The sequence below is a fragment of the Ranitomeya variabilis genome, chromosome 3 (assembly GCF_051348905.1).
Source record: "Ranitomeya variabilis isolate aRanVar5 chromosome 3, aRanVar5.hap1, whole genome shotgun sequence".
Classification (NCBI taxonomy): Eukaryota; Metazoa; Chordata; class Amphibia; order Anura; family Dendrobatidae; genus Ranitomeya; species Ranitomeya variabilis.
The window spans coordinates 457,972,479-458,198,897 of NC_135234.1; the positions used below are offsets into that span (position 1 = coordinate 457,972,479).

At 45.4% G+C, this 226,419-nt stretch overlaps 1 protein-coding gene and 1 long non-coding RNA gene across 4 annotated transcripts; one reads left to right on the top strand and one right to left on the bottom strand.

Moving 5' to 3' along the window:
- Positions 1–13,874: 13,874 nt before the first annotated feature.
- Positions 13,875–171,520, bottom strand: UBXN11 (UBX domain protein 11). 2 transcript variants are annotated; one of them, XM_077296598.1, is made up of 14 exons: positions 171,244–171,520; positions 171,114–171,154; positions 117,582–117,650; positions 117,409–117,482; positions 109,196–109,253; positions 95,180–95,259; positions 89,598–89,685; positions 89,278–89,492; positions 89,117–89,194; positions 36,754–36,871; positions 28,973–29,076; positions 16,056–16,126; positions 14,756–14,881; positions 13,875–14,681 (listed from the first exon to the last, which is right to left on the bottom strand). In XM_077296598.1, the coding sequence occupies exons 1-14, from the start codon at positions 171,396–171,398 to the stop codon at positions 14,519–14,521; spliced, it is 1,440 nt and encodes a 479-aa protein (XP_077152713.1). In that variant the 5' UTR covers positions 171,399–171,520; the 3' UTR covers positions 13,875–14,518. The 2 variants fall into 2 exon arrangements, with proteins under 2 accessions (XP_077152713.1, XP_077152712.1); XM_077296597.1 differs by having other exon boundaries at positions 13,878–14,681; positions 117,388–117,482.
- Positions 171,407–221,454, top strand: LOC143816350 (uncharacterized). Of its 2 annotated transcripts, XR_013223923.1 has the most exons (4): positions 171,407–171,491; positions 213,252–213,346; positions 219,524–219,687; positions 220,384–221,454. It is a non-coding gene; the product is annotated as an uncharacterized LOC143816350 (long non-coding RNA). The 2 variants fall into 2 exon arrangements; XR_013223922.1 differs by having other exon boundaries at positions 219,524–221,454.
- The last annotated feature ends 4,965 nt before the right edge of the window (positions 221,455–226,419 follow it).

Genomic DNA, 226,419 nt, shown 5'->3' on the forward strand with positions numbered 1-226,419 from the left:
GTACAATTTTCATAGACATGAAAATACAGAAAAATATTTAAATGATAAGGTGTGTCCAAACTTTCAGTCTGTACTGTATAAACGTTACCTCCAGTCAACTTATGGGACAGCTGCTCCCATCATCCAACACCTGATACCGCTAATTACAGTGAGAGCAGGAGCGCTGGATGAGAGTATTCATCAGCAGCTCCTGCATTGTAAATTATAATAAAAAAATCAGTGTGGGCTCCCCTGTATTTTGCTAACCAGCCAGACAAAACTCACAGCTGGGGACTGCAACCCTCAGCTGTCAGCTTCAGCAAGGCTAGTTAGGTTCATATTTGTGGGCATGATGTCGCCTTTGTATTGTTCGGTGACATCAAGCCCAAGTCTTAGTAATGGAGAGGTGTCTATAAGACACCTCTCCATTACTAATCCTATAGGTATATGGTAAATAAAGACACAGCCAGAATAAAGTCCTTTATTTGAAATAATACTAAACAGTTTTCCATTTTTATTTAAACGCATAATCCCAGCGAAGCCCTCGATCTTCTGTAATAAAAGTAAAATAAACTACAATATACCAACACTCTCACGGTGCTAGCGGGGATGTCATTGAGGTCATGGCAGTTCAGGCCAGCTGGGAACGGAGCTTCAGTGACCAGATGTAACCGCAATGACGTCACCACCGGTCTCTGAGGCTGCACTCTCAGCAGCTCATTCACCAGTGGTTTTCAGCCTGGACGGTCGCATCGTGGCACCGTCCAGCTTGAAAACGGTTTATCCCCAGACATGGATTACAGCGTGGGACAGAACGACGGACAGGTATAGTATATTGTTGTTTTTTATTTTACTATTTACTGGAGTACCCGAGTATTCCAATCTGCTCAACCCGAGCAACGAGCACCTGAGCATTTTAGTGCTGCTCGCTCATCACTATTGCCTATGTCATAATTTTTCTCCGCCTAAGAAAATTTCTGAGAAAAATAGGCACAGGGCCTGAGATTAGTCAGAGAAGCTGGTCATTGTGACAAAACTGCCCCCACCCCCACCTTGGAAGCATCCACCTTGACCACGAATGGTTTGGAAGGATCCAGTTGGACCACGATAGGAGATGAGAAACAGTTTTTTAGCGTTAGAAAGGACTGTTTAGCTAACGAGGACCAGTTTCTGACATCTGCCTCTTTACAAGTGAGGTCCTTGAGGCTTAATCACCTGTGAAAAACCTTTAATAAACTTGCGATAATAGTTTGCGAATCCCAAGAAGTGCTGGAGTCCCCTAAGGTCCTGGGGCTGGACCCACTCCACAATATCTTGCACTTTCTTGCGATCCATGCTCTCGAAAGTCGAGGCAGGGACGCAAATCCCCATCTTTTTTCTTAACAAAGAAAAACCCCGCTGTTCAGAAGACGCTCTTATGTGCCCCTTAGGGTATGGCTCCACGGTCCGGAGGGGCGGCGGTATCGCCGCAGCGGCGAAGCCGCTCGGCGCTAAGCCCCGCCCCCTTTCTGGGACGCGATGGTGCCGGATGTGTACAGTACACATCCGGGATCATCGCACCCCTCGCCATAGGGCCCTGTGATATGCCTTGCGGGGACGCTGCGTCCCCGCAAGGTGTACGGACATGCTGCGATCTGAAAAGACGCGCAGCATGTCCGGAGTCGCAGGGCCGCCGCGTGCGGGTTTCCACGCATAGTGGAGACGGGATTTCATAAAATCCCCTCCACTATGCTGGAACATCTGGACGCTGCTTGTTTGACGCTGCGTCAAACAAGCAGCGTTTACTTACCGTGGAAACATACCCTTATGGAGACTTTCAGAAGTATACTGTTTCATAGCTAGGAGTGACAGATTGAACAGGTGAGCTTTGGGCAATTTGCTCCAGGAATCAAATTGATGGCATAATCAAATGGCCTATGAGGGGATGACGCCTCAGCCTCACTCTCAGAAAACACATCCTCAAAGTCTCTCAGGTACTCTGGAATACCCTCCAGACTAATAGAAGACACAGAGACAGGTTTTGTGATTTTCACACATCAAATTGATTTATGGTAACAGTCCGCACACTTGGACCCCCATTTATCAATCTCCCCAGATTCCCAATCAATCACTGGGTGATGGCACCGAAGCCACAGCATACCCAGCACCAACTCCACGGACAATTTGTCCATGACAAAATATTCAATCCCTTCCACGTGGGAAGAACCAATTTTCAACACAAACTTTTCAGAAACAGAAATTATCCCAGTTCAGGTAAGAGATGAGTCAATGGCCACAAATTTAAGTGGTGTAGGAAGCCTGACTGTCCCTACCTGGTGTTGGGAAACGACATCAGAGCTGACCAGGTTGAGTGATGAACCACTGTCCACCAGTGCTGTAGAGAAAAAACGGACATTGTCTACCAACAGTTCAACCCTTAGCAAAATTTTAGCATATGAGGAAGAAAGTACCTGAAGGTCTGGGCAGCCTGCTCTATCACTACTCAGACCTAGTCATTTTCCATCGCTTTGGAGGACAATGGGCATGAGGGGCAATCCTTTTTCCAATGACCAGGATCCCTGCAATAAAAACAGAGCTTGTTCTCCCAGCGGCGTTTCCTCTCCTTCTCCTTGACCTAAGTGGCGCCAATCTCCATGGGTTCAGGAGCAACACCGGTCACTTTGCTGCTGGAGAATTGGGATGTCTCAGACTGCATGACACCCCTAGCCCACAGACTGTGGTCCATAAGCACAGCCTAATGGGATCCTCCAAGGTGTCAGGTGGTGGATGGAGGGCCAGAGCATCTTGGAGGCATTCAGACAGGCCTCTGTGGAATAAGCCCCGAAGGGCGGCATCATCTCATGAGACCTCCACTGCCCAGTGTTTGTAAATCCGCAAAAAAACACTCCATCGAGCGTTTACCCTGTCGCACACTCATGACCATATCTTCAGCCATTGAATTCATTTATGTTAGCTAAGTGTTTCCTTGCTATCTTTCTGTTTATATATATATCCTGGATTCTTCTATTCCTTTTATAGGACAGTGAAGATGAGTTGATGTTACAATTATTTTCTGAGAAAACAGATGCAAAATAGGAATTTAAAAGATCGGCCTTCTCAGCATCCTTTCTTACCATTTCATCATTTTCATCCTGTAAAAATCCTATAACATCTTTGAGTTTTCTTTTACTTTTCACATAGCCCCCAAATCCTTTTTTATTGGTTTTGACGTCTCTTGCAAGCCTTAGGGTACCGTCACACAGTGGCATTTTCATCGCTACGACGGCACGATTCGTGACGTTGCAGCGTCGTATAATTATCGCTCCAGCGTCGTAGACTGCGGTCACACGTTGCAATACACGGCGCTGGAGCGATAATTTCATGACGTATTTGCGATGTAGAAACCATTGGTTACTGTGCGCACATCGTATACAACCTGTGTCACACGATGCAATCATGCCGCCACAGCGGGACACTAGACGACGAAAGAAAGTTTCAAACGATCTGCTACGACGTACGATTCTCAGCGGGGATCCGGATCGCAGTAGCGTGTCAGACACAACGATATCATAACGATATCGCTAGAACGTCACGAATCGTGCCGTTGTAGCGATGAAAATGCCACTGTGTGACGGTACCCTTAATTCATTGTCAGCTTTAGATAATCTGATTCGTGTCCTGCAGACATCATTTTATTTTTCTTTTAGGTATGCCTCCCTCTATCCATTTGATAAACATTTCTTTCTTCCTTTTTAGCATGTGTTTAAGTTCTGTGTTCATCCATCCTGGTTTCCTTAAATGCTTTGTATTCTCCCCTCTTTTTGAAATTGTTAAGGATTGTGCTTTGAGAATCTAATTTTTCAAGATTTCCCATCCTTCCTGAATATTTTTGTCCTTAAGAATATCCAGCTACTGGATCCCTCCGATTCTCTTTCTGAGTCCCTTAAAATCTGCTTTTCTGAAATCTAACCTTGAAGTCTGCGTCTTCACAGGTCTTCCTCCTCTAGTTATCCAAAATTCTAAAATAGCATGGCCGCTACCTCCTAGGGTCCCAGCCACTCTTACCTCCTCAACCATTTCCTCCCTGTTTATAAGGATTAGATCCAAGGTAGCAGATCCCTGTTTTCTCCCCTAGCTTTTGGAAGATAAAGTTGTCAGCAAGAGAGGATAAGAATTTGCTTGACCTGTTAGTTTTGCCTGAGAGAGATTTCCAACAAACGTCTGGATAGTTGAAATCTCCAATGACCACTGTCATATTTTTTGCAGAACTTGGCCATTTGATCCATAAAGAGTTCATCCATAGTTTGTCAGCTATCTTAATTCCTTCTTATCCGCCCAATAAGATGTTCCATAATGTATACACCAAAGCTTCAGTGTCTCTAACGTGATGTATACATGTGGACAAAACTGTTGGTACGCTTCTGGTAAAGTATGAAAAACTCACAATGGTCACTGAAATACCTTGAAACTTACCAAAGTAATTTTCAATTTAAATTTACTGAATATCAAGTAGTGAAAATTAGACATTGCTTTACAATTGTTGTTCAACAGACAAAAAAAAAACAAATGAAGATAGCCTGGTCAAAAATGAAAATTTAATCATAGGAACATGTTAAACAAAGTTGTGTCCTAGCATCACAGGATAGTGATGAGCGAGTATACTCGTTGCTCGGGTTTTCCCGAGCATGCTCGGGTGGTCTCCGAGTATTTGTGACTGCTCGGAGATTTAGTTTTCCTCCCAGCAGCTGCATGATTTGCGACTGTTAGATAGTTTGATTTCATGCAGGGATTCCCTAGCAACCAAGCAACCCCGCATGTACTCAGGTTGGCTAAGGCCATGTGCACACGTTCAGTATTTTTCGCGGTTTTTTCGCGTTTTTTCGCTATAAAAACGTGATAAAAACGCGAAAAAAACGCTAACATATGCCTCCCATTATTTTCAGTGTATTCCGCATTTTTTGTGCAAATGTAGCCTTTTTTTCCGTGAAAAAATCGCATCGCGGAAAAAAAAGCAACATGTTCATTAAAATGCGGAATTTCAGGGGATTCCGCACACCTAGGAGTGCATTGATCTGCTTACTTCCCGCACGGGGCTGTGCACACCATGCGGGAAGTAAGCAGATTATGTGTGGTTGGTACCCAGGGTGGAGGAGAGGAGACTCTCCTCCACGGACTGGGCACCATATAATTGGTCAAAAAAAAGAATTAAAATAAAAAATAGTCATATACTCACCTTCGATGTCTTCCCGCCTCTCCGCTGCATGCTGCCGCTTCGGTTTCTATAGCTGGTGGGCGGTGAAGGACCTGCGATGACGTCGCGGTCTTGTGATTGGTCGAGACCGGTCATGTGACCGCTCATGTGACCGCGACGTCATGGAAGGTCCTGAACCACACCAGCATCTATAGGAACGGACGCCTGCAGGTGAGTATAACCATTTTTTTTATATTTTTAAACATTCTATCTTTTACTATAGATGCTGCATAGGCATAAGTGTGACCAACCTGTCAGTCAGTTTTCCAAGCGATGCTACAGATCGCTTGGAAAACTTTAGCATTCTGCAAGCTAATTACGCTTGCAGAATGCTAAAAAAAACCGCAAAAAAAACGGAAAAAAAAACGCAAAAAAAAAAAAGCGGATTTCTTGCAGAAAATTTCCGGTTTTCTTCAGGAAATTTCTGCAAGAAATCCGGACGTGTGCACATGCCCTAACAGCTGTAAATCATGCAGCTGAGTCAACAAAAACTAAATCTCCGAGCAGTCACAAATATTCGGAAACCACCCGAGCAACGAATATACTCGCTCATCACTATCACAGGGGTCTGCAAACTTGTAGTCAGTCAGTCTGGCTATTTGGAGAGTAAAAAAATTGTCAACAGGTTTGGTATGGTGTGTACCACACTGAGCATGGACCAAAGACTGCTAAAGAGAGAATTGTGTCATGAGATTTGGAAAAAGTTATAGACAAACATGTTAAAGCCTATAAGACCATCTCCAAACAGCTTGATCTTGCACATATTATTCATACGTGCAAGGTTTATGAGCCTGTAGCCAACCTTCCCTCGATGTGTCTGCAAGATGAAAATTGACAATAAATTGTAGACACTGATACTATGAACGGTAACCAAAGAACCCATAAAACTTCCAAACTCAAGGTACATCATTGTCAGATCGCACCCTCCATAGCTGTATTGGCCAAAGTGGACTTCATAGAAGAATACCGATGAGGAAACAACCGTTGAAAGGAAATCCTACAAAATTGAGACTGGACTACTGACAAGTTCCAGTGATAATGTACTATGGACAGAGAAGATAAAACTGGAGCTTTTTGGCAAGACACATCAGCTCTTATGTTTGCAGATGCACAAAGCATACAAAGAAAAGAACATTGTACCTACTGTGAAATATGAAGGAGGCTGTTCTGTTTTGGGGCTGCTTTGCTGCATCTGGCACAAATTGTCTTGAATCTCTACAGGATACAATGACATTTCAATGCTATCAAGGTGTTGTGGAGTGAGATGTGCTGCCCAGTGTTAGGAAGCTCAGTCTGAGTTGCAGGTCATAGGTTTTCAATCAGGATAATAACCCAAAACACATAGCTAAAAACATTCAAGAATGGCTAAGAGGAAAACATTGGACTCTTCTAAAGCGGCTTAACCCCTTCACGACCTTGCCCTTTTCCATTTTTGCGTTCTTGTTTTTCGCTCCACTCTTTCCCAAAGCCATAACTTTTTTATTTTTCTGTCAATTTGGCCATGTGAGGGCTTGTTTATTGCGGGACAAGTTGCACTTTTCAACGACATCATTGGTTTTAGCATGTCATGTACTAGAAAACTGGAATAAAATTCCAAGTGTAGTGAAATTGCAAAAGTGCAATCCCACGCTTGTTTTTTGTTTGGCTTTTTTACTAGGTTCACTTAATGCTAAAACTGACCTGCCATTATGATTCTCCAGGTCATTACGAGTTCATAGACACTAAATATGTCTAGGTTCTTTTTTTATCTAAGTGGAGAAAATATTCCAAACTTTGCAAAAAAAAAAAAAAGTGCCATTTTCCGATATCCGTGGCGTCTCTATTTTTCGTGATCTTGGGTTGGGTGAAGGCTTATTTTTTGGATGCCAAGCTGATGTTTTTAATATCATTTTGGTGCAGATACCATCTTTTGATCGCGATCTTTTGATCGCCCGTTATTGCATTTTAATGCAATGTTGCCGCGAGCAAAAAACCTTAATTCTGGAGTTTTTACTTTTTCTCGCTACGCCGTTTAGCGATCAAGTTAATTCTTTTTTTTATTCATCGGGCAATTCTGAAGGCGACGATACATATGTGTATGTTTGATTTTTTTATTTTGAATGGAGCAAAAGGGGGGTGATTTATAATAATAATCTTTATTTTTATTGATTTGATTTGAATATTTTAAGTGATTTGAACTTTTATATATTTTTAAAAACATTTTTTTCAACTTTTGGCATTTTTCAATAGTCTCCATGGGAGACTAGAAGCTGCCACAACCCGATCGGCTCAGCTACATATATGTGATGATCAGATCCCCTATATGTAGCTGAATTACTCACTTGCTATGAGCAACGACCACTGAGTGGCGCTCACAGCAAGCAGGTACTGACAACCAGAGAGACCTCTGGTTGTCATGCCAATGAACCAGTGGCCGGAAGCACAATTTAAATTCCGCTGTCAGTTTGACAGCGGCACTTAACTGGTTAATAGCTGCGGGTGGATCACGATTCCACCAGCGGCTATTGTGGGCACGTTTTGAACATGACATGTCCTGGGAAAGATGTGGGCTCAGCGCCAGAGCCCACATCAAAGGGAGGGAGTCCGATGTCTAAAGAACAAAGTAAACTGAACAAAGAAACTGAAACTGATACAAAGGGACTTAAAGGGGAAAATTAAGAATGCCCGTGAAGCGTTCCTATTCAAATAAATAATAAATTGTCACACAATTCCATGGAGGTGTGGTCTGGCATGAAACAGCTAACTGGGTTTAAGGCAAAGCGTGGGGAAGTGGATTTGCCCTTGGCTAATGAAATGAATGAGTTTTTCAACAGATTCACCAACACAAGCACAGCGCCATCAGGAATGGGGGATGGAGCTGGGAAACTTTATTGGGGATAAACTGCCTGCTTTCACTGTCTCCCTAAGCGACGTGAGAAACAGTTTAGTAGACTAGTTATTGCAAAGCAGCTGGGCATGATGGCCTCAGCCCACGTGTCCTTAGAGCATGTGCAAACAAACTGTGTACTGTCTTCCAGCACCTGTTTAACTGGAGCCTTCAATCACAGGGTGTACCAGAACTGTGGAAGACCACCTGCCTGCTGCCGGTTCCTAAGACCACTTTTCCAACTTCCCTACAAGACTATCGTCCAGTGGCCTTAACATCACATGCTATGAAGTCCTTGGAGAGAATAATACTCGCCTACTTGAGTCCGAGGGTGAGGGCTTTTACTGACCCCCTAGTTTGCGTACCAGCAGAGATTAGGGGTGGATGATGGTGTAGTGTCTCTGCTACATACAATACATTCATTCTTGGACAATGATGGAACTGTAGTGCGCACCATGTTCTTTGACTTCTCAAGTGCTTTCAATACCTTACTGCCGCCCTTACTATGTAATAAGCTGACTGATATGGCGGTAGATGAGGGGATGGTGAACTGGATAAACGACTACCTGACAGACAGGCCGCAGTTTGTAAGGATGGGGGAGGTGGTATCTGTCAGTGTATGGAGCAGTGTTGAAGCCCCTCAGGGTACAGTGCTGTCATCCTTCCTCTTCACATTGTATATAGCTGACTTTCAGTGTAAATCAGATTTTTGTCACCTCCAAAAATTCTCAGATGACTCAGTGATTGTAGGGGGCATTGTGGGGGGGCGGGAGAAGGAGGAATACAGAAGGGTGGTTTCTGACTTTGTGCCGGACTGTCTAGAACTATATGCAAAGAAAACCAAGGAGTTGGTGGTGAGTTATAGAAGGAAAAAGGAAGATTACTTACCGATCAATATTGCTGGCCAGGAGGTTGAGATTGTTGAGAGCTACAAATATTTGGGGGTTCACCTTGACAGTAAACTTGATTGGAGGTGTCATACAGAAAAGGTTTACAAGAAGGGAAAGAGCAAACTGTACTTTTTTCAGAAGCTCAGGTCATTCAATGTGTGCAGTAAAATGCTGGAAATGTTTTACCAGTCCGTTGTGGCAAGCCCCATTTTTTTTGCTATCAAATGCTGGGGCAGTAGCGTGTGAGTATCTGATGCTAATAAGCTCCACAAACTTATCAAGAAGGCAAGTGCGGCTGTTGGCCTCCATCTGGACTATTTTGAGGAGATATTGGAGGATAGAATTCAGAAGAAGTGTAGAGCTATAATGAACAATAATACACACCCACTATACGAGCTGTTCTTGAAGCAGAAGAGCACATTCGGCAGCAGTCTAATCCTACTAAGGTGTAAGAAGGGGAAATTCAGGAAATCGTTTGTACCTACTGCTATGGGGATGTATAATAATTTCCTAAGGGTGATAGACAATAATGACTGACTGCTGGTGTACTAATGTCAATTAACAGTGACTTATATACCTGAACTACCCACATTTATTTGTTATGTAATGTTGGCATACTTGTGCAAGATTTGTGTCCTAATATTTTATGTACTGCTGTTTGTATTGCTGCTGTAATACCGTAATTTCCCCCAGGATCAATAAAGTGTATTGTAGTGTCTACACCACTGCAACAGCTCCAGCATTGGCAGTGAGCATGCATTATTACTTTACTGGGGGAAACATAGGGATTCAGAGGGAGGATGTCTGAGTAATGGACGACCTCTTTACCCCTTAAGAACTAGGCAATTTTTTTCATTTTTGCACTTTCGTTTTTTCCTCTCCCTTCATTAAGAGAGCCATAATTTTATTTTTCCATCAGTATAGCAGTCTGAAATCTTGTTTTTTAAGGGAAGTTGTTTTGAATGACACAATCATTTTATCACATGATGTACTGGAAAGCAGGAAAAAAATCAAAGTGTGGCAAAAAAAAACCTGCAATTGATTTTACAGTAAAACTGACATGGCAATATGATTCTCCAGGTCAGTACGAGTATATGCAGATACCAAACATGCAAAAAAAACTGCTTATGTTGCCGCTTTCCAGGAACCGTAACGTTTTCAATTTTCAGGATATACTGCTGTGTGGAGGCTTGTTTTTTGCTACCTAAGCTGATGTTTTTATTGACATCATGGTGGGGTATTTGATCACCTGTTATTATATTTTTTTATGTTGAAATGGCCAAAAAACTGCAATTCTGTTGTCTTTTTCTCATTATGTCGTTAACTTAATTTATTTTGTATTATAATAGATCAGACTTTTTCGAATGCAGTAATACACATTTGGTATTTTTTCATTAATTTGTAAATGGGGGAAAAAGTGGGGTGACGTGAACTTTTATTTTTTAAATATTTCAAACTTTTTTTTTTTACTGTATTTGTTATTCCCCTTAGGGGACTTGAACCTGTTTTGATCATCTGATCATTTGCGCTGTACACAGCAATGTCACAGCATTAGCAGAAATCATGGTCTCCTTTTGCACGCCAGCCACACGCTGGCTTTCACACGAGTACAGTGATGACAGACACAGGGGTCTTCAGCACTTCAGCAGACCCCTGGCTGTCATGGCAACATATCGGTGCATCGCGGGAATGCTGACCAGGGGATAGAGCAGTGTGCTCCCTGCTGTTACACTGTAAATGCCGCTGTCACAGATTGACAGCAACATTTAACAGCTTAAAAGCCATAGGCAGAAGTCCACTCCACCCGAGGCTGCTAGAGGCAAATGATGTATGAATATCGCAGCCATTACCTGCAGGGAAAGATGCGGGCTCAGAGTAGGAGCCCGCATCAAAGGTAGGTAGCCTCCCGGCATAGTTGGTCATAAGTCATTAAGAGGTTAGAATGCCCTTTATAAATATCTATTTTTAACCTCTAACTACTTTTTGTGATTTGTTTTATTTTAAAATGTTCTACTCTTCTCCCTATTCAGCTATTTCAGCTATTGCCTATATGTGTTTTTTTTCCCCCTCCTGTGACATTAAATTTGAGGGGAGACATAATCACTAGTATGGCTTTACACTCATTTCTCCCTTCTATCATCTTTTCCTGAATCAGGTCACTTACCACACCTTCCATCATAGCCAAGTTCCGACAGAAATTGTGAAAGAGGTGACCACAGCTGCAGTGTGGGACAGCACTACCTTCATTTATCCTGCTTCTATCATCACCCTGATATGCGTCATCATCAAGGAGCAACATCGGTGTTCGAACACTGCTATCACCGACCCCTGAAAATCTGTTTCAGATAAGCAAGCCACTGGTCAGCAGTGACAGAGTGATCCGCCACTGAGGTGACATTTTCTAGTTTCTATCATAGCTATTGCCTCTGGCTGTCTTGAGAGGGTGACTATGAAAGAAATGTGGTAACTGACAGCAGCACTGCTCCCTGATGATGTCTTGCTCCAAGCAGGGTGATGAAAGGGAGAAGCGAGTGTAGGGACATCCTCTGGATGAGGTCTTGTTTTGGACTCCACAAATGTCACAGGCAGTAAAATAGTAAAAAATAGCTGTATAGTCAGAAGAGTAGGGCATTTTAAAATAAAGCAAGCTACAAAAGTGTAGATATATACAATGGCATTTTAAGTATTCGGACAACAGATTTAAGGCTTAACTAAGACCTTTAGCTGCACTCAATGAAATACTAATGATCAGGGAGGGGGAATCATGGAGAAGAGTTCAAGAGCTAGAGGTAATGCTGATCCTGTAGTTCACAAAAGGCCAAAGATTGACATCTTGCCTACAGATTAATGCGTGTAATGAACAGGATGTCAAACTGGAGATCAGATGATCCAACTACTTAAAATGAAGGGGATTAGGAGAGGAAGGATGTATGGATGTAACTGAGGTGGGGTTAAATCCATTTTTCCAGACCCCCCACTACTGTGTTTTAGGCAGCCCCCAAATCTAAGAAGCATCATTATCAGAAGCTCGCTGTCTTCTCCAACAGCTGCAGGAACCTTTCCTTGCAACAAAAAAAAATGTAAAACCTGTCCATTTATAATGACCACGGACAAGATAAAGATCCCCAATTCACATCAGGACTACAAGATACCAGGTACTTTCAGCTGCGTCACTTCTAATGTGGTGTACTTAATTATTTGTACTAAATGTCCAACTGGGGGTCTGTATGTGGGGGAGACAGGGCAGAAACTGAGAACAAGGATGAACTCTCATTGCCATACAATAAGAGAAAAAAGAATGGATCTACCTGTGGCAATACATTTTTGTCTCCCCAATCATAACATTATGAACATGAAATTACTTGTATTAAAAGGTAACTTCAAACCTAAGAGAGACAGAAGAGTATGAGAATATAAGCCGACAATGACCTTTGACACTCTCAGTGCATGGATTTATGTCTTTTTACATTAACTAAGGAATTTGCTCCTCAGACCATGTGGGGTCATCACAACAGAACCAGACCCCAATCAGAGGACAATAAAACATTCCTTACCTATGAACTCCTCCACTATTTATGGACATAACTGTTTATCACTCACACATTGGTAATTCTGCTTCACGTCACCTGTCTTATCGCTGGCATTTTTCTGTGCTGTGTTGTGCATAAATATGTGATTCTCCAGAATTTCTTTTAGTCTATGACTGATGAAGAGACCTGAGTAGTCTCGAAAGCTTGCAATTTGTTACCATCTTTTCAGTTAGCCATTAAAAGGTATCAACCACTGAGAACTCTCAATTCTACATATTTTTCTATGGTGATGTGGGATCACATCCATAGTTTCAACTAGTATTCATGCGTTCTATAGGTGCTTTTCCCCATTTAAATCACTTGGGATACCAAAAGTTACAACCCTGGAATCCACGTGGAATGCTGTCATTTATAGCCATTTCAGTAAATCCTGTAAATTGCTCATAAACTTTAGATACAAGTTGTTTATTTTGTCAGGATTGACCAGCGATCTCAAGCATGGAGCTCTAATATTTTGTGTTGATTTTTCTGCAATATGTAAACGGGGTTCTCGCAAAATAGGAAAGCAGAAGAGGAGATGGAGCATCTGAAAGAATTGTTGAATCTCTGCTGGCCAAGCTTGAACTATTATAGGCCAGCCATTCATGTGCAACAAAATGTTAAAAGGCTGGATCAAGTCCATCAGAATGTAAGATGCTTTTAGCAAGTTTCTTTGCTCTGGTTATTGGAGGATAGAAGAGGTTCTTCTTATGCGCAATGGTAAATTTTCCTGTGGGAATTCCTATGAATTACCCTGGTACACACAGAATACTTACTATAGGAATACCACACCAGGTGAGACAGATGTGAGATGCCGAACTTTGTGCATGTGAGTAACTGCAGAATTACCTGATTGCTTCAACTTTGTCAAATCGAGTTATTTGCGGCATGATCAAATTATTACTTATGCTCCCTTTTTTTCCTGCATACATTTGTACATTCAGATAAAACATATTATATTAGTCAGAGGTGCATATAGGGTTTCTGGCACCCGGGGCAAGAGTTCATTTTGGCCCCCCCCCCCCAAGGACATATGCCCCCCGTCAGCCCCATCATTGCCCTCTCCTCCCCCACCATCCCCATCATTGCGCTCTCCCCGTCAGCCCCATCATTGCCCTCTCCTCCCCACACACAGCATTCACTTCTCTGCACATTCCCCTGCAGCGCGATACACACACACACACACCCAATACTGAGCCACACACATACACACATTCACATACAAACACACACAAACACATACACACATTCACATACACACACACATTCTCTCACACACACACATTCACACACACACACACACACACACACACATTCACACACACTCACATACACACATACACACATACATTCACATACACATATTCTCACACACATACACACATTCACACACACATTCTCACACACACACACACACACATTCACATACACACATTCACATACACACACACATTCACACACACACATTCACACACACACACACACACACACACACACACACACACACACACACACATTCACATACACCTCTCCTCGCGCTCTGCCGCAGCATCTCATCGCCTTCCTCTGACACAGCCGGCCGCTGAATGATGACGTTCTCCAGCGGCGCGTCTGTGTGAGAGGAAGCAGGAAGACAGATTGCTGGGCAGCGGAGCTGCAGGGATTTCTCCCTGCCCGCCGCAGCCACTCTGCAGGGGCCCCCCTCCACCTCTGCACACGTTGGGAGCCGGCGCTCTGCAGCTTCTCTGTGCCGGCTGTCAGCTTGACAGTCGGCACAGAGAACAGCTGACTCCCAGACTGGGGGCGGCAGAATGCAGCCACCGGGGGAGACACTGCGGACCGCCGAATTAGGCGGCCCGACTGCGCCCCCCTGCCACGGCTGCCGCCCCTAGATACGCCACTGATATTAGTAATGAATGCAAGTGTAATAATTATCTGTCTTATGTGTTACATTAACACTTTTAAAAAACACACAGTTGTTTTGTCATGAGAAATTTCTTATGTTTTCAGTGTCTTTTGGCTTCTTTCTTCTAAGTAGGAGCAATGCGTTTGGTACAAGTCCTGCATCTTGAAGAGTACAAGAGTAATTGTCATAAACATGGTGGGGGAATCCACTGATTATATCACAGGATGAAACATCAGAAGCTCTGTTAATAAAAAATGAAAAGCTTTGGTAATGCAGCAACTGAGCAAATACAGCGTATTCAGGAGCAGTACTCACGCATGCAGTGAAAGGAGGGCTTGCAGGTCTCCAATGGTCTCAGTGGGTAACATTTGCACCTTGTAAGTGTGATCTCCAGTCTCAGACTTGATTCGTAGGGTGCACGCAACTGCATTTGACTGGGATCTGACGTTAATAAAAATGTGTTTAAAAAAGCCAATCCAATTCTCAGTATGCAGTAAGAAACAAAAAAAATTGCGTTATTTTTTTAAAAATGTCCTTAAATAGAAGCAATGACCTTAAACAGTACAAACTGAAAAAAACAAACAAAATGTAAAATGTTTCTCACGTATATTTCTAAGTAGGGAAACTAAAAAAAGCTGTCAATTACTCTTCCACACAACTAGTGATGAGCACAAGTGTTCGTTACTCGAGTTTGCTGAGGTTGCTCTGGTATGCATAGAGTCTCGCGGGTGCCGAAATTGCCTGACCAACACGGGCACCCTCAGCAAACTTGAGAAATGACCACTTGCACTAATCAATAAACACGCCACATACATGTCATAGTGCAGCTAGGGGCTAGCAGTTCAGAGATGTAATTTACATAGACCATATAAAAACGTGCTATAAATGCTCAATAAATTCTATGGGCATGCTCTGTAATCTGTGCAGAAGTCAATTGGACAGCAATGGAGCTCAGTGGTTAGCACTGTTGCTTTGCAGCACTGTGGTCTTGGGTTCAAATCCCACCAAGGACAAAACCTGCAAGGAATTTGCATGTTCTTCCCTTGTTTACATGTATTTACTCCTGGTACTCCGGTTTCCTCCCACATTCCAAAGACATACTGATAGGGAATTTAGATTGTGAGCCCCATTGAGAAAAGTAATAATAATGCCTGTAAAGTGCTGTGGAATATGATGGTGCTATATAAGTAAGCACAACAAAAATTCTAAAATGTGCAGGGAAGGGGAGGACATGAGCTGATTTCTGCTGTTATCGGCCTTGGACTAATTATAGAGATGTCACTCTTCATTGTAATCCTGCTTGTGCTGATAATGAAATAGTGGCTGAGATCTCTACGTGACTGAAATATGAGCTAATTATTAGGCTTAGTGGCCAATGTGAAAACTGCAATATTGTAACTTATTTTTTTTTATGGGAAATTAGAGATAATTCTTGAAACATAAATCCTTGATTGAAACAATAGGTCATATTCTGACAATACATTTCCTTTAAGATAAAGTTACTAACTCTCAACACAGCCTCTAGATTAATTCAGAAAAGATTGTTTTGACGCAAATAAGAAATGTTATATTATAAAAAAAATCCCAAAATATGTTCTAATTTCAAATAAATTACCCCTTGTTCATTGACAATAGGAGTGGAGACTCTACGAGGGTTTCTTGTGTTTTCTCATCGGCTTTGGGTCCCTGAAATATGCGCATAAAAAGAGACAGATTAGATAAATCTCCTGGCGTACTGAAATATTTACAACAAGAATGACAGTAGTCAGTGATATACCGGTACATGTTAAATAGCAATTTTAGAAAGAAACAATCTCTTTAAAATGTGTGTTGCATTAACTAAAAATGTAACATGGTTAGATCCTTAATTCAACACCTCAAATTATGTTATTGGCTTCATATGTGTTTGGAAATTTCTAATCTTACTCTCTCTATGGCAATAAATTTGCCTACAAGTCCCATCGGGCTATGCCTGCTACAATGACAGTGATTGACACATTAGCCAATGATGGGACAGTAGTAGTCCCATCATCCAGCTAACGTGTTGAATGCAAAAAAAACATACTACATACATACAACATGCATACAACATACTACATACATACAACATGCATACTACATACTACATACATACTACATACATACTACATATATACAACATACTACATACAACATACATACTACATACATACTACATACATACATACAACATACATACTACATACATACATAATACATACAAACATACAACATACTACATACATACTACATACATACAACATACATACTACATACATACAACATACATACTACATACATACAACATACTACATACATACATACTGCATACATACTACATACTGTTAGGACTCTGAACATTTTTTATTATTTTTTGTGCATTACTGCCCTTTTCCAAGATGGCGTCTTTGGTCTCGTGCACTGTGTCTTCCTGCTATAAAACTCCACCCCAGCCTTCAGTCTGTGCTAGAGTATTCTGCCTTGCATCCAGCTCCTGACCTCTGGAGACTCCCTGGCTATATACCTGCTCCTGTGAACCTGTGGGGTTATCTTGCTACTCTGCTCTGAGTTCCTGCTGCATACACCAGTTCCAGTAATCCTCCTTCATCTGCTGCTCGTGTTTACTTCCATCTGCATTTGCTGGACATGTAAGCTGTTGCTGCTTGGCAAGAACCTGAGACTATTACCCAGGCCTCCCTGGTTGAGCGAAGATATTATTTGAACTGCCGTATAAGCATATCTATCTGTGTTTTGGACTAAGAAGGACTTATTCATGTCAAGTATCCTCAAGAATAATTGTGCTTCATAGACTTTCTGCGTGATTGCATTTTCCTCTGAAGTTTCATATAGACTGCTAAGCTGCATTTAATATTTACTCCAAGTGTTGTGGACTGGAGTGTCTCTCTGCACCTGTTTGAATCACCGTGTGATAATATAGACTTTACCACTTATGAAACTGTGTCCTGTAGTTGTCTTGTTCCATGCAAAGAGTCTCCTGAGTTATCCCCTATAATTATTACAGGATACTCTAGCCTAAAAAAAAAAAAAAAAAAAAGGAGACTGCTGGAACAATGACTGCAGAAAGCAGACTAGAGCAGGTGTTTTCCATAATTAGATCACTGCAGAAAGATGTGGAAGGTCTTCAAAGGAAGTTTGGAAGCTTTGAACACAACAACAAGTGTTTGGACAGACTTTGCAGGACTTAAGCACCTGCATGGCAGCCCAGAAAAACAAACTTGCTGGCATAGAGTCCCAGTACGGACGGGCTTTTCAGGACATAAGCACGCAAATGGCTGCACAAGCGACTTTTCCCTCTGGGCAACCGCCACCAGCTAGCCCACCTAAGTTGCCCCCATTCAGATTTAATGGTGATCGCGACAAATTTCGTGGCTTTTTGAATCAATGTATGCTATATTTTGATGTGCATGCTGACCATTTTCCTAATGATAGATCCAAAGTATTGTGTGTAATAATGCTGCTGACCGCATGAGCGCTCGCCTGGGCGAATCCGATGAGTGAGTCTCGTGACCCACGGTTAAATAACTTGGATGATTTCTTGGCCGCTATGGCATTAATGTTTGATGATCCTAATCGCCATGCAACCGCTGAATCTGCTTTATTGTCTTTACACGAGGCAAAACGTTCTGTTATTGAGTATGCTACTGAATTCAGGAGATTAGCGGTAGATACCAATTGGGACAGTTATGCACAATTGCCTATTTTTAAAAGGGGTCTGTCTAGTATTGTAAAAGACGAACTAGCTCGCTCTCAGTGACCACAAGAGCTAGAGACATTTATACAGCACTGAGTGCGCATTGACATTCGCCTTACTGAGCGTACGCAGGAGAAGTTTGCTGCATATAACCGTATTTCTAACTTTTCCCTTCCTTCCAAAGAGCCTGCAGGTAAGACATCTCAGGAGGTGGAGGAGGTGCCCATGCAAATTGATTCCGTTCAGAGGCACGAGATCAATGCGCGCCCGGAGCATCACCTTCGTGAAAGTCTATGTTTCTACTGCGGCCAGTCTGACCACTGGCCACTCTCCTACACTGGGTATGGTCAAGTGGCCATACTGGTGATGTGCAGCTGGTGGCATAAATTGAGCATATTGTGGCCAATGTTGTATTGTGCCTTCAGGTATTTGTGGTGAAGGACTGCGTGTGGGAGGGGGTTCACTCTCAGATCTTGTGTTCTCCTCTGGTTGTGCAGCCATTTGGAGAATGTTTTGCCTTGAAAGTTGCCATCTTTCAAGGTAAGACAATATAGGAATAGGGTTATTGGGTGGGGTGCAAGCATCTAAAACTATTTGAAGCGCACCTCTGGCTCGCAACCTCACTTCTCTGGGGATTGGGTGGAGATAGTGTGCCTGACTCCGTGCATATGCCTCTTCTCCGTCATCATTGGCAGTGCGGGACAGGTAGTTCAAGCACTTACGGACGGAGATCAAGAACTGGAGCCAGAAAATTTAACCTATCATAGCAAATATATTTTCTCTTTTTGGGTCCCTCTGAACCACTCCTGTCCCGATTCTGTCGCTCTCTGTGGAACTGGTCATGGCAGCTCCGCCACCGTCTCATGACATCAGACACTACAAAGTTAACCAAAAAATTTGTCACATTAGGATGACAGAGCAACTATAGGCAAATGTAGGTTAAAGCCTAATGTGGCATGCTACTTGACAAGTGTAAAGTTTAACCCCTTCCCGACATGTGACGCCACGTAGGCGTCATGAAAGTCGGTGCCAATCCGACCTGTGACACCTATGTGGCGTCATGGAGGGATCGCGTCCCTGCAGATTGGGTGAAAGGGTTAACTCCAATTTCACCCGATCTGAAGGGACAGGGGGAGTGGTAATTTAGCCCAGGGGGGTGGCTTTGCCCCCACGTGGCTACGATCGCTCTGATTGGCTGTTGAAAGTGCAACAGCCAATCAGAGCAATTTGTAATATTTCACCTATGAAAAGTGGTGAAATATTACAATCCAGCCATGGCCGATGCTGCAATATCATCAGACATGGCTGGAAACCCTGATCTGCCCCCCCACCATCGCCACCGATCTCCTCCCCAGTCCTCCCTCCTGTCCGCTCCCCAGTCCTCCTGTCTGCTCCCCCTGTACTCCAATCCCACTCCCCCGTGCTCCGATCCCCCCCTGTGCTCCGATCCCCCCCCTGTGCTCCAATCCCCCCCCTCATACTTACCGAGCCTCCAGGTGTCCATCCGTCTGTTCCATGGGCGCCGCCATCTTCCAAAATGGCGGGCGCATGCGCAGTGCGCACGCCGAATCTGCCGGCTGGCAGATTCGTCCCATGTACATTTTGTAAATGTTCATTTTTTCCTTCCATGTTGCTTCTGCTGCTGTGAAGCACCTGAAGGGTTAATAAACTTCTTGAATGTGGTTTTGAGCACCTTGAGGGGTGCAGTTTTTAGAATGGTGTCACTTTTGGGTATTTTCAGCCATATAGACCCCTCAATCTGACTTCAAATGTGGGGTGGTCCCTAAAAAAATGGTTTTGTAAATTTCGTTGTAAAAGTGAGAAATCGCTGGTCAAATTGTAACCCTTAGGCCGGCGTCACACTCGGCGTAAGACAATACGGTCCGTTTTTTACGTCCGTACTACGGCCGTAATACGGAGAAATGTTCCCAAAATAGTGATCCGTAGTCAGGGTGTGTCAGCGTATTTTGCGCATGGCATCCTCCGTATGTAATCCGTATGGCATCCGTACTGCGAGATTTTCGCGCAGGCTTGCAAAACCGACATCTAATGGATTTATGTGCTCAAATGTTCGGGAAAACATGCATACAGTATATATATATATATATATGTCATTGAGACACATATATATATTCTGTATTTAGATTTCATTCAGCGCGATATCTGTGAACAGCCGGTAATTCAATTACCGGCTTTTCATTTCTCCTGCACAAACCCGACAGGATATGAGACATGGTTTTCATACAGTAAACCATCTCATATCCCCTTTTTTTTGCATATTCCACACTACTAATGTTAGTAGTGTGTATGTGCAAAATTTCAGCGCTGTAGCTGCTGAAATAAAGGGTTAAATGGCGGAAAAAATTGGCGTGGGCTCCCGCGCAATTTTCTCCGCCAGAGTGGTAAAGCCAGTGACTGAGGGCAGATATTAATAGCCAGGAGAGGGTCCATGGTTATTGGCCCCCCCGTGGCTAAAAACATCTGCCCCCAGCCACCCCAGAAAAGGCACATCTGGAAGATGCGCCTATTCTGGCACTTGGCCACTCTCTTCCCACTCCCTGTAGTGGTGGGATATGGGGTAATGAAGGGTTAATGCCACCTTGCTATTGGAAGGTGACATTAAGCCAGATTAATAATGGAGAGGCGTCAATTATGTCACCTATCCATTATTAATCCAATTGTTGGAAAGGGTTAAAAAACACACACACACATGATTTAAAAGTATTTTAATAAAATAAACACAGCGGTTGTTGTAATAATTTATTGTTCTCTCAATCCATCAGGAACACCCTCGCTTGGAAAAATAATAAACGCACAAGATACATACCTTCTGGTGAACCGTCTCGTCCCACGAAGTAATCCATCTGAAGGGGTTAACTAATATTACAGGCACGAGCTGCGATAAACCACTCGCTCGTGCCTGTAATCCCCGGGTGCTGAAAGGAAAGCAGTGATCTGTACTTACATTGAGTCGCGGTGAGGCGCCCTCTGGTGGATGTTCTCATGAACTGCAGCCTGGGAACTTTTTCCCACGCTCCAGGTCATATGAGGACATCCACCAGGGGGCGCATCACCGCGACTGAAGGAAATGTAGGTCAATGACCTACATTTCATTCATTCGCCGGGGATTACAGGCACGGAGCACCGCTGCATTTAGCAGGGCTCCTGCCTGTAATATTAGTTAACCCCTTCAGATGGATTACATCGTGGGACGAGACGGTTCACCAGAAGGTATGTATCTTGTGCGTTTATTATTTTTCCAAGCGAGGGTGTTCCTGATGGATTGAGAGAACAATAAATTATTACAACAACCGCTGTGTTTATTTCATTAAAATACTTTTAAATCATGTGTGTGTGTGTGTGTGTTTTTTAACCCTTTCCAACAATTGGATTAATAATGGATAGGTGTCATAATTGACGCCTCTCCATTATTAATCTGGCTTAATGTCACCTTCCAATAGCAAGGTGGCATTAACCCTTCCATATCCCACCGCTACAGGGAGTGGGAAGAGAGTGGCCAAGTGCCAGAATAGGCGCATCTTCCAGATGTGCCTTTTCTGGGGTGGCTGGGGGCAGATGTTTTTAGCCACGGGGGGGCCAATAACCATGGACCCTCTCCTGGCTATTAATATCTGCCCTCAGTCACTGGCTTTACCATTCTGGCGGAGAAAATTGCGCGGGAGCCCACGCCAATTTTTTCCGCCATTTAACCCTTTATTTCAGCAGCTACAGCGCTGAAATTTTGCACATACACACTACTAACATTAGTAGTGTGGAATATGCAAAAAAAAAGGGGATATGAGATGGTTTACTGTATGTAAACCATGTCTCATATCCTGTCGGGTTTGTGCAGGAGAAATGAAAAGCCGGCAATTGAATTACCGACTTTTCACTAACACCGCTGCGTATTTCTCGCAAGTCACACTGCAGGTCCGTGTGGAATCCGTATTTTTCTCGCCCCCATAGACTTTCATTAGCGATTTTTTTGCGCAATACGCTGACAAACGCAGCATGCTGCGATTCTGTACGGCCGTAGAAAGCCGTATAATACTGAACCGTAATATACGGCTAATAGGAGCAGCCCCATTGAGAATAATTGTGCCGTATGTAATGCGAGTTTTACGGACGTAGTTTCTGCGCTCTTACGTCCGTAAAACTCGCCAGTGTGACGCCGGCCTTATAACTTCCTAGCAAAAAAAAAATTTGTTTCCAAAATTGTGCTGATGTAAAGTAGACATGTGGGTAATGTTATTTATTAACTATTTTGTGTCACATAACTCTCTCCTTTAACAGAATAAAAATTCAAAATTTGAAAATTGCGAAATTTTCAAAATTTTTGCCAAATTTCCATTTTTTTCACAAATAAACGCAAAAATTATCGACCTAAATTTACCACTAACGTGAAGCCCAATGTGTCACGAAAAAACAATCTCAGAACCACTAGGATCCTTGAAGTGTTCCTGAGTGATTACCTCATAAAGGGACACTGGTCAGAATTGCAAAAAATGGCCAGGTCATTAAGGTCAAAATAGGCTGGGTCATGAAGGGGTTAAAACAGCCAGGCTAGCAAGCATAACATCACATATGATGTTGTTTTTTGTATTTGTTGCTTCCTTTTAAGCCACTTATTTTTTTTAAAAATAAGGGTAGTACTTACTCATTTCATGCTGCACCTGAGGTGTACTTTCTTCATACGTAGCAAACATTTGCCGGCATATACTGTACGCTTCCATGAGGCGTCCTTGAGGGCACGGTCGGCATAATGTGCATCACGGACATCCCATATTTTGGGCCTCTCCTGCACCAAATCTATCAGAAGATCCACCTTAATTTGCCTTGACATCTTGCTGTACTCCATGGAGGCGTGCAGGTGGCTTGTTGTTGAACTTCCCAGGCTATTTAGCATGTCAAAGCTTCCTGAATAATGGCTGAGGCAATTTCCTGTCACCTGGCCAATGCCTGAGAATTTCTCGCAAGTCACATGCATGGTCCGTGTGTAATCCATATTTTTCTCGCCCCCATAGACTTGCATTGGCATTTCTCAGCTGAGATACGCGGACAATCGCATGCTGCTATTTCACTTGCAAGTGTAATACGGACGATAAAAAAACGGATGATGGAAGCTGCCCCATAGATTAACATTGGGCCGAGTGTTATGCGAATTTTTATGGCTGAACACTCCTCCGTATTACGCTGTAGTGTGACCCCGGCCTTATACTGTTTGTATTCATTTCTATACATATGTAGGAGACACTAACTGCCATCAATATGTAAACTTGTGGAGGTGTATTTTTGTAATATGTGACCCCAACTCTGGGGATATTCCCAACCCTGGTATCTGATTGCCTGAGTATGACAATCATGTGAGATCTAGTCATCTGTAATATGATCAATGCTATTTTTCTGTCTCTCCTTTTCCATTCTCCCCTTTTTCCTCTTGAAACCCCCTTTATTTCCTTTTATTGTCCCTTCCCCGTCTTCCTTTGATCCTTTTCTTTTTTCCTCAGTTTTTTCTTTTCGCTTTCCTTGTTTTTTTTCCTACCGCTTTTTTCTTTCTTTTACTTTCTACGCTTTTTCCATTTTCCTTCATTTTTTCTTTCTTTCCTTAAGTCATTGGTCTTTTTCTCCCTCCTTTTTTCTTCCCCCCTTTTTTCTTGCTTTGATCCCCTTTTTCCCCATTCCTTTTCACTTCCCCCTACCTTTTCCATTTTTTTTTTCCGGGAAAAGTGGAAAATCCCTTTAATCTAATATCTACATTGAGTGTAGATCTGATCCAATGATGTTTGCAGACTGATAGATAGATAGAGATAGAGTCTCAGCCGACTATCCCATTTAGGCTAGTTTCACATTACCGTTCGAATCCGCGGCGTTTAATCCGCATCCGCAAGTGCAGGAAAAAATGCATGGAAACATGTACAAACGTAGCGTTTTTTAGACGCATGCGTGAACGCATGCGGTTAAAAAAATGCAGCGTTTGCACGCTTTTCTATGCGTTTTTTCCTGCGTTTGCATTTTTGGTGCGCATGGTGACAAATTTTACAGGAGAAAAATCTAGATAACCAGAAACCGCCAATGGGACTACAGAGGGCGTGTATTATGGAATCTCTATATATAGACCCTTGAACAGCTGAAATCTTCAGATTTTGCTCCTGTATGCTGTGTCAGAATGGATCTTCGCATGGAGAGCTTTTATTTCAACCTGGATTTAAGCATCAAGCTGTTTCTTGCCTGTGCGTTTGCTTGGGAGCAAGACAGAAATCGCGAAAGATGGAGAAGGAGACGGTGTAGGCGTTTTTGGAAACACCCCATTATCGAACTACATGAGAGCCGTGGAGCCTATCACACGCTGTATGGCGAGCTTAATGCCAACCCGGAGAAATTCCATGAATATACAAGGATGTCGCAAGACTCGTTCCGGGATTTGCTTGCTCGTGTCCAAGGAGCCATACGGAGACAGGACATCCAGCTCCGTAGAGCGATTCCACCCGAGGAACGTCTTCTGGTTACATTAAGGTACGTTCCAAATCTAAACCAATGATAGTCCAAATTTTGGGTGTTCTGACATGTATTTTTTGGGTATTTTCCTTTCTGTCTTTAGCGTAACCACACCATAAATAGAATAGATTGTAATTTTTTTGTTTGTTTGTTTTTCTTACAGATTTCTGGCAACCGGAGAGAGTTTATCATCCCTCCACTTCCAATACCGGCTTGGAATATCCACCCTGTCCGGAATAGTTGCGGACACCTGCCGGGCTTTGTGGAATGTACTCTGGGATGAGTTTATACCCCTACCCACCTTGGACATGTGGCTTGAAATTGCGGAAAAATTCGGGAGTGTGTGTGTTTCCCAAACTGTTTGGGAGCGGTTGATGGAAAGCACATTCGCATTATCAAACCAGCCAGAACAGGATCGGAGTACTTCAATTACAAAAAATATTTTTCTGTTGTGCTCATGGCAATAGCCGATGCGGACTGTCGCTTCATCGCCGTGGACATTGGAGCTTTTGGCCGTGGCAACGATTCCCAGACTTTTAAGAACTCTAATATGGGCCGCCGTGTGTATGGCAAAAATTTTAATTTTCCACGGCCACAACAGCTCCCCAACAGTCAAGGTCCACCGATGCCATTTGTTATGGTTGGGGATGAGGCCTTTCAGATGTGTGAAAACCTACTGAAGCCATATTCCAGTCGGGACTTGAACCACACTAGGAGGATCTTTAACTACAGATTGACCAGGGCTCAAAGAACAGTAGAGTGTACCTTTGGCATTCTAGTCTCAAAATTGCATCAGCCATTAATCTAAAAATGGAGACAGTCGACGAGGTGGTCAAAGCCTGTGTGGTTCTGCACAATTATATAATGGCAAAGTAACAACCCAACATTGAACTGGATGAACCAGTTGCACACCCACTGCCCGATTACCAGCATCACCCGCTGCGGTCAACTGCTGAAGTTGGTCACATGCGGGACCAATTTGCTGCCTTTTTTGATTCTGATATTGGATGCGTGTCATGGCTTTAACTGCGCCGGCTTGGGGTAGAGTGATGTAAACGGGGGGTGTGAAGCACTGAGGCCTGGCTAACCGTGGACCACGCAGAGGTGGCAGGAGAAGGGGCAATGAAACTAGAGGGGTCTGGTAGTTTGGGGATAGGGCTTGACACATGAGAGGCTTGAGACGTACTGGAAGGGTGAGACAAACCTTCGTGGCGGTGGCGGTACGGAAGGCCATGCCTGGGTCCTGCTGCATCGTCATGTCAGTGGAGGAGGTCCAAGCAGGAGCAGCGGTTGTCATGGTGGTGGGCTGTCCAACAGCACTCGGCATCGTGGTGGTGCTGTACTGGTGTCCGGCAGTGCTAGGAATAGAGGTGGCCGTGCAGTGGTATGCAGCAGAGGTCGGCATTGAGGTTAATCGTGACAGTGAAGGCACAGGTGGATATGCCGCCACTGTCTGCTGAAAATACCGACTCTGCTGCATAGCCTGCACGTAAGCAGCATTGCAGGCCTGCATGACACTCAGCTGGAGACCAGGAGTAAGGTGTTCCGACATGCCCTGCTCAATTTGGTTAAAAAAATGATGTGCTGGCCTCTGGAGGTCGGCTTTTACTTGGCCAAGGCTTTTGGTGACCTCCTGGATATGTGTATTCATATGGCTAAGTGAAATATCCATTCAGTCACCCAAAGCCTTGAGTCCTTCGTGAAAAACCGAGCTCAAGTGCAAAAACTTAGGCATGAGGGACCTGTCCGATGCCCTCTGCCGCTGCCGGGAGGAGCCCAAAAAAAAGGGGCAGTGGCAGAGGACTGGGAAAGGGGAACACCTGATGGACCAGCTTCCTGGTCTCCAGTTAGTGTAGCAGGCCCACTTGCTGCAGTGCTGCGGGATGGCTGGGACGGGTCCATGGCTGTCTGATGAAGGACCGCTCCAGAACCTGGGCCAACAGTAGTGCTCCATGTGCTGTGAAAAAAGGAAAAAGAAAATTAATACTAAAAAGTAACCAGACGCAAAATTCTGTGGAATAGAAATATACAGATTATGGCAATACAATACAACCTAATGCAAGGGAAAAATACTTACATTCTCTGGGCAAGGACCGGTCTTAAAAATGCCAGAACGCGATGGTATTTGTATTTTCTGATCCTTGCTCCAGAACCACTGGGAACACGGCTCTCTTGACGCAGGTCCTTGTTGAAGCAGTCCGTCATCGAACGCCAACGTGTTTTGACTTTGGCCACTGTTAAAAAAAAAACATTATAGTCAGAAAATGGACTTTTGGCCGTGCTCACACAACTGTGTGTGATGAGAGAAACTCCTGAGAGTTTCTTTCATCACACACAGTTGTGTGAGCACGACCAAGGTCTCTGCTGCTTCACATTGCAGTGCAATACTTACCAAATGCATTTCGGACACGATTCGGGGCATTGTCCCAGCCATCCCACATCGCTTTGGCCACCTCATTCCATAGGCGCGGGATTGTCACATTGTTTGAGTGCAGTGGATCCCGGGTGTCCCACAACGGGACTCGCTGCTGGACCAGGGAGATGAGGAGGTCATTTTCTATGAGGTCTTCATCCCGTTCTGGAACCTAAAAATTAAATAAAGACATTAATGTTGGGTCAATTAACATAAGGAAAAGAAAGAAAACAGAGGCTGAGAAATGGCAAGAATAGGAAAGTCAAGATAAAAAAGGATTCCAAAAGAAAAATGTAAAGAAATAGGAATGTAAAGAAAGGAAGATTCAAGAATACTAAAGTGAGGATACAGTAAACAGTCAGCCTTGTATACGTACACGCTGCCGCCTTGCCACCCGACCTTGATTCCGCTGCTCCTGCCCAGTCTCTGCCGCAGTAGAAGAAGAGCTCTAAAAAAATGAAAAACAAAAATTGTCATATGTGTAGATGTGACAGTGAATACTTACCAATCGGAGGAGGCAAGTACTCACCTCACTGACATGTTCTACTTCTGAAGGCCCAGGACGTTGCTCCTCATCAGAATAAGAAGACATTCTGATGCATGCAGAAAGAAAGAAATGGCAGAAATGTAGAGACAGAAAATAGAAAATAAAGGCATTGGCTAGGATATACTCACATTGTTCAGAGGCTTGTTTGCTCCAAGGTGCTGTGGTCTGTCTGCTCTGCTTGGCTGTCTGCTGAGTAGTGACCTGCAAATGTCCAGTCCCTCCCTTTATCACCTTGTATGTGGGGGGTGGCTTAATCAGTGTCTAGACATGTTTTTCTCTTGCGGAACGCATGCGTTCATGAACGCAAGCAAACGCATGTGCTTGAGAACGCATGCGTTCATATAGACAGCAATGCGTTTTTTTAGCGCATTCCTTGCACAATCGACCACATACGTTTCCAGGCGGCAAATTGACGCCTCTAAAAATTACTACATGTAGCATTTCCTCGACAAGCCGCAGACGACGAAACGACGCATGCGTCGTCAAACGCGGCAAAACGCGAACGATCGCAGACGAATGCGTCCCTAATGTTAAAGATAGGAATACACAATGCATGCGGATATTTGCGGAAGAAACGCTGCAGACACAACCGCAAATGTAAAACCGCCCTTAGGGCTCATACTCATTTGCGAGAAAAACGGATGAGTGCAATCCGATAAAAATCGAATTGCACTCTGACCAGTGTTATTCAATAGGTGACATCTCATCTGCAATTTTTTTACTCAGCTGAAATTGGACTGAGAAAAAAATAGCAGCATGTTGCGTATCTCGGATGAGACTCACCAATGCAAGTCAATGGGTGCGAGAAAGAAATCGCACGGCATATGGACCATTCGTATGCCATCCGTTTTTTACAGATACCTTACCATTCTGTGGCATAGAACACTGTAAATGGTCCTGGAAATGATTGTAGAAAAATAGTTGCAGAGAAAAAAAACGCATTGCATACACATGTCATACGGATGTCATACAGATGCTATGTGAGAAAAATCCCATTGTACTCGCATGACACCCGCATGGCACTCGTCAAATTTTTTCCGTCCAGATTACGGACCGTTTTTTTCTCGCAAATGGGTATGAGCCCATATAGTAGTGCTCACTTGGCAGAGTGTTCCTAAGCTCTCCATAAGAAAGTCACCAGCTAACGTGTCAGCCAGTAGCCTACATTAGGCAGTGTGCCGAACCAGTCGATTTCAGTGAGTTCATCTCACATTAGTCTAATGTGTATGAAGGCCTTACGTGTCCCATTTTAAAATGTTTTATCAGAGAGAATACAATTTACTAAATAAAATGGTTAAGAGAGGAAAACTTTAGTCATGAGATTACCAAACAAGACAACATACATACCAGCAGGTTGTCTCTAATTGGACCCTGGATATCTATGACTCGACCACCTTGGATAACAGATTTAGGAAGTCTGTTTAGGAATTGTTGTACAGAAAGCCAAGGACCTAAAAGTACCAATGTAATTATTTAATTCCATAAATATCAGATCGGTGATGAGAGAAAACCATTAATTACATTGGTTGTATTCTGAAAAGACAGTATCAGACTTAAATTTTTTTTTGTCAGAATCAAGCCTCCTAAGCCATCTATATGGGAATGCAGGTCATATAAAGCTCAATAAAAGGATATCTTGATATCTGCGATCTGATGTCTTATTCCAGAGAAATCCACATTTTTCGTATATGTAAGCAAGATGTTCCAGGTTATCGTCCGGACACTGATCTGCATGAAACTAAGCCTTCAGAGCTTATTTTAGTAAAAGAGGGAGTTACCAAGTAACTAACAGTACAGTAGGATTATAACTAGTGATGAGCGAGTATACTCGTTGCTCGGGTTTTCCAGAGCATGCTCGGGTGGTCTCCAAGTATTTATGACTGCTTGGAGATTTAGTTTTCCTTGCCGCAGCTGGATGATTTACGGCTGATAACAGCTTGATTACATGTGGGGGTTGCCTGGTTGCTAGGGAATCCTCACATGTATTCAAGCTGGCTAGTAGATGTAAATCATCCAGCTGCGGCAAGGAAAACTAAATCTCCGAGCAGTCATAAATACTCGGAGACCACCCCGAGCGACGAGTATACTCGCTCATCACTAATTATAACAGTCAGTGTTGCAATACTGTTGCAGTACAGAAGAGCTGTGAGAGCTGCAGTTGCTAACGTGTTTGCATACCTCCCAACTTTTGAAGACAGGAAAGAGGGACAAAGGTTGCGGCGTGTACAGCGCGCCACGGCAAATTTTAGGCCTGACCACACCCATTTCACAACTAGTCACACCCATATCCACGTCCCAACCACACCCATTTAGTACTGCTGATCACACTGTTTCATAAACAATAAATATAAACAAACAAAAAAATATGGCCACACATGATGCTCCATACTGTATAATGGCCATACAAGATGCTCCATACTGTACAATTACCACACAGTGCTCCATACTGTATAATGACCACACAGTGCTCCATACTGTATAATGACCACACAGTGCTCCATACTGTATAATGGCCACACAGTGCTCCATACTGTATGACCACACAGTGCTCCATACTGTATAATGGCCACACATAGTGCTCCATACAGTATAATGACAACACAGTGCTCCATACTGTATAATGGCCACACAGTGCTCCATACTGTATAATGACCACACAGTGCTCCATACTGTATAATGACCACACATGATGCTCCATATTGTATACTGTGCCCACATAGTGCTCCATACTGTATAATGGCCACACATGATGCTCCATACTGTATAATGGCCACACATGATGCTCCATAGTGTATAATGGCCACACATGATGCTCCATACTGTATAATGGCCACACATGATGCTCCATACTGTGTAATGGCCCCACATGGTGCTCTATATTGTATAATGGCCACACATGATGCCCCATACTGTATAATTGCCATAAGTGATGCTCCATACAGTATAATGGGTCCACATGATGCTGCGTACAGTATACTGGCCACACTTGATGCTCCATACAGTATAATGGGCCCACAGGATACTGGGTGCAATATAATGGCCCCACATGATGCTAGGTACAGTATAATGGCCCCACATGGTTACCCCACCCCATCATTGCCTTCTCCATCACCACACACACACACCTTTCACTGCTTCCTCGCAGCAGTCGGCAGCTTCCACTTCCGCGGCACTGAATGATGTTATCCAGCCGTGCCGCTGACGGTTCACGTCGCTGCAGCTCCAGTACGCCACTGATAAAGACCTCTCCGTGTCTCATGTGCCAGCCAGTATCAGAGGGAGGAGCAATATCTACTCCGTCCACCTAGTACACACGCGGCTCCGCTCCGTACACCTCGTACACACGCGTCTGTGCTTCGTACACCATGTACACACGCGTCTCCGCTCCGTACACACGCGTCTCCGTTCCATACACCTCGCACACGCGGCTCCGCTCCGTAAACCTCGTACACACACACGACTCCGCTCTGTACACCTCGTACACATGCGTCTCAGCTTTGTACACTTCATACACACACACGACTCCGCTCTGTACACCTCGTACACACGGCTCCACTCCGTACACCCCATACACACACGGCTCCGCTCCGTGCACCTTGTACACACACTCTCTGCTACATCCACACTGTAAAAACCTCCTGACTCCACACATAAGCTTACCCTCGTCCAGCACCGTGACAAACAGCAGAGTCCTGCATACACGGAGGTCCCGATCATATGACCACTGACTCCTCCCCTCCTGACCTCATCACAGGTCCTGTGCACACAGAGCAGCGATATATGTGGTGTGCTGATCTGCGGGTGCATGGATGAGGCTGACCGGCTGAAATTGCAACACACCTCCCAACCAGTATGGGAAAACTAATGTCCCGCCCGGGATCCGGCTGACTGTCAAAATCTGGACAGTCTCGCTGGATCCAGGATGGTTGGGAGGTGTGGTGTTTGTTATGAGACAAAGTTCAGTTCTACTGTTCTGTGTTAGTTACATAAATCACACTAGTAACACCCTTCTTGCATATAAAATAAGATCCGGAGGCAGATTCTCATGTAGATCAGTGTCCAGCCCATAGATCTTAACAGTTCACTTCCATATTGGAAAAACATGGATATCTGACATATTCCTTTTAAACACAGTTTACTCTTCTGAATAACTTAACATGTAATGTCATTACAAGAATATCACATTTATCAAATTTATGTTATTTGTTTTACTTCTTTTGCATAGAAAAACATTTAAAAAAAAAAAAACAGTTTGTTGGTCATCATACTCTTAGAACCATAACTTTAGTTTGTCTACACACAAAGCCGTTTTGGGTGCTGCATACAACTTTTTAATCACAAAAATTAATTTAAAAAAAGAAACAAAAAAACAAATATGGAAATATTTTATTCACTTATGCATCGCCATTAATTCCCCAGCGATTTACAGATATTTGCGGCTCTGTCCCCATAGGAGCTCACAATCTACATTCACTATCAGTATGTCATTGGGGTGTGGGAGGAAAACAGAGTACCCGGAGGAAACCCACGCAAACACGGGGAGAACATACAAACTCTTTGCAGATGTTGTCCTTGGTGGGATTTGAACCCAGGACGGCAGCGCTGAAGTGTTAACTTTCTCTACATAATATTTTTGGGCGTGATTTTACATCATATTCTGAGAGCTTTACATTTACATTAACTTTTTAGTTAACAAATCTGTATAAGGTCTTGTGTTTGCGTAATGAGGTGTACTTTTTATTGCTACCATTTTGGGGTGCAGGCAACTTTTTTTTTAATCACTATTTATTAAATTTAAAATTACTTATTAAATAAGAGGCAGGATAAAACAAAACACAAAAACAATTTGGGTATTTTTTTTGCATTGTTCGACAACTGAGGTAAACAATTACATCTATAATATAATGCTGGATGCGTCCATCTGTCCGAAGCTCCTACAGACTGCACCTGACAGAGTGGCAGGACTCAGAAGGACACATCCAGTGACAGAGAGGATGACGAGGATGGAAAAGTGTGGCGCCGGAGATCGCGGTATGCGTAGGCGCTGATCGCATACCACAATCTCCGTTGTTAAGAGGACATACCTCGATCTCTGGTGAGGCTGGAGGAGTATTGTGGCGCCGGAGTCAGCACCTGCACAAAGCGCTTTCTCCAGCGCCATTTTGCCAAAGACAAGTTTGCACACAGTGTCTTCGACTAAATGGCGCCGGATATTTTATTTAACCCCTTCATGACCGAGCCTATTTTGATCTTACTGACCTGGCCATTTTTTGCAATTCTGACCAGTGTCCCTTTATGAGGTAATAACTCAGGAACTCTTCAATGGATCCTAGCAGTTCTGAGATGTTTTTTTCGTGACATATTGGGTTTCATGTTAGTGGTAAATGTAGGTCGATTATTTTTGCATTTATTTGTGAAAAAAATGGAAATTTGGCGAAAATTTAGAAAATTTCGCAATTTTCAAATTTTGAATTTTTATTCTGTTAAACCAGAGAGTTATGTGACACAAAATAGTTAATAAATACAATTTCCTACATGGCTACTTTACATCAGCACAATTTTGGAAACAAATTTTTTTTGCTAGGAAGTTATAAGGGTTAAAATTTGACCAGCGATTTATTTTTACAACAAAATTTACAAAACGATTTTTTTTAGGGACCACCTCACATTTGAAGTCAGTTTGAGGGGTCTATATGGCTGAAAATACCCAAAAGTGACACCATTCTAAAAACTGCACCCCTCAAGGTGCTCAAAACCCCATTCGATACGTTTATTAACCCTTCAGGGGCTTCACAGCAGCAGAAGCAACATGGAAGGAAAAAAATGAACATTTAACTTTTTAGTCACAAAAATGATCTTTTAGCAACAATTTTTTTATTTTCCCAAGGGTAAAAGGAGAAACTGGACCCCGAAAGTTATTGTACAATTTGTCCTGAGTACGCCGATACCTTATATGTGGGGGGAACCACTGTTTGGGCGCACGACAGGGCAGGGAAGGGAAGGAGCGCCATTTGACTATTTTGAATGAAAAATTGGCTCCAATCTTTAGTGGACACCATGTCGTTTGGAGAGCCCATGTGTACCTAAAGATTGGAGCTCTCCCACAAGTGACCCCATTTTGGAAACTAGACCCCCCAAGGAACTTATCTAGATGCATAGTGAGCACTTTGAAACCCCCAGGTGCTTCACAAATTGATCCGTAAAAATGAAAAACTACTTTTTTTTTCACAAAAAATTTCTTTTAGCCTCAATTTTTTCATTTTCACATGGGCAACAGGATAAAATGGATCATAAGGTTTGTTGGTCAATTTCTCCTGAGTACACCGATACCTCACATGTGGGGGTAAACCACTGTTTGGGCACACGGCAACGCTCGGAAAGGAAGGAGCGCCATTTGACTTTTGAATGAAAAATTAGCTCCAATCGTTAGCGGACACCATGTCGCGTTTGGAGAGCCCTTGTGTGCCTAAACATTGGAGCTCCCACACAAGTGACCCCATTTTGGAAACTAGACCCCCCAAGGAACTTATCTAGATGCATAGTGAGCACTTTGAACCCCCAGGTGCTTCACAAATTGATCCGTAAAAATGAAAAACTACTTTTTTTCACAAAAAATTTCTTTTAGCTGCAATTTTTTCATTTTCACATGGGCAACAGGATAAATTGGATCTTTAAATTTGTTGGGCCATTTTTCCTGAGTACACTGAGTACACCAATACCTCACATGTGGAGGTAAACCACTGTTTGGGCACATGGGAGGGCTTGGAAGGGAAGGAGCGCCATTTGACTTTTTGAATGAAAAATTAGCTCCAATCGTTAGCGGACACCATGTCGCATTTGGAGAGCCCCTGTGTGTTTAAACATTGGAGTTCCCCCACAAGTGACCCCATTTTTGAAACTAGACCTCCCAAGGAACTAATCTAGATGTGTGGTGACCACTTTAAACCCCCAAGTGCTTCACAGAAGTTTATAACGCAGAGCCGTGAAAATAAATAATCATTTTTTAGCAAGCAATTTTTTATTTTCTCAAGAAGTTGTCCAGTTTGTCCTGGACGCTGATACGCCATATGTGGGGGGGAACCACTATTTGGGCATACGTCAGGGCTCGGAAGGGAAGTAGGGCTGTAGGGTCTGTAATGCTGTAGATAAACCCCCAAGGTATCCTGAAAGATGAGAAAAAGAGGTTAGATTATACTCAACGGGGCGATGGGCATTGCGGTCCGGGGCCTCCTATCTTGATAGGATGACGTCCTCTTCCTGGCTTCACGCTGCGGCTCCAGCACATGCGTACTTTGTCTGCCCTGTTGAGGGCAGAGCAATGTACTGCAGTGAACAGGCGCCGGGCCTCTCTGACCTTTCCCGTAGCCTGCGCACTGCAGTACTTTGCTCTGCCCTCAACAGGGCAGATAAAGTACATCTGCGCTGGAGCCGCTGCGTGAAGACAAGAAGAAGACATCATTGTAAGAAGATGGGAGACCCCGGACCGGACCGCGACGCCCATCGGACCGGACCGCCCCCCCAGTTGAGTATAATCTAACCACTTTTTCTAATCTTTCAGGAAACAGCAGGGGCTTATCTACAGCATTACAGAATGCTGTAGATAAGCCCCTGATGCCGGTGGGCTTAGCTCATCTTTGATTTTGGGGGTGACAGGTTCCCTTTAAATAATGCACACCAACGTCAAGCAAGGAAGCAGGGGAAAGGTGAGTAAGAGTGTCTTGTTTTTTGGGGGACCATATTCCAGGATGGGGCAGCATATACCAGGATGAGGGATTAGGGTGGGGGAGCATATACCAGGATGGGGAAGCATATTCCAGGATGGGGTAGCATATACCAGGATGGAAGAGCATATATCAGGATGGGGGACCAGGATGGGGTAGCATATACCAGGATTGGGGAGTATATAATAGGATGGGGGACAATGATGAGGGAGCATATACCAAGATGGGGGAGCATTCGGTTTCAGTCAGGGGGCAGTCATCACTCTGAAAATACAGAGCGTCTACTGTAACCATGTGTTAGGGCCGAGGGTACGGTTACAGGAGCTGTTCTGCACACTCAGAGCACCACCCCCACCTGCATGATTGAAACTGAACGCTGGAGGGAAGAATAAAGATCATTGTCTTCCCACTGCATTCAGCTGTGTGCAGGCGACGGGCAGCATAATAACACCATTAACCTGAAGATTAACCGCATATCTGCAGGTTATAAGTGTTATTTCTGATTACAGGATCCCTTTAATTTTGTAGTATAATACTTCAATGAAATGGCGCCGGAGTCAGCGTATGCACTTACAGCTCTATCCGGCGCCATTTTTTTAAAGATACCGTGTCAGCAACTTTGCATATACAGTGTTTTCAATAAAATGACGCGGTATGCGCATGCGCCGACTCTGGCGCCATTTTATTAAAGTAATGTTCTACAATGTCAACATGGCAGTGCACATGAACCGCCCATCGCCACTATCGCCGATGCATGCGCACTGCTATGTTGATGTTATATACAAAATCCTCCACCAACAAAACCACATGATATCAGGTCCAGAAACCACTATTAAAATATATATGGACCCCATGTGAAAAATTTGACTCAAAAATTGGACTAGTACATCTTTGTTTCCTTTGGTAACTAGTTATATGTTGACATTGTAGTACATTAGTTCAATAAAATGGCGCCAGAGTTCACGCGTGCTATAAGGGGACTTGAACATGCGTTCCTTTGATCTCATTGATAATACACCATGTAATCTATGTTGTACAGTGTATTGCTAAGCCTGTCAGTATTTGACTAACAGGTAGCCCCTGATCCTGGAGGAATCCAATAGACTGCTGTATATGGCAGACATGGAGGCCATTATTAGGATTAATGTCACAAAAATCTCAGGAATTTTTAGTACGATAATCTTATTTACGAATAGTAGAGTTGTATGGAATTAAGGGTCGAGCGATAACTACAGGAGACATTTATTTGTAGCTGAATTACAGTAACTGCAACGCAGCTCACATTACAAAAGTGTTGCGATTAGTCACCACACTATAACTTATGTTAAGGACGGAGCCTGGAACTTTTCAACCAATCAGATGCACTGACGCGCTTCAGTTTTAATAACAATATTAATTTTACCATACCTGTTATCTCACTAGTCTCAAGCTGAATCTTCTCTGCACACCCAACACTTTGACCTTGACCTGGAAACTGATCCCATGATGTACGTTCACGGAATACAACACTGCGCATATCTGTAACCTGAGAAGAACATATATTAAGCTGCTAGTTCATTTAATTATTTTATACTAATAGTCTTTTGGCCTCCGTCTTGCTAATGGACTCCTGTGAACACATTTGGTGTGTACAATAGAAGCTTTCCAAATAAACAAGTCCAGGCTCTAAAATCTGACAGGTGAGGGCCTGGCTGGACAGAGCAGAGAGCATGGATGGGTGGAATTTAGCATGTAGGCTGGCAGGCTGTGTCAAATGGGTGGGTAGGGCTTGTGGGCTGGCAGGCTGTGTCAAATGCACTCAAAATACAGCTCTGGCAAAAATTAAGAGACCACTACAAAATGTTCAGTTTGTCTGATTTTTCTCTTTACAGGTATATTTTTGAGTAAAATGTAAATTGTTTATTTATTCTATAAACTGACAACAGGTCTCCGAATTTCCAAGCAATCATTTTTGTATTTTTTTCTGACAAAGAGAAATGGTCAAAATAAAAAAACCCAGTGCTTCCAGATCTCAAATAATGCAAAGAAAACAAGTTCATAATCATTTAGAAAAAACAATACTAATGTTTTAACTCAGGAAGAGTTCAGAAATCAATATCTTGTGGAATAACAATGATTTTTAATCACAGCTTTCATGCGTCTTGGCATGCTTTCCACCACTCTTTCACACCGCTTCTGGTGCAAAAATGTAAGCAGTTCTTCTTTGTTTGATGGCTTGTGGCTATCCATCATCCTCTTGAACACATTCCAGAGATTCCTGGGGTTCAGGTCTGGAGATTGGGCTGCCCATGACAGGGTTTTGATGTGGTGGTGTCTTAATTTTTGCCAGAGCAGTATAGCACTTGGTATCGGTCAATGCTGCCCACTATCCCTGCATACCCAGGACTCTCCTATCTGTATGTATACAGCAGGGTGCATATACATGCACTAGATGGTGGCCCGATTCTAACGCATCGGGTATTCTAGAATATGTATGTAGTTTATTTATGAAGATTTAAGAATAATGCAATGAATACACAGGATTCGGCCGGCCAGGCGTGACAATTCAGCTAAGCGTGGTTCAAATCCCGTGCCAATTCGCAGCCAGACTGCGCCTGTTGCTGATTGGTCGTGCCCAGCCGGGCGCGAACAATCAGTGAAGCCAGGGCCGGCTCCAGGTTTTTGAGGGCCCCGGGAGAAAGAGTCTCAGCGGGCCCCCCTTTAACCCCTATACCCCCAAGGGTGGTTTGCAAGTTAATGACCGGGCCAATTTTTACAATTCTGACCACTGTCCCTTTATGAGGTTATAACTCTGGAACGCTTCAACAGATCCTGATCATTCTGACCATGTTTTCTAGTAACATATTTTACTTCATGGGAGTGGTAAAATTTTTTTATATTACCTGGGTTTATTTGTGAAAAAAATGGAAATTTGTCAAAAATGTAGAAAATTTTGCAATTTTCCAACTTTGTATTTTTATGACCTTAAATCACAGAGATACGTCACACAAAAAACTTAATAACTAACATTTCCCACATGTCTACCTTACATCGGCACAATTTTGGAACCAAAATTTGTTTTTGTTAGGGAGTTATAAGGGTTAAAAGTTGACCAGCAATTTCTCATTTTTACAACACCATTTTTTTTAGGGACCACATCACATTTGAAGTCACTTTGACAGGTCTATATGATAGAAAATACCCAAGTGTGACACCATTCTAAAAACTGCACATCTCAAGGTACTTAAAACCATATTCAAGAAGTTTATTAACCCGTCAGGTGTTTCACAGGAAGTTTTGGAATGTTTACAAAAAATGAACATTTACCTTTTTTCACAAAAAATTTACTTCAGCTCCAATTTGTTTTATTTTACCAAGGGTAACAGAAGAAATTGGACCACAAATATTGTTGTACAATTTGTCCTGAGTACGCTGATACCCAATATGTGGGGGTAAACCACCGTTTGGGTGCATGGCAGAGCTCGGAAGGGAAGGAGCGCCATTTGACTTTTCAATGCAAAATTGACTGGAAATGAGATGGGACGCCATGTCGCGTTTGGAGAGCCCCTGATGTGCCTAAACATTGAAACCCCCACAAGTGACACCGTTTTGGAAAGTAGACCCCCTAAGGAACTTATCTAGATGTGTGGTGAGCACTTTGACCCACCAAGTGCTTCACAGAAATTTATAATGTAGAGCCGTAAAAATAAAAAATCATATTTTTTTACAAAAATGATCTTTTCGCCCCCAATTTTTTTATTTTCCCAAGGGTAACAAAAGAAACTGGACCCCAAAAGTTGTTGTGCAATTTGTCCTGAGTACGCTGACACCCCATATGTGGGGGTAAACCACTGTTTGGGCGCATGGCAGAGCTCGGAAGGGAAGGAGCACCATTTGACTTTTCAAAGCAAAATTGACTGGAATTGAGATGGGACGCCATGTCGCGTTTGGAGAGCCCCTGATGTGCCTAAACATTGAAACCCCCACAAGTGACACAGTTTTGGAAAGTAGACCCCCTAAGGAACTTATCTAGATGTGTGGTGAGCACTTTGACCCACCAAGTGCTTCACAGAAATTTATAATGAGGAGCCGTAAAAATAAAAAATCATATTTTTTCACAAAAATTATCTTTTCGCACCCAATTTTTTATTTTCCCAAGGGTAACAGAAGACACTGGACCCCAAAAGTTGTTGAATTTGTCCTGAGTACGCTGATACCCCATATGTGGGGGTATACCACTGTTTGGGCGAATGGCAGAGCTAGGAAGGGACACCATTTTGGAAAGAAGACCCCCTAAGGAACTTATGTAGATGTGTTGTGAAAACTTTGAACCTCCAAGTGTTTCACTGCAGTTTATAACGCAGAGCCGTGAAAATAAAAATTCCTTTTTTTTTTCCACAAAAAAATATTTTTTAGCCCCCAGTTTTGTATTTTCCCATGGGTAACAGTAGAAATTGGACCCCAAAAGTTGTTGTCCAATTAGTCCTGAGTAAACTGATACCCCATATGTGGGGGGAACCACCGTTTGGGCGCATGGCAGAGCTCGGAAGGGAAGGAGCGCCATTTGGAATGCAGACTTAGATGGATTGGTTTGCAGGCGTCACGTTGCATTTGCAGAGCCCCTGATGTACCTAAACAGTAGCAACCCCCCACGAGTGACACCATATTGCAAACTAGACCCCCCAAGAAACTTATCTAGATGTGTTGTGAGAACTTTGAACCCCCAAGTTTTCACTACAGTTTATAACGCAGAGCCATGAAAATAAAAAATCTTTTGTTTTTCCACAAAAATTATTCTTTAGCCCCCGGTTTTGTATTTTCCCAAGGGTAACAGGAGAAATTGGACCCCAAAAGTTGTTGTCCAGTTTGTCCTGAGTACGCTGATACCCCATATGTTGGGGTAAACCGCTGTTTGGGCACACGGGAGAGCTCGGAAGGGAAGGAGCTCTGTTTTACTTTTTCAACGCAGAATTGGCTGGAATTGAGATCGGACACCATGTTGCGTTTGGAGAGCCCCTGATGTGACTAAACAGTGGAAACCCCCAATTCTAACTGAAACCCTAACCCAAACACACCCCTAACCCTAATCCCAACCCTAATTCCAACCGTAAATGTAATCCAAACCCTAACTTTAGCCCAAACTCTAACCCTAACTTTAGCCCGAACCATAACCCTAACTTTAGCCCCAAACCTAACCATAACTTTAACCCCAACCCTAATCCCAACCCTAACTTTAGCCCCAATCCTATCCCTAACTTTAGCCCCAACCTTAATCCTAACTTTAGCCCCAACCCTAACTTTAGCCCCAACCCTAACCCTAACCCTAACTTTAGCCCCAACCCTAACCCTAATCTTAATGGGAAAATGGAAATAAATTTTAAATTTTATAATTTTTCCCTAACTAAAGGGGTGATTTGATTTACTTTTATAGCGGGTTTTTTAGCGGATTTTTATGATTGGCAGCCATCACACACTAAAAGATGCTTTTTATTGCAAAAAACAGTTTTTGTGTCTCCACATTTTGAGAGCTATAATGTTTCCATATTTTGGTGCACAGAGTCATGTGAGGTCTAGTTTTTTGCGGGACGAGTTGACATTTTTATTGGTACCATTTTCGGGTACGTGACAATTTTTGATCGCTTTTTATTCCGATTTTTGTGAGGTAGAATGAACAAAAAAGCAGCTATTCATGAATTTCTTTTGGGGGGGCGCTTATACAGTTCCACGTTTGGTAATATTGATAAAGCAGTATTATTCTTCGCGTTAGAACGATTACAGCCATACCTCATTTATACTTTTTTTCTATTTTTATACAATAAAAACTATTTTATATAAAAAATAATAATTTTTGCATTGCTTTATTCTGAGGACTATAACTTTTTTATTTTTTCGTTGATGACACTGTATGGTGGCTCGTTTTTGTGGGACAAGATGACGTTTTCAGCGGTACCATGGATATTTACATCCGTCTTTTTGATCACGTGTTATTCCACTTTTTGTTTGGCGGTATGATAATAAAGCGTAATTTTTTGCCTCGGTTTTTTTTTTTTTTTACGGTGTTCACTTGAAGGGGTTAACTAGTGGGACAGTTTTATAGGTTGGGTCGTTACGAACGCGGCAATACTAAATATGTATACTTTAATTGTTAAAGAAATGTACTTATTGGAACAATATATATATTTTTTTTTACTTTTTTACATTGCCCCAGGAGGGGACATCACAGTAAAGTGACAGATCGCTGATCTGACACTTTACAGTGCACTGTGTAAGATCAGCGATCTGACAGGCACTGCAGGGAGCAGGTGCTTGAAAGCCACCTCCCTGCAGGACCCTGAAGGCCCCCCGTGACAATTTTGGATCCGGGCCTGCAGGGAGGAGGTAGGAGACCCTCGGAGCAACGCGATGCTTCCCTGTGCCGCCGGAATGCTGCGATCATCTTTAATTACAGTGTGCCAGGGGTTAATGTGCCATGAGCGGTCCGTGACCACTCCTGGCACATAGTGCCACATGTCAGCTGTGATAGTCAGCTGACACCCGGCCCCGATCAGCTGCGCTCCCCCCTTGAGCGAGGCTGATCGGTGATGACATACTATCCCATCGGTGGACATACGGGCCCATACCACCTTGACGGGATAGTACGTCAGATGTCAGAAAGGGGTTAACACATACCACGACTCATGATGCACAGATACAGCAGAGAAATATAGCACAGCCACATAGCATATAACACAGCCCACGTAGTATATAACACAGCCCATGTAGCATATAGCACAGCCACGTATCATATATCACAGCCCACGTAGTATATAACACAGCCCATGTCGTATATAACACAGCCCATGCAGTATATAGCACAGCCCATGCAGTATATAGCACAGCCCATGCAGTATATAGCACAGCCACGTAGTATATAGCACAGCCCACGTAGTATATAACACAGCCCATGTAGTATATTGCAGAGCCATATAGTATATAACACAGCCCACATAGTATATAACACAGCCCACATAGTGTATAGCACATCAATGTCACTATTGTCTTTTGCTTCCTCCCCTGCCCAGGAGACGTGGTATGCTTCGTACACGGTCAGACACAGTCAATTTTTAAAATGAACTTTTGTTCATGGGAAAATCCCTTTAATGTGACCGGCTTCCTCTGCCTGAAGACGCGTTGCACATCTGCCGCCGGGATCAGCTGAATGATTCACTGCACCTGCGCATAATTCGCAAAGGCACAGTAAATCAGACCGAGGCCATCTTTGTGCAGATAGCAGCGGTCACATTAAAACTGCGCATGTGCTCTTCCTGTACAAAGATGGCGGCAGTCAGTGAATCATTCAGCTGATCCCGGCGGCGGCGTGTTTGCGACTGTGTTCCGCTAGTGATACCGCGCAAGAGGCTGCGTGAGTGTGTGAGAGTGTGTGAGTGAGTGTGTTTGTGTGTGGTGCAATGGTGTTCCGCTGGTGGTACCGCGCAATAGGTTGGTACCAGCAGCAGTTTCCATATTGAGACCCCTATCACTTGGGTGTCCCAATATGGCGGTCAGTGAACTTCCTCCGATTGAAATTCTGGGATACGGTGACATCTGTACAGAACAGGAAATTAAAACATTACAAGGCAATTATATAAATACATGTCCAACAATTTACCAGTTGGTGCAGTAGATTATGAGAAAACCAACAGACTCAGCATTCATGATGTGCATGTTTTTCAGTCTGTGCATTAGAATAATGAATTGAAAGGGAATGTGTTCAAAATAATAGCAGTATGGAGTTCAATTAGTGAGGTTAATCATCCTCTGAAGAAACAGGTGTGAATCAGATGGTCCTTATTTAAGGGTGAAACTAGGACATGTTGTAGATGCATTTCTCCTTGAAAGCTTGAGAAATATGGGTCATTTGAGATATTGTTCAGAAGAACAGCGTACTTTGGATTAAAAAGTTAATTGGAGAGGGTAAAACTTATAAAGTGCAGAAAATGATAGGCTGTTCAGCTAAAGTGATCTCTAATTCTTTAAAATGGAAAGCCAAACCAGAGAGACATGGAAGAAAACAAAGACTACCATTCGAATGGATGGAAGAATAGCCAGAATGGCAAAGGCTCTGCCAAGATGATCAAAGACAGTCATAAATTACCTGTGAGCACTGTGACAGTTAGAAGACGCCTGTGTGACTCTAACCTCAGGATACAATTTGCCAAAGAACACATCAAATGGCCTAAAGAGAAATGGAGAACCATTTTGTAGACTAATGAAAGTAAAACTGTTCTTTCTTGGTCCACAACGACCCCCAAACTATGTATTCAGTCCACAGTACACTCTGAAGACAGTGAAGCATGGTGCTGCAAGCATCAGGATATGGGCATGTTTCTCTTACTATGGTGACGGACCTATTTACCGCATACTAGGGATTAAGGACCAGTTTGCATACATTAAAATACTTGAAGAATACTTGCGCTGAAGAAAATATGCACTTGAAATGGGTGTTTCAACCAGACAACGACCCTAAACACACCAGTAAAAGAGCTAAATATTTTTCCAGTCTAACAGAATTGAGATTATGGAGTGGCCAGTGCAATCTCCGGACCTAAATCTGATAGAACACTTGTGCGGTGACATTAAAAATGCAGTTTTTGATTCAAAGTCAACAAATGACAAAAAATTGTGGGATGTAGTCCAACCATCCTAGCATGGAATAACAGTTGACAGAAATTGGTTGACCCTATGCAGCATAGATGGGAAGCAGTTCTAAAAAAAATGTGGGCATAAAACTATTAACATTTTATGTGGGTATAAGACTATTAACTTAGTAATTCACAGGAATGCTAAATCCACAAAAAAGTATATATTGTGAGTTTGTAAAGACAAATGCAGATACTGCTATTTTTTCAGAACAGTCCAATGTTACTTTTTTGTGATTTTCTGTAAAGTAGATAAAAATTATATACATTTCTCATCATGTTTGGAATTAGGAAACAGTGTGCAATGTTCCCAATGCATGGAAATAAAAAATCGTATAAGATTTTGTGATGAACTCTTATTTTTGAACACACTGCTATTATTTTGAACACTACTGTATGTGCACTAGAGCATTACTCCAGTTTTACATCACAGAGAACAACCACCTCAGTGATACATACCTCCAATCAACTATGTGTCCAGTAGCCACCTTGCATACCTAGCCCTCTACCTAAAGCCATTGGGCTTGGCACCTTCTACCACTAGACATGGGGATTCTTGAGAGGGCATTGGCATTACCATGCAGCTTTCCGGCTCTATGTTCCACATCAAAGCTGAAATCCTGCAGAACTAGAAACCAGAGGGTAACTAGAGCACTTTTCCTCTTGTCTCCATCATTCACTTGGGTGGGGCATGGTCTGATATATATTTTTGCCCTAACAGATTGTATCGTAATGAGTCCACTGCCTACTTTATGGCCAATAATTCTTTTTCTACAATGGAATAATTTTTCTAACATGCCAACAGCTTCCTACTCAAGTAGAGAATGGGATGATCCTCTTCGTGTATCTTCTGAGAAATTACTGCTCCTAAACCGACTTGTAAAGGCGTATGTCTAGAGTACAAATTCCTTCTTAAAGTCGGGGCCACCGCAACCAGAACCAGCAGCTTACACAAAGCTACTTTCAATTCTTGAAAGGCCGTTTACGCCTCTGCAGTTCATTTGACCATAGCGGATTTCATTCCCTTAAGGAGGTCAGTCAGAGTTGCGGCCATCATGGCAAAGTTTGACATGAACCTCCTATAATTCCCCACGATTCCCGGAAAGGCTGTAACTTGCTCCTTTGGCAGTGGTCTTGGCCAGTTTTGGATTGCGTCCATTATACTGATCTGGGGTTTGATCTCGCCTCTACCTACTACATATCTTAGGTATCTGGCCTCTTCTTTCCCGATGGCACATTTTTTTCTGATTTATAGAAAATCCAGCCTTCCTGAAAGCATCAAACACCGCCAGGATCTTTTGCAATGATGACTTACCCAATACAGACTGAAGATTAAAATATGGTCTAGGTAATCCGTGGCATAACTCATATGGGGTGCGAGGATCCAGTCTATGGCCTCTTGAAGGTGCCACGGCTCCATGCAGTCCAGAAACAACCGTTGGGTGTAGAGAAAGCCGTCTTCTCCTTGGCTTTTTGAAACATGGGGATTTGCTAATATCCTTTCATTAAAGCCAAGGTGGTAAGTCTCTCGATCAGCTCAGCAACACGCAGCATCGAATAATCTTTACAGAACCTCCATTCGCCACCAGGTTTTGGAACCAGGACAATCGGGTTAGAGCGCCTGATCTTGTATTTCTCAATGCCTCCGAGATTCAGCATACGCTTTACTTCCTTGGAGATCAGCTCTCGCCAGGAATCGGGCATTCGACAGGGTTTCAAGTTTACCCGCACACAGGATTCCATCAGTACCTCAAGTTCTATGACCCTTGTACACCTTGGCAAATCTGTGAACGGGTCCCTGTACAGCTGCAACTTCCAACACTGCTGTTTTTTGGGTTTTCGACAGCGTCTCCAATATTGTGACTCCTTCATTTGCTATAGGATTAACCAGCAAATATGAAGCTTCAAAGGGCTCATTGTCTTGCCACAGCTTGCCAAGATTGACGTGGTACACTTGGTATGGTTTTTGTGTTCCTGGTTGTAACCTTGTTCACTTCACCACCTCATAGGGGCCTTGACATTTGGCCAAGAACTTACACTCCACAGTGGGAATTAGTATGAGGACTCGGTCCCCAGTGCTGAACTGCCCAACCCTGGCTGACCCATAGTAGACCCTAGCTTGAGCCTCTTGTGCCCGGAGAAGATGTCTTTTTTCGATGGGTATCGCTTTCACAATCCTCTCCTGCATCTGGGCAATGTGCATGATGATGCTTTGGTGGGGAGTGACTTCAGCTTCCCAGGGTTCCTTGACATCTGCAGGTTCTACATCAAGGAGAACCTGCAGATGTCAAGCCATACAAAAGTTCAAACAGAGAGAATGTGGTAGAGGATTGTGGAACCTACCGGATAGACTACAACAGATATGGTAGGAGTCCCAGTCTCTACCGTCTTTTTCTAGGACCTTCCTAAGCATACTCTTCAATATTTTATTGAACCTTTCCACAAGGCCATCCGTCTGGGGATGGTGCACTGATGTCTTCAGTTGTATAATGTGCAAGGTCTTACACAGTTCCCTAATCACCTTACTCATAAAAGGGTGTTCCTTGGTCAGTCCTGATGTCCCTCAGTAATCTTGTCTGGGAAAAAAGTGGACCGACTTACGGGATATACTTTTTGCAGAGGAGTTTCTCAGGGGAATTGCTTCAGGGTCCGGTGTAGCATGGTCAAGGATGACCAATATATAATGATGGCCACAAGTAGATTTAACCAGGAGACCAACCAAATTCTTGGCAATTCACTCGAATGGAACTACTACTGGGTAATGGCACTAAGGGACTTAGAAAGTGAAAGGTTGAAAGGTAGAGGCGGTTTCTGGCAGGTGGGACAGGACCTGCAAAACTAAGGATTCTCTGTGACAATCGGGTCAATAGAACCTCCACATGCCCCGTTTTTGAGTTTTGTCTATCCCCAGATGACCACCTACGACATGTGAATGGGCAATGTCCAACACCCTCCATCTATAGGGTCCTGCTACCAACAATTGTTCCACTATCTGCTCCCTCACCTTAGTAACCTGGTCCCCACTCAACATAAAATAGGGAAATCTGGTGTCAGCTTCTGGCTCCTGTGCTATCTTGTTAAAGATGGTTACATTATTGAACGCCTCCTTTGGAGTTAGGTCTCTATGTTGGGCGAACACAAAATTTTCACTGGTCACCCCTAATTCAGGATTGTTGGTTTCTGGGGACACTAACTCCTCATCCCTCACAAGGACACACAAGGGAAACTCGTCAGACTCTGGGTGTGGTGACACTTCCTTAGGGGCGACCCATTGCTCATTGGAACAACCGTGCCCTGTCCCTTCTCCGACAAATCCCGAAACAAACAAAAGTCCCAACCTATGATAATGGAGTGAAGTATGTCCTGGACCAACCCGACCTCGTGGGACTCAGTACCTTGGGCCATTTCAATGTCCACTCTGGCCACTGGATAGTGTTTAGCATCCCTGAGAATGCAGTGGATGCAATCCTTTTTCCCAGAGATCAGCTGAAGAGGAAGTGTGGCCCATATGAAGGTCACCGAATTCCCCGAGTTTAGCAGTCCAGTCACTTGCCAAAGATTCACCTTTATGTGACTAGCCTTAGGCCCCTCGCTGGGTGGACAGTTCACACTTCAGGCCAAATAAGCACAGTATAAACAGAGGCGTATTATGCTACAGTCCTAGGGTAGGCTACAATCCATTTGTTCGGAGGTCAGGAGACAGCGGGCAGCTATATGGCCTGGGCCTTGACATTTCCAGCATATATTGCGCGCTTTGGCATTACCTCCCCCAGCCCTTTAGACCTTGAATGTCCCACCCCCTTTTGGGCCTCCACCCCATGTTGGGACCCCCAGTATGGAATGAGTTGCCTCTCCAAAGAACCCTTGACACCGATACCTTTCAACAAGTCTGACAAGGTCATCGGTGTTATGAGGATCACCCTGGGAAACCCAAGTCTGTATTGGCGAATGCACGAACTGTCCATTACTACTCGCTCTACCATCTAAGCAGTGTTAGAAGACTCTGGCTGCAATCATTTTTGGACCAGGTGCAGCAGATCAAACATTTGGGAGAAAGGTGGTTTGTCATGGTGATATGCACAGCGGTGGACCTTGTGCCTTGACAGTCATTGTCACCCCAAGTATGGCAAAATTTCAGTTTTACATATTCTTTGGTGTCTTTTAAGGCTGAGTCAAAGTAGTCCTTTGTGGCTCCCCATTAAGTATGGCCCCAGTACTTCCACCTATTGGACTATTTTGTTACCCTCGGTCATTTTCTGCAGGGTGCTCCTTACCATTTTCCAAATAGAAAAATCATCAGCTGACCTTGAAGTTGGAGCTGCAGCCGTGGCACAAACCAACTGTGCGAGTAAATCAAACTGCTGCTGTTGATGGCGCTGCTGCTGGATCTGTTGTATAAGCAGCTTATTCGTCTCCTGCAATGCCAGCTCTTGTTGTTGGGCTTGCACCAGCTGTTTAAGGCTACTTTCACACATCAGGTTTTTGGCACCTTGCCGATTCCGGCGTCGCGCCGCAGAGCCGGATCCGGCATAATTTGTGAAAACCGTATGGAACAGATCCGGTTTTTAAAAACGCCGCTGGGAGGCTCCAAAATGTGATTGGCCCCCTGAAAACTATATATACAGTTTTCCTACAGCCCATCAGTGACAGGTTGTAGAGGAGCAAGTGTTTGGAGAGCAAGATGGATGTCGTTATTGCAAATATTCTGAAGATCAACGTGGATTTCACTGTGGAGGCGAATCGCTTGAAAACAATTGTTCTGGAGAAGGAGTGAGAGAGACAACGCACCATGCGTTTGCACTGACAGCGCTTGTGGATCCACCCCATCACTGCACAGAGAATGACACGTGGGGTGTTTTCTACACTGTACATGGAGCTCCGAGGAGACCCAGAGAAATTTTTCTCATATGTGCGGATGAAAGAGGAGAACACCGAACTATTGGTGGACTGAATTGGACATCTAATCCGAAGGGGTGATACGTATTGTCTATTCTCCGTTTCACCGGTGGAGCATCTGATGGTCACTCTTCGGTAAGCCATTATTATTGTATCTCATCCTGTAAAGCACACTTTAATGTTGTTGCTGGTAATTTTTTTTAGAATAGTTAATAGTAATCTTTTTTATCATTATCATATCTCCTATAGTGATGAGCGAACGTGCTCGCCACTACTCTACTCGTTACTCGCTCGAGTATCGCTATGCTCGGCGTACTCGGCGAGCATTTCCGGGATTATTCCGCGGTAACTGCAGTCTCCACCCAGAAGTTTTGGCAGACTTTAGAGACTCAATCACGGTGCAGGGATTGTCTGCCAGGTCGTGCAGTGATTGGCTGGGCCATACAGCATCATCCCAAGTATAAGAGACCAGGCGCCGCCCTGCTTGCCGCATTCTGTTCCTGTTTCATCGAGAGTAGGGAGAGATGCTGCCGAGATAGGGTCAGAATCGTGGTTTTAGAGTTAGTGTAGGTCTGCAACTCTTACATCCACAACTCCTCAGAAACCAACAGTCCTTTTTAGGGCTAATTCGTGGGTCCGGATACTGCAGCGTTAGGCAGGCAGGGCACAGCATATCCACATCAGTGCAAGGCCTGCAGGCACTGTATGTGCGTCCATTGCTCCCACTGCATCCTTCCCAAAGCTCCATAGCTGCCTGCTGCTGCAGCTTATTTACTGTCTATATACCAATTTTTTTTTTCCAAAAAATCCCCCCCCAAAAGAAAATATACAGTCTGTTCTGTCAGACTGAGGCCTGTTGAAAAGTGATAGTTTGTCAGGCATACGTAGCATAGTTGTGTGTGCTACCCTTGTGCCCCCTTTTTTTTTTTGGTGTTTTAAATTCACCGAAAAAGGCCTCGCATATCTCTGTGCTCCAAGTTTGGTCGTTGGAGGCCGGTGTACTTATTTTGTGGCTGTGTGATACTCAAATTCTATACTGGGCTATTTAGCCTCCCAAAAAATTGAAAGGCCATATATTTGCCAGTGTGGTATTTCTGCTACAGCCGTCATATATCTCTGTGCTCCAAGTTAGGTCATTGAAGGCCAGTGTACTTACTTTGTGGCTGTGTGATACTCAAATTCTATACAGCGCTATTTAGCATCCAAAAAAATTGAAAGGCCACAGATTTGCCAGTGTGGTATTTCCGTTACAGCTGTCATATATCTCTGTGCTCCAAGTTAGGTCATTGGAGGCCGGTGTACTAATTTTGTGGCTGTGTGATACTCAAATTCTATACAGAGCTATTTAGCATCCAAAAAAATTAAACAGCCACAGATTTGCCAGTGTGTTATTTCCGTTACAGCCGTCAACCGTCATATATCTCTGTGCTCTAAGTTTGGGCATTGGAGGCCGGTGTACTAATTTTGTGGCTGTGTGATACTCAAATTCTATTTAGAGCTATTTAGCATCCCAAAAAATTGAAAGGCCACAGATTTGCCAGTGTGGTATTTCTGTTACAGCCGTCATATATCTCTGTGCTCCAAGTTAGATCATTGGAGGCCTGTGTACTTATTTTGTGGCTGTGTAATACTCAAATTCTATACAGCGCTATTTAGCCTAAAAAAAAATTGAAAGGCCACAGATTTGCCAGTGTGGTATTTCCGTTACAGCCGTCATATATCTCTGTGCTGCAACTTAGGTCATTGGAGGCCGGTGTACTTATTTTGTGGCTGTGTGATACTCAAATTCTATACAGCGCTATTTAGCATCCCAAAAAATTGAAAGGCCACAGATTTGCCATTGTGGTATTTCCGTCACAGCCGTCATATATCTCTGTGCTCCAAGTTAGGCTATTGGAGACCGGTGTACTTACTTTGTGGCAGTGGTATAGAAAATGTAAAGCACAGCCTAGGAGGGGAGGTGCACAGTCATAGGTTCCCAAACCTTAACGTATATTTGCAAGTGACTAGCACACTCCGAAGTGTTGTGATGCAAAAAGGGGGTTTATTTACATACAATGATCACAAACGTTTCGGTCGATACTGGACCTTCATCAGTGTCCTAGATACACTCGTATGTTTGATTGTGCCCCCAGAGGTAGTTTAGATAATTTGCATCCGTATAATGACCTGGTAGAGTGAACCAGTGAGGCAAATGTGGCCGTCTAATGAAGGAAGATACACAGAGACAGGGTGTGGGCATACACGGTATCCACCGCAAGTATGGTCACCATACTTGCGGTGGATACTGTGTATGCCCACACCCTGTCTCTGTGTATCTTTGACAGCCCTTGCCGCCTTATTGGCCTAAGTATCCCAGGTCTATTATATGGACATTACTTCCTTCATTAGACGGCCACATTTGCCTCACTGGTTCACTCTACCAGGTCATTATACGGATGCAAATTATCTAAACTACCTCTGGGGGCACAATCAAACATACGAGTGTATCTAGCACACTGATGAAGGTCCAGAATCGACCGAAACGTTTGTGATCATTGTATGTAAATAAACCCCTTTTTTGCATCACAACTGTTATGGTTCTCAATGGCAAGAGAACATAGCCCAGCAAACATAAGAACTAGCTCTTGGAAGGATGGAAACTAAACTGACCATGAACTAAACCTGCCGCACAACTAACAGTAGCCGGGTAGCGTAGCCTGCGTTTTATCCCTAGACGCCCAGCGCCGGCCGGAGGACTAACTAATCCTGGCAGAGGAAAATATAGTCCTGGCTCACCTCTAGAGAAATTTCCCCGAAAGGCAGACAGAGGCCCCCACAAATATTGGCGGTGATTTTAGATGAAATGACAAACGTAGTATGAAAATAGGTTTAGCAAAATTGAGGTCCGCTTACTAGATAGCAGGAAGACAGAAAGGACACTTTCATGGTCAGCTGAAAACCCTATCAAAACACCATCCTAAAATTACTTTAAGACTCTAGTATTAACTCATAACATCAGAGTGGCAATTTCAGATCACAAGAGCTTTCCAGACACAGAAACGAAACTACAGCTGTGAACTGGAACAAAATGCAAAAACAAACAAGGACTAAAGTCCAACTTAGCTGGGAGTTGTCTAGCAGCAGGAACATGCACAGAAAGGCTTCTGATTACAATGTTGACCGGCATGGAAGTGACAGAGGAGCAAGGCTAAATAGCGACTCCCACATCCTGATGGAAACAGGTGAACAGAGAGGATGATGAACACCAGTTCAATTCCACCAGTGGCCACCGGGGGAGCCCAAAATCCAATTTCACAACAGTACCCCCCCCTCAAGGAGGGGGCACCGAACCCTCACCAGAACCACCAGGGCGATCAGGATGAGCCCTATGAAAGGCACGGACCAAATCGGAGGCATGAACATCAGAGGCAGTCACCCAAGAATTATCCTCCTGACCGTATCCCTTCCATTTGACCAGATACTGGAGTTTCCATCTGGAAACACGGGAGTCCAAGATTTTTTCCACAACGTACTCCAACTCGCCCTCAACCAACACCGGAGCAGGAGGCTCAACGGAAGGCACAACCGGTACCTCATACCTGCGCAATAATGACCGATGAAAAACATTATGAATAGAAAAAGATGCAGGGAGGTCCAAACGGAAGGACACAGGGTTAAGAATCTCCAATATCTTGTACGGGCCGATGAACCGAGGCTTAAACTTGGGAGAAGAAACCCTCATAGGGACAAAACGAGAAGACAACCACACCAAGTCCCCAACACAAAGCCGAGGACCAACCCGACGCCGGCGGTTGGCAAAAAGCTGAGTCTTCTCCTGGGACAACTTCAAATTGTCCACTACCTGCCCCCAAATCTGATGCAACCTCTCCACCACAGCATCCACTCCAGGACAATCCGAAGATTCCACCTGACCAGAAGAAAATCGAGGATGAAACCCCGAATTACAGAAAAAGGGAGACACCAAGGTGGCAGAGCTGGCCCGATTATTGAGGGCAAACTCCGCTAAAGGCAAAAAAGCAACCCAATCATCCTGATCTGCAGACACAAAACACCTCAAATATGTCTCCAAGGTCTGATTCGTCCGCTCGGTCTGGCCATTAGTCTGAGGATGGAAAGCAGACGAGAAAGACAAATCTATGCCCATCCTAGCACAGAATGCTCGCCAAAATCTAGACACGAATTGGGTACCTCTGTCAGAAACGATATTCTCCGGAATACCATGCAAACGGACCACATTTTGAAAAAACAGAGGAACCAACTCGGAAGAAGAAGGCAACTTAGGCAGGGGAACCAAATGGACCATCTTAGAGAAACGATCACACACCACCCAGATGACAGACATCTTCTGAGAAACAGGAAGATCCGAAATAAAATCCATCGAGATGTGCGTCCAGGGCCTCTTCGGGATAGGCAAGGGCAACAACAATCCACTAGCCCGAGAACAACAAGGCTTGGCCCGAGCACAAACGTCACAAGACTGCACGAAGCCTCGCACATCTCGAGACAGGGAAGGCCACCAGAAGGACCTTGCCACCAAATCCCTGGTACCAAAGATTCCAGGATGACCTGCCAACGCAGAAGAATGAACCTCAGAAATGACTTTACTGGTCCAATCATCAGGAACAAACAGTCTACCAGGTGGGCAACGATCAGGTCTATCCGCCTGAAACTCCTGCAAGGCCCGCCGCAGGTCTGGAGAAACGGCAGACAATATCACTCCATCCTTAAGGATACCTGTAGGTTCAGAATTACCAGGGGAGTCAGGCTCAAAACTCCTAGAAAGGGCATCCACCTTAACATTCTTAGAACCCGGCAGGTAGGACACCACAAAATTAAACCGAGAGAAAAACAACGACCAGCGCGCCTGTCTAGGATTCAGGCGTCTGGCGGACTCAAGATAAATTAGATTTTTATGGTCAGTCAATACCACCACCTGATGTCTAGCCCCCTCAAGCCAATGACGCCACTCCTCAAAAGCCCACTTCATGGCCAAAAGCTCCCGATTCCCAACATCATAATTCCGCTCGGCGGGCGAAAATTTACGCGAGAAAAAAGCACAAGGTCTCATCACGGAGCAATCGGAACTTCTCTGCGACAAAACCGCCCCAGCTCCGATTTCAGAAGCGTCGACCTCAACCTGAAAAGGAAGAGCAACATCAGGCTGACGCAACACAGGGGCGGAAGAAAAGCGGCGCTTAAGCTCCCGAAAGGCCTCCACAGCAGCAGGGGACCAATCAGCAACATCAGCACCCTTCTTAGTCAAATCAGTCAATGGTTTAACAACATCAGAAAAACCAGCAATAAATCGACGATAAAAGTTAGCAAAGCCCAAAAATTTCTGAAGACTCTTAAGAGAAGAGGGTTGCGTCCAATCACAAATAGCCTGAACCTTGACAGGATCCATCTCGATGGAAGAGGGGGAAAAAATATATCCCAAAAAGGAAATCTTTTGAACCCCAAAAACGCACTTAGAACCCTTCACACACAAGGAATTAGACCGCAAAACCTGAAAAACCCTCCTGACCTGCTGGACATGAGAGTCCCAGTCATCCGAAAAAATCAAAATATCATCCAGATACACAATCATAAATTTATCCAAATAATCACGGAAAATGTCATGCATAAAGGACTGAAAGACTGAAGGGGCATTTGAAAGACCAAAAGGCATCACCAAATACTCAAAGTGGCCCTCGGGCGTATTAAATGCGGTTTTCCACTCATCCCCCTGCTTAATTCGCACCAAATTATACGCCCCATGGAGATCTATCTTAGAGAACCACTTGGCCCCCTTTATGCGAGCAAACAAATCAGTCAGCAGTGGCAACGGATATTGATATTTAACCGTGATTTTATTCAAAAGCCGATAATCAATGCACGGCCTCAAAGAGCCATCTTTCTTAGCCACAAAGAAAAAACCGGCTCCTAAGGGAGATGACGAAGGACGAATATGTCCCTTTTCCAAGGACTCCTTTATATATTCTCGCATAGCCGCATGTTCAGGCACAGACAGATTAAATAAACGACCCTTAGGGTATTTACTACCCGGAATCAAATCTATGGCACAATCCCACTCCCGGTGCGGAGGTAATGAACCAAGCTTAGGTTCTTCAAAAACGTCACGATATTCAGTCAAGAATTCAGGAATCTCAGAGGGAATAGATGATGAAATGGAAACCACAGGTACGTCCCCATGCGTCCCCTTACATCCCCAGCTTAACACAGACATAGCTTTCCAGTCAAGGACTGGGTTATGAGATTGCAGCCATGGCAATCCAAGCACCAACACATCATGTAGGTTATACAGCACAAGAAAGCGAATAATCTCCTGGTGATCCGGATTAATCCGCATAGTTACTTGTGTCCAGTATTGTGGTTTATTGCTAGCCAATGGGGTGGAGTCAATCCCCTTCAGGGGTATAGGAGTTTCAAGAGGCTCCAAATCATACCCACAGCATTTGGCAAAGGACCAATCCATAAGACTCAAAGCGGCGCCAGAGTCGACATAGGCATCCGCGGTAATAGATGATAAAGAACAAATCAGGGTCACAGATAGAATAAACTTAGACTGTAAAGTGCCAATTGAAACAGACTTATCAAGCTTCTTAGTACGCTTAGAGCATGCTGATATAACATGAGTTGAATCACCGCAATAAAAGCACAACCCATTTTTTCGTCTAAAATTCTGCCGTTCACTTCTGGACAGAATTCTATCACATTGCATATTCTCTGGCGTCTTCTCAGTAGACACCGCCAAATGGTGCACAGGTTTGCGCTCCCGCAGACGCCTATCGATCTGGATAGCCATTGTCATGGACTCATTCAGACCCGCAGGCACAGGGAACCCCACCATAACATCCTTAATGGCATCAGAGAGACCCTCTCTGAAATTCGCCGCCAGGGCGCACTCATTCCACTGAGTAAGCACAGCCCATTTACGGAATTTCTGGCAGTATACTTCAGCTTCGTCTTGCCCCTGAGATAGGGACATCAAGGCCTTTTCCGCCTGAAGTTCTAACTGAGGTTCCTCATAAAGCAACCCCAAGGCCAGAAAAAACGCATCCACATTGAGCAACGCAGGATCCCCTGGAGCCAATGCAAAAGCCCAATCCTGAGGGTCGCCCCGGAGCAAGGAAATCACAATCCTGACCTGCTGAGCAGGATCTCCAGCAGAGCGAGATTTCAGGGACAAAAACAACTTGCAATTATTTTTGAAATTTTGAAAGCAAGATCTATTCCCCGAGAAAAATTCAGGCAAAGGAATTCTAGGTTCAGATATAGGAACATGAACAACAAAATCTTGTAAATTTTGAACTTTCGTGGTGAGATTATTCAAACCTGCAGCTAAACTCTGAATATCCATTTTAAACAGGTGAACACAGAGCCATTCCAGGATTAGAAGGAGAGAGAGAGAGAAAGGCTGCAATATAGGCAGACTTGCAAGAGATTCAATTACAAGCACACTCAGAACTGAAGGAAAAAAAAAAAAAAAAAACTTCAGCAGACTTCTCTTTTCTCTCCTTTCTCTGTAAATTAATTTAACCCTTTGAGGCCGGTCAAACTGTTATGGTTCTCAATGGCAAGAGAACATAGCCCAGCAAACATAAGAACTAGCTCTTGGAAGGATGGAAACTAAACTGACCATGAACTAAACCTGCCGCACAACTAACAGTAGCCGGGTAGCGTAGCCTGCGTTTTATCCCTAGACGCCCAGCGCCGGCCGGAGGACTAACTAATCCTGGCAGAGGAAAATATAGTCCTGGCTCACCTCTAGAGAAATTTCCCCGAAAGGCAGACACAGGCCCCCACAAATATTGGCGGTGATTTTAGATGAAATGACAAACGTAGTATGAAAATAGGTTTAGCAAAATTGAGGTCTGCTTACTAGATAGCAGGAAGACAGAAAGGACACTTTCATGGTCAGCTGAAAACCCTATCAAAACACCATCCTAAAATTACTTTAAGACTCTAGTATTAACTCATAACATCAGAGTGGCAATTTCAGATCACAAGAGCTTTCCAGACACAGAAACGAAACTACAGCTGTGAACTGGAACAAAATGCAAAAACAAACAAGGACTAAAGTCCAACTTAGCTGGGAGTTGTCTAGCAGCAGGAACATGCACAGAAAGGCTTCTGATTACAATGTTGACCGGCATGGAAGTGACAGAGGAGCAAGGCTAAATAGCGACTCCCACATCCTGATGGAAACAGGTGAACAGAGAGGATGATGAACACCAGTTCAATTCCACCAGTGGCCACCGGGGGAGCCCAAAATCCAATTTCACAACACACAACACTTCGGAGTGTGCTAGTCACTTGCATATATACTTTGTGGCAGTGTGATACTCAAATTTTATACAGCGCTATTTAGCCTCCCAAAAAATTGAAAGGCCACAGATTTGCCAGTGTGGTATTTCCATTAAAGCCGTCATATAGCTCTGTGCTCCAAGTTAGGTGATTGGAGGCCGCTGTACCTATTTTGTGGCTGTGTGATACTCAAATTCTGTACAGCGCTATTTAGCATAAACTAACTTTAAAAAAAAATTGAATACAGTCTGTTCGGTCTGGCTGAGGCCTGCCTGGTGTTTGGGTTTGAAAAATCGTAGATTTGCAGGCATACTGGTCATATATTATTGCGCTAGTAATAAAGACATTTGTGTTGAGCATTTGAAATAGTGCAGTAGTCCATTTAAAATGGGTAAGGCAAGGGGTAAGGGACGGGGAAGTGGAAGTGATGCTGATGGTGCATCCAGAGAACGAGGCCATGGGCAAGGTGAAAGTGGACAACAACAAAGACCCACATCTTCTCGCTCGACCTTCCTGTCCCAGTTTCTGGGGAACCACAGCACACCACTATTGAAGCCAGAGCAGTGTGAAATGGTTGTTGGTTGGATAGCGGATAATGCTTCCAGTCACTTAGCCACCACCACCACCTTGTCTTCCACACGGTCAAGTCTGAGTAGCCGTGAGTGTGGCCAGGACGATCCTCACCCTGATCCTCCTTCCTCCCACCATGCCGAGTGCCCTGAGACAACTGATCCTACACTTGGATACTCTGAAGAGCTGTTCAGTTTTCTATTTCAAGATTCAGAAATCTCTGCCGGTCAACTTGAAGTGGGGAAAGATGAGATCGCATGTAGAGCAGCCCAAAGCTTTGACCAGCCCCGGTCACATGAAGGCGATGGCAGGAAAGTGTCACAAGAGGTGGACGATGATGAGACGCAATTGCCAGAAAGTCAGGAGGAGGATCATGGCGCGGATGTGGAAGACGAGGTGGTGGATGACATAGTGACTGACCCAACCTGGCAGGAGTATATGCATAGCGAGGACACCAGCACAAATGGGGAAGGAGGCATATCCCTCCAACACGCATGAAGAAGCAGTGTGATGGCCACAGACAGAAGGCGTGCATCCATTCCCCGTAACACCAACATGAGTGAAGTTGCCATTCCACCTGTGAGATCTTCCCGAGTCTGGCTATTTTTTAAAGACTCTGCCGATAATCCCAAACAGGCCATTTGCAGCACCTGCCATGCCCGCATCAGCAGGGGTAGCAAAACAACCAGCCTGACCACCAACAGCATGATCAGGCACATGCAAGCAAAGCACCCGACTTTGTGGGCCGAACCCCAGGCTCCAGGACCACTGCCTGCTGGTCACACCAGTGTATCTTCCACTGTTTTGCGTAGAAGCCAATCCCCAGTACACCATGCATGTGAAGATGCCTCTAGCCCTGCACCTGTTGTGACCCACAGTCAAGCAGCACCGTCAGCAAGCGCGTGCATGTCCTTGTCCCAGCACAGCGTTTAGTTGTCTATAACCCAGTCTTTGGAACGCAAGCGGAAATACCCAGCCAATGCCCCACAGACCACAGTCCTCAATTCTAATATTTCTCTTCTGCTTGTGCTAGAAATGCTGCCTTTTAGGCTTGTTGAGAAGGAAGCTTTCCGTAACCTGATGGCGGCGGCCGTCCCAAGGTACTCAGTCCCCAGTTGCCACTATTTCTCCCGGTGTGCCGTACCGTCATTACACCAGCAAGTGTCCCACAACATTACCTGTGCCCTCAACAATGCTGTTACTGGGAAAGTCCCCCTAACCAAGGACATGTGGACAAGTGCTTGTGGGCAGGGACGGTACATCTCAATGACGGCACACTGGGTTAACATAGTGGAAGCCGGGACCCAGTCGGACCTTGGGATGGAACACATTCTCCCCACGTCGAGGATTGCTGGCCCCCACAGTCTACAGCTCCTGCACCTCCTCCTCCTCTTCATCCTCCATGTCTGAAATCAACACATCAGTCAGAAGCTGGAAGCACTGCAGCACTGCCTCAGCCAAGTGGCAACAGGCTGTGCTGAAGCTAATCTGCATAGGTGACAAACCGCACAATGCAGAAGAGTTGTGGACACTGCTAAAAGAGCAGTCAGATGTCTGGATGACACCGCTGAACCTACAGCCAGGCATGGTCCTGTGTAACAATGGCCGCAACCTGGTGGCGGCTCTGAGGCAAGGTGAGCTCACTCACGTACCTAGCTTGGCCCATGTGCTTAACCTCGTGGTTCAACATTTTATGAAAAGCTACCCGGAGCTGCCGGATCTGCCAATTTGACAGTGAAAGTACGCCATCTGTCTGCTAAATTCAGAAAGTCAGCTACAGCTTCAGCTGACCTTACCGTGCTTCAGCAGCGGTTTCAGCTTCCAGCTCACCGACTGTTGTGTGACGTCCCCACACGCTGGAACTCTACGCTGCATATGTTGGAAAGGATTTGTGAGCAGAAGAGGGCCGTTGTGGACTACCGACATCAACAAGGCAGTCGAATTTCAGGTCAGACTCCACACATAAGACCTCAGGAGTGGACATGGATGTCAGACATATGTAACATCCTCCAAAACTTTGAGGACTGCACCAAGATGGTGAGCGGAGTTGACGCCATAATTAGCATCACCATCCTGCTTCTCAGCATACTGAAAAACTCTCTGCTCACAATAAAAGAGGATGCATTGTAGGTGGAGCACGAGGACATGGAGCAAGGAAACATACAGGGGATTACACTCAGCCCAGCCTTATGTTGTCTCAACATGGATTGGTAGGCAATGAAGAAGTGGAGAGGAGGAGGAAGAACAGGAGCTACTTTCATGTGCTATAGACGGTGCTACAAACACATCTGTAATAGCTTCTGTTCAGCGGGGATGGCCTGAGGAAAGGGAGGAGGAGGATGAGGACAGCATGGTCAGTCATCCTGTTGGTGAGGACACGGAAGTCTTGCCTGTTAGCAGTCTGGCACGCATGGCTGACTTTATGTTGCGCTGCATTTCACGTGACCCTCGGATTATCAAAATTTTGGGTGACACTCATTTCTGGTTGGTGACACTTCTAGACCCACACTACAAGGAGAACTTTCAATCTCTTCTGCCTGAGGCAGAAAGGTGTACTAAAATGTTGCAGTACCACAGGGGCTTGTAGCGGAATTAGTTAGAAAATTCCCATGTGAGAACGCTGGCAGCAGACGTCAGAGTTTGTTGTACAACCAAGGACTCCAAGTGAGAGAGACGGAAGTACAATCCGTGGCTTTCTCTAAATGTATCCAGGGGGCTCAGATGACCGATGGGTCCAAATCCTGACTACCCCAAATGTATCCATGGGTACCGTGGTGGTCAATGGAGCAGATCTGTATTCTTTCAACCGGGACCATGGTCCCCTAAGCTGGCATCCTGTAGAATGTCAAGCAGCGTCCCTTGTGATATTGCCATGATCTGGCAACTGTCTTGTAGATTGTTCCTGGCTGTGGTTTTATAAAGATTCTCTGTTTTTCTGGATCTCTTGGATGCTTTTGATATATTGTTATAGAGGCATATCCCATTTACATAGCTCACAATTGTTGTACTTCAAGCCTCCATCCAGAGGTCAAGAGGACGATGTGATGAAATTAACTTGCATTATTTTAATAATTAATCAATTTGCATAGTTTTTACTCCTCTATTTTGCAAGTCGACAAGCCACAGGACTCACACAATAGTCATTCACCATATTCAGTAAACATACATTGTTCAATGACCCTGCATCACTGTCTTGCAAAGATAGCAGACAATTAGCTCTAGGAGCTGATATAAGAGGTAAATAACCACCATTCAGTCAATTAACAAGTAACAATTCAACATACAAGAAGAGTCAACATGAAGATAACAGTCTATGCCTCCTGACTTAAGGTACCGTCACACTAAACGATATCGCTAGCGATCCGTGACGTTGCAGCGTCCTGGATAGCGATATCATTGTGTTTGACACGCAGCAGCGATCAGGATCCTGCTGTGTTATCGCTGGTCGTTGATTAAAGTTCAGAACTTTACTTGGTCGTCAGATCGCCGTGTATCGTTGTGTTTGACAGCAAAAGCAACGATACCAGCGATGTTTTACAATGGTAACCAGGGTAAATATCGGGTTACTAAGCGCAGGGCCACGCTTAGTAACCCGATGTTTACCCTGGTTACCAATGTAAAATGTAAAAAAACAAACACTACATACTCAGCTTCGCGTCCCCCGCCGTCCGCTTCCTGCACTGACTGAGCGCTGGCCGTAAAGTGAAAGTACAGCACAGCGGTGACTTCAACGCTCTGCTGTTAGGGCCGGCACTCAGTCAGTGCAGGAAGCGGACGCCGGAGGACGCGAAGGTGAGTATGTAGTGTTTGTTTTTTTACATTTTACACTGGTAACCAGGGTAAATATCGGGTTACTAAGCGCGGCCCTGCGCTTAGCAACCCGATGTTTACCCTGGTTACCCAGGGACCTCGGCATCGTTGGTCGCTGGAGAGCGGTCTGTGTGACAGCTCTCCAGCGACCAAACAGCGACGCTGCAGCGATCGGCATCATTGTCTGTATCGCTGCAGCGTCGCTTAGTGTGACGGTACCTTTACTGAAAATAGACCTTTGGATAATTAAGATAAAATGCTGTGGTATCACAGTCTTCTTCTCTCAAATATTGTTCACAAATTTATCTAAGGGTACTGTCTCACAGTGGCACTTTTGTCGCTACGACGGTACGATCCGTGACGTTCCAGCGATATCCATACGATATCACTGTGTCTGACATGCAGCAGCGATCAGGGACCCTGCTGAGAATCGTACGTCGTAGCAGATCGTTTGGAACTTTCTTTCGTCGCTGGATCTCCCGCTGTCATCGTTGGATCGGTGTGTGTGACACCGATCCAACGATGCGTTTGCTTGTAACCAGGGTAAACATCGGGTTACTAAGCACAGGGCCGCGCTTAGTAACCCGATGTTTACCCTGGTTACCATCGTAAAAGTAAAAAAAAACAAACAGTACATACTCACATTCCGGTGTCCGTCAGGTCCCTCGCAGTCTGCTTCCCGCTCTGACTGACTGCCGGCCGGAAAGTAAGAGCAGAGCACAGCGGTGACGTCACCGCTGTGATCTGCTTTCACTTTATGGCGGCACTCAGTCAGAGCGGGAAGCAGACGGCAAGGGACCTGACGGACACCGGAATGTGAGTATGTACTGTTTGTTTTTTTTTACTTTTACGATGGTAACCAGGGTAAACATCGGGTTACTAAGCGCGGCCCTGCGCTTAGTAACCCGATGTTTACCTTGGTTACCCGGGGCCTTCGGCATCGTTGGTCGCTGGAGAGCTGTCTGTGTGACAGCTCTCCAGCGACCACACAACGACTTTCCAACGATCACGGCCAGGTCGTATCACTGGTCGTGATCGTTGGAAAGTTGCAGAGTGTGACAGTACCCTAAACCTGTGTTAGTGAGCATTTCTCCTTTGCCGAGATAATCCATCTACCTGACAAGTGTGGCACAGCAAGATGCTGATCAGACAGGATGATTATTGCACAGGTGTGCCTTAGGCTGGCCACAATAAAAGGCCACTCAAAATGTGCAGTTTTAGCACACAGCACAGTGCCACAGATGTCGCAAATTTTGAGGGAGCGTGCAATTAGCATGCTGATTGCAGAAATGTCCACCAGAGATGTTGTCCGTGAATTGAATGTTTATTTCTCTACCATAAGCCATCTCCAAAGGCATTTCAGAGAATTTGGCAGTATTTCCAACCGGCCTCACAACCACAGACCACGTGTAACCACACCAGCCCAAGACCTCAACATCCATCATCTTCACTTTGAAGATCGTCTGACATTAGCCGCTCAGGCAGCTGCTGCAACAATCGGTTTGTGTAACAAAAGAATTTCTGCACAAACTGTCAAAAAAGTCTAAGTGAAGCTCATCTGCATGTTCATCGTCCCCATTGGGGTCTCCACCTCACTCCAGTTCCTCGTGGTAACTGACTAGACTGGGCAACAAATGCTCACATTCAATGAAGTCTGGCACATTGGAGAGGTATTCTCTTCACAGATAAATATCAGTTTTCACTGTACAGGGCAGATGGCAGACTGTGTATGTCGCTGCGTGGATGAGCGGTTTGCTGATGTCATCATTGTGAATCGAGTGGCCCATGGTGAGGGTGGGAGTATGGAATGGGCAGAAGTATGTTATGGACAATGAACACAGGTGCATTTTATTGATGCTGTTATGACTGCACAGAGATACTGTGACAAGATCCTGAAGCCCATTGTTGTGCCATTGATCCAAGACCATCACCTCATGTTGCATGATGATAATACATGGGTTCTGTGTTGCAAAAGGGGTGAATACATATGCATACATATGCACATGCCAATTTTTCGTTATTTGATACCATAAATTTAATTTATGCCTATATTTTTCTTACTTCACCAACTTAGACTATTTAGTGCTGATGCATCACACACAAATCAGATTACAAAAATAATAAAACACAGGATCTGTACACAATTCTTGGAAGATGAAAACATCCCAGTTCTTGCATGGCCAGCATACTCACCGGACATGTCACCCATTGATTATGTTTGGGATGCTCTGGATCAGCATATATGACAGAGAGTTCAGGTTCCGGCTAATATCCAGCAACTTCGCACTGCCATTGAAGAGAAGTGGACCAACATTCCACAGGCCATAGTCAACAACCTGATCAACTCTATGTGAAGGAGATGTGTTGCACTACATGAGGAAAATGGTGGTCACACCACACACTGATTGGTTTTCTAACTCCCTCGAATCCACCCAATACTATAAAACTGGACATTTTAGAGAGGTCTTTTATTGCGGCCAGCCAAAGGCACCCCTGTGCAATAATCATGCTGTCTAATCAGCATATTGATATGCCACTTGTGATGGGCAGATGCCTGGATGTTTGAGAACCGCAGGTTTGGCAGAACAGTTACAAAAAGTTTGGGTACCAGAACAGTACCCGGGCCCCATTCACTTGAATGGGCAGCCCGAACATCCAGTGTTTGCCACGCTGTCATTTGCATGACAGCATGGAAAACAGCGCTTCTGATTGGCTTTGACAAGGCCACTCCAAAACAGTTAAGTTACTCATTTCACCTTAAATCACTCAAGTGTTGCTTTAGCAGTATGCTTTCGGTCATTGTCTTGCTGGAAGGTGAACCATCACAGTCTCTATTCACGGGCAGACTGAAACAGGTTATGCTCAAGAATATTACTATATTTTGCTGCCACCATTATGTTTCACTGTGGGGGATGGTGTTCTTCGGGTGATGAGCTGTGTCGGTTTGGCGCCATATAAAGGATTTTTGTGGATATTGTCCACGCTGCGTAACAAATGGAAATCCGGACATATTGATGAAAAGGAATGGTGGTTTTATTCAAGGCTTTTCGAAGTCTGTATATGACTTCTTCCTCAGGAAATAACACACATTATGTGAAACGCTTTGAATAAAACCAGCATTCAAGTAATTTATTCAAGTAAATAAAAAAACAAACAATAAAAGTACACATATTTGGTATCGCCGCGTCCGTAATGACCAGCTCTATAAAACTATCCCACTAGTTAACCCTTCAGTGAACACCGTAAAATAAAGGCAAAAAAAATGCTTTATCATCATACATAAAAAAAAGTTATAGATCTCTGAATAAAGTGATGCAAAAATAATTATTTTTTCTATAAAATCGTTTTTATTATGTAAAAGTGCCAAAACATAAAAAAAAAGATATAAATGAGGTATCGCTGTAATTGTACTGACCCAAAGAATAAAGGTGCCTTACCAATTTTACCAGACGTGGAACGATATAAAAAAAAAAGCAATTCCTGAATTGCTGATTTTTGTTCATTCCGTTCCCAAAAATCAGAATGGAAAGCGATCAAAAAATGTCATGTGCCCGAAAATTGTACCAATAGAAACGTCAGCTCATCCCGCAAAAAAACAAACATCACATGGCTCCATCGGCCAAAGTATGAAAAAATATAGCTCTCAAAATATGGTGACACAAAAACTAGTTTTCGCAATAAAAAGTGTCTTTAAGGGTGTGACAGCAGCCAAACATAAAAACCCAATATAAATCTGGTATTGCGATATTCGCACCGACCTGAAGAATAAAGTCGCCCAATCACTTATACTGCACGAGGAATGGCATATAAAATAAATAAAACCAATTATTCACAGGCTGTTAATTTTTTCATTCTGCCTCCCAAAGATCGATATAAGGTTCAGCGCACATTTATCCTGCGCTCTGCGCTGAGTGCATACACCGGGGTTTCCGTGTAAGTCTCTGAAATACGTGATTCAGACAGTACCCCCAGTGGAAAATTCCCTATAATGAAGCAGATAGAGGCACTGTGCACGCTGTCCGACCTGCGATCCGGCGGTATTGATCTTTTTAGGATTGCATAAAAGTGCCGTAAGCAACAGTTTTGTGCACTTCTGAAAACAAAGACAGTGCAGAACAGAGGCCAGACGGAGTTCAGAGTAACTCTGCTGCCTTACTATAGTGAATGGATCCATTGGGGGTTTCATCTGAATCATGTCACTCAGAGATTTAGATGGAAATCTCAAAGTAAGTGGTCAGCGTACAGCACCGGATAACTGTAGTCCCAAATATTATGTAAAATGTTCCCAATAAAAGCTTCCACTCAAGTCACAAAAAAGCAAGTCGCCACTCAGATCTGTCATCTGTTAACAGAAATAAAGTTGTTATTGGTAGCACAAAGGCTCTGGAAATGTGAAATGGCTCCTCACCCGCCAAATGAAATTCAGAAAATTCTCCAATCCCAAATCCCCCCTTCCCTTCTGAGCCCCAGTGTGCCTAAACAACATTTAGCTCCCACGTTTGGCATTTCTGTGGTGATGAGAGCCCACCTAATTTACAAGAGCGTGTCTCCAAAAGCACTGGCAGGGCATAACGTACTGGTGACTGCAACGTACTGGTCACTACACCGTACTGGTCACTACAACGACAGTTTGCAATTTTCACTCAGCAACATCAATTGCTGCCTGTTTCTGGAAAACACCCATAGTAATATAGTAACATAGTTTTTAAGGTTGAAGGAAGATTTTAATCCATCAAGTTCAATCCATATCCTAACCTAACATGCCCTAACATGTTGATCCAGAGGAAAGCAAAAAAACCATGGGGAAAAAATTGCTTCCCGACTCCCCATAAGGCAATCAGACTAGTTCCCTGGATCAACGCCCTATCAAGGAATATAGTGTATATTACCTGTAACACTACACTTTTCAAGAAAGGCATCTAGGCCATTCTTAAATTTTAGTAATGAATCACTCATTACAACATCATACGGCAGAGAGTTCCATAGTCTCACTGCTCTTACAGTAAATAATCCGCGTCTGTGATTATGATTAAACCTTCTTTCCTCCAGATTTAGAGGATACCCCTTGTTCCTGTCTCTGGTCTATGAGTAAAAAGATCATTAGAAAGGTCTTTGTACTGTCCCCTCATATATTTATACATTGCAGTAAGATCACCCCTTAGCCTTCCTTTTTCCAAATTACCATAAATAACCCCAAGTGTAATAACCTATCTTGGTGTTGCAGACACCCCAGAACTGTACACAGTATTCTAAGTGTGGTCGCACTAGTGACCTGTATAAAGGTAAAATTATGTTCTCATTATGAGCATCTATGCCTCTTTTAATGCATCCCATTAGTTGATTTGCCTTTGCAGCAGCTGCCTGACACTGGCCACTAAATGTGAGTTTGTCGTCCACCCATACACCCAGGTCTTTTTCAATGACAATTTTGCCCAGTGTTTCACAATTAAGCACATAATTATACATCTTATTTCTTCTGCTCAAGTGCATGACCTTACATTTATCCCCATTAAAGCTCATTTGCCATTTATCCATTATGCCATTTATCAGCCTAAGCTTCTAGTTTACATAAATCCTCCTGTAATATACAATTTTCCTTCTCTGCATTGATTACCCTGCAGAGTTTAGTGTCATCTGCAAAAATTGAAATTCTACTCTGTGTGCCCCCTACAAGGTCATTAATAAATATGTTAAAAAAAAGCGGGCCTAATACTGACCCCTGTGGTACCCCACTGCTAACCGCGACCCAGTCCGAGTGTGCTCCATTAATAACCACCCTTTGTTTCCTATCCCTAAGCCAGTTCTTAACCCACTTACAGATATTTTCCCCTATCTTCATTGTTCTCATTTCATGTATCAACCTTTTGTGTGGCACCGTATCAAAAGCTTTTGAAAAGTCCATATACACCACGTCCACTGCGCTTCATTGGTCCAGTCCGGAACTTACCTCTTCATAGAAGCTTATCAGATTAGTTTGACAGGAACGGTCCCTCGTAAACCCATGTTGATATTGAGTCATGACTGAGGTTATTCCTCTTCAGATACTCCAGTATAGCATCCCTTAGAATGCCCTCCAGGATTTTACCCACAGTAGAGGTTAAGCTTACTGGCCTATAATTTCCGAGTTCAGTTTTTGTCACCTTTTTGAATACAGTTAGTCCTCGGGTTACGACGGTCTCGAGTTACGTCGTTTCGTGGTTACGACGCTTTATACGACGCCTCATTTCGACTTACGCGGTTTTGTGTCGTAAGTCGAACTACGTGCAACTACGTGCAGCGGCGGAATAATAGAGTCCAGTACTGTACACTGTACCCAGTTACACGAGGAAAACGAGTCTCCTGCACGCCATAACACCCTTCATTATGGCTCCCAAACGTAAGCTAGACTCATCTGATACCAGTGCATCAAAGAAAAGGAAGGCCATCACCATGGAGGTGAAAGTGGATATCATAAGGCGATCTGATAAGGGTGAAACACCAACAGAAATTGGCAGGTCATTAGGACTTAGTCATTCGACTGTATGGTACAGTACTGTATGAACGTATGGTCCGACTTACGTCGAAATTCGGTTTACGCCGCCGCGTAAGAACGGATCAAAGTCGTAAGTCGAGGACTATCAGTATTGGCACCACATTTGCTATACGCCAGTCCTGTGGTACAGACCCTGTTATTATGGAGTCTTTAAAGATTAAAAATAATGGTCTATCAATGACTGTACTTAATTCCTGCAGTACTCGTGGGTGTATCCCATCCGGGCCCGGAGATCTGTCAATTTTAGCGATTTTTAGACGCCACCGTACTTCCTGCTGAGTTAAGGAGGTGACACTTAATGGGGAATTTCTGTTATCACTGATCTTATTGTCTGCCATGGAATTTTCTTGTGTAAATACTGATGAAAAAAAGTCATTTAGCATATTGTCTTTTTCCTCATCAACCATTTCACCCAGACTAATTTTAAGGGGGCCAACACTATCATTTTTTAGTTTCTTACTATTTACGTAGTTAAAGAATATTTTGGGATTATTTTTAGTCTCTCTGGCAATGAGTCTCTCTGTCTCAATCTTTGCTGCCTTGATTTGCTTTTTGCAGAATTTATTTAATTTTCTGTATTTATTTAATGCCTCATCACTACCTACTTCCTTTAATTCTCTAAATGCTTTCTTTTTGTCACTTATTGCGCCCCTTACAGCTGTATTTAGCCATATTGGTTTCCTCCTATTTCTAGTATGTTTATTCCCATACGGTATATACTGTGCACAGGTCCTATCCAGGATGCTAATAAACATCTCCCATTTTCTTTGTGTATTTTTATGTCTCAGGATATCGTCCCAGTTAATTGCACCAAGATCATCTCTCATCCGTCGGAAATTTGCCCTCCTGAAGTTTAGTGTCCTTGTAACCCCTCTACTACACATCTAATTAAAGGATACATGAAAACTTATTATTTTGTGATCACTATTCCTCAAGTGATCCCCCAACCTTTATATTTGCTATGCGGTCTGGCTTGTTGGTTAATATTAGGTCTAGCAGTGCCCCCCTTCTTGTTGGGTCCTGAACCAGTTGTGAAAGGTAGTTGTCTCTCATAGTTGTCAAAAACCGATTACCTTTGCTGGAACTGCAGGTGTCTGTTCCCCAATCTATTTCAGGGTAGTTGAAGTCCCCCATAATAATGACTTCTCCTTGAGTCGCTGCTTCATCTATTTGCTTTACAAGAATATTCTCCATTGCTTCCATATAACAAACCCGTATCAGTAATTTATTATTTTGCCCCTCCCTTTATCTCCACCCACAGGGACTCCACATTTTTATTAGAGTCACATATATTATCACACAGGATGGGTTTTAAGGATGATTTTACATATAGACACACCCCTCCCCCTCGCTTATCTGTACGGTCATTTCTGAACAGACTATAACTCTGCAAGTTAACAGCCCAGTCATGGCTCTCATCCAGCCATGTCTCAGATATCCCCACCATATCATAATTATGCTCCAACAACATTAATTCTAATTCGTCCATTTTGTTGGCGAGGCTTCTGGCAATAGTATAAATACATTTTATGTATCTCTCTGTACCTCTATTCTTTCCTAAATTAATTGTTCTAACCCCACCCCCATGCCACCGCCACTCCCAACTTCTTTATTTGTGCCCAAGTCTCTATCTGCACTATCTTCTCCTCCTATAAAATGAATACCCCCCCATTCCCTAGTTTAAACACTCCTCCAACCTTCTAACCATTTTCTCCCCCAGCACAGCTGCCCCTTCCCCATTTAGGTGCAGCCCGTCCCTAGCGTAGAACCTGTAGCCAACTGAGAAGTGGGCCCAGTTCTGCAGGAACCCAAACCCCTCTTTCCTACACCAATTTTTGAGCCACTTATTAACCTTCCTAATCTCCCGTTGCCTCTCTGGCGTGGCACGTGGTACAGGCAGTATTTCGGAAAATACCACATTGGAGGTCCTTGCTTTCAGCTTACAGCCTAATTCCCTGAAATCGTTTTTAAGGACTTTCCACCTACCTCTAATTTTGTCATTTGTGCCAATGTGCACCATGACCACTGGGTCCTCACCAGACCCTCCCAGTAATCTGTCAGCCCGATCAGCGATGTGTCGGACTCGAGCGCCAGCTAAGCAGCACACTCTTCGACGATCCCTGTCTTTCTGACAGATTGCCCTATCTGTTCCCCTAATAATTGAATCCCCCACTACCAGCACCTGTCTGGCCTGCCCTGCACTCCTATTTCCCTCCTTACTGTAGCAGTTACTCCTCCGGCTTTCAGAGGACATGCCTAGCTGCAGGAGTGCTACCCCTGTACTGGCACCCCCTCATCTGCCAAGTTAGCAAACTTATTGGGGTGTGCCAGATCAGGACTAGCCTCCCTGGCACTCTTCCCTCTACCTGGCCTTCTACCTGTCACCCACCTTGCTGCTCCACTGTCCTGCAGCTCCATCATACCATCGTCCCCCTCATCTATCCCACTGAGCATCTACTCAGTGAGCAGAAGACTCCTTTCCATATTGTCTATGAATCTCAGTGTTGCCAGCTGCACATTTAGATTCAGAATCTGGGCTTCCAAATGCTCAACGTGCTCACATCTCGCACAGCAGTATGCACCCTCGACCGGCTCATCAAGGATTGCACACATGTGGCAAGATGTGCACTGGATGGCGTTAACAATAGTGGAGTACATTTCCAAATGGGAATTGCACCAGACAGAAAAGTTAAATAAAAAATAAATGCAAAGTATCAATAAAACACAGACAGCAATTCAGTAATTCCTCCCTTGGAAACTCCCTGAATCCAAAATCACTAAATCTCAAGTCACACACTTACCGCCATTCGCACTTACGCTCAGGTCACACTCAGCTCATTCACACTCGCTAACCTGAAGATTTAAAGAGATTTTTTAATGGAGAATTTTTGTTATCACTGATCATGTTGTCCATCATGGGATTTTCTTGTGCAAATACTGTTGAAAAAAGTCATTTAGCATATTGGCTCTTTCCTCATCCACCATTAAAACCAAACTACTTTTAAGAGGGCCAACACTATCATTTTTTTAGTTTCTTACTATTTATGTAGTTAAAGAATATTTTGGAATTATTTTTACTCTCTCTGGCAATGAGTCTCTCTGTCTCAATCTTTGCTGCTTTGATTTGCTTTCTACAGAATTTATTTAATTTTCTGTATTTATTTAATGCCTCGTCACTTCCTACTAGCTTTAATTTTCTAAATGCTTTCTTTTTGTCACTTATTCTCCCCCTTACAGCTCTATTTAGCCATATTGGTTTCCTCCTATTTCTAGTATGTTTATTCCCATACGGTATATACTGTGCACAGGTCCTATTCAGGATGCTAATAAACATCTTCCATTTTCCTTGTGTACTTTTATGTTTCAGGATATCATCCCAGTTTATTTCACTAAGATCATCTCTAAACTGTAAATTTGCCTTCCTGAAGTTTAGTATCCTTGTAACCCTTCTACTACACACCTTATTAAATGATACATGAAAACGTATTATTTTGTGATCACTATTACCCAAGTGACCCCCAACCCTTATAAACTGCCTTGCGAAAGTATTCGGTCCCCTGGAACTTCTCAACCTTTTCCCAAATATCATGCTTCAAACATAAAGATACCAAATGTAAATTTTTGGTGAAGAATCAACGAACTTGAACGAAACTTATTGGTTATTTAAAATTTTTGTGGAAATTCAAAAACTGAAAAGTGGGGCGTGCAATATTATTCAGCCCCTTTACTTTCAGGGCAGCAAACTCACTCCAGAAGTTCATTATGGATCTCTGAATGATCCAATGTTGTCTTAAATGCCTACTGATGATTAATCCACCTGTGTGTAATCAAGTCTCCGTATAAATGCACCTGCTCTGTGATAGTCTCAGGGTTCTGTTTGAAGCACAGAGAGCATCATGAAGACCAAGGAACACAACAGGCAGGTCTGTGATACTGTTGTGGAGAAGTTTAAAGCTGGATTTGGATACAAAATGATTTCCAAAACTTGAAACATCCAAAGGAGAACTGTGCAAGCGATCATATTGAAATGGAAGGAGTATCATACCACTGCAAATCTACCAAGACCCGGCTGTCCCTCTAAACTTTCATCTCAAACAAGGAGAAGACTGATCAGAGGTGAAGCCAAGAGGCCCATGATCACTCTGGATGAACTGCAGAGATCTACAGCTGAGGTGGGACAGTCTGTCGATAGGACAACAATCAGTCGTACACTGCCCAAATCTGGCCTTTATGGAAGAGTGGCAAGAAGAAAGCCATTTCTCAAAGATATCCATAAAAAGTGTTATTTAAAGTTTGCAACAAGCCACCTGGGAGACACACAAAACATGTGGAAGAAGGTGCTCTGGTCAGAGGAAACCAAAACTAAACTTTTTGGCAACAATGCCAAATGATATGTTTGGCATAAAGGCAACACAGCCCATCACCCTAAACACACCATCCCCACTGTCAAACAAGGTGTTATAATTTCCAAAATGGGGTCACTTGAGGGGTGATTCTGCTTTTCTAGTACTTTAGGGGCCCTTTATATGAAATCCACAAACTAGTCTAGGAAAATCTGCACTCCAGGAGGCAAATACAGCTCTGTCCCTCCTGAGTCACTCCGTATGGCAAAGCAGTAAGTACAGCCACATATGGGGTATTTCTACATTCAGAAGAAATTGTGGGACAAATTCTGGTGCCATTTATACCCATTTCCCAGTGTGAGAATGTAAAACTTGGAGTTAACACACAATCTTGGTGGTAAAAATATAAATTATTTTTTCTTCACTGCCAAAAGGTATAAAAGTTTGTGATACACCTGTGGTGTAAATATAATCACTGCACCCCTAGATGAAGTCATTGAGGGTTTAACTGGTGAAATGGGTTCACTTATGAGGGGTTCTGCTGTTCCAGCACCTCAGGGGCTCTGTCAATGTAACATTGTACCCCCAAACAAGTGCAGCAAAATCTGCCTTGTAATATGGCTCTACTTCCCTTCTGAGTTTAGCACTGTGCCTCAAAAGTAATTTTTGACCACATATGGGGCATCGGTGAACTCAGGAGAAATTGCACAACAAACTTTGCGGTCCATTTTCTCCTTTTGCACTTGTGAATACACAAAATTTGTAGCTAAAAAAGATATTTGTTGGAAAAATGTGATTTTTTTATTTTCACGGCTTAACATTATAAACTTCTGTGAAGCACCTGGGGGTTCAAGCTGCTCAATGCATATCTAGTTAAGGTCCCAAAGGGGTTTAGTTTCCAAAATGGTGTCATTTGTTGGGGGTTTCCACTGTTTAGGCACATCATGGGCTCTTCAAACACCACATAGCGCACGCTAATTATTCTATCAAATTTTTCATTCAAAAAGTCAAATGGCGCTCTTTCCCTTCCAAGCCCTGCCGTGCATGCAAACAGTAGTATTCCCCTACATATGGGATATCAGCATGCTCAGGAGAAATTGAACAAAATACATGGTCTATTTTCTCCTGTTACCCTTGCAAACATAAAAAAATTAGGTCTAAAGGAAATTTATTGTGAAAGAAAAGTAAATGTTTATTTTTTCCTTCCACATTCCAAAAATTCCTATGAAGCACCTGAAGGGTTAATAAAATTCTTAAATGTGGTTTTGAGTACCCTGAGGGGTTTTGTTTTTAAAATGGTGTCATTTTTGGGAATTTTCTGTCATATAGGCCCCTCAAAGTCACTTCAAGTGTGAGGTGGCCCCTAAAAAAATGGTTTTGTAAATTTTGTTGTAAAATTGAGAAATCGCTGGTCAACTATTAACCCTTTAAAAAAAAATATGTTTCCAAAATTGTGCTGATGTAAAGTAAACATGTGGAAAATGTTATTTATTAATTAGTTTCTGTGATATGACTCTCTGATTTAAGGGCATAAAAATTAAAAAAGTTTGAAAATTGCAAAATTTCCGTTTTTTGCACAAATAAACGCAAGACATATCAAAGAAATTTTACCACTATCTTAAAGTACAATATGTCACGAGAAAATAATCTCAGAATCACAGGGATCCATTGAAACGTTCCAGAGTTATGACCTCATAAAGTGACAGTGATCAGAATTGTAAAAATTGGCCTGGTCAGGAAGGTGAAAACAGGCTTCAAGGTGAAGGGGTTAATATCTGTAATCCAGCCATACCAGCCTGTGCCTATCTGCAAACTAGCCATACACAACAGCATCTGTGATTCCTGTGTTCCCAGTACCAGCTGTACTCTCCTACTGGGCCGTTTCAGCTACATGTTCCTTGGGGGTCTGCTGCCGTGTGTCCAAGGTCTGTCCAGGAGTAGCACCTGCTGTCAGTCGAGAGCCAAGCCTAACCCCACCATCAGGGGCTCTAGTGAAGTCAGGTGCTCACCTAGTCACGCACCATTAACCACTCCTGTTACAACATATACTGTATATGGCAAATGTCAATGGCAAAAACAGGTCGGATATTTAATCTAAATTCCTTGATACTGTTGGGACATAATCGTGAGATTGAACTTTTCACATTTAATTCCTTAGAAGAAATAAATATATTGTGGAGTAAGAGCATTGTAAGATGGCACACTACATTGCTCACCATAGCAATATTTAAACAGCTGTGTACATATGGCAGAAGTTGGATATACAATAATGTACAACAGTTTTACTCAGGGGTTGAAAAAATGCCACAAAGTAAGAATACTTTCCAAACTAGAAGTGTTAGACTATGTGCACACGTTGCGGATTTGCCTGTGGATTTTTTTGCGCAGATTCTTCCTCTCTTGGCAGAAAATGCAGTTGAAAATCCGCGCGTTTTTTTATTCAGATTTTCATGCGAATTTGTATGCGTTTTTGTAAGCTAAATAAAGCTATATTATTTAACAACAAAAAAAAAAAGAATTGTGATGTCATTTCCTTGTCCAACCTCTTCTTTTAAATACTACAATGAAGAATAATGTTTACACACACAGATAGATACATAGATATATCTATAGATAGATAGATAGATAATATCAAGCCCGATGTTTAGTAATAAACATACCGAATATACTCGAGTATAAGCCAAGATTTTCAGCCCATTTTTTTGGGCTGAAAGTCCCCCTCTCGGCTTATACTCAAGTCAAACCCAGGGGTCGGCAGGGGAGGGGGAGCGGGGGCTGTCTAATTATACTCACCTGCTCCTGGCGCGGTCCCTGCACGTCCCTGGGTTCCCGGCGCCCCAGCTTCTTTCTGTACTGAGCGGTCATGTGGTACCGCTCATTACAGTAATGAATATGCGGCTCCACCTCCCATAGGGATGGAGCCGCATATTCATTACTGTAATGAGCGGTAACGGTGACCGCTCAATACAGGAAGAAGCTGCAGCGCTGGGGAAGCAGGGACGTGCAGGGACCGCGCCAGGAGCAGGTGAGTATAATGTGGAGGGGAACGCTGCGCTGCGCGATATTCACCTGCTCCTCTTTCCGGTGCTGGTCCAACTTCAGCATCTTCTGCAGTGAAGCTCAGGTCAGAGGGCGCGGTGACGTGGTTAGTGCGTGCCCTCTGCCTGAGCGTCAGTGCTGAAGATGCTGAAGATGGAGCGGCGCCGAAATGAAGTCAGGTGAATATTGAAAGTGCCGGGGGCCTGAGCGTTGGAGAGGTGAGTATGTGATTTTTTTTTTTTTTTAATCGCAGCAACAGCAAATGGGGCAAGTGTCTGTATGGAGCATCTTATGGAGCCATAACGTTTGTGCAGCACTATAATGGGGCAAGTGTCTGTATAGAGCATCTTATGGGGCCATAACGTTTGTGCAGCACTATAATGGGGCAAGTGTCTGTATAGAGCAACTTATGGGGCCATAATGTTTGTGCAGCACTGTATGGGGCAAATGTCTGTATGGAGCATCTTATGGGGCCATAACGTTTGTGCAGCACTATAATGGGGCAAGTGTCTGTATGGGGCCATAATCAACGTTTGTGCAGCACTATAATGGGGCAAGTGTCTGTATAGAACATCTTATGGGGCCATAACGTTTGTGCAGCACTATATGGGGCAAGTGTCTGTATAGAGCATCTTATGGGGCCATAACGTTTGTGAAGCACTGTAACGGGGCAAGTGTCTGTATAGAGCATCTTATAGGGCCATAACGTTTGTGCATCACTATAATGGGGCAAGTGTCTGTATAGAGCATCTAATGGGGCCATAACGTTTCTGCAGCACTATAATGGGGCAAGTGTCTGTATAGAGCATCTTATGGGGCCATAACGTTTGTGCAGCACTATAATGGGGCAAGTGTCTGTATGGAGCATCTTATGGGGCCATAACATTTGTGCAGCACTATAATAGAGCAAGTGTCTATATGGGGCCATAATCAACGTTTGTGCAGCACTATAATAGGGCAAGTGTCTGTATAGAGCATCTTATGGGGCCATATTCAAGGTTTGTGCAGCACTATATGGGGCAAATATCTTTAGGGAGCATCTTATGGGGCCATAATCAACATTTGTGCAGCATTATATTGGGCAAATGTGTCTATGGAGCATCTTATGGGGCCATTATTAACCTTTATGCAGGATTATATAGGGCATATTTTAATATGGAGCATCTTATGGGGCCATCATAAGCTTTATGGAGCATTATATGGGGCTCCTGATTCAATATGGATATTCAAAAACACAACCTACTGATGTCTCAATTAATTTTACTTTTATTGGTATCTATTTTTACTTTTGACATTTACCGGTAGCTGCTGCATTTCCCACCCTAGGCTTATACTCGAGTCATTAAGTTTTCCCAGTTTTTTTGTGGCAAAATTAGGGGGGTCGGCTTATACTCAAGTATACTGTATATGGTAATAAAATGGTACATAAAGAGTTAAATACACACGCACACACAAAATCTGCATTAGGCCGGGGTCACAATTCCGAGAAACTCTCACGAGTCTCGCACCTCAATACCTGGCACTGCCGCCGGAATTCGGACAGAAGCATTTAGCTGCATAGAAATGCATGCAGCCGCACACTTCGGTCCCGATTACTGGCGGCAGTGCCGGGTATTGAGATGCGAGACTTGTGTAAGTTTCTCGCAAGTGTGACCCTGGCCTTAAACGCAATATCTGTTTAATTTAAAAAAAAAAAAACAGAAAAAAAAATGGCGTGGGCACCCGCGCAATTTTCCAAACCAGAGAGGGAAAGCCAGCAACTGAGGCAGGTGTTTATAGCTTGGGAAGGGGGTAATACCCATGGAGCTTCCCAGGCTATTAATATCAGCTCACAGCTGTATATTTAGCCTTTACTGGCTATTAAAATAGGGGAGACCCCCCAAAAATGTAGTGGGGTCTCCCTATAATTAACCAGAAAAGTTATTAAGACAGCTGCAGGCTGATATTAATAGCCTAGGAAGGGGCCATAAATATTGCCCCCGGCTACAAACACCAGCTCTTAGCCATCCAGAAATGGCGCATCTCTAAGATGCGCTAATTCCGGCACTTAGCCTCTTTCTTACAACTTGCCCTGTAGCAGTGGCAAGTGGGGTAAGTATTTTGGGGCTGATGTCACCTTTGTATTGTAAGTTGACATCAAGCCCTGCTTAGTAATGGAGAGGTGTTAATAAGACACCTATCCATTACTAATAATATAGTTATAATAGTTGTTATAGGTTAAATAAAGACGCAGCCAGAATAAAGTATTTTAATGAAATAAAACACCACAGTTTCCCATATTTATTATAAGCCTAAGCCATGTGACGCCCTCGATCTCCTGAAAAAAAATAAAAAATAAATAAACCAACACATATACTGACTGTTCCGATGTAATTAATTTAGTAACGAGTGTCCCATGACTTCACCCTGTTCTACAGGGCCTCCTGCGATGCACTGACAGGAGACAGTGGCTCCTGCAGTGCATCACTGAAGAGGTCACTGGAGTTTGTGCTCTCACTTTACGGCTCCGTTGCATGAGAATTTTCTCACACAGCGTTGCCGGTGACAGCATGAGCTCAGGTGACCTCTCTCCCGGCGGCGGAGGGATACACTGCGGAGGATTACCTCCTGTCAGTTCATCGCCGGAGGCCCTGTAGAACAGTGACATCTCCTGATGTTACTGTTCTACATGGGAGATCATCATGGGACACTCGTTATTAAATTGATTACATCGGATCAGGAATATATTGTTGGTTTATTGTTTTATTTTTGTTACAGGAGAATGAGGGCTTCGGGGACTAGGTGTTTGGTGAGTATGTACTGTGTGTCGTATGGGTTTGTTTTACAATTGAACACAGGCATCGTCTGATGGGACTACTGTCCCATCATCGGCTAATGCTGTCACTGTTATAAGTGACAGCAGACACAGACGGATGGGAGCAGTAGTCCCATCAGACAATGCTGCCTACACAGATCCGCACACACAGAGAGACAAACACACACACACACACAGATACACGCAGACCCCCACAGATACACCCAGACACCCGCAGACAGACACGCTCATCTTCTGTGCACACACAGTCTTCGCCCACACACTCTTCCTCCTCCCTATCTGCAGCGTTTTTGGCACGCAACTCCACAGCAAAACCGAAAACGTTTTTATACCTGCAGATTTGCTGCAGATTTGACTGACTCAATGGTAGTCAATGGGTGCAGAAACGTTGCAGATCCGCAAAAAAGAATTGACATGCTGCGTAAAATAAAATGCTGCAAATCCGTGCTGATTTTTCGGCAGCATCTGCACACCAATTCTAGATTTCCCATTGATTAACATTGGTTGTGCACTACACTGTGGATTTGGTGCAATTCCGCGCATTCAAAAACGCTGCGGATCCGCAACAAAATCCGCAACTTGTGCACATAATTAATAAACATAACTATTAAAGCTAACAAAATGCTAAGTGAATGAATAAAAGAGAAATCTAAACCTAATTAATATTTGGTGTGACAATTATTTGCTTTCAAAGTAGCATTACCATATATACTCGAGTATAAGCCGAGATTTTCAGCCCATTTTTTGGGGCTGAAAGTCCCCCTCTCAGCTTATACTCGAGTCATGCCCGGGGGTCGGCAGGGGAGGGGGAGCGGGGGCTGTCTAGTTATACTTACCTGCTCCTGGTGCGGTCCCTGCAGTCCCTGCTTCTCCCGGCGCTGCATCTTCTTCCTGTATTGAGCGGTCACATGGTACCGCTCATTACAGAAATGAATATGCGGCTCCACCTCCCATAGGGGTGGAGCCGCATATTCATGACTGAAAATGAGCGGTAACTGTGACTGCTCAATACAGGAAGAAGATGCAGCGCCGGGAGAAGCAGGGACTGCAGAGACCGCTGAGCGATATTTACCTGATCCTCGCTCCGGTGCGTCTCAGTCTCCAGCGTCCTCTGGCAGTGACGCTCAGGTCAGAGGGCGCGGTGACGTAGTCAGTGCGCGCCCTCTGCTGTGCGTCAGTGCTTGAGAGGAGACGGAGCCGCACGAGGAGCAGGTAAATATTGAAAGCGCCGGCGTCCTGAGCAAGAGAGGTGAGTATGTGATTTTTTTTTTTAATTGCAGCAGCATTATACACTCACCGGCCACTTTATTAGGTACACCTGTCCAACTTCTTGTTCACACTTAATTTCTAATCAGCCAATCACATGGCGGCAACTCAGTGCATTTAGGCATGTAGACATGGTCAAGACAATCTCCTGCAGTTCAAACCGAGCATCAGTATGGGGAAGAAAGGTGATTTGAGTGCCTTTGAACGTGGCATGGTTGTTGGTGCCAGAAGGGCTGGTCTGAGTATTTCAGAAACTGCTGATCTACTGGGATTTTCACGCACAACCATCTCTAGGGTTTACAGAGAATGGTCCGAAAAAGAAAAAAAATCCAGTGAGCGGCAGTTCTGTGGGCGGAAATGCCTTGTTGATGCCAGAGGTCAGAGGAGAATGGGCAGACTGGTTCGAGCTGATAGAAAGGCAACAGTGACTCAAATCGCCACCCGTTACAACCAAGGTAGGCCTAAGAGCATCTCTGAATGCACAGTGCGTCGAACTTTGAGGCAGATGGGCTACAGCAGCAGAAGACCACACCGGGTACCACTCCTTTCAGCTAAGAACAGGAAACTGAGGCTACAATTTGTACAAGCTCATCGAAATTGGACAGTAGAAGATTGGAAAAACGTTGCTTGGTCTGATGAGTCTCGATTTCTGCTGCGACATTCGGATGGTAGGGTCAGAATTTGGCGTAAACAACATGAAAGCATGGATCCATCCTGCCTTGTATGGAGCATCTTTGGGATGTGCAGCCGACAAATCTGCAGCAACTGTGTGATGCCATCATGTCAATATGGACCAAAATCTCTGAGGAATGCTTCCAGCACCTTGTTGAATCTATGCCACGAAGAATTGAGGCAGTTCTGAAGGCAAAAGGGGGTCCAACCCGTTACTAGCATGGTGTACCTAATAAAGTGGCCGGTGAGTGTATATGGCACAGCTTTCTATGGAGCATCTATGGGGCCATAATGAACGGTGCAGAGCATTCTATATGGGGCTCAGCTTTATATGGAGCATCTATGGGGTAATAATCAACGGTGCAGAGCATTATATATGGCACAGCTTTCTATGGAGCATCTATGGGGCCATAATCAACGGTGCAGAGCATTCTATATGGGGCACAGCTTTATGTGGAGCATCTATGGGGCCATAATGAACAGTGCAGAGCATTATATATGGCACAGCTTTATGTGGAGCATATATGGGGCCATACTGAATGGTGCAGAGCATTATATATGGCACAGCTTTATAAGGAGCATCTATGGGGCAATAATGAACGGTACAGAGCATTATATATGGCACAGCTTTCTATGGAGCATATATGGGGCCATACTGAACGGTGCAGAGCATTATATATGGCACAGCTTTATAAGGAGCATCTATGGGGCCATAATGAACGGTGCAGAGCATTCTATATGGGGCACAGCTCTATGTGGAGCATCTATGGGGCCATAATGAATGGTGCAGAGCATTCTATATGGGGCACAGCTTTATGTGGAGCATCTATGGGGCCATAATGAATGGTGCAGAGCATTCTATATGGCACAGCTTTATGTGGAGCATCTATGGGGCCATAATGAACGGTGCAGAGCATTCTATATGGCACAGCTTTATAAGGAGCATCTATGGGGCCATAATGAACGGTGCAGAGCATTATATGGGGCACAGCTTTATATGGAGCATCTATGGGGCAATAATGAACGGTATGGAGCATCTATTTTTATTTTTGAAATTCACCGGTAGCTGCTGCATTTCCTACCCTAGGCTTATACTCGAGTCAATAAGTTTTCCCATTTTTTTGTGGCAAAATTAGGGGGGGCGGCTTATACTCGGGTCGGCTTATACTCGAGTATATACGGTAATATTTCTAGGTACACTTATACACAGTTTTTGAAGGAACTCGGCGGGAAGATTGTTCCACATATCTTGGAGAGCTAATCACCGATCTTCTGTTGATGTAGGTTTGTACTGATCCTTCTGTCTTCTTCATATAATCCCACACAGACTAGATTGTGTTAAGATCAGGGCTCTGTTGGGATCATATCATCGCATTCAGGACTTTTTTTTTTTTACACTGAAGGCAGTTCTGAAAGGGAGTCTGTCATCCCAATTGATAGTTTAAGCTAATCACATAGCCTTATGGGGGATATGGTTCCTACAGGCATGACCGAAAATGTTGGCACCCTTCAAATTGTTCCAGAAAATGAAGTATTTCTCCTAGAAAATTATTGTCATTACATATGTTTTGTTATACACATGTTTATTTCCTTTGTTTCTTTGTGTTGTTTCAATGCACACAGAGAAAAAAGGCAAATTGCGGATAAACAACTTTGCTTCAAGCATGTGATGCTCGTTCAAACTCACCTGTGGCAAGTAACAGGTGTGGACAATATGAAAATCACACCTGAAACCAGATAAAAAGGGGAGAAGTTGACTCAACCTTTGCATTATGTTTTTGTGTGTGGAAAACAGATACAGGAGAAGAAAACTGTCTGAGGACTTGAAAACCAAAATTGTTGAATAATAACAATTTCAAGATCACAAGTCCATCTCCAGAGATCTTGATGTTCCTTTGTTCACGGTGCACAACATAATCAAGAAGTTTACAACCTATGCCATTGTAGTTAATTTCCCTGGACGTGGATGGCAGAGAAAAACTGATGAGACGTTGCAACACAGAATAGTCTGGATGGTGGATAAGCAGCCCCAGTCAAGTTCCATAGAAATTCAACCTGTCCTGCAGGGTCAGAGAGCATCAGTGTCAGTGTAAACTATCTGTCAACATTTGAATGAAATGAAACTCTATGGCAGGAGATACAGGAGGATCCCACTGTTGACACAGAGACATAGAAAAGCTAGACTACAGTTTACCAATATGTATGTGAGTAAGTAAAATCCTAAGAAATAGTCTAGCGGACAGATGAGTCAAAGATAGAGCTATTTGATAGAGCACACAGGGAAAACGGGATGAGGCCTAAAAGGAAAAGATCATAGTATCTAACAGTAAAATATGATGGAGGTTCAACAATGTTTTGGGGTTGCTTTGCTGCCTTGACTGTATGCAAGGCATGATGAAATCTGAAGATTACCATAGGATTTTGGGTCACAATGTAGTGCCCATTGTCAAAGTCAGGTTTGCGTTCTAGGTCATGGGGCCATCCAGTAGGACAATGTCTTCAATCACACTTCAAGAAACATCCTGTAATGGATGGAAACAAAGCACTGGAGAGTTCTGAAGTGGCCAGCAATTGAGTCCGGATCTTAATCCCATTGAACACACATGGAGAGAGCTTAAAATTGTTGTTGGGAGAAGGCACCCTTCAAATATGAGGGACGTGGAGCAGTTTGCAAAAAAAAGTTGTCCAAATTTCCAGTTGAGAGGTGTAAGAAGAGATTGATTGCAATTATTTATTCCAAAGGGTGTGCAACCAAATATTATGTTGAGGGTGCCAATAATTTTGTCCAATCTATTTTGGGGTTTTGTGTAAAATTATGTCCCAATTTGCCTTTTTTGTGATATTTTTTAGTGTGCTGTTCAAACACTTTCAGCCATGACTGTTGTAGGGATTGACTCGGGTGAGCAGAGGTAGGGCCGCAGTAATGAGGCAACACACAGGCATACAGTCCAAACTTCAGTGGTTTATTGGCACCTTAAACAGTCCATGACAGAAAGTAAGAGAAAAAAACCAAACATACTCCAGCTTGGAGAACCACTGGTCTCAGACTCACCCTTACACGGGACGGGCTTAACTAAGCGGCTGCCAGGTCAGCGGCTTCCACCAGGTGCCATTCCCAGGGTTGCTAACAGTCATGTCACCGTCCTTTGCGGTGTATGTGCCAGAGAAAAACAGTTCAGGCTCATTCCAGCCCAGCTCCAAACCCAGAATAACATGTGCCAAACAAAAGAAACTCCATTACATAGTCTATAGCCACACCCACAGGTGAGGTACCCATCACATGGGCTGATCACGTGATCGTGACATCACTGCAGGTCCTCAACCTTAGGAAAATAACAGGCCAAAACTTATCCTGCTGGGAGAAATATATCTTCCGTCCAGCACTACACCTTTTACTGCACCACACTGTATACAAATGAAGATCTATTATTGCAGCTACTTTAAGTACAGTACAGTTAAATGCACATTAGAAGTCTACCAGAAATCTAATTTCACATTGCATGAGGCAGGGTGTCCTGTAGCAGCGTCGGACTGGGGTGTCTGGGGCCCACCAGAGGAATGGACTCTAGGGGCCCACCCTACAGCTATATGCAAATATCTGTCATTATAGTGGAGCATCGGCTGTAAAACACCGGCGGCTGCTGCACATCTACCGTGTGCCCCAATAACTGGGATGTATAATTACGGTAGTTTACATTAATGTGGTTCTAGGTAAAACAAGTTATCACTGATCCATGGGCTCCACAGGATAGGTGATCGCTTAGATCCGACCATTAGAAACTGGGGAAGTTTTATCCCTGACAGGACACTTTTATCACTATTTTAAAATGCAGCGGCAGGTGGGATTTCTGACCGCAGCTCCATTCATTCTCTTTGGGGCTTCCAGAAAAAAACAAGTGCAGCCACTGAGGGAATGAATGGATCAGTGATCTAGTCGGACATGCCACTCCAGTCTAATGGGGATGAAAAGTTCCACATTTTGCTGAGTGGGTCCAAGCAGTCAGACCCCCACCAATCAATATGTTATCACTTATCCTGTGGAGAGGTGATTACTTTTTTCCACAGGAAACCCCTGTAAGTGCATCTCCGCCGCTGTGTACAAAGCATTAAAACTCTAATGGAAATAAAGAATCTTCTCCTAATTAATATCAGAGAGAACAAATGACCGCCATACACAACACAATCCACTATACCAAGACCAATAATACCACATACAGGAAGAAATACCACCACACCATGACCAGACCACAGTGACCGAATAATACTACATACAAGGGACAAATACCACCGCACCGTGTCAACACCACATATTACCACCACTTGGTGACCAAATAGCACATACAAGGGACAAATACCAAAACACCATTTCCAGACCACATATTACCACCACATAGTGACTGAATACTACAATACTGATCAGAAATAAAAAAAACAAAAAAAAACACAATACTATCATCATAAGGCTGCTGTCACACTAGCAGTATTTGGTCAGTATTTTACATCAGTATTTGTAAGCCAAAACCAGGAGTGGAACAATTTGAGGAAAAGTATAATAGAAACATGTGCACCACTTCTGCATTTATCACCCACTCCTGGTTTTGGCTTACAAATACTGATTTCCACATATAGTGGGATCTATGCAATAAAGTGATCTCCACTATGGTACTAATATAAAATAAATTTTATTGAACATAATGTTAAAAACACAAATAGGATAAAATTACTACATGTAAGAAAGGTACACAATCCAATAAAAGGGACTATACTGCCATGGGAGATTGCAAGATGGCTCAGGCTGAATGCAGTATATATACAATGAGAAATACCTATGCTATGATATGAGAGTCCATGGATGGAAAGCTGCCTCTATCAACGATACCTAGCTTAATAATATGGTGTCCTAAATCAGACCCCTCAAAAATACATGGCATATGCTAGAGGTAGTAAAAGGATATTACCTTACTGTTCGCCTGCTGCAATGACCCCGGCGTCCCTCTAGCATATGCCATGTATTTTTGAGGGGTCTGATTTAGGACACCATATTATTAAGCTAGGTATCGTTGATAGAGGCAGCTTTCCATCCATGGACTCTCATATCATAGCATAGGTATTTCTCATTGTATATATACTGCATTCAGCCTGAGCCATCTTGCAATCTCCCATGGCAGTATAGTCCCTTTTATTGGATTGTGTACCTTTCTTACATGTAGTAATTTTATCCTATTTGTGTTTTTAACATTATGTTCAATAAAATTTATTTTATATTAGTACCATAGTGGAGATCGCTTTATTGCATAGATCCCACTATATGTGGAAGTTTTGCTGGGTGGTACATATACCCTTCGTTTTGAAGGGATTTGTCTTTGTAAAAACATAGAGCAATTACGTGTGATTACAAATACTGATGTAAAATACTGACCAAATACTGAATGTGTGACGGCAGCCTAAGTGACATTATACACAGGAGATCTGTACTTAGTATGCAGTGTCTGTGTAGAGGTAATACAGAGATCACTGGTGGTATTATACACAGGAGCTCTGTATATAGTGTATAGGTAATACAGTGATCACTGGTGACATTATACACAGGAGCTCTGTATATAGTATACAGTGTATAGTGTCAGTGTATAGGTAACACTGACTCACCAGTGACGTCTCTAGGTGAAGTCCTTCATCTTTCATCCAGCACAGACCGCCATCATTTCTTCCAGCCAGGACTCATTTCTGCAGGAAATAACACAGTTATCTCGAGCTCCACTTGCAGAACACATTACTTAATTTTTCACAACTTCTGCATTACACCACATGAAGAAAAAGAGGCGACATAGTGTCACTCTACACAGTAACAGGACCGCCCCCCCAATTAAAACAGTATACTCAAAAAATAAAATAAATACATCACTGCAGTAATAATATCCCTTAATTAGCCCCTATGGTAATAATATTCCCCACCCTGGCCCCGTTTATCTCATTCCTGGCTCCAGCCATATGTTCTCGCATCCTGCCCTCATGAGTATCCATTCTACCCCATATGATCTCCCCATCCTGCCCCATCTGTCTCCATCGTATCCATCCTGCCCCATGATCCAATCCTGCCCCATGTCTTTCATTCTGCCCCGTGTCTCCAATCATGCCCTGTATCTACATTCTGCCCATGCCTCCAGTCCTGCCCTCAGTGTGTCCAGCAATCTACCCCAGTGTGTCCAGCATATTACCCCCAGTGTGTCCAGCAACCTGCCCCAGTATGTCCAGCATATTGCCCCAGTGTCCAGCATTGCCTCCAGACAGTGTATCCAGCAATCTGCCCCAGTGTCCAGCAATCTGTCCCAGTATGTCCAGCATTGCCCCCAGACAGTGTGTCCAGGAATCTGCCCCAGTATGTCTGGCAATCTGCCCCAGTGTGTCCGGCAATCTGCCCCAGTGTGTCCGGCAATCGGCCCCAGTGTGTCCGGCAATCTGCCCCAGTGTGTCCAGCATATTACCCCCGTGTGTCCAACAATCTGCCCCCAGTCTGTCCAGCGTTCTGCCCCCAGTCTGTCCAGCGTTCTGCCCCCAGTCTGTCCAGCGTTCTGCCCCCAGTCTGTCCAGCGTTCTGCCCCCAGTCTGTCCAGGGTTCTGCCCCCAGTCTGTCCAGCGTTCTGCCCCCAGTCTGTCCAGCGTTCTGCCCCCAGTCTGTCCAGCGTTCTGCCCCCAGTCTGTCCAGCGTTCTGTCCCAGTGTGTCTCCAGCAATCTGCCCCCAGTGGGTGTCCAGCATTCTGCCCCCCCCCCCTCCAGTGTCCCCCACTGCTCCAGGGGCACCCGCCGCTCCGGGGGCCGCTCCGGGGGCCCCCCGGCCGCCACCCTCCCACCCTCCTTGAAGACGATACTCACCCTGCTGCCTGCTCCAGCGATGGTCTCGGCGTCTGCTCTGCACTGCATCTTCTTCCTGCTTGTGCGGTCATGTGATACTGATTAAAGTCATGAATATGCGCATATTCATGGCCTTAATGAAGCGGTACCACGTGACCGCACAAGCAGGAAGAAGATGCAGTGCAGAGCAGACGCCGAGACCATCGCTGGAGCAGGGTGAGTATCGTCTTCAAGGAGGGTGGGTGGGGGGCGGCCAGGGGGGCCCCCGGAGCAGTGGGGGCCCCTGGAGCAGTGGGGGCCCTGCCAGCAGGTGTCAGTGCCTGGGCCCACCGGGGGATCCACCGATTCCCCGGTGGGCCAGTCCGAGCCTGTCCTGTAGTGATAATCCTGTGGTGTAAATTACACATTGCTGGAATCAGGTTCTGTGCCCCCTACATCTTGCTGCTTTCAGAATACATAGGAAAAAACTGCTGACGGATTCCCTTTAATATTAAAAACACATAAGCATAAAAGAAAAAAAAAATAGAAAAAATCCAGAACAATTGTGCATCCCCCACTCAATATAGTTCAAAATGGAAATAACCAGTAAATGTCCACTTTAGGTTTCAACGTATTTCCACTTGTATTCTTAACCATAGTTAGACAAAATAATTGTACCACCTACTACCATTACCACGTATAAACCATGAAAGGAAGAATAAAGAAAGAATTAACCAAAGAATAGTAGAAGAGATAGTAGAAAAAAAAGAAAGAAAGAAAGAAGGGGGCGAGTATAAAGAAATAAGTAAAAATAAATAAATGGATAAGGTATATATAAGGGTAGGTGAAGAAAGAAACTCATAATAAAGGAGATCCTTCCATCCTCCCAGCTTGGTGCTGCAACTCCTTTTTTAAGTATTATTCCACAATTGAACCTTTTCCCCATGCTCACGTATGCCCACACACTTATTACTCCCCTAGTCCTTACTATCCTTTACGATCCTCAAACCACAACAACCTACTAGCAAATATTTATTTCTCCTTACCTTATTGCCCTACCTAATCTATAGATCTGCTCCTAAACCTTAGAGCCCTGGTTCTATAAAAACAAAAACCAAGCTGTGCACTGTCCCACCTCTTCTCTCTCAATGCTTCTCACTCACCACTGCGTCCCTCCATAGGTAATGCCTACTATTATTTCTACTGCCTATCTGCCCAGCTACTAAAAATCCCATCAACCTCTCTAACCAAAAAACAATGTGTCACCCACATATTGAACATGGGAGCATGGCTTCATTATGAATTTTAAATTCTGGCCATGGAACAAACAGCTGACATTGTCTTCCTCCCATTTGCTTTGCGACCCCCCACTGTGATGTAGCCACATCTATGAAGTGGTCAGTAGGAGTAGTAAACAGGCTGCGATGGTGACACCCACACAGAGTAATGGCTCAGACAGGATGGCAATATCAAAAGACTGACCGACACATCCAAACAGAAAACAGGTGTGAACAGGTGCTTACTAAGAGTAGCCATCACCATACATAACCAACAAACATAGTAGCACTCTGTAGCGCTATGGCACGCAATCATGAAATATGAAACGCGAATTGCAATACTTCACTATAAAATATGAAAGATTGAGAATGCTTACCGCATAAATTGGCCAACTCATGTGTACCCGGCAGCTCAATTTCCTACCTCATCAATGGTCTTTGCCGATCCTGCAGCAATCAACATCTATCATTTATGTTCCTGTTGCAACCAATTACTAGACTCAGCGGTGATGTGGTATACATGCAAGGGTCAATAATGAACCAGTGGCTGCAGTCATGTGAATGATAGACATGATGTAATTACTGCAGGATGCACAGAGACTGCCAAAGCAGAGTGTAGATTTCATACGGAAGTACTGTAATTTGTTATTTTAACATTTTTGCTCCCTATGAATATCTTAAAAAAAAAATCATTCAGCAACCTCTTTAACATCTAGGTAAAAGGTAATTTTGGAAGTAATTCACACTTATTTACCTGAAAAGTAACTCCATCAGGAAAGCGTGTTTGTAATTCTGAAGGAAAGTATCCATCCATGATATCTCTCAGACATTGCTGCAATATAAAAAATCATCAGCACTTGTTAGTCAGGTGGTCTCTTCTCGGGCTTTTATTTGACTTGCCTTGAATTCGCATACCTGTGTTGATGGCTCTTGGTAGGAGCGAAATGGCCCTTGGAACAAGATGATTCCATTTTTATATAGAGTGAGTGGTACAGGCTCAGAAAGCCTCAGACGTGCTGCCCCTTCTTTATACTCTATATGTGATACACCTTCTCCTCCCAGGAGATTCAAGTCTCGCAGATTCTCAAGGACCAGATCAAAATCTGGTTGGAAAGTGTAGGAAGAAGGTCCTGTGCATTTACACAAAAAATATATTTTTAAATGTAAATATTTCAGTTTCCAACTTATTGTGCTCCAGAATTTGTAGGTTGTAAGAGATCATTGACATTAGTCACCTGCACTGCTATCAAGGGTCTCCTGTTCAGAAGCTTCGGATGAACCATCGTCTCCGACCCAAATAAGTCCATAATCACTAAGAAATTGCTGAATGTAAAAAGGCAAAAAGATAAATCTTTAATCCAAAAGATTGCCTAGGGCTAGCTAAAATGCATATATGGTAAAAAAAAAAAAATCAAACTTTATGCAACTGGAAACGTGTATTTAAATTCATGCATCCAGAAAAGTGTCTAACCTAAGTATTTCTGGTCTCTATCCACACTCATCATTTCTGGTAATATTATAGCGTTCCTGCCCTATAATCTCATGGTGTGAGATGGAAGGAAAAGAAGTAAATTGTTGAGAGCTCCACACTAGAAAGAGCCAGCACACTCACCACAGGCACAGAGAGAATTTTAAAGAGGTTGTCTAGGACTTTTATAATTTGGGCCTAAAAGGTTACAGGCAAGTAGTTGGTAAGTGACTGCCTGTTGTGCTGGCTTAGCGTGGTCACCAACCGCTCCTTTTAGAGAATTAGTTGCTCCATGTCAACAGAACAGTTCTTCTTGGCTGCTCTGTCAACAGCGCGCAACTGCCGATGTCATTGTTATGAGCAGCCTGCTTCCCACAGTTAGGCAGGCGGGGGACAGTTGTCAATCAGCAGGACATCAGCAAGCAGTCATGCCCCATCAACAGAGAAAAGCAGAAAAGAGGTCGTTCTGTGCCGACAGCAATCGGTACCTGACAACAGGCAGGTAGATAGCAATGACCTACCTGTTAGTCTTGAATAACCACTTTAAAGTGTATCTCCAGTTGCACAGAAAAAACTATCATATAGGAGGCAAAACCATTTTAAAGGGAACCTGTCACCCCCGAAGATGAGCTAAGCGCATCGGCATCAGTGCCTTATCTACAGCATTTTGTAATGCTGTAGATAAGCCCCCAATGTATACTAAAAGATGAGAAAAATAGGTTAGATTATACTCACCCAGGGGCGGTCCCGCTGCGGTCCGGTCCAATGGGCGTCGCGGTCCGGTTCGGGGCCTCCCATCTTCTTATGATGACGTCCTCTTCTTGTCTTCGCGCTATGGCTCCGGCGCAGGGGTGCCTTGTCTGCCCTCTTGAGGGCAGAGCAAAGTGCTGCAGTGCGCAGGCACCGGGAAAGGTCAGAGAGGCCCGGCGCCTGCGCACTGCAGTACTTTGCTCTGCCCTCAATAGGGCCCCTGGGTGAGTATAATCTAACCTCTTTTTCTCATCTTTCAGGATACATGGGGGTCTTATCTACAGCATTACAGAATGCTGTAGATAAGCCCCTGATGACGGTGGCCTTAGCTCATCTTCGATTTTGGGGGTGACAGGTTCTCTTTAAAAATCACTTTAATTTTGCATTGTCTAATAATGTGTTCTAGATTTTCATCACTAGTTCTGTAAAATGTAATACAATTGTACGTTGGTAAAAATGAAGCCTACTGTGTAAAGGTACCTTCACACTAAGCGACGCTGCAGCGATATCGACAACGATGCCGATCGCTGCAGCGTCGCTGTGTGGTCGCTGGAGAGCTGTCACACAGACAGCTCTCCAGCGACCAACTATGCCGAAGTCCCCGGGTAACCAGGGTAAACATCGGCTTGCTACCCCGATGTTTGCCCTGGTTACCAGTGTAAATGTAAAAAAACAAACACTACATACTTACATTTGCGTCCCCCGGCGTCCGCTTCCCTGCACTGTGTAAGCGTCGGCAGTAGTAGGGCACAGCGGTGACGTCACCGCTGTGCTTTGCTTTCCGGCCGGCACTGACACATTCAGTGCAGGAAGCTCTGAGCAGCAGCGCGGACGCCGGGGGACGTGATAGACATCAGAGGGTGAGTATGTACTGTTTTTTTTTTTTACTTTTACAATGGTAACCAGGGTAAATATCGGGTTACTAAGCGCGGCCCTGCGCTTAGTAACCCGATATTTACCCTGGTTACCATTGTAAAACATCGCTGGCATCGTTGCTTTTGCTGTCAAACACAACGATACACGCCGATCTGACGACCAAATAAAGTTCTGAACTTTCAGCAACGACCAGCGATATCACAGCAGGATCCAGATCGCTGCTGCGTGTCAAACTCAATGATATCGCTATCCAGGACGCTGCAACATCACGGATCGCTGTCGTTATCGCTGCAAAGTCGTTTAGTGTGAAGGTACCTTAAGACTTTACAGACAATAAATTGTTCTGCCATTACAAGCAATATTGCTAAAGAAAATGGTTTCGAGATTCGTTTTAAGTAAAGGATTCTAAACGATTTGACTGATTAATGTACAGACTCTTCCTGGTTTGGAACTCTGATAAATTAGCTACCTTCCCTACAGCCCCCTCTCCCCTCTCACAGCATAAGTCTCACACACTCAGAGGCACAGAGACAGCAATAGACTGTCTTGTCAATTTACTGTATAATTGACAAATTATTTAGTGAGATTTTTGAATATTTACAGTGATGCTGACCAATCATAAGCAGCCAGCAACACTCAAAGGAAAGATCACAACTCCTACAGCTTAGAGCAATGGAGTGTAGGCGCCGACTTCTCCCCTTCCCCTGTTCTCCTGGTAAGTCTCTAGTCAGCTCCTCACGTTGCTTTCACATTCTGTTTTGCCACTTGTTCGTTGGTCCCGTCGGGGCTTATGTCCGAAAACTTCACAAACCGGGATTCTGACTTGCATAATTTTACAGTATAGAGACTGAGCCCAATGGGGGGGGGGGCACAGTGTGTGAGGACAGTGTGATGAGGGGGCCCAGTATGGAAAGTTGAGGGCAGTGTGGAGAGCATATACCATAAGAGGGACTTTTTTATACTGACTAATTCTCATATTTAATTATGTTAGGAGCATTAAAGGAGTTGTCCAAGTTTGGGATGAGTCTGCAGTCAATCTATGTGACTGCAGACTTCTGAATTCTCATAGCGCGCACTACACGCTGTCAGGATTCTCCTGTGCGGCGATTTGCATACATGCGGTCATGTGCCGACTAGACGTGTGGCAGCACTCAATGAAAATGAATTGAGGCAGGCTGGTCATGCCTAGTAGGAATGTGGAAAGAAGTATACAAATCACATACTTGTGCTGACTAGACCGTCCACATGCACTGAACACTTTTAGGATTTTCCGTTGCTTTGAAAATTCAGAATCCTGCAGACACAGAGCGACTGCAGACTTTCATATCAAAGCCATTTATTTATAAAATAAAGCCCTATAGCATTCCAATCCAAACAGTGTGTCATATACTCACTGTCAGGATTCAGCTCTGCTTGCTGGTTCCAGCAGTCATCACATGGCAACTTCACTCATATGCAATTTTCGTACTTACAGTCATGTGACTTGCTTTTCTTCCTGCCTCGCTCACTTTTTCACTGAACACTGAGTAAATTAGGGAGAGCAGCTTCTCTGCATGTGACTAAGTGTGCAAATCGCATTTATGCTTGGTGGGGGGTGAGGAAGGGGGGCACCAAACTAGAAGCCGCTGCTACGTAGACCCCAATGCTCTAAGCTATAGTGGGGGAGTGTTCTTTCTCTAGCATGTTGCTGCCTGCGTATTATTGGTCATCTTCAAAATGGGAGAAGTACACACCACAGTGAAAACTATATCATAACTTATACTTGCACTTAAAAGTTAACTGATTAGGTGCCAAGTACTTAAATTGCTAATATCTCCACAACGGAGAGGCAAAATGTACACTGCTCAAAAAGATAAAGGGAACACTAAAATCCCACATCTTAGATATCACTGAATGAATTATTCCAGCTGTAAATCTTTATTCATTACATAGTGGAATGCGTTGCGAACAGTAAGACCTAAAAATGATCAATGTAAATCACAACTAATATCCCATGGAGGTCTGGAGTTGGAATGATGCTCAAAATCAAAGTGGAAAATCAAATTGCAGGCTGATCAAACTTCAGTGGAAATGCCTCAAGACAAGGAAATGATGCTCAGTAGTGTGTGTGTCCTCCATGTGCCGGTATGACCTCCCTACAACGCCTGGGCATGCTCCTGATGAGGCGGCGGATGGTCTCCTGAGGGATCTCCTGCCAGACCTGGACTAAAGCGTCCGCCAATTCCTGGACAATCTGTGGTGCAACGTGACGTTGGTGGATGAAGCGAGACATGATGTCCCAGATGTGTTCAATCGGATTCAGGTCTGGGGAACGGGCGGCCCAGTCCATAGCTTCAATGCCTTCATCTTGCAGGAACCGCTGACACACTGCAGCCACATGAGGTCTGGCATTGTCCAGCATTAGGAGGAACCCAGGGCCAACCGCATCAGCATATGGTCTCACAAGGGGTCTGAGGATCTCATCTTGGTACCTAATGGCAGTCAGGCTACCTCTGGCGAGCACATGGAGGGCTGTGAAGCCCTCCAAAGAAATGCCTTCCCACACCATTACTGACCCACTGCCAAACCGGTCATGCTGAAGGATGTTGCAGGCAGATCGCTCTCCACGTCGCATCCAGAATCTGTCACATTTGTCACATGTGCTCAGTATGAACCTGCTTTCATTTGTGAAGAGCACGGGGAGCCAGTGGCTAATTTGCCAATCCTGGTGTTCTGTAGCAAATGCCAAGCGTCCTGCACGGTGTTGGGCTGTGAGCACAACCCCCCATCTGTGAACGTCGGGCACTCACACCATCCTCATGGAGTCGGTTTATAACCGTTTGTGCAGACACATGCACATTTGTGGCCTGCTGGAGGTCATTTTGCAGGGCTCTGTCAGTGCTCCTCCTGTTCCTCCTTGCACAAAGGCTGAGGTAGCGGTCCTGCTGCTGGGTTGTTTCCCTCCTACGGCCCCCTCCACATCTCCTGGTAGCGCCTCCAGCCTCTGGACATTACACTGACAGACACAGCAAACCTTCTTGCCATCCAGAATGAGCTGCACTACCTGAGCCACTTGTGTGGCTTGTAGAGTCAGTCTCATGCTACCACGAGTGTGAAAGCACAACCAACATTCAAAAGTGACTCAAACATCAGCCAGAAATCATTGGTACTGAGATTTGGCCTGTGGTCCCCACCTGCAGAACCACTCATTTATTGAGTGTGTCTTGATAATTGCCAATAATTTCCATCTGTTGTCTATTCCATTTGAACAACAGCATGTGAAATTGTTTGTCAATCAGTGTTGCTTCCTAAGTGGACAGTTTGATTTCACAGAGGTTTGATTTACTTGGAGTTATATTCTGTTGCTTAAGTTTTCCATTTATTTTTTTGAGCAGTGTATGTAACTTAAAACATTTTATTCCACTCTGCAGCATAATGTTATTACATTGTCTAGCTCAAGAAAGGTCCTTTATAAATATAATAAGTTGTTTTTCTTTGAATAATGTCTATTAGATTCCACAGAAAAAACCCACCAATACTGTAAAGCTAGATCAGAATTTCCCAAACCCCATCCTCACGGCCCCCAACATATCATATTTTCAGGGTTTCCTTAGTATTGCACACTGAGGAGAACCTGTGGCCGTTTCTGGTGCCTTACTAGAAATCCTGAAAACATGATCTGTTGGAGACCGTGAGGACTGGAGTTTGGGAAACACTGGGCTAAAGGAACAGTGATAGACATACCTCCATCTCATCTACTTTCTTCTGCAGATTCTGGCATTTTTTCTCAAGGTCTTGAACTTGATTTTTCCCTTCAGGATGGTCTATAATCAAAAGACTAGTGTGATGCAGTGACCCCTGTTACAGCTAGGGGGCGCTGTATGTGCTCCCCAAGACACACATGGAGACGTAATGGGGATAGTAAGACAGTGTCTGGCATTGTGGTGAATGGTCGGTATGTGTCAAAAAATCAAAAAGAGAAAAAGCATGCTCATGTAACAGGGAACACCCAAACTCATTAAAGTTGCCAAAAGATTTTTTATTTCAATTGCACAAAATAAACAAAGCACATAAGACACACTAACAATTAAAAACATTTAAAAACACATTGTGAAATATTCAATGGTCATGCCTTATAATAAAGTCCATGGTCCACCGCAGCTGCCTGCTCAAACTCAAATTGCTGTTATAAGCTCCAGAACATGCATGTGAAAATCCCTTAAAGGGCCACTGTCACCCCGTCCAGCCGTTATAAACTAAAAGAGCCACCTTGTGCAGCAGTAATGCTGCAGTCTAACAAGGTGGCTCTTTTAGTTTTTGATTCAGTTATTCCCTCAATAAAGCATTTTAAAATCTGTACAAAATAACCTGTCCTTAGACCTGGAGGCGGTCCGAAGCTTCCTCGGTGAATCTCCCAACGGCCGTCACTCTTCTCTTCTGGGGATGTGGTCGCCGCCCCCTGAGCGCTGTTTCTTCTTAAATCCGGCGCCTGCGCTGTGCGTGCCTGCCTGGGGCAGGCGCAGTCTTCATTGTCCGTCATAGGTCAGATGCAGGGTGCCTGACTGCGCCTGTGCGGGCAGTGCGGCCACCCTGTTGCTGAATCCCCGCCCCGCACTGTGTTATGCACAGTGCGGGGCTGGGGTTCCTGGGCATGCGCACTGCGCTGTTCAGACGCTCCCCCGGTCCCCCGCCTTCCAGTGTTGCCGTAATATACAGGTTTCCTTGCCAGCGTTTGGAATGAAGCAGCCGCAAATAACGCTGGAAGGCGGGGGAGCGTCTGAGCTGGGGGAGCGTCTGAACAGCGCAGTGCGCATGCCCAGGAACCCCAGCCCCGCACTGTGCATAAAGAATAACACAGTGCGGGGCGGGGATTCAGCAACAGAGTGGCCACACTGCCCGCACAGGCGCACGTTGGGAGATTCACCGAGGAAGCTTCGGACCGCCTCCAGGTCTAAGGACAGGTTATTTTGTACAAATTTTAAAACGCTTTATTGAGGGAATAACTGAATCAAAAACTAAAAGAGCCACCTTGTTAGACTGCAGCATTACTGCTGCACAAGGTGGCTCTTTTAGTTTATAACGGCTGGAGGGGGGTGACAGTGGCCCTTTAATGACAATGAAACTGCATATATAATGACAAATCTTGTATATAATATGTATACCATAAACACATGCAAGTTAATACACTGACCTAACTATTCACAGTACCATATAACCAATAAGGTGGGAAGGAACATGGTCAGTCCTGAACAAAGCTTTAAGTGTAGTCTCGCCTGAGAAAACCAGGCTAAGTAAATCTGTATGTTTCCAAGACCATGTGGTCCCTGTTCAGCAAGTAATGTTAATGGGACCCAGGCAATAATGGTATACAAAACCTGTTTCCACCGCAGGCAAGAAAAAGAAGGCCAATATTCAGACCCCACGATTGGGGTGTGCACGAGTCCAATGGAGCGTCATTTGAGCTGAGTAGGTGCGGGTGAGCACCCCACGCGTATCGCCACCACAGTTGTGGCTTCGTCAGGGGAAAGAAGTGAATGTATGCTGCGTCCAACAAGTGCATAATATAGCTGTCATGATTGATTATCTAACTCAAAAAATCTGGGAGCGTCAGTGAGACCGCCCACTGTGACCAACCATGCAGGCGCCAAGTAGCTGCGCTCGCTCACGCGCGCAGCGGCATAATGCCGGGCAAAGCCATGTATAGCTGCCAGTAAGATGGGCATCACAACGCTCCACAAACACATATGTGTTAACCATTGCCAGTCAAAAGATAGGGAACCACAAGGCGCAGATGCTGTAACCCCAGTTCGGTGAGTACCAGGGCAGAGCCAGGGAAAATCCAAATAGTCCAACATAGGGACCACATACCTGAAGAGCAAACAAAAAAACAAAAAACACAAAAAAATATTTTTTTTTATATATCATAGAAAGAAAAATAATGAGAAATAATAAAAAATAATATTAAAGTAAATAAATAAATAAAAAATGAATGTGAATAAAAAGAACTACCCATGTGCAAATAGATAGTCACTGATCAGTAACGGCTTATACAAAAAACACAGTGATTCAAATAGATCACTGTGCTTCATGTAAGTATATGGAAAACATGGTGAATAAATAAAACATATATAAGATTGATAATATACACATAAAAAGAGAAAAAGGGGAAAGGGAAAAAGAGGAGAAACGGAAAGGAAAATAACAAAGTTTGCGCCAGGAACATAAAAAAGCACCGTGTTACATGGTCACAATGTTTCAATAATGATATTATTTATTGTAGTTAGACAAATATAGTATACATCATCCAACACACAGCTTGATTCTCCAGAGACTTCATGAGTATTGATTGCCATTATGAATCTGGCAACACTAGAAATATTCATGCATTTCATGATGTATAGGGATCTTCATCCAAAAGGGTAGATTCTTAATGAAAAGGGTGTTCATTTTGGAAAGAACTACACACCATATAAGCACACAGCAATTCGTGTAATGAGATGCGCAATGTCAAGACGGAGAAAACAATCTCCTATCGAGAGAGGTAGATCAGAAGGCAAAAAATGCCGAAACTATGGTACTGTGAATAGGATAAGCAACTACTGCTCCTTGGACAAATTACCCTAATGGAAATTCCTACATTAGACCCAAATAAATAATGTATACCAATTCCGCCACATCAGACAATAATCAGGTACTATGAATAGTATAGAAGCTATAACTAAAATATGTCACCCTGATAAACAGGGAGGGGGGAAGGGGACGGGAAAAAGGGAGTCCAGATGTTCCAGGTATTCTGTTGCATAATGCATGTGACTGAAAAACACATCAACACATTATATCAAATGTCCACCACATAAATTGCCTCCACCACAGAATGTATATATGTACAAGTCCCGAGTTGAAGAAGGTTCTTCATAGGTCGACACAGAGGCATCCCCAAGGCGGCCATCCACATAATAATGAAACTTGCATGGTAACGTTAAAAAACTTGCGGTCCTCCAAAAATATATTCCCGTGAAGACGTATGTCCAGAGCAAGCCCACTCTTCATATATCTCTCAAGTGCATGAGCCATGAAGAAACGAAGCCCAGATGTAAATGATTTTTAGTTTTTGACCAAGGAACACATTTGTAACTTAGTGCATCTCCAACAGAGGGAAGGTAGACGTGGATTATGGAAACGAGAGGAAATAACAGACCTGTAAAAGGAAGACCAGCAATATGTTAGATCTCAAAAGGCTTATTAACCATAAAAACCAGAGAAAAGTAATTCTTCATTTGGAGTCAGGCTCTTAAGATCATATATCCAGCGTGATTCCCGGTGGAGCAATTCCTTAGTTGGATTCCCACCTCGGATATTGCTCTGGGCTTGGTCCACCACCATTACACTTGTTGTTGGATCCTACGCCTAACCTCCTGGCCAGTTTGGCCCAAATAAATCCTTAGACAAGGACAAATCAGCAAGTAGACCACATTTCTTGATCGACAGTTTGAATAAAATTTGGTCTTAATGGTTTCTGGAAAAATAGGCAGAGTAATGCTATCACTGGCAATCATATATGGACATATATTTCATCCCCCACAGGGAAAAGAGCCTACTAGGCAACTACCTGTTCCCGATCTAATCATGGGTCTTTTAAAATGGCTGGTAGTTAGATAGTCTTTAAGATTTTTTGCCTTTCTGGCTACCATCTTTGGAAAGTCAGAGATAAAAGGCCTTAGTTTTGGCTCACTGAGTAGGATGTCCCAATGTCAACTCAATTGATCCTGGATATCCCGCCATTGGTTATTGTAAACTGTAACCAAGTTTAAGGTCCTTGATGCATCCCGTGTCCTAGGTTGTAGAAGGGTGTACCTGTCACTATTGACCGAGTGTTGGAAAGCTTGGGATATTACCCGACGGGAATATCCCCTCCGAGAGAGGCGGTTAGTGAGATCCAATGCACCTTCTCGGAAATCGGTGTCGGAACTACAGTTGTGCCTAACCCTTACGAACTGACCTTATGGTAAGTTATTGCGCAGATGTTGAGGATGGAAACTCATGAAGTGTAGTAGACTATTTGTGGCAGTCATCTTGCGAAATAATTTAGTCCGTATTCGAGTGCTATCCTTCATGATCTTCAGATCCAGGAAAAACACCGTGGATGTCGAGAGGGAGGCTGTCAAAGCAATGTTCAAGGTGTTATTATTCAGTTCAGAGATGAAGGCTGTGCAATCAGATTCAGATCCGGACCAAAAAAGTACAAGATTATCAATATATCGAAAGCAACGAAAAACGTTGGCTTGAAAAGCCTGCGATGGGCGCATGTGTGTCTCCTCCCACCAACCCATGAAGAGGTTGACATAAGAAGGAGCACAGCGTGCCACCAAGGCAGTGCCTGACACCTGTTTATAAAAAACACGGTCGAAAACAAATTAACTGTTAGACAGTACAAAGGACAAAAGATCCAAAATAAATGAGTGATGTCTTCGGTCACCTGAGGTCTGACGATCCAGAAAAAAGGAAACTGCCTCTATGCCCAATGCATGATCAATGCTTGTGTACAAAGACTCTACGTCCATCGTCACGAGGATGGTGTTCAATGGGATGGTCAAATCTTGTAGCTGTCGGATCAAATGGGAGGTATCCTGTACATATGAGTCTAAGGCCTCTTTCACACTTCCGTCTTTTCAGATCCGTTGCAATGCGTCGTTTTGGAAAAAAAACGGATCCTGCAAATGTGCCCGCAGGATCCGTTTTTTCCCATAGACTTGTATTAGCGACGGATCGCGACGGATGGCCACACGTCGCATCCACCGTGTGACGGATCTGTCGTGTTTTGGCGGACCGTCGTCTGGAAAAACGTTCAATGTAAGGCTACTTTCACACTAGCGTCGGGCTCGGCCCGTCGCAGTGCGTCGGGCCGAGGTTACCGACGCTAGCGTTCTCTGCGCCGCACAACGGGGGCAGCGGATGCATTTTTCCAGCACATCCGTCGCCCCATTGTGAGGTGCGTGGAGGTGGGGGCGGAGTTCCGGCCGCGCATGCGCAGGCAAAAAACGTGACATGTAGCGTTTTTTTAGTGCCGACGGTCCGCCACAACACGGCGCAACCGTCGCACGACGGTTGCGACGTGTGTCAATCCATCGCAATACGTCGCTTAATGTTAGTCTATGGGAAAAAAACGCATCTTGCAAGCACTTTTGCAGGATGCATTTTTTCGGCCAAACGACGCATTGCGACGGATTGCAAAAAACGCTAGTGTGAAAGTAGCCTAACGTTTTTTGTCTGTGTCGGGAAAACGTGTTGCGATGGATCCTGCGGCATACGTCGTTGACTAGAATGGAAGCCTATGGACGCAGGATCCGTCGCGACACGTAGTATGACGGAATCCAGCGCTTGAATCCATTTTTTTACACTGAGCATGCTCAGAATCAGGAATTTGTAGCCAATTGGCCAGACAGGCCCCAAATCTATATAAACCTGGTCTGGAGCGTCACCCCCAAATGTGCCAGCAAGACTCCTTCCAGCCTGAAGACAGCCAGCCAGTCAATATATTGGTTTCCCTATTTTCCAGTAGCCAATCACATTTGGGAGACTCCCATTTTTAGGCATGGAAAACAGATCCGTAAAAAAAAACGGACGAAACGGATGGTAAAAATAGAGAAAACGGATGCAACGGATCCAGTTTTTCAACGGAACCGTCTAGTGGATCCGTCGAAATACTGGATGCCTTGCATCCGTTTTTCACTATTTTTGACGCATCCGTCGATACGTCGCGCCCACGCATTGTGACGGATTAAAAAAAAACGGAAGTGTGAAAGTAGCCTAAGGCTACTTTCACACTAGTGTCGGTACGGGGCCGTCGCGCTGCGTTGGCCTGACGTACCGACGCATACTGTGAAGAAAATGCCCGACGTTGGCAGCGGAAGCAGTCTTAAGACACTTCCGCTGCTTCATTGTAAGGTACGGGGAGGAGGGGGCGGAGTTTCGGCAGTGCATGCGCGGTTGAAAATAGCGGTCCCGACGCACAAAAAAAGTTACATGTAACGTTTTTATGTGGCGGCGGTGCGCCAAAACACGGCGCAACCGTCGCACGACGGTTGCGACGTGTGGCACTGCATCGCAATGCGTCGCTAATAAAAGTCTATGGAGAAAAAAACGCATCCTGCAGACAATTTTGCAGGATGCGTTTTTTATCCACAACGACGCATTGCGACGTGCAGTGCACGACACTAGTGTGAAAGAGGCCTAAGAGAGGAACAAAAGGCTGCAAAAAATAATCCAAATAAATACACGGCCTTTTAAACAGGCTGCCAATAGCCGCAACGATTGGCCCACCTGGGGGCTCATGAACAGATTTATGAATTTTTGGCAATAAGTACAATGTCGGCACGACCGGATGTTGCGTGGTCAAAAAATTAAACTTCTTCTTAGTCAAGATGTCATTACATCTGGCCATAAACAGCAGACGGTCTAGTTTTTTCTGGAAAACGGTAGTTGGATCGGATGGCAATGCGTGGTAGCAGTTAGTATTGCTCAACTGTTTTTTAGCTTCTTTTGTGTACATATTGATGGGCGAGAGAACAATGTTGCCGCCTTTGTCCGCCTCCTTAACCCCTTTCTGACCTCGGAAGCCCCTCTTTGATGCGGGCTCCGGCGGTGAGCCCGCATCAAAGCCGAGACATGTCAGCTGTTTTGAACAGCTGACATGTGCCCGTAATAGGCGCGGGCAGAATCGCGATCTGCCCACACTTATTAACTAGTTAAATGCCACTGTCAAACGAAGACAGCGGCATTTAACTACCGCGTCCAGCCGGGCGGCCGGAAATGATCGCATCGCCGACCCCCGTCACATGATCGGAGAATGGTAACCATAGAGGTCCTTGAGACCTCTATCATTACTGATCCCCGGCAGCTGTGAGCGCCACCCTGTGGTCGGCGCTCACAGCACACCTGCATTTCTGTTACATAGCAGCGAACATCAGATCGCTGCTATGTAGCAGAGGCGATCGCGTTGTGCCTGCTTCTAGCCTCCTATGGAGGCTATTGAAGCATGGCAAAAGTAAAAAAAAAAGTTAAAAAAAATGTGAAAAAAATAAATAAATAAAAGTTTAAATCACACCCCTTTCGCCCCAATCAAAATAAATCAATAAAAAAAAAATCAAACCTACACATATTTGGTATCACCGCGTTCAAAATCGCCCGATCTATCAATAATAAAAAGCATTAACCTGATCGCTAAACGGCGTAGCGAGAAAAAAATTCAAAAAGCCAGAATTACGTTTTTTTTGTCGCCGCGACATTGCATTAAAATGCAATAACGGGTGATCAAAAGAATTTTTTTTTTTTTTTTTAGCAAAGTTTGGAATTTTTTTCACCACTTAGATAAAAAATAACCTAGTCATGTTAGGTGTCTATGAACTCGTACTGACCTGAAGAATCATAATGGCAGGTCAGTTTTAGCATTTAATGAACCTAGCAAAAAAGCCAAGCAAAAAACAAGTGTGGGATTGCACTTTTTTGCAATTTCACCGCACTTGGAATATTTTTCCCGTTTTCTAGTACACTACATGGTAAAACCAATGATGTCGTTCAAAAGTACAACTCGTCCCGCAAAAAATAACCCCTCACATGGCCAAATTGACGGAAAAATAAAAAAGTTACGGCTCTGGGAAGGAGGGGAGCGAAAAACGAACACGGAAAAACGGAAAATCCCAAGTTCATGAAGGGGTTAATAACGAATGACGGATTACTTCTCAACTTGGACATGATTTTCCGTTCAGTTGGTCCTAAGTTTTCCCCTTGATGTTTGTTAGGCTTTAGATTGGCGATTGCCTTGCTCACCGTATCATAGAATATTTGAATCGTGGGGAACAATGAAAAAGATGGTGTCGCTTGTGATGGTAATCGCCATAGCTGACTGGAGGCACTGTTGGTAATACCTGTGCCTGATGCCTCATTTTCCTCCAACAGCTCTACAAGGTCTCCGAACGCCTGTCTCTCATCTTGTGGTAAGGAGTCGATGATGGACGGCTGGTGGTAAAGGAGCTTGAAAGTTAACTGTCTACAGAATAGGTATAGATCTTTTGTTAAAGTGAACTCATCAAATTTGTTCATCGGTGCAAAGGACAAACCCCTTGATAACACAGAGAGCATAATCAGATAAATTTACAACTTGTAAATTACCTGGATTTTGAGTGTTATTTCTGGACTCTATTTCTTCCTGTTGTGTCTCAGTTCCCTCCGATATGTTGGAGAACAGGCCTGATACCGCCGTCCCTTTTTCTTTGGATTTATTCTGTTGACGACGTCCTCTCCTGCTGTGCTTTCTTGATCGCTTGTTCCTGATGATAAAAAATCACTTGTGGAAGAATCCCCAGCAGCAGTCGAGGATGTTAGATTCTGCAAGTGTGTTCCTTTAAATCCGGCAAATCTTTTGCTGCCACGGTGTGACCATTTAAACATCTGATGATTATCAAAGTATCTCTTATCACGCACATACTTTCGATTTTTCTTCTCTATGACATCCTTTTCAAAGTTGTCAATGGTCTCTGAGTCGTTTTTGGAAAGGTAAGACCACATTCTGGGAATCAAAGGTACTGAGTTTAGCCTCCTTTTGCTTAAAACTCTCCCTCAATTTATTCATGAGGTTACGATCATGATCTACGAGTAAATTGATCAAGATGGATGAACATTTCAAAAGACCGGCCTCCCATGTATTTTTGAAATCTACATCTACTCCACAAAGAAACCGGCGGGAAAAACCACCAGAAAATACAACCAGAAACAAAGAGGGATGTGGAGGGCACCACCATGTAATATAACTACGAGGGGTTCACCATGGGCAAAAAATGCAACAGTCAAAAAACCAAAAAGACAAAGCGGGTCTTTCTTTTACAGGTCTGTCATTTCCTCTCGTTTCCGTAATCCACGTCTACCTTCCCTCTGTTGGAGACGCACTAAGTTACAAATGTGTTCCTTGGTCAAAAACTAAAAATCATTTACATCTGGGCTTCGTTTCTTCATGGCTCATGCACTTGAGAGATATATGAAGAGAGGGCCTGGACATACGTCTTCACGGGAATATATTTTTGGAGGACCGCAAGTTTTTTAACGTTACCATGCAAGTTTCATTATTATGTGGATGGCCGCCTTGGGGATGCCTCTGTGTCGACCTGTGAAGAACCTTCTTCAACTCGGGACTTGTACATATATACATTCTGTGGTGGAGGCAATTTATGTGGTGGACATTTGATATAATGTGTTGATGTGTTTTTCGGTCACATGCATTATGCAACAGAATACCTGGAACATCTGGACTCCCTTTTTCCCGTCCCCTTCCCCCCCCTCCCTGTTTATCAGGGTGACATATTTTAGTTATAGCTTCTATACTATTCATAGTACCTGATTATTGTCTGATGTGGCGGACTTGGTATACATTATTTATTTGGGTCTAATGTAGGAATTTCCATTAGGGTAATTTGTCGTTGCTTATCCTATTCACAGTACCATAGTGTCGGCATTTTTTGCCTTCTGATCTACCTCTCTCGATAGGAGATTGTTTTCTCCGTCTTGACATTGCACATGTAATTACACGAATTGCTGTGTGCTTATATGGTGTGTAGTTCTTTCCAAAATGAACACCCTTTTCATTAAGAATCTACCCTTTTGGATGAAGATCCCTATACATCATGAAATGCATAAATATTTCTAGTGTTGCCAGATTCTTAATGGCAATCAATACTCATGAAGTCTCTGGAGAATCAAGCTGTGTGTTGGATGATGTATACTATATTTGTCTAACTACAATAAATAATATCATTATTGAAACATTGCGACCATGTAACACGGTGCTTTTTTATGTTCCTGGCGCAAACTTTGTTATTTTCCTTTCCGTTTCTCCTCTTTTTCCCTTTCCCCTTTTTCTCTTTTTATGTGTATGTTATCAATCTTATATATGTTTTATTTATTCACCATGTTTTCCATATACTTACATGAAGCACAGTGATCAATTTGAATCACTGTGTTTTTTGTATAAGCCGTTACTGATCAGTGACTATCTATTTGCACATGGGTAGTTCTTTTTATTCACATTCATTTTTTATTTATTTATTTTAATATTATTTTTTATTATTTCTCATTATTTTTCTTTCTATGATATATAAAAAAAAATTATTATTTTTTGTTTGCTCTTCAGGTATGTGGTCCCTATGTTGGACTATTTGGATTTTCCCTGGCTCTGCCCTGGTACTCACCGAACTGGGGTTGCAGCATCTGCGCCTTGTGGTTCCCTATCTTTTGACTGGCAATGGTTAACACATATGTGTTTGTGGAGCGTTGTGATGTCCATCTTAGGCTGGTTTCACACTTGCGTTTTTATCTGCATGCGTTTTTTAAAAAAACGCATGTGTGAAAAACGCAGTAAAACGCATGCGTTTTTTAGACGCATGCGTTTTTATAGAAAAACACAAGAAAACACAAGAAAACACAAGAAAAAACAAGAAAACCCTAACCCTACCCCTAACCCTAACCCTAAACGTGACTGAAATACGTGGCACTGAAATACGTGCAACTGAAATACGTGGTACTTAAATACGTGGCACTTAAATACGTGGCACTTAAATACGTGGCACGTGGCACTTAAATACGTGGCACGTGGCACTTAAATACGTGGCACGTGGCACTTAAATACGTGGCACGTGGCACTTAAATATGTGGTACTTAAATACGTGGCACTTAAATACGTGGCACGTGGCACTTTAATACGTGGCACGTGGCACTTAAATATGTGGCACGTGGCACTTAAATACGTGGCACGTGGCATACGTGGCACTGAAATACGTGATACGTGGCACTTAAATACGTGGCAATATGACTGTCAGAAAATGTTCATTAAACGGTTAGGGGTGAGGTTAGGGGTAGAGTTAGGGTTAGGGTTTGGATCCCTTTATCACCTTGATGGTGGTGGGTGGCTTTTCAGTGTGTTTTCTGGTTTTTTTTTATAAAAACGCATGCGTTTTTAGCGCAAACAAACGCATGTGCTTAAAAACGCATGCGTTTACATAGACAGCAATGCATTTTTTTGCCGCGAAAAAACGCATGCGTTTTTTCGCGGCAAAAAAACGCACAAGAAAATACTGCAGGTAGCATTTTTGAAAATGAACGCATGCAGACAAAAAACGCATGCGTTTGAAAACGCGACCAAACGCATATGCAAAAAAACGCATGCGTTTTCAATGTTAAATATAGGAAAAAAAACACATGCGTTTTTTGTGCAAAAAACGCTGCAGACAAAAACGCAAGTGTGAAACCAGCCTAAGGCTACTTTCACACTAGCGTCGGTACGGGCCCGTAACAGTGCGTCGGGCCGACATACCGACGCATGCTGTGAAATTTCTGCAAGACGTAGGCAGCGGATGCAGTTTTTCAACGCATCCGCTGCCCATTCTGCAGTCCAGGGAAGAGGGGGCGGAGTTTCGGCCGCGCATGCGTGGTCGGAAATGGCGGAAACGACGCACAAAAAAACGATACATGTAACTTTTTTTGTGCCGACGGTCCGCCAAAACACGACGCATCCGTCGCACGACAGATGCGATGTGTGGCAATCCGTCGCAATGCGTCGCTAATAAAAGTCTATGGAGAAAAAATGCATCCTGCGGGCAACTTTGCAGGATGCGTTTTTCTCCAAAACTACGCATTGCGACGTGCATCTAACCACGTTAGTGTGAAAGTAGCCTTATTGGCAGCTATACATGGCTTTGCCCGGCATTATGCTGCTGCGCGCATGAGCGAGCGCAGCTACTTGGCGCCTGCGTGGTTGGTCACAGTGGGCGGTCTCACTGACGCTGGTATTTTGTTATCATATGTGCAAGAGAAGCAGACTTTTTGACGCTTGCGCAATAGGAGTCTATGTAAAACGTTATTGACACTAACAGCGGAACACTCCTGACACGATGGCCGGGGTTGTATTCGGCTCGTATGGTCTACCTTCTCCCTGGTTAGTATGTTTCCAGATTTTTTGAGTTAGATAATCAATCATGACAGCTATATTATGCACTTGTTGGACACAGCATACATTCACTTCTTTCCCCTGAAGCCACAACTGTGGTGGCGATACGCGTGGGGTGCTCACCCGCACCTGCTCTCAGCTCAAATGATGCTCCATTGGACTTGTGCACACCCCAATCGTGGGGTCTGAGTATTGGTCTTCTTTTCCTTTTCCTTGCCTACGGTGGAAACAGGTTTTGTATACCATTATAGCCTGGGTCCCATTAACATTACTTGCTGAACAGGGACCACATGGTCTTGGAAACATACAGATTTACTTAGCCTGGTTTTCTCAGGTGAGACTACACTTAAAGCTTTGTTCAGGACTAACCATGTTCCTTCCCACCTTATTGGTTATATGGTACGATTAGGTCAGTGTATTAACTTGCATGTGTTTATGGTATGCATAATATTATATACAAGGTTTGTCATTATATATGCAGTTTCATTGTAATTAAGGGATTTTCACATGCATGTTCTGAAGCTTATATCACTAATTTGAGTTTGAGCAGGCAGCTGCGGTGGATCATGGACTATATTATAAAGCATGACCACTGCGTATTTCACATTGTGTTTTTAAATGTTTTTAATTGTTAGTGTGTCTTGTGTGCTTTGTTTATTTTGTGCAATTGAAATAAAAAATCTTTTGGCAACTTTAATGAGTTTGGGTGTTCCCTGTTATATGGGCATGCTTTTTCTCTTTTTGGTTTTTTGACCATGGTGAACCCCTTGTAGTTATATACATGGTGGTGCCCTCCACATCCCTCTTTGTTTCTGGTCGGTATGTGTGTTGCAGAGGAAGGAACTCTGTGTTGTCAGCCTGACGCGATGTTGTGTTCTGGGACCTGTAGTCCCACAAGTAATTGTGTAGTTCTTAAGGGAAGCTGGCAAGGTTAGTTATGAGAGTTTGGCGGGTCAAACTAGCCACACACCCACACTCCCATCCAGGGGAGTGGGTTACAGGTATGTAATGTGACAAGGGTATGGGTCACATGGTCTGAGCGAGGGGGCCTGAATGGTCCATGTGCAAGGTCCTGGTTGGTAGAAACCGCGGTGTTGGGTGTGCTAGCCCTGAAGAGCACATGGTGGGACTTTGGTACTGGTGGCCTGGGTATTGGACGGTCCCAGCCAGGGATGGACATCCTGAATAGTACCCGGACAGGCGACCTGTGTGATCCCGAGTAACTGGATGTTGGGAGGTCCTGGGAGTAGGACTAGATCCCTGAACAGCATAAGGTGAGGGCAGGGATCTGCAGAGCCAGTTACAGCTACTGTGTGGGGAAGCTACAGTTCTTCGGTGGGTCTGGAACTGACTAGTCTGTGCCGGCCAGGCAAGTTGGTGATCCCCGTAAGGCAGTTTCCCCAGGAGAGTGGACTGACAAGGAGTCAGCAGGTGGAGCTGGAGCTCCCGTAAGGTACCTCAATAGACTGTTGGTGCTTATGGTGTTCCATGAACTGTGTGATAACCCACGGCAAGTGGTCAGAAGAGGACCAGCGTGTTTAGTTGCCGCAATGTGATGTCCTGATGGAATGTGTAATGGACTGTTCATGATATGGTTTATGAGTCTTTAATAAACCAAATAGACTGTTTTGTGTGAAAAACCGTGCCCGTGTGCCTGAATATCGCGGCCAAGCGAGTATTCCCCAACCCGTAATTAAGTGCAATCTTACACTAGTTAATAACCTCATCAGTCGCCCCTATTCATAGATATGAATAAACAAATATCTCACCTGTCCTCCGTGTTTGTAATTTCTTAATCTTCTGTTCCAAGGCAGAAATCTCTTGATCCTAAAATATGAGTTGAGTCACTGCACATTAATGCAAGTTGTATCAAACTCCTATGTCCAGTGGTTTTACAAATCAGTTTGGCCAACACCTTCAAATTCATTAGGTAAGCAACAATGGTTACATCTATAACAATCCCCAGACAAATGTGATGCTGTATCAGTATCTCCCGAAGAATACTATATACTGCCTCTATATCGGCCATATAGAGGTTGACTACACCCATGTGATCAACTTGGTACTAGTAAAGGGGGACGAACATTCAGACCTTCTGTACAATTTACAATCAATGCCAAAAAAGGAAAACGGTTTGTCAATAGGTCACAGATACCTTTGTTTGTGCAAAAACTAAGCTGTGTGTCCTTGAGTCTCATATTCAAGAACACAGAGCTGAATTCATTATTGTATTTAATGCCATCAATATTCCGTATATCAACAGATGTTAAATAGTAGGGGTGCACCCATTCAATATCAATAGCACTATCTCACTGACCGAGGTTGCGGGTCTTGGGGATAAGAACCCAGGGCAAATACCATGCTACTATTAATACTGGGCAAGAGACTGGGTACGAGACCCATATAAAATGTAGGTATCACTTACTAAAAAATGACAAGAAATAGTATAACCAATCACTATAGAAAATATGAAGCTACGTGGTCACATAATGTGATTGGTTGGTTATACTATTTCTGGTCATTTTTTACAAAGTGATATCTACATTTTATATGGGTCTCTTACCCAGTATCTGTCATTGTGGCTGTTAGGACTGGCGGAACGCACCAAATAATGATAATAGAGAATATGAGGCGAGTTCGCAGTCCGGGGTCCACCGTGCAGAGATGACACCTGCTGCTGAGTAATGGCAGATGGACTCTTGCTCACATGTGGGTTTAGACCTCACCCAGAGTGAATGGAAGCGAACTCTGCTGCTTCACAGAGTCGCCAATATATGCTGCGCCCTGATAGCAGTCACAGGATGCAGCGGAGAGACACTAGTGGGATCCCTATGAATCACCCCCACTAAACTGGTGATTGGACTCGCTCTGACCCTCGGTGGCTTTTGAGCCCGTGCCTGAGGACGCCCTGAGTCAGATGCTGAGTCCAAGCGGGAATTCCCAACCTACACTGATCGGTTGTCAGGAAATCGCACTGATAGCGCACGGCGCTGCACTGGCGGGCACTGCGAAGAGATGCTGTAACGTGTGCTGAGTGTGCAGGTTAGCACTGTCAGGCCCTAGGTAGCTTCCACCATTCGTGAGCAGTCATCAACACAAGGAATGGGAATGATTAAGGAGCTTCATCCATCGACAGACATTCATCTACACACACACGTTAGTAAGTATACACTAGCGCATGGCCGAGCAGCCATGCGAACCTTTTATAGCAGTAGTGCTCTGGGACTTTCCTGATGGTCCAATAGGAGCTGCAACAGGACCTGAGCATGTGACCCCCGACCTCCAATGGGAGGTCATCCTGTGGGCATGCTCAGTATGGGAAAAGCAGGATTTAGTCCCAGAAAGGCCTGCTCGCTGCTGATCAGTGCTGGCTACAAAGGCAGACCCTGGAAATGCAGCAGTAACCAGTCGCACAGTATCAGCTTGAGCCAGACTCTGGGACCGACATCTCGGCTGAGCAGGTTCCACTGCGGCTGGAGAAGAATAGGAAACCGCAGTGGACAAGGTTCAAGATTCCCCCTGTGCGGCGGAGGGAACTCGACAACTAACAGAGGCATTCTTACTTTATAATTATGTTTTCTAGAAAGGTCTAATGGAAACGTTGTTTTTAGTAAAAGTGGCATGGTATGTGTTAAATATTATTATTATTGAATTCTGTACTGAGCACATTGCCTTTCGCTGACATTACAAAAGCTATTCCTGTATATTTGGCTCAGAGTAAAAGTTAACACCATATAGAGAGAACACGTGGTCTATGGGACATATATAATCACGGTTCTTAGGAGGGTGAGGGCAGTCACTTGGGGCCTCTCATTTGGAGCCTTCTCCTTCACTCTCTATGGACTACAGACTTTACACAGACGGGATGAACAGCTGGTACGTGAGTTAGCCATGTGTTTCTTAATGACCATACTCTATGACAGAGAAAGACACCTTTTACTATTCAGAATCTCAGGAAAGATGGGGAACAAACTTTGATATGGACAAATGGACAATCTCTTTGTAACTATTTCACCTATATCATGTTTTGCTGCAATGATGCTTTTTGGTGGACAATCCAATAAATCACTATATTTTTTATGAGACATTTGGTAAAGAGTCCTGATTAAATAAATGTGCAAAACATGCATATTTAACAGTATGTGCACTGGGTTTTTATCCCCAAGACCTGGGTCAGTGGGATTTGTGTGGTTATTATCATATTTGAACCTCTTTTTTTGTCTAGTTTTCGTATTTTTCTACAGTTTTTAATTTGCGCCTTATTATTCATTTAATTTGCTTGTCTTTTCTTACTTTCACCATCGCTTACAGAGTTTGGGGTTTCCAGATGTTTTCGGCTGATCCATCAATTGCAACTTTTCAAAAGGCAGTAAAACTGGGAGCAAATGTACTCTAGTTCGCACCTTGAGAGATTTTACACACATCAGTTATTTTGGTGCAATTTTACGCCATTTTATGAAAACAAAGGGTTAAAGGGAACCTGTCAGCTGATACATGCTGCCCAAACCATGGTGGTAGTATCCCAGCCATGCATACTTTTAGTAGCCACCCTGGAGTTAGCTGCAAAGTGCACTAGTCGTACAGGGTGTCCCTGTCTGCTTCACTCCACCTGCTGACAGTCTCTGGCTGCATGTGCGTGCGTGCAGGCAGAGACTAACCCGTCACTGTCAGCGGCTGGGGAGAAGCTGCCGGGGACCTGCCTGTATGACTAGTAAATAGCGCATCTCTGTCCCCGGCAGCTATTACAAGTAAGTTTTTCTTTAAGACACCCTAGTGTTTCAGAGACAAACATACTTGGTTGTGATCATACAGCCAGTGCCACTGCCCACGGTTTGGGAAGCATGCATCACCGGACAGGTACCCTTTAACCCCTTAACCCCCAAGTGTGGTTTGCATGTTAATGACCAGGCCAATTTTTACAATTCTGACCACTATCCTTTTATGAGGTTATAACTCTGGAACGATTGCATGGATCCTGGTGATTCTGACATTGTTTTCTCATTACATATTGTACTTCATGTTATTAGTAAAATTTCTTCGATATTACATGCATTTATTTGTGAAAAAAAACGAAAATTCGCAAAAATTTTGAAAATTTCACAATTTTCCAACTTTGAATTTTTATGCCCTTGAATCACAGAGATATGTCACACAAAATACTTAATAAGTACAGGTAACATTTCCCACATATCTACTTTACATCAGTACAATTTTGGAACCAACATTTTTTTTTAGGAAGTTATAAGGGTTAAAAGTTGACCAGCGATATCTCATTTTTACAACACCGTTTTATTTTTAGGGACCACATCACATTTAAAGTCACTTTGAGGGGTCTATATGATAGAAAATACCCAAAAGTGACACCATTCTAAAAACTGCACCTCTCAAGGTGCTCAAAACCACATTCAAGAAGTTTATTGACCCTTCAGGTGCTTCACAGGAATTTTTGGAATATTTAAAATAAAAAATGAACATTTAGCTTTTTTCACAAAAAAATTATTTCAGATCCAATTTGTTTTATTTTACCATGGGTAACAGGAGAAATTGGAATACAAAAGTTGTTGTGCAATTTGTCCTGAGTACGCAGATACCCCATATGTGGGGGTAACCACTGTTTGGGCGCATGGCAGAGCTCGGAAGAGCTCGGAAGTGAAGGAGAGCTGTTTGTCTTTTCAATGCAAAACTGACTGGAATTGAGATCGGACGCCATGTCGCGTTTGGTGAGCCCCTGATGTGCCTAAACAGTGGAAACCCCCCACAAGTTACACCATTTTGGAAAGTAGGCTCCCTAAGGAACTTATCTAGATGTGTGGTGAGCACTTTGAACCACCAAGTGCTTCACAGAAGTTTATAATGTAGAGCCAAAAAAATAAAAAAACATATTTTTTCACAAAAATGATCTTTTCGCCCCCAATTTTTTATTTTCCCAAGGATAACAGGAGAGAAATTGGACCCCAAAAGTTATTGTGCAATTTGTCCTGAGTAAGCTGATAGCCAATATGTGGAGGTAAACCCCTGTTTGGGCACATGGCAGAGCTCGGAAGGGAAGGAACGTTGTTTGGAATGCAGACTTAGATGGAATGGTCTGCGGGCGTCACATTGCTTTTGCAGAGCCCCTGATGTACCTAAACAATAGAAACCCCCCGTAAGTGACCCAATATTGGTAACTAGACCCCCAAGGAACTTATCTAGATGTGTTGTGAGAACTTTGAACACCCCAGCATTTCACTACAGTTTATAACGCAGAACCGTGAAAATAAAAAAAATCATTTTCTTTCCCACAAAAGTGATTTTTTTTTAGCCCCCAAATTTTTATTTTCCCAAGGGTAACAGGAGAAATTGGACAGCAAAAGTTGTTGTCCAATTTGTCCTGAGTATGCTGATACCCCGTATGTGGGGGTATACTACTGTTTGGGCGCATGACAGAGCTCAGAAGGGAAGGAGCACGGTTTTACTTTTTCAACGAAGAATTGGCTGGAATTGAGATCGGACGTCATGTCGCGTTTGGAGAGACCCTGAAGTGCCTAAACAGTGGAAAACCCCCCCATTCTAACTCCAACCCTAACCTAAACACACCCCTAACCATAACCACACCCCTAACCTGAACACGCCCTTAACCCTAATTCCAACCTTAACCACACCCCTAACCTCAAAACACCCCTAAGGCCGGAATCATACTAGACTGTAATACGGACGAGTGCTATGTGATAAAAAATCGCATAGCGCTCGGCCCAATGTTAATCTATGGTGCAGCTCCCATCATCCGATATTTTCTCGGCCGTATTCAGGATCCGAGTAAAATCGCAGCATGCTGCGATTGTCAGCGTATCTCGGCCGAGATTCGCCAATGCAAGTCTATGGGTGCGAGAAAAAAACGGATTACACACGGACCAGCAGTGTGACTTGCGAGAAATACGCAGCGGTGTTCTATAGAAAAGCCAGTAATTCAATTGCCGGCTTTTCATTTCTCCTTCACAAACCCGACAGGATATGAGACATGGTTTACATACAGTAAACCATCTCATATCCCTTTTTCGTGGGAACTTTTCCCAGGCTCGAGTTCATATGAGGACATCCAGCAGGGGGCGCATCACCGCGAATCAAGGTAACTACAGGACATTCCCCTGCACTCCATTCATTCACAACATTTTACAGACAGGAGCAGGTGCATTAGCACAGCTCCTAGCTGTAAAATTATTTAACCCCTTCAGATGGATTTACATCGTGGGACTGACGGAACGACGGAAGGTATGGAATATTGTTGTTTTTTTTGTTTTACTTTATTTCAGGTGACAAGTCTCTTCAGGTGGATTACCAGTATAATAAAATATTAAAACACCCTGTGTCTTTATTTCATTAAAGTACTTTGTAATAATGTGTGTGTGTTTTATTAACCATTTCGTACTATTGGATTAATAATGGATAGGTGTCATAATTGACGCCTCTCCATTATTAATCTGGCTTAATGTCACCTTACAATAGCAAGGTGACATTAACCCTTCATTACCCCATATCCCACCGCTACACGGGAATGGGAAGAGAGAGGCCAAGTGCCAGAATGGGCGCATCTTCCAGATGTGCCTTTTCTGGGGTGGCTGGGGGCAGATGTTTTTAACCAGGGGGGGCCAATAACCATGGACCCTCTATAGGCTATTAATATCTGCCCTCAGTCACTGGCTTTACCACTCTGGCGGAAAAAATTAGGCGGGAGCCCACGCCAATATTTTCCGCGATTTAAACCTTTATTTACAAGCTACAGTGCCCAAATTTTTCACATACACACTACTAACATTAGTAGTGTGGAATATGCAAAAAAAAAAGGGATATGAGATGGTTTACTGTATGTAAACCATGTCTCATATCATGTCGGGTTTGTGAAGGAGATAGCAAAAGCTGGCAATTGAATTACCGGCTTTTAGGATATCTAGCGCTGAATTAAATATAAATACAGTATAATGATATATATATATATATATATATATATATATATATATATACATACATACATACACTGTATATACATTTTAACGAACATTTGAGCCGAAAAATCCATTAGATGTCGGTTTTGCAAGCCTACGAGAAAATCTCGCAGTACGGATGCCATACGGATTACATACGGAGGATGCCATGCGCAAAATACGCTGCCACACCCTGCCTACGGATGACATACAGATCACTATTTTGGGGACATTTCTGCGTATTACGGCCGTAAAATACGGACCGTATTTTCATACGCTGAGTGTGACGCTGGCCTAAGCCTAATCCCAACCCTAACCATAACCCTAACCACGCCCCTAACCCTAACTTTAGCACATCCCTAAATTTAGCTCTAACCCTAATGGGAAAACATAAATAGATACATTTTTTTTAATTTTATTATTTTTCCCTAACTAAGGGGGGGGGGGGGGGGGTGATAAAGGGGGGTTTGATTTACTATTTTTTGTTTTTTTATATCGGGTTTCTATGTTTGCCAGCTGTCACTACAAGACGCTTTTTATTGCAAAAAATAGTTTTTGCATCACCATATTTTGAGAGCTATAATTTTTCCATATTTTGGCCCACAGAGTCATGTGAGGTCTTGTTTTTTGCAGGACGAGTTGACGTTTTTATTGATACCATTTTCGGGCACATGACATTTTTTGATCGCTTTTTATTACGATTTTTGGGAGGTAGAATGAACAAAAACCAGCAATTCATGAATTTCTTTTGGGTGGGGTGTTTATACTGTTCCGCGTGTGGTAAAATTGATAAAGCAGTTTTATTATTCAGGTCAGTACAATTACAGCAATACCTCATTTATATTTTTTTTAGGTTTTGGTGCTTTTGTACAATAAAAACTTTTATATGAAAAATAATTATTTTTGCATCGCTTTATTCTGAGGGCTATAACTTTTTTATTTGTTTGCTGATGACGCTGTATGATGGCTCGTTTTTTTGCGGGACAAGACGACGTATTCGGCGGTACCATGTTTATTTATATCCGTCTTTTTGATCACGTGTTATTCCATTTTTTGTTCGGCGGTATCATGATAAAGCATTGTTTTTTGCCTCTTTTTTTTTTTACGGTGTTCACTGAAGGGCTTAACTAGTGGGACAGTTTTATAGGTCGGGTCGTTACGGACGCGGCGATACTAAGTATGTGCACTTTTATTGTTTTGTTTTTTTTACACAAAGAAATGTATTTATTGGAACAATATTTATTTATTTTTTCTTTATTTAGGAATTTAAAAAAAAAAAATAATTTCACACATGCTAACTTTATTTTTTTTAACTTTTTTACATTGTCCCAGGGTGGGATATCACTATATAGTGTCAGTTCGCTGATCTGACATTTTGCAGAGAACTGTGTCAGATCAGCGATCTGACAGGCAGTGCAGGAGGCTTGTCGACGCCTGCTCTCAGTAGGTACTAACAAGCTACCTCCCTGCAGGATCCAGAAGGACCCCGTGGCCATCTTGGATCTGGGGCCTGCAGGGAGGAGAACGTAGGAGCCCTCGGAACAACGCAATCACATTGTGTTGTTCTGAGGGTCTCAGGGAAGCACCCAGGGAGCCCCCTCCCTGCGCGATGCTTCCCTATGCCGCCGGAACACTGCGATCTTGTTTGATCGCGGTGTTCCAGGGGTTAATGTGCCTGGAGCAGTCCGTGACTGCTCCTGGCACACAGTGCCGGATGTCATCTGTGATAATCAGCTGACACTCGTCCGCGCTCCCCCCGTGAGAACGGCTGATCGCGTATGATGTACTATCTAGTCCATGGGAATTAAGTTCCAGGTCACATGGATGGGATAGTACGTCCGATGGCAGAAAAGGGTGAAAAAAAAAAATAAAAAAGCAAATGATTAATCAGGGCCTTAATGTTGTCCTGACATAGCTAAATGTCTGAATTACAGAAATTGTCCCGCTCTTCCTAATGAATCTGTCCTGGCAGGTAAGGTTATAGAAGACTTAGCACATCAAACCTTCAGATGGATTTCCCGTACTTGTAGCTTCACTGTGTTCTCCAACTCACTCACTCTTCTCACAGTGCTACTTAGTAGATCAAAGTCACTTAAACCTGCAACAAAATGTCAATTCTTGTCAATAGATCAACCACATAACCAAATGTTAGAAATCACACATCTATAACCGTAGATATCTTTCTCGAGATTACCACCTTGTTCCTTCCCAAGGGCATAGTGTGCCTTCTGTTCAGAAAAACTGTTGCCAGATGGAAGACTTGCAACTGACAAAAAGAAAATAAAAGAGAATTTAAAGCACATATGTAAATCTGATTGTATACCAAATATGGTTATATGTATCATACTTCAAGCCTTTCCTGTCCAGCACTAATCTATATATATATAAAGCTGTGTGTGTGTGTGTGTGTGTGTGTGTGTGTGTGTGTGTGTGTGTGTGTGTGTGTGTGTGTGTGTGTGTGTGTGTGTGTGTGTGTATTTGGTCAGTATTTTACATCAGTATTTATAAGCCAAAACCACGAGTGCGAGAAAATACAGAAGTGGTGACGTGTTTCTAATATACTTTTCCTTTGATTGTTTTACTCCAAGTTTTAGCTAACAAATACTGAGGTAAAAATACTGACCAAATAACGTGTGAACAAGGTCTAAATGAGAATAGTGTGGTGCCGCAGAAGAAGTAGGCTGTGTATACGACACACTTTATTGCAATTAGTGCAATTTCTCTCGGAATCAAGTGTTTCCAATTGTATATGGAATCCTCTTCCAGTGTGAGGTACTACCGGAGGAGGAGACTATAAAGGAAAAACGCTGTGCTGCAGAAAAATGCTGTGTATAAAGGAGGAGCGTGAGGTGCAGGAGGAGGCTGTGTAAAACGAAGGAGCATGAGGTGCAGGAGGAATAAGGCCCCTTAATTGCCAAGGTTAAAAGTCGTATCGGCAGTCGTTAAAAGGTTAATATTGTGTTAGCAAAAACCTTTTGCTTCAATAAAATGGAGCCGGTTGTGTTCCGTGTACCAGTGTGGGAACATAGCTATGTTCAACAGCGACAATTTCTTTTTCTTGTGCGTGTTCCCACACTGGTCCTCGGAACACAGTGGGCTGCGCTTGTGCAGATTGGAAGCATTGCATGCCGACAGATGCTATTGTGATCATCTTTGCATTGGAAGGAAAAAACAAAAATGTTGTTTATCAAAAGACTCTTGAATGAGTTGAAAATAAAATACTATCAATACCTGGGTAATCATTTAGTTACGGTAATTTGTAAAATTGAAATGTTGTTATGTGCAATATAATCATTACAATTTGTTACAACTAACCACAGTTAGTTACTATGCCCGGGCTCTGCAGCTAGTATTGTATATTCTTATATACAGTATAATATACTAGATGGTGGCCCGATTCTAACGCATCAGGTATTCTAGAATATGTATGTATTTTATTTATGAAGTTTTCAGAATAATGCAATTTATACACAGGATTTGGCTGGCCGGGCGCGACCAATTAGCGAAGCGTGGTTCAAATTCCGAGCCAATTCGCGTCCGGACTGCGCCTGTCGCTGATTGTTCGCGGCCGCGGTTCACGTTCACTTAAATCAGTGAAGCCAGGGCCGGCTCCAGGTTTTTGAGGGCCCCGGGCGAAAGAGTCTCAGTGGGCCCCCCTCTTTAACACATAACACGATTCATGATGCACAGATACAGCAGAGAAATATACCACAGCCAAGAAGCATATAACACATCCCACGTAGCATATAACACAGCTGACGTAGCATATAACACAGCTGACGTAGCATATGACACAGCCCACGTAGCATATAGCACAGCCACGTAGCATATAGCACAGGCCACGTAGTATATAGCACAGGCCACGCAGTATATAACACAACCCACATAGCATATAGCAAAGCCCACATAGTATATAACACAGGCCATGTAGTATATAACACAGCCTACGTAGTATACAACACAGCCACATAGTATATAGCACAGCCACGCAGTATATTGCCCAGTCATGTATATTGCACAGCTACGTAGTATATAAAACAGCCACATAGTATATAACACAGCCACGTAGTATATAACACAGCCCACGTAGTATATAACACATGCCACAAAGTATATAACACAGCCCACGTAGTATATAACACAGCTCACGTAGTATATAGCACAGCTCACGCAGTATATAACACAGCCACGTAGTATATTGCCCAGCCACATAATATATTGCACAGCTACGTAGTATATAGCACAGCTCACGTAGTATACAGCACAGCTCACACAGTATATACCGTAACACAGCCACGTACAATATTGCCCAGTCATGTAATATATTGCACAGCTACGTAGTATATAGCACAGCTCGCGTAGTATATAGCACAGCTCATGCAGTATATAACACAGCCACATAGTATATTGCCCAGCCACGTAATATATTGCACAGCCCATGTAGAATATAGCACAGAGACACAGTATATAACACAGCTCATGCAGTAGTATATAGCACAGCCACGTAGCATATAACAGCCACGTAGCATAAAGCACAGCCACGTACTATATAGCACAGCCCACGTAGTATATAGCACAACCCATGTAGTATATAGCACAGCCCACGCAGTATATAGCACAGCCCACGCAGTGTATAACACAGCCCACGCAGTGTATAACAGCCGACGCAGTGTATAACAGCCAACGCAGTGTATAACACAGACCACGCAGTATATAGCACAGCCCACGTAGTATATAACACAGCCACGTAGTATATAACACAGCTCACGTACTATATAGCACAGCTCACGCAGTATATAACACAGCCCACGTAGTATATAACACAGGCCACATAGTATATAACACAGGCCACATAGTATATAACACAGCCCACGTAGTATATAACACAGCCCACGTAGTATATAACACAGCCCACGTAGTATATAACACAGCCCACATAGTATATAACACAGCTCACGTAGTATATAGCACAGCTCACGCAGTATATAACACAGCCACGTAGTATATTGCCCAGCCACATAATATATTGGACAGCTATGTAGTATATAGCACAGCTCACGTAATATATAGCACAGCTCACGTAGTATATAGCACAGCTCACACAGTATATAACACAGCCATGTAGTATATTGCCCAGCCACGTAATATATTGCACAGCTCACGTAGTATATAGCACAGCGATGTAGTACATAGCACAGCCCACGTAGTATATAGCATAGAGATGCAGTACATGACACAGCTCACGCAGTATATAACACAGCCCACGTAGTATATAGCACAGCGATGTAGTATATAGCACAGCCCACGTAGTATATAGCACAGAGACGTAGTATATAACACAGCCCACGCAGTTTATAACACAGTCCACGTAGTATATAGCACAACCCAAGTAGTATATAACACAGCCCACGTAGTATATAGCAATGTGGGCACCATATCCCTGTTAAAAAAGAATTGAAATTAAAAAATAGTTATATACTCACCTTCCGGCGGCCCCCGGATCCAGGCAAGGCGTTTAGCGATGCTCCTCACGACACTCCGGTCCCAAGAATGCATTGCGGTCTCGCGAGATGATGATGTAGCGGTCCCGCGAGACCGCAATGCATGGCCCGAAACGTCGCGAGGAGCGGGAAAGGCACCGGAAGGTGAGTATATAATGATTTTTTATTTTTTTTATTATTTTTAACATTAGATCTTTTTACTATTGATGCTGCATAGGCAGCATCAATAGTAAAAAGTTGGTCACACAGGGTTAATAGTAGCGTTAACGGACTGTGTAACACCGTGGCATAACGCGGTGTAATGCAGCCATTAACCCTGTGTGAGCGCTGACTGGAGGGGAGTATGGAGGGGGCACTGACAGAGTAGGAAGGGGCAAATTCGCGGCCGGACTGAGCCAGTTGCTGATTAGACGCGGCATGCCGGGATTTCCGTGACAGACAGACACACAGACAAACAGACGGAAGTACCCCTTAAATGATTATATACAGTATAATATATATATATATATTAAATAAACATATATATATATATATATATATATATATATATATATATATATAGATATAGATATAGATATATATATACATATAGATATAGATATATATATATATATATAGAGAGAGAGAGAGAGAGAGAGAGAGACACAGTACAGATGAAAAGTTTGGACACACCTTCTCACTTAAAGATTTTTCTGAATTTTCATGACTATGAAAATTGTACATTCATACTGAAGGCATCAAAACTATGAATTAACACATGTGGAATTATATATTTAACAAAAAAGTGTGAAACAACTGAAAATATGTCTTATATTCTAGGTTCTTCAAAGTAGCCACCTTTTGCTTTGATGACTACTTTGCACACTCTTGATGAGCTTCAAGAGGTAGTCACCGGGAATGGTCTTCCAACAATCTTGAAGGAGTTCCCAGAGATGCTTAGCACTTGTTGGCCCTTTTGCCTTCCCTCTGCGGTCGAGCTCACCCCAAACCATCTCGATTGGGTTCAGGTCTGGTGACTGTGTAAGGCCAGGTCATCTGGCGTAGAACCCCATCACTCTCCTTCTTGGTCAAATAGCCCTTACATAGCCTGAAGGTGAGTTTGGGGTCATTGTCCTGTTAAAAAATAAATGATGGTCCAACTAAATGCAAACGGGATGGAATAGCATGCCGCTGCAAGATGCTGTGGTAGCCATGCTGGTTCAGTCTGCCTTCAATTTTGAATAAATCCCCAACAGTGTCACCAGCAAAGCACCCCCACACCATCACACCTCCTCCTCCATGCTTCACGGTGGGAACCACGCATGCAGAGTCCATCCGTCCACCTTTTCTGCGTCGCACAAAGACACGGTGGTTGGAACTAGGGTTGAGCAAAACGGATCGGTCATTTTCATAAATCGCCGACTTTTAGGCAAAGTCAGGTTTCATGGAACCCGAACCGATCCTAGTGTGGGATCGGCCATGCGGTCGGCGATCAGAGCGCCAAAGTCGCGTTTCGTATGACGCTGTTACCGCCGTTTTTCATCCAATGAAGGAGGACGCAGAGTGTGGGCAGCGTGATGACATAGGTCTCTGTCCCCACCATCTTAGACAAGGGCATGGCAGTGATTGGCTTGCTGTCTGCGGCGTGACAGGGGCTATAAAGGGGCGTGCACGTCGACCGCCATCTTACTTCTGCCGATCTGAGCATAGGGAGAGTTTGCTGCAGTTAGTCAGAAGCAGGGACAGAGTTAGGGAGGAAATATAAACCCCCAAACCGCTTGTGCTGGAGCGATTTTTCACTGTCCCATACCACCTTTTTGTGCAGGGACAGTGGAGGTCGTATTTTAGTGCAGCAGCTGCATAGCTGTGTGCACGGTGCTGTGCAAACCAACTGCTTTTTTCAAAGCAAAAATCCTGTTGCTCCTTTCTGCACAGTTACCCATACCTCCCAACCGTCCCGGATCCCGCGGGACTGTCCTGATTTTGACAGTCAGCCCCGGGATCCCGGGAGGGACATTAGTTGTCCCGCACTACGTGCCTAGGGCGGGGACAATGCAGGGGGCGGCACCTGAGTAAGGTTTGTGGCTGTTTTTTTTTTATATAAAAGCTGGGTCACCTCCCCACCGACCCCACCCCTTGTGCTGCGCTGCGCTGCCTGCCACGCTGAGGGAGAGAGGCTGAGAGCCAGCAGCGATCAAGATGAGAGGTCAGCGACTCACTACCTCCTGTGTGTGCACGGAGCTCCGGCTTCTCCTGCTCTTATCTGCTATCCCGGCAGAGAAGGAGAGACGGGGGAGGTGCCAGGACAGTGCAGAGCTGTGAGCAGCCGGAGAAACTAAAGAGCTGCACATGGACATCAGCCGCCCCTGCACCACAGAGGAGAGTGTGTGTGTGTGATATGCTGTGTGTGTGTGTGATATGCTGTGTGTGTGTGTGTGTGTGTGTGGTGTGTGTGTGTGTGTGTGTGTGTGTGTGAGATATGCTGCATGTGTGTGTGTGTGAGATGCTGCATGTGTGTGAGTGAGATGCTGCATGTGTGTGTGAGTGAGATGCTGCATGTGTGTGTGAGTGAGATGCTGCATGTGTGTGTGTGTGAGATGCTGCATGTGTGTGTGTGTGTCTGATGCTGCATGTGTGTGTGTGTGTCTGATGCTGCATGTGTGTGTGTGTGTGTCTGATGCTGCATGTGTGTGTGTTTGTGTGTGTTGCTGCATGTGTGTGTGAGTGAGATGCTGCATGTGTGTGTGTGAGATGCTGCATGTGTGTGTGTGTGTCTGATGCTGCATGTATGTGTGTGTGTCTGATGCTGCATGTGTGTGTGTGTGTGTCTGATGCTGCATGTGTGTGTGTGTGTGTGTGTGTTGCTGCATGTGTGTGTGTGTGAGATGCTGTGTGTGTGTGAGATGCTGCATGTGTGTGTGTCATGTGTGTATGAGGTATCTGGTGTGTATGTGATGGCTGCGTGTGTGATGGCTGCATGTGTGTGTGTGATGGCTGTGTGTGTGTGATGGCTGCGTGTGTGTGATGGCTGCGTGTGTGTGATGGCTGCGTGTGTGTGTGATGGCTGCGTGTGTGTGTGATGGCTGCGTGTGTGTGTGATGGCTGCGTGTGTGTGTGATGGCTGCGTGTGTGTGATGGCTGCATGTGTGTGAGCTGTGTGTGTGCTGCGTGTGTGTGAGCCGTGTGTGTGAGATGTGTGCGTGTGTGTGAGCGTGTGTGTGAGCTGCGTGCCTGTATGTCATTATACAGTATGGAGAACTGTGGCCATTATACAGTATGGAGCATCATGTGCAGTCATTATACAGTATGGAGCATCATGTGCAGTCATTATACAGTATGGTGCATCATGTGCGGTCATTATACAGTATGGAGCATCATGTGCAGCCAGTATACAGTATGGAGCATCATGTGCAGCCAGTATACAGTATGCAGCATCATGTGCGGTCATTATACAGTATGGAGCATCATGTGCGGTCATTAGACAGTATGGAGCATCATGTGCGGTCATTATACAGTATGGAGCATCATGTGCGGTCATTAGACAGTATGGAGCATCATGTGCGGTCATTATACAGTATGGAGCGTCATGTGCGGTCATTATACAGTATGGAGCATCATGTGCAGCCAGTATACAGTACGGAGCATCATGTGCTGTCATTATACAGTATGGAGCATCCTGTGCAGCCAGTATACAGTATGCAGCATCATGTGCGGTCATTATACAGTATGGAGCATCATGTGTGGCCATTATACAGTATGGAGCATCATGTGCGGTCATTATACAGTATGGAGCATCATGTGCGGCCATTAGACAGTATGGAGCATCATGTGTAGCCATTATACAGTATGGGGCATCATGTGTGCTCATTATACAGTATGGAGCACTGTGTGGCCATATTTTTTTGTTTATAATTATTGTATATGAAACAGTGTGATCAGCAGTGCTAAATGGGTGTGGTTGGGACGTGGATATGGGTGTGACTAATTATGTATGGGTGTGGTCAGAGGCGTGGCCTAAAATTTGGCGCGGCGCGCAAAGCGCACCGCAAACTTTCTCCCTCTTTCCCGTCTTCAAAAGTTGGGAGGTATGCAGTTACCTGTCTTGTTTATTTGTCTACCAATTTTTTTGTTCAGCAGTCCTTTTTATTGCTGCCATACTTGTCCTGAGATCATTGTAGGAAGCTTGTTATTGCAGTAATTTTTTTTTTTTTTTTTATAATAATTACAGCCACTTTTTGCCACGTTCATAGTGTTGTGTTATACCACTGGGCCAGAGTTGTGGTTCAGTGTCTCCCCCCAAAAGTGAGATGGTAATTCTCACACAGTTTATATTCTGCTGTACTGCTAGTGTGTCGTATATCAGGCAGCCACTTTCTGCCACATTCATAGTGTTGCGTTATACCACTGGGACAGAGTTGTGGTTCAGTGTCTCCCCCCAAAAAATGAGGAAGTCTGGTGGAAGAGGCCGTGGGCGAGGGTTGCCAGCTAGTACTGATGGTGGTGGTGGTGCTGCATCTGGTGGTAGTGGCAAAAGCACAGTAGCACCTAAGGCTGGAGGTGTTGAGCCTGCTTCATCGTCTGGCTACACAAGGCCTCGAAGGCTCCCTTACCTGGGAGTAGGAAAACAGCTTTTAAAGCCGGAGCAGCAGGAAAAAGTTTTGTCTTTCCTTGCTGACTCAGCCTCTAGCTCTTTCGCCTCCTCTTCCCAAAGTTCAAAATCTAAGAGCAGCCAGTTGTCAGTGGATGCTTCTGGTCCGGAAAAAGACGTTTCCTTGTGTCCTCCCAAACCAAAAGTGAAGGATGCGTCAGGCGACACTACAGGTTACTCCATGGAGCTCTTTACCCATACCGTGCCAGGGTTAGAAAGGGAAATTGTACACTGCCCATTACAAGAAGAATCGGACATGGAGTGCACTGATGCACAGCCACAGCTAGATTATGATGCTGTTCCATTGACTCAGATCACTACATTGACCTCGCAGTTTCCTGAGCCAGAATCTGACCCTGATGAGACTATGGTGCCCTGTCCCGAACGCTATAGCACCGGCTTACACGGTGACACTCAGGAAGGTGCACATGACATTGTGGAGGAGGAGATGTCATGTCGGACGCCGTTCAGACCAGGTCGTCCGACAGACAGTGGTAGTTCCGCTTTTGACCACTATTTGCTCATTGGCGTGGGCTAGATTTTGTCTAGCTGTTCCGGGGTTAATTTACCTGATCCTCGGATTGGAAGCTGGGCCATGCCCATTGCCTTTAAATAGCTTTCCTGATCATTGGGCGTCACTGATTATAGCTTATAGCTTCTGTCTTGCGTTGTTATCTCGGTCTGGAGTGGAGAGCTGGTTGTTGGAGAATCGTTGCTGGTGGTGTATTTTCCTTTGTCTTATTTACTCCTTCCTATATTTGTGTTTATTTTGCCCTGCACATTTATAGTGTATTCCTGAGTGACTGTGGCGTGGTGTATATTTTCCTTTATCCTTGTCTGTGCTAACTGTGGATATTGGTGTATTGCATTCACTGGGTGGAGGGCGGAGGTTTTCAGCTTAGGGTTGTAACAGGAGGCAGGGTGAGGTTCGAGGCCTGGACGTGCACACCATCAGTGTAAACTTCAGGTAGAGGGTCAGTCAGCATTTCCCTAGTATGAGGGAAATTGCAGGGGCCCGGGTTATTAGCTTTCACCCACCTAGTCTCCCCGTGACATTATAATCGGCCCAACAACAACAACAAAAAAAAAAGGGGTTCTTTTTTTTTGTGTGTTTTGTCATGGATCCCATGACTTCCATAACCCGCCAGTTGGAGGCGCTGTCCCTACAGGTCACGGAGTTGAGGGGGGCAGTACAGCAACAGGGACTAGCAGTATCTAATGTGCAAGCTAGAGCGACAGAAAGAGTTGCTGAGCCTAAATTTCCTTTGCCTGAAAAATTTGCTGGGGAACGCAGTAAATTTGTTTCTTTTCGTGAAGCTTGCAAACTATATTTCCGTATGCGCCCGATCTCCTCGGGTAATGAGGCTCAGCGTGTGGGCCTGGTGTTGTCATTGTTAAGCGGGGATCCCCAAGCATGGGCGTTTTCTTTGCCATCTGATTCTGCTGCATTTGACTCTGTGGAGAGTTTTTCTTCTTCTCTTGGGAAAATCTATGATGAACCTGACAGAATGGCTCTGGCAGAATCTAAGATACGCTCCATTCGCCAGGGGGAGCGAGTAGCAGAGGATTACTGTTCTGAATTCTGCCGCTGGGTGATCGATACCCAATGGAATGATCCAGCATTGTGGAGTCAGTTTATTCATGGGGTTTCTGGAAAGGTTAAAAAAGCCCTTCTGATGTACGAGACTCCTGCTTCTCTAGATTCCGCTGAGTCTGGTTGTCCGCATTGATCGCTGTCTGCGTCAGGGGGAGCATGAGACACCGCCTGTGGGTGAAGGTTTAGGTTCACGTGAGGTTGCTGCAGGTGAGCCCACGGAGCCTATGCAAATCGCAGGGGTGTCACATGTAAAGCGTCGAGCCCCAGAGATCAGGAAGCAGGGAGCCTGTTTTTACTGTGGTAAAATTGGTCATTTTATTAACATCTGTCCGCTGCTGACTAAGAAAAACGCAACGGCGGAAAACTTCTAAGCTCAGAGGGTGTGGAGGAGACCAATCTGAGCTTATGTATATCCTCCATGGTGGTTTCTCAATGCATGCTCCCTGCTAAGGTTTTTATCGCTGGCAGTGAGCTGCCAATTACTGTTTTTGTGGATAGTGGTTCAGCCACAAATCTCATTGATGAGGAGTTTGCGCGCACAGCAGGTTTTAGGATTGAAAAACTGTCTCATCCTATCCGCGTGGTCACCATCAATGCAGCTCCTCTCTCTCAGGGGGAAATTACTGAATTTGTGGCTGAGGTGAAACTCCAGATTGGGGTTCTACATTCCGAGCGGGTTACTTGTAAGGTGCTCAGGAATCTTCCTGCTCAGGTGGTTTTGGGTTTTCCTTGGTTGTCTATGCACAACCCGGTAATTGACTGGAAAACTCAGGACATAATTCAGTGGAGCGAGTTCTGCCAGGAGAATTGCCTGGCCACATGTGTGGCTGCGGTGACTTCAAGCGTTCCGGAGTCACTTCTGGATTTTGTGGATGTGTTCTCTGAGAAGGGTTGTTCAGAGTTGCCACCACATCGTCCCTATGACTGTTCTATCAGGTTTAAACCAGGGGCCAAATTGCCTAAAGCAAGGATGTTCAACATCTCCGGTCCGGAGAGACAAGCGTTAAAAGATTATATTGCTGAAAGCTTGAGCAAAGGGCACATCAGGCCGTCATCCTCGCCGGTGGCAGCAGGGTTCTTCTTCGTGAAGAAGAAAGATGGCGGATTACGCCCGTGTTTGGATTTCAGGGAGTTGAACCAGATTACGGTTCGTGATCCATACCCTATGCCACTGATACCAGATTTGTTCAACCAGGTGACAGGTGCTAAGTGGTTTACCAAGCTTGACCTCAGGGGGGCGTACAACCTCATAAGAGTTCGTCAAGGTGATGAGTGGACGACGGCTTTTAATACCCCTGAGGGTCATTTTGAAAATTTGGTGATGCCATTTGGGTTGACTAACGCACCTGCAGTGTTCCAACATTTCATCAATGATGTGTTCTCGCATGTTTTGGGGAAATTCGTTATCGTGTACCTAGATGACATTCTCATATATTCTTGCGACCGTGATGCTCATTTAGATCATGTCAGGCAGGTGTTACAGCTTCTCAGAGAGAATAAGCTGTATGCTAAACTTGAGAAATGTGTATTTTTTGCTCAAGAGTTGCCGTTCTTGGGTTATATTGTGTCTGCTTCTGGTTTTAAAATGGACGCCGCTAAGGTGCAAGCGGTGCTGCATTGGGAACGTCCTGATAACCCAAGGAACCGCTGAAGTGCTTTCAGGTTTTCTAACTACTATAGGAAATTTATCAAGGATTTTTCCATCATTGATAAACCGCTAACTGACATGACTAAAAAGGGTACCAATTTCTCCATTTGGCCTGAGGCTGCTGTGCGCGCATTTGAATTTCTTAAGAACAGTTTTGTTTCAGCCCCCATTCTTGTGCAGCCAGACGTATCGAAACCCTTTGTTGTGGAAGTCGATGCGTCTGAGGTTGGTGTGGGGGCGGTACTATCTCAAGGCTCATGTTTGAGTGGTTTGCGTCCGTGTGCCTATTTCTCCAAGAAACTGTCGTCCGCCGAACGTAACTACGATATCGGCAACAGGGAGTTGTTGGCTATTAAGTTGGCCTTTGAGGAATGGCGACACTTCTTGGAGGGGTCGGTACATCAGGTTACGGTTATTACCGATCATAAGAATCTGCTGTATTTGGAGTCAGCCAAGCGTCTGTCCCCCAGGCAGGCTCGCTGGGCATTGTTTTTCACGTGGTTCAATTTTGTTGTCACTTACAGACCGGGGTCTAAAAACACTAAGGCGGATGCTCTGTCCAGGTGTTTTCCGGGGGGGGGAGAACCTCAGGAGGATCCAGTACCCATCCTCCAAAAGGGTGTTGTTGTTTCGGCTCTCACTACCGAGGTTGAGGCTGAGATTGCCGAGGCTCAGGAGGAGGTACCATCTGAGCTTCCCATCAACAAATCTTTTGTACCACTTCATCTCCACTTAAAGGTTTTGGCGGAGCATCATGATGCTGTCCTGGCTGGCCACCCAGGGGTTAGAGGTACCTTGGAGTTGGTGTCACGTCGGTTTTGGTGGCCCAAGATCCGACAGGACGTGGTCTCATACGTGTCAGCTTGTACCACGTGCGCTAGGGCTAAGACGCTCCGCTCTCGTCCTGTTGGCACACTACTTCCTCTTGAGGTACCTAGTAAGCCATGGAAGGAAATCTCCATGGATTTCATCACTGATTTGCCCTCATCAGCTGGGAACACGGTCATCTTGGTGATTGTTGATCGGTTTTCAAAAATGTCGCACTTTATGTCTTTGCCTTCGTTGCCTAACGCTAAGACTCTGGCTCAGGTATTTGTGCAGGAGGTGGTCAGACTTCATGGGGTTCCGTCTGACATCGAGTCTGATAGGGGGTCTCAGTTTGTGGCAAAATTTTGGAAAGCATTTTGCTCACAGCTGGGGATCAAGTTGTCCCATTCTTCGGCGTTTCATCCTCAGTCAAATGGTCAGACTGAGCGTATGAACCAAAATTTGGAACAGTACCTACGCTATTTTGTCTCTGATAACCAGGAGGAGTGGTCTACCTTTCTTCCTTTGGCTGAGTTTGCCATCAATAATTACCGCCAGGAGTCATCTGGGGAGTCTCCGTTTTTTTGTGTTTACGGGCTACATCCTCAATTTTGTACTTTGAGTCAGAGGGGCTCTTCCGGCGTTCCGGAGGAGGACCAGTTAGGAGCACAATTGTCGTCAGTTTGGAGGAGAGTTAAACAGCGCCTGTTGAGTGTGGGTGCTACGTACAAACGTGTGGCTGACAGTAGGCGTGTGCCAGGTCCGGACCTGAGTGTAGATGACTGGGTGTGGTTATCCACAAAAAACATAAGACTCAAGATACCATCCCTTAAATTGGGTCCACGGTTTATTGGTCCATTTAGGGTCACCGCCGTCATTAACCCAGTAGCGTACCGACTGGAGCTCCCTACGGTGTATAAGATACACAACGTGTTCCACAGGTCGCTTCTGAAGAAGGTGGTGGGTTCTGTGGACGCGGCGCCTATGCCACCTCCAGTCTTGGTGGATGGTAACCTGGAATTTGAAGTCTCCAAGGTGGTTGACTCTCGTGTAGTGCGCCGCACTTTACAGTACTTGGTACACTGGCGTGGTTATGGGCCTGAGGAGAGGTCCTGGGTACCAGCCTTGGACATTCATGCGGATTGGCTGGTCAGGTTTTTTCATCGTCGCCATCCAGACAAGCCGGGTCCTATAAGCCGTGAGGGCCCTGGGGTCCCTCGTAGAAGGCGGGGTACTGTCATGTCAAACGCCGTTCAGACCAGGTCGTCCGACAGACAGCGGTAGTTTCGCTTTTGACCACTATTTGCTCATTGGCGTCGGCTAGATTTTGTCTAGCTGTTCCGGGGTTAATTTACCTGATCCTCGGATTGGAAGCTGGGCCATGCCCATTGCCTTTAAAAAGCTTTCCTGATCATTGGGCGTCGCCGATTATAGCTTCTGTCTTGCTTTGTTATCTCGGTCTGGAGTGGAGAGCTACATAGTTACATAGTTATTAAGGTTGAAGGAAGACTGTAAGTCCATCTAGTTCAACCCATAGCCTAACCTAACATGCCCTAACATGTTGATCCAGGGGAAGGCAAAAAAACCCCATGTGGCAAAGAGTAACTCCACCATGGGGAAAAAAATTCCTTCCCGACTCCACATACGGCAATCAGACTAGTTCCCTGGATCAACGCCTTATCAAGGAATCTAGTGTATATACCCTGTAACATTATACTTTTCCAGAAAGGTATCCAGTCCCCTCTTAAATTTAATTAATGAATCACTCATTACAACATCATATGGCAGAGAGTTCCATAGTCTCACTGCTCTTACAGTAAAGAATCCGCGTCTGTTATTATGCTTAAACCTTCTTTCCTCCAGACGTAGAGGATGCCCCCTTGTCCCTGTCTCAGGTCTATGATTAAAAAGATCATCAGAAAGGTCTTTGTACTGTCCCCTCATATATTTATACATTAACATAAGATCACCCCTTAGTCTTCGTTTTTCCAAACTAAATAGCCCCAAGTGTAATAGCCTATCTTGGTATTGCAGACCCCTCAGTCCTCTAATAACCTTGGTCGCTCTTCTCTGCACCCGCTCCAGTTCAGCTATGTCTTTCTTATACACCGGAGACCAGAACTGTGCACAGTATTCTAAGTGTGGTCGAACTAGTGACTTGTATAGAGGTAAAATTATGTTCTCCTCATGAGCATCTATGCCTCTTTTAATACATCCCATTATTTTATTTGCCTTTGTAGCAGCTGCCTGACACTGGCCACTGAATATGAGTTTGTCATCCACCCATACACCCAGGTCTTTTTCATTGACGGTTTTGCCCAGAGTTTTAGAATTAAGCACATAGTTATACATCTTATTACTTCTACCCAAGTGCATGACCTTACATTTATCCCCATTAAAGCTCATTTGCCATTTATCAGCCCAAGCTTCTAGTTTACATAAATCATCCTGTAATATAAAATTGTCCTCCCCTGTATTGATTACCCTGCAGAGTTTAGTGTCATCTGCAAATATTGAAATTCTACTCTGAATGCCCCCTACAAGGTCATTAATAAATATGTTAAAAAGAAGAGGGCCCAATACTGACCCCTGTGGTACCCCACTGCTAATCGTGACCCAGTCCGAGTGTGCTCCATTAATAACCACCCTTTGTTTCCTATCCCTGAGCCAGCTCTCAACCCACTTACACATATTTTCCCCTATCCCCATTACTCTCATTTTATGTAACAACCTTTTATGTGGCACCGTATCAAAAGCTTTGGAAAAGTCCATATATACTACGTCCACTGGGTTCCCTTGGTCCAGTCCGGAACTTACCTCTTCATAGAAGCTGATCAAATTAGTCTGACATGAACGGTCCCTAGTGAACCCGTGCTGATACTGGGTCATGAGGTTATTCCTCTTCAGATACTCCAGCATAGCATCCCTTAGAATGCCCTCCAGGATTTTACCCACAGTAGAGGTTAAACTTACTGGCCTATAATTACCGAGTTCAGTTTTTGCCCCTTTTTTGAATATTGGCACCACATTTGCTATACGCCAGTCCTGTGGTACAGACCCTGTTATTATGGAGTCTTTAAAGATTAAAAATAATGGTCTATCAATGACTGTACTTAGTTCCTGCAGTACTCGGGGGTGTATCCCATCCGGGCCCGGAGATTTGTCAATTTTAGTTATTTTTAGACGCCGCTGTACTTCCTGCTGGGTTAAGCAGGTGACATTTAATGGGGAATTTTTATCACTAGTCATTTTGTCTGCCATGGGATTTTCTTTTGTAAATACTGATGAAAAAAAGTCATTTAGCATATTGGCTTTTTCCTCATCCTCATCCACCATTTCACCCAGACTATTTTTAAGGGGGCCAACACTGTCATTTTTTAGTTTCTTACTATTTATATAGTTAAAGAATATTTTGGGATTATTTTTACTCTCTCTGGCAATGAGTCTCTCTGTCTCAATCTTTGCTGCCTTGATTTGCTTTTTACAGAATGTATTTAATTTTCTGTATTTATTTAATGCCTCCTCACTACCTACTTCCTTTAATTCTCTAAATGCTTTCTTTTTGTCCCTTATTGCGCCCCTTACAGCTCTATTTAGCCATATTGGTTTCCTCCTATTTCTAGTATGTTTATTCCCATACGGTATATACTGTGCACAGGTCCTATCCAGGATGCTAATAAATGTCTCCCATTTTCTTTGTGTATTTTTGTGTCTCAGGATATCGTCCCAGTTAATTGCACCAAGATCCTCTCTCATCCGTTGGAAATTTGCCCTCCTGAAGTTTAGTGTCCTTGTCACCCCCCTACTACCCATCTTATTAAAGGTTACATGAAAACTTATTATTTTGTGATCACTATTCCCCAAGTGACCCCCAACCCTTATATTTGATATGCGGTCTGGCCTGTTGGTTAATATTAGGTCTAGCAGTGCCCCCCTCCTTGTTGGGTCCTGAAACAGTTGTGAAAGGTAATTGTCTCTCATAGTTGTCAAAAACCGATTACCTTTGCTGGAACTGCAGGTTTCTGTTCCCCAATCTATTTCAGGGTAGTTGAAGTCCCCCATAATAATGACTTCTCCTTGAGTCGCAGCTTCATCTATTTGCTTTGCGAGGATATTCTCCATTGCTTCCATTAGTTTTGGAGATTTATAACAAACCCCTATCAGTAATTTATTATTTTTTCCCCCTCCCCTTATCTCCACCCACAGAGACTCTACATTTTCATTAGATTCACCTATATTATCACGCAGGATGGGTTTTAAGGTCGATTTTACATACAGACACACCCCACCCCCTCGCTTATCTGTACGGTCATTTCTGAAAAGGCTATAGCCCTGCAAGTTAACAGCCCAGTCATGGCTCTCATCCAGCCACGTCTCAGATATCCCCACCATGTCATAATTATGCTCCAACAACATTAGTTCTAATTCATCCATTTTGTTGGCGAGGCTTCTGGCATTAGTATACATGCACTTGATGTTACTCTCTGTACCTCTATTCTTTCTTAAATTACTAACTGTTCTAACCCCACCCCCCATGCCACCGCCACCCCCAACTTCCTTATTTGTGCCCAGGTCTCTATCTGCACTATCTTCCCCTCCTATAAAATGAATACCCTCCCCCCCAATCCCTAGTTTAAACACTCCTCCAACCTTCTAACCATTTTCTCCCCCAGCACAGCTGCACCTTCCCCATTGAGGTGCAGCCCGTCCCTAGCGTAGAGCCTGTAGCCAACTGAGAAGTCGGCCCAGTTCTGCAGGAACCCAAACCCCTCCTTCCTACACCAATTCTTGAGCCACTTATTAACCTCCCTAATCTCCCGTTGCCTCTCTGGCATGGCACGTGGTACAGGCAGTATTTCAGAAAATACCACGTTGGAGGTCCTTGCTTTCAGCTTGCAGCCTAATTCCCTGAAATCATCTTTAAGGACCTTCCACCTACCTCTAACTTTGTCATTTGTGCCAATGTGCACCGTGACCGCTGGGTCCTCACCAGCCCCTCCCAGTAATCTGTCCACCCGATCAGCAATGTGTCGGACTCGAGCGCCAGGTAGGCAGCACACCGTCCGACGATCCCTGTCTTTGTGACAGATTGCCCTATCTGTTCCCCTAATAATTGAGTCCCCCACTACCAGCACCTGTCTGGCCTGCCCTGCTCTCCTTTTTCCCTCCTTACTGGAGCAGTCACTCCTCCGGCTTTCAGAGGACATGCCTGGCTGCAGCAGTGCTACCCCTGTACTGGCACCCCCCTCATCTGCCAACTTAGCAAACTTATTGGGGTGTGCCAGATCAGGACTAGCCTCCCTGGCACTCTTCCCTCTACCCCGCCTTCTATCTGTCACCCAGCTAACTGCCACACTGTCCTGCAGCTCCATCCTACCATCCCCCTCCTCATCTATCCCATTGAGCGTCTGCTCTGTGAGCAGAAGACTCCTCTCCATATTGTCTATGGATCTCAGTGTTGCCAGCTGCACATTTAGATCCAGTATCTGGGTTTCCAAATGCACAATGTGCTCACATCTCGCACAGCAGTATGCACCCTCGACCGGCTGGTCAAGGACTGCATACATGTGGCAAGATGTACACTGGATGGCATTAACAATTGTGGAGCACATTTCCTAATGGGGATTGCACCAGACAGAAACGTTAAATAAAAATAAATACAAAGTATTAATAAAATACAGACAGCAATTCCTCCCTTGGAAACTCCCTGATTCCAAAGTCACTGAATCACAAGTCACACACTTACCGCCGTTCACACTTACGCTCAGGTCACACTCAGCTCGCTCACACTCGCTGTGCTGAAGATTTATAGATTTTTTTTTTTTCTCTCTATCTCCCCTCAACAGCAATCCACCTTGCTGTTCAGATGCACTTCCAAAAAGGACTTGAGCCCCAAACAGCTGCCCCTTATATCCCCTTAATTATGAGCCCCCACCCTAAGTTAACTCCTTATGAATATAGCTACTCCCAATTCAGCAACTCACTCCAATTCACACAGGTATTTGTTAAAGGCCTTCCAAACACCTCTTCACTGAATCACAAGTCACACACTTACCGCCGTTCACACTTACGCTCAGGTCACACTCAGCTCGCTCACACTCGCTGTGCTGAAGATTTATAGATTTTTTTTTTTTCTCTCTATCTCCCCTCAACAGCAATCCACCTTGCTGTTCAGATGCACTTCCAAAAAGGGAAGCTGGTTGTTGGAGAATCGTTGCTGGTGGTGTATTTTCCTTTGTCTTATTTACTCCTTCCTATATTTGTGTTTATTTTGCCCTGCACATTTATAGTGTATTCCTGAGTGACTGTGGCGTGGTGTATATTTTCCTTTATACTTGTCTGTGCTAACTGTGGGTATTGGTGTATTGCATTCACTGGGTGGAGGGCGGAGGTTTCCAGCTTAGGGTTGTAACGGGAGGCAGGGTGAGGTTCGAGGCCTGGACATGCACACCATCAGTGTAAGCTTCAGGTAGAGGGTCAGTCAGCATTTCCCTAGTCTGAGGGAAATTGCAGGGGCCCAGGTTATTAGCTCTCGCCCACCTAGTCTCCCCGTGACAGGAGGTGATAGATGACCCAGTTCTTGACCCTGATTGGCAGCCATTGGGGAAGAGGGTGCCGCTGGCACTAGCTCACAAGCGGAGGAGGGTTATCCGCAGCAACATCAATCTACATCGCAACAGCTGTCATCAGCCAGACCCGTATCAGGCCCAAAACGTGTGACAAAAACAGTTTTAGGAAAGCGTGGCCAACCGCTGAAAGTTGCACAGCGTGCAATGCCTGAAAAGGAATTCCATAGTAGGAAGAGTGCAGTGTGGCATTTTTTTGACCAAGATCCCAATGATCAGTCTAAAGTGATCTGTAAGAAATGCTCAAAGACCTTTAGCAGAGGGAAGATTCTTCAAAATTTAAATACAACGTGCATGCGTAGACATTTAAGCAGCATGCACTTGCAAGCCTGGACTTATTACCAAACGTCCTGTACCATTGGTGCACTTGGTCAGAATGAAGGTAGTCAGCAACACTACATTGCTTCCCTCACTGTAAGCCCACCGTTTCGGACACCACCAGCAGCAAATGTGGAGGGATCGTCGCAAGGCCAAAGCAGGCAGGGAATCAGAAGGTTATTGGTAGGAAGCACTGTATGTAGGCCAACATCACCAACTGTCTCTCAATCCACCATGTCCACCACCACCGCTAGTTCCACCATCTGCAGGTCTCCTGTCCAGCTCACCCTAGAAGAGACTCTCGTGAGGAAAAGAAAGTACTCATCCTCTCATCCGCGTACACAGGGTTTGAACGCCCACATTGCCAGATTAATCTCGTTAGAGATGATGCCCTACCGGTTGGTCGAAAGCAAAGCTTTCAAAGACCTGATGGCCTACGCAGTACCACGCTATGACCTACCCAGTCGCCACTTCTTTGCGAGAAAAGCCATCCCAGCCCTCCACCAGCATGTCAAAGACCGCATTGTGCACCTCACCACAGATGCATGGACCAGTAGGCATGGCCAGGGACGTTACGTGTCCATCACGGCGCACTGGGTTAATGTGGTGGATGCAGGGTCCACAGGGGACAGCCATAGTGGGACAGTTCTGCCTAGCCCACGGTCTAGGAAACAGTTGGCAGTAGGCGTTCGACACCCCTCCTCCTCCACCTCCAGAAGCGACAGCTCGTCCACAGAGCGCAGTCGCCTGGCAACTCCATCCGCAGCTGCCAGTGTTGCACACGAGGTGTCTCATTATGGAACAGCTAGTGGTAAGCGTCAGCAGGCTGTGTTGGAAATGAAGTGTTTGGGCGACAACAGACACACCGCGGAAGTACTGGCCGAGTTCTTGCAGCAAGAAAGTGAGTCATGGCTGGGCAGTGTACATCTTGAGGCAGGCAAGGTAGTCAGTGATAATGGAAGGAATTTTATGGCTGCCATAGCCCTTTCTTGCTTGGCTCACACTTTGAACCTGGTGGTGCAGTGCTTCCTGAAAAATTATCCGGAGTTACCAGCCCTGCTCCTGAAGGTGCGAAAACTTTGTTCGCACATCCGCCGGTCGCCTGTACACTCCAGCCGTATGCTGAACCATCAGCGATCGCTAAATCTTCCACAGCAACGACTAATTATAGATGTTGCAACAAGGTGGAACTCCACACTGCACATGGTTCAGAGGCTGTGTGAACAGAGGCGTTCTGTCATTTATTTGTGGGAGGATACGCATACATGGGCAGGCAGTTGGATGGCAGACATGGAGTTGTCTGGTGTGCAGTAGTCGATGCTACAAGACCTCTGTCAAGTCCTTCAGTGTTTTGAGGAATGCACACGGCTGGTAAGTGCAGACGACGCCATCATAAGCATGAGCATCCCACTTATGCAACTGCTGATGCAAAGTTTGACGCACATTAAGGAGCAGGCGTCTGCAGCCGAGGAGGAGGGAAGCCTTGATGACAGTCAGCCATTGTCTGGTCAGGGAACTGTCCAGGACGAGGCGGCGGACGAAGCGGATGAGGAGGAGGATGATGGGGCTGAATATGTATGGGAGGAGGGAGCTTCTCAGGGGGCAATAGAAACTGGTGCCGTTGCAAGGTCTGGTACAGGTTTCTTGCGGGACACTTGTGATGTAGATTTGCAAGAAAGTGCTCCTCAACCCAGCAGAAGCAGTGAATTGACACCTGGAACATTGGCCCACATGGCTGAGTATGCCTTGCGTATCCGTATCCTAAAAAGGGACCCCCGCATTGTCAAAATGATGACCGATAATGATTACTGGTTGGCCTGCCTACAGGATCCACGCTACAAAGGGAAATTGCAAAATATCATGCCACATGAGAACCTAGAGCAAATATTGGCTACCAAACAAGCAACTCTTGTAGACCGTTTGGTTCTGGCATTCCCAGCACACAGCGGCGGTGATGGTTCTCACACGAGCCGTAGGGGGCAACATGGCAGAGGTGCTAGCGGTGCAGAAATCCGAAGTGGCGTTGGACAGAGGGGTTTTATGACAAGGTTGTGGAGTGATTTTTCAATGACTGCTGACACGACAGGGACAGCTGCATCGATTCAAAGTGACAGGAGACAGCATTTGTCCAGTATGGTTACAAACTACTTTTCCTCCCTTATCGATGTTCTCCCTCACAGGTCATTCCTCTTTGATTACTGGGCATCTAAACTAAACACCTGGCCTGAATTGGCAGACTATGCATTACAGGAGCTCGCTTGCCCTGCTGCCAGTGTGCTATCAGAAAGAGTCTTCAGTGCTGCTGGTTCAATACTGACCGAAAAAAGGACACGTCTGGCTACTCAAAATGTTGATGATCTAACCTTCATTAAAATGAACCAATCATGGATTTCACATTCTTTTGCCCCACCTTCCCCTGCTGACACGTAGCTTTCCTTTAAAAAGGTCTTGCTTTTGGACTCCTCTTACTGACTACTCCAATTCCTCCATTTGCTGCTGCTGAATGTCCACCATAGGCCATTTTTAACACCTCCCTAAATGGGCTGACTCCCCCCACGGGCCCGCGGTCACCACTTGGCGCAAGCACCCGTGCGAGTGCCGTTTGCCTGGACAGGTGGGTGTGCCCACTTTTGGCCGACGGCACTGGCACAGGGTCCCTCATCGTACAATTAAGTGTCTCTGGCGGTGGGGGTGCACACCCAACGTCAGACACACCGTCGTAATATGAGGGGCCCTGGGCCAGTACCGCCGCCCACGAGAGAGTGTTCCTCCCCCAGCTCAAACAGTGCTCCACCGCTGTTTAGTCAGTGCTGTTAAATCCTTCAATGACACTACCAATACAAATTGAGAGATGATAGTAAATATATACAGGGACCATGCCCTCCATTTTGACCTGTGAATACTGTGCGCGAACTACCACTATCTGGTACTCAGCAGAGGAACCCACCCCTGTACGTTGCTTTGCCACCTGTTTATTTACGAACATTTTTTTTTGCAGACATTTAGCTCGCTTTACTATTTAGGCCAACGTACTGTGTCAGCCACTTATTCCAGTTGTCCTCCACCGAACAAAGCAGTCCCACCAGTTTACTCCTGTTACCAGTTTAGAACTGCATTGAGCCAACTTTTTTATTTTAGGCCTAGTAAGTCTGTCTGCGCCACTCCTAGCAATAGTCCTCCGCTGACCAAACCAGTGCTGCCTGTGTACCCACGTTACCCATTTTAAACTGCATTGAGCCAACTTTATTATTTTAGGCCTAGTAAGTCTGTCTGGGACAGTCCTACTAATTGTCCTCCGCTGACCAAAACAATGCTGCCTGTGTACCTGTTACCCATTTTGAACTGCATTGAGCCAACTTTTTTATTTTAGGCCTAGTAAGTCTGTCTGCGCCACTCCTACTAATCGTCCTCCGCTGACCAAAACAATGCTGCCTGTGTACACCTGTTACCCATTTTTAACTGCATTGTGCCTACTTTTTTATTTTAGGCCCATTAAGTCTGTCTGGGCCACTCCAGTCCTGACAATCGTCCTCCGTTTAACAACGCTCTGCCGCCTGTGTACCCCTGTAACCCCATTTTAAACTGCATTGAGCCAACTTTTTTAATTTAGGCCTACTACCTGTGTCTGTCTGCGCCACTCAATACAGCTGTCCTTCACTGCACAAAGCAGAGCCTCAATTTGCAGCCGATATCACATATTAAAGTGCATTTGGCCTACTAGTTTGGTTGGGCCTACTAACGGTGTCTGCCGCTCTTTGGTATTCTCCTGTGTTTTTCTCCTGACCTTCAATCTTCAGGCTTTCGGCCTATAGGAATTTTAAAACTGCATTTGGCCTACTGGTTTGGTTGGGCCTACTAATGGTGTCTGCCGCTCCTTGCTGTTCTCCTCCACTGAACAAAGCAGTGCTGCCTGTTTACTCCTGTTACCAATTTTGAACTGCATTTAGCCTACTTTTTTCTTTGGGCCTATATCTGTGTTTCTTCTTCATCCTGCCCATTGCCCAGGCTACTGCTAGATGAGTCTGCCGGTACATTGACCCAGACCACTACATTCCCCTTGCACTCTACATAGCCAGTATCTGACCCTGCAGAAAGTCTGGTTCCCTTTCCCGCATACTATACCACCTTACACGGGGACAAAGAGGAAGGTGCAGATGAAAGTGCAGGTTCCTTCAACAGGTGGGGGGGAGGCAAACTCATTGGCGACGTCACTGGCACAGGGCCCCTCATAGTACGCAAAAGTGTCTCTGCCGGTGGGAGGCACCCCCGCGGTCAATCACAACGCCGTACTTTGAGGGGCCCTGTGCCAGTGGCAATGTGAACGAGTGTGCTCCCCCTGCTTGCTCAGGATCACAGCACTTGCAAAGTTGAAATACTTACCTCTCCTTGCTCCACCGCCGTGACGTAGTCTGCGTTTCCTGGGCCCACGAAAAACTTGAACCAGCCCTACTCCCCCCACAACTGTTGCCAAGTGACCCCCAAATTTTCAATGGCTAACTATTATTATAAGGTAAATTAAGATTGACAAGCTTAAGTAACAAGAATTGATGTTTTTGGCATTAAAATGGGCTCTGTTGGTGTTTTCCTGTCCTCCACTCACTGCCGACTTTGATTCTCCATTGACTTGCATTGGGTTTCGTGTTTCGGTCGGATCCCCGACTTTTCGCAATAATCGGCCGATTTCACCCGACCCGACTTTTGACAAAGTCGGGTTTCGCGAAACCCGACTCGATCCTGAAAAAGTGAAAGTCGCTCAACACTAGTTGGAACCAAAGATCTCAAATTTGGACTCATCAGACCAAAGCACAGATTTCCACTGGTCTAATGTCCATTCCTTGTGTTCTTTAGCCCAAACAAGTCTCTTCTGCTTGTTGCCTGTCCTTAGCAGTGGTTTCCTAGCAGTCTCCTCTTAACAGGTGTTGTAGAGATGTGTCTGCTGCTAGAACTCTGTGTGGCATTGACCTGGTCTCTAATCTGAACTGCTGTTAACCTGCAATTTCTGAGGAGGCTGGTGACTCGGATAAACTTATCCTCAGAAGCAGAGGTGACTTTTGGTCTTCCTTTCCTGGGGTCGGTCCTCATGTGAGCCAGTTTCTTTGTAGCGATTGATGGTTTTTGCCACTGCACTTGGGGACACTTTCAAAGTTTTCCCAATTTTTCGGACTGACTGACCTTCATTTCTTAAAGTAATGATGGCTACTCATTTTTCTTTTCTTAGCTGCTTTTTTCTTGCCATAATACAAATTCTTACAGTCTATTCGGTAGGACTATCAGCTGTGTATCCACCAGACTTCTGCACAATACAACTCATGGTCCCAACCCCATTTATAAGGCAAGAAATCCCACTTATTAAACCTGACAGGTCACACCTGTGAAGTGAAAAACATTCGCGGTGACTACCTCTTGAAGCTCATCAAGAGGATGCCAAAAGTGCGAAAAGCAGTCATCAAAGCAAAAGGTGGCTACTTTGAAGAACCTAGAATATAAGACATTTTGTTAAGCATATAATTCCACATGTGTTAATTCATAGTTTTGAGAAGGTGTGTCCAAACTTTTGGTCTGTACTAATATATATATATATATATATAGCAAGCCATCAAAAGACGATGTCAGCGGAACCAAGCAGCCGATACCTTTCTGGAACTACCGGCACTGCAGCGGACCCACATCCTGGCACATTTAACCATAGATGCTACGGTCAACAGCAACATATTGGCTCCGCCTCCAGCAGTTCTGCCCCTGGCTCCGCCTCCAGCCATTTTGCCCTTGGCTCCACCTCCAGCAGTTCTGCTCTTTGCTCCGCCTCCTTCAGCTCTGCTCTTAGTTCCGCCTCCTGTGGTTCTGCTCTTAGCTCCGCCTCCTACTTTCTGTTCTTAGCTCCGCTTCCTGTGGTTCTGCTTTGCATCCGCTCCTTACGGTCCTGCTCTACTTCCATTCTGCAACCTACGGGTCAGGTTCCTACCTGTTCCCATATACCCTCCTGTCTGAACAGGTCCCTACCTGTTTCCATATACCTGCCTGTATTCCAGTCCATACCTAGTCATTACCTGTCCTGCCTGAGTACCAGCAGTGTCTGCCTGTCCTGCCAGAGTGCCGGCCGTGCCCATCTGCCAGTGTCTCAGCCATGCCCGCCTTCCAGTGTCTCAGCCGTGCCCGCCTGTCTACCAGTGTCTCAGCCGTGCCCGTTTGCCAGTGTGTCAGCCAGGCCCACCTGCCTGCCAGTGTCTGATTCGTGCCGCCTGCCTGCCAGTATTCCGTCCCCCAGTGGGATCAGCAGCCACAGCCAGACACCACCCTGGAGTGGTACCTGGCAGCTACTTGCCGCACAAGCCTGACCTCACCATCAGCGGCTCCAGTGAACACCAAGGTAGCTGCTTAGTTACGCCCCTTCCAGGGTAGTCTGGTTTGTGGGACAGTGGGGCCACACCCCCACACTAGCACCAACCAATCAGGGCGCGAGCGTTACAGTCTTCATGAGCAGCCAGAGGCCGGGCTGGTGGGGAGACCAATCAACATGTACAGTGTTCTCTTGAAAATCTATACTGACACAGGATCAGTGCTAGTTATAAGTCTACTAGAAATAGGCCAGATGCCATCGCATTGGGAGTGCGGTAAAATGTGCAGGTAGAGCAGGTAGAGGGCGCAGTTGTGGCTGTTACTGCGCTTGCGCGGGAATAGAGGTGATGTGAATGACACTTGCGCAGGCGCAAGTGACATACACATCATCGCTATTCCCTCACATGCGTAGTAACGACGTGGCTGTTACTGCGCCTGTGTGGGAATAGCGGAGACGTGTATGTCACTTGCACAGGCGGGAGGTATGTCACTATCGCATCGGGAGTGCACTATTCCCCACGCAGGTGCAGTCACAGCCGCGTCGCTAGCGCGGGTAGAGCACGCTGTTGTGCCTGTTACTGCGCATGCGCGGGAATAGCGGTGAAGTGAATGTCATTTGCGCAGGTGCAAGTGAGATACACGTCACCTCTATTCCTGTGCATGCGCAGTAACAGCCACAACTGTGTGCTCTACCCGCGCAAGCGCGGTAATGACGCGGCTGTTACTGCACCTGCGTGGGAATAGCAGAGAGTGTATGTCACTTGCGCAAGCGCAAAGGACACTGCCGCGGTGCCTTATGGGATTCGGGGACAGCGGCCGGAAGTCCCAAATGGCGATTATATAATAGGAGAATGGTGACTGCCTCATTGCTCCAGTTAACCCCCAATCCCTGACCCGGCTTGCCTTCTAGCTGCATAGGATCCTGGGCTATATTGTTTCTTCTTTATCCTGCTGAATTTGACTTGGCCATCGGAATCTGTCTATGGAGCCTTCCCACTGACATACACCTTAGCCACATTCATTACAACTCAGTGTTTTACAATTCCTGATATTTAATCTAGTACACATTCCCTCAGGTATGACATAATATGAAGCATGGAAATAAGGCAGCCCTTCCAATCAAATATAAAACTGAAAAATGTGAGCTTTATTAAGCCCGAGTGGCGCTGTTTTGGTTCACAGAACCTTTGTGGAGCAAGGTAAAAGTGCAAATGGTGAGGTATATATAATTACAAGTTTTAATTGTGCAATTACATCTCATAAGCTTTTTTTATTTATCCACTAGATGGTGGCTCGATTCTAATGCATCGGGTATTCTAGAATATGTATGTAGTATATAGCACAGCCCACGTAGTATATAACACAGGCCACGCAGTATATAACACAGCCCACACAGTATATAACACAGCCCACGTAGTATATAACACAGCCCAAGTAGTATATTGCACAGCGACGTAGAATCTAACACAGCCCACGTAGTATATAACACAGCCCACGTAGTATATAACACAGCCCACGTAGTATATAACACAGCCCACGTAGTATATAGCACAGCCACATAGTATATAACACAGCCACGTAGTATATAGTACAGCGACATAGCATATAACACAGGCCATGTAGTATATAACACAGCCACGTAGTATATAACACAGCCACATAGTATATTGCACAGCCACGTAGTATATAACACAGCCCACACAGTATATTGCACAGCCACGTAGTATATAACACACCCCACGTAGTATATAGCACAGCGACGTAGTATATAACACAGCCCACATAGTATATTGCACAGCCATGCAGTATATAACACAGCCCACGTAGCATATAGCAGAGCAACGTAGTATATAACACAGCCCATGCAGTATATAACACAGCCCACACAGTGTATAACACAGGCCACGTAGTATATAACACAGCCCACGTAGTATATAGCAGTGTGGGCCCCATATCCCTGTTAAAAAACAATTAAAATAAAAAATAGTTATATACTCACCATCCGGCGGCCCCCAGATCCAGCCCAGGCCTTTAGCTGTCATGATCTCTGCAGGCAGAGATCATAGCAAGCCTATAGAGGGACAAGCTCTCGGAAGATGGAACTATACTGACCATGAACTAAGCCTGCCGCGCAACTAGAAATAGCCAGGTAGCATTTCCTATTTATCGCTAGATGCCCAGCTCTGGCCTAAGACCTAAATAGCTAGCAGAGGGAAATATAAGACCTGGCTCACCTCTAGAGAAATATTCCAAAGAAGACAGTAGCCCCCCACAAATAATGACGGTGAGTTCAGATGAAACAACAAACGCAGCAGGAAAATAGTCTTAGCAAATTTGAGGTCCGCTTACTAGATAGCAGAAGACAGATAGTATACTTTCATGGTCAGCAGAAAAACACTAACAAAACACCATCCAGAGATTACCTTAAACTCTGGCATTAACTCATAACGCCAGAGTAGCAATCCCTGATCAACGAGAGCTTTCCAGACACAGTAACAAAACTTCAGCTGTGAACTGGAACAAATAGGCAAAACAAAACAAGGACAAAAGTCCAACTTATCTAGTAGTAGTCTAGAAGCAGGAACAAGCACTGAGAGGCATCAGATAACATTGTTGACCGGCAAGAAACCACCAGAGAAATGAGCTTAAATAGCGACACCCACTACTGATGGAACCAGGTGAAACAGGAAAGAGGATGACAAGTCCAATTCCACAAGCGGCCACCGGGGGAGCCCAGAATCCAAATTCACAACAGTACCCCCCCCTCAAGGAGGGGGCACCGAACCCTCACCAGATCCACCAGGGCGACCAGGATGAGCCCTATGGAAGGCACGAACAAGATCAGAAGCATGAACATCAGATGCATTGACCCAAGAATTATCCTCCTGGCCGTAACCCTTCCAGTTAACCAGATACTGGAGTTTCCGTCTGGAAACACGAGAGTCCAAAATTTTCTCCACAACGTACTCCAACTCACCCTCAACCAACACCGGAGCAGGAGGCTCAACTGAAGGTACAACAGGTACCTCATACCTGCGCAATAACGACCGATGAAAAACGTTATGAATGGAAAAGGACGCAGGGAGGTCCAAACGGAAAGAAACAGGATTAAGAATCTCCAATATTCTATAAGGGCCGATGAACCGAGGTTTAAACTTAGGAGAAGAGACCCTCATAGGGACAAAACGAGAAGACAACCACACTAAATCTCCAACACAAAGCCGAGAACCAACACGACGATGACGGTTGGCAAAACGCTGAGTCTTCTCCTGGGACAACTTCAAATTGTCCATAACCTGCCCCCAGATGTGATGCAATCTCTCCACCACCGCATCCACTCCAGGACAATCCGAGGATTCCACCTGACCGGAGGAAAATCGAGGGTGAAACCCCGAATTACAGAAAAACGGGGACACCAAGGTGGAAGAACTGGCCCGATTATTGAGGGCGAACTCTGCCAATGGCAAAAAAGCAACCCAATCATCCTGGTCAGCAGAGACAAAACACCTCAGATATGTCTCAAGGGTCTGATTAGTCCGCTCGGTCTGGCCATTAGTCTGAGGGTGAAAAGCAGATGAAAAAGACAATTCTATGCCCATCCTAGCACAGAATGCCCGCCAAAATCTAGACACAAATTGGGTACCTCTGTCAGAAACAATATTCTCAGGAATACCGTGCAATCGGACAACATTCTGAAAAAACAGAGGAACCAACTCAGAAGAAGAAGGCAACTTGGGCAGAGGAACCAAATGGACCATTTTAGAGAAACGGTCACAGACCACCCAGATGACAGACATCTTCTGGGAAACAGGCAGATCTGAAATAAAATCCATCGAGATGTGTGTCCAAGGCCTCTTAGGAATAGGCAAGGGCAACAGCAGTCCGCTAGCCCGAGAACTACAAGACTTGGCCCGAGCACAAACGTCACATGACTGCACAAAGACTCGCACATCTCGTGACAGGGAAGGCCACCAGAAGGATCTTGCCACCAAATCCCTGGTACCAAAAATTCCGGGATGACCTGCCAATGCAGAAGAATGTACCTCAGAGATGACTCTGCTGGTCCAATCATCCGGAACAAACAGTCTATCAGGCGGACAACGATCCGGTCTATCCGCCTGAAACTCTTGCAAGGACCGCCGCAGATCAGGAGAAACGGCCGACAAAATTACTCCCTCCCTAAGGATACCTGTGGGTTCAGAATTACCAGGAGAGTCCGGGTCAAAACTCCTAGAAAGGGCATCTGCCTTAACATTCTTAGAACCCGGTAGGTATGACACCACAAAATTAAAGCGAGAAAAAAATAAAGACCAGCGCGCCTGTCTAGGATTCAGGCGTCTGGCAGTCTCAAGATAAATCAAATTTTTGTGGTCAGTCAATACCACCACCTGATGCCTAGCCCCCTCGAGCCAATGGCGCCACTCCTCAAACGCCCACTTCATGGCCAAAAGCTCCCGATTCCCAACATCATAATTCCGCTCTGCGGGCGAAAATTTGCGAGAAAAGAAGGCACAAGGCCTAATGACGGAGCAGTCGGAACCTTTCTGCGACAACACTGCCCCAGCTCCGATCTCCGAAGCGTCAACCTCAACCTGAAAAGGCAGATTCACATCAGGCTGACGCAACACAGGGGCAGAGGCAAAACGGCGCTTAAGCTCCTGAAAGGCCTCTACAGCATGAGGGGACCAATTAGCAACATCAGCGCCTTGTCTGGTCAAATCAGTCAGTGGTTTAACGACATCCGAAAAACCAGCAATAAATCGGCGGTAAAAGTTGGCAAAGCCCAAAAATCTCTGAAGACCCTTAAGAGAGGAGGGCTGAGTCCAGTCACAAATAGCTTGCACCTTGACGGGATCCATCTCAATGGAAGAGGGAGAAAAAATATCCCCCAAAAAGGAAATTTTCTGGACCCCAAAAACGCACTTAGACCCCTTCACACATAAAGAATTAGACCGCAGAACCTGAAAAACTCTCCTGACCTGCTGGACATGAGAGTCCCAGTCATCAGAAAAAATCAGAATATCATCCAGATATATTATCATAAATTTATCCAGAAAATCGCGGAAAATATCATGCATAAAAGACTGGAAAACTGAAGGGGCATTAGAAAGACCAAAAGGCATGACCAAATACTCAAAGTGGCCCTCGGGCGTATTAAATGCGGTCTTCCACTCATCCCCCTGCCTGATCCGCACCAAATTATACGCCCCACGAAGATCAATTTTAGAGAACCACTTAGCACCCTCTATACGAGCAAACAAATCAGTAAGCAATGGCAATGGGTATTGATACTTAACAGTGATCTTATTCAGAAGCCGATAATCAATACATGGTCTCAAAGAGCCGTCTTTTTTTGAGACAAAGAAAAACCCAGCTCCCAAGGGAGAAGAAGATGGACGAATATGTCCCTTTTCCAAAGACTCCTTTATATATTCCCGCATAGCAGCATGTTCCGGCACAGACAAATTAAACAAACGACCCTTTGGATATTTACAACCCGGTATCAAATCTATGGCACAATCGCACTCACGGTGCGGAGGTAACGACCCAAGCTTGGGTTCGTCAAAGACGTCTTGATAATCAGAGAGGAACTCAGGGACTTCAGAGGGAATGGACGACGAAATAGAAACCAAAGGTACGTCCCCATGAATACCCTTACATCCCCAGTTCAACACAGACATTGCTCTCCAGTCCAAGACTGGGTTGTGAGACTGCAACCATGGCAATCCCAGTACCAAATCGTCATGTAAATTATACAGCACCAGGAAACGAATAATCTCCTGGTGATCCGGATTGATACGCATGGTTACTTGTGTCCAGTATTGTGGTTTATTATTAGCCAATGGGGTGGAGTCAATCCCCTTCAGAGGAATAAGAGTCTCCAAAGGCTCTAAATCAAAACCACAACGATTGGCAAAGGACCAATCCATAAGACTCAGAGCGGCGCCAGAGTCAACATAGGCGTCCGTGGCAATGGATGACAAAGAGCAAATCAGGGTTACAGACAAAATAAACTTAGACTGAATGGTGCCAATGGAAACAGACTTATCAAGCTTCTTAGTACGCCTAGAGCATGCCGATATAACATGAGTAGAATCCCCACAATAGAAACACAATCCATTCTTCCGTCTAAAATTCTGTCGCTCGCTCCTGGACAGAATTCTATCACACTGCATACTTTCTGGCGTCTTTTCCATAGACACCGCCAGATGGTGCACCGGTTTGCGCTCCCGCAGACGCCTATCAATCTGAATAGCCATTGTCATGGACTCATTCAGACCTGCAGGCAAAGGGAACCCCACCATAACATCCTTAATGGCATCAGAGAGACCTTCTCTGAAAGTTGCCGCCAAGGCGCACTCATTCCACTGAGTAAGCACAGACCATTTACGGAATTTTTGGCAGAAAACCTCAGCTTCGTCTTGCCCCTGAGATAGTGCCATCAAAGTTTTTTCTGCCTGAAGTTCCAAATGAGGTTCCTCATAAAGCAAGCCCAAGGCCAGAAAAAACGCATCCACATCGCGTAACGCAGGATCCCCTGCTGGCAATGAGAAGGCCCAATCTTGAGGGTCACCCCTGAGCAAGGAAATCACAATCCTAACCTGCTGAGCAGGGTCTCCAGCTGAACGAGACTTCAGGGACAAATAAAGCTTACAATTATTTCGGAAATTCTGGAAGCTAGCTCTATTCCCTGTGAAGAACTCCGGCAAAGGAATTCTCGGCTCAGATACCGGAGCATGTACCACAAAATCTTGTAAATTTTGTACTTTCGTGATGAGATTATTCAAACCCGCAGTTACACTCTGGAGATCCATTATTGTCAGGTGCACACAGAGCATACAGAGATTAGGAGGAGAGAGAGAAAAAAGACTGCAGCAAGGCAGACTGGAGGAAGAAAAAAAAAAAAAAAAATTCCAGCAGACTTCTTATAACTCTCCTTTCTAAACCTGGGTCTTTAACACTTTATGGGCCGGTCAAACTGTCATGATCTCTGCAGGCAGAGATCATAGCAAGCCTATAGAGGGACAAGCTCTCGGAAGATGGAACTATACTGACCATGAACTAAGCCTGCCGCGCAACTAGAAATAGCCAGGTAGCATTTCCTATTTATCGCTAGATGCCCAGCTCTGGCCTAAGACCTAAATAGCTAGCAGAGGGAAATATAAGACCTGGCTCACCTCTAGAGAAATATTCCAAAGAAGACAGTAGCCCCCCACAAATAATGACGGTGAGTTCAGATGAAACAACAAACGCAGCAGGAAAATAGTCTTAGCAAATTTGAGGTCCGCTTACTAGATAGCAGAAGACAGATAGTATACTTTCATGGTCAGCAGAAAAACACTAACAAAACACCATCCAGAGATTACCTTAAACTCTGGCATTAACTCATAACGCCAGAGTAGCAATCCCTGATCAACGAGAGCTTTCCAGACACAGTAACAAAACTTCAGCTGTGAACTGGAACAAATAGGCAAAACAAAACAAGGACAAAAGTCCAACTTATCTAGTAGTAGTCTAGAAGCAGGAACAAGCACTGAGAGGCATCAGATAACATTGTTGACCGGCAAGAAACCACCAGAGAAATGAGCTTAAATAGCGACACCCACTACTGATGGAACCAGGTGAAACAGGAAAGAGGATGACAAGTCCAATTCCACAAGCGGCCACCGGGGGAGCCCAGAATCCAAATTCACAACATTTAGCGATGCTCATTGCGACGCTCCGTTCCCAGTAATGCCTTTCGGCAATAACCCGTGATCATGTAGCGTTCTCGCGAGACCGCTACGTCATCATCTCGCGAGACCGCTAAGTGATCTCGAGTCTTTGCCGCAATGCATTCTTGGGACCGATGCGTCGCGAGGAGCGGGACAAGGGTGCCGCAGATGCCGGAAGGTGAGAATATAATGGTTTTTTTTTATTATTATTTTTAACATTATCTGTTTTTACTATTGATGCTGCATAGGCAGCATCAATAGTAAAAAGTGAAGCGGTGTTTAACTCCCGCCCCAATATTGCTGATTGGTCTCGGCCGGCCGCGACCAATCAGCGACCCGGGATTTCCATTACGGAAGTTACAGACAAACAGACGGAAGTACCCCTTAGACAATTATATATATAGATAAGTTCTCCATAAGCGAAATGTCATTATACAATTCATTACAAAGTAAAGATATCAAGTAAAATAGTACAATGTAAAATTCAGTGCTTTAAGCCTGCTATGGTAAACACGTATTTTTAATAAAGTGACCTAAGGGAGAGCCTGACTAATATTCCAGAATTTAAAAATTCGCCATTATTCTTGTATAAAAGCCCCAAAATATACTGGATACATTAATACATTCGGATATTGGTTCATTTAAAACAACAGTTCAAACATACATTGCTGGTAAATGCAGAAAGGGATGTTTCCCCTGTCTGGCATGCATAAATTGCCCACTTATGTTAAAGTGGACACATTTATTCATCCAACTCCAGTCACATTTGATATCAGACATTATCTCACCTGTAATTCAGACTATGATATATGTCTATTACAGTGTCTGTGCCCCCTTTGGTGTATTGGCGAGACTACATGCAATTTTAAAACTTGCATAAATCACCATAGATATATCATTAGGAAGAAGAGAATGGACCTGCCCGTGACTCATACCTCCCAACTTTTGAAGATGGGAAAGAGGGACAAAGTCTGCTCCGTACACCTCATACACATTCAGATCCGCTCCATACACCTCGTACACATTCAGCTCCGTTCCATACTCCTTATACACACACGGCTCCGCTCCATACACCTCATACACACACGGCTCCGCTCCATACACCTCATACACACGGCTCCGCTCCATACACCTCATACACACATGGCTCCGCTCCATACACCTCGTACACACAGGACTCCGCTCCATACACCTCGTAGACACATGGCTCCGCTCCATACACCTTGTACACACATGGCTCTGCTCCATACACCTCGTACACACATCGCTCTGCTACATCCACACTGTACACCTCCTGACCCCATACACAAGGCATTACTTACCTCATACAGCAGCACCATGTGGCAAGTTGGCAACCAGCACAGCAGAGTCCTCAGTCCTGCAATCCACGGAGGTCCCGATCATGTGACCCCCTGACTCCACCCCTCCGGTGACCTCATCACAGATCCTGTGCGCAGAAAGCAGGCAGCCATACGGAAGGGTAAGAGGCATGGCTTAACACAAGGGGGCGTGTCGGTTGCTTCTCCTGCTGTCTGCGGGAAGCAGAGCATCCCGTGCTGGACAGCGGGGCAAAGGCTCAAAACCGGGACGGTCCCGCACAATGAGGGATGGTTGGGAGCTATGCGTGACCTGCCTAGGATCGGAGATGTGAGCTCCGATCCTAGGCCAATGCCTAGCAACACTGGTGTCACCAGAGCCAGCTCTAATTGGTGCGATTGATGTCATCATCGATCACACCAATGACAGGTGTGACCGCTCTGTGACCTGTGTGTGACCGCACTGCAGGTCCTCACACTAGCTGAGGATTCCTGCAGAGCAGTCACACTGTTAGATCTCCTGCTGTGCTGGGAATTGTGGTGCCACAGATTCTGCCACAAAATCAGGAATCAAGTTTGACACCACCGGCCTCACAGAAATAGACTTTTTCAAAGTCTTTTTCTCTGAGGATTTCGTTAACCTCATGGTGGGCCAAACTAATTTATATGCTCGTCAATTTTTGTCATAAAAACCCCAGTTCATCATTTTCTAACTGGTCTCCTGTAGACACAGTTGAAATGATGTAGTTTTGGGGCCTGGTCCTTCACATGGGGATCCTGAAGAAGCCAGAACTTCTGCAATATTAGAGTGTTGATATTTTATACAACATTCCAGTGTTCCAAATGGTCATGGCCTGGACGCGTTTCGAGGCCATCCACAAAATTCCTGCATTATACCGATAATGCACAGTGTCCCCCCACGAGATGACCCCAACTTTGACCGTCTGTTCAAAGTTCGGCCGGTCATCGAACACTTTAAAAAAAAGTTTGCTGAAGTGTACGTGCCCCAAAGGGACATCTGCATGGATGAGTCCATAGTTCATTTTAAGGGAAGGCTCAGAATCCGTCAGTACCTGCCCAGCAAGAGGGCAAGGTACGGAATCAAACTCTATAAGATGTGTTAGAGTACCTCAGGGCACACCTACAGCTTTAGAGTTTACGAAGGAAAGGACACCAGGATTGAACCCCTGAATGTCCCCCTGTCCTGGGGTTGGGAAAATTGTGTGGGATGTGGTGCACCCACTGCTGGATAAAGGTTATCACATCTACACCGATAACTTTTATACCAGCATCCCACTGTTCACATCCCTCTCTGTGCGAGGTACCGCAGCCTGTGGTACTGTAAGCAAAAATCAGAGAGGCCTCCCAAAAATGCTACTTGGGCAGATGCTGAGAAGGAGTGACAGAAGAGCCCAATATAGCGACCGCCTGCTATCTGTCAAGTGCAAGAGGGATGTCCTTCTCTTGACCACCATACATGGTTATGGCAGCACCCTCAGCACTGTACAAGGTACCTCTACACAGGTCTGCAAACGGGACTGTGTAGTGGGGTACAACAAAAAAAATGGGGGGCGTTGATCTCTCTGATCAACTCCTCCAACCGTACAGTGCTTTGAGAAAGGCTAAGGTGTGGTACAAAAAGCTGGCTGTGCACATTGTACAAATGGCAATGCTCAGCGCTTTCCTGCTGTCACGATGTGCAGGCCACACCAATACATCGTACCTTCAGTTCCATGAGGTAGTGGTTAAGGCCCTGATATTTGGCACGAGGGAAGGAGCGGGCCCCAGTACTTCCTTCCGGAACTGAAGGTGCTCATATCGTACCAGGTCAGCATATCCTGGGGGTGGTCCCGCAAACTAAAAAAAAAAGTAAGGCGCAAAAAAGGTGCCGAGTGTGTTACAAAAGGGAATACGCAAGGACACCATTTATCAATGTGACACCTGTCCCGAAAAACCGGGCCTGTGTATGAAAGATTGCTTCAAACTGTACCATACCTCCATACAGTACTAATTTACTTAAATTTACATAACCTGAAACAGTAGATTAGTTCCAAAAAGGGGGCACATCTAGAAAAGTTCCTTGGGTGTCTAGTTTCCAAAAAGGGGGCACTTGTTGGGCATTGCCGCTGTTTAGGCACATCTAAATAAGTTCCTTGGGGGTCTAGTTTCCAAAAAGGGGGCACTTGTGTTTTTTTTTTTACTGTTTAGGCACATCAGGGGCTCTGCAAGCGCAACATGATGCCCGCAGACCATTTCATAAAGTCTGCATTCCAAAATGTTACTAATTCCCTTCCGAGCCCCTATGTGTGCCCAAACAGTATTTTTTCCCACATATGGGGTATCAGCGTACTCAGGACAAATTGGGCAAACAACTTTTGGGGTCCAATTTCTCCTGTTACTAAAAGATAATTTTTGTGACTAAAAACTGAAATGTTCATATTTTCCTTCAACGTTTCTTCTGATCCCGTGAAACATCTGAAGGGTTAATAAACTTTTTGAATGTGGTTTTGATCAGCTTGAGGGGTGCAGTTATTAGAATGGTGTCACTTTTGGGTATTTTCTGCCATATAGACCCCTCAAAGTGACTTCAAATGTGAGGTGGTCCCTAAAAAAAATGGTTTTGTAAATTTTGCTGTAAAAATGAGAAATCGCTGGTCAGATTTTAACCCTTATAACTTCCTAACAAAAAAAATGTTGTTTCCAAAATTGTGCTGATCTAAAGTAGACATGTGGGAAATGTTATTACCTATTTTGTGTGACATATTTCTCTGTTTTAAGGGAATAAAAATTCAAACTTTGAAAATTGCAATACTTTTTTCCAAATTTTCGTTTTTTTTAAACAAATAAACGCAAGTTATATCGAAGAAATTTTACCTATCGAAGAAATTTTACCACTAACGTGAAGTACAATCTCAGAATCGCTAAGATCAGTTGAAGTGTTACAGTTATTACCTCATAACGGGACAGTGGTCACAATTGTAAAAATTGGCTCGTCATTAACCCCTTTCTGACCTCGGACGGGATAGTACGTCCAAGGTCAGAAGCCCCGCTTTGATGCGGGCTCCGGCGCTGAGCCCGCATCAAAGCTGGGACATGTCAGCTGTTTTGAACAGCTGACATGTGCCCGCAATAGCGGCGGGTGAAATCGCGATTCGCCCCAATCAAAATAAATCAAAACTTACACATATTTGGTATCGCCGCGTTCAGAATCGCCCGATCTATCAATAAAAAAAGCATTAACCTGATCGCTAAACGGCGTAGCGAGAAAAAAATTTGAAACGCCATTAAAATGCAATAACAGGCGATCAAAAGAACGTATCTGCACTGAAATGGTATCATTAAAAACGCCAGCTCGGCACGCAAAAAATAAGCCCTCAACCGACCCCAGATCATGAAAAATGGAGACGCTACGAGTATCGGAAAATGGCACAATTTTTTTTTTTAGCAAAGTTTGGAATTTTTTTTCACCACTTAGATAAAAAATAACCTAGTCATATTAGGTGTCTATGAATTCGTACTGACCTGGAGAATCATAATGGCAGGTCAGTTTTAGCATTTAGTGAACTTAGCAAAAAAGCCAAACAAAAAACAAGTGTGGGACTGCACTTTTTTTGCAATTTCACCGTACTTGGAATTTTTTTCCCGTTTTCTAGTACACGACATGGTAAAACCTATGATGTCGTTCAAAAGTACAACTCGTCCCGCAAAAAATAAGCCCTCACATGGCCATATTGACAGAAAAATAAAAAAGTTATGGCTCTGGGAAGGAGGGGAGCGAAAAACGAACACGGAAAAATGGAAACTCTCAAGGTCATGAAGGGGTTAATGTGCAAACCACCCTCAGGGGTAAAGGGGTTAAAATCCGCACCTCTCAACATATTCAAAATTAGTTTCAGTAGTTCATTAACCCTTCAGGTGCTATTCAGGAATTAATGCAAAGTGACATGATAGGAATGAAAAAGTTTATTTTTACCACCTAAATTTTGATAACTTCTGAACACATCACTATAGCCAGCAGACACGAAGGCCATTATTTGGCCGTGAAATGCCATGGCAAAAATCAGTACCACCCGATCAAGATCTCTGGGTGCTATAGAGGTTAAAGAGGAAGCCCCCATACTCAGTTAACCATCTAGATGACATAGTCACTATTGACAGCAGCAATTAAGGGGTTAAACAACCATAATCGATGCTAACACTGATCGTGGCTGATGCAGCAAGTTGTCAGCTATAGTGTACAGCTGATAGCTACTGTCACCTGTGGAGGGATGCAAGTCTCTTTTATCACAGGTCAGTAAAAAGACGCATTGGTGGTCACTAAGGGGTTAAAGCCATGGCCTACTGTAATAAAACAAAATTAAAACAAAACCCATATTATGTCCCACACTGTAATCCATGTCTGGGGATAAACAGTTTTCAACCTGTACGGTGCCAAAATGTGACCGTCTAGGCTGAGAACAACTGGGAGAATAAGCTGATGGGAGCGCAGCATTAGTGACTAGTGGTGAAGTAATCGAAATGACCGTCGGTCACTGAGGTTGCATAGGATGGAGGGATGGATGATTGAGAGATGGATGGATGGCTAAAGGGATGAGGGATGGATCGTTGATGGATGGAGGGATGGCTCGTTGCTGGACGGAGGGATGGCTGGACGGAGTGATGGCTGGACCGATGAGTGATGCATGGCTGGACCAATGAGGGATGCATGGATGGATAGAAATTGAGGGAGAAGCTGACTGGGCTTTGCCCAGGCAACACCTGTCAGGCAGACAGGGGGAAAGGAGGAACATCGGAGCTGCAGACAGAGGGTCCCTGACAGGGGTGGGATCCTGTCGGAGGCCTAGCAAGACAGAAAGACACGGAGCTGCGCCTGCCCCACGTGCGGCAGCATCCTAAGAAAGGACACGAAGAGAATTGTATTGTAGAGGGTGAGAAACGAAGTCATAGCACAAGGAGATAACACCAGAAGCCCTGAAATAGGCTGCCTCCTTCTGAGGCGCGTAGCCGGTAGCCGGAACACCGAGGGAGCAACCGTCTGCAAGCCTTGCTCCAGAGACCGTCAGGACAGTCAATTCCAAGTTGGCTGCCCGACCTTAATACCTAGGAGACACGGTGGCAACTTGTGGGGGTCGGGGCGTCTCTAGGGTCCCTATAAACAAGCCTCAGGCCTCAGGCCATCAGTCATACGGCTTTGTCCTATCCACACCATCTGGGGGGACATAGAGGAAGAAATAACATCTAGAACATCTACAACAGTTGTGAGGACCTTACCGAGAAGCTCAGCAGGGAGGTACTACAACACACAGGCGCTAGTGGAGGCTACTGATTTCCACCTGGATAAGGGGACTCTGGATTTGCCTTCAGACCGGCCGGACTCTGCCTACCCTGTGGTCCGTACCCTGGACTGTGGATGCTGAAGTCTTCAGTAAAAGATAAAGAGACTGCACCCTTGTGTCCTCGTTATTCACTGCGCCTTACAACATCCACCATCACCATCGACACTCTGGGAAGCCCTGGGGATACACTTCACCTGTGGGAAGGTATACCATCTAGCTGCCATCACATCACCCCAGCGGACCCCTAAGCAGCGTCGGTCACCCTGACCGAATACCACAGGTGACGTCACGAACACTATTCCCATAAAGACTATTACTTTTGTTGGACGCCCCCCTCAAAGGGCCACGGACCGGGTCGGGCCACCGTGACATCCCTACCGAACCGAAGGACCCGGTACAGAGTACCCCATTTCCCTTGCCTGGGGGCGCGACACATGGATGGACCGATGATGCATGGATGGACCGATGAGGGATGCATGGACGGACCGATGAGGGATGCATGGACGGACCGATGAGGGATGCATGGACGGACCGATGAGGGATGCATGGACGGACCGATGAGGGATGCATGGACGGACCGATGAGGGATGCATGGACGGACCGATGAGGGATGCATGGACGGACCGATGAGGGATGCGTGGACGGACCGATGAGGGATGCGTGGACGGACCGATGAGGGATGCGTGGACGGACCGATGAGGGATGCGTGGACGGACCGATGAGGGATGCTTGGACGGACCGATGAGGGATGCATGGACGGACCGATGAGGGATGCATGGACGGACCGATGAGGGATGCATGGACGGACCGATGAGGGATGCATGGACGGACCGATGAGGGATGCATGGACGGACCGATGAGGGATGCATGGACGGACCGATGAGGGATGCATGGACGGACCGATGAGGGATGCATGGACGGACCGATGAGGGATGCATGGACGGACCGATGAGGGATGCATGGACGGACCGATGAGGGATGCATGGACGGACCGATGAGGGATGCATGGACGGACCGATGAGGGATGCATGGATGGACCGATGAGGGATGCATGGATGGACCGATGAGGGATGCATGGATGGACCGATGAGGGATGCATGGATGGACCGATGAGGGATGCATGGATGGATGGATGGAAGGAGGAATGGCTGAGGGATGCATGGTTGGAGGTATGAATAGATGGAGGGATAGCTGGATGAGGGATGGATGGCTGGATGGATGTCTGGCTGGACGAGAGATGGATGAGGCATGGATGGCTGGATGGGGGATGGATGAGGCATGGATGGCTGGATGACGGATGTATAAGGCATGGATGGCTGGATGACGGATGTATGAGGCATGGCTGGCTGGATGGAGGGATGGCTGGCTGGAAGGAGGAATGGCTTGATAGAAGGAGGGATGGCTGGTTCGAAGGAGGGATGGCTGGCTCGAAGGAGGGATGGCTGGCTCGAAGGAGGGATGGCTGGATCGAGGGATGACTGGCTGTTTGGAGGGATGGCTGGCTGGATGGCTGGAGGGAGGGCTGGCTGGATGGAGGGCTGGCGGGATGGAGGGCTGGATGGCAGGCTGGAGGGAGGGCTGGCTGGAGGGCTGGATAGATGGAGGACTGGCTGGATGGAGGGCTGGCTGGATGGAGGGCTGGCTGGATGGAGAGTGGGCTGAATGGAGGGCAGGATGGAGGGCTGGCTGGAGGGATGGCTGGCTGGAGAGAGGGATGGGTGGATGGCTGGATGGATTGGCTGGTTGGATGGCTGGAGAGATGGCTGGCTGGAGGGATGGCTGGAAAAATGGCTGGAGGGAGGGATGGGTGGCTGGAGGAAGGGATGGGTGGCTGGAGGGATGGCTGGATGGAGGGCTGGCTGGATGGAGTGAAGGCTGGATGGAGGGAGCGCAGGATGGATGGAGCGAGGGAGTGCTGGAAGGAGCGAGGGAGGGCTTGATGGAGCAAGGGAGGGCTTGATGGAGCGAGGGAGGGCTGGCTGGAGGAAGGGCTGGCTGGATGAGGGCTGGCTGCAATCTATAGTGTACCACGCCATAATCCATCTGTGCGAGATGTGCTTTTCAGCATGAATGGTGGCATCATGCGACCGTTCATGCTGAGGAGCAAGGAAAAATGAGCTGCAGCGAGCAGGCCCCTGAACTACGGTGATCACCATTAGCACAATGAGAAAAAGTCTCATGGTACAGCGGTGAGTTCACCGCAAGAAATTTCTCCTGGTTAACTCACTGCTGCACCGTGAGAATTTTTCCTCACTGTGTGAGAAGTGATCCCACCAATAATTTTACCGTCGATCAGAAACAGTGTTCACCGGGCTGTCTTGCACATGACAGTGCGACAAACACACGATGTTCGGGGGGGCCAAACCCAAACAGTAACACGGACTTCCTGGTGAAGTCCATGTTTGGTGTCCGTGCCCAAACAGTAGGTGTTCGGTACAGATGTCGAACTTTACTATTCGGATTTGCCCATCTCTACCGAGGAGCCATTTCGTTGTTAAACAGCGTTTGTACTCCCAGTAACGCTCTATGCTGAGCACTTACTTTGGGGTTTGTGTGATGTGACAGATGAAATCCCCGAGGGATCCATTCACTGTAATGAGGCAGCAGAATTACTCTTGACTCTGTCTGACCTCTGTTCAGCGGCGTCCTTTTTTCACAAGTGCAAAAAACTGTGGTCGACTGCGCTTTTATGCTAATCTAAAAAGACAGACACCACCGGATCACAGGTCCTATGGTGTCCACAGTGGCTCCATTTGCCTCATTATAGTGAATCTTCCACTGGGGGTTCCGTCTGAATCACATATTTCAGAGATTTGCACGGAAACCTCGGTGCAAGTGCTCACCACTTATCGGTTTTATTCATTTTATCTGCGGTGTATGTGATTAGGTGACTTTATTCTTCGGGTGGATGCTATTACAGCAATACCAGACTTATATCAGGTTTTTATGGTTGGCTGCTGCCACACACTAAAAGATGCTTTTTAAGCAGCTACCAGTACTTCGTTGTTCCAGCCAAGTTCAGAAGCCAGCCGGCGGAACCAGACAGCGTATTGGCCTACAGACAAACTGGATTGGTGTAGTCTGAGGAGATGAGACAGCAAAGGTATCTCGGCCTCGCTCATCAACTACCCTGCGGAACACCTCCAAGAAGACCTGCAGATCTGAGATTATTGTATCTCCTTTTTCCAACAAGGGGTTGAGCAGGGCCAGAGCCTCTCTTCCAACATGGAACATTAGAAAGGCAACAGTCGCACCAGATCAGAGGGGAACTGGTGGGCCAGCAGTTCAAAGTACAGCGAGCACTGATTGATAAAACCTCAGCATTGCTTCGAATCTCCGTCAAAACGAGGTGGATCAGACAGACGGGGTCTAGGACTTGAAGTATGACTCGCAGACTGAATGGCCACTGACGAGGTTGTCACAGCTTGGACCAAAGCGAATGCAGCGGATGATGTCAGAGCGTTCAAGCGTTCACGCATCTTTAACAGTCCGCATTAAGATAGGATTTTGTCTCAATGATCTCTCTGGTTCTTCACAACAGCAAATGATAATGATAGTGTTGCAGCATACATTTTACACACATGGGAGATACATATTATCTATATCCAAGTAAACACCTGCATTGGTGCTCCATGTGTGCATGCTAGGACTAATTAAAGGGACAACTGAAAAACCAGAGATACTCCACAGAGAACACAGTCAACAAATCCCATAAAACATATATCTTTATTTAATACATTAGAATAATCAACAATACATGGAAAAGGTACAGAGGAACAATGGGGCTAATAGGAAGAACGAAGGTCCATGCACAAAGCACATATGGCTAAGATCGTATCACCGCAATAGCACATGTAAAATACTGATGTAAACCATATGGGGTGGATACAGACTCATCTGGAGGCACACTAATGCAGAATAGTCACTCTGAAACCAATACAAATAGTATAATGCAAGTGCATACAAATAGATTGTAGTCTCAAATAGCAGCCATACAGTGCACAGATATTATCATGGAGGTATTACCTGATGTGCGGTGGCGGTGAAGGACCCCAAGCCCACCCCGACGCGCGTTTCGGAGCACCGCAATACTCCTTCCTCAGGGGGTGTGTGACGGACAGGTGCCAGCAGCATCTATATATGCCGCCATACCGGAAATCCCCATAACCGCAAAGCGTACCACCCACTAACCCTGACATCCAAGAGCGCCGCTGCCATCCGGAACCGGAAACACGCGGGCCCCACGTGATCCGGCATCACATGACTGCGGACGCCGAAAATGACAAGGCATACGTGGGCGTAGTGCAGTAATACATAGCGGACGCCATAATAGAAGAGGGCAGACAAAAGGGCACAGTAAATACACGTATTTAGGAATGAGCGCAAAACAGAAGACAGATGAACAAAACAATAGCATTGTAAATAAGATAAATGTGGTGCCGCCGCATCGATCATGCATCCCTGAGTGCAAACAAAGCACACAAGGAAACATCAGGAGGCCGCAAAACACCACATATTGGGGGATGAACCTATCCAATGCATATATCTAATATATAATTGCCTAGAATACTACTTCCTGCAATTTGTGCCAACTTCCGTGGCTTTGTCCGGAGCTAATGTCCGGAGCTAATGTCCGGAGATAATGTCCAGAGCTAATGTCCGGAGCTAAGTGACGTCACCAGTGTCCTACACCCAGGCAGAGCACAGGGGCCCCAGGCAGCATATGGGGCCCCAGGCAGAGCACAGTGGCCCCAGGCAGAGCACAGGGGCCCCAGGCAGCATATGGGGCCCCAGGCAGCCTATGGGGCCCCAGGCAGAGCACAGTGGCCCCAGGCAGAGCACAGGGGCCCCAGGCAGCATATGGGGCCCCAGGCAGAGCACAGGGGCCCCAGGCAGCATATGGGGCCCCAGGCAGAGCACAGTGGCCCCAGGCAGAGCACAGGGGCCCCAGGCAGAACATGGGGCCCCAGGCAAAGCACAGGGGCTCCAGGCAGAGCACAGGGGCCCCAGGCAGCATATGGGGCCCCAGGCAGAGCAGAGGGGCCCCGGGCAGCATATGGGGCCCCAGGCAGAGCACAGGGGCCCCAGGCAGCATATGGGGCCCCAGGCAGAGCACAGTGGCCCCAGGCAGAGCACAGGGGCCCCAGGCAGAACATGGGGCCCCAGGCAGAACATGGGGCCCCAGGCAGAGCACAGGGGCCCCAGGCAGAGCACAGGGGCCCCAGGCAGCATATGGGGCCCCAGGCAGAGCACAGGGGCCCCAGGCAGCATATGGGGCCCCAGGCAGAGCACAGGGGCCCCAGGCAGCATATGGGGCCCCAGGCAGAGCACAGTGGCCCCAGGCAGAGCACAGGGGCCCCAGGCAGCATATGGGGCCCCAGGCAGAGCACAGTGGTCCCAGGCAGAGCACAGGGGCCCCAGGCAGCTTATGGGGCCCCAGGCAGAGCACAGTGGCCCCAGGCAGAACATGGGGCCCCAGGCAGAGCACAGTGGCCCCAGGCAGAGCACAGTGGCCCCAGGCAGAGCACAGGGGCCCCAGGCAGAACATGGGGCCCCAGGCAGAGCACAGGGGCCCCAGGCAGAGCACAGGGGCCCCAGGCAGCATATGGGGCCCCAGGCAGAGCACAGGGGCCCCAGGCAGCATATGGGGCCCCAGGCAGAGCACAGTGGCCCCAGGCAGAGCACAGGGGCCCCAGGCAGCACATGGGGCCCCAGGCAGAGCACAGGGGCCCCAGGCAGCATATGGGGCCCCAGGCAGAGCACAGTGGCCCCAGGCAGAGCACAGGGGCCCCAGGCAGCATATGGGGCCCCAGGCAGAGCACAGTGGTCCCAGGCAGAGCACAGGGGCCCCAGGCAGCCTATGGGGCCCCAGGCAGAGCACAGTGGCCCCAGGCAGAGCACAGGGGCCCCAGGCAGAGCACAGGGGCCCCAGGCAGAACATGGGGCCCCAGGCAGAGCACAGGGGCCCCAGGCAGAGCACATGGGCCCCAGGCAGAGCACATGGGCCCCAGGCAGCATATGGGGCCCCAGGCAGAGCACAGGGGCCCCAGGCAGCATATGGGGCCCCAGGCAGAGCACAGCGATATTTTGGACCACTGTGCGGTGTTTCAGACCCCCTGTGTGATGTCTGGGGCCCTGTTCTTAAGTATATTAAAGATTAAAGTAACGTATATTAAAGTATATTATAGATCAAATTTGACACGTTTATGAGCACCATTGAGTGATATACTCAAGAATGACATAATTTTTCAACATTTAATGGTTTCAAACTGTAAACACTCAGAGTTTTTTTTACTTCAACCAGAAAACCTTAACGGTTCATAAAAAACTTGACTGTTCAGGATATGATAAAAGTCATAGTATTCTGAATCTTTAACTTATAAAGATACCTTTACATGGGGTGATTATTGGTTCCAGAGAGGCTTTCGGCCGATAATCGTACACATGGCTGGTGACAGGACAATACAATATAAACGTTCAAAGGTAAACACTGATAACATTAAAATCTAATATATAATTGCCTAGAATACTACTTCCGGCAATTTGTGCCAACTTCCGTGGCTTTGTCCGGAGATAATGTCCGGAGATAAGTGACGTCACCAGCGTCCTACACCCGCTCAGGGTGGACAAAGATATATGCCTTCGTGGTGCGCGGCACTTTTCTGATTGGTTGCCGCCTGCCGCGAGCGACCAATCAGAAATGTGCCGTACTGTCAAGAATTGTCAAGAGCTGGTGAGTGCAGCCATTTTTTGTTCTTTCTTACTATTATTTATTAATTGTATTATTCTTACATTTGAATAAATAAAGTATATATGGATTCTAGACTCCCGATTCTTTAGAATCGGGCTGCCATCTAGTACATCAATAAACACAATACAATGTACAAATGAAACACAGATACAACAAATAATCAAACAACAATAATACATTATGGACAAACAAATATACAACATATCCCAGGTATACCCCTATCTAAATATATATATTTTTCACAAACACATATACATAAAGAATATACTATCCCCACATAGTAAAAATCACAGTGATACTGAAATATCATCATTATCCCAACACACAAAATAACAATAAAACATACAAAAGCCCAACACAACAACAAAAGCAAAAAGCAAATAACAGAACGGGGGAATGAACGAACAATACAAAAGAAAAATAAACAATAAAAAAATAATAAAAAAAATAAAAAATACAAAATACAAAAAAATACAGAAGCATGATAATAATGAATATGAAACAACATTCAAAGTGCTGAAGGTATATCATGCGACGTTCCAGATGCCCTTGAAAAATAGAAGGTCAGCGGAATACGATGTGCACCCATCTAAAAAGATATACAATAATAAAATGTAAATAAAAACAAAATGCATGGCAGCAGTAAGTCCCATTATCATTACAGGGACGAGTAATCATAAAAATGGAACGAACGAGATATACTCATTGAGTCCATTCGGATGGATTGTCCCTAATGTCCAGATCCACTTACACTCTAATTGTGCTAGACGTTTTGAGAGATTGCCTCCCCTGATATTGATTTGTAGCAGGTCAATGCCCCATATTCGCAATAATTTCTCATCACATTGATGGAAATCATGGAAGTGACGCGGCAGGGTCTTTAGGGTGGATGTGTCCGTGCAGGTAGCTGCAGCGATAATTCCCAGAACGTGCTCCCGAATACGGACTTTGAGTTGCCGTGTGGTCAGACCAACATAGATCAGACCACACGGACAGGTAGCATAATAGATCACGTATCGGGAAACACAGGAAATGCGTTGTCTGATGTTATATTCTTTCGTGCCATCTGAGTTAGAAAAGGAGGTACACCTTTCAACATTCGGACACGCAACACATCTACCGCACGGAGCACATCCACCCCCCGGACGCATCGCATCTAAGAACGTAGGCATAGCCTGACCCTCCTTTTCTAACTCAGATGGCACGAAAGAATATAACATCAGACAACGCATTTCCTGCACGGACACATCCACCCTAAAGACCCTGCCGCGTCACTTCCATGATTTCCATCAATGTGATGAGAAATTATTGCGAATACGGGGCATTGACCTGCTACAAATCAATATCAGGGGAGGCAATCTCTCAAAACGTCTAGCACAATTAGAGTGTAAGTGGATCTGGACATTAGGGACAATCCATCCGAATGGACTCAATGAGTATATCTCGTTCGTTCCATTTTTATGATAACTCGTCCCTGTAATGATAATGGGACTTACTGCTGCCATGCATTTTGTTTTTACTTACATTTTATTATTGTATATCTTTTTAGATGGGTGCACATCGTATTCCGCTGACCTTCTATTTTTCTTAGGGCATCTGGAACGTCGCATGATATACCTTCAGCACTTTGAATGTTGTTTCATATTCATTATTATCATGCTTCTGTATTTTTTTGTATTTTTTTGTATTTTGTATTTTTTATTTTTTTTATTATTTTTTTATTGTTTATTTTTCTTTTGTATTGTACGTTCGTTCCCCCGTTCTGTTATTTGCTTTTTGCTTTTGTTGTTGTGTTGGGCTTTTGTATGTTTTATTGTTATTTTGTGTGTTGGGATAATGATGATATTTCAGTATCACTGTGATTTTTACTATGTGGGGATAGTATATTCTTTATGTATATGTGTTTGTGAAAAATATATATATTTAGATAGGGGTATACCTGGGATATGTTGTATATTTGTTTGTCCATGATGTATTATTGTTGTTTGATTATTTGTTGTATCTGTGTTTCATTTGTACATTGTATTGTGTTTATTGATGTATATATGCATTGGATAGGTTCATCCCCCAATATGTGGTGTTTTGCGGCCTCCTGATGTTTCCTTGTGTGCTTTGTTTGCACTCAGGGATGCATGATCGATGCGGCGGCACCACATTTATCTTATTTACAATGCTATTGTTTTGTTCATCTGTCTTCTGTTTTGCGCTCATTCCTAAATACGTGTATTTACTGTGCCCTTTTGTCTGCCCTCTTCTATTATGGCGTCCGCTATGTATTACTGCACTACGCCCACGTATGCCTTGTCATTTTCGGCGTCCGCAGTCATGTGATGCCGGATCACGTGGGGCCCGCGTGTTTCCGGTTCCGGATGGCAGCGGCGCTCTTGGATGTCAGGGTTAGTGGGTGGTACGCTTTGCGGTTATGGGGATTTCCGGTATGGCGGCATATATAGATGCTGCTGGCACCTGTCCGTCACACACCCCCTGAGGAAGGAGCATTGCGGTGCTCCGAAACGCGCGTCGGGGTGGGCTTGGGGTCCTTCACCGCCACCGCACATCAGGTAATACCTCCATGATAATATCTGTGCACTGTATGGCTGCTATTTGAGACTACAATCTATTTGTATGCACTTGCATTATACTATTTGTATTGGTTTCAGAGTGACTATTCTGCATTAGTGTGCCTCCAGATGAGTCTGTATCCACCCCATGTGGTTTACATCAGTATTTTACATGTGCTATTGCGGTGATACGATCTTAGCCCTATGTGCTTTGTGCATGGACCTTAGTTCTTCCTATTAGCCCCATTGTTCCTCTGTACCTTTTCCATGTATTGTTGATTTTTTTTCACTACAGCCCCTGATGGTGTGGTTATACTTGAACCCAGGTGAATGCAAGGGACTACTCCAGGACAGATACCAGAGCAGTGGCAGCTGACTCCCAAAGGAGCAGGAAGCAGGACTGGTTGGGGACTGGAACACATGGGAATAACCTTCTTCACCTACACTCTTTTGGTTGTTTGTAAATCCTGGACACAAAATTCAGTCAAATTAACCCTCTCAGTAACTTACTGATACAAATTTAAACATTACCGAGTTCAACCACCTCAGTCGCACATATCTGATATCCAGGACCTCACCTCCTACTTTCTTACAATATACTTACATGTGACAAGTTCTTTTATATTACCCATTTTTCCCTGGGTTTGCTTCGGTCAGGCTTTCAGCCACAAGACAAACTTTATGTATTTAAAATAAAAATATTAAGCTTTAACCCCTAAATGACATTGGACGTTCTGGTAAGTCCTATCTTCCAATGCGTTCCCGCAAATGGATGTACCAGTAAGGCTACTTTCACACTTCAGTCTTCTGGGCTCTGTCGCAATCCGTCGTTATGGGCAAAAAACGGATCCTGCAAATGTGCTTGCAGGATGCGTTTTTTGCCCATAGACTTGTATTAGCGATGGATTGTGATGGAAGGGCACGTCGCATCCGTTGTGCAATGGATCCGTCGTGTTTTGGCGGACGCGACGCACAAAAAAACGTTCAAAGTAATGTTTTTTTGTGTGACATAATCCCTGTCTAACCCTAGCGATAGGCCCTGGATAGGGAGGGGACGGGGTGTGCGCTAGTCAGCCCCCATAACAAATAAAGACAGAGATGGTGGACGAACGAGGGAATCCACTTAGCTTGGGAAAATGGGGGTATATCTTATAATGCGGAAATTTCTAACTGGCCACGGTGGAGAAGGGTTCCAGGGTCGCTGCTGGAGGAGGCAAGAGTGGAGCGTTGCTGCAGGCAGCAGGCTGGGAAGAGGTGTTCGGATGTGCGCCGTTTTAAGTGTTCTGTCGACATTTTGTGAAATACCAAAGCCCCCGCACTTACATGGTTTACTATGCAGTGGACTCTGGGAAAATGGCTGCCGGGGGCGGCGCATGCGCAGATGGATATCTCGGCATCAAGATCTTGCCTCCTCCAGCAGCGACCCTGGGACCCCGCTTCACCGCAGCCACCACCCCCGGTATGCAATAAGACGCATGAATTATAAGAAGCACCACCATTTTATTAAAAAAAGGGTTTTGTTTTTTTTATTTTTCTCCTCTTATAATCCGCAAAATATGGTATATTGTATGATCCAGCCATAATATACTGAATAGGGTATGCACATAACAATGCATTAACCGCTCACCAGCCAATATGTATACAGTACAGGCACATTGGGCTAGTAGAGAGTGGAGGGTGTGTGAACAGTTGCTACAAGGGTCATGATTTTGAGGAATATTTTGTATGGACCAAACGGGGATAGTTAAATAAGTGAGGTGATAGGCCAGTCTAAAGAAATGCGTTTTTAGGCCATGCTTAAAACTGTGGGTATTGGAAAATAGTCGTATAGTCCTCGGTAGTGCATTCCAAAGGAAGTCTTGGAGACGCTAGTGGTAGGTTCGCATTATTGAGGATTTTAGTTTTAAATCATGAGCAGAATAGAGGGCACGGAGAGGGTGGCAGACTGAGAACAGGGAGGAGATGTAGGGTGGTGCTGAACCATGCAGCGCTTTGTGGGTAAGAGTGATAAGTTTATATTGGACTCTGTATTGGATGGGCAACCAATGCAATGACTGGCAAAGGGTAGAGGCATCGTTGTAACAGTAGGAAAAAAATATGATCCTGGCTGCTGCTTTCAGGACGGATTGGAGAGGGGAGAGTTTGGCAAGAGGGAGACCGATTAGTAGAAAGTTGCAATATTCCAGGCAAGAATGAATAAGAGAAACAGTAAGCGGTTTTGCTGATTCAAAGGTAAGAAAAAGTTGAATTCTAGAGATGTTTTTGAGTGTGTACGTGACATGAGTGGGCGAGTGATCGGATGTGGAGAGAGAAGGAAAAAATCTGAATCAAATATGAACCCAAAACAGCGGGCATGTTGCTGGGGAGTAATGGACAATATAGTTAAATCACCTGCTCTGTGCTGCAGGTTCTCTCTTTCTGAATAACGGTATTATGCAGCATGGAAAGATTCATATAAAAAATAACTTAATAATATGATGCCACTAAAACAAACCCTGGTCAGTATAACAAGATGGGCTCTGGGTCCACACTTTGACTAAAATAGTACCCAGGAGGGGGAATCACAGGGAGCCTCACAAATAAATCACAGATATTAAAAAAAACACTAATTCAACCTGAGAAGCAAAGGCCACCTCAAGTTAGGTGACTTTAATAATTTGCACCAAGATAGGGTAAAGCAGACGAGGAAAAAGTGTCACAGTGCATAGAAAGGTGCAAAAAATGTATTGATCTCAGCTATTTAAAGGGTTGTCGTATCCGGAAGGACTTTGTAGATGTTTTGGAGCAGTATGTTCGACTTATCGTCCCTGTCATGCCCTCTGCAATTAATCCCGCCCTAACAAGGGCAGTACCCTGCTATAGTGTATCGGCCCCTGCTCCCTGTCATAGTGTATCGGCCCCTGCCATAGTGTGTCAGCCCCTGCCCCCTGCCATAGTGTGTCAGCCCCTGCCCCCTGCCATAGTGTGTCAGCCACTGCCCCCTGCCATAGTGTGTCAGCCACTGCCCCCTGCCATAGTGTGTCAGCCACTGCGCCCTGCCAAAGTGTCAGCCACTGCCCCCTGCCATAGTGTGTCAGCCCCTGCCCCCTGCCATAGTGTGTCAGCCCCTGCCCCCTGCCATAGTGTGTCAGCCCCTGCCCCCTGCCATAGTGTGTCAGCCCCTGCCCCCTGCCATAGTGTGTCAGCCCCTTCCCCCTGCCATAGTGTGTCAGCCCCTTCCCCCTGCCATAGTGTCAGCCACTGCCCCCTGCCATAGTGTCAGCCACTGCCCCCTGCCATAGTGTGTCGGCCCCTGCCCCCTAACATAGTGTGTCGGCCCCTGACATAGTGTGTCGGCCCCTGCCCCCTGCCATAGTGTGTCAGCCCCTGCCCCCTGCCATAGTGTGTCAGCCACTGCCCCCTGCCATAGTGTGTCGGCCCCTGCCATAGTGTGTCGGCCCCTGCCATAGTGTGTCAGCCCCTGCCATAGTGTGTCAGCCCCTGCCCCCTGCCATAGTGTGTCGGCCCCTGCCCCCTGACATAGTTGTCAGCCCCTGCCATAGTGTGTCAGCCCCCGCCCCCTGTCATAGTATGTCAGCCCCTGCCATAGTGTGTCGGCCCCTGCCATAGTGTGTCAGCCCCTGCCCCCTGCCATAGTGTGTCGGCCCCTGCCCCCTGACATAGTTGTCAGCCCCTGCCATAGTGTGTCGGCCCCTGCCCCCTGACATAGTTGTCAGCCCCTGCCATAGTGTGTCGGCCCCTGCCCCCTGACATAGTTGTCAGCCCCTGCCATAGTGTGTCAGCCCCCGCCCCCTGTCATAGTATGTCAGCCCCTGCCATAGTGTGTCGGCCCCTGCCATAGTGTGTCGGCCCCTGCCCCCTGTCATAGTATGTCAGCCCCTGCCATAGTGTGTCGGCCCCTGACATAGTGTGTCAGCCCCTGCCCCCTGTCATAGTATGTCGGCCCCTGACATAGTGTGTCGGCCCCTGACATAGTGTGTCGGCCCCTGACATAGTGTGTCGGCCCCTGACATAGTGTGTCGGCCCCTGACATAGGGTGTCGGCCCCTGACATAGGGTGTCGGCCCCTGACATAGCGTGTCGGCCCCTGCCATAGCGTGTCGGCCCCTGACATAGCGTGTCGGCCCCTGACATAGCGTGTCGGCCCCTGACATAGCGTGTCGGCCCCTGACATAGTGTGTCGGCCCCTGACATAGTGTGTCAGCCCCTGCCCCCTGTCATAGTATGTCGGCCCCTGCCATAGTGTGTCGGCCCCTGCCATAGTGTGTCGGCCCCTGCCATAGTGTGTCGGCCCCTGACATAGTGTGTCGGCCCCTGACATAGTGTGTCGGCCCCTGACATAGTGTGTCGGCCCCTGCCATAGTGTGTCGGCCCCTGCCATAGTGTGTCGGCCCCTGACATAGTGTGTCGGCCCCTGACATAGTGTGTCGGCCCCTGACATAGCGTGTCGGCCCCTGACATAGTGTGTCGGCCCCTGACATAGTGTGTCGGCCACTGCCCCCTGCCGATCTGAACATGTAACATTCTGCTCACCCCACAATGGAGGAGGAATGCTCCTGCAATACAGGGGCTGTGGCTGTCTGACACTTACCCAGGTATGCAGCATTGTCTTTAAATGGGGCAGCTCTCCTCCTAGAAGAAAAGAAAGCAACACTGATGACCGGCAATAGGAAGACGAGAGCGAGTGTGCAGGGGAAGAAGTGTCGCTAAGTTGCGCCTACCCGGCTCTGGCCGCTCCGGGCATTGTCTTACGGGGAGACCCCGAGAGCTCCGGTGTGGGCCCGCCCTGGGACATCTGGACAGCACCGGGATCCTGGTGGACGCCAAGGGTCTTATTCCTCTGAGCTCTCCCCAATGTGGTCAGCGGACCGCTCATACTGCACACACTGCGCCGTCATATTGTTTGCAGCCGGTAGCTAGGCGACCAGGGCTTCCGGCGGGGAGTGCAGCAGTCTGTGGTGGCCCACCGGTGAGTCCAGAATCGCAAGGTGACGGTTGTGTGGCTCGCCTAGAAGCGCAGCACCCCAGGGTGTAATGGGAGGAAACTCGCAGCATGTCTACAGAGTGAGGCTACTTTCACACTAGCGTTTTTTGGCATCCGTCGCAATGCGTCGTTTTGGCGAAAAAACGCATCCTGCAAAAGTGCTTGCAGGATGCGTTTCTTCACCATTGACTAAGGCTAGTTTCACACTAGCGTTAACTGCATTACGTCGCAAATCCGTTTTTTTGCCGAAAAAACGGATGCGTCAAAAAAGTGAAAAACGGTGACAAACGTATGCCACGCATCCAGCATTTCGACGGATCCGTCGCAAATCCGCTAAACGTTTCCGTCGAAAATACTGGATGCGTTATATACGTTGCATACGTTTTACCATCCGTTGCATCCGTTTTTCCGACGGATCCGTTTTTAAAAGGGGAGGCTCCCAAAATTTGATTGGCTACTGGAAAATTTGAAAAACTATATAGTACTGTATTTACAGCCCATCTTTGTGGGTTTTAGTTTTGTGGCAGCGATGGAAGGTGTTCTTGGGAGGATTGCTAGTTTGGTTACCGACGTTATCTTTGAGACGAATCGCCTGGATATCATAGTGCGGGAGAAGGAGGCGGCAGCGGAAAGGCGTAGGATGCTTCTGCAGCAACGGAGACGGAGGCGACTGTGGATTCATCCGATTAATCAACTACGGATGACCCGGGGTGTCCAGTCCACTCTGTACCTGGAGTTGCGGCACAATCCACACAAATTCCACAACTACGTGCGGATGAGGATTGAACATTTCGATTTTTTGCTTGCAAAACTGGAGGATGTCATCCGAAGGCAGGACACAAGGATGAGGCTTGCCATCACACCGGCGGAGCGGCTGATGGTGACCCTGCGGTAAGCCTCTTTTTTTTATTTCATTGCTGATATTGAATGTTATATTACATGCTGCAGAAAATACTGCGCTGGCATATTGCGCACTATTTTCTGCAGCATGTAGTTTTGGTTTTCTTGGCGGACATTCAACTGCTTTATTTAAATGTCATTGCTGATATTGAATGTTAACAGACTGCAGAAAATACTGCGCTGAAATATTGCGTTGCATTTTCAGCAGTTTTTTTTTTTTTTGGTTTTTGGGTTTGATGACATGCAACTGTTTTTTTTCTGTCATTGGTCATTTTGAATGTTATATTACATGCTGCAGACAATACTGCGCTGGCATAATGCGCACTATTTTCTGCAGCATGTAATTTTGGTTTTCTTTGCGGACAGTCCACTGCTTTATTTAAATGTCATTGCTGATATTGAATGTTAGATAACAGACTGCAGAAAATACTGCGCTGAAATATTGCGTTGCATTTTCTGCATTTTTTTTTTTTTTTTGTTTGTTTTTTTTGGGTTTGATGACATGCAACTGTTTTTTTTCTGTCATTGGTCATTTTGAATGTTATATTACATGCTGCAGACAATACTGCGCTGACATATTGCGCACTATTTTCTGCAGCATGTAATTTGGGTTTTCTTGGCGGACATTCCACTGTTTTATTTAAATGTCATTGCTGATATTGAATGTTAACAGACTGCAGAAAATACTGCGCTGAAATATTGCGTTGCATTTTCTGCAGTTTTTTTTTTGTTTTTGTTTTTTTTTGGGTTTGATGACATGCAACTGTTTTTTTTCTGTCATTGGTCATTTTGAATGTTATATTACATGCTGCAGACAATACTGCGCTGACATATTGCGCACTATTTTCTGCATCATGTAATTTGGGTTTTCTTGGCGGACATTCCACTGTTTTTTTACACCGGTTTCATGCTGGTTTTATTGGGTGTCCCGTCCTTAAAAAAAAATTAACAGTGCCATATTAAAACTTGTTGGTCTGTGCAATTTTTTCTAACATGTTTTTTTTTTTTTTTTTTTTTTTTAAAGTTTCCTAGCTACGGGTGAATCTATGACTTCGCTCCATTATCAGTTCAGGCTGGGCATTTCCACTATCTCTGGAATAGTGAAGGACACATGTCGGGCTATTTGGACCACTTTGCAACCAGAGTATATCCCCCAACCATCCATGGAAATCTGGTTGCGAAGTGCTGAAGAGTTTCAGCAAATTTGCAATTTCCCTAATTGTGTGGGTGCAGTTGACGGGAAACATATAAGGATTGCGAAACCGGCAGGAACAGGATCGGAGTATTATAATTATAAGAAGTATTTCTCCATCGTCCTTATGGCTATTGCAGATGCCAACTGCAGGTTCCTTGCCGTGGACATAGGAGCGTATGGACGGTCCAACGATTCACAAGTTCTTAAAAACTCTCCGATGGGTCGTTGCCTTTATGGAGAGAGCTACGATTTACCGCCAGCCAGACCACTGCCAGGAACAAATGACCCAGCCCTGGAATATGTTTTTGTAGGTGATGAAGCCTTTCAACTGTCGCCGCACCTACTGAAACCGTACAGTAGCCGGAACTTAAACCATACCAAGCGGGTCTTTAATTACCGGCTTACTAGAGCACGAAGAGTCGTGGAGTGTTCCTTTGGCATATTGACGGCGAAGTGGCGAGTTCTGCTGACGGCTATCAAGTTGAAAACAACAACTATAGACGAGGTCGTTAAAGCCTGTGTGGTGCTCCACAACTTTGTCCTTTCAAAGGAGCCCGTTTCCTTGGATGATGAAGAGTTGGAGACCACCTTGTGGGACTACCGCAGCAGCTCAGTTCGCTCTACAAGTTCAGTTACAAGGATGAGGGACCAGTTTGCCGATTATTTTGTCTCACCTGTCGGGCGGATCCCGTGGCAAGACATGATTGTGTAACCAGTTTCCCATGTGTTTTGTTTATGTAAAAAATGTGTTTCTGCCCAAAAAAAAAAAAATAAAAAAAGGGCCAAAAAGCATGGTTTTCTTGCTAGTAAAATCGTTTTGTTATACATTTAAAATGTTCGGTGTTTGTTTTTATTAAAACCTTTTTTATTATATTACCTTAATAAATCCAGACACACACACAGAGTAGAATTTTATATTCAGAATTTTATTTTAACTCTTTTTTTTTTTTTTTTTTTTTTGCCAACAAAAAATATTTTTTTTTTAACATCAAATTTGTTTTTGAAAGATTTTGCAAAAAAAAACTAAACATCGTATTTACAAATCTTGAAACTGTTGGGTGGAGATATGAGAGGAGGAGGGGCAGGAAGGTTGGACCACGTCGATAGGTGGGGAAACCCTACTTGTTTGGGGTGCAGTGGAAGGGGGGGGTAAACCAAGAGGCTGACCAGAGGGGGGTGGTGTTGGGGTAGGGGGAAGAGAAAAGTTCAGTAAGGAAAACATTGGGGAAGTAATTTGGTCTTGGGGCCGGGATTGTTGTGGGGACTGGGTTGGGTATTGTGACTGGGTAGGGTAGTGGGACTGGGTTTGGTAATGGTGCTGGTGTGGGTATTGGGGCTGAGTTTGGTAATGCTGGGTATGGTGTGGAATTGGAGTGGAGGTGTGGCGAGGTGTGTGGGTAGACTCGTTAACGGCCTGCAGTAGAGCATTATGGCAGGTATTCATTACCCGCATCTGTTGCTCAAAAGATAGTTTCTCCATGGTCCTGAGCATGGAGTTAAAAAAAATATTGGCCGGATCGGGACTTACAGCTGAATGCAGCCTATCCAAGCGACTGCTGGTTTCACGGCTTGTTTCACTGATGCGTGACTGCACCATGTTGAAACCAGCAGTCACTTGCTCTCCCAAAATTTTGAAAGAGCCTTGGAAGGATGCATTCAGGTGCAAGAACTCAGGAGCATAGCTCCTTTCCTGACCCCTCTGGCGCTGCCGCCACGAACCTAATGGTGGTGTCGAGGTGGCAGGATCAGAGGGGTGGGGTAAAGGAAACGCTATCTGTTCAGCATCAGATGCGAGCAATGAAGGCTGCAATAATGCTCCACTGCTTGGGACGGATGAAGTGGAGGGGACAGAGGGGTCAGAGGAGGGGACAGAGGTGTGGGGCCTACCGACGTGGCCCTCAGTGGCGGACTCAGGAGGGATCGCTCCAGAGGGCGCAGAGGAAGATGCAGGCGCCCGGTGGCTGGAGAAGGTGCTGTGAAAGAAAAAACAAATGAAATTAATACATTGGAATGAAAAAGCCCTGACTGAAAGCAAACTAAGTAGACAGGTTAACATGGTTATTAGTGGGCTGTAGAATACTTACACTCTGCTTAGCATTGTTCGCCTCAGGAAGGAGAGGGCCTGGCCATATTTATATTTGCTCCTCTTCCTTCCTGCAGAGCCACTCGTGGCCTGCATCTCCGCGTTGAATTCCCTCTTAAAGCGATCCCTCAGTGACCGCCACCGCTTCCTAATCTTTCCAACTGTGAAGACAAGAATCAAAAGAAAAAACCAAAAATTGGTAAATGCAATACATTACAGTCAGCTCAAAACATCACTGGAAAGTGAATACTTACCTAGTTTGCTCTGCTGCTGAGGATGAAGGCTCTCCCGCCTTGGAAACAGGTTGCGACACACTTCGTCCCAGAGCCGACGGGTGACACCGGTATCAGCATGCCTGCGGTCAGCCATGTTCCACAGCGGCTCCCGCTCGCGAACCTCCTCGATGAGATTCTCGATATCAATGTCGTCATCATCATCATCCTCTTCTGCGGGAGCACGCTGTGAAGCCTGTGCCAAAAAAAAAAAAAAAGGAAAACAAACAAATTAGTACACTGAAACACTAAAGTACCAATAGAATACCCCTCCCCAAAAAAAAAAAACTCACTGATAGCCGACCGCGGCGACGAGTCCGCCGACTCTGGGATTGTCTGGGAGAACCTTCAGCGGCAGCAGCAGGAGCAGCAGCAGCAGCAGCCTGAAATAAAGGAAACAAATTCTCAGTAATGTAGGCATATATTTTCTGTGTTTAGTTATGTATGAAAATCTGTTTTGTGTATGGTGCAGTGTGATGTGCGAAAAAACTGTTTCCCCACTACTTACACTTGGTTCCTCCTCCACTAGCATCTCTCCACCCGTCTCGCCCCCTTCTGACAGCTCCTCATCTGATTCAGCTTCCTGTTGAAACATAATTTATGCATGTAGTTATTCATAAAAATGTAATTTAAAGAAATTTAAAAAAAAAAAAAAAAGTTTTGTGTTAACTTACCGATACACGCTGTTGCTGTGGAGGAGGGCTGTCAGAAGAGGACATTGTTGCTCAAGCTTGCTGCGGCCCTGGTGTATCTGTAAGTTAAAAAGACACTTGCAATCTGCTCTACACATTGAAGTAGCAGATTTGGGGTCTTCAAAACTTACTTGAAAAGATTGGTGGCTGTGGTCCTGGTTGGTTGGGACTAGAGGCGGCTTGCTGCGACTGTGGTCCTGGTTGGGACTAGAGGCGGCTTGCTGCGGCTGTGGTCCTGGTGTATCTGTAAGTTAAAAAGACACTTGCAATCTGCTCTACACATTGAAGTAGCAGATTTGGGGTCTTCAAAACTTACTTGAAAAGATTGGTGGCTGTGGTCCTGGTTGGTTGGGACTAGAGGCGGCTTGCTGCGACTGTGGTCCTGGTTGGGACTAGAGGCGGCTTGCTGCGGCTGTGGTCCTGGTGTATCTGTAAGTTAAAAAGACACTTGCAATCTGCTCTACACATTGAAGTAGTAGATTTGGGGTCTTCAAAACTTACTTGAAAAGATTGGTGGCTGTGGTCCTGGTTGGTTGGGACTAGAGGCGGCTTGCTGCGGCTGTGGTCCTGGTGTATCTGTAAGTTAAAGACACTTGCAATCTGCTCTACACATTGAAGTAGCAGATTTGGGGTCTTCAAAACTTACTTGAAAAGATTGGTGGCTGTGGTCCTGGTTGGTTGGGACTAGAGGTGGCTTGCTGCGACTGTGGTCCTGGTTGGGACTAGAGGCGGCTTGCTGCGGCTGTGGTCCTGGTGTATCTGTAAGTTAAAAAGACACTTGCAATCTGCTCTACACATTGAAGTAGCAGATTTGGGGTCTTCAAAACTTACTTGAAAAGATTGGTGGCTGTGGTCCTGGTTGGTTGGGACTAGAGGCGGCTTGCTGCGACTGTGGTCCTGGTTGGGACTAGAGGCGGCTTGCTGCGGCTGTGGTCCTGGTGTATCTGTAAGTTAAAAAGACACTTGCAATCTGCTCTACACATTGAAGTAGCAGATTTGGGGTCTTCAAAACTTACTTCTAGCACTTTAGCTGTGTCCTGGTGGGCAGCGGCTGTGTCCTGGTGGGCAGCGGTCTTGGTTTATCTGTTAATATGTATAATGGATCTATAGTTAGACCACCCCCTGAACTAGGTAATGCTCAATGATAAACACCCTACTAAAATGATGTCAGAAATGTTCATACAGGTGAACACCAAAACCCCCCCAAAAAGTGGCACGTTATACCATTCATTTCCATGTCCCATAAAATGAATTTTTTTAATTTTAACACCAAGAAAAAATATATTTGACACATTTTATGTGAAAAAAATAACCTCCCCCCCCCCCCCCCCAAAAAAAAAATAAAAAAAAATTTACAGGTTAACCTTTATTAAAAAAATTAGCCCCCAACCAACCCTGTATTGCATGTGTAACCATTGGTACATACACCAGTTTTAAATTTACCTTTATGAAATAATACTACGGACATTTTTTTAATAAACATTTTATTATAATTTTTTTTTCACTTTTTTTTTTTTTTTTAAATCACAATTAGGAGCTGACATGCTCTTTATTTTAAATACAAGTACTTCAACTGCAAATGGTTATAACTGTAATTTAAAAAAAATCAACACTTTTATTAAATAGAAAAACCCCACACTCACATTCAAACCACAAGCTGCAGACCGCTAGACTTTTTTAAAAAACACATCAGATTTAAAAAAATAAATAAATAAAACCACATGCTGCACAGACCACTATACAGTCAATACATCAGAAAAAGGCAAATAACCAATTACAGCATGGACAAATGCACATGCAATCAACAAGACGCACACAAAAAACATGCCTGGTATGTGTCCACATTCAGGATCGCATCAGAATTTGGTCAGGATTTTCCATCAGTATTTGTAAGCCAAAACCAGGAGTGTAACAATTAGGTAAAGTATAACACAAAAAAAGGCATACTTTTGCTTTTATCACCCACTCCTAGTTTTGGCGTACAAATACTGATGGAAAATCCTGACCACACCCTGATGCAATCCTGCACATGGACACATACCCTCCCACATGAACAGGCATAAAATTGGCAAAGGCATAATATGGTGCAGGCACATGATACAAAAGCACACAGCCGTACAAAAATACACACATGCACGCACATAGCTTTAGGCAAATACACATATGTACAACAAAGGCAGAAAGGTGAACCCAATCAGAAGACGCATACACACACACACATACAAAAGGCTGACAATCCTTTGGCTGAAGCTGCAGGTCTTCACAGTGGCTGGCATCATGGTGGATCTGGACTCTAGCATGGCACTGGCTGGTGCAGGATGATGGCAGGCCTCAGGTTCTCTTCAGGTTTTAAGCTCTTTCAGTAGTCAGTACCTCATACACACACACAAATGCACAGGCACACAGATGCACACAAAAATTGCAATACTCACACTGGCTCTATGGTGGCTGGAGTCCCGTGGCTGGCTCCTTCCTGTGGCTGGCTCCTGTGTCAGGCTGTGGTCTTGTGGCTGAGGTTATGGCTGGAGTCCTGTGGCTGGCTCCTTCCTGTGGCTGGCTCCTTCCAGTGGCTGGCTCCTGTGTCAGGCTGGGGTCTTGTGGCTGGGGTCTTGCTGGCAGTCTCTTCTCCTCTCTGGGTCTTGCAGGCATATGTGGGGTTGAAGGCCCAGGCCAGGTTTATATAGATTTGGGGGTGTCTGACCAATTGGCAACAAAATACTTCTTCTGAGCATGCTCAGTGTAAAAAAAACGTATTGCAGCGCTGCATTGCGTCGTACGACGTGTCCCGACGCATCCGTCGCTCATAGGCTTCCATTGCAGCCAACGACGTATGCCGCAGGATGCGTCGCGACACGTTTTTTAGGCGGAGACAAAAAACGTTACAATCTACGTTTTTTTGAGACGACGTGTCGCCAAATTTCGACGCATCCGTCGTAAAACGTACACGACGTATGCCAATCCGTCGCCATACGTCGCCAATACAAGTCTATGGGAAAAAACGCATCCAGCAAAAACTTTTGCTGGATGCGTTTTTTCTGAAAAAAGACGTTTTGAAACGTAATGCAGTTAACGCTAGTGTGAAAGTAGCCTAACATTTGCGACGCATTGCCACACGTCGCAACCGTCGTTCGACGGTTGCGCCGTGTTGTGGCGGACCGTCGGCTGCAAAAAAGTTCCATGTGACGGACCGCCATTTCCGACCACGCATGCGCGGCCGGAACTCCGCCCCCACCTCCCCGCATCTCACAATGGGGCAGCGGATGCGTGGAAAAACAGCATCCGCTGCTCCCGTTGTGCGGCGCATTCACTGCTAGCGTCGGTACGTCGGCCCGACGCTCTGCGACGGGCCGAGTACAACGCTAGTGTGAAAGAAGCCTTAGTTCCCACGGTCAGTAAGCGCTGGGGGTCGGAAGCTGCGTACATCTACAGCGTCCAACGAGGCTGAAGTTGGTTTCTATCAGTTTCTTATTCGGAGCTGAAGTTGGTTTCTTATTCTGCAATTTTTTCTTTTCTGTTTTTTATAGCTTTAACAACAAAAACTAAGCATCACAATAGTAACAAACAATGCAGTGCGGTGCCCTGATGTGAATACACTTAAAAACAGCTTCAAAAACACTAAAACTGGCACAAAAATGGGCATCAAAGTGGGCACCAAAGAGTGTTAAAGAGAGGGTTAAATGCCTTTGGGTCACTGATCTCACACTGCAGACATATAGAACGGCCCCCCACATCAAAACCAGTTATCTCCAGCCTGGCCCAAATGGGTTCTGGGCATCAGAACTGGCATCAAAGTGGGCAGACAGGTAATTTTGGCCATTTGAATAAGTAACTGATGTTTTTAAGGGGTTAAATGACTTTGGGCCACTGACCTGACACTGAAAATTCACAGATAGTGATGCCCTGCATCAAACCCAGGTCCCTTCAGCCTGGCCCAAATGGGTTCTGGGCACCAGAATTGGCATCAAAGTGGGCAAACAGCCCATTTTCACAGATTTGAATAAGTAACTGATGTTTTTAAGGGGTGATCGGTGATGACGTACTATCCCGTCTTTGGGCATACGGCCCAGGCCACCTCGATGGGATAGTACATCTAATGTCAGAAAGGGGTTAATAACGAGTGTCCCATGATGATCTCCCCTATAGAGAAGTCATATCAGGAGATGTGACCGCTCCAGTGACACACTGACAGGAGACAATGCCTCCTGCAGTGTTATCACTGAGGGTTTAATGAGTTCATGTTCTCACTTTACGGCACTGCTGCTTGTGAATTTTCCCACACAGTGGTGGCACAAGTGACAGCGTGAACGCCAGTGACCTCTGACCAAAAACAGAAAAGAAAAAATTGCCGAATAAGAAACTGACGAATAACAAACCAACTTCAGCCTCGTCCGCATCCAGATGTTACAGCATGCCCACTATGCATGCATCGATGCCCGCGGCTTCCCTGCGGAGACAGACATGCGGCGCATCTTTCCAGAAAACAGCATGTCTGTTTATCTTGCGGAGCCACAACGAGTACAATGTATTGGACGCGGTGATTCCACATGGTTCAGTGACCACATTGCCGAATCATCTGCGTTCAAAGCGCTGCAGATTACTGACCGTGGGGACGTAGCTGTAGGCTATGTGCACAGGTTGTGGATTTTGATGCATTTCCGCAACGTTTTTGGACGAGCGGAATTGCATTATATCCGCTGTGTAGTGCACAAGCAATGTTAGTCAATGGGATATTGAAATTTGTTGTGCACATGCTGTGGAAAAAAATGCGCGGATTTGCAGCATTTTATTTTCCGCAGCATGTCAATTATTATTGCGGATCTGCAGCGTTTCTGCTCCCATTGACTTCAATTGATTCAGTCAAATCTGCAGGTTTAAAAAGATCTGCGGTTTTGCTGCAGAGTTGCATGCGAGAAACGCTGCAGATCGGGAGGAGGAAGAGTGTGTGGGCGGAGACTGTGCAGAGAAAATGTGTATGTGTGCGGTTATCTGTGTGTGTCTGCGGGTGTGTGCAGGTCAGTATGTAGCCTGGCATTATCCGATGGGACTACTAGTCCCTTCCGGCTATGCCTGCTACAGTGACAGTTAGCCGATGATGGGACAATAGTAGTCCCATCATCCGGCTGGCTACTGTGTTCAAGTGTAAAAAAAAAACAAAAAAAAACACATACAGTACATGCTCACCAATCATCTAGTCCCCGACGCCCTCGATCACCTGTAAAAATGAAATAATAAACCACCAGTATACTCCCTGGTCTGACGTAATCCATTTAATAACGAGTGTCCCACAACGATCTCCCGTGGAGAGCTGTCACATCGGCAGATGTAACCACTCTCCAGGGGCTCCGGTGATACACTGACGGCAGGTATCCTTCCGCAGTGGATCACTCTGCCGTCAGAGGTCACTGGCATTCACGCTATCACTTGTGCCACTGGATCGCCCCCAGGGTAGGGCAATGGGGTACTCGGTACCGGGTCCCTCTCGGGTCTGGGGATGTCATGGTGGCCTGACCCGGTCCGTGGCCCTTGTGAGGGGCGTCCAATTAAAGGTGAAGTTTGTCTAGTGTTCGTGACGCCACCTGTGGTGTTCGGTAAGGGCGACCGACGCTGCTTAGGGGTCCGCTGGGGGTGATGGAATGGCAGCTAGATGGTATACCTTCCCACAGGTGAAGTGTATCCCCAGGGCTTCCCAGAAGTGTAGGTGGTGATGGTGGACGATGTAAGGTGCAATGAATAATGAGGACACAAAGGTTGCAGTCTCTTTACCTTTTACTGAAGACTTCAGCGTCCACAGTCCAGAGTACCATTCACAGGGCAGGCAGAGTCCGGCCGGAACGAAGGCAAATCCAGAGTTCTCTTAACCAGGTGGAAATCAGTAGCCTTCCTACTAGCGCCTGTGTGTTGTAGTACTTCCCTGCTGAGCACCACGGGATAGTCCTCACAACTTTCGTGGATGTTTCTGATGTTCTCTCTCTCTGTCCCCCAGATGGTATGGATAGGACGAACCCGTATGACTGGGATGGCCTGAGGCTTGTTTATAGGGACCCTAGAGACGCCCCGACCCCCACAATTTGCCACCATGTCTTCTTAGGTATTTAGGTCGGGCAGCCAACTTGGAATTGACTGTCCTGCCGGTCTTTGAAGTAATGCGTAGAGTCAATTACTCCCTCGGTATTCCGGCCACCGGCTATGCGCCTCAGAAGAAGGCTGCTGGTCTCGGGGCAGAACTCCTCCCGGTGTTTTCTCCTTGTGCTGTGACTTCGTTTCTCACTCTCTACAATACACTTCTCTTCGTGTCCTTTCTTAGGATACTGCCGCACGTGGGGCAGGCGCAGCTCCGTGTCTTTCTGTCTCGTGCTAGGCCTCTGTCAGGATCCCACCCCTGACAGGGACCCTCTGTCTGCAGCTCAGATGTTCCTCCTTTCCCCCTGTCTGCCTAACAGGTGTTGCCTGGGCAAAGCCCAGCCAGCTTCTCTCTCACTTCCTATCCAACCCACCAGTTTTACCCTTCTGTGGGGAGTGCCCTACTAGATAGGAGCATGGCTTCCCCTGGTGGATTGGAGTGTGAAATGTGCTGTGATGCCGTGATACCTGGATAGATGAACTCCTTTAGTGCCATCAGACGTAATATCACTCCCCCTGGTGGAAGAATGACATTACTGCAGCAACCAGGACTCTTGGGCGCTGCACCACCACTGTGTGGGAAAATTCACACGCAGCAGTGCTGTAAATTGAGAACATAAATTCATTAAACCCTCAGTGATAACACTCAAGGACCCATTGCCGCTCCCGGCACATTAACCCCCGGAACACTGCGGTCAAACATGATCACAACTTTGCGGTGGTATACGGAAACATCGCGCAGGGAGGGGCTCCCTGCGTGCTTCCCTGACTCCCTCGGAACAACACGAACAGTGCGGTGCAAAGTATCAGATCAGCGATCTGCACTGTTCAGTGATGTCCCACCCTGAGACAATGTGAAAAAGTTAAAAAAAAAAATCACACTAAATTTAAAAAAAAAAAAATTCCTAAAGAAAAATATTGTTCCAATAAATACATTTCTTTATGTAAATAAAAAAAAATAAAAGCACACATACTTAGTATCGCCGAGTCCGTAACGACCCAACCTATAAATTGCCCCACTAGTTAACCTCTTCAGTGAACGACGTAAAAAAAGAGGCAAAAAAACAATGCTTTATCATCATACCGTCAAACAAAAAGTGGAATAACATGCGATCAAAAAGACGGATATAAATAAACCTGGTACCGCTGAAAACGTCATCTTGTCCCGCAAAAAAACGAGCCACCACACGGCGTCATCAGCGGAAAAAAAAAAGCTATAGCCCTCAAAATAAAGGGATGCAAAATAATTATTTTTATATAAAATCGTTTTTATTGTATAAAAGTGCCAAAACATAAAAAAGATATAAATGAGATATCGCTGTAATCGTACTAACCCAAAGAATAAAACTGCTTTATCAATTTTACCAAACGCGGAACGGTATAAACGCCCACCCCAAAGAAATTCAAGTTAGGGTTAGGGGTGTGTTTGGGATAGGGGTCTGGTTAGGGTTGGGGTTAGGGGTGTGTTGGGGTTAGGGGTGTGGTTAGGGTTGGGATTAGGGTTAAGGGTGTGTTGGGGTTAGGGTTGGAGTTAGAATTGGGGAGTTTCCACTGTTTAGGCACATCAGCGGCTCTGCAAACGCAACGTGACGCCCACAGACCATTCCATCAAAGTCTGCATTACAAAACGCGACTTCTTCCCTTCCGAGCCCCGACGTGCGCCCAAACAGTGGTTTACCCCCACATATGGGGTATCAGCATACGCAGGACAAATTGGACAACAACTTTTGTGGTCCAATTTCTTCTGTTACCCTTTGTAATAATTATAGGGGATAACTCAGGAGACTCTTTGCGTGGAACAAGACAACTACAGGACACAGTTTTATAAGTGGTGAAGTCTATATTATCACATGGTGATTCAAACAGGTGCAGAGAGAAACTCAAGTCCACAACACTTGGTGCAAATATCAAATGCAGCTCAGCAGTCTATAGGAAACTTCAGAGGAAATTGCAATCACGCAGAAAGTCTATGAAGCACAATTATTCTTGAGGATACTTGACATGAATAAGTCCTTGCTTAGTCCACAACACAGATAGATATGCTTATAAGGCAGTTCAAATAATATCTTAGCTCAACCAGGGAGGCCTGGTGTCATGTCGGACGCTGGTCACATTAGGGCGTCCGACAGACAGCGGTAATTCCTCATTCGTCCACTATATTCTCAGTGGCGCCGGCTAGATTGATCCAGTTTGTCCGGGGTTAATCTGGCTGGTACTCGGGTTGGAGGCTTAGTCTCACCCATTGCCTTTAAATAGTTTTGCTGGGCTTTGGGCGTCGCCGATTATAGCTTGTGTCTTGTGCCTGGGGATATCGGTCTGGAGTGGTGGTCTAGGAGAGGAAATATCGTATCTGGTGGTGTATTATCTTTCGTTATATTTCTCCTTCCTATATTTGTATTGTTTTGCCCTGTGCACATTATAGTGTTTTCCTGTGTGTCTGCGGCGTGGTGCGTTTTTTAGTTTTCCCTGTCTGTGCTTTCTGTGGGGGCTGGTGAGAGGTCTTATCACTGGGTGGCGTGTCATGTTCCCAATGGCAGGGAATTAAACACATAACACGGGCAAAAACAGGACGAGCTCTAGGGTGATGGAACCTGAGCTGACCGCGATCCTGAACCTCAACACTCAACTAACAGCAGCCGGGGAACGTTCCTGGGGGGACTCTAGACGTCTCGTGCCAGCCGGAGATCTAGCTACCCCTATCAGAAGAATCACAGACCTATCTTGCCTCCAGAGAAATATTCCCACAGAAATTGCAGCCCCCCACATATAATGACGGTGAAATGAGAGGAAGGCACAAACGTAGTTATGAAAACAGATTCAGCAAAATGAGGCCCGCTTAAGCTAGATAGCAGAGGATACAAAAGGTGAACTGCGCGGTCAGCTTAAAACCCTTCAAAATACCATCCTGAAATTACTTGAACTCATGTGCCAACTCATGGTACATGAGTGGTAATTTCAGCCCACTAGAGCAACCAGCAGCAGAGAATTACATATCTGCAAGCTGGACAAAAAACATGAAAGCAAACATGAAACAGGGAAATCCAGACTTAGCTTGTCTTGAAGGCCTAGGAGCAGGTAGCAAAGGTAACAGAGACACATTGATACATTGATAGCCGGCAAGGGAATGACAGGAAAGCCAGGTTAAATAGGAAACACCCAGCCTCTGATGGACAGGTGGAAACCAGAGACCGCAACCCACCAAAGTCACCCAGTACCAGTTGTAACCACCAGAGGGAGCCCAAAAACAGAATCCACAACAGTACCCCCCCCTTGAGGAGGGGTCACCGAACCCTCACGAGAACCCCCAGGGCGATCAGGATGAGCTCTATGGAAGGCGCGGACCAAATCAGTCGCATGAACATCAGAGGCGACCACCCAGGAATTATCCTCCTGACCATAACCCTTCCACTTAACCAAATACTGGAGTTTACGTCTGGAAACACGAGAATCCAAGATCTTCTCAACAACATACTCCAATTCTCCCTCCACCAGCACCGGAGCAGGAGGCTCAACCGAAGGAACAACGGGCACCTCATACCTCCGCAATAACGACCGATGGAACACATTATGAATAGCAAACGATGCTGGGAGATCCAAACGAAAAGATACAGGGTTAAGAATCTCCAAGATCTTATAAGGACCGATGAACCGAGGCTTGAACTTAGGAGAAGAGACCTTCATAGGGACAAAACGAGAAGACAACCACACCAAGTCCCCAACAAGAAGTCGGGGACCCACGCGGCGACGGCGATTAGCAAACTGCTGAGCCTTCTCCTGAGACAACTTCAAATTGTCCACCACCTGATTCCAAATCTGATGTAGCCTGTCCACCACCACGTCCACTCCAGGACAATCCGAAGGCTCCACCTGACCAGAGGAAAAACGAGGATGAAACCCCGAATTACAAAAGAAAGGAGAGACCAAAGTAGCAGAACTAGCCCGATTATTTAGGGCAAATTCGGCCAGTGGCAAAAAGGCAACCCAGTCATCTTGATCAGCAGAAACAAAACACCTTAAATAAGTTTCCAAGGTCTGATTAGTTCGCTCCGTCTGGCCATTCGTCTGAGGATGGAATGCAGACGAGAAAGACAAATTAATGCCCATCTTAGCACAAAACGTCCGCCAAAATCTAGACACAAACTGGGATCCCCTGTCAGAAACGATATTCTCCGGAATCCCATGCAAACGAACCACGTTCTGAAAAAATAAAGGGACCAACTCAGAGGAGGAAGGCAACTTAGGCAAGGGTACCAAATGAACCATCTTAGAAAAGCGGTTACACACAACCCAGATAACGGACATTTTCTGTGAGACAGGGAGATCTGAAATAAAATCCATGGAAATGTGCGTCCAAGGCCTCTTCGGGATAGGCAAGGATAACAACAACCCACTGGCCCGAGAACAGCAAGGCTTAGCCCGAGCACACACTTCACAAGACTGCACAAAGGTGCGCACATCCCTTGACAAGGAAGGCCACCAAAAAGACCTGGCCACCAAGTCTCTAGTACCAAATATTCCAGGATGACCAGCCAACACAGAAGAATGGACCTCGGAGATGACTCTACTGGTCCAATCATCCGGAACAAACAGTCTTTCTGGTGGACAACGATCAGGTTTATCCGCCTGAAACTCCTGCAATGCACGTCGCAAGTCTGGGGAGACGGCGGACAATATTACCCCATCCCTAAGGATACCAGTAGGCCCAGAGTCTCCAGGAGAGTCAGGCACAAAACTCCTGGAAAGAGCATCTGCCTTCACATTCTTTGAACCTGGCAGGTATGAAACCACAAAATTGAAACGAGAAAAAAACAACGACCAACGAGCCTGTCTAGGATTCAGACGCCTGGCAGACTCAAGGTAAATCAGATTTTTGTGATCAGTCAAGACCACCACACGATGTCTAGCACCCTCAAGCCAATGACGCCACTCCTCAAATGCCCACTTCATGGCCAAAAGCTCCCGATTACCCACATCATAATTGCGCTCGGCGGGCGAGAATTTTCTAGAAAAGAACGCACATGGCTTCATCACCGAGCCATCGGAACTTCTCTGTGACAAAACCGCCCCCGCTCCAATCTCGGAAGCATCAACCTCAACCTGAAAAGGAAGTGAAACATCTGGTTGACATAACACAGGAGCAGAAGAAAACCGGCGCTTAAGTTCCTGAAAGGCCTCCACAGCCGTAGGAGACCAATTAGCAACATCAGCACCCTTTTTAGTCAAATCAGTCAAAGGTTTAACAACACTGGAAAAATTAGTAATGAACCGACGATAAAAATTAGCAAAACCCAAGAACTTCTGAAGACTCTTAACAGATGTAGGTTGTGTCCAGTCACAAATCGCCTGAACCTTGACGGGATCCATCTCAATAGTAGAAGGAGAAAAAATGTACCCCAAAAAAGAAATCTTCTGGACTCCGAAGAGACATTTTGAGCCCTTCACAAACAGAGAATTGGCCCGCAGGACTTGAAACACCTTCCTGACCTGTAGAACATGAGACTCCCAGTCATCAGAGAACACCAAAATATCATCCAAATACACAATCATAAACTTATCCAGATATTCACGGAAAATATTGTGCATAAAGGACTGAAAGACTGAAGGAGCATTAGAAAGTCCAAAAGGCATTACCAAATACTCAAAATGGCCCTCAGGCGTATTAAATGCGGTTTTCCACTCATCACCCTGCTTTATCCGCACAAGATTATACGCACCGCGAAGATCTATCTTAGTGAACCACCTAGCCCCCTTAATGCGAGCAAACAAATCAGCCAATAATGGCAATGGATACTGATATTTGACTGTAATCTTATTCAGAAGGCGATAATCTATACAAGGCCTCAGGGAACCATCTTTTTTAGCCACGAAAAAAAAACCTGCTCCCAGAGGGGACGAAGATGGACGAATATGTCCCTTTTCCAAGGACTCCTTAATATAATTCCGCATAGCAGTATGCTCTGGCACTGACAGATTAAATAAACGACCCTTAGGGAACTTACTGCCAGGAATTAATTCTATAGCACAGTCACAATCCCTATGAGGAGGGAGCGAATTGGGTTTAGGCTCCTCAAAAACATCCCGATAGTCAGACAAAAACGCAGGGACCTCAGAAGGAGTAGATGAAGCGATTGAAATCAGAGGTGCATCATCATGAACCCCCTGACATCCCCAGCTTAACACAGACATTGTTTTCCAATCCAGGACTGGATTATGAGTTTGTAACCATGGCAGCCCAAGCACTAGTACATCATGTAAATTATACAGTACAAGGAAGCGAATCACCTCCTGATGAACGGGAGTCATGCGCATGGTCACCTGTGTCCAGTACTGCGGTTTATTCCTAGCCAATGGTGTAGAGTCAATTCCCTTCAAAGGAATAGGAACTTCCAGAGGCTCCAGACTAAAACCGCAGCGTTTGGCAAATGACCAATCCATAAGACTCAGGGCAGCGCCCGAATCCACATAGGCATCGACGGAAATGGATGACAGTGAACAAATCAGAGTTACAGACAAAATGAACTTAGACTGCAGAGTACTAATGGCAAAAGATTTATCAACCTTTTTTGTGCATTTAGAGCATGCTGATATAACATGAGCTGAATCACCACAATAAAAACACAATCCATTTTTCCGCCTATAATTTTGCCGTTCACTTCTGGACTGAATTCTATCACATTGCATAGTCTCAGGTGCCTGTTCAGAAGACACCGCCAACTGGTGCACAGGTTTGCGCTCCCGTAAACGCCGATCAATCTGAATGGCCATAGCCATAGACTCATTCAGACCTGTAGGCGCAGGGAACCCCACCATAATATCCTTAATGGCCTCAGAAAGACCATCTCTGAAGTTTGCAGCCAGGGCGCACTCATTCCACTGAGTAAGCACCGACCATTTCTGAAATTTTTGACAATATACTTCCGCTTCATCATGCCCCTGAGAGAGGGCTAATAAAGCCTTTTCAGCCTGAATCTCCAGGTTAGGTTCCTCATAGAGCAATCCCAGTGCCAGAAAAAACGCATCCACACTGAGCAATGCAGGATCCCCTGGTGCCAATGCAAATGCCCAATTCTGAGGGTCGCCCCGCAGGAAAGATATTACAATCTTGACCTGCTGAGCAGGGTCTCCAGAGGAGCGAGATTTCAAAGAAAGAAACAATTTGCAATTGTTCCTGAAATTCAGGAAGGTAGATCTATCTCCAGAAAAAAAACTCTGGAATAGGAATTCTAGGTTCAGACATAGGAGTGTGAGCAACAAAATCCTGTATGTTTTGAACTTTTGCAGCAAGATTATTCAGGCTGGAAGCCAAACTCTGGACATCCATGTTAAACAGCTAAGGTCAGAGCCATTCAAGGGTTAAGAAGAGGTAAGAAGCAGCTAGACAGCAATTAAGGGCTAGGCAGCAAAACTCTGAGGGAAAAAAAAAATTTCCCTTCAACACTTCTTTTTCTCCTGCTTCAGCGCAAACAATTAACACTTTGTGGGCCGGCTATACTGTCATGTTCCCAATGGCAGGGAATTAAACACATAACACGGGCAAGAACAGGACGAGCTCTAGGGTGATGGAACCTGAGCTGACCGCGATCCTGAACCTCAACACTCAACTAACAGCAGCCGGGGAACGTTCCTGGGGGGACTCTAGACGTCTCGCGCCAGCCGGAGATCTAGCTACCCCTATCAGAAGAATCACAGACCTATCTTGCCTCCAGAGAAATATTCCCACAGAAATAGCAGCCCCCCACATATAATGACGGTGAAATGAGAGGAAGGCACAAACGTAGTTATGAAAACAGATTCAGCAAAATGAGGCCCGCTTAAGCTAGATAGCAGAGGATACAAAAGGTGAACTGCGCGGTCAGCTTAAAACCCTTCAAAATACCATCCTGAAATTACTTGAACTCATGTGCCAACTCATGGTACATGAGTGGTAATTTCAGCCCACTAGAGCAACCAGCAGCAGAGAATTACATATCTGCAAGCTGGACAAAAAACATGAAAGCAAACATGAAACAGGGAAATCCAGACTTAGCTTGTCTTGAAGGCCTAGGAGCAGGTAGCAAAGGTAACAGAGACACATTGATACATTGATAGCCGGCAAGGGAATGACAGGAAAGCCAGGTTAAATAGGAAACACCCAGCCTCTGATGGACAGGTGGAAACCAGAGACCGCAACCCACCAAAGTCACCCAGTACCAGTTGTAACCACCAGAGGGAGCCCAAAAACAGAATCCACAACAGTGGCGGGTGGAGGTTTCAGCTTAGTACTGAAACAGGACTCAGGGTCAGGCCTGGCGGCCCAGACATGCACACCTTCAGTGTAAACTCTGGGAGAGGGACTGTTGTGAATTTGGTTTTTGGGCTCCCCCGGTGGTCGCTGGTGGTACTGGACTTGTGTGCTTCACTTTCTCTGTTCACCTGTTTCCATCAGCATGTGGGAGTATCCTATTTAGCCTTGCTGCTCAGTTATTCTAGTGCCGGCCATCAATGTAACCAGAGCCTTTCTGTTGCATGTTCCTGCTTCTAGACTACTATCAGCTAAGTTGGACTCTTAGTCCTAAGTTTGTTTGCATTTTTGTTCCAGTTCACAGTTATGTTATGTTTCTGTAGCTGGAAGCTCTTGTGGGCCAAAATTACCACTCCGGTGTCATGAGTTGACACATGAGTCTTAAAGTAATTTCTGGATGGTATTTTAATAGGGTTTTCAGCTGACCGTGAAGTTCCCTATTGTATCTTCTTACTATCTAGTAAGCGGACCTCGCTTTGCTGAACCTACCTTCATACTGCGTATGTCTTTTCCTCTGAACTCACCGTCAATATATGTGGGGGGCTTCTGTCTCCTTTTTGGGGGAATTTCCCTAGAGGTAAGCCAGGTCTGTTTTTTCCTCTATTAGGGTTAGTTAGTTCTCCGGCTGGCGCTGGGCGTCTAGGGATAAAACGTAGGTACGTCACCCGGCCACTGTTAGTTGTGTGGTAGGTTTAGCTCACGGTCAGCTCGAGATTCCATCACCCAAGAGCTAGTCTGTTATTTAAGTTCTCTGACGTTCCCTTGCCATTGGGAACCATGACAGTATGGCCGGCCAAGGGTTAAAACCGTTGGCAGAAGAAAGGAGAGAAAAAGAAGTCTGCAGATTTTTTTTTTTTTTTCTTCTGAGCTTGCTCTATTGTTTACTCAGTTGCATTTCTGCTCTAATTGCAGCCTTTGCCTCTCTCTCTCCTTCTAATCCTTGAATGGCTCTGATCTCACCTGATTAAAATGGATCCTCAGAGTTTGGCTACAGGTTTGAATAATCTTGCTACGAAGGTTCAAAATTTACAGGATTTTGTTATTCATGCCCCTATATCTGAACCTAGAATTCCTATACCAGAATTTTTCTCCGGGGATAGATCTCGTTTCCTGAATTTCAAATATAATTGTAAATTATTTCTTTCCCTGAGATCTCGCTCCGCTGGAGATCCCGCACAGCAGGTTAGGATAGTAATTTCCTTGCTGCGGGGTGACCCTCAAGACTGGGCATTTGCATTGGCACCCGGGGATCCTGCGTTGCTCAATGAGGATGCGTTTTTTCTGGCCTTGGGGTTGCTTTATGAGGAACCTAATTTAGAGATTCAGGCTGAAAAGACCTTGATGGCCCTATCTCAAGGGCAAGATGAAGTTGAAATATACTGCCAAAAATTTCGTAAATGGTCTGTGCTTACTCAGTGGAATGAGTGCGCCCTGGCGGCGAATTTCAGAGAGGGTCTCTCTGATGCCATTAAAGATGTTATGGTGGGGTTCCCTGCACCTACAGGTCTGAATGAGTCCATGACAATGGCTATTCAGATTGATCGGCGTTTGCGGGAGCGCAAACCTGTGCACCATTTGGCGGTGTCTTCTGAGAAGGCTCCAGAAAATATGCAATGTGATAGAATTCTGTCCAGAAGCGAACAGCAGAATTTTAGGCGAAAAAATGGGTTGTGCTTCTATTGTGGTGATTCAACTCATGTTATATCAGCATGCTCTAAACGTACAAAAAAGGTTGATAAGTCTATTTCAATTGGCACTTTACAGTCTAAGTTTATTTTGTCTGTGACCTTGATTTGTTCATTATCGTCAATTACCGCGGATGCCTATGTCGACTCTGGCGCCGCTTTGAGTCTCATGGATTGGTCCTTTGCCAGGCGCTGTGGGTTTGATCTAGAGCCTCTGGAAGTTCCTATACCTCTGAAGGGTATTGACTCTACACCATTGGCTAGTAATAAACCACAATACTGGACACAAGTGACTATGCGTATGAATCCAGACCATCAGGAGACGATTCGCTTCCTTGTGTTGTACAATCTACATGATGTTTTGGTGCTCGGATTGCCATGGTTACAATCTCATAACCCAGTTCTTGACTGGAAAGCAATGTCTGTGTTAAGCTGGGGATGTCAGGGGGCTCATGGGGACGTACCTTTGGTTTCCATTTCGTCATCTATTCCCTCTGAGATTCCGGAATTTTTATCTGATTATCGTGATGTTTTTGAGGAGCCTAAGCTTGGTTCACTACCTCCTCACAGAGATTGCGATTGTACCATAGATCTGATTCCGGGCAGTAAATTTCCAAAGGGTCGTTTATTTAATCTGTCTGTACCTGAACATGCTGCTATGCGAGAATATATTAAGGAGTCCCTGGAAAAGGGACATATTCGTCCTTCTTCATCTCCCTTAGGAGCCGGTTTTTTCTTTGTATCTAAAAAAGATGGCTCTTTGAGGCCGTGTATTGATTATCGACTCTTGAATAAAATTACAGTCAGATATCAGTATCCTCTGCCACTGCTGACTGATTTGTTTGCTCGAATAAAAGGGGCTAAGTGGTTCTCTAAGATTGATCTCCGTGGGGCGTATAATTTGGTGCGAATTAAGCAGGGGGATGAGTGGAAGACCGCATTTAATACGCCCGAGGGCCATTTTGAGTATTTAGTAATGCCTTTTGGTCTTTCAAATGCCCCTTCAGTCTTTCAGTCCTTTATGCATGACATTTTCCGGGAATATTTGGATAAATTCATGATCGTGTATCTGGATGATGTTTTGATTTTTTCGGATGACTGGGATTCTCATGTCCAACAGGTCAGGAGGGTTTTTCAGGTTTTGCGGGCTAATTCCTTGTGTGTGAAGGGTTCTAAGTGTATTTTTGGGGTTCAAAAGATTTCTTTTTTGGGGTACATTTTTTCCCCCTCTTCCATTGAGATGGATCCTGTCAAGGTTCGGGCTATTTGTGATTGGACGCAACCTTCTTCGCTTAAGAGCCTTCAGAAATTTTTGGGCTTTGCTAATTTTTATCGTCGATTTATAACTGGTTTTTCTGATGTTGCTAAACCTTTGACTGATTTGACCAAAAAGGGTGCTGATGTTGCTGATTGGTCCCCTGCTGCTGTGGAGGCCTTTCGGGAGCTTAAGCGCCGCTTTTCTTCCGCCCCTGTGTTGCGTCAGCCTGATGTTACTCTTCCTTTTCAGGTTGAGGTCGATGCTTCCGAGATCGGAGCTGGGGCGGTCTTGTCGCAGAAAAGTTCCGATTGCTCCGTGATGAGACCTTGTGCGTTCTTTTCTCGAAAATTTTCGCCCGCCGAGCGAAATTATGATATTGGTAATCGGGAGCTTTTGGCTATGAAGTGGGCTTTTGAGGAGTGGCGTCATTGGCTTGAGGGGGCTAGACATCAGGTGGTGGTATTGACCAATCACAAGAATTTGATTTATCTTGAGTCTGCCAGGCGCCTGAATCCTAGACAGGCGCGCTGGTCGTTGTTTTTCTCTCGGTTTAATTTTGTGGTCTCATACTTACCAGGTTCTAAAAATGTGAAGGCGGATGCCCTTTCTAGGAGTTTTGAGCCTGATTTCCCTGGTGATTCTGAACCTACAGGTATCCTTAAGGATGGGGTGATATTATCTGCTGTTTCCCCAGACCTGCGACGGGCTTTGCAGGAGTTTCAGGCGGATAGACCTGATCGTTGCCCGCCTGGTAGACTGTTTGTTCCTGATGATTGGACCAGTAGAGTCATCTCGGAGGTTCATTCTTCTGCGTTGGCAGGTCATCCCGGAATCTTTGGTACCAGGGATTTGGTGGCTAGGTCCTTCTGGTGGCCTTCTCTGTCTCGAGATGTATGAGTTTTTGTGCAGTCTTGTGATGTTTGTGCTCGGGCCAAACCTTGTTGTTCTCGGGCTAGCGGATTGTTGTTATCTTTGCCTATTCCAAAGAGGCCTTGGACTCACATCTCTATGGATTTTATTTCTGATCTCCCCGTTTCTCAGAAAATGTCTGTCATCTGGGTGGTGTGTGACCGTTTTTCTAAGATGGTTCATTTGGTGCCCTTGCCTAAGTTGCCGTCCTCTTCCGAGTTGGTTCCTCTGTTTTTTCAAAATGTGGTTCGCTTGCATGGTATTCCGGAGAATATCGTTTCTGACAGGGGGACCCAGTTCGTGTCTAGATTTTGGCGGGCGTTCTGTGCTAGGATGGGCATTGATTTGTCTTTTTCGTCTGCGTTCCATCCTCAGACTAATGGCCAGACTGAGCGAACTAATCAGACCTTGGAGACTTATTTGAGGTGTTTTGTGTCTGCGGATCAGGATGACTGGGTTGCCTTTTTGCCGTTGGCGGAGTTTGCCCTCAATAATCGGGCTAGTTCTGCCATTTTGATTTCTCCTTTTTTTTGCAATTCGGGGTTTCATCCTCGCTTTTCTTCTGGTCAGGTGGAGTCTTCGGATTGTCCTGGAGTGGATACTGTGGTGGATAGGTTGCATCGGATTTGGGGACAGGTGGTGGACAATTTGGAGTTGTCCCAGGAGAAGACTCGGCATTTTGCTAACCGCCGTCGTCGTGTTGGTCCTCGTCTTCGTGTTGGGGACTTGGTGTGGTTGTCTTCTCGTTTTGTCCCTATGAGGGTTTCTTCTCCTAAGTTTAAGCCTCGGTTCATCGGCCCGTATAAGATTTTGGAGATTCTTAACCCTGTGTCCTTTCGATTGGACCTCCCGGCATCTTTTTCTATCCATAATGTTTTCCATCGGTCATTATTGCGCAGGTATGAGGTACCGGTTGTGCCTTCCGTTGAGCCTCCCGCTCCGGTGTTGGTTGAGGGTGAATTGGAGTACGTTGTGGAGAAGATCTTGGACTCCCGTGTTTCCAGACGGAAACTTCAGTATCTGGTCAAGTGGAAGGGCTACGGTCAGGAGGATAATTCTTGGGTGACAGCCTCTGATGTTCATGCCTCTGATTTGGTCCGTGCCTTTCATAGGGCTCATCCTGATCGCCCTGGTGGTTCTTGTAAGGATTCGGTGCCCCCTCCTTGAGGGGGGGGTACTGTTGTGAATTTGGTTTTTGGGCTCCCCCGGTGGTCGCTGGTGGTACTGGACTTGTGTGCTTCACTTTCTCTGTTCACCTGTTTCCATCAGCATGTGGGAGTATCCTATTTAGCCTTGCTGCTCAGTTATTCTAGTGCCGGCCATCAATGTAACCAGAGTCTTTCTGTTGCATGTTCCTGCTTCTAGACTACTATCAGCTAAGTTGGACTCTTAGTCCTAAGTTTGTTTGCATTTTTGTTCCAGTTCACAGTTATGTTATGTTTCTGTAGCTGGAAGCTCTTGTGGGCCAAAATTACCACTCCGGTGTCATGAGTTGACACATGAGTCTTAAAGTAATTTCTGGATGGTATTTTAATAGGGTTTTCAGCTGACCGTGAAGTTCCCTATTGTATCTTCTTACTATCTAGTAAGCGGACCTCGCTTTGCTGAACCTACCTTCATACTGCGTATGTCTTTTCCTCTGAACTCACCGTCAATATATGTGGGGGGCTTCTGTCTCCTTTTTGGGGGAATTTCCCTAGAGGTAAGCCAGGTCTGTTTTTTCCTCTATTAGGGTTAGTTAGTTCTCCGGCTGGCGCTGGGCGTCTAGGGATAAAACGTAGGTACGTCACCCGGCCACTGTTAGTTGTGTGGTAGGTTTAGCTCACGGTCAGCTCGAGATTCCATCACCCAAGAGCTAGTCTGTTATTTAAGTTCTCTGACGTTCCCTTGCCATTGGGAACCATGACAGGGACAGACTGGGTTTCCCTAGTTTGAGGGATATTGCAGGGGCCCGGGTAATCAGCTGTGTTCTACCCAGTACCCCCGTGACATTATAATCGGCCAAAAAGAAAAAAAAAAAAGGGGGGGGGGGGTTTTATGTCATGGATCCCATGACTTCCATAACCCGCCAGTTGGAGGCGCTGTCCCTGCAGGTCACTGGGCTGAAGGGGACAGTTCAGCAACTGGGTCTATTAGTATGTAAACTGCAAGCTGAATCTGCAGGTAGAGTTGCTGAGCCAATGTTTCCTTAGCCTGAAAGGTTTGCGGGGGAACGCAGTAAATTTGTTACTTTTCGTGAATCTTGTAAACTATATTTTCGTATGCGTCTGATCTCCTCATATAATGAGGCTCAGCGTGTGGGCCTGGTGTTGTCATTACTGAACGGGGATCCTCAAGCATGGGCGTTTTCTTTACCTTCTGATTCTGCTGCATATAACTCAGTGGAGAGTTTTTTTTCTGCTCTTGGACTCATTTATGAAGATCCTGACAGAATGGGTCTAGCAGAATATAAAATTCGCAATATCCGCCAGGGGGAGCGTATGGCGGAGGATTACTGTTCTGAATTTCGCCGCTGGGCGGTAGATACACAGTGGAATGATCCTGCGCTGCGAAGTCAGTTTGTTCATGGGGTTTCAGGAAAGGTTAAAAAAGCCCTTCTGAGGTACGAGACTCCTGCTTCTCTAGAATCCGCTATGAGTCTTGTTATCCGCATTAATCGCCGTCTGCGTCAGGGAGTGCAAGAGACGCTGCCTATGGGAGAGAGCGTAGGTACACGTGAGGTTGCTGCAGCCCACGGAGCCTATGCAAATTGCAGGGGTGTCACATGTGAAGCATCATGCCCCTTTGCTCAAGAAGCAGAGAGCCTGTTTTTGCTGTGGTAAAACTGGTCATTATGTCAATACTTGTCCTCTGCTATCTAAGAAAAGCGCAATGGCGGAAAAACTTTTAAGCTCAGAGGGTGTGGAGGAGGCCAATCTGAACTTATGTCTATCATCCATTGTGGTTTCTCAATGCATGCTCCCTGCCAAAGTTATGGTCGCTGGCAGAGAGCTGCCAATCACTGTGTTTGTGGATAGTAGTTCTGCCTCTAATCTTATTGATGAGTTTGCGTGCACAGCTTGTTTCAGGATCGAAAAACTGCCTCATCCTATCCGGGTGGTCACCATCAATGCCGCTCCTCTCTCACAGGGGGAGATTACTGCGTTTGTGGCTGAGGTTAAACTCCATATTGGGGTCCTACATTCGGAGCAAGCTACATGTAGGGTGCTCAGTAATCTGCCTGCACAAGTGGTTCTGGGTTTTCCATGGTTGGCTATGCACAACCCAGTGATTGACTGGAAAACCCAGGACATCATCCATTGGAGCGGATTCTGCCAGGAGAATTGCCTGGCCACGTGTGTGTCCGCTGTGACTCCTAGTATTCCTGAGTCTCTGGTGGATTTCGCAGATGTGTTTTCTGAGAAGGGTTGTTCAGAAGTGCCCCGACCTGGGTCTAAGAACTCTAAGGCGGATGCTTTGTCCAGGTGTTTTCCGGGGGAAGAACCTCGGGAAGAACCGGTACCCATCCTCCCAAAAGGTGTAGTGGTCTCGGCTATCACGACAGAGGTTGAGGCTGAGGTTGCCGAGGCTCAGGAAGAAGTACCACCAGAACTTCCCGTTAACAAATTGTTTGTACCGCTCCATCTTCGCCTAAAGATATTGGCAGAGCATCATGGTGCTGTCCTGGCTGGTCACCCAGGGGTTAGGGGTACTTTGGAGTTGGTGTCGCGTCGGTTTTGGTGGCCCAAAATCCATCAGGATGTGGTTTCATATGTGTCAGCATGTACCACGTGCGCTAGGGCTAAGACGCCCCGCTCCCGTCCTGCTGGCACACTACTTCCTCTCGAGGTATCCAGTAGGCCATGGACGGAGGTCTCCATGGAGGAGGACTTGTTAGGAGCACAACTGTCCTCTGTCTGGAGGAAAGTAAAACAGCGCCTGTTGAGCGTGGGTGCAAGGTACAAACGTGTGGCTGACAGTAGACGTGTGCCAGGTCCGGACCTGAGTGGGTGACTGGGTGTGGTTGACCACAAAAAACATAAGACTCAAAATACCATCCCTTAAATTGGGTCCTAGGTTTATTGGTCCGTTTAGGGTCGCCGCCATCATTAACCCGGTTGCCTACCGATTGGAGCTCCCTACGGTATATAAGATTCACAACGTTTTCCACAGATTGTTATTAAAAAAGGTGGTGGGTTCTGTGGACGCTGCGGCGATGCCTCCTCCAGTCTTGGTGGATGGCAGTTTAGAGTTTGAAGTCTCCAAGGTGGTTGACTCTCGAGTGGTGCGCCGCACGTTACAGTACCTGGTACACTGGCGTGGTTATGGGCCGGAGGAGAGGTCTTGGGTACCTGCCTCGGATATACATGCGGACCGGCTGGTCAGTATGTTTCACCGCCGCCATCCGGACAACCCGGGCCCTATAAGTCGTGAGGTCCCTGGGGTCCCTCGTAGAAGGTGGGGTACTGTCATGTCGGATGCTGTTCACACTAGGGCGTCCGATAGACAGCAGTAATTCCACTTACGTCCACTACACGCTCAGTGGCGTCGGCTAGATTTTATCCAGCTTGCTCGGGGTTAATCTGGCTGGTACTCGGGTTGGAGGCTTAGTCTCGCCCATTGCCTTTAAATAGTTTTGCTGGGCTTTGCGCGTCGCCGATTATAGCTTGTGTCTTGTGCCTGGTGATATCGGTCTGGAGTGGTGGTCTAGGAGAGGAAATATCGTATCTAGTGGTGTATTATCTTTCGTAATATTTCTCCTTCCTATATTTGTATAGTTTTGCCCTGTGCACATTATAGTGTTTTCCTGTGTGTCTGCGGCGTGTTGCGTTTTTTAGTTTTCCCTGTCTGTGCTTTCTGTGGGGGTTGGTGAGGGGTCTTATCACTGGGTGGCGGGTGGAGGTTTCAGCTTAGTACTGAAACAGGACTCAGGGTCAGGCCTGGCGGCCCAGACATGCACACCTTCAGTGTAAACTCTGGGAGAGGGACAGACAAGGTTTCCCTAGTTTGAGGGATATTGCAGGGGCCCGGGTAATCAGCTGTGTTCTATCCAGTACCCCCCTGACACCTGGGTAATAGTCTCAGGTTCTTGCAGAGCAGAAACAGCTTACATGTCCAGCAAATGCAGGTGGAAGCAAACACGAGCAGCAGATGAAGGAGGATTACTGGAACTGGTGTATGCAGCAGGAACTCAGAGCAGAGTAGCAGGATAACCCCAAAGGTTCACAGGAGCAGGTATATAGCCAGGGAGTCACCAGAGGTCAGGAGCTGGATGCAAGGCTGAATACTCTAGCACAGACTGAAGGCTGGGGTGGAATTTTATAGCAGGAAGACACAGTGCACATGAGACCAAAGACGCCATCTTGGAAAAGGGCAGTAATGCACAAAAAGGTGTTCAGAGTCCTGACATTACTCCCTCCTTAGAAGCGGCCTCAGGACGATCCTGGACCTGGTTTCTCAGGGAATCTCTGCTGAAAACAAGAAATCTTCTGTTGGGCACTGATGTTTTCCACAGGTTCCCAAGAGTCTTCCTCAGGGGGATATCCCTGCCATCTTATCAGATATTGGAGCCGATTCCTGCGAATCCTGGAATCAACAATTTCCTCCACCACAAATTGTTCTTGCCCATCAATCGCCACAGGCTGCGGAGGTGGCATAACACGTCCCTGGAAGGTATTAGGAGATACAGGCTTTAGTAAGGATACATGAAAAACTGGGTGTACCTTCATAGTCCTAGGCAGCTTCAGATGGCAGGCCACAGAGCTCACAATACCGTTGATCTTGAAAGGGCCAATGAATTTCTGTCCAAGTTTTTGTGAAGGAATGTTTAACTTCAGATTCTTAGTTGCTAACCACACGGAATCTCCTACCTTGAACATGGGTGCAGGTTTACGGAATCTATCAGCCGATCTCTTATAACGTTCTTGAGCTGTGGTCAAGGATTCCTTCAGAACCTCCAGATTTTGCCTCATCGCAGTCAGCATTTCCTCCACTGCCGGAACCGGAGAATTAATTGGAGACCTATGTAAGATACACGGATGATAACCCAGATTGGCAAAGAATGGTGTAAATTTAGTGGAGGCGCTCTGAGAATTGTTATATGAAAATTCGGCTAACGGCAGCAACTCCAACCAATCATCCTGGAGATGGCTGACATAGCATCTTAGATATTGTTCCAGCGTCTGGTTGGTACGCTCAGTCTGACCATTTGTCTGGGGATGGTAAGCGGAAAAGAGACAGACATTAATATTGAGTGCAGAGCAAAACCCCTTCCAGAATCTTGAAGTGAACTGCACTCCACGGTCAGAGATGATCTCATCCGGAATCCCATGCAACCGAAAGACATTCTGTATAACCAAGTTCACTGTATCTTTGGCTGAGGGGAGGCCGGTGCGCGGAACAAAATGAGCAGCTTTAGTCAGGCGATCAACTACCACCATGATAGTATTCATGCCCCCGATGTAGGCAGCTCCACAATAAAGTCCATTGATATAGACCCCCAAGGGCGGGACGGAACAGGTAATGGTTGTAGAAGACCCGTAGGTGCCACATGAGGAGTCTTGTAACGAGCACATACCTCGCAAGAGAGCACATAGTCCTTGGTATCCTTCAGACAAGTTGGCCACCAGAAGAATCGGCTCAGGAACTCTTGTGTCTTCTGAGGATCTGCAGACGGATGACCTCAGAGACGTAGATACGTCGATCTCTGAACCACATGCCACCCTTAAAGACAAGATTAACCCCTTCATGACCTTGGGATTTTTCGTTTTTTCGTGTTCGTTTTTCACTCCCCTCCTTCCCAGAGCCATAACTTTTTTATTTTTCCATCAATTTGGCCATGTGAGGGCTTATTTTTTTGCGGGACGAGTTGTACTTTTGAACGACATCATTGGTTTTAGCATGTCGTGTACTAGAAAACGGGAAAAAAATTCCAAGTGCAGTGAAATTGCAAAGAAAAGTGCAGTCCCACACTTGTTTTTTGTTTGGCTTTTTTGCTAAGTTCACTAAATGCTAAAACTGACCTGCCATTATGATTCTCCAGGTCACTACGAGTTCATAGACACCTAACATGACTAGGTTATTTTTTACCTAAGTGGTGAAAAAAAATTCCAAACTTTGCTAGAAAAAAATAAATAAAATTGCGCCATTTTCCGATACTCGTAGCGTCTCCATTTTTCATGATATGGGGTAGGTTGAGGGCTTATTTTTTGCGTGCCGAGCTGGCGTTTTTAATGATAGCATTTTAGTGCAGATACGTTCTTTTGATCGCCCATTATTGCATTTTAATGCAATGTCACGGCGACCAAAAAAACGTAATTCTGGCGTTTCAAATTTTTTTCTCGCTACGCTGTTTAGCGATCAGGTTAATGCTTTTTTTTTAATTGATCGGGCAATTCTGAACGCGGCGATACCAAATATGTGTAGGTTTGATTTTTTTTTTTATTGATTTATTTTGATTGGGGCGAAAGGGGGGTGATTTAAACTTTTATATTTTTTTTATTTTTTTCACATTTTTTTTAACTTTTTTTTTTTTACTTTTGCCATGCTTCAATAGCCTTCATGGGAGGCTAGAAGCAGGCACAGCGCGATCGCCTCTGCTACATAGCAGTGATCTGCTGTTCTCTGCTACGCAGGAGAAAATCAGGTGTGCTGTGAGCGCCAACCACAGGGTGGCGCTCACAGCTGCCGGGGATCTGTAACCATAGAGGTCTCAAGGACCTCTATGGTTACAATACTGAAGCATCGCCGACCTCCGATCATGTGACGGGGTCGGCGATGCCGTCATTTCCGGCCACCCGGCCGGATGCGGTAGTTAAATGCCGCTGTCTGCGTTTGACAGTGGCATTTAACTAGTTAATAGGCGCCGGCAGATCCGGATTCTGCCCGCGCCTATTGCGGGCACATGTCAGCTGTTCAAAACAGCTGACATGTCCCGGCTTTGATGCGGGCTCACCGCCGGAGCCCGCATCAAAGAGGGGCTTCTGACCTCGGACATACTATCCCGTCCGAGGTCAGAAAGGGGTTAATATCCACAGGTGGGTTGCCAGAAATACATCACCGTCATAGGCCTTCCTGCACTCCTTCCACAAGTCCTGATCGTGGATAACTCCGATGAAATTGGCATCAGATATAATGGTCTTGGACGGGGCTCCAGGTTCGGAATCCACAGCATGGATTCGGGATAAAGCATCAGCCTTCCCATTACGAGAACCTGGACGGTACGAGATAACAAAGTTAAATTGATTTAAAAATAAGTTCCAACAAGCCTGACGAGGAGAAAGACATCTAGCGGATCTAAGGAACTCTAAATTGCGATGGTCAGTTAGCACTATGATCTGTTGTGCAGCTCCTTGCAGATGATGCCTCCATTCTTTGAAAGCCGCAATAATAGCCAGCAATTCCTTGTCTCCCACGTCGTAATTCTTCTCTGCTGAGGTTAGTCTACGGGATAAGAAAGCACAAGGATGTAGCAGACCCTTCTCTCCAGTTCTTTGGTAGAGAATAGCCCCCAAAGCATTATCAGAAGCGTCCACCTCTACAATGAAAGCAAGTGTTGGATCTGGGTGTATCAACAGCGGTGCTGATGTGAAACAGATCTTAAGACGATCAAAAGCTTCTTGAGCCTGTGATGACCACTTAAAGGGCTTTTCCTTCTTTGTCAAGGAAGTAATGGGATAATATAATATCAGAAAAATTTCGAATGAAGCGTCTGTAGAAATTTGCAAAACCAATAAAACGTTGGACCTCCTTAGCATTCTTGGGTACCAGCCAGTCAAGGATAGCCTGAATCTTACCAGATTCCATGTTCAGCCCCTGGGGAGAGATGATATAACCTAAGAACTGTATCTCAGAACGATGGAACTCGCATTTCTCCGGCTTAATATACAGATAATTCTCTTTCAGATGTCTTAAAACAGTTTTGACATGTTCTTCATGTTCCTGTAGAGCAGACCTGGGCAAGACGCGGCCCGCGGGCCGCATCCGGCCCGACTGATGATTTTAAACAGCCTGCCAGCTAGCTGTCACTTCTGACAGCTCCCCCGGCACCGCTCTGCCAGCCGCCAGACGCTTCTGAGGAGGACCGCTGGTGGCTGGAGTGAAGGCCCAGAGCTCATACGCATCGGCCCTGTACGTCACGTGCAATGTGAGCAGCAGAGCCGGGTTGAATATCGGTGGCGGCGGCCTTCTTCCCGAGGCCGCTCGTGCGCAGATGGAGTGCTCTGCTTCACGGGGCTTCAGGAAAATGGCCGCGGGAGGCCGCACGTGCGCAGATGGAGATCGCAGCAGCCATTTTCCTGAAGCCGAGTTTGCAGATTTAGATCTCGGCTCCAGGAAAATGGCCGGCACGATCTACATCTGCGCATGCGCGGCCTCCCGCGGCCATTTTCCTGAAGCCCCGTGAAGCAGAGCACTCCATCTGCGCATGCGCGGCCTTGGGAAGATGGCCGCCGCCACCGATATTCAACCCGGCTCTGTTGCTCACATTGCATTCCGGGCCGCTGCGTCACCTCACCAGTGGAAGGGACCCTGCGCACGCCATGCCGCACCTCTGCCGTCGCCACACCACTGCTGCAACCCCCCCATGGACACCAGGCCGTGGCGTCGCCCACCTAAGCAGGAAGGGACCCTGCTCAGGTGCACGCCACACCGCATCACCCCACCTCTGCCGATACCATGCCTCCTGTGACCCTGCTCTGCCACCGCCAGCCCTCAGGTAAGATACTGTAAATTCGGACAATAAGACGGACCCCCATCTTATAAAAAAATATTTTTTTCTGCAGTTTTCACCCCAAATTTGGGGTGCGTCTTATGGTCCGGTGCGTCTTATAGTCCGAAAAATACAGTGTATATATATTTATATTGCATATAGAGCTAGATAGCAGAATAGCCGATAATTCATTTGTCGGCTTCTGTAAAATCATTGCAGAACCCGACAGGATAGGAGACATGGTTTACATACAGTAAACCCATGAAGAACAGTTAGATTTATATATGTCAGTGTCTAATACTGTTAGTAGTATGTGTGTGTAAAATTTGGGACCCGTATATATTTACTAAAAGAATGTATTCACAGAAAAAACTGTCTTGGGCTCCCGCGCAATTTTCTGCACCAGAGATGGAAAGCCAGTGACTGAGGGAAGATATTAACAGCCTAGAAAGGGACCATGGTTATTGGCCCCCCTGGCTAAAAACATCTGCCCCCAGTCACCCCAGAAAAGGAGCATCTGTAAGATGCGCCAATTCCAGCACTTAGCCTCTCTCTTCTTACTGCCCTGTAGCGGTGGCATATGGGGTAATAAGGGGTTAATGTCACCTTTGTATTGTAAGGTGACCTTAAGCCTGGCTTAGTAATGGAGAGGTTTCAATAAGACATCTATCCATTACTAATCCTAAAGTTTGAAAAGGGTTAAATAAACACACACATGCAGAATAAAGTATTTTAATGAAATGAAAGACCACACAGTTTTGTCCTCTTTATTCTTTTGCTAATCCAAACAATGTCCTTGATCTCCTATAAAAAATAAAAAAACAACAATATACCCATACCTGTCCGGCGTTTAGTCTCACGGAGAAATCCATATCTGTTGGTTAAATAGTTTACAACCGGGAGCGGTGCTAACGCTACCACCCTGGCTGTAAATCACTGAGGAATTAATGAGAAGCTGCCGGCGGCAGCATCAGTGAAGTCAGTGCAACCTCCTAGCCTGACCTGTGGTGAACTCTTGAGCGTGGGAAAATGATAGTGGGCGTAACGGCTGTGGACCATTATCTACAGCCTAGGGGCTGCCAATATAGGAGACACAACAGCTTTATCCTGAAGGCCTTCAAATTCTGTCTCAGAAACAATGTGTTCCTGTTCGACAACAAATACTTCCACCAGCTCAGGGGCACAGCGATGGGGAGACCCTGTTCTCCCACAAATGCTAACCTGCTCCTGGGTTGGTGGGAGGAAAAGGTAGTGTTCAGTGAAACATCTCCTACCCCAGAAGACAAGGTGGCATTATGGTTACTCTATATAATGACATATTTGTCATATGGAGGGGGACTGAGACAGAGATCGGGGATTTTGTGAAAGAACTTAATATCAATGACCTGGGACTTCATTTCACGTATGAAGTCATTAGGTCAAGTTTAGCGTTCCTTGATGTTTTCATTCAAAGAAATAAAAATGGCGAAATCATTACAAGCAATTACCACAAGCCAACAGCCACCAATTCCCTCTTGTGATGGGAAAGTGGCCATCCGAGATCCCTTAAGAGGGGTATCCCAAAAGTGCAATACCTCACGGTACGCCAGGGAGGTTAGCTGGCAGGTGGGGCAGGAATTACAATAGCTCATAATTTCTTTGTGGCACCCAGGCCAATAGAATCTCTGGAGGATCCGTTCCTGGGTGTTACCTGCCCCCATTTGACCACCCAACACATGGGAATGAGCCATGTCTAACACCCTGCGTCTATAGGGCCTTTGCACCAATAATTGCTTTATCTCCTCACCCCTTGGCTTGGTTACTCTATAAAGCAGATTCCCATTCATAGCAAAATACGATAGCTGACTGTCCTTGGCTCCTGAGGCACCCCATTTAACATTATCACATTTTCAAACACCCCTTTAAGAGTTATGTCCCTGAGATTGGCAGTTCCAAAGTTTCCCTCAGACACCTCTAGCTCAGGGATGGTGGCCTCAGGGGAGTTTGCCTCATCTTCGTGGCCAATAAGCACACACAGGAGAAACCCATCTGCTACAGCCTGCAGTGAGGTTTCTTTAGTGGTGATCTGGCTGCTGTCCGAGCAACCAGGCATCCCTGCTTTCCCCCCTGTTACATCTATACTCACCTCTGTCGGCGCTACAGTCTCCGCTGCTTCCTCCTCTTCTGCCGGCGCTCCCGCGTCACTCCCGGCTCCTTCCTGGTCTGGGTCCCGGCGTGTGTCTCGGCGTGCGCGTCGGCGCGCCTCCCCTCTGCTGCCTGTCCCGCGCCCGGTCTCCTCCCATCGTCTCCTTAGGGACCGGGCGCGCGCACACTCCTCCATTACATCCCTGGCTGCGACCTGACCCGGCAGTATTGCTGGGCCAATAGGAAGCAGTCACTTAGTATTTCAGGCCGCCCTTCCTTTGTGAAGGCGCCTGATTGTTTTGTTAATCCTACCAGAGTTCCTCTGTGTTTTGGCTCTGCACTCAGGTCCATTGCTTACTCCGTCAAGTCCTGGCTTTTGCCTCCCTGCTCTGTGTTCCGTTCCTCCTCATCCTAGGAGCTCCCTATCCTGCTGCTACCGTTTCCGTGGCTCTTCCCCACTTCTCCTTGTGTTCTCTCCTTCGTTATTTCCTATCTTCCCCTCCTGAGCCGATCCCTGGTCCTGGCATCCGTAGTACTAGTTACCTTCGAGCTTGCTCCCTAACTATCCCTGTATAGGGGTTGTCCAACCTGGTTCGCTCGCTCGAGGGAGGTTCGGTATTACGGTCCAGTGGGTCCACTCTTGTCCTTTTCCCCCGAGCGTAACACCCACACATGTTCTAGAACAATGCAATGTCATGTCCGATTATTATGGGGTGCCACAAGTTATTGACAATCCCTACTTCCTGAGATGTGGTGCCACAGTCTGTTCTTACATCCATCAAGGCCACAGATTACTTCTTAGCGTCCCCATGGATACACCAGATGCTCACAACCTTCCCAGGGACCAGTTGATGAGGAAGTGTGGACTTTATCAGGGTTGCCAGACTTCCTGAGTCCATCAGTCCAGTGACTTGCACCCCGTTTACAGACACTGAGCATACCTCGCCAGGATGAGGAACCGCATAGCATATAGGGTAGGCAAAATTGGAGCAACGCTGGCCTGTGCTCCAGTCTATTGGTTCAGAGTTGAGGTGCAACATTTGCCTATATGGCCTGGGACGTGATGTTTCCAGCATACAATGTCGCCAGCAGGAACCTTAGGCATTATTTCCACTGCCAATTTGGATCTTGGGGCCTGACCCCCTTTTGAGCCTCTGCCCTCTGTTGGGACCCTAAGTTGGAGTGGGCTGCTTTCCCAAGGAACACTTGGCTCCCTGATAACTCTCGACTAGTCCGATCAGTTCATCCACGTTTCTGGGATCACCCTGGGTGACCCAAATCTGTATTGGCCTCGGAAGGGTATGCACGAACCTGTCCATCACCACTTGCTCTGTGCAGGTGTAGAGGACTCTGGCAGCAACCATATTTGGACGAGGTGCAGTAGGTGAAACATTTGGGAGCAAGGTGGTTTGTCCTTGTAACATACCTCCCAACTTTTGAAGATGGGAAAGAGGGACAAAGTTTGCGCGTTGCGCGCAACGGCAAATTTTAGATCACACCTCTGACCACACCCATTCATAACTAGTCACACCCATATCCACGTCCCAACCACACCCATTTAGCATTGCTGATCACACTGTTTCATAAAGAATAATTATAAACAAAAAATATGGCCACACAGTGCTCCATACTGTATAATGGTCACACATGATGCTCAATACTTTATATTGGCCACACAGTGCTCCATACTGTATAATGGCCCCACAATGCTCCATACTGTATAATGGCCCCACATGATGCTCCACACTGTATAATGACCACACATGATGCTCCATACTGTACAATGGCCCCACATGATGCTCCATACTGTATAATGACCACACATGATGCTCCATACTGTACAATGGCCCCACATGATGCCCCATACTGTATAATGACTGCACATGATGCTTCATACTGTATGACTGCACACGATGCTCCATACTGTATATTGGCTGCACATGATGCTCTATACTGTATAATGACCGCACATGATGCTCCATACTGTATATTGGCTGTACATGATGCTCCATACTGTATATTGGCTGCACATGATGCTCCAAACTGTATAATGACTGCACATGATGCTCCATACTGTATAATGACTGCACATGATGCTCCATAGTGTATAATGACCGCACATGATGCTCCATACTGTATAATGGCTGCACATGATGCTCCATACTGTATAATGGCTGCACATGATGCTCCATACTGTATATTGGCTGCACATGATGCTCCATACTGTATAATGGCTGCGCATGATGCTCCATACTGTATAATGGCTGCACATGATGCTCCATACTGTATATTGGCTGCACATGATGCTCCATACTGTATAATGGCTGCACATGATGCTTCATACTGTATATTGGCTGCACATGATGCTCCATACTGTATAATGACTGCACATGATGCTCCATACTGTATAATGGCTGCACATGATGCTCCATACTGTATATTGGCTGCACATGATGCTCCATACTGTATAATGACTGCACATGATGCTCCATACTGTATATTGGCTGTACATGATGCTCCATAGTGTATAATGACCGCACATGATGCTCCATACTGTATAATGGCCCCACAATGCTCCATACTGTATAATGGCCCCACATGATGATCCACACTGTATAATGACCACACATGATGTTCCATACTGTGCAATGGCCCCACATGATGCTCCATACTGTATAATGACCACACATGATGCTCCATACTGTACAATGGCCCCACATGATGCTCCATACTGTATAATGACTGCACATGATGCTTCATACTGTATAATGACTGCACACGATGCTCCATACTGTATATTGGCTGCACATGATGCTCCATACTGTATAATGACCGCACATGATGCTCCATACAGTATAATGACTGCACATGATGCTCCATACAGTATAATGACTGCACATGATGCTCCATACTGTATATTGGCCGCACATGATACTTCGTACAGTATAATGGCCACACATCTACTCCTACACACGCGGCTGAGCTCCTTACACTTTGCACACACGGCTCCGCTCCATACACACACGGCTCCGCTCCGTACACCTCATACACACAAGGCTCCGCTCCATACACCTCATACACACACGGCTCCGCTCAGTACACCTCGTAAACATTCATCTCCGCTCTATACACCTCGTACACATTCAGCTCCGCTCCATACACCTCGTACACACGCTGCTCCGCTCCATACACCTCATACACATGGCTCCGCTCCATACACCTCATACACACATGGCTCCACTCCATACACCTCATACACACACGGCTCTGCTCCGTACACCTCATACACATTCAGCTCCGCTCCGTACACCTCGTACACATTCAGCTCCGCTCCACACACCTCATACACACACGGCTCCGCTCCATACACCTGACCTCGTACACACTGTCTGCTACATCCACACTGTAAACACCTCCTGACCCCACAAAAGGTAGCTAACTTACCTCATCCAGCAGCACCATGGCAAGTTGGCAACCAGCGTCACAGCCGAGTCCTGCAATCCACGGAGGTCCCGATCATGTAACCCCTGACTCCTCCCCTCCTGTGACCTCATCACAGGTCCTGTGTGCACAGAGCAGCCAATATGTGGTGTAAGGCTCTGCGGGTGCAGGGATGACCGGCTGATACGTACTGCACTGCATACGCATACCTCCCAACTTTTGAAGATGGGAAAGAGGGACAAAGTTTGCGGCGCGTTGCGCGCCGCGGCGAATTTTAGGCCACGCCTCTGACCACACCCATTCATAATTAGCCACACCCATATCCACGTCCCAACCACACCCATTTAGCACTGCTGATAACACTGTTTCATATACAATAATTATAAACAAAAAAATATGGCCACACAGTGCTCCATACTGTATAATGACTGCACATGATGCTCCATACCGTATAATGACTGCACATGATGCTCCATACCGTATAATGACCGCACATAATGCTCCATAATGTATAATGGCCACACATGATGCTCCATACTGTATAATGGCCACACATGATGCTCCATACTGTATAATGACCTCACATGATGCTCCATACTGTATATTGGCCACACATGATGCTCCATACTGTATAATGGCCACACATGATGCTCCATACTGTATAATGACCGCACATGATGCTCCATACTGTATAATGACCGCACATGATGCTCCATACTGTATAATGACTGCACATGATGCTCCATACTGTATAATGGCTGCACATGATGCCCCATACTGTATAATGGCTGCACATGATACTTCGTACCATATAATGGCCACACATAGCTACTCCTACACACACGGCTCCGCTCCGCACACCTCGTACACACACGGCTCCGCTCCGCACACCTCGTACACACATGGCTCCGCTCCGCACACCTCGTACACACACGGCTCCGCTCCGCACACCTCGTACACACACGGCTCCGCTCCGCACACCTCGTACACACACGGCTACGCTCCGCACACCTCGTACACACACGGCTCTGCTACATCCACACTGTACACCTCCTGACCCCATACAAGGCATTACTTACCTCCTGCAAGACCATGTGGCAAGGTGGCAGCAACCAGCAAGTCCTGCAATCCACGGAGGTCCCGATCTGCCGATCATGTGACCGCTGACTCCTCCCCTCCTGTGACCTCATCACAGGTCCTGTGCGCAGAAAGCAGGCAGCCATACAGAAGGGTAAGGAAGGGCCCGGGGCATGGGTTAACTATACAAGGGGGCGTGTCGGTCCTGCTGTCTGTGCCGTGGGATTAGAGTGTCCCGTGCGGGAGTGCGGGGCAGAGGCTGAAAACCGGGACAATCCCGCACAATGAGGGACGGTTGGGAGCTATGCATACGGAAGGGTAAGGGGCATGGCTTAACACAAGGGGGCATGTCGTCTGCTGTCTGCGGGAAGCAGAGCGTCCCATACGGGAGTGTGGGGCAAAGGCTCAAAATTATGGACAGTCCCGCAGAATTATTATGCCTGTAATATGCCCAGCAGTGGACTAGCTGTGTCCTGACATTGTCACCTCTAAGCGCGCCAAGATTTCAGTTTTTATCTTGCCATATTCCTTGGCATCTTGCAAGGCCAAGACATAGTAGGCCTTCTGGGGCCGTCAAGTATCGCGCCAGGACATCTGCCCATTGATCTGGCCGAAGTTTGTCCCTCTCAGCGACACCTTTCAAAGACAGTAAAAATGGCCTCTGTGTCATCACCTGCCGCCTTCCAGATGAAAAAAATTATCCCCTGACCTTGGAGTCAGAGCTGTCACCGTGCCACGAACCGCCTCTGTGACCTAATCAATCTGCTGCTGCTGTTGGTGCTTGTCCCATTGCTGCTGCTGATCGAGCTGGATCTGCTGCATACGTAGCTTCCTCATCTGTTGTGCCAGCTGCTGCTGCTGTAGCTGTTGCTGGTGCTGCAGGGCCTGCAGCAGGTCCTCCATGCTGTCTGATGTTGTTTACTGGCTTATGGTCACCTTCACCCAGGGTATACAGTGCCTCTGTAGCAGTCACACGTGTTTTCTGGGAACGCTTCCCGCACTTCTAACACCAATTGTGAGGGATCGGCTCTGTGTTAGACGCTGGTACACACAGAGGATTCAGTTTGTTGACTCAAAACAAACAGGCGGTTTATTAAGGGTAAGTTCACACAGGGCTTTTTTGCTGCATATTTTTTTCTGCAGCAAAACCTGATCATCTTGGCAGGAAAGAAGCTGCGTCAAAAACGCAGGTTTTGGTGCACTTTTTTCATGCGTTTTTTTTTTTTTGTATCTTTGTGCATGGTAATAAAGTTGAGTGCCCCCAGAGAAAAAAAGTAACTGCTTCCTGTAGAACCACCCATATTTCACTGTGAGTAGAAAATGGAGACTGAACAGCCATTGCGATTGAGAAGGACTTGTCCATGGCGACTAAGAAGGCCATATAAGAAGCTACTACTGCTGAAAATTATCCATGATCAATTGCAACAGGTAAAGTATACATTCTGCCCTGTTCCCAGGCACTGTGATCATATGTTTTTCTCATGCGCTGTGACATGTGTATACTGATGCACCACATGGTTGCCATATGTGTGAAACACATAGGCTGCTTTCACACTAGCGTCGGTACGGGGCCGTCGCGCTGCGTCGGCCCGACATACCGACGCATACTGTGCAAAAAATGCCCGACGTGGGCAGCGGAAGCAGTCTTAGGACGCTTCTGCTGCCCCATTGCAAGGTCCGGGGAGGAGGGGGCGGAGTTTCGGCCGCGCATGCGCGGTCGAAAATGGCGGTCTCGACACAAAAAAAGTTACATGTAACGTTTTTTGTGGCGGCGGTGCGCCAAAACACGGCGCAACCGTCTCACGACGGTTGCGACGTGTGGCAATGCGTCGCTAATAAAAGTCTATGGAGAAAAAACGCATCCTGCGGGCAACTTTGCCGGATGCGTTTTTTATCCACAATGACGCATTGCGACGTGCAGTGCCCGACGCTAGTGTGAAAGTAGCCATACACAGATATCCGTTTGTTTTAGCATAACGTGTGTGCCCTAACACAGTGTGCACTTTGTTTTATCTTACAGCGCTCTACAGCACGTTGTAGAATATGGGTGCATCCAATTGTTGCTGATCGCACAAAGAAAGGCCATTTTAATAATTTGTACCAAGATTTAAGACGGTAATGCAATATTTCTTTATAATTGGAGAACAATATTATTTACTTGGTAGTTATATAATACATCAAAAAAAAGAACAACGGAAGCTTTTTACCAATAAAAACAAATATTTTTTATTAATCACAAAAAGTATAAAATCTTTAACAAGTCCAATTAGCAGTCAGTGGAGATACATATGACAGAATATACTGTCTGCATAAGGGAAATACACCACAAAGACCTATAGTGATCAAATGATCCAAAAAATACCTAAACAAGCTCAGCAATATATATGTAAATAACTTTCATGATGTTAAAGGGAACCTGTCACCAAGTTTTTTGAAGATGAGCTAAAAATAGTGTTAAATAGGGGCAGAGCTGGGCGTTACATTAGTGTCTTTGTGTGCCTTTATTACCCACCTATGCTGCCGAAATACCTTTGTAAAGTCGCCGTTTTCTGCTGTCACTCACGCTGGTCTGGTCCTATGGGCGTGGTGACAGCGCTGTTTCTCCCCCAGAATCCTGCTCATCATTACGTTGGTGGCGTAGTGGTGTGCGCATGTCCAAAAGGCGACTCCACTGCCCAGGTGATGAAAAACAGCGCGATCTGCGCTATTCAGCCGTTTACCGGTGGGCGCGGCCATCTTTCCTGTGGCCGCGCGTGCGCAGATGGAGCGCTCTGCTGCCCGGGGCTTCAGGAAAATGGCCGCCGCGATCTCCATCTGCGCACGCGCGGAATCCTGCGGCCATTTTCCTGAAGCCCCGGGCAGCAGAGCGCTCCATCTGCGCACGCGCGGCCACAGGAAAGATGGCCGCGCCCACCGGTAAACGGCTGAATAGCGCAGATCGCACTGTTTTTCATCACCTGGGCAGTGGATTCGCCTTTTGGACATGCGCACACCACTACGCCACCAACGTAATGATGAGCAGGATTCTGGGGGAGAAACAGCGCTGTCACCACACCCATTTGACCAGACCAGCGTGAGTGACAGCAGAAAACGGCGACTTTACAAAGGTATTTCGGCAGCATAGGTGGGTAATAAAGGCACACAAAACACACTAATGTAACGCCCAGCTCTGCCCCTATTTAACGCTATTTTTAGCTCATCTTCAAAAAACGGGGTGACAGGTTCCCTTTAATTGGCATTTCGTACAAAGCCCAACCTCTATCAGCTGGAAACAGCAGCTAATAAACTAAGGCACATAGCTAGTGCATATAGAAATATACATCAAATTATACTGTCATATAGTATGTCACAGTGGACAAATAGAGGAGTGTATATTATATAAAAAGCACCATAGTGTCTAAAGCATGTGGGCCATAGATTAATGATGTGCCTATAGCATGTTATAAGCAACAGGTGAAAATGAAAATGAAAATAAAAAGGGTCCATACAATGATAGAGTGTATGGCAAAAAAAATGCCTAAGGTGCTCAGTAGGACCCTTATAATCCTAAATGAACCAGTTAGCACAATGTGAAACAACTAGAAAAGTGCATATAGTGCAAAGCCTAAGGAGAGGCATGGGTGCATTTACCTAAGAATGCAGGTCAGTAGAAGGACCCCGACGCGCATTTCGCGTGATGCTTCGTCCAGGTTGATAGTAATCTATGGCCCACATGCTTTAGACACTATGGCGCTTTTTATATAATATACACTCCTCTATTTGTCCACTGTGACATACTATATGACAGTATAATTTGATGTATATTTCTATATGCACTAGCTATGTGCCTTAGTTTATTAGCTGCTGTTTCTAACTGATAGAGGTTGGGCTTTGTACGATATGCCAATTAACATCATGAAAGTGATTTACATATATATTGCTGAGCTTGTTTAAGCATTTTTTGGATCATTTGATCACTATAGGTCTTTGTGGTGTATTTCCCTTATGCAGACAGTATATTCTGTCATATGTATCTCCACTGATTGCTAATTGGACTTGTTAAAGATTTTATACTTTTTGTGATTAATAAAAAATATTTGTTTTTATTGGTAAAAAGCTTCCGTTGTTCTTTTCTTGATGTATTGTGTACATATGGAAGTACCCCTTTATTGGGGTTTGGTAGTTACGGTATATAGTTTACACAAGGCAATATATATATATATATATATATATATATATATATATATATATATATATATATATATATATATATATATATATAATTTATTTATTTATTTTTTGTCGAAAAAAGGAAGCAGCACACCATTGCCTGCGAATAAGGAGCTGTTTTATTTAGCCCATGATGGCAACGTTTCAGTTCAGTGTAGCGGGCTTGAAAAAGGTTCGCTACACTGAACCGAAACGTCACCATCATGGGCTAAATAAAATAGCTCCTTATTCACAGATAGTGGTGTGCTCCTTCCTTTTTTGGACATTATATATATATAATATATATGAGCCCAGAGTGACATGTTTTGTCCATAGTTGTAGGCTGGTGGCCCAAGAGTGGCATGTACAGTAGAGTAGGACCCATCAGAGGGAGATCACCTTGCCGTGGTTGATGGGCACACATGAATTGGCCAATTTATGCGCTAAGAATCTTCATTACTGTAAGTTTTATTAAAAAAAAAAAAAAATTTGAAAAAAATTAGTAAAAAAATATTTTTGAAGTATAATTCATATTGAATATTTGTCTGTGTTTTCACATGGCCTAGATTCATGTACATGTGCAGCTGTGTTCTTTTGTCTATATGATGCAGCTTGCAGCTTTGCACATGTTCACATTAGGGGTGCTGGTTGGTTTCTTTTTTTTCTCTATTTTTCTCTATCTATCTATCTATCTATCTATATATATATATATATATATATATATATATATATATATATATATATATATATATATATATATATATAAATAATTTTTTGTTCGTCTAAGGGGTACTTCCGTCTGTCTGTCTGTAACGGAAATCCCGCGTCGCTGACAGGCTTAGTCCGGCCGCGGATTGGCCCCTACTCTCCTCCAGTCAGTGCCCCCTCTGTTATGGTTCTCAATGGCAAGAGAACATAGCCCAGCAAACATAAGTACTAGCTCTTGGAAGGATGGAAACTAAACTGACCATGAACTAAACCTGCCGCACAACTAACAGTAGCCGGGTAGCGTTGCCTACGTTCTTTATCCCTAGACGCCCAGCGCCGGCCGGAGGACTAACTAATCCTGGCAGAGGAAAATATAGTCCTGGCTCACCTCTAGAGAAATTTCCCCGATAGGCAGACAGAGGCCCCCACATATATTGGCGGTGATTTTAGATGAAATGACAAACGTAGTATGAAAATAGGTTTAGCAAAATTGAGGTCCGCTTACTAGATAGCAGGAAGACAGAAAGGGCACTTTCATGGTCAGCTGAAAACCCTATCAAAATACCATCCTGAAATTACTTTAAGACTCTAGTATTAACTCATAACATCAGAGTGGCAATTTCAGATCACAAGAGCTTTCCAGACACAGAAACGAAACTACAGCTGTGAACTGGAACAAAATGCAAAAACAAACGAGGACTAAAGTCCAACTTAGCTGGGAGTTGTCTAGCAGCAGGAACATGCACAGAAAGGCTTCTGATTACAATGTTGACCGGCATGGAAGTGACAGAGGAGCAAGGTTAAATAGCGACTCCCACATCCTGATGGAAACAGGTGAACAGAGGGGATGATGCACACCAGTTCAATTCCACCAGTGGCCACCGGGGGAGCCCAAAATCCAATTTCACAACACCCCTCCCTACTCCCCTCCAGTCAGTTAAACACCACTTCAGCGATTGGTCGCGGTTGGCCGGACACAACTAATCAGCGAAACGCAGTCCGGCCGCAAATTGGTGCGGGATTTCAACCACGCTTCGCTGATTGGTCGCACCCGGCTTCGCGATATTGGCACAGAATTTAACCCCCACTCACAGCGCGACATACATACTGTACATACATACATATTCTAGAATACCCAATACGTTAGAATCGGGCCACCATCTAGTGTGTGTGTGTGTGTATACATACATATATATATATCTACTATATAATTGTCTAAGGGTCACTTCCGTCTGTCTATCCTTCTGTCTTTCTGTCACGGATATTCATTGGTCGCAGCCTCTGTCTGTCATGGAATCCAAGTCACTGATTGGGCTCGCCAGCTGCCTGTCATGGCTGCCGCGACCAATCAGCAACGGCCACAGTCCGATTAGTCCCTCCCTACTCCCCTGCAGTCAGTGCCCGGCGCCCGCTCCCTACTCCCCGAAGTCACCGCTCACACAGGGTTAATGCCAGCGGTAACGGGCCGTTATGCCGCGGGTAACTCACTCCGTTACCGCCGCTATTAACCCTGTGTCACCAAGTTTTTACTATTGAGGCTGCCTATGCAGAGTCAATAATAAACACATCTAATGTTAAAAATAATAAAAAAAATCATTATATACTCACTTTCCGCCGCCTTTCCCGCTCCTCGCGACGCTTCGGTGACCGCTCCATGCAAGCGGAACGTTCCGGTGGCAAGGATGGTCTGCGAGAAGGACCTGCCATGATGTCACAGTCATGTGACCGCGACGTCATCACAGGTCCTGCGCGCGAGAAGGAGGTGACAGAACTACAAGGGGCCCTCGCGGAAGGTGAGTATATGTTTATTTATTTTTTTTTAACCTGTGACATACGTGGCTGGGCAATATACTATACTACGTCGCTGTGCAATATACTACGTGGCTCTGTGCTGTATACTATGCCACTGCAGTATACTACGTGGCTCTGTGCTGTATACTACGTCACTGGGCAATATACTACGTGGCTCTGTGCTGTATACTATGCCACTGCAATATACTACGTGGCTCTGTGCTGTATACTACGTCACTGTGCAATATACTACGTGGCTCTGTGCTGTATACTACGTCACTGCAATATACTACGTGGCTCTGTGCTGTATACTACGTCACTGGGCAATATACTATGTAACTGGGCAATATACTATGTTACTGGGCAATATACTATGTTACTGGGCAATATACTATGTTACTGGGCAATATACTATGTTACTGGGCAATATACTACGTGGCTGGGCAATATACTACGTGGCTGGGCAATATACTACGTGGCTGGGCAATATACTACGTGGGCTGTGCAATATACTACGTGGACATGCATATTCTAGAATACCCGATGCGTTAGAATCGGGCCATCATCTATATATATATATATAAGAGGCATCGTGATTACTCGCTAATCCCACCCCTGCACAGTAGCTCCGCCCACCACCACATCACCACACAATCCCGCCCCCACCACATTACCACACACAATCCGCACCACATCACCACACACAATCCCACCACCCCACCCCATTACCACACATAATCCCTCCACCCCACCACATTACTACACATAATCCCGCCCCCCCACCACATTACTACACATAATCCCCCCACCACATCACCACACATAATCCTGCCCCCCACCCCATTACCACACATAATCCCGCCCCCCACCCTATTACCACACATAATCCCCCCCCCACCCTATTACCACACATAATCCCGCTCCCCCACCACATTACCACACATATTCCGGCCCCCCCAATACATCACCACACATAATCCCGCCCCCTCAACACATTACTACAGATAATCCCGCCCCCCACCACATTGCCACACATAATCCCGCCCCCACCACCACATTACCACACATAATTCCGCTTCCATCCACATTACCACACATAATCCCGCCCCCCACCACATTACCACACATAATCCCACCCCCCCACCACATTACCACACATAATCCCGCCCCCCACCACATTACCACACATAATCCCGCACCCCCAACACATCACCACACATAATCCCGCCCCCCCACCATATTACTACACATAATCCCGCCCCCCACCACATTACCACACATAATCCCGCCCCCCCAACTCATTACCACACATAATCCCTCCCCCCACCACATCACCACACATAATCCCGCCCCCAACACATCACCACACTATTGTTATCAACTTCATTTTAAGTTAATTTACCACCTGCGTAAGCGCTATTGAATGTTGTCATTATTTACTTTAGTTTAATCACCAGCAGCGTTAATTAGATAGCAATGAGCGTGCCGAGCGTTAGCTGGCTGGAAACAGCTAGTCTAATATATATGATGAAAATAAAAAATATATATATATATATATATATATATATATATATATATATATAATTTATTTTTTTTATCATCTAGATTCCCGGAGAAGTTTGTTTCATTTTGCAGACTAGCAATACCTGCATTTGACCATCTCTTCAACATTATACGTCCACATATCACCTTACAGGACACCTTGATGAGAAAGTCAATTTGTGCTGAGGAAAGGCTGCTCATCACCCTACGGAAAGTTTAGAAGACAAGTATTTAATTATTTAACTTGTGCTGCTTCATGTAATTTTCTATCGTTTGTCCTGTAACTAAACAGCTAAATTTTTTTGCCGCTGGTTACGCCTTTGGATTACACAGGGTGGTTTCACACGTCCAGATATTTCTGGTACTGGAGAACACGGTACCGGAGTTATCCGTGTCTGTGTGTCCCATGTGGGATCCGTGTGATGTCCATGTGTCAGTGTTCTGTCCGTGTATTGAAACCATTTTTAGGTCAGGTTCAAACTTGTGAGTGTGATGTTGGAAACTTGCATGAGTCTCTCATATCATCACCCATCACTGCCTTCGGCACTCGAACCAGAGTGTATGACTGCATGTAATTGTATGCAGCTGAATGTTCCTGTACGAACTGCCAACAGCAGTGCTGGGTATTGATGCGAGAGACTCGCATCACACTCACAAGTGTGATTCCGGCCTTATAAATTGAACTGTTGAGAGATTATTATCCTATTGCCTGACTGATGATTTCCTATAGGGCTCATGTGGCACACTAATGTCACTTGAGCACTGATAGAACAAGCACCAGCATGAAACAGTTGTGATGTAGGCATGTAAAGTTGAAGATGGATTTAGAGAGTTCTTGTAGAGGTATTGAACAACAATGATTTCTAAACCATTTAATTAACGTTCTGATACTAATTTTTGTTTTTTCTACCTCTATATCACAGCTTTTTGGCCACGGGAGAGAGCTTCACCTCACTACATCTACAGGTTCATGTTGGAAAATCCACAATTTCAAATATTGTAAAGTGCACGTGTAAAGTAATTTGGGAGAAATTGCAGCCCATTGTGATGCCTTCCTCATCCGACTTGGCTGCAGGTCGCAGCAGGCTTTCAAACTGTAGCCAACTTCCCTAACTGCCTGGGTGCCGTCGATGGTAAACACATCAGGGTGCAACAGCCACCGCATTCAGGATTACGCTTCTTTAATTACAAGAAGTATTTTTCTGTGGTCCTGATGGCGGTGGCTGATGCACACTCCCGTTTTGTTACCATTGATGTTGGTGCCTATGGCAGTACAGGGGACTCTTGAGTGCTGAGAACTTCACAAATAGGACTACAAATTCTCCAAAATTGCTGTACACTACCAGCCAACAGGCCTTTGCCGGGTTCCACACATCCAGTCCCGTTTGTGATGGTATCGGATGAGGCTTTTCCATTGATGCCAAACCTGCTGCGCCCATACCCACGAAGGGGACTGAATGCCCGGTGGAGGGTTTTTAACTTATCAGCTGAGTCTTGCACGTAAATTTGTCGAATGCACATTTGGAATAATGAGCAGCCAGTGGGGGGTGCTACACACAGCCATCCAATTGGAAGTAAAAACTGTAGATGCATGCTGCGTACTGCACAACTATGTACGAGAGTACGCTCAAGATCAAGAGCAGATTGAGTCACAGTTGCCTTTGTTCAACACATCGATCAGCTGGGCTTTAGGACGTCCTTCCAATTCCGGTGTACGAGAGACTTTCGCAGACTACTTTGAGTTCCGAAGGATCCGTCCCATGGCAATACTCGTGTCCCAGATATGCAGGCAAAACAGCGAACATCCTCCAACTTGAATCAATGAGTACTGCATGATATCTTATATTGTGCCTTTCCATAAAACATGTGTAAATGTTTTTGTTTTGTAACCTTTACCCCCCCGAGGGTGGTTTGCATGTTAATCACCGGGAAAATTTGTACAATTCTGACTACTGTCCCTTTATGAGGTAATAAATCTGGAACACTTCCATGGATCCCATTGATTCTGTAATTGTTTTCTTGTGACATATTGTACTTTATGATAGTGTAAAAATTTCTTCGGTATGACTTGCGTTTATTTGTGACAAATGAAAATTTTGAAACTTTCCAACTTTTCATGTTCAGGCCCTTAAAAAAAGTAAAATTTCCCACATGTCTACTTTACATCAGCAAAATTTTTGAACCAAAATGTTTTTTGGAAGGAAGTTATAAGGGTTAAAAGTTAAACAGCGATTTATCAGTTTTATGACATTTTTGTTTTAGACAAAGGCAGAGGGACTGTCAGCCCTGTGCCAGCTTCTGGAATGCTGTGATCGTGTTTGATTGCAGCATTACGGTGTTTAACCCCTTCCCGACCCATGACGCCACGTAGGCGGCATGAAAACCCGTGCCAATCCGACCCATGACGCCTATGTGGTGTCATGGAATGATCGCGTCCCTGCAGATCGGGTGAAGGGGTTAACTCCTATTTTACCCGATCTGCAGGGAGAGGGGGAGTGGTACTTCACCCCCCCGTGGCTACGATCGCTCTGATTGGCTGTTGAAAGTGAAACTGCCAATCAGAGCGATTTTGTAATATTTCACCTAAAAAACTGGTGAAATATTACAATCCAGCCATGGCCGATGCTGCAATATCATCGGCCTTGGCTGGAAAACCTGAAGTGACCCACCCCCACCCCACCGATCGCCCCCCAAGTGCTCCGTTATGGGGTCCGGTCCCCTCCGTCCTGTGCTCCGCTCCCCCGTCCTCCTGCCCGCTCCCCCCCTGCTCCTATGTCACCCCCCCTGTGCTCCGACGCCCCCCCGTGCCCCGATCTCCCCCCCCTTATACTTACCGAGGCTCTCGGTGTCGGTCCGTCTCCTCGCTGGGCGCCGCCATCTTCCAAAATGGCGGGCGCATGCTCAGTGCGCCCGCCGAATCTGCCGGCCGGCAGATTCATTACAAGTACATTTTGATCGCTGTGGTAGGTTCTATCACAGCGATCAAAATAAAAAAATAATAAATAAACCCCCCCCCCCTTTATCACCCCCATAGGTAGGGACAATAATAAAATAAAGAAAATATTTTTTTTTCTTTTTCCACTAGGGTTAGGGTTAGAACTAGGGTTAGAACTAGGGGTAGGGTTAGGGGTAGGGTTAGGGTTACGGGTAGGGTTAGGGTTAGGGGTAGGGTTATGGCATGTGCACACAGAGCGGATCGGCCGCGGATCGGCAGCGGATCCGCAGCGGATCCGCAGCAGATCGGCAGCGGATTGGCCGCGGATCCTCAGCGGATTGGCAGCGGATTGGCCGCGGATCCGCAGCGGATTGGCCGCTGCGAATTCGAAGCAGTTTTCCATCAGGTTTACAGTACCATGTACACCTAAGGAAAACCAAATCCGCTGTGCCCATGGTGCGGAAAATTCCGTGCAGAAACGCTGCGTTGTATTTTCCGCAGCATGTTAATTCTTTGTGCGGATTCCGCAGCGTTTTACACCTGTTCCTCAATAGGAATCCGCAGGTGAAATCCGCACAAAAAAACACTGGAAATCTGCTGTAAATCCGCAGGTAAAACGCAGTGCCTTTTACCTGCAGATTTTTCAAAAATCATGTGGAAAAATCTCACACGAATCCGCAACGTGGGCACATAGCCTTAGGGTTAGGGTTGGAATTAGGGCTAGGGTTTGAAATAGGGTTAAGATTAGGCTTGTGGTTAGGGTTACGGATAGGGTTAGGGGTGTGTTGGGGTTACAGTTGTGGTTAGGGTTGGGATTAGGGTTACGGTTGGGATTAGGGTTAGGATTAGGGTTGGAATTAGGGTTACGGGTGTGTTGCGGTTAGGGTTGTGGTTAGGGGTGTGTTGGGGTTAAGGTTGTGATTAGGATTAGGGGTGTGTTGGGGTTAGTGTTGAAGTTAGAATTGAGGGGTTTCCACTGTTTAGGCACATCAGGGGTCTCCAAACGCAACATGGCGCCACCATTGATTCCAGCCAATCTTGCGTTCCAAAAGTCAAATGGTGCTCCCGCCCTTCCAAGCCCCGACGTGCGCCCAAACAGTGGTTTACCCCCACATTTGGGGTACCAGCGTACTCAGGACAAACTGGGCAACAACTGTTGGGGTCCAATTTCTCCTGTTACCCTTGCAAAAATAAAAAATTACTTGCTAAAACATAATTTTTGAGGAAAGAACAATTATTTTTTATTTTCACGGCTCTGCGTTATAAACTTCTGTGAAGCACTTGGGGGTTGAAAGTGCTCACCACACATCTAGATAAGTTCCTTCGGGGGTCTAGTTTCCAAAATGGGGTCACTTGTGGGGTGTTTCTACTGTTTAGGCACATCAGGGGCTCTGCAAATGCAATGTGACGCCCGCAGACCATTCCATCAAAGTCTGCATTTCAAATGTCACTACTTCCCTTCCGAGCCCTGACGTGTGCCCAAACAGTGGTTTACCCCCACATATGGGGTATCAGTGTACTCACAACAAACTGGGCAACAAATATTGGGGTCCAAATTCTCCTGTTACCCTTGTGAAAATAAAAAATTGCTTGCTAAAACATCTTTTTTGAGGAAAGAAAAATGATTTTTTATTTTCACGGCTCTGCGTTGTAAACTTCTGTGAAGCACTTGGGGGTTGAACGTGCTCACCACACATCTAGATAAGTTCCTTGGGGGGTCTAGTTTCCAAAATGGGGTCACTTGTGGGGGGTTTCTACTGTTTAGGCATATCAGGGGCTCTGCAAACGTAACATGATGCCCGCAGACCATTTCATCAAAGTCTGCATTCCAAAACGTCACTACTTCCCTTCCGAGCCCCGGCATGTGCCCAAACAGTGGTTTACCCCCACATATGGGGTATCAGCGTACTCAGGAGAAACTGGACAACTTTTGGGGTCCAATTTCTCCTGTTACTCTTGCAAAAATAAAAAATTCTGGGCTAAAAAAATATTTTTGAGGAAAGGAAACACATTTATTATTTTCATGGCTCTGCGTTATAAACTTCTGTGAAGCACTTGGGGGTTGAAAGTGCTCACTACACATCTAGATAAGTTCCCTTGGGGGTCTAGTTTCCAAAATGGAGTAAATTGTGGGGAGTTCCTACTGTTTAGGCACATCAGGGGCTCTGCAAACGCAACCTGACGCCCGCAGAGCATTCCATCAAAGTCTGCATTTCAAAACGTCACTACTTCCCTTCCGAACCCCGACGTGTGCCAAAACAGTGGTTTACCCCCACATATGGGGTATCAGCGTACTCAGGAGAAACTGGACAACAACTTTTGGGGTCCAATTTCTCCTGTTACCCTTGGGAAAATAAAAAATTGTGGGCTAAAAAATCATTTTTGAGAAAAGAAAAATTATTTTTTATTTTCATGGCTCTGCGTTATAAACTTCTGTGAAGCACTTGGGGGTGCAAAGTGCTCACCACACATCTAGATTAGTTCCTTGGGAGGTCTAGTTTCCAAAATGGGGTCACTTGTGCGGGAGCTCCAATGTTTAGGCACACAGGGGCTCTCCAAACGCGACATGGTGTCCGCTAATGATTGGAGCTAATTTTCCATTCAAAAAGCCAAATGGCGTGCCTTCCCTTCCGAGCCCTGCCGTGCGCCCAAACAGTGGTTTACCCCCACATATGGGGTATCATCGTACTCAGGACAAACTGGACAACAACATTTGGGGTCCAATTTCTCCTATTACCCTTGGGAAAATAAAAAATTCTGGGCTAAAAATCATTTTTGAGGAAAGAAAAATTATTTTTTTATTTTCACGGCTCTGCGTTATAAACTTCTGTGAAGCACCTGGGGGTTATAAGTGCTCACTATGCATCTAGATAAGTTCCTTGGGGGGTCTAGTTTCCAAAATGGGGTCACTTGTAGGGGAGCTCCAATGTTTAGGCACACGGGCTCTCCAAACGCGACATGGTGTCCGCTAACGATTGGAGCTAATTTTCCATTCAAAAAGTCAAATGGCACGTCTCCCCTTCCGAGCATTGCCGTGCACCCAAACAGTGGTTTACCCCCACATATGAGGTATCGGCATACTCAGGAGAAATTGCCCAACAAATTTTAGGATCCATTTTATCCTGTTGCCCATGTGAAAATGAAAGAATTGAGGCTAAAAGAAATTTTGTGTGAAAAAAAAGTACTTTTTCATTTTTGCGGATCAATTTGTGAAGCACCTGGGGGTTTAAAGTGCTCACTATGCCTCTGGATGAGTTCCTTGGGGGGTCTAGTTTCCAAAATGGGGTCACTTGTGGAGGAGCTCCAATGTTTAGGCACACAGGGGCTTTCCAAACGCGACATGGTGTCCGCTAACGATGGAGATAATTTTTCATTCAAAAAGTCAAATGGCGCTCCTTCCCTTCCGAGCCTTACCATGTGCCCAAACAGTGGTTTACCCCCACATGTGAGGTATTGGTGTACTCAGGAGAAATTGGACAACAACGTCCCTGGTCCAGTTTCTCCTTTTACCCTTGGGAAAATAAAACAATTGTTGCTAAAAGATCATTTTTGTGACTAAAAAGTTAAATGTTCATTTTTTACTTCCATGTTGCTTCTGCTGCTGTGAAACACCTGAAGGGTTAATAAACTTCTTGAATGTGGTTTTGAGCACCTTGAGGGGTGCAGTTTTTAGAATGGTGTCACTTTTGGGTATTTTCAGCCATATAGAACCCTCAAAATGACTTCAAATGTGAGGTGGTCCCTAAAAAAAATGGTTTTGTAAATTTTGTTGTAAAAATGAGAAATCACTGGTCAAATTTTAACCCTTATAACTTCCTAGCAAAAAAAAAATTGTTTCCAAAATTGTGCTGATGTAAAGTAGACATGTGGGAAACGTTATTTATTAACTATTTTGTGTCACATAACTCTCTGGTTTAACAGAATAAAAATTCAAAATGTGAAAATTGCGAAATTATCAAATTTTTTGCCAAATTTCCGTTTTTTTCACAAATAAACTCAAAAATTATCGACCTAAATTTACCAC

Bases quoted from the DNA above. Each gene is read 5' to 3' on its own strand.
- UBXN11 (XM_077296597.1), bottom strand. From the start codon at position 171,398: ATGAGCGGTCCGCTGACCACATTGGGGAGAGCTCAGAGGAATAAGACC. The intron at 117,483-117,581 runs GTGGTAATCTCG...ATTTTGTTGCAG, and splicing joins TGCCCTTGGGAAGGAACAAG to GTTTAAGTGACTTTGATCTA. The intron at 14,882-16,055 runs GTAATTTATTTG...TATTAACGTCAG, and splicing joins CTATTGTCAATGAACAAGGG to ATCCCAGTCAAATGCAGTTG.